The 288,358-nt window shown below is 39.6% G+C and overlaps 3 protein-coding genes and 1 non-coding gene across 8 annotated transcripts; 1 reads left to right on the top strand and 3 right to left on the bottom strand.

Annotated features, from left to right (window-relative positions):
* Positions 1-7,650: 7,650 nt before the first annotated feature.
* Positions 7,651-144,873, bottom strand: cep135 (centrosomal protein 135). Of its 4 annotated transcripts, XM_060830692.1 has the most exons (27): positions 144,791-144,848; positions 144,108-144,318; positions 135,508-135,657; positions 131,886-132,076; positions 127,041-127,208; positions 123,861-124,002; positions 111,491-111,575; positions 91,184-91,312; positions 87,095-87,310; positions 74,955-75,020; positions 66,410-66,560; positions 58,962-59,185; positions 57,066-57,221; positions 53,983-54,126; positions 51,989-52,066; positions 48,559-48,710; positions 35,374-35,489; positions 34,664-34,818; positions 33,952-34,007; positions 33,081-33,249; positions 31,059-31,169; positions 26,488-26,673; positions 19,667-19,876; positions 13,607-13,809; positions 12,628-12,732; positions 11,812-11,966; positions 9,202-9,284 (listed from the first exon to the last, which is right to left on the bottom strand). In XM_060830692.1, the coding sequence occupies exons 3-26, from the start codon at positions 135,618-135,620 to the stop codon at positions 11,819-11,821; spliced, it is 3,474 nt and encodes a 1,157-aa protein (XP_060686675.1). In that variant the 5' UTR covers positions 135,621-135,657; positions 144,108-144,318; positions 144,791-144,848; the 3' UTR covers positions 9,202-9,284; positions 11,812-11,818. The 4 variants fall into 4 exon arrangements, with proteins under 4 accessions (XP_060686688.1, XP_060686675.1, XP_060686681.1 ...); XM_060830705.1 differs by lacking the exon at positions 11,812-11,966 and having other exon boundaries at positions 7,651-9,284; positions 144,791-144,851; XM_060830698.1 differs by lacking the exon at positions 144,108-144,318 and having other exon boundaries at positions 144,791-144,873.
* A 6,650-nt stretch (positions 144,874-151,523) lies between these two features.
* exoc1 (exocyst complex component 1) lies at positions 151,524-215,007 on the bottom strand. 2 transcript variants are annotated; one of them, XM_060824108.1, is made up of 19 exons: positions 214,938-215,007; positions 206,542-206,666; positions 205,547-205,677; positions 203,013-203,172; positions 195,447-195,634; positions 193,607-193,834; positions 192,412-192,544; positions 190,681-190,790; positions 179,548-179,697; positions 177,007-177,112; positions 172,794-172,838; positions 167,130-167,293; positions 165,355-165,465; positions 163,327-163,406; positions 158,084-158,321; positions 156,607-156,790; positions 156,310-156,509; positions 155,040-155,234; positions 151,524-154,498 (listed from the first exon to the last, which is right to left on the bottom strand). In XM_060824108.1, the coding sequence occupies exons 2-19, from the start codon at positions 206,663-206,665 to the stop codon at positions 154,346-154,348; spliced, it is 2,700 nt and encodes an 899-aa protein (XP_060680091.1). In that variant the 5' UTR covers position 206,666; positions 214,938-215,007; the 3' UTR covers positions 151,524-154,345. The 2 variants fall into 2 exon arrangements, with proteins under 2 accessions (XP_060680091.1, XP_060680100.1); XM_060824117.1 differs by lacking the exon at positions 172,794-172,838.
* An 11,112-nt stretch (positions 215,008-226,119) lies between these two features.
* exoc1l (exocyst complex component 1 like) lies at positions 226,120-237,874 on the bottom strand. Its single transcript, XM_060824099.1, has 4 exons — positions 237,748-237,874; positions 228,361-228,491; positions 226,501-226,690; positions 226,120-226,199 (listed from the first exon to the last, which is right to left on the bottom strand). Exons 1-4 carry the CDS (start codon positions 237,872-237,874, stop codon positions 226,120-226,122), a joined length of 528 nt encoding a protein of 175 aa, XP_060680082.1.
* Positions 237,875-272,040: 34,166 nt separating this feature from the next.
* LOC132821054 (U6 spliceosomal RNA) lies at positions 272,041-272,143 on the top strand. The gene has a single exon (XR_009645285.1). It is a non-coding gene; the product is annotated as a U6 spliceosomal RNA (small nuclear RNA).
* The last annotated feature ends 16,215 nt before the right edge of the window (positions 272,144-288,358 follow it).

A 288,358-nucleotide genomic window follows, 5' to 3' on the forward strand; every position in this document is an offset into this window, starting at 1 on the left:
ATAGAACTGGTGTAAGCACAATGGGCCAAATGGCCTCTTTCTGCATCATAACATTTCTGTGATTCTGTGAACAAATAACAGAAATGTCAATAGTTCTGGATACATCCATAATGAGGATCTTGTTCAGTCAATGAGGAGACCAGTGTGGACCATATTCTAGGATAGAATGGGCCAAAATTTTTTTTAATCTTTCACGGGATGAGGGCACCACTGACTAGGTAGCTTTTATTGCCCATTGGGGGGTTGAGAGTCAACTACATTGCTGTGGGTCTGTGGCAGTGTCCTTCCCTAAAGGGCATTAGTGAACCAGATGGGTTTTTTTCCCAACAGTTAGCAATGGATTTGTGGTTATCGTTAGATTCTCAATTCCAGATATTTATTGAATGCAAATCCTACCATAATGGGATTTGAACCTGGGAACTAGAACATTATCTGGGTCTCTGAATTAACAGTCCAGTGATAATACCACTAGGCTGTTGCCTCCCTAAGTATTGCTATTCAATTTCTTATTGTCCATTTGCCTAAATCCTGATAATAAGTTGCCTTTTAAAAACTGAACAAAAAATTTAAAAAAGTGAGAATTCCACAAACCTTTGACTTTCTAATACCATTATACAGCAATTTTCATCCTTTAAACCATATGCTTACCATGTATTTCGACCTTTTCACTGCATTTTGTGATTTTAAGGTGCATATCTATATCTTGAATTTTTTCCTTCCTTGAAATCTGTGTGTTGAATATTATGTTCTCATATTGATGAAGGACCTATATAGAGTCATAGGGTCATACAGCATGGAAACAAACCCTTTGCGCCAACTCATTTGCACTGACCAGCAATCCCAATCTGACCGAGTCCCATTTGCCAACATTTGGTCCATATCCCTCTAAACCCTTCCTATTCATATATCCATCTACATGCCTTTTAAATGTTGTAGTTGTATCAGCCTCCACCACTTCCTCTGGCAGCTTGTTCCATAAATGCATCCCCCCCTCAGGTCCTTTTTAAAATCTTTTCCCTCTCACCTTAAACCTATGGCCTCTAGTTTTGGATTCCCCCACTCTAGGAAAAAGACCTTGGCTAATCATCTTATCCATGCCAATGATGACCTTTTAAACCTCTATAATGTCACACTCAGCCTCCAACGCTCTAGGAAAATAAGCCCCAACCTATCCAACCTTTCCCTATAACTCAAACTCTCCAGTCCCAGCAACAATCTTGAAAATCTTTTCTGCATCCTCTCAAGTTTAACAACATCCATACTATGGCAGGGCGATCAGAATTGTATATAATATTCTAAAATTGACCTAACTAGTGTCCTGTACAGCTTCAACATGATGCCCCAACTCCTATTCTCAATAAAAACTTTTTACCGCCTTGTCGATCTGCAACTCCACTTTCAAGCAATTATGCACCTGCACCCCTAGGTCTCTTTGTTTGGCAGCACACCCCAGGGGCCCTATCATTAATTGCATAAGTCCTGCTCTGGTTTGCCGTACCAAAATGCAACACCTCACATTTATCTAAATTAGACTCTATCTGTCTCTTCTTGGCTCACTGGCCCATCTGATCAAGGTCCTGTTATACTCTAAGATAATCTTCACTGTCCACTACAACACCTGTTTTAACGTCATCTGTAAACTTACTAACCATTCCTCATATATTCATATCCAAATCATTTATATAAATGATGAAAAGCAACAGACCTAACACTGACACTTGTGGTATACTGCTGGTCACAGGCCTCCTGTCTAAAAAAAGGAATGCTCTACCACAACTCTAGTGTTCTCCCTTCAAGCCAATTTTGTATCCAATTGGCTAATTTCCCCAGATCCAGTGTGATCTGACCTTACTAACAAGTCTACCTTGTGGGACCTTGTCGAATGCTTTGCTGAAGTCCATATAGACATATGAAGTCCATATAGAGTCTACTGCTCTACCTTCATCAATCCTCTTTGTCATGTCTTCAAAAAATTCAGTCAAGTTAGTGAGACATGATTTCCCACGCACAAAGCCGTGTTGACTATCCCGAATCAGTCCTTGCCTTTCCAAATCACATGTAAATCCTGTTCCTCAGAATCTCCTCCAACAACTCATCCACCACTATAGCCAGTCTATAGTTCCCTGGCTTTTCCTCACGGTCCTTCTTAAATAATGACACCAAAATTAATCAATTTCCTGTCCTCTAGCATCTCATCCATGGCTATCACCTGGAATAAAAATTACTGTCTCACGCTTCTACGAACTGATGTTCAATCATTTTTGAAAGCCTGAGGTTTGAATTTAGCAAAATAATAAGTAATCTTTAAAAATTCAAAAAATAAGGACAGAGTAGGTAATCTGGCCTCTCAAACCTGCTCCATTATTGAAAAGGAACTTAGAAATGGGAGTGGAATAAGACCAGATCAGCTCCACAACTCAGTTCTAACCAATCGTCTCTCAAACCTGAGATTTCTCCTTGTGTTAGATTTCTCAACCAGTGAAACAATGGATGGAGTTTTCCCAACCCCCGAGTGATAAGGGCCACGATGAGAAAGTTTGGGAAATCACAGGATAAGTCCAGAGTGGTGTTTCTCAACATTGAGACCAAAAGTCCCATTTTTCCAACCAGGTGCTGATTGGTGAGGTGAGTTTCTCACCAGAGCAGCAAGAGGCCTTTACCATACATTAGCATCATTAACATCTCAGTATTAGTTGCCTCATTAATATGTAGGTTCCCATGACGATATTCCCTGACATGAAAGTCAGACTGGCTACCTGGGACCAGCATCTTGAATAGCTGCATCATCATCTCAGAGCAGGCTTATGAGCACTAACTGGGCACTCTGTCCATCATGGATATTAACATAATACAGACCAGCCTCACCATATCATCACGACACCTCTCAAATCCACTTTCAATTCAAGTTGCACTTTGGAATGCACCAGCTCCTTTCATTGGAATGCCACTGCACAGGACACTACATGCAGAGATGGACACCGCCCATCTCAGAGTTTCAACCAGGAAGCAGCTTTAGCACTCACTGATTTTCTGCCTACTTCGATGCTCACAATGATGGTTTGCAATTTTGTGCATTTCCCCCCAAGCCAGAATTTAAAGGCTCACAGTACGCCTACATTAACATGTCCTTTAGTGCAGACACAAAACGATGCAGCTTGTTGTGGTTGTCAGCAGTGACCAGTGAAAGGGAGCAGACGTGTTACTGTGTGACACCAGTCCTACACCTGCACCACGTACCAGCTGAGTACATGGTAGACACACTGCATATACATCAACCAAGTGGCCACATCTCAAGGTCCAAGTGGATTTGTCCTCAGCTGAGTTCAGGGAAAGACCCTACCATCAGCAAGACCCATATCATAAACCTCCAATACCAGTTTAGGGGCTTTGGCATGGTCAATCAACTATACAGGGCCTGTACAGTCCAGGGAGTGAGTCCTGTGCATCCAGTCCCAGGGCGTCATAGGGCTGTACAGATATCAGTCAGTGTTTGATCATTCATTGTTCAGATCTGTCTGGCTAAGACACTTAAAGAAGTGGCCCACATATAGTTCTGGGGTTCCATCAACAAAATGTCAATAGGGATTGGGGGTTTTATTGGGGGCACCACTGTGGGAGTTATGCTGGAGAAATCTGTTGTGTGGATTGGAGATAGCATGTTGAGATGTGAGGGGGTGGGTGGGGATAGTAACTCCACATGTAAGGAAGGATGACTATAGATCATTAAAGAAAAAGAGGTAATGTACCATAGGAGGGGTAATTAATTGTCTGTCAGGAGTATTATCCTGGCTTCCAATGGTGGGGTGGGTGGGGATGGTGGAGGGGAGGGGAATACGCACTCCTATATCTGGCATATTGAATCCAGATACAAGGGACTGGAGCTGTAATGTAGGAAGATGAAGATTGGTTAGATAGTTTGGGTGTACAGACATGGAAGTCTCAGCATCATAACAATGCTTTTTATCTCTTGATAATTTTCAGAAAACAATCATGAATGGGATATATGCCAATTATATCTGCAATCATGGAAACTAGTCAACAATAAAGTCCTGTACATCAATCACATTTGATTTTGAATCACTTTAACAATTATTTTACTAAGATTCACTTGATGTGACTTTTTTGTCATGTCATATATTTCCTTCTAAATAAAATGAAATCAGAAAAAAGTCAACCTTTCTTACCTATTGGGCTTCTGTGATGTTCATAATGTGGAGGGCCAGCTCAAGCAATTCTTACAATTGTACTTATAAACTTTGGAAGAATCCCGAGTTCTAGCAAAAAATGTTACTGATTTCCTGCCTTCAATCCAGCAGAATCCCTTAGGAAACTATGAAAATATTGCAGGAGGATTTCAAGGCCAGTGTATTTTAAAGATTAGGATGTTTTGCTAAGGTTTGTAGTCATTGATGTAAACAACAGGTACTCTATAGAACAAAAATCTGCTATGTTTGGAATCTATTCATTATCAAACAACCCTTTGAATAGTCGACAATGTGGTGCTGGCAAGCATCCGAGGAACAGGAGAATCAACATTTTGGTAATTCCTGTTGAAGGGCTTATGCCCGAAATGTCAATTCGCCTGCTCCTCTGATGCTGCCTGACATGTGCTTTTCCAGCACCACACTCTCAACTCTGATCTCCAGCGTCTGAAGTCCTCACTTTCTCCTAGTTGATTTCAACCCTTTGAATAGGTAAAGTACAACCAAATGGAAGGTTTTCAGGGCTCTTCTCAATTTCAGTTTATTGTTCACTTGCTTTTTTTCCCATTTCATTTGATTGTGATATTTGAAATTGTCAATTTTTAAAAAAGTCATTATTTTTTGAACTGTTTCCCCCCAATCCATGAGGAGGTGGACTTGAGTGAGCCATTGGGCCTTAAAGGGATTTACCAGGATAAGTTTGACACATGGATAAAAATGATGTCTGATGAACAGAGACACCACCATATTTTAAGATTCACTTTTGAAAGTAATGCCATGGTCCCAGTATAACGTAGGTGTGCAGGAAAGAAAAAGGTGTCGAAAATTGCTGTCCTTGTTTTCATGTTTTGTGGCTATTCAGCTTCTATGAACAAAATATGAATGACCTGCATTTTAGATTGAATTTCAACCATAATCCATTTTAATAAACATTTCACATTTGAGCATTAGAATAGATAAGGTTTTTAATGTTTTGCACCATGCTGCAGAAGGGATGTAACCTTTGTCTGTCTGCTCTTAAAAACAAATGCTGACTAGAGTGGGGATTCCCTTTGCTGGGAGCTCCCACTTTCCGAGTTCATTTGAGTGAATATGCTGAGACTAACATGATCAGTGAAATCAAGGATACCACAAACACATCACTGTCCTGTGTGTTCAGGCCACGTAATTGCCCAAACCATGGAAAATATTTTTTTTGATAATTCCTTTATAAGCCAGTTTTCACTGGAGGTAAAAGGGAAATGAATGGGGCGCCCTCAGCAATGTGCATTAACAAAGAGACTGAGGGAAGGATTGAGGAAAATAAAGCTATGAAGTTAGCAAGTAAAATGTATAACTACATTTTTTCCTGAAAGTGTTAACCAACTCAATATGACCAAAAAAAGATAAAATAAACTTTGAATGTAAGCTAGAAAGCAATAGCAAAACAGATATTAAGAGCTACTTTAACAATGTAAAATGAAAGGAATGCTGCAGTGAACGAAAATGAATCTGGATGACTAATACAGACATCCACGAAAAGATAGAAGAGTTGAATAAATACTTTTCATCAATTTTCACTGCAGGAGATACTAATAGTATTCCCAAATTAATAAATATATAAAAGTGGGGAGATGGTAAATATAATAACAATTGCTAGAGGAAAGATATTAGGGAAATTAATGGAGCTGAAGACCAAATAGTCCTCTGGACCTAATGGGATGCAATCTAGGACATTAAAGGAAGTAGTTACAGAAATAGAGGACGCACTGGTAGCAATTTTCCAAGATTCTGAAAAAGTCCCAGAGGAGTGGAAAAATGCCAATCTAACACCCTGATTCAAAAACCATATAGGATAGCTAGTTTAACATCTGTCAATGAAGAAATGGTATACTCTATTCTAAAGGATATAATAGAGCTTTTAGAAATACATAACATAATCAAGCAGTCAGCATGGCTTCATGTAAGGGAAATCACACCTGGCAAATTTATTAGAATCTTTGAGGACGTAATAAGCAGGATAGATCAAAGGGAACAAGCAGATGTTCATATTTCTAAAGAGATTTTGATGAGCTACTGTGTATAAGGCTTCTTCTTTAAGACCCCATTGTGTTGGAGGTATTTTATTAGCATGAATAGAATATTGACTAATAAATAGAATATAGAAAGTTGGAATAAGCAGGGCCATTTATAGGATGGCAACCTGTAACTAGTGGAGTTTCACAGGGATCAAAGTTGGGGACACAATTATTTAAAATATGCATCAATGACTACGATGATGGAAATGAATGTCTTATCACTAAGTTTCTTGATGAGATAGAAAATAGGTGGAAAGGCAAACTGTGAGGATGATACAATCAATCAATCAGTCTGTAGAGGTATATAAACAAGCTAAGATAGGAGGCAAAAACTTAGCAGATGGACTTTATTTAGGATTTTGAGGAGTTTGCACTTTGGCAGAAAGAATACAGGAGTTGAATCATAGGATCCCTACAGTGTGGTAACAGGCCATTTATCCCAACATGTCCACACCAATCGTCTGAAGAGTAACCCACCCAGACCTATTCCCTTACCCTATTACTCTGCATGTCCCTGACTAATGCAACTAACCTACACATCCCTGTATACTACAGACAATTCAGCATGGCCAATTCATCCAACCTGCACATCTTTGGATGTTACTATTTAAATGGAGAAAAATTGCAGAAAGCTGCAACACAGAAGGATATGGGGGTTGTCATGCATGAATCACAAAAGCTAGCATAAACATTCAGCAGATATAAGGGAAGACAAATGGAATGTTTACCTTTATTTCAAAGGGAATGGAAGAGAAATTCTTGCTAAAATTTACAAGGCAATAGTCAGACCTCAATAGAATACAGTGAAAGGTTTTGGCTTCCTTACCTGAGGCATTGGAGGGGGTCTACAGAAGGTTCACCAGGTTTATCCCAAGCATGCAGAGATTTTATGAGGAGAGGTTGAGTAGGTTGGGCCTGTACTGAGTGGAGGTTAGAAGTGTAAGAGGCAACCTTATTGAAACATACAAGACTCTTAGGCAGTTTGACAGGATGGATTCTCAGAGGTTGCTTCCCCTTATGGGAGAGTCGAGGACCAGAGGGCATAATTTCTTTTCTAAAGGGTAGTGAATTTTGTGGAATTCTTTACAGCAGAGGATTGTAGAGGATGTGTCAGTAAGTATGTTCAATGCTGAGATCAACAGATTTTTAATTAAGGATTATGGAGAAAAAGCAGTAGAGTTAAGGATCATCTAATAAGACATAATCTCATTGAATGTTGGAGGAGACTCAATGGGTTAATGGCTTACATGTGTTCCTGCGTCTTATACTCTAAATCAGAAACAAAGACTGACTCACTCAAACAGTATAATAATCGCCATTTTTATTAAAGTTTATTAAAGATTTTATAAATACATGCTGAATTAAATACATTTGGCAAAAAAAACTCCAAAAGTTGGCATCTATTCAGTATTAAAACAAAAATATAACCAAACCTAAAATCATTTAAATAATAAAGATAAATTGAAGATAATTTAATGCAGTTCAAAATTTGGAATACTAAGTCAGTCTTACAGGTATGCATCATAAAAACAAATGTCCACCTAAAGGTGAACCTTCACTTTGCAATGACATCAACAGCTGTAAACATTTGAGGCAGCTATGTTATATGACATTAGAACTACAGAACTGGAATATCTAATTGGATAATAATGTGAATATAAGATTTGATTTTAATGGGGAAACCATTACATTTTAAATCAGTAACTTATTTCACTTATTTTATCCCAGTGGAATTTCGATGGCATAAAGAAATCTAAGCAAAATATACTTGATCAAAATGTAAAGTTGCTATTTAATAATTATTGCATATATTTATGAACTACACTCAAGAAATCAATACTGATTTCTTAGTAGTTATGTTAAAACATTGCTAATTCCAGCCTAAGACGCTCATTTGCATTTATTAACCATGTTGTTAGCCTATTTTACTATAGGTATGTCTCAAGAGAATAAAGATGAAGATGGTAAAATCTTGGTTTACGCTGTATGGTCAAGGATGAGATGGCACATCAGTGACAGTTATTAATAATGAGACAATTTTGGGAATGGTAGCAAAAATACTAGTCACAGTTAATGAGAACAAACATTAATAAATATCTTGCATATAAAATTGAAAACCTAATTCAATACAAAAATATCTTTGCAGAATAAAAAGTATCTTCATAATGATTGACAGTATTGTACAGATATATACAGCACAAGATGGGCATTGCATTAGATTGTGTAAATCTCAGTGCCACATTATCTTGGGGTCTGTTTAAGAAAGTATATGGGAAAATATATAATTAATAACACCATATTCAAATACTATAATTCAGTAAACTTTAATTCACATAGTTTATAAACCAGCACTTATTTTTTCCTATTTGGTTTTTTTAATATATCTTCTTGCAGCTTTACCACAGCAGAAAAAAAATTGTTTTATGGTTCACTTCTCATTACATCAATATGGTAGATTTAATCCTGTGAAATAAAGGTATGCTCATGTAAGTAAATATATGTTCGATAAAGGCATTAAGAAAAACTAACTGAAAATTAATCAATTGTAATTTCCAACTCTAATGCTGTGCAGTCATTTGAAAATGAGAAAGGGCCTAAATGTTGCTGCTGTTCTGTCACATATCACAGAACAAAAATATGGTTGGGCAAGCTTTTTTGTTTTAATAAGTAATGTAATGCAGAAGTTCAAACCTACTTTAAGCACAGGTAGATGTTATCTGAACAATTGGAAAAAATGCTGTTCTTTTAATAACACTAAAATGTTAAACAAGCTGACAAATGTGCATAGAACATTGATCTATCTTGGAGTTATCACAATTCACTCCAATGACGAGAAATGTAGTTAAAAAATTTGCCTTGAACTTAGAATACTTCATTTCAAAATTTTGCAAAAACTGATGAAATCAATACTGCAAAAGATTCAGCTTGCAACTTTGCAAACGCTGTTTTGGTGAGAACTATGGATCCATTTGTGAAACGTTCAACTGGCTTTAGTGATGGATACTCCTTAAAGAAACTTGTAAAACTGGGAAAAGAAAAATAGAAGTCTTAATTACAACATAAATTAAACAATTATACATTATATAAAGCTTTGTATGAACCTGTGTTCGAAAAGGCAGACTATTGAACTTTGTATATATATGAACAAATGGCTTCCATTTGACCTTCAATATACATGCACCATCCCAGCTCCATAAATGTATCTCTTCCCCACTTCGTTTCTTCTCCCATCTCATAAAAAAAATTCATTCACATGATATGGGATTTGCTGGAAAGGGTGGCAAATATTGCCCATCCCTAATTGCTCGAGAAAGTCGTGTCAAATTGCGTTCTTGAGCCATTGTAGCTCATGTGGTGCAATACATCCACAGTGGTGTTGGGGAGTTCAAAATATTGACTTAATGTAGCTCCAAATCAGGATTATGTTTGATTTGGACGAGAACATGAAGGTGCTGGTGTTCCCATGTATCTGCTGCCTTCAAGGAGTGGAGATTAAAACCCTTCATACATATGTTTAACTGAGCCAGAGGCAAATATCACATTTCTGGGGTTTGTTTCTTCATCCTACCTTTCTAGTTATCCTTGTTGTGTAGATCAATAATGGTCAGCCAGGAGGCAGCCACCATGACACTGTTGAACTATAAGTCATTCTGTTATAATCTGTGTTTTGTCTCTGTGAATTTGCTGTATTGCGATTGACAAATTGGGGACGCTGTTTCTATAGCACAAAACTTTTAATACTTTAAATGCTATTTCTAAAGTACCATTTCTCTATAACACAGGGTTGCAGAAGAACTGACTATACTAAGACTTAAAATGTCCTGAGAATTACTTTGAATGTTTCCTGAAAAATGCATCCTGTTAGACCCATTGAATGCTGGGAAAGAAAAGGGTTAATTAAGTGAGAAGCCTAATAAAAATGAATTGCATACCAGGTGGAGAAAATATACCTGCATGGCTACAGCTCTCAAGATAGTTTCTTGAGGTATGTTAGAACATTTACAACTTTTTTTAAATATCATTTTTGAAACTGTGAGATGAGAGTTGAAGGTGACCTTTGGACAGTGAGCAGCAATTTGTTTTAAAAAAAAGCAAGAACAAACAAACTGGTATTTGTTTATAAGACATGGCCTGGAAGTTAACTGCACATCGATTCTTGTGTAAATAATATTATAGACATTTAGGATCTAAAGGTACATTGTGCTCAAGCGTTGGCAGATGTTCGGACATTAACAGGGGCCATCACAGGTCAGTGCTAATTCTCTAACAAAATGAATGTTGAAAAAAACACAAAGAGAAATCAAAGTTTGAACTGCATATTTTTGATAGAAGGATTACAGTTGTGAAATCTACAGGATGGAGGTTTAATTACACCATGGTTATCCTCCTTTATCAACTTATTGCAAGTTCACAGAATAGAAACTCAATTATAAGAATTGAATGAATATTCCTCAGAGCCAATGAAAACTATTTACATTGAAATGTGCCTTTAGAAATCAAGCAAGATATAATCCCACATGCATTCGATACTATGCATCGTGGAAACTGTTCAAGTGATCTGGCCAGTTACGGCTCTTTTTTCTCTTTCGTTTTATCCCTTAGCTGTGTCTGGCTATGTGCGAGTGTGGGCTATAATCAAAAAAGATTGTGAATAAGTCACAAATACTAATTAGATTACTTCGTTATATAACTTTGCTCAGCTAAAGCTACTGTACTAATAATTAATTAATTATTTTGTTTCAGCTATAAAAACTCGGTGCCTTGTATCAGTTAATCAAAACATCGGGTTTGGAACCATTGGGGCAATTTTGATGGTTATTGAATGCTTTAATTTTGCTGTGTTGCAAAGACAAGGATGGGGATCATTTAATTTGGCTGTCAGTTTCTGTGTCATGACAGGGGACATAAAGGTATCCGGTCTTATCTGCACCACAGCTTTGTTATCAAAACCAAAAACCCTGACTGGAAATGAGTAACCCATGTTTCATTGAGTAGAGGTCATTAGGAAGAGCAATACAGGTCTTCTATGACTGTGATTTCAAATAAGAATTCTTTGTCTTGTCAACACTGAAGGATTCCTCTGTAAAACTGGAAGACATATCGCTGACAGATGATAAGATTTAGAAGATTATATTCTAATGCTATAATAGAATATAGCTGGATAGAAATGAGGCACTTAAGTCCCGGAAATGAAGGCAGACAAGATTTCAGTTAGCTGGTTTAGACAGTGCTATCAGCACGAGAAGTAAATTTGCTAAGATATGAAGATTCTAGGAGGAATGGATAGCATCTCAACAGGGTATAGACCCCAGTGTTCTCACAAACGTTAATGAGTAGTGTCTGGCGATGACTCTTTGCCCTGTTGTGAGGAATATCTGCTTTCTGACCCAAATGTGTGCAAACCTTCCACACTTAATACTTTACTATAAATGTGCAAAAACATAAAGAGAGTATATATAACACTAAATTGCAATGGCATAGTTCGATTAACTAGTATGTCTCATATACCACTAGACTGTTAGATTTTTTTTAGGGGCTTATAAACTACTTACTTGTCATTTAATAGTCAGTGCAACATTCTAATCCTTTTTTAGGCGAGCCCATATCCTGAGAATGTGAAACAGGGCTCATTGAGGTTCTCATTGGAGACAAGGAGCTGATGGTAGTAGAAAGACCATGCCGATGCATTTCTTGAATTGCCCGCTCTCTGTGCAATGAACAGTTTTTCAGACAAAAAGATCCTTTATTTCTGAGCATGTACTCTGGAAACTAGTGACTTCAGTAACTTCATTTTGTGAAACCAACAGTACATGTTAAGCAAATGATTACTATAATACAACGTAACATTCTGTAAAAATGGTAACGTATAGCTAGAACTAATAGAATACCCAGTGTGGAAGCAGGCCATTCAGCTCATTAAGTCCACAGTGACCCTCTGAAAAGCATCTCACCCAGACCTACTCCCTCTACCCTATCCCTGTAACCCTGCATTCATCCAGCCTGCACATCCCTGGACACTGTGGACAACTTAGCATTGCCAATCCACCTAACCTGCACATAACTGGACTGTGGGAGGAAACCAGAGCACCCGGAGGAAAACCACACAGATACGGGGTGAATGTGCAAGTTATACATTGGTCCAATTCCAATCTCGGGTGACAGTGTCCCAGATGCTGTGAGGCAGCAGTGCTAACCACTGAGCCACTGTGATTGTTTTCAGTAATATTTTCCAGTGACACAAACCAATAATGAATCATCAAAGGTCGATATAACAGCCAAAACACAAGAATCTGTTCTTTACAAGTTAATGCATTTTAAGATCTTCAAGTAGTTTAATTGTTAAATATATTTTGTATTTTAAACATTACCTTTCAAAACGCTCTGTCGTTAACTGACGTTTGATAAGGTCAAGCTCTGTTTGAAGTTGTGAAGACTTAGCACGAAGCTGAATTATTTCTTTATTCTGGCTTGATCTGTGAGTAATTATTAGTTACATTAGATATAAGTTATGCATCAACAATTTCAGATTCAGTTGTCTAGATTTTTCACAAGCTATGTCTGTTCCCAGGCATATTGAAAGTGGATTGTATAACTGCATTAGAAGCAATTCATCAGACTTTCTTCATACAGTCACTTTCAGGATTTACTAGTGAAAGCCCGATACAAAATTATGCAGAAAGTACAACACAGCAACAAGCTCTTCCCTCCAGCGCAGAAAGAGAACATTCAGCCTATTGAGTCTGCACTGACACTTCGAACAGTATGCCACCCAGACCTACCCCTAGCATGCGCATTTTTACCACACCTAATCCGCCAAGTCTGCACATCCCTGGGGCAGTGGTATTATCGCTGGACTGTTAATCTAGAGTCCCAGGTTTTGTTCTGGGGACGCAGGTTCAAATTCTGCCACAGTAGATGATGGAATTTGAATTGAATAAACATCTGGAATTAAGAGTCCAATAATGAGCATGAATCGATTCTTAGAAAAACCCATCTGGTCTGGCCCACATGTGACTCTAGACCCACAATGTGGTTGACGCTTAACTGCCCTCTGGGCAATTAGCAATGGGTAATAAATACTGACCTAGCCAATGACGCCCTCGCCCTGTAAATGAATAACTAAAAAAAAACCTATGGGTAAGTTTGCATGGCCAGACTACCTAACCTGTACATCTTTGGAGCAGGTTTGAAGGGCTGAGTATCCTAATTTTGCCAGTTGCTCACAAGTTTGTAACCACAACAGGCTTAATTCTGAGGAATACTCAGGATTCTTTTGCGATAGTTTCTATATTTAGAAAGGAACACTGAAAAAGCAAATGCTAAAATTAATAAATAATTGCCACTCACACTTTGCTCTCTGCTAGAGTCAGCTTGTCCCCAAGAAGTTGTATTTCGGATTCTTTTTCATTCTTTGACAGGTGACACTGAAATTCCTTTTCTCGAGATGATGTCAACAATGTCTCAAGGTTCTTTACTGTCACCCGTTCAGTACACATCTGTTTCTTTAAAAGTTCAATTTCAGACTTCGAATCTTCCAGTTCACTTAAGGTCTAGATAGATACAAGGAACAGTTTTTAAGCAGATTCAAAACATGTGCCAGTTATCAAATTTTGACTTATAAAGGGAAGGTTAAATAAACAAATCAATTTTTACTGTTCCAATTAAGTTCATTCTAAGTTCAAGAGCAGGTTTTGATTGAGAGATTTACAATCTTTCACAACACTTTACTTAAAAAACTTGCAAGTCATAACTGGTCCCAACATTTTTCAGTGGCAGTGGTTGGTGATGACTTGGCTATTTCTATTATTATGGGGCCAAATACCCTTAAAATATAAACAGAAGATAGCCTAGACCCTAACTTTCCTATTTTAAAGGCAAATGCCACGTGTTGCATTCCGGATGTAATTTGATTGGTCAAGCAACCAGTCTTGAAGCAAAACACACTTTAGATTAGATTACTTACAGTGTGGAGACAGGCCCTTCGGCCCAACAAGTTCACACCGACCCGCCGAAGTGCAACCCACCCATACCCCTACATTTACCCCTTACCTAACACTACAGGCAATTTAGCATGGCCAATTCACCTGACCCGCACATCTTTGGACTGTGGGAGGAAACCGGAGCACCCGGAGGAAACCCACGCAGACATGGGGAGAACGTGCAAACTCCACACAGTCAGTCGCCTGAGTCGGGAATTGAACCCGGGTCTCAGGCGCTGTGAGACAGCAGTGCTAACCACTGTGCCACCGTGCCGCCCACAGTGAAAATATAACAAAAGTCAGAAGCAACCGGAATAACTTAACTCTATTGGAAACTTGGTAGAGTAACAGATTATTAACCTACAAAAAAGTAACTTTTCCAATATTAACATCCTATAAACACACACTTGACAAAAGCAAATTCAGTTAAATAGATGGTCTCATATGCAATTCTTCAGTCCAGGAAGAAAAAACAGAAAGAGAGTAGCATGGAGAAATGTACTGCAGCTTCCAAACCCAGCTTCAAGACCCCAGCAACTACTACTGAGGAACTAAAAATTCTGGCTCTGTGGGAACTTGACCCCACCCATTCAGGCTGCTTCTAATGTTCCAACTTTAATAAAAATCCAACGCCTCACAAGCTGTTTACTTTGTGGGCTTTGGAGTTGACTGCTAGCCACCTCTGTCACAACCTCTCTTCTGAAAAAAAAACTAGGACAAAATATGCCTCTTAAAGTCATAGTATCGTTGCACTATTTACAAGCCCCATGTTACATCTTTTGTGTCATCTCCTTATACCACTATCCCTTTTGTCAGTTTATTGTCTTCCTTTTCACCCTTGCATAGCATTTCTATTTTTTTTTCTTTCAAACAGTCTCGTTGCTTTTGGATTTTGCTGCTTTTTAATTTCAGTTTTTTATTTCAATGTCATTGATTTGAAATGTTTACAGGGTTTCATTCTCTACATATTCTGCCTAACGTACTAAGAGTTTCCATCACTTTCTGTTTTTATTTGAGATTTCTTGCATTCTATATTTTGCCAAAGCAGATATAAGTTATGCCAACAAGGTATGAGGTACTACACATTAGTAGGAAAAATTGGTGCCACATGTACTCCATGAATATTGCTAAAGTAATTCAAGAACAAAGCAGAATGAGATCCTAAATAAACAGAAAGTTTACTTCTGGAGAAACTCAGCAGGTCCAGCAATGTCTGTGCAGAAAGCAACAGAGCAAATGTTTTGAGTCCCATGACATTTCTTCAGCATTCATTCAGCAATATGGAAAATTGCCCAATTATAAGTTGTACCCAAAATGCAAGACAAATCAGATCTGGTCAATTAAAGTCCTATTTGTTTACCTTAAAACATCAGCAGAGTGATGACAGGTATAACTGACAGTGCTATCATGCAGAATTGATCAATCACTGATACCCAATTTGGTCTTTCAGTTCCTGACCTCATTATGCTCTAAGTATGAAAATGGACAAAAGAGCTGAACTCTCGAGGTGAGGCAAAAATGAATGACCTTCACAACAAGGCTGCAGTTGATTAAGTGGGGTATCAAGGAGCCCTAATAAAATTAAAATCAACGTGAATCAAAGAAAACTCTCACCCCAGGACATCACTGCTGGACATCCTCAAGGGTCTGGTTCCAGAAGTCACTGTTGTGCATGGACCTTGGAGTTCCATGCAGAAGACAAAAAATTAGCGGTAACTCTACTTAGGTCATTAATATATCATAAAAGAATAGTGGTGCCATTACTGACATTGGAGGAATATGGCTGGAGAGCAAATTCTATTCTGAGAATCAACTGTTCACTACTACTCTCTAATTATAGCCCCACTTCTTGTAATCCCATTGATTTTACTTTTGTTAACAAAGTTGTACTTCATTAACTGCCTTTTGAAAGTCTATATGGGCAGTTTGAGGGAGGCAGTAGTGTAGTGGTTATATCACTGGACAAGTAAAAGAGATTTTGGGGACATGGATTCAAACTCCATCATAGTGGATAGTGAAATTTAAATTCAATAAAACAAAACTGGAATTTAAAAAGGTGGTCTAATGGGGACCGTGTCAGCACTGTAGATTGTCATTAAAACCCATCTGGATGACTAATGTCTTTTAGGGAAGAAAATCTGCTGTCCTTACCTGGTCTGAATTATATGTCACTCCAGTCGCACAGCAATGTAGTTGACTCTCAACTGCCCTCTGGGCATTTAGGGATGGATAATAAATTCTGACCTTGACATTCATGCCCATATCCCAGGAACAAATTAAAATTAAACTTCAACTAAATTACCCTCATCTGGGGGAGTATAAGATCACCCACATGCTGACAATGTCCTTTTGTTCTTGGTCAATCTGGAGAAGTCTGTTCCTCGATTGACTCAAACAATTAATTTATTTGGCAATTTCTCGGGCTACAGGATTAATTTTACAAAATCGGAAGCCATGCCGGTGGGGGGATTAGTGGAGGTGCCTGATCTGAAGGATGGAATGCAATTCTCATTTAGATGGTTGTCAAAAGGTTTTTTGTAGTTGGGAATTTTTATTACCCCTGCATTCCACCAGCTGTATAAAGCTAAATATGTACAACTACTGGAAGGATAAAACAGGATTTGCAGTGGTGGAAGGGGTTACAGATATCATGGTTGGGCCAAATAGCCCTGATTAAAATGCACGTTCTTCCTTGCCTGTTGTACCCCAATATCTTATAGATAAGATGAAACCTGTGACTGAGCAGTGTAAGAATCCAATTACTTTATACATGGTGAAAACCTGGAGGATAATGAGGCAAGATGAGGGCATTTGGTCTAAGACCTCGCTGTTTACCCCGTTGGTGGGAGCCCAAGGATTTAAACCTGGGGCAATGGACCCTGGCTTTAAGTTACGGGAGAATAAGGGAATCTCATGCCTGGGAGATTTGTTCGAGGGGGAGGTCTTGATGTCATTTAGCCAGTTAAGTCAGAAATATGGATCGTCTAATAGGGACCTTTTCTAGTACTTTCAGATAAGGGAGAAAAGAGTACTCCAGGTACGGGTGCTCCTTCAGTCAGTACTTTGTATCATTTACAGAAAGGTTGCGCCTTGGGGAATGTGGAATCGAGAGCTAGGAGTGGATATTTTATCGGAGGTATGGGAAGATATATGGGGAATTGTAAGGAAAAATTTCATTATGTAACAATGCACAGGAATCAGTGGAAATCAGGTGCAAATTTGCTACTGGCTGGAGTCATAACTGGCACATAGCAAGATGTTAGTAACTGCTGGAGGCCAGTCATCTCAGCTTCTGGACATTCTTTGCCTAAGTTCTTTAAGATAGTGCCCTAAGTCCAACGACCTTCAGCTGCTTCATCCATGACTTTCTCTCCATCATGATATCAGAAGTGGGGATGTTTGCAGATGATTGCACAACATTCAGCACTATTTGCAACTCCTCAGATATTGAAGCAGTCCACATTGGCTTGGGCTGACAAATAGCAAATAATATTTGTGCCACATAAATACTCGACATTGGCCATCTCCAATAAAAGCCAAACTACTACTACCTCTTGACATTCAGTGGTGACATTCAACCTTCACTGAATCCCTCATCATCAAATTTCTGGGAGTTATCATTGACCAGAGACTCAAACTCAATGTACCATATAAATATAGTGGCTACAAAAGTAGGGGTCAGAGGCTAGGAATACTGTGGCAAGTAACTCACTTCCTGACTAGCCAAAGTCTGTCCATCATTTGCAAGGCTGGATGACTGCAACCCCCAATAACACTCAAACCATCCAGGCCAAAACAGCCCGCTTGATTGGCACCACATCCACAAGCATCCACTCCCTCCACAACCGACGCTCAATAGCTGCAATATGCACTTTAAGATGCACAGCAGAAATTCACCAAAGATCCTTAGACAGCAATTTCCAAATCCATGGCCTTTTCTATCTGGAAAGACCCAGACAGCAGGTACATGGTAACACCACCACAACAAATTCCCGTCCAAGCCACTTATCATCCTGACATGAAAATATATCGCTGTTCCTTCACTGTCACTGGGTCAGAATTTTGGAATTGCCTCCCAAGGGACATTTAAGCCCTACCTACCTTGAACTGCAGTTCAAGAAGACAGCTCACCACCAACCTTCTCAAAGGGCGACCAGAGATGGACAATAAATGCTGGTCAGTCAGTGACACCCGTGTCACATGAATGAATTTTTAAAAAAGCCTGGGTTTTGAACAAAAATTTAAATTTGTATAGTGCCCTACCCTGCTAAATCACTTCAAAGGAAACAGTATTTTTTGTAGCATTGTTACTGTTATAAAATGGGAAACATCAGTCCATTTGCACAATCAAACTCCCACAACCAGAAAGAACATAACAACTGGATAATCTATTTTGTGATGTTAATTGAAAGAATTTTTAAAAATGGTTAGGACACAAAGAGTAACTCCCTTGTTCCTTTCCAGAAACTATCAGGGGAGCTTTTACATTCATTTGAAAGCAGCTATCTAGATGTTGAAAGACAGATCCTCTAATAGTTCAAAATTGTTCAATACTACATTGGAACATCACCTTCGAGTATACACTTAAGTCTTTGAAATGAATGTATCTGAATCTAATGTTAACACACCAGCTAACTGTGGAAATATTTATTCTGTTCAGGATCAGGTAAATCAAGTGTGAAGAATGTTATACCCTATAAGGAATAATAGTCACTTACAGCTCCATGATAGCTATCATTTACAGGATGATCTGTGAAAGTCTCACAATTCAATCCTATCTTACTATAAAGGATAAAGTCAGAAGTCACAGAACACCAGGATATAGACTAATAGGTTTATTTTAAATCACAAGTTTCCGAAGCAGAACCACGTTGTCAGGTGAAGATCCCCTGACCAAGGAACTACGTTCGGAAAGCTTGTGATTTCAAACAAACCTGTTGAGCAATAACCTGCTGGTTATGCGATTTCTGACTTTGTCCATCCCAGACCAACTCCAGCACCGCCACATTACTGTAAAGGATAACATGGCGTAAAATTACTATAAAATCTTCACAATTCATCCTGTTAAACGTTCTCTAGGAATACCACACATAAATAACAGCAAACATCCAATATATGAAGGCGGCTCTGGTAATGATATTAAATCTGTCGAGCGAATGTATAATTTAAAAAGATAATTGTGAAGCTGACTTGTTTTGTAATGTGCTCTTGATCGACTGTTCCAAAATCAAAGAAATAAAATGTCGTCATCTACATTTGCATTCTTGCAATCAAAATTAAAGTCAATATTTAGGAAGTGGTCTACAAAAGTGGAAACACAAACTTACAATTTCTAATGATTATGTAGATAGTTCTTTCTTCATATTAATCAAACATTGCAAAAATGTTGTTTTAAATCAAGCATAGACAATATTTCATCTAACCATACCCTTTCATGTTCCATATTCTTAGAAGTAAGTTGCCGTGATAACAATTCCTTATTCGAATCCAGTTGGGCACACAGTTCTCGGAGTGAAGTCAGGTCCCCTAAAACATGACATTTCTCAGCCTGCGTCTGCCGCAACTCTTCCTCCAGTTTGCTCATGCTTTTAGATATACAGGAAATCTCTTTCTCATATGCTTGCTGGGCAGCTAGGTGCTAAATTAAAGAAGAATTCACACAAAAATATGACATTATATTGAAACAAAAGTTTAGTGATAGATAAGTTAATTGATGGTGCAATTCAGAAGTAAATATGAAATAAACAATATTTGATGTATTTCTTTATTTTTTAATCAAAGTTTGACTTCTGCACACGACAGTACGTTTTCAAGGCATCACAAGGTGTAATCACCTGGGGCATTGCTTTTAAGGAAATTCCAGCTGCAGCGTTCAGTGATCATCCTACATCACACAGTATAATGTTCCAGGCTGTACTTACGAGACTCCTGTCCAGAAAATATGGGGCAATCATTTCCCCACAAAAGATGGGGATTGACCTTTCACTCTCTTACTGGCTGTGAATCATCACTGGTAGAAGTAAAGTAGAAAGCAAAAATAAAAGACAGTCAAAGCAAAGGGAAGCATCAAATAGGATAAGAATAAAGTGGGCGGCACGGTGGCACAGTGGTTAGCACTGCTGCCTCACAGCGCCTGAGACCCGGGTTCAATTCCTGACTCAGGCGACTGGCTGTGTGGAGTTTGCACGTTCTCCCCGTGTCAGCGTGGGTTTTCTCCGGGTGCTCCGGTTTCCTCCCACACTCCAAAGATGTGCGGGTCAGGTGAATTGGCCATGCTAAATTGCCCATAGTGTTAGGTAAGGGGTAAATGTAGGGGTACGGGTGGGTTTCGCTTCGGCGGGTCGGTGTGGACTTGTTGGGCCGAAGGGCCTGTTTCCACACTGTAAATCTAATCTAATCTTAAAAAGGCAAAAGTAAAGCCACTGTTTCTGAATGCGTGTGCTTTCATAAAATGATTGACAACTTGAATGGACAAATTGAGATAAATGAATATAATTTAACTGCCATCATGGAGACATGGATGCAAACTGACCATGACTGGGCACTCATCATCTAAGGATATTTGGCATTTATAGGTCACTAAACTGTGGAGGCAATTGTAAGCATGGTATAAATCAGGAAGTCAGAGATGCATGTAATGTTGGTAATACAGTAGTTAATGGGCAACTTCAATTTAAATACATGTCGACTGGGTTAACCAATCAGTGCCAACACAGTGGAGGATGAATTCATGGAGTGTATAGGGGATGGGTAACAGTATATGTTGAGGAGCCCAAAAGGGATCAGGGTATTCTGGATTTGTGTTGTGTAACTTGAAAGGGCTAATTAAGAACTTTTCTGTAAAGGAGCCTCTGGAAAACAGTGACCATAATATTATAGAATTTCATAATAAGTTTGAATACAATATTGTTCATTCTGAACTAGGGTCTTTTATCTGATGAAAGAAATGAAGGAAGTATAAGAGGCGAGTTGGTTATGGTAGATTGGAAAAATACATCAAAAGATTAGGCAGTAATGGTTAATGTTTAAGAATTACTAGGAGAAAGTGAGGACTGCAGATACTGGAGATCAGAGCTGAAAAATGTGTTGCTGGAAAAGCGCAACAGGTCAGGCAGCATCCAAGGAGCAGGAGAATCGACGTTTTGAGCATAAGCCCTTCTTCAGGAATGAGGAGGGTGTGCCAAGCAGACTAAGATAAAAGGTAGGGAGGAGGGACTTAGGGGAGGGGCATTGCGAATGCGATAGGTGAGGGTATTAGGCTGGAGAGGGGTAGTGGGGGAGGGAAAAAGGGGTCAGGAAGAAGATTGCAGGTCAAGAAAGCGGTGCTGAGTCCTGGGTTGGGACTGAGATAAGGTGGGGGAGAGGGGAAATGAGGAAACTGGAGAAATCTGCATTCATCCCTTGTGGTTAGAGGTTCCTATGCGGAAGATGAGGTGCTCTTCTGGCGATGGAGGAGGCCAAGGACCTGCATGTCCTTGGCGGAGTGGAAGGGGGAGTTAAAGTGTTCAGCCACAGGGCGGTTGGGTTGGTTGGTCCGGGTGTCCCAGAGTTGTTCTCTGAAATGTTCTGCAAGTAGGTGGCCTGTCTCCCCAATGTAGAGGAGGCCACATCGGGTGCAGCAGATGCAGTAAATGATGTGTGTGGAGGTGCAGGTGAATTTGTGACGGATATGGAAGGATCCCTTGGGGCTATGGAGGGAAGTGAGGGGGGAGGTGTGGGCGCAAGTTTGGCATTTCTTGTGGTTGCATAGGAAGGTACCGGGAGTGGAGGTTCGGTTGGTGGGGGGTGTAGACCTGACGAGGGAGTCGCGGAGGGAGTGGTCTTTCCAGAACGCTGATAGGGGAGGGGAGGGAAATATATCCCTGGTGGTGGAGTCTGTTTGGAGGTGGCAGAAATGACGAAGGATGATACGATGTATCTGGAGGTTGGTGGGGTGGTAGGTGAGGACCAGTGGGGTTCTGTCCTGGTGGCGATTGGAGGGGTGGGGTTCAAGGGCGGAGGAGCAGTAAGTGGAGGAGACGCCATAGAGAGCATCGTCAACCACGTCTAAGGGGAAATTGTGGTCTTTGAAGGAGGAGACCATCTGGCTTGTGCGGTATTGGAATTGGTCAGGACTGTGTCGGGGTCCCCTTAGTCCAAGAATTCCTCACCTACATTTGGGACACCACCCACGCCCTCCACCTCCTCCATGATTTTCGCTTCCCCGGCCACCAAAGCCTTATCTTCACCATAGACATCCAGTCCCTATACACCTCCATCCCCCATCATGAAGGCCTCAAAGCCTTACGCTTCTTCCTTCCCCACCGTACCAACCAGTACCCTTCCACTGACACCCTCCTTCGACTGACTGAACTGGTCCTCACTCTGAACTACTTCTCTTTCTAATCCTCCCACTTCCTCCAAACCAAAGGAGTAGCCATGGGCACCCGCATGGGCCCCAGCTATGCCTGCCTCTTCGTCGGATATGTGGAACAGTCCATTTTCCGCAGCTATACTGGCACCACCCCCACCTTTTCCTCCATTACATCGATGACTGTATCAGCGCTACCTTGTGCTCCCATGAGGAAGTTGAACAGTTCATCCACTTTACTAACACCTTCCACCCCGACCTCAAATTTACCTGGATCATCTCAACTCCCCCCCCCCAGACCTCTCCATTTCTATCTCGGGCGACCGACTCAACACGGACATTCACTATAAACCGATCGTCTCCCACAGCTACCTAGATTACACCTCCTCCCACCCTGTCCCCTGTAAAAACGCCATCCCATATTCCCAAATCCTTCGCCTCTGCTCCCAGGAAGACCAATTCCAATACCGAACAACCCAGATGGCCTCCTTCTTCAAAGACCGCAATTTCCCCTCAGACGTGGTCAACGACACTCTCCACCACATTTTCTCCACTTCCCGCTCCTTTGCCCTTGAACCCCACCCCTCCAATCGCCACCAGGACAGAACCCCACTGGTCCTCACTTTCCACCCCACCAACCTCCAGATACATCATATCATCCTTCGTCATTTCCCCCACCCTCCAAACAGACCCCACCACCGTGGATATATTTCCCTCCCCTCCCCTATCAGCGTTCCGGAAAGACCACTCCCCACTCCCTCATCAGGTCCACACCCCCCACCAACCCAACCTCCAATCCCGGCACCTTCCCCTGCAACCGCAAGAAATGCCAAACTTGCGCCCACACCTCCCCCACCTCACTTCCCTCCATGGCCCCAAGGGATCCTTCCATATCCGTCACAAATTCACCTGCACCTCCACACACATCATTTACTGCATCCGCTGCACCCGATGTGGCCTCTTCTACATTGGGGAGACAGGCCGCCTACTTGCGGAACGTTTCAGAGAACAACTCTGGGACACCCGGACCAACCAACCTAACCACCCCGTGGCTGAACACTTTAACTCCCCCTCCCACTCCGCCAAGGACATGCAGGCCCTTGGCCTCCTCCATCGCCAGACTGTGGCAACACGACTGCTGGGGGAAGAGCGCCTCATCTTCTGCCTAGGAACCCTCCAACCATAAGGGATGAATGCAGATTTCTCCAGCTTCCTCATTTCCCCTCGCCCTACCTTATCTCAGTCCTAACCCTCGGACTCAGCATCGCCTTCTTGATCTGCAATCTTCTTCCTGACCTCTCCGTCCTCACCCCCTCTCCGGCCTATCACCCTCACCTTGACCTCTTTCCACCTATTGCATTCGCAATGCCCCTCCCCCAAGTCTGTCCTCCCTACCTTTTGTCTTAGCCTGCTTGGCACACCCTCCTCATTCCTGAAGAAGGGCTTATGCCCAAAACGTTGATTCTCCTGCTCCTTGGATGCTGCTTGACCTGCTGCGCTTTTCCAGCAACATATTTTTCAGTTTAAGAATTACTACCCAGTCTACAAACAGATATTGATTATTTTAAGACATAAAAGAACAGGCAATTCAACCATGGAGAACAAAATAAGTTAAAGATTGTATTGCATCAAAGGATGTGCCTTATAAGGATGCCAGAAAAACTAGTAAGTCAGATGATTGGGTGCAATTGAGAACCCAACAAATCAGGTCCGAGAAACTGATTAAGAAAGGGAAAAGAGGATACAAATACAAACCAGTGAGCACCATAAGGTTGGATAATGAAAGCTTTGTTAGGCATGTGAGAAGGAAAAGCTGGGCCAACTGTGGCCTTATTACAAGCGAGGACAGGAAAATGGCAGAGAAACTAAACAGCAGTTTTTAAAATCTCTTTTTAAGAAGATATGGAATATCTTCCAGAAATACTATGCAACCAAGAGGAAACCAAGAAACTGAGGAACTAAAAGAAGTAGCACATGAAATGTTAACTGGATTGCAGATTCATAAATCCCACAGACCGGATGATATTCATCACATTGTGCTGAAGTAGTAGGTCACATAGATAGTGAAAAGGGTCCCATGGATTCAAAGCTAGCAAATGTAACTCCACTGCATATGAAGAGAGTAAGAGGAAGAATCGAGAACTACAGGCCTATTAGCTTGAAATCAGTAGTGCAGAAAATGTTAAAACCTATCAATACAGGCTGTGAGAACTGAACATTTAAAAAGGAATGGTAAAATTGGGCAGTCACAAAATTGATTTATGAAAGAGAAATCATGTTAGACATAGTTTTTGAGAGACTTTTGAGAACAACACACTGTAGCATTGATAAAATGGAACAGCGTACATGACCATAAGATATAGGAGCAGAAGTAGGCCATTCTGCCCACTGAATCTGTTCCATCTTTCAATTATATTGCGGCTGATCAGAATTTTCAACTCACCTTTTCTGCTTGTTCCCCATATGCTTGATTCCTTTGTTGATTAAGACCCTGTCTGTTTTCAACCTTGAATACACCTAACAACCCAACCTTTACAGCCTGCTGTGGCAGAGAATTCCATCGGCTCACTACTCTCAGAAAAAACTGCACATCTTTTTCCTAACTTGATGATCCCTTACCTTGAGATTTTGCCCTTGGGTCCTAGATTTTCCCACAAGGGAACAACATGTATTCTATCAAGCCCTCTAAGAATGCGAAATAATATCTGAGATAATAACCTTTAATAAGGTTGTCTCAAATTTTTCAAAGGTGCCAATGAATACAGGGCCAACCTATTCATGCTCAAAACCTTGCGTGCCCAGATAAACCGAGTGAATCTTGTCTGGACTGCTCTCAAAGACCAAATCTCTTGCCTGAGAACTAGGGGCCACTGTTTAAAAGTAAAGGTTACCCATTTAAAACACAGATGAGTTTTTTTTCTCTGAGGGTCATGAGTCTTTCATACTTAATTCCTGAAAAAGTTTTGGAAACAGATTCTTGATTATTATTCATGTGAAGGTGAATAGATTGCTATTATCAAGGTGGTGAAAGGATATCAGGAGTAGATGGGAATGTGGATTTGAGGTTACAATCAGATCAGCCACAACATTATTGAATGGTGGAACAAGCTGTAGAGGCTGAATGGCCTACTCCTGCTTATTATTCAAATGGTTAATAAATAGACTTTTAGCAAAGGTGAGGTCATCATTTGGATCTGAGAAGGATAGAACACCAGCCTTTCCTAATAGTAATTCCTGAGGATCCAGGTACATGGATCATTCAGTACCATGAAAACACTCAAAAATCTTGATCCATTTGTATCTGGGAAAGGAAGTCATGCTTCAGCTGTGCATGACCATTGTTAAACCTCACTCTGGTCACCATACCTTATGAAGATATAATAGACTTGGAGCTAGCGCAAAATAATTTATTTGAATGATACCTGGACACAAATTAAGGATGACATTATAAGGAGGGATTACAGGAGCTAGTCTAGTATCACCTGGAATTTTCAATCTTAAGGTGTGATTTGCTGAATGTTTTCAAAATACTGATGATCCTGCTAGTTTGACTCTAAGATATAGAAATCAAAGTCAGAGCTCTGAAGAATACTATTAGAAAACATATCTAGACACAAAAATCAGTAGAGTTCTCTTCCTCAAACAGCACTTGATGATAGAACATTGGTAAATTTTAAACCAAAGATTGACAAATGTTTATTTTTCAAAGGATTATGGAATGTGGAGTGAAGGTTGGAACATAGAGCTTGTTTGCAGATCAGCCATGATTTCACTGAATTTCTAAATAAGCTCAAGATACTAAATTGGCCTACACCTATTTCTATATTACTTAAAATGACCAAATAGATACTAGACTTTATGTATATTATAGTTTTACAGATTTTGTTGAGAAATAATACCTCATCTCTTTCCTTTTCAAGCTTGCCCACTCTTTCCTCAAGATGTCGTCTCTCTGTGTCCACAGACAGCAGCTCCAAACGAACTGAGCTGCTTTCGCCCTCTGCCTGATGAGCCTTATGCTCCCAGTTCTCAGCCTGATTAGTTGCCATTCGGAATTGTTCCAGCATATGATGAAGTTCTTGTTCCTATTGTTAGCAAAAAAAATGTATAAATCTTAAAAGACTGAAAAGTACTTGCACCACATAGACAATCATCGTGATTTTCTTTTCATCTTCACCTTTAGGGTGGTGATCCATTAGGGAATGAATCAATGAGGTGATTTTGAGTAGAATAGGTCTACATTCCCCAGAAATTAGAGACAAAAAGTGACCTCATTTCAGCATAGAACCTTACAGGATTTACATATGGTAGATGTTGAAAGGATATTTCTACTAAACATACAGTCTCAAACTGGAGGTCACGGTCTCAGAAAAACATCAGGACTGATAGGAGGATAAATTCCTTCGTGCAAAAGGATGTTGGATCATTGGAATTGTCGGTCACAGACAGTTGTGGATGCTCAGACATTAAGAGTATCCCAGAGGCATTGACCACGGGTTAATAGTTTTCTTCATTTCTTAAAAAAAGAAAGATATATTGAGATAGAAGATCAGTTAATGTCAAAAACCATCGAATGGCCAACTTCTACTCTTGTTTGTTACATTCCACTTGAACACATATGTAACAATTCCCACTGACAGCCAACGAGCAAGGTAGTCTGAGTTTTGTACATGCATTTTACAAATACAGAAGTATTGCTATACGACCTCCAGTTACATTTCAGAAAGCAGAATTATCTTTAACAGAACTAGTCAATTTGCATAAATCCAGCAGAAGCATCCTTCTTCTGCCAATTAATAGGAAAAAGTGCATGAAAAGTACATCCCATGGAACTCAGAATCTGGATTTCCAAAATTCTTTTGGAATGTCAACTCGATATTGTCGATGCATCTGTACTCAGTAATGCCTACTGCCACATAGAAGGGAAGAGCTCTGGATGCATTTTAAACTTTTAATTGGTATTTCACTTTAAAGTCCACAAACAATGGAAACCTCAGAAGAGAGAAAATGTTTCAAGAGGAAGATATATTAGACTTGGAGCGAGCACAAAACTATTCAAATGATAACTGAATTTAAATTAAGGAAAGATTACAGGAGTGAGCATAGTATCACCTAGAATTTTCAATCTTAAGGTGTGACTTGCTCTGTGTTTTCAAGATATTGAGGTTCCTGCTAGTTTGAGAGTCCAAGGTATAGAAATTAAAATCAGAGCTCTGAAGAATATTAGTAGAAAACATATCTTGACACAAGTGTCAGTAGAGCTCTCTTCCTTTCAAGATCTACTGGTGATTTTAACAACAATTACCTAACATTGCAACTGGAGATTATTATTGATCAGTTTTTAAAGTAGGTTACATACATCAAATGTTCTCTTCTTTCATTCCAAAGCCGCCTTCTTTAATAAAATGCTGTGACTTGTTTGAATATTTTGGACTATAATTGGGCTGGGACAACACATCGGCTGTTGGTCCAGTTGCTATTCAAGACTGCTCAGAGAAAATGGTATGAGACCAGCATCATTGCTTTGATACAAGTTAGTTCTGTTAATTCCTCATATCATCCTTGTAATTTTGCAAGGAATTATGAAACCCCAATGCTGTTTGCTGACAAAATTTTCTTCCTTATCTGCTCTTGCTTAGATTTGACTCCAGATCATGAGCAATGCGATTGACTCTTAACTGCTGAGTTGAATCAAAGTGCCACAGAAAATTTGATTAAGAATGAAACCAGATAGACAATACAAAATTGACCTAGGTGTCTGAAAGAATGAAAGCACACACTCCCCAGTGAATGCAAAGATATTCTCCTCACTTGTACACAAAGTGAGAAGAACTATCCTAATGGCTAGTTAACAGCCTGAAATATCCATGCTCACCAAATTATACATTACAGCCAATGTTTCATCTTCTACCATCACCAATCTTAGATATGTCCTCTACTTTAAGGCAGGACGGATTCACCAGAGGTGGCTGTCTAAGGCCATGAGAAGATGGGCTTTAGGGTCCACAATATTGACTCTGTACCCCATGAACGCTCACCCAGGTCAAACATGGATAAGGAAACCACCTGCTGATGATCGCCTCCTGACCAGTGATAGTCAATGGATCAGTAATCTTCCGTGTTGAACAAGTTTGAAAGAAGTAGCAACGTTGGGGGAACTTCAATATTCACTGGCCTGTGGCGCATAATTGGACAACCAACAAGAAGGCAAATCCTACTTGTTTTTATCCTCATGAACTTACTTTTCATTAATGCAGCAGACCATGACAACAGTAGCAGGATTGATCTCTGCACAATCCTTGTGAATTGTGGTGTAATGGAATTTGTAAATAACTGTTATATAATTGATAATAATCTGACATCAGCAAATTGATCAAAAGAGATTAGACTGGAAGAAGCATGTAAAGAGAGAGGTTTTAGACACTACACTAAACAGCTGTATTTAGTAACCTGTAAAGTTCAAATGTAAATAAAGAATGTTAAAGTACTCAAGAAAGTGAGTGTGCCTTATTCTAGGATAAGGATCTGTCACCATTTAAGAGTGTATGTGTGAGCATCCACAGCTCAGGGATACTAATCAGACATATCCAACTATGCTAATAGCAGGGTAAGCTATCAGTAAAGACCAAGTGCTGTCTTCTCACAGTATAACAACTGTGGTAAATGGAACAGACTAAGAACTGATCTAGCAGGCTTAGAACTCAACATCCATAAAGCACATGACTCTCAACATCAGCAAAATTGTATTCATCCATAAACTCAAGATTCAGCAAACTCACAAACAACAATTACCATCAAGTCAAGGAAACCAACTCTGGTTCAATGAAGAATGCAGGAAATCATCCCAGAAGCAGCACCAAACTAACTAAAAGTAAAGCGTCAACCTGGTGAAGTGTCAATGCAGAACTACTTGCATTCCAAGCAGTGAAAACAGCATAATAGGGAGGGCTAAGCGATATCATACTGAAGATCAGATCAAAGCTTTGTAGATCTGCCACATCCAATAGTGAAGGGTTGTGTACAATTAAACAACTAACAACAGGTAGAAGCATTAGGAATTACCATCTTCAATTATAAGTACTGAGTGAATGGTCTGATGGCATCTTCTGCTGTGGAGCTGCCGTTATAGATGCCAGCTTTCAGACAATTCAATTCACCTCTTGTGATATCAAGATAGGACTGAAGGCATTGGATACTGCACAAGGGCTAAGCCCCTGACAACATCATAGCAATTGTACTGAAGAACAGATCTCTTCCCGAACTAGCCATATCAACCTGTGCAAGTTCAGCTACAACAACAGAACCGACCCAACAATGTGGAAAGTTACTTGAGTATGTCCTGTCCAACAAAAGGAGAATAAATTCAATCCTGCCAAATACAACTCTAGACATCAATACCACCTTCATTCAAACATGGACAAAAAAGATTCATACCAGAGGTGAGATGAGAGTGACATCCTTGATATCAAGGCATCAATTGATCAGGTGTTGCATCAAAGACTCTAAGAAAATTGAAATTATGTTTTTGAAGGCATGCAACGGTTAGAAGGTGCACACAGGAAAGGACAGCTATGTTGTCTTTAAATGGTAGAGCAAGATCGAAAGGCAAATGTCCGAATCTTGTTTCTAAGCCTACATTCCAATGAAATCTAAAGGGATCAGGCAGCAAACTGCCCACCAATTGGAGTCACATCAACATATCAGATTGTTGGAAATGAATCATCTCTGCTTCAGAACACTACTGCAGGAACTGTCCTAGGTCCAAACATCTTCAGCTGCTTCAACAATCAGCTTCTCCCCAACAGAAGGTCAAATCAGGATTGTTTGCTAATGACTTTAACTCAAGGACTAAAGTATTCCATGCTATATGCAGCTATAACTAGACAACATTTAGCCTTCAGCTGATAAGTCACGTGGGTCACATGTTGGACCATGCTGCCAATTTTGAAACAGAATCTAGCCATATGCCCTTGCCAGTTAATAGCATCAACATCAGAGAGAATCAATAAGCCTAAAAATGTCTATTTTAGAAAAACAGGACTGAGCTATGAAATAATCTCTTATCAACTAAAATTTGCTCTCAAATGGTTCAAGCTGCAAAATTCTAATAAGGATTTTCCCACAATGTTTTAAATGTTAAAAAACATTTTAATTGATCAACATTAAATATAGAAAAGACATTTTATTAAACTAAAGGACAGGTTAACGTTTCACCATGAATTATCATTATAGAATGTCGCAATTCTTCTGTTGGTAAGATTTGTACAAAGAACTTAACGTGTACCTAGTTCTAAATTACATTCAAAACAAAGAACAAGCAAATGGATAACAAATAATTTGGTGGAGAATAATCAGAACAATAATGGGTTAAAGCTTATATTCAGAAACCAACTGTAAGAAATAACAAACAGTTTTATGGATAACAATATGAAAATGTATTTAATTTCTGATTATCTTTTATCACTGTTACCTTGGCAACCATTAAGCTCTCTATTCTTGCCACTTCGTTGATGTAGTTATGCACTCTTGATTTTAACTCATCCTTTTCATGCAAAGCTTGTTCCAATTCATTTGTGATTGTCTAATAGGAAAATTAGCGAAGGTTATCATCAAGTTTTTTTATTAATTAGTATAATAATTATACAATCATCAAACTGCCTAGCATAAAGGCAACAAGGACCAAATTATCACAATTAATACAGGCACAACATTCTAACCACTGTATTCATCATTTCTACAGCAAATAAAAAATTTAAAGTTTTTGGATGGTATAGGTTAAAGATTGATCTCAAGTGAAACTAAAGTAACTCATACATAAAGGTGTGCTAAGTATCAATCATTTTTCTTCTTAGCCATAACATGGTTGATATACATTATACTCTCACATTATCTCAATAACATTTCTAGTATAACTTTGACAAGGAATTGGTTGGCCAGAAAAATCATTGCCAAGGAGAATTCACCAACTACTTGATGACTGACAATTAACTGCCAAACTTTGAACTAATTTTAAATGAGGTAGGTTGACTCTGATTGGTCAAATCACAGTTCTGAGAAATGAAAAAGAGAATGAATATCACTTTGAATTGTTGAGGTGAAGCAGGTTCAATGTGTATACGAGTGCGTCAATCCTAAATTGGTTGTCTATGCAATTCTTACCACACCAGGGATTAATTAGCAAATGTTAGAATCACATCTAATATGGATACTGTATTTTGATTTTTACAGGTCTGGGCAAGTTGAATCAGTACTGTTCCTGAACTGTTTCATTCAATCCTTTACTGGTATGGAAATAAAGCCACATACCCAGCATCAGTGGGCACTGAAATTCATAAACTGCATTACTCAGTTGTGTGCTAGGTAGAATCTTCATTTGGCTTGGAGGCAGCATCTTTGTAGTGGTGAACACCAGGGCCCAGGACAAGGGGTTAAGTCAGGGTCCAGGGGCCCATTGGGTTCATGTTGAGGCTATGACTGGGGTCTTTGATTTCTCTCCTATTCCACACAATATATCAGTCATGTTGCTATTACTTACCAACCTCACCTGTTGCCTCAAACCGTTGAGCCTTTTGACAGGATACTTTTCAGGACCAATGTTAGGCTCATTCATTATTTTGTATGATGTACAGCAAAAATGACCTGATTAGGATAGTTATTATCCCACACATACAAATTTAAACAAAGTTTGGCAGTCAATTGTTGGTCATCATCTAATTGGTACATCCATCATGATAATTCATCTACCAATCAATTGCTAACAAATCAGTATTCTCTTGTCATAAAGTATAAATATCATCTTCCCTATATATTGGTGTTTCTCATTAATTATTCTGATGTGTGCAAGATGAAAATTTGGAAGAAATATGTCCCCTTTCATTCAAGTTCTATATTATTATATGACTAAATTAACAGATATGAAAGGAGGAGGATAAACAACTTACATAAGTGCTGAAAGGGGAACTGGTAAAGAATGTTACTGGTATGAGGAGCCATATAGGGAAATATATGAAAAAGTCAGAATATATTTTAAAAGTCAGAAAGGCAAAAAGGAGTTTCGGAGGTTGAGGAAGGCTTAAAAACAACACAAATGCTAAAAGAAAAGTGTAATCAGAGAAGCAACTTAATGCAACTAGTCAAATTTACAAATGACAAAATCAGGGTATTGGTATTGACATGTTACTTCAGATTTTACAGCATTAATTAAGGTGGAAGGAATGATGGAAGATGGAATCTGATGGCAACTAGTATGAAATACTAAACACGAAAGAAAAGGAAATAATATCGATGATGCATGAATTGCAAATTAAAACTGGAGACCACTATTAAGAGTTTGAAAAACATTCTGAATTTAGAAATGTTCTAAGAGTTCAAATTTAAAATCAAAATTGAAATATAGCCTTTTATGCTGAAAAGAATATTTCTATCTAACAAGTGTGGACAGGGAAGGGACAATTTGCACTTAATTAAATGTCAAATAAGTAATTCACATTACCTGATTTTCCCTTGTCATTTGAGTCAAGTCATCTCTCAAACAACGATTTTCTTTAAATGCAGCATCTCGATACTGTTCTAATTCCTCTGACTCCTTATGAATAGAATCTAATTGCCGACGTAAGGAATTTATTTCCCGGTCTCGATTACTTAGAGTGTCATTCAAAAGGCTGAGCGAAAATAAAGTTTAAAAAACAAGTCAAATTTTCAGAAGATTTTCAGTGTGACTATATTATGGCTTTAAGAGGTGCATTTTGTCTTTTTTTCTGAAGAGAAGTTTTAAGAGAAGCTACTGGGCTATCTATTCGAATCTAATAAAGTAAACAACCTGTGATGCCTTGTTTTTTTTTAAAATGTTGGAACAACAGAAGCAGCCTGAATGGGTGGGGTCCAGCTCTCACAGAAGCAGGATTTATAGTTTTAGTTTATCAGCTGCTGGGGTTACAAAGCTGAAAGCGGAAGCCGTTTTGTGTCTCTCTGTTACAGCTAAAAGCTGGGGGTTCTCTGCTGCTAGAATTGCATGCAAGACATCGGTTTTACTGAATTTGTCTTTTTGCTATGGGTATACTTATAGGATATTACTACATTGGAACAGTTACTGCTTAGTAGTTAAATAATCCATCATTTTGTTAAGTTTTCCAGTAGAGTTATTTCAATTTCTCTTTTCTTTTGTTGTATTTTAACTACAGTGTATGAATAGAATATTTTACTTCAAATCTGGTAGTTTGGCCAATTGAACTGTATCCGGAACACAATGCCAAGTAGTTGCCTTTAAAAGTCTGGACTATCTTCTTAATATATTTTGTGGGGGTTTGGTCTGGTCCATAACTAAAAGTTATCTATGAGTTCTGTTATGTTACCACTATACTTACTCCAGTGCAGATTCTAATTCAGTCACAGTAATTTTCATATTGGTTATCGCCTTTTCCTAGGATTGGAGAAAATATGAACTGTATCAATCAATTACAAGAGCCATGAATACAAAAAAAATTATTACTGGCCCATTAGTATTCAAGAATGGGTACACATGTGTAGCTCCAGCCTCCTGAAATCCCATGGGAAGCCAACCACTTTTCCCTTACATATCCTATTAGGATAATTGTTTACACTTCATCTGTAGCACCAATTGCTTGATCAGAATTTTAAGCTGATGCAACAACACGAATTTGATAATACTTTAGGGACCATAGAGTATGAAAATGTCTTTAATGGTGGACACACACACACACACTTTTTTTAATGCTAAGATTAAATTCTTTCTCTCCTCACATTAGGATATCAGGCAGGTTTGAACTACTGTTGCTAAAAATCTGCAGATTTCTCAAACCAAAAATTATAACATTGTTCACAAGACAATTCAAATCCAATATAATAAAAACAGGAAGTACTGAAAATACTCTGCAACACAAGCAGCATTTGCAGAGAGACAAAGATTTTCAAGTGCCGAGTCCCACATCAAATTTCCTAGTATTCTCCAACAGGAATAAATATCAAACTGCCAGATATTATAATCTACTTAGTGTTTGCTGAACACACAACAGAGAGGTTAACTTAATTTTGGAATAGTCATATTAGTGTATTCACCCGATTGGCAAGGTTCTCTTCTAAGGTAGCAATTTTTTCAGTTTTTTCATCCACAGCATCCTGCAAGCAATCCTTCTCCTGGTCTAGAGCAGATACCGTAGTTTTCAATAAATTGATTTCTTCTCGTAGACTAGAATTCTGTCGATTGAACTCACCTAAGCAACAAAATATAATATACTTTAAATTTGTTTGACCACTTGTAATGCACCTTCACAGTCTACATAATAACTTTACACTTGTATTTGCCTGCTTTTATACCAATGAAGTCATATACAACACTGTCAATCACAATGTTCAATACGATAGGTTCTCAGTGCTTTCCAATTTACGGCTCCATCAGCCTCACATGAAGGTTGCTGTTTCCAATCCCATGCCCCAGAGTGCTCTACCACTCTGCCTCTCTTTAGCTACTCATTTAGGACTCTGTAACTTGGCTACTGGTTTAATATCTCCACGACTTAAAAATTCCAATTCTGCTTTGGGAGGGGGGGTGGAGGTGTGTAATTTGCACATTATTTTACGTTGGATGTGCCAAATAAATAGCAAAATAACAAAATAGTACAAAGAATAAAGAGGTTGCATGTTTTTACAACATTTTAAAACAACAATACTAATGTCTAAAGTCCAGATTTAACCTGCATGGTTTGGACATAACAGTTTTTGAACCTGAAGAATTTAGCTTCGTAGATGCAATGTTATATTGGTATTACCGAGTCTCTCCTCTTGTCTGTCAATTCTGTCTTGAGCTGTCTGAAGTTCCTTGCTTTTCACACTCAACCGATGCTGTATGTCTACAAGGGACTTCTCCAGGTGTTCATTCAGCAACCTGAAGCATTAGTACAAAGCAGTCATTTCTTGGTAAGGATAATTATTGTTTAACATTTGAAAATGAGAAGTACAGGTAGTTCTTCTATAATGCGATGGTTGTGTTCCTGTGCAACCCCGCATTATAGAAAAATTGTGCTTTAGCAATTATATTATAGCCAACACGTATTAAAAGTGTGCATTTTATCAATAAGTGTGCTCAATTTGGCAAGTGAATTCGTATTAATGAAATGCATGTTATAGCAGAACAACCTGTATCCAAAAACATGATTTATCTTTGAATTTATCCCTCCCCAGTGCCTCGGGCCACCATCCCCTGATCCTGGGCACTCCTCTCCGGCCGGTGTGGGTAAATCTGATTCATGGAATCATCTTTAAGTGACTAACTTGACTCAGGTGTCCTTTGTTTCAGTATGTTTTCCTGAATGTGTTCGTGGAGTGTCTGGAACTTGTTATGGGCCAGACTAAACCCCCTCAAAATATATCAAGAAGACAGCCTTGAACGTAACTTTTATCTTATTTAAAGGCAAGTGCAAGATTCCGTGTTCCACTTTAGGATGGAAGGATCTTCTGCACAGGCGGCCAAACTGTATGCCCTGTATACTTGCTGACAAAATGTCTGTTAACATTTACACTGACTCAAGATGTGTTTTTGGAGTGGCACAGGATTTGAAACCCTGTGAAGACATAGAGGATTTATTACCGCTTCTGCAAGGCCCTGCCTCACAGCACCAGGGACCAGGCTTCGATTCCCATTTTGGGCGACAGTCTTTATGGAGTTCGCACATTCTCCCCGTGTCTGCGTGGGTTTCTTCCGGGTGCACTAGTTTCCTCCCACAATCCAAAGATGTGCAAGTCAGGTGATTTGGCCATGCTAAATTGCCCATAGTGATAGATGCATTAGTCAGGGATATATATAGGGTAGGGGAATGCGTGTCATTGGGTTACTCTTCGGATTGTCGGTGTGGACTCTAATCTAATCTAATCCAATCCAATATGCCCTTGCAGCATTCCCTGATCATCAACAATCTTTTACAGACTATTGTGCTCTTGTCTGTCATAGCTGTGATAAAGTACGCCACCCATACCACCGCTGATGACACAATCACCCGAGGAAATGCTTGCACTGACCAAACTGCTAGACGAGCAGCATTAGCTGCCACTGTATGGGTTCTACAAGTTCCAAAGACATGGGAAGGTTTTAGATCGAGTAGAGGGAATATGACCACACAGCCACGCATTCCGCAAGCCGAGAAAGACAGCTGGACGCACATAGGAGCTAAGGAATCCTCTTTAGGGCTGATGATGCACCCTGACAGAAGGTTCATTTGCCCGAAAGCCTACTTGCATGTTCTTGCACTGGCCGCCCATGGGGTCAGCCATGCAGGAAAAGGATGATACATATAGTACGACAAACTTGGTACGCACCAGGCTGTGCAGCAGCGGCAGCAGCACAAGCACTAATATCAAAATGTTTAATATTTCTACAAAATAATAATGCTAAACCTTTAGCCAAGTATGATCATCTGTCAGTCCCAGTTGGACCCTTTAATCATTTACAGATTGATTTTGTCCACGTGCCAGCTAAACAGGGTTTTAAGTACAGGTTGGGAGTTGTCGGCATGCTGTCGAAATGGGTAGAGGCCTTCCCCTCAAGGAAAGACCATGCTAGAAAGTGGTCAAATGCCTCATGAAGGATGTGATCCCAAGGTTTGGAATTCCAAAGAGCATTGACAGTGACAGAGACACTCCCTTTACTGCCAACAGTCACAGAAAATGTTGATAAAGCACTAGGCATCACATGGAAATATCATATTCCCTGTCAGCCCCAGTCCTCAACCATGGTGGAATGGTGGAATGGATGAATGGTACCCTTAAAACCACCCTGACAAAGATCACACAGGACATGGACCTGCCTTGACCAGAAGCCCTACCCTTAGCCCTGTATACCATAAGAAACCAGGCCAACAGAACCACAGGGCTTACCCATTTGAGATCCTGATGGGAAGATCAATGCCCACGGGAGAAATACCACCTAAATTTCCTGTGGATATGCCATATGTCTTGACACAGGAAGCTCTTCTGGATTATGTCAAAGCACTCTGTAAGATGATTGCCCGTAACCATTATCGGGTAAAGGAAGCCATTCCCTCATCTAATGATGACCCAATGTATCCCTTCCAACCTGGGGACTATCTCATGATAAAATCATTGGATATCTCCTAGGTGGAAAAGCCTGTACCATGTCCTCCTGGTAACCCAGAGGCTGTCAAGGTTCAGGAAAGACCCGAGTGGACACGCAGAACCCGCTGCCTTCCCCTGAGAGAGAGAGGAGCAGAAACCACCAGAGGCATCAGCTCGCCTGCCAGGTGTAATATGTGGAGACTGATTGCCACTTCAGTCTCTGTACTCCTCATTGCCTTGTTCATACTGACTAGGCATGATGGGAACAGGGAAAATGGATGATGAACTCTGTCACAAGGGAGTTGCATGTCCACACTTTTCTTTCCATGACTTACATTTACGCTCAGAAGGTTCACCACTCTAGCTGCTGGGTGTGCGCCCATATCCCCATACACTCTAAGGGAAGAATCCTCCTGAGACCCATTCCATTTAATGAATCCAAAACAGCTGTATGGTGGTTGAAACAAAGCAGGTCCTCCATTATGTTCATTGGGGGAGGGGGAGGAGGTAGGTTTGACTGAGAGTCTCACGACTTTTATGGAGGCTCTGATAGGACCAATTATTCTGCTAATGATAAGTTCATTTGGGAGTCTGCATGTTATAATATGGAAAAATATAAGGGTTGGTTCCAACCTCAGTACAGCCTCTCGCAAACACCCCCGGCTCTGTTCCTCACTAATACCACGGGAAAGGGTACACCCATGGGAACCATCTGCTTTAAAAGCAACCACACGTCATGGTGAAATGCTGGAACCAGTAAATATGTCCATTCCCTGCTCCTTATCCAGTCCATGTGCCGATCCACTTCCACGGGGAGTATCCTGAACCTTGAAGTTCCCTGCAAGACTACTACAACTGCCACATTCGCAACTCTTTAAACTGGAACTCAGACCAATTACTTGAGAACTTATAATGGCACCTATTTCATTTGCTGCCACAAAGCCTACCCCTGGCTGCCATTCTCCTGGACTGATAGTTGCTCTCCAGTGTATGTGGTCCCCTTTATATACCACTCACATTCCTCCTCGTTCTAACAGACTTGGCCTCGCACAAGGGAGCTATAACTAGGCAGCTCTTTGCCATTCTCCTCCGCTCTTATGGGACCACTCTACTGGCAACAGAGGTCAGAAAATTGTCCTCAGTTCTTGCGGAAATAGCGAATGACACAGCGACAACCCTTAACCAACTTAGTGCGGAGGTGGTTGCCATTCATACAGTCGCCCTCCAAAACAGATTCGCCTTAGATTATCTACTAGCCGAGAATAGGAACACTTGTGCCCTCATTGACTCTCACTGTTGCACCTATATTCCCAACTCCAGTGAGAACATTACCAACCTTGACGATCACATTCGAAAGTCTGCCTCCAAGCTCTGTGACACCAGCTCTCCTTGGGATCTGCAGAGCTGGATGGGTGGATGGTTTGGTCCCTTGGAAAGGCCCTCTTGCAGGACCTTGTCATTTTCATTATTGTTTCAGTTCTTATCATCTGTCATATACAGTGTTGAGCACGCTTTGCCTTGCTATTACTAGCTCAGTCCCATTAACTTCCCAGTTGGTCAAGATCCCCCTCACTGAAATCCCTCACCCTGATAAAGCTGAATACCTCAATGAATCTGAGCCTTCACCACTGGATAAACCCCTAGGCTCCGGTTACATTCTCCCTTTTGCAGGAAATTCTGACCTGCTGCTTTGATCTTATGATCACAAAAGGGGGGATGTGGAAGCTGGATTGCTCATTTGCAGAGATTTTGGTCTGTCATGGTGTTGCACTTGCCTGGCTTATCTCTTGCCCTGGGTGGTTGTAGCCTGCTAGAACATTCTGTAACAACCACATAATGTATGCTTTCCCCACATACCACATGAACGGTTTCTCTGTAGAAAGTACAACTCAGCCAAACATTATCAATAGGCGAATATAGTAAATGGAGTGTGCATTGAGTTGAGGTCTCAGAATAATAGCTCATTATGTACAGTCCTGAGAAACTGTCAGTTCATCATCTTTTGTGCTATATAAAATTGCAGTGATCAGGAAGCGCTTTGGAGATGCACCTGAGTATACTAAGGAACGGTGTGCTCCCTATGACAGCATGCAATAAAGTTTGTCAATGCTGAAGGCCAGAGTCTGGGGAATTTCATCAACATATACATAGATCAGCTTCTGTTAAACCTTTTTGTGGAGAAGGATGATTTCAAGAGGAAACTATTCAGCTTCTGAGAGTTTTCCCTGAACTCCACCATCAGTAATACTGACATAAAGAATGGTCTCCCATGTCTTGAGAGAATTTTTCCCTTTGCCAAAATTCTTCGAGCAGATTTCATCGAGTAAGATCAGCTCATCAAATATTTTAATAAAAGCAAAATTCTAGAGACGCTGTAAATCTGAAACAAAACAAGAACGTGTGGGAGAAATTCAGCATTATCTGTGGAGACAGAAACAGAGACAGCTTTTCAAATTCGATGTGACTCTTCTTGATTGAAGAAGTTATATTGGACTTGAAACATTAACTCTATTTTTCTCTGCACAGATGCTGTTAGACATCTCTAGTATGTTCTGTTTTTATTTCATCAAATATCCTTCCCAGCTAGGTTAAAAAATACCTGTACCTTTAAATAATCTGTTTTCTGAAGACAGTCTGCAAGGCTTCAACTATACTTCTGAACGAATTTCATGCAGAAATTACTTCTAGATAACCTCTCTCTTTGGTCATGACACTTCAATGGCACCAGCAGCTTAAAATCAGGCAGACATCATGGAGGCTACCACTATTTCTTATAATACTTCAATTTCAAAGAAGATATACAATATTCAGGGTTAGTTTTAAAAATAAGAATAAGAATTGAATAAGACTGAAGATTAGAAGAGCTTATGAACACATGGAATAATCTTTCATCAATAACAATTAATTATTTTTGTTGCTTCTGTATGTCAGACTTTGGAATTGCAACTATAGTGATAATTTTTAAATTTTGCATCGGTCTCTCTTTAGTCCTCTTTCCTCAATGAAAACAATTTGAAATCTCTGAACCTTTTACTTAATATATTTAACCTGTAATTCTTAAAATCTTTTATGCTAACAGATAGTTCTAAGACTACTCAAAGGTTTCCTCTTGGCATTTAACTAGAAGTGGGTAGCGAGAGATGGGGTAGATTCTACTAGAAAAGAAAGGCATGCCTAAGGAGGACGGGGTTATTGTCTGTAAAGGTAATGGAATGAAAATGATTTCAAAAATATCCTTAGACATGAGAGTCAAAGTAGACCATTTAGACATGTTGCCTCATTCAGTTTCGACGTTACCCTCTCCCTGTTTATTGTATTTATTTTAAGTTCCTACCTCAATTTCCCCATCTGGAATGTTATTTGTGAACTGGAAAGTGAAGAAACTTCTTCATCCAGAGAGTGGTAGCTGTGTGGAATGCTCTGCCCCAGACGGCAGTGGAGGCCCAGTCTCTGGATTCGTTTAAGAAAGAGTTGGATAGTCCTCTCAAAGATAGTGGAATCAAGGGTTATGGAGATAAGGCAGGAACAGGATACTGATTAAGGATGATCAGCCATGATCATATTGAATGGTGGTGCAGGCTTGAAGGACAGAATGGCCTACTCCTGCACCTATTGTCTATTATCAAATCTCTGCTCAACACGTCTACCAACACATATTTTGTTTTCTTTTCTTTGTATTTCTAAAGAGCAAATGTTAAGTTTTTATTATCTCTAATTAGCTTCCTCCCTGGCCCTCCTGACCTCGTTTCTTTAGTCATTCTTTGTTTGTTTTTAAATTCTGTCCAGTGTCACGATCTACCACTTATAAAACCATAAGACATAGGAGCAGAAATTAGGCCATTCAGCTAATCGAGACAGCTCCACCATTCAATTGTGGCTGATAAGTTTCTCAACTGCATTCTCCCGTTTTCTCCCCATAACCTTTGATCCTCTTGATAATCAAGAACTTACCTATCTCAATCTTAAATATGCTCAATGGCCTGGCCTCCACAATCTTCTGTGACAATGAATTCCACAGACTCACCACTCTCTCTGGCTAATGATTTTTCTCTTTATCTCTGTTATAAAGGTTTTTTCCTTTACTCTAAGGCTGTGCCTTCGGGTCCTAATATCTCTTACCAATTTCAACATCTTCCTAATGTCCACTCTATCCAAGCCATTCAGTATTCCATCAGCTTAATCAGGTTCCCCCCCTCATCCTTCTAATTTCCATCGAGTTTGACCCAGATCCTCAAACGTTCCTCATCTGTAAGCCTTTCATTCTTGGGATCATTTTTGTGAACCTCTTCTGGACCTGCTCCAGGGCCAGTACATCGTTCCTGAGGTATCTGGCCCAAAATTGCGCACAGTACTCTAAATGTAGTCTGACCAGAGCTTTATAAAGCCCCAGAAGTACATCCCTGCTTTTGTATTCTAGACCTCTCGAAATAAATGCCAATGTTGTGTTTGCCTTCTTAATTACCAACTCAACTTGCAAGTTTAACTTAAGAGAATCCTGGACTAGGACTCCCAAATCCCTTTGCACTTCAGATTTTTGAATTTTCTAAATTTTAGAAAATAGTCCATGCCTCTGTCATTCCTACCAAATCTCACACCTTCCTATTTTGCCACTTCTTTGTTCACTCTCGTAACCTGTCTAAATCTTTCTGCAATCTCCCCACCTCCTCAATGCTACCTGTCCTTCTACCAATCTTTGTATCATCTGCAAACTTAGCCAGAATGTCCTCAGTTCCTTCATCTAGATTGTAAATGTAAAAAGCAGAAAGCTGTGATCCCAACACTGACCCTTGTGGAACACCACTAATCACTGGTTTCCATCCTGAGAAGGACCCTTTTATCCCACTCTCTGCTTTCTGCCAGATAGCCAGTAGTCTATCCATGCTAGTACCTTTCACCTAGATTAGAGAGGCAACATGACTCAATAGGTTGAACAGCCTCCTTCTATGCCACAAAAACTCAAGTAAAATTGGACAAAATACTGGCAGAGGTAATGAATGGAGTGAAAATTGAAGACAGAATTATGCTAGAATGGCTAGCTATATACTTATAATAAGTCACCTGGTCCAGATGATTCTTTCACTAATAGTTGTAAATCTGTGTTCTCTGGATACTCACAGTAGCATCACTTTAAATAATTTCTCTCACTTTTATACCTTAACAAATCTGTTACTGATTTTGAACTAAATCTCTCATCTTTCTCTGTCCCATGAAGAAGTGTCCCTGCTGGTACTGAAAGGCTTTTGTCCTTGGGGCAATTCTGGTAAATCTCTTCTTTACTCTATAAACAGCCATTCTTCCTCAAGTGCTGTTATCCAAACAGACCATAATAATCTAACAGAAGCAGGGCCCACTACATTATTTAACAAAATTCCTTACTTTTCTTTTTTATATTGCTGCTAAGAAAGGCAAGGAGTTCATTGGCCTTTTTAATAGTCTCAACTTGTCAAAGAATAGTACAGCAGAAAGAGGCCATTCAGCCTGTCATGCCCATGCCTGTAGTTTGAAAGAAATATTTAGTATCACACTCCAGTGTTTTTCTCTATAATTCCCAAGTTAGCCCTCTTTAAAAGCAAGTCCAATTGCTGTCAGAATTTGCTTTCACAATTCTTTCACGTAGTATATTCCTCATCTTTAACAATCCTCTTTATAAAAAAAATTTCCATTTTCTGTTTCAGTAAATTATTTTAAATCTACGACCTTGCTAATGACACACTTATCAGAGGTAAGTGTCCACCTGTGCACACACATATCCAGATCTCAGTTTCTACAGCAACTTTAAAACTGCACTGTTTAGTTTACAGAACAAAAGAAAATACTAGGAATACTCAACACAACACAACAGCAATATAGCAACACTGATGCCTCACAGCACTAGGGACCTGGGTCAATTCCAGCCTCGAGTGAATGTCTTTGTGGGGGTTTGCACATTCTCCCTGTGTCTGCATGGGTTTCCTCCGAGTGCTCCAGTTTCCTTCAACAGTCCAAAGATGTGCAGGTTAGGGGGACTGGCCATGCTAAATTGATCATTGTGTCTGGCGATGTGCAGGCTAGATGGATTAGCCATGGGAAATGCAGGGTTATAGAGATGGGATTGGGTCTGGGTAGGATGCTGTTCGGTGGGGTGGGGTGGACTCAATGGGCCAAATGGCCTGTCCCACACTGTCGAGATTCTATGATTATCAGGAGTGGGAAACAGAATTAATGGGTGGAATTTAGTGTACGTGATGTGGGTTCAATGAGAAACCACCCTCACCATCAATTCTCCAATGGACATGCAACAAGAAATTCAATTGCAATGACAATTAGAAGATGGTCATTTAAAACGTGGGCAATGAACAGTATGGTGGTAGATAAAGAAGAGGGGCTGGCAAGACTGGTAACACACCAGGTAGAGAAGTTGTCATGCCTAGATGGGATACATTCCAGATTGCTGACAGGTAAGAGAGAAAATCACGGGGGAGTGGAGCATTGTAAATCTGATGCTGTTGTTTCATAAAAGGGCAAAGGATAACTCAGGAAAATATAGACCTGCCAGCTTGACACCAATAGTGAGAAAGGATGGAAGCCATAAGATAGGATAAAATAAATACATTGAAAGAAAATAAGTTATTACTAAACAGTCAACACAGCTTTGTCAACAGCAGGTCATGTGTGACAAGTTTAATTGAGTTCTTTGATGAGATGATAGGCAGTGGATGAGGATAATGCTGTGGATATTGGCCTTTCAGAAAGTAATTGATATTTTGCCATATGGCAGGTTGGTTCGCAAATTAGAAATGTTTGGAACCGACGGGTCCTTGGCAGCATGGATTAGAAGTTGGTTACAAGGTAGGAAAGTGAGGGTAAGTATAGATGGCCATTTCTCAGACTGGAGATGAGTTGAAAGTGGTGTTCCCCAGAGATCAGTGTTAGGACCCTTGCCTTTTCTGATTAATACAACAATTTGAGTGTTGAGGACAAAATCTTTAAATATGCAAAAGATACTAAACTAGGGAGAATAGTAAATTGTTAGGATGATGCTGAGTGACTTCAGAGGGACATTGACAACCTGACCAATATGCAGACACCTAGCAAATGAAGTTCAATGTAGAGAAATGTGAGGTACTGCAAACAGGCTAAATGGTACAATTTTGAGAGGAGCATAGGAGCAGAGGGACTTCGGGGTTCAAGTACATAATTCTCTGAAGTTGAAAGAGTTATTGAGAAGGCTTGTAGGATCATTTTGTTTATATTAGAGGCACAGAGGATCAAAGCAAAGAAGTGATGCTACATCTCTACTAGTCATTGAACAGAACACCAGTATTGTGTTCAATTCTAGGCACCATATTGAAGGAAAGATATTAAAGCTCTAACGCCGAGTGTAAAGGAAATTTACGAGAATGATACCAGGAATAAGGAATTTTAGATCCAAGGAAAGATTTGAGAAATTAGGCTTATTCTCCTCGGACAACACAAAATTAAGAGATGACATTATTGAGGTGTTCAAAATTATGAACAATTTTGACAGTGGAAATGATGGAAGCGTAGTCCACCATTAAATGAGAACTGGATATGTAGTTGAAAGTGATTAATTTAAAGGACTACAGAGATAGGGCTGGAGAATGGGACTGGCTGGGTAGCTCTTTTGGGATGCCCGAACAGACACGATGGGCTGATGGCCTCTTTCAGTACTATAAAATTCTATGATTCTATGAAACATTTATATATGGTTTGCATCAAGCCTCCAACAGAATCAAGGCATCTTTAGGTCAGAAATCCTATCCTGAAAACTGTTGGTTATCACGTGTTGAATATTTTCAAGACAGAGTTAGACATAGTTCTTAGGGTTAAAGGGATCAAAGAATATAGGGACAAAGCGGGAACAGATCATATTGAACTGCACATCAGGCTTGAAGAGCTGAATGTCCGACTTCTGCCCCTATTTTCTACGTTTATATCCATGGGTGCATAATTATTTTCAGCATTCTTCAACCATCCACGTCAGTATGAAAGTTCAAACAGCACTGTGACAGAGTTCTATCCTGTTGCATATTAGGAGATCTTATATTTTAAATTTTCCTTATGCTTGCCAGAATTGTGGTCATCTTAAATTGGTTACAGGACGGTTGCAAACAGCCAGTCTCAACGGAGCATACAAATCTGAAACCATACTCTTGCCATCTGTGCCTCTCATATTTACAGAGATTGTTTGACATGGTTTTTCCTTTCTTAACATCTTTAATGATATCTGAAAGCACAGGCACATAACCATTTTTCATTGCAAACAATGAAATTTTCCTCAAATCAAAAGTAGCTTGATTAGGGGATACAAACCACAATATTTCATGTGAATTACAAGAGGCCCTTGAAGTCCATCAAGTGATTATATTCAGCTCAACATGTCCAGTTAAAAAGTTATTCTGGAGGAAAAGAACAGGTAGCTTTGAACTCTGCTTTGACTGATGATATTGTAGTCACATGAAACCAGTAATAGACATGGCTTGTGTTGGTGCCCCTATCTGCCTCCACCTCTGACTGGAGGTGAATGGAGTGCTCCATTCAGACTGATCTAAAAGATCTTGCCACAGACATGGTCAAATTAGGAGTTTATTCCTTGGATCTTTGGCAGTTGGTTACGAAACAAGAGTTTATCTTGGTATAACTTGCTATGTGAGTGGCAGTCCTACATACATTTTAACATTTTAACCAACTTGTAAAGACATTCCAGCATTTTTCAGTCATTTTTCTTGGCTTGAAGATCTAGTCAAAGCTTACATGATTTTCAGGAGCTACACTAACTTTCCATCAGATTTCCACAGAGGTCTCTGGATCGAATTCAGGAATACGATAGTAAACACCTTCTTTGGCACATTGAAAATTGCATTCTTACATTCCTTTCTGGTTCTGCTTGCATAGGGGAATTATTGTTAGTTTCCCAACTAAGTCCTTTTTTCTTTGTCCGGAATGGTTGGATAACACAATGAAGTTCTTTCACCAACTTTTCTCCATCCCGCCTTCATTGTTGATTTTTCAGGAACAATTAGCATAAACCTGAGGCCTTCCTTTTCTTATCTGCCATACCATCCATTTAACCTCATTCCAGAGAATGAATGAATACCATTCTGGAGAACAGAAATATATTATGATATGTGAAAAGGGTAGCTTACGAAGCTACAGTCTAGTTCACATTTTTGTAGTGCTATGAGCTGGTTACAGCCAAGGATATGGAAAACACATCAGGTGCTTTTGCAAAGTGCTGTGAATGAAGAATGCAGGGCATCAGTGTTGAAAAACGTTGCAGAAATTATGTGGAGTAATAAAGCATTTTTCAACAATGGGCTGAATTCATATTATAGCTGAAAAGTTCCACTTCATGCAGGTGAAATACTGGATTTCAGCCGCAAAAATAGCACATGCAAACCCAAAGCTGCCAAGGTGGAATCATGATATGATTTCAAGAATAGCAATTGGAATGGCTTCTTAGTATACCCCACCCCAGGTCATTTAAATTAGGCTAGAGGGCAAACTCAGCATACAACTGATTGTAGTAACCAAAGTGTTTGTGAATTGTAAGGAATATTTAATGAGCCAGATGGTTGTGGTTCGTGAAGGCCGATCATCTTAGTTCCAGTGGCGTTGCTGCAGGAATGCTTCAGGACAATGAGTTAGGCCTGACTGTTTCCAGCTGTTTCAAGTAGTGACCTTCCCAACATGATAATGCCCAGAGGCATATTTGATGATGACTGCACAATGCTTGGTATCAATTGTACTGCTCAAATAATGAACACACTGTGCATGCATACAGAAGGTCTAATAACATTTGGGCTTAAACTGGCATATGAAATCACATTCATGCTGCACAAGTATCAGGCAACAAAATTCCAATAGGAGAAAAATTAAGCATCTTTTCGTGACAGTCAATAGTAACATTGTTAATATCTTGAACATCACCACAGACTAGAAATTAAATTGAACCATCTGTATGTATATCCTGTAAAAATAGGTCAGAAGTTGGTAATTCTGTAGTCAGTTACTCAGCTCTTGATTCCTGTAAGCCTTTCAACCATCTATAAGGCATGAGGAATGTGATGGATATTCTACATTTGCCTGAGTGAATGCTATTTAAAAAGCAGTCAAGAAAGCTGAAATGAAGTAATTATTTTGTCTGGACTGCCTTAAGGAAAAAAGTGCAGTGTATACCTTTTACACCGTAATAACCAACCAAAGGAGCTTTGTCAGCTCTTCCCAAACTTGCGATGTCTATAGCCTAGAACATCAAGCCATTTCAGAAAAACATTACCTCCAAGTTCTGAAAACTATATCGCTCATCCTTCATTATCACTAGATCAACAGCCTTGTATTATTTATTTGCCATTATCACTGTGGGTGTAACTTTGTCACATGGACTGCAGATGTTCAAGGCAGTGGCTCATCATCACCTTCTCAAAGAAAACTGGGAAAGTGTAATAAACGCTGGCAGTGTTACCCATAACCCATGAACAAATTTCAAAATAAATTCTACTGATCAGTAGTATCACGAGCAGTACCACTGACATCCGTATGTTTCACGTAAGGTTGAAGGATTATTAGACAAACTCCCCAGATTAATATTTATTTTCCATAAGCAATGGAATGGCTTAACTAGCAAGCTGAAACTCCAATTGTTCATAACATCTGCATGAACATAATGCAGCTCCTTTGATCATTGTGACAAATACAAGAACTCAAGTCTAACACAAGGGTTGACCACACTAAGCAGGAGCCACTATATTACTATACTGAACTAACAATACTAAACTGTCGAGCTTTGTCACAATACCATTCCACATCTGTACAATTTTAAATTTTATGCACAAACATCAGTTTTTCAAACCAACATATGAAGATAAGAACAAAAAAAAACCAACCTAATTGAACTCAGCTCGCCCTTGTGCTGTTCAGCATCATCTATGGCCTGTGAGAGTTTCTGTGATTGACACTTGTTTTTTTCTTCAATTGCTGTTATTTCTTCCTTTTGTTTTGCTACTTTCTTCTTGAGGTTGAAGCATTCATCATCAAGCTGTACAAAAACAAAAATAAAAAGTACAGTATACAGTAACAATCTGCAATTATATTAAACTTACAATTAAAAAAAATCCACAAGACAGCACAGGTTGGTAAGAGGCCAGAGAAATAACTTTAGGAATCAGGGAGCTGTAGCACAGAGGAGAAAGTGAGGACTGCAGATGCTGGAGACCAGAGTTGAAAAGTGTGGTGCTGGAAAAGCGCAGCAGGCCAGGCAGTATCCGAGGAGCAGGAGAATTGATGTTTCGGGCATAAGCCCTTCTTCAGGAATGAGGCTGGTGTGCCAAGCGGGCTGAGCTAAAAGGTGGGGGGGGGGGGGGGGGGGAGGGGGAGGGCGCTGGGAATACGATCGATAGAAGGAGGTGAGGGTGAGGGTGATAGGCCGGAGAGGTCGGGAAGAAGATTACAGGTCAAGAGGGCTGTGCTGAATCCGGGGTTTGGGACTGAGATAAGATGGGGGGTGGGGGGAGAAATGAGGAAGCTGGTTGAATCATCCACACGGGATGAATGTAGATTTCTCCAGCTTCCTCATTTCCCCTCCCCCCACCTTATCTCAGTCCCAACCCCCAGATTCAGCACCGCCCTCTTGACCTGTAATCTTCTTCCCGACCTCTCTGCCCCCACCCCCTCTCTGGTCTTTCACCCATACCCTCACCTCCTTCCATCTTTTGTATTCCCAGCGCCCCTCCCCCAAACTGCTGGAGTCTTAAATTTTGATCTCAAGGATCGATTGTACGTCATTAACAAAAGTGAATGAAGAATGGCATATGTGTGGGATAGGATACAGGCAGCAATGTTTCCGATGAGTAGAGGTTTATGTGGAGTGGAGGATTGGTGCCATCAATGATCCATCTAAGCTGTGTGGCTGTACACGCAGATGGTCACTCCAAGGTTTGTAACACTGACGTCTGGTTCTGGAGGTCTCTGCCACACACAGCCCTTGGATGCCCACACAACAGGAAATATAATTAGAGGGAATTGTTATTTTGATTAGGGCAGGATCAAATTCTTTGAACAGATTCAAATGAAGGGATATGAACTGAAAGCAGAAATAAAACTGTTGGCCCCTTGAGGCTGTTCTGTACTTCTATAAGGCCATGACAGATCAGTTTGTTTTGAATTCTATCCTCAAAACCCTTTGATTCTCTTGCCTAATAAGAATCTATCCACCTTTGCCATTAAAAAAAATTCAATGACCCCACCTGTTGCACAAACCTAGTTTAAAAAAAAATCATTTCCATTCTGACCCCTCATTTTAAAACAGTGCCTGCTAGCTCCAGATTGAATCCACATCTTTTCTAAATCCACCTTGTCAAGACCCACTGAAGCTCTTAGACACATAGACCACGTCACCTCTGATTCTGAACTCCAATGGAAACAAGCTCAGTCTGTTCAACCTTTCCTTACAATATAAACTGCTCATTCTAGATATCAATCTAGTAAACCTCCTGTAACTACTTCCAACACATTTACAGCTTTCCTTAAAAAACTGCACATTGTATGAAAGACACTGTCTCACCAATGCCCAATATAACGGAAGCATAATATCCTCACTTTTTTTGCTTAATTGTGACTCAAAATAATCAAAAGCTTTTCATTTGCATTTTAAATACTTTCTGTACCTGCATATTAACTTTGTGACTCATGCATTAGAACACTTAGATCCTCTGTGTTTGAGAAAGGTATTTGAAGAGGAAAGACCCTGGAGATAGGACCACATTTTGCAAGTGAGAGGGGTCAAGTTTTCCTCAAAGAGGAAAATGACAATAGTTTTGAAAAGGAGAGAGATAGTTCACAAGGAGAAGAAACCGTTTACAACATGAGCTGGTATGGGGTTAGAAAATGAGGGTGGGTTGTAATCAGAAGAAATGAGGTAACGAACAGGAGTCAGGCCTCACAGGCAAGGTGACTTGCAGAGGGCATAAGCAGAGACTGACTTCAGGTTTAGAACAGAAAATAAATGTTACCATTTTGTATCTGTTGTTTTCAATGCTTAAACCTCACTATTAATTTAAATAAATCACCACTTGGTGACTAGGACCAATATTACCTGTAAGATGCAAGTTCACAAGCAAAGGTCTAATGCAGGCCACATACATGAAATTTGTGCACAGAGCCATACAACAAAAAAGATTCAAAAGTGTTACACACTAGAAAAAAATCATCAACAACTCTAAATCAAAATTAAATGGCTGTTGAAGAAGAATTTTAAAAATCTGCATCTGCTGCCAATAGCTTGGCTTCCTGGAGTTCAGCTGTTCTCGACAAATTCCTTCATTCTGTTAAAGTTTCATCATGTGCTTGCAAAAGAGCTGCACTGCTGGAATTAACCCCAAGCAGATGAATAGCAAAGGTAGAACTAATCTCATTTTTTTTTACACATCAACAACAACATTTAATAATTCAATAAAATTTAAAACAAAATGGTACAGGATATATCACTTATCTATCATATCCAAATAGGAAACAAAGTTCAAACAGAAAATAATAATGTCTACTTACTGATATTGAAATTGAGTTCCTCCAATTTAGGCACTTCTGTACTATCCTAATCCCTTTTCATGTCTTTGAAACTTAAGAGTTATGGTCACTATCCACAAAATGCTCACCCACTGAAACTTCAACCACTCAACCAGCTTCATTCCCTAGGATTAGGTCTAACACTATCCCACCTCTAGTTGGATTACAGGCACAAAAAACTCTCCTGGATGCAGTTTAAAATTCCATCCACCTAATCCTTTCACACTAAAATGATCCCAGTTAATCTTAGCAAAATTAAAGTCCCCTAATATTATAATCCTGTTTCTCTCACACCTTTGTGATTTGTTGACATAGCTGCTCCTATATCTCTCTCTGACTGTTGGGATGCCTGTAGCATAATCCCGGTAAGGTAATCGCTTTTTTTTATTGCTGAGCTCTACTCAGATAGCCTCATTTGAAGACCTTTCTAGGACGTCCTCCAAATTGAGATCATTTTGCACTCAACTAATGCAAATCATCAAAAGGTTTTTGCATTTTAAAGGTTACACTCTAAAAAGCAATGAATAAAATGTTGCAATTCAATCTCAAGACTTTCAAAGAATATTTAACAGTTATGCTATTATAGTTCATAGCATATTTGAAATCAGCTTTAGTAATTCTCAACCAGCCCACAACTCTACATTCAACAGATGTATTACTAAGTACCCCTACAGAGTAGATGTATTCAGACACAAAACGTATGAAGGCAATCCATTAAACTATTATTAACACTGTTTGCCTCGAGATACTTACTTCGTACGTTTTAGTTTCTAACTGTGATATAGTCTGTTCCATTCGTTTTGTGTTGAGATCAGCTGTTTCAAGGATGCTCTAGTAAGGAAATTGCATTTTAAATACTTATAATTTGGCACAATTTCAGGAAATCATTATTTAATTATTCAATTTCAGCACTGGTTAATCATTGGAATCTCAATCATCAACAGATACAGGCACTTCAAATCATTTCTATTTTCAATAACTTGTTGGTACCACATTCTGTGCACATCAGGGAATGTACAATTGATAAGGCATGTGACGCTCTCTTTATTTTGTCAGACATATGTCTCACTCTTAAAAGTGCATTGATATAAATCACAAATAGTTAGGTTGCAGGAACAGCACAAGCTTAAAAGAGAACGCTGAGATTTATTATAGACAGAATGGAGCTTAAAAGAGAAATGTTTCCCATAATTGCCTATGCCATTGGTGAGACCATCTGCAGTGCAGGCTTTGGTCTCCTTACTTGAAAGAAAAATTGTAATGCATTAAAAGCAGTCCAGAGCAAGTTCCTTCAAGTGATTCCTGGAAGAAGTGATTGTCTTATGATGAAAGATCAAACATCCGGCTTCTTTGGAATTCAGAAGAATATAAATATTCGTGAAACATGCAAGAGTCTGAGGAGAACTGACAGGGTGGGTGCTTAGTGAATATCTCACCTTCTGAGAGTCACAAGAACAAAGCAGCACAGTTTAAAATCGAAGGGCCTCCGATTTAAGACAAAAATAAGGAAAAGTGTATTCACTCAGAGGGCTATTGGGCTGTGGAATTCCCTTTCCCAGAGGAGTGGAGACAGGGTCACTGAATGTTTTTAAGGCTGAGTTAAACAGCTCCTTGACTGACAAGGGAGTCCAAAGGTACAGGGGTACAGGGGAAGACTGGAACTGGGGCCACAATCATATCAATCAAAGCTTATCAAATGGCATAGCAGGTTCAATGGGTTGAATGGCTTACTGCAATTCATATGTCTGTACGACACTCCCTATTCTTTAAATGTCTGTTACACTCTGAGGAGGAAGAACGTTATTCAGTACAAAATTAGGAGAAAAGTTTTAAAGCACCCACAACCACTAGGAGCTGCTACATCCTTAAAACTCAAGAGACTTTAATTCCATGACTCTAATTTGAATTTTAATGCTGTTTGCTTTATTGCAAGTCCAGAATACCAGTTGGGAATTCTAATTCCTAATGTGCAACAGAATTTGAGCTCCCAAAACAACAATAGTGGCCAATTCACTACTGGCTTGATAAGTTTAAAATCAGAAAATAGAGTGGAGGAGTGTAACACAACAAAAAAAAAGAAATTTGAGAAAATATATCAAAGATAACTTGAAAATAAAATTAAAACTGTTAGAGATACATTCATTAAAACAGACAACTCAACTATCAATAAGTGAAATCAAACGTTGGTATTTAAAAAATTGTTATATGCTATGTGAGGATAGGTCCCTCTAGTGGCAGTAAACATTTATCATTAAACAGCTTTTTAAAAGTGCAATGATCATGCAGTTTCATAATTCAAGTAATTAAAATGTTAGATCTTAAATAAGAAAGGGAGACAATGGCATAGTAGCACTGTTACCGAATTAGTAATCCACAAGCACAGGGTAATGCTGATGATGTATTTCAACCCCATTGTGGAAGCTGATGGAATTTCAGTTCAAATAAATCTGGAATTAAAAGCTAATCCAAGTAATAGTGACCGGGAAGCTATTGTTGTCATTAAAAGTCATCGGATTCATTGCACGTCCTTTAGGGAATGAAATTTGCCATCCTTACCTGGTCTGATCTACATGAGGCTCCAGATCCATAGCAATGTGGTTGACTCTTAAATGCCTGATGAAGCAACTCAATTCAGGGCAATTAAGGATGGGCATAAAAATGCTGCTTGTCAGTGATGCCTACATCCCACAAAGAAATAAAAAAAATGTTTGTATGACACACATAATGTTTTAATAATTATAAAATACCTTTACTCTCTCTCTCAAACTTTCTTTCTCAGCTGCCATTCTTTTCAGATCTGCTTTAGCTTCATCTCTTTCTTCCTCCACACGCATTTGGCAGATCGGTGATATTAGTACTTCCTTTTTTAATTTGTTCAACTCATCTTGATTCTGTAAGAAAAGGTCCATTTAAGAGGAGCAGGAAAATTAATTTCAAATTATTTAAATTATGCTTAAACACAGGACAGCATCATAATTGCTAAGCTTGATGACATCCAAAACTGTTGTCTTTGTCCTAATTTGCACCAAGTCCAGTTCCCCTGTCATAGAGATGTACAGCACGGAAACAGACCCTTCGGTCCAACCGGTCCTCACCGACCAGATATCCCAACCCAATCTAGTCCCACCTGCCAGCATCCGGCCCATATCCCCAAAAACCTTTCCTATTCATATACCTATGTTGCAATTGTACCAGCCTCCACCACATCCTCTGGCAGCTTATTCCATACATGTACCACCCTCTGTGTGAAAAAGTTGCCCCTTAGGTCTCTTTTATATCTTTCCCTTCTCACCCTAAACCTATGCCCTTTAGTTCTGTCCTGTACAGCCACACCATGACCTCCCAACTGCTGTACTCAATACTCTGACCAATAAAGGAAAGCATACCAAATGCCTTCTTCACTATCCTATCTAACTGCAACTCCACTTTCAAGGAGCTATGAACCTGCACTCCAAGGTCTCTTCAGCAACACTCCCAAGGACCTTACCATTAACTGTATACGTGCTGCTAAGATTTGCTTTCCCAAAATGCAGCACCTCGCATTTATCAGAATTAAATTCCATCTGCCACATCTCAGTCCATTGGCCCATCTGGTCCAGATCCTGTTGTAATCTGAGGTAACCCTCTTTGCTGTCCACTACACCTCCAATTTTGGTGTCATCCGAAACTTACTAACTGTATCATCTATGTGATCGCTGATCTAATCAGCTCTGAGTTAAACATCTTAACTATAAAATTCCCAGCTGAAAATGTGTTGCTGGAAAAGTGCAGCAGGTCAGGCAGCATCCAAAGAGCAGGAGAATCGACGTTTCGGGCGTGAGCCCTTCTTCAAGAATCATTCCTGAAGAAGGGCTCATGCCCGAAACGTCGTTCTCCTGCTCTTTGGATGCTGCCTGACCTGCTGCGCTTTTCCAGCAACACATTTTTAGGTCTGATCTCCAGCATCTGCAGTCCTCACTTTCTCCTATAAAATTCCTATCCTCGTTTTAAAATTCCTCTGTAGCTTTGCTATCTATACAATCTTCTCTCAAGCACTCTAGCACAGCATGAATCACATAAAACTAGCATCCAGGTTCAGCAGGTAAAAGGAAAGGCAGACGGTCTCAAGCCAAAATACAGCTATAAATCTGAAATAAGAAACAAAACTAAAACCTTATTCCAGGACATTCCGTTTTTATTTAATGACAATGGACCTTTGGCCTTTATTTCAATGAGAACGGAATATAAAAATAGTGTTGCTAAAACTATAAATGGCACTACTCAGATTACACCTGGAACACTGTGATTCATTTTGAATGGCTTCTCAGCAGGTAAGTGCTCTTCCAGCATCACTAATCCAGAATCTGGTTTCCAGCATCTGCAGTCATTGTTTTTACCGACCTTCTCAGCAGCCAACTCTGAGAAACCTGTGCACTCTCTTCACAGTGTGATTCATATTTGTTGTGAACTGCTTTTAATTAGGGACAAGGTATTCAGATTGCCATGGTTGGACTAGAGAGAAGCATGGTAAAGCATGGAAAGCTTGTGCAATTCAAAAGTGCAGAATAGTTACCAGATTGTTGGCTATTCCCTCACTTTAAGCTTTATTAAGCTGATGGCGAAAAGCTCTGAAATGCATTGTAATCACCATCACTGCATAATTTGGCAACATATGACTTTCGGAAGGCAAACAATTTTTCTTTACACACCAGAAATGCTCTATGCTACCTCATACTTGATCTTGTCTGCAGAATGGGTCCAAAAAAGTCAATTTTTTTTGCTTCCTTAAGAATTGAAGCTGTCTTAACTTGTGCCTTTGTTGGCCATTTGGCATTTCTGCACAGAGTAGCTTTAAAATAATCATAAAAAATCTGTTGTTAAGTTGATTTTGGACAACGTACTCTGACTTGTGTACGTTTCCAACATGTGCACAATTCACTGGAACATCACAGAATTACATTAATGGACATGCCTAGAACAGCAAGGTGTGTAGTGTCCAAAGGACGCTGCTGTGGCTGATCCTGTACTAGTGGACAATGAGTCAACTCACAGCTAGGCACATCAATTATTTGAGCGTGGGACTTGGTGCAAATTAAGGTATGTTTTCTAGAGATTTGACTGCTAAAATTCTGACTGCAATATTCTTGTATTCCCAAAAAGGGCAAATCAAATGCATTCCACATTATATTTACAATTCACTTTGGAGATATTCATATTGTTATTTTTAACAGATCTAAATACTATATAATTAAATACATTTAATAAAGACAGCAGAAATGTTTCTTGCTATTTAACATTTACTTATGTTCTGTACACACCTTCTGCAATCTATATTACTTTGCATTTATATGCATATTAATTTTAATTCCATATAGCCTTAAACCTGTCTGTTGATGTGCTTTAGATTATTTTGTTGAGAATCTCCCTTTTGTGCAGCCCAGAGAAAAGTACGCAATATGAAAGAAAAATTCACCAAGGCAAAAATGCACATTTAAGATGGGTAACATGATTTGCCTTAAAAACTGGATAGTTTATTCAATGTCTTTTACAAGGATAGGCCTGCTGTCACAAAGGTGTTTGTTCAGTAACAGTGATATCTCTCAAAAATAGGGTAGCAAATAGTAATAAAACCCAATTAACCAACAAACCATTTTAATTTAAATTTCTATCAGGTCAGAGCAATAAAGTGGGAAACAAAGTAGAACTACAAGTGATACTTGCTTGATGTTTTTCAAAACTACTTGAAAATGGTCTTATGCCAAATCCTCTTAGGAATACGGGCACTGAACAGACACCTTTCTATATAATGAACCAAATGGCGAATTCACAATTTATTCTTACGCCATCATACCTGTTCATAAACCATAAGTAACCTGTCTCGTTCTGCAGTCACCATCTTGACATTGGATTGGATTTCTGCCATGTGTTGCTCAAAGTTATCCAACACTGCTTGTAACTCATCTCGCTCTCTGATAGCCTGTAGCAGCTCAGAGCTGAGGGTACTAGTCTGTGTGAAGTAACACCATAAATCTTTAATGAATTAAGCCTAATATTCCATAAGCAGGGTTTGTAAAAGAGGCTTTTATATAAAGCAGATGGACAGTGAACATACAGCATTGTAATTACCACCTCATGAAGTTATATAAACAAATGTGTTTCTTTCCTAAAACCATTGTGAGTGTACCTACACCACACGGACTGCTCTGACAAAGAAGCAGGCTCACCTCCTTCTTGAGGGCAATTAGCGATGAAAAGTGTCTAACCAACACCACCCATATCCTATTAAAAAAAAATATTTTTTAAGAAAGAGACATCTAGGTTCTCAACTTTGTTTCTGAGGCCAGAGCTTCTGTAGCATACAACAAGGGTTCCTTTTTTCTTTCAGTATTTGTGATACAATAAAACAAAGAGCCAGAAAATCACAATCTGCTGATTGACTTCCTTCTGTTTCTATAACTCTATAACAGGTGATTCAGTCCCTTTGGGTGGATGGCTGGTTTGTGATGCACAGCGAAGTCAGCAGCATGGATTCAATTCCTGTACCTATTGAGATTAACGTAAAGGTCCCACATTCTCCAGCTGATCTCTTGCCTGATATGGGGTGACCCTCAAGTTAAATTCACAAGCCACTGCTCTCTAATGAAAAAGAAGCCTTATGTTCTTCTGACACGATGGCAACGTTTCCTTTATAATAAGTATCAGTGGCATCAACCTTTAAACTGTCTGTCTGAAAGAAAAGTCATATTAATTAAATTAATAAATATGCTTAGTTAAGACTTAATTGGACTGGTGGTGTGTCATGACTACAGTATGTGGGAATCCATCCCCATAATTTCAGCTAGGGTCAGAGTTGGCAGACTCATTGTCTTCATTGTCCTTCTACAGCAGGGGAAATTATCTCTTATAAAATTTTGCAACCAATTGCATCCTCTAAATAAGATTGAGTTCATAGGAAATTCTGTGGTAATACATGGTCTTGTGCATAGCAACTCCATCTGTAGTTATGCAGCACTTGTTTCCACAATTTTCTTGCATTTTGTTCTATTACATTTTTTGTAAAGGCTTCTGAAATACATACATAGTTCTATTTTAACTGTATTTCAAATGCTCCTCTTTGGTTATTCTTCCCACTCAATCCACTTCTAGTGCTCTTGGATAATCATTTATATCTTCAAGCTATAGTTGGAACACTTCTCAATAACTTCTAACTGCTCCCTAACATTTCTAGACTCTATTCACTTACCCCATGCCTATCACACCTAAACCAGTATTTTCAGAAACAGGATTATACTCTTACCATTAATTACTTTCATTTCACCCCTCAGATTCTACATACCTCCTTGCCTAAATGTAACCTCAAACACCTTCTCGACCATTCCTGTGTATATGGATTTAAAAACATTGATGGCATATAATTAATTATTACAAGGCATTTTCATTATGCAATTCAAATCTGACAATGCTAACACTGTCAGAATACTATGGAACAAAAATATGATTTGACTTCCTTATTCACAGATCAGCAGCCTTGATAATCTATAGCAGGTTACATCAGATAGTCGTTAAATCCTGTGAGAAGTTATTTTACAAAAATCAAAAGTTTCAAACCTTTACTAGTTTAAAAGAAGTATATCAAGATTGGAAAGTGAGGAAGAGTAAACATAAATGTGCAAGTTACATGAGTAAATTTAGTTAGTGAAAACTAAAACCACTTCCTTTTGAAAATATTCATCAATGCTCTCAGTACCTTCACAGGTGAAACTCGCATTGGACTTCGTCCACGTCTTGGAGAACAGACTGGGCTGCCTTTTGCAGATATCATATCCTGCAGGTATTCTACTTCACCTTTGTAATAATCCCTTTCTTCTTCTAATGTCTTCACAAATTTATCTAGGCGAGACGGTGAGGTGTCCCCTTTCAGAACACCATGCTTTGTTCGCATTCTTTCCAATTCCAATACTATTTCTCGTTCTGAAGATTATTGAAAACATAAAAAGCCAAATTAACCAAAGCAAGAAATTAGAAAGCAACAAGAAGACTGCAGACACCATCAGATCTGATTAATTCTTTGGTATTTTAATATGCATGAATTACTTCAAAACTAAAACAAACTACTTCAAATATACAAATGCAATTTTTTTTGTTCACATTCAGAACTGATATAACAGTTGTTGATGGCCAGGATAACATACATTAAAACTGAATACATTTCAAATATTCCAATAACACACCATATTTTCTTCTCGTTTCCCCCAAATTACCATAGGAATAAATGTAGAACAAAGATTGGATGTGAAGTGGAGGGGGTGTGCTATGCCCCAACCTAGCTACTGGCCATGAGTAAATATCATCTGTTGGAGATAATCCTACATATCATAGCCTCATTTTATCATTCTAACTCATGATTGTTGACAGACTTCAAGATAGAATGCCTGTCACTTAAAATTGATGCTTGTGAAGACTATTCCCCCATTGGGGTCTTTGAGGATGTTGCACAAGGACAACATGCTCTTTTTTTCTCATGATATTTGTTGATTAATATCTCTTGCTTTTGTACAAAGCTGTAGCCAAAGAAGAAATTATTGAGAGTATATTTTTTGTCATGTAAAGGACTTATTAAGAGAGAGTTCATTATATTAGAGATTTCCATTTGTTCAATACCAACTACTCGCAGCATCCTCTTTCACAAAGCAATAACTCTAAATTAAATATCATGCATCATGAGGAATATCGGGCAATAATCCTCGGTTGTAGGATAATATAATCTCGTCCTATCATCTGTTTCCACCTCCCCATTCCACAAACTCTTTTTCAAGAATGATTTAAATCTTGATCTGCACAAGGTTAAACCACCACCTACAATTAACAGAACATGACAAAACCAGAAGACTGCCCATACAAAAGAATCTGACCACCTAATATATAATGTCTGTCATCTGGGATCTTTCACTGGGAACCGAATATATTTATGCTAAAAATATTTTCTTACAAATTTTTTGACAATTTGTCTTACCCATGAACCCTTAAGGTTAAATTCTTTCTTTTTCAATATACCTTCAGCAAAAAGGATTTGTTTAAATGCTTCATAATTTTTGACTGAATTATAGATCATCTTCATCGCCAAAGCACTACTGGATCTCTGTTTTTCATCCTCTTAGTTACATTTCTCCCCAGACTTACAAACTTGCATCTCCTCCTGAATACAACACTGACATCCACGACAAAGATTAAAATCATTTGCAGTAATGAGTAGACTCAGATCTGTTATCCTCATCAATTCATATTCTCTCTCCCTGCAAAGTTACTGTTGAGAGCAATTAAAATCTAGCTTCCCTGTGAGCCTCTGTATAAAAACTAGGTTACCATAGTGAGTTAACTGGTCTTAGCTGCCATGCAGCTGCACTTCATTTTTAATGCTCTTTGTGTGTTTCATTCAAAGCAAAGTTACTTTCGGATTAGTCACTTGCTCATGGATTTTGAAGATCAATACTTTTTAAGAACAAGAGATATGTCTCCAGTGAGCCACTGATGTCAGCAAGTAATGCGGCCATACTGGTTTCAGGTCTGGCCTTTTGTCTATACGCTACGTCTTTACTTTGCTTGAAATACAGAAGCTATGGGTTTTGATAAGTTTGGAAGGGAACTATCATCACTGCAAGGTCTCTTCAAAAGAAATGTTGTTATATTTTTACAAGAGGCCAAAGAGAGACATATCAAAGAACAAAGAAAATTACAGCACAGGAACACACCCCTTCAGCCCTCCAAGCCTGTGCTGATCTAGATCCTCTCTCTAAACCTGTCACCTATTTTCTGAGGATTTGTTCGCCTCTGCTTCCTGCCCATTCATGTATTTGTCTAGATACATCTTGAATGATGCTGTCATGCCCACCTCTATTACCTCCACTGGCAACACATTTCAGACAGACACCAGCCTCTGCGTAATTAACTTTCCACGCATATCTCCCTGAAACTTTTCCCCTCTCACGTTGAACTCATCACCTCTAGCAACTGAGTCCCCCACTCAAGGAAAAAGCTTCTTGCTATCCATCCTGTCTATATCCCTCCTGATTTTGTAGAACTTAATCATGACCCCCCCTCAACCACTGTCTTTCTAATGAAAATAATCCTAATCTACTCAATCTCCCTTTATAGCTAGCACCCTCCATACCAGGTCACATCCTGGTGAATCTCCTCTGTACCCTCTCCAAAGCATCCACATCTTTTTGGTAATGAGGCAATCAGAACTGTATGCAGTATTTCAAATGTGGCCAAACCAAAGTCTTATCAATCGTAACATGACCTGCCAAACTCATATACACAATACCCCGTCCAATGAAGGAAAGCATGCCTTATGCCTTCTTGACCATTCTATTGATCTGTGTTGTCCTCTTCAGGGTACAATGGACCTGAACACCCAGATCTCTCTGTATGTTAATTTTATCCAGGATGTTTCCATTTCCAGTTTGCTCTTGAACTGGATCTTCCAAAATGCATCACTTCTCATTTACCAGGATTGAACTCCATCTGCCATTTCTCAGTCCAACTCTCCAATCTATCTATATTCTGCTGCATTCTCTAACAGTCCCCTTCACAATTTGCTACTCCACCAATCTTAGTGTCGTCTGAAAACTTGCTAATAAGACCACCTGTACCTTCCTCCAGATCATTTACGTATAACACAAACAACAGTGGTCCCAACATGGATCCCTCTGGAACACCACTGGTCACAATACTCTATTTTGAGAAACTCTTTTCCACTACTACTCTGTCTCCTGTTGCCCAGCCAGTTCTTTATCAATCCAGCTATGCGACTTCACTTTCTCCATCAGCCTACCATGGGGAACCTTATCAAATGCTTTACTGGAAGTCCATGTATATGACATCTACAACCCTTCTCTCATCAATCAACTTTGTCATTTCCTCAAACAATTCTATTAAATTGGTAAGACATGACCTTCCCACACAAAACCATGTTGCCTATCACTGACCAGCCTATTTTCTTCCAAATGGGAATAGATCCTATCCATCAGTAGCTTTTCCAGCAGCTTCCCTACCGCTGACGTCAGGCTCACCGGTCTATAATTACCTGGATCATCCCTGCTACCCTTCTTAAACAAGGGGACAACATTAGCAATCCTCCAGTCCTCAGGGACCTCACCCGTGTTCAAGGACGCTGCAAATATACGTTAAGGCCCTAGCTATTTCCTCTCTCGCTTCCCTCAGTAATCTGAGGTGGATCCCATCCGGACCTGGCGACTTGTCCACCTTAAGGACTTTTAGAATATCCAACACTTCCTCCCTCCTTATGCAGACTTGACCGAGAGTTATCAAACATCTATCCCAAATCTCAATAACTGCCAAGTCTCTCTCCTCGGTGAATACTGATGCAAAGTACTCGTTAAGAATCTCACCCATTTTCTCTGATTCCACGCATAACTTTCGTCCTTTGTCTTTGAGTGGGCCAACCCTTTCTCTCGTTACCCTCTTGCTCCTTATACAGAGAAACCTTGACTATCCGAATATCTGATGACCCGAAGATTATCTCAAGGTACCGACAGAAACATTACGTCAAAGAGTTGTTTCAACCCTAATTGCGTCTTTTGTTTACAAGTACAATGATTAAAAGTGAACTCGGCTCACTGAAATGCTGCCGAGAACAGTCTTAGACAGTCCAGGAACAGTCTCTAAATGATTGATCTCCCGCCTTCTCTCTCTCTCTCTCCCCACACCATCCTTAGAGTTCTACACATGGGTGAACCCTAAATACCCCCCCTTCCCCAGATAATCTCTCCAACATTGTCCTGTACAGGGCAAAGTAGGAACTCGTCAAAACAATGCGTGTGTGTCTATGTATGTATGTCTGTGCATGCGCGTTCTCTCTCTCTCTATCTGGAGACTTATCCCACAAATGCAGCAGCAGTCTTACAGTTGGTGTACTGTCCGATTTCCCCGGAGATGGGAGTGGACGGAGGGGTGGGTCTGCTGGGGGTGGGGGTCAGACAGTGGGTTGGAAGAGCAAGGTTGTGGGCGGATGGGGAGGCAGTGTTGGATGGGCATACGGGGTTGGAGGCAGGAGGGTGCGCAGGATGGGAGTAGACGGGGTTGGGGTGGATGGGGTTGGGGGTGGGCAGCGGAGTGACATGGGAGCGGGCGGGGGCAAGGAGGGAGTGGATGGAGTTGGGGTGGGTGGAGGTCGGAGTGGGAGCAGACAGGGTTGGGGGTGGGCGGGGCGAGGAGTGGGAGCTGACGGGGTTGGGGGTGAGAACAGACGGGGTTGGTGGCGGGCAGGGGCGTGGTGTCTCACACACATTGTGCTTTTTCCTTGTCTCCTAAATGGGGAGCAGACTTCACAGAAAACTCCGACCCCCAGAGGAAATCAATTAACCAAATAATCAATTATCTGAATGAAATAGCGCCCGCCCATCTCGTTTGGGTAATCGAGGTTCCTCTGTATATGAAAAAACGTCTTTGGGATTTTCCTTAACTGTGCTTACTGAAGATATTTCATGACCCCTTTTAGCCCTCTTAATTCCTCATTTCAGATTGTTCCTACTTTCCTGATATTTTTCCAAAGCTTCATCTATTCTTCAATCGCTTAGACCTTATGTATACTTTCTTTTTCCTCTTAGCTGGTCTTACAATTTCACCTGTGATCCACGGTTCCCTAATCTTGCCGTATCTATCCTTCATTTTCACAGGGACATGGCTGTCCTGCACTTTAATCAACACCTTTTTAAAAGCCTCCCACATACCAAATGCAGATTTACCTTCAAACAACTGCTCCCAATCCATATTCCCCAGCTCCTGCCGAATGTTGGTATAGTTGGCATTCCCCCAACTTAGCACTCTTCCTTTAGAACCACTCTCATCTTTGTCCATGTGTATTCTAAAACTTACAGAATTGTAATCACTATTCCTAGAGTAATCCCCAATGTGCTATTGCTCCAGCACTTCATCCATAATTTTTAAAAAGTTCTAGAAAATATATATTTCTTGCTGCTTTTGTACTTCTGTCTTTGCTACTTTTTAAAATTTCCCGAAACAGTTTTCTCCTCTCATCACCTATCCCTTTTCATTTACTTTTATCCTCTTTAATTCAATGTCATGTGGGCAGAACTTGATTTTGCTTTGAAATGAAAACAAAAAAAATCTGCCACGTCTCAGTTGTTCAGAAGGAAGTCACAATGTGATTAGGGACGCCTTGAAGTGCATTAGACATCAGGTGTGGTCTGATAAATGCTGGTATGGGAGCTCGGGCAAGTAGACGAGCCAATTGGAGTCAAGTTCTATAGTTGTACATGATAACACAGGTGACACTTCGCTGATAAATGTAACTGATATTCGCAGCCAAGATTTTCTTCCCTATTTGTCTGATTTGTCACACACAGATTCAAGAGTTAGAACCGGACAAATAAAATTATTTCTAATTAAATACTGGGAAGTTCAAAAGTATTGAATTTTCATGCTTACCGAAAACCTTGCTTCCTGACCACCATTTCCAATCCTCGCCTGGTCAATCGAAGCTGAATGTTACCATTTTCAACTGTAAGGCATTGTGTTTTTGACCACAAATCAACTCCATTACGAAGACTGCCCAATTCCAACATTGTAATATTGCCAACTGCTATCCTGTCTTAGCAAATTTGCTGTGTTACATCATGTTACATCAAGGCATGACTGTTTCAGTGCTTTCTGGGCTGGCCTCTCATTTTGCACGCCAAATAGACCTGTGCTCATCCAAATCTTTACTGCCCTACGCCAATTCTCAAAAAAGTACCATTCACCCATCACCACAGTCCTCATCAGCCTAAATTAGCTCCCGAATAAACAAAAGATTAATTTAAAGATTCTCAACCTTGTTTTCAAGTTCAGGGTCTTCTCATTCCCATTCCCTGCAACCTACTCCAGCTCAACCATCCATTGAGATCCCTGAATTCTTCAGTTCTGGCACCTTGCGCATGGCAAATTTTAGTTGTTTCAGCATTGGTGGCCAAACATTCAACTGCCAAATCTCTAATATTTCAACCCTAAATTCTGGATTATTTAATAAATCATATCTATTTCTGGACACTATGTTCAGCCCAGCTGTTATGCACAGTCAGAAGGACATGTTGTTCGATGCAATCTATTAGTTGTTGAGACATACAGCTTGTGGACCTGGATTCTCGTTGGCACTGAAAGTTATATGCCACGTTAACTCATTGTGTGATGGCAGAATGTCTTTTTGGTTTATGGCAGCATCTCGTTAGCAAAGAATATGAATGGTGTGTTCACTACAAAATAACAGCATGAAATGGCTAGATTTACCTTACTTAAATTGTTGAGACACTCCCCTTCCAGGGTTATCCAAAGAAAAACATACTGGACATTAATTCAGGATCATCAAGCAGGCTTTCAGTACTAGGTAGTACTGCATGTATTCACATACAGTTCCCTGTTCGGCATAGGCGAAAGAGATTTGTGCATAACTGCACCTTTTCCACTGAGAAAGGGTTACAATAACTGCCAACTCTTGTTGCATCCCTCCCAGCAATGCTTGGACGATCAAAGTCTACTTACCTGTTTGGAGGTAGGTCAGTTAGCAAATATTGACAGTTAACAAATACAATTGTATCTGCAAGTCAACAAGAGTCCAACCAATGAGCACCCTCTTATTATGCTATATATACTGGTGTTCCCTATCCAAGTCTGGTTTCTTACATTCCAGTTTTGATGAGTGCAAGATGAAAAGATTGATTTTGTGTCCATTTTTCATAATGTAATTGAAGTACAGAGATTAAACAAGTACAGATTATTGCTATATTACACCAGAATTTGTAAGGTATTTAATACTATAAAAGAGTGAAAATGTTAATTTCAGAGTAGTACCAAAAGATAGCTTTCATATTAGCTATAGCTTCATGAGATGAGTACAATACTAAATTCAAGTTACGATGTAAATGTTTTTTAAGGTCATAAACAACAAATTTCATGCTATTACAGGGACAACTCAGTTAATTTTCAGTCAACACTATGCCTATATACATTCAATACAGCAAAGCAATTTCTATGAAAATGAACTAGATTAAAATCAACTACTACATCTAACTGAAAAAAACTAGTATTTCGTGATTGCAGAAATTCAGGAAAGAATGCATATTTCCAAATCAGATGTACAGAAATATTACATTTGTTTCATGGCAGATCATCGATTACCTGTTGCTACTTGTTTATCAACTCTTTCAATCAGCCTTTGTTTATCCTGTTTTACTTGATTTAACAAATCGCTGAGAGTTTCACTTTCTTCCACTTTACATTGTAAATCTTCTTGAAGCTTGTTGTTGTCAGCATGTGTTGCAGTAAGTTCCTAGAAACAGTATTGTAATTATATGTTTGGGAAATAATTTAAAATGTAGTAATTAGTAAGAAATATCAAATATTTCATGAGAGCATTCATTAGACTGTTATAATTATAATGCTGTGAAAATACCCTCCGCAAATTAATGTTAACATATTCACACTTAGCTTTATTGTAGTAATTCTCCCAAGATATAGACTTTAGCTGAAGAAAGTCCCAGCCGCAATTGGTCATTACATACTTGCTACAGGATTACTTCACAGAGAGGAAATTTTGAATACTTGTTTGACTCGAGATGGGTAATGCTTCAATGAGACCCCATACCTTCCATTATAAGTTAGCAAGGTTAGATCTCATGGAATACAGGGAGAACTAGCCATTTGGATACAGAACTGGCTTGAAGATACGAGTCAGAGGGTGGTGGTTAAGGGTTGCTTTTTAGACTGGAGGCCTGTGACCAGTGATGTGCAAAAAGGATCGATGCTGGGTCCACTGCTTTTCATCATTTATATAAATGATTTGGATGTGAACTTAAGAGGTATGGTTAGTAAGTTTGCAGATAATGCCAAAATTATAGGTGTTGTGGACAGCAAAGAAGGTTATCTCAGAGTGCAACAGGATCTTGATCAGATGGGCTAATGAGCCAAGGAGTGGCAAATGGAGTTTAATTTAGGAAAATGTGAGGAACTGCATTTTGAAAAGGCAAATCAGGGCAGGACTTATACCATTATTGGCAAGGTCCTGGGGAGTATTGCTGAACAAAGAGACCTTGGAATGCAGGTTCATAGTTTTTTGAAAGTGGAGTTGAAGGTAGATAGGACAGTGAAAAAAGCATATGGTATGCTTTCCTTTATTGGTCAGACCAGTGAGTATAGGAGTTGGGAGGTCATACTGCAGTTGTACAGGACATTGGTTAGGCCACTTTTGGAACAGTGCGTGTAATTCTGATCTCCCTCCTATAGGAAGGATGTTGGTTCAGAAAAGATTTACAAGGATGTTGTCAGAATTCGAGGTTGAATAGACTTGGGATATTTTCCCTGGAGCGTCAAGAGGCTGAGGGATGACCTTATAGAAGTTTATCAAATCATGAGGGGCATGGATAGGGTAAATAGACGAGGTCTTTTCCCTGGGGTGGGGGGAGTGCAGAAATACTGGGCATAGGTTTATGAAGAGAGGCGAAAGATTTAAAAGGCACCTAAGTGGCAACTCTTTCACGCAAAGGGTGATGCATGTATGGAATGAACTGCCAGAGAAGGTGGTGGAGGCTGGTAAATTTACAACATTTAAAAGGCATCTGTTTGGATATATGAATAGGAAGGGTTGAGAGGAATATGGGCCAAGTGCTGGCAAATGCAAATAGATTAATTTAGGATATCTGGTCAGCGCAGATGAGTTGGACTGAAGGGTCTTTTTCTGCACTGTACATCTCTATGACTCTAAGTGCCTCTTTCAGCTTTTAGAATCCATAAGATTTGGGCCTTACTCACCAAAAGAGGTAATATTTGCCCCATTTCCCTTATAATCTGTTACTGGCATCAATAAAACCCTATATTCATCATTAACAAGATATTATCAATGTGCTTGGTGACTCGGGCCTGTGCTACTTCCTAAAATGGTGAATAATTGTGGTAATAGCAGCAAACATACACCAAGTTCTTTCTTTCAGTGAAGAAAACATCAATGAACTATACTGCCATGCAGTGAAATGATTCAGAGACCCTTGTAATAAATATAGTTTTGGAGTTGGCTGACAGCAAGTTACAAGGTACCAATTAATTCAAGAAGCTGAATACCTTGTAAATTGCCAGAGCAAACCTGGAATAGTTCAGTAGAACCAGAGAATGAAAGATTATCAAAATGGTGTTTTAGTATCAACTCATATTAAAAGATCAATTAAACATAAAAATTATGACTAACATTTTTTCATACCCACTAATATTACACATTTTGTTCCTTAGATGATTAGTGTGACACAATGAAGGCATTGAATTATGATGACAAGGAATTGGTTAAGATGCTTCAGGGAAAAAAAACCTGACAGCAACATGAGGTCAACTGTACTACTAGTATAAAAATAAGCAAGATTGTGGTGTGTGTTGCAAAGGATCTTTGAGAAATTAGGTGTGACTAAAAATAGGACAGTAAACTCAGGATTATTACGCTAGTTCAGTGGAGTGAAAACAGATTAGTCAAATCACAGCAGGTGGTCGAAGTGATAGAAGAAGAGACTTTTTCAGATTCAGGATATTGACAAGATGCCTGGAAGTAAGGAGACAGCCAAGCTGGGTTGGTTTCAGTAAAACCAATTTCTTCATAAGGACCTGAACAGAGCAATTAAGGATTTAAACTAGTAAACGAGGGGAGAGAAAATCTTGAGTGTAGAGAGAGGGACAACAGATAATTACGTTTAGGGAGCCAAATAATGTAAACTAGAAAGGTTAAAAGAACAGGTAGGGTTTTGAAAGCAACATATAATCTAGGGCAGATAGAAAAGGTTAAGAAAGACAATGAGAATGAGAGTGAGAGTGAAGAAAAGTATAAGATAATTATAGAGAGGTATCACAGCTGTTTGTTAATCACTTCTGAATTCTAAACTCTTTGAATCCAGAACTGTACAATATAGACTGGTATGTCCATGCAAAGCTAGTTAAGTTGACTATTGAACAAAGGTGGTAATGGATACCCTTGTCACAGAACTCCCTAGTGAAATCAAGCATCCAGAAAAAAAGACAGATCTACCCAAAGTTACAACAGCTACCTTACAGAAGGGAAGAGGCTAACTTGCACCTCACCTAACGCATAGTGACCTTCAGTTTAAACTCAGTTGTATCTCTCTCAGGAGAGAGCAGCCTTTGGTCGTCTGACACTATGGCAATTTTCACTTTCATTTAACATTACAAACTACTCTGAACAAAACCCAGCCCAGCCAGTGATAATGTCACTGAGCAACTAAAAGACCTAGGCTAGTGCTCTGGGGACACAGTGGAATTGAAGTGAAACTAATCGGTTAAAATGAAGAATCAAAATTGTGATATGAAAGACTTCAGATTTTTAATAACTGTTCATGGACTAAATGAATTGACAAATGATAAACTTTTACACATAGCAATGACTCTGTCTGGAAAAAACTGTTCAGAAACAAAGATAGGCTGTTACGCAGAGACTCAAGCAATTAGCCAGGTCTTGCCGAGATTGCATAAACAAAACTGCTTTGACACCTCCTTGATAAACTGGATGCTTTATTGCCACATGGACAAGTGATTAGCCTGCAGAAGAATTTAAGGAGTTAATCACAGGGAAGCTGTGTCTTCGAATGACATTTCAGGTCAAAAGTAACTAGAAACAAAGAAATTTCTTTTGAGAAGGAAGCCAGCTTCAGACTTACAGTAACTGGAATGAAAGCACTCTAAAGAAATCATCAATATATCACCTGAAAAATGAAAGTCTGTCTAAGATTCGAACATCAGAAGAACTCAACGATAGAACTTCGAAGAACAACACTGCAAAAGGACCAAACCCTGGAAATTCCTCCCAGAGACAGATCATTGTTGATCATGGACAGATTTCACCATTAATCAGGTAGTATCTAAGTTGGGTTTCAGGGTTATACCTGCTTACTTGAGGGCTCTAATATTTGGTTGCTACATTACTTGATTGTCTGTGCAATTTCTAAATAAGAAGCCAAATTAAAGGTAACTTGTGGTCATTCACCCACAACAAAATAGTATCATGATGCCATAAAACAGACTACTGCCAGTTGTCATAAAACCCCCATGATTTATTAATGTACTTCAGGGAAGAAATCTAACTTATCTAGTTTGGGCTAGATGTTACTCTAGATCCACAGCAAGGATGGACTTTTAACTACCTTCTAAAATAGCCTAACAAGCCATTCAGCTCAAGGGCAACAAATGCTGAGATTGCCAGTGTCACCCAAACCAATGAAACCTTTCTAAATAAGTTCCACTTTTCTTCATACTACCTCATCAGCATATTTTTCTAATCTTTTCTTCATTTGTTAGATCGAGTGAATCCTTAGAAGAGTATAAAGGAAGTAGGAGTATACTTAAGAGGGAAATCAGAAGAGCAAAAAGGGGACATGAGATAACCTTGACAAATAGAATTAAGGAGAATCCAAAGAGTTTTTACAAACACATTAAGGACAAAAGGGTAATTAGGGAGAGAATAGAGCCCCTCAAAGATCAGCAAGGCAGCCTTTGTGTAGAGCCACAGAAAGTGGGGAAAATACTAAATGAGTATTTTGCATCAGTATTTACTGTGAAAAAGGATATGGAAGATATAGACTAGGGAAATAGATGGTGACATCCTGCAAAATATCCAGATTACAGAGGAGGAAGTACTGGATGTCTTGAAACAAGTTAAGGTGGATAAATCCCCAGGACCTGATTAGGTGTACCCGAGAACTCTGTGGGAAGCTAGGGAAGTCAATGCTGTTTCCATTGCTGAGATATTTGTATTATCAAGAGTCACAGGTGAGGTGCCGGAAGACTGGAGGTTGGCTAACGTGGTGCCACTGTTTAAGAAGGGTGGTAATGACAAGCCAGGGAACTATAGACCAGTGAGCCTGATGTCAGTGGTGGGCAAGTTGTTGGAGGGAATCCTGAGAGACAGGATGTACATGCATTTGGAAAGGCAAGGACTGATTAGGGATAGTCAACATGGCTTTGTGCATGGGAAATCATGTCTCACAAACTTGATTGAGTTTTTTGTGGAAGTAACAGAAGATTGATGAGGGCAGAGCAGTAGATGTGATCTACTTGGACTTCAGTAAGGCATTCGACAAGGTTCCCCATGGGAGACTGATTAGCAAGGTTAGATCTCATGGAATACAGAGAGAACTAGCCATTTGGATACAGACTGGCTCAAAGGTAGAAGACAGAGGGTGGTGGTGGTGGAGGGTTGTTTTTCAGACAGGAGGCTTGTGACTAGTGAGTGCCAAAAGGATCGGTGCTGGGTCCTCTACTTTTTGTCATTTACATAAATGATTTGGATGCGAGCATAAGAGGTACAGTTAGTAAGCTTGCAGATGACACCAAAATTGGAGGTGTAGTGGACAGCAAAGAGGGTTACCTCAGATTACAACAGGATCTGGACCAGATGGGTCAATGGGCTGAGAAGTGGCAGATAGAGTTTAATTCAGATAAATACGAGGTGCTGCATTTTGGGAAAGCAAATCTTAGCAGCACGTATACACTTAATGGTAAGGTCCTTGGGAGTGTTGCTGAACATAAAGACCTTGGAGTGCAGGTTCATAGCTCCTTGAAAGTGGAGTCGTAGATAGATAGGATAGTGAAGGTGGTGTTTGGCATGTTTTCCTTTATTGGTCACAGTATTGAGTACAGGAGTTGGGAGGTCATATTGCAGCTATACAGGACATTGGTTAGGCCACTGTTGGAATACTGCATGCAATTCTGGTCTCCTTCCTATTTGAAAGATGTTGTAAAACTTGAAAGGGTTCAGAAAAGATTTACAAGGATGTTGCTATAGGGAGAGGCTGAACACAGGCTGTTTCCCTTGGAGCGTCAGAGGCTGAGGGGTGACCTTGTAGAGGTTTACAAAATTATGAGGGGCATGGATAGGGTAAATAGACAAAGCCTTTTCCCTAGGGTCGGGGAGTCCAGAACTGGAGGGCATAGGTTTAGGGCGAGAGGGGAAAGATATAAAAGAGACCTACAGGGCAACTTTTCATGCAGAGGGTGGTAAGTGTATGGAATGAGCCATCCTCCACCAGAGGATGTGGTGGAGGCTGGTACAATTGCAGCATTTAAGAGGCATTTGGATGGATATATGAATAGGAAGGATTTGGAGGGATATGGGCCGGGTGCTGGAAGGTGGGACTAGATTGGGTTGGGATATCTGGTCGGCATGGACAGGTTGGACCGAAGGGTGTGTTTCCATGCTGTACATCTCCATGACTCTACTACTTTTCCCTTAAATGGATTTACACTGTTCACCACGATTATTCCTTGTGATAACAAGCTTCTCATTTTAACCACACTCCTCCAAATCTGATCTCCTGCACATTTTCAATTTTAATTGTCTTACTATTGGAGGCCATGGTGCCAAACTGCCAAGGGCCTGAATTCTAGAATTTTATCTTTCAGCTTCTCTTTTCTCTTTGAAAATGCACCTTAAAAGCTACCCCCTTTTTCCAAGCCTCCGGTCATCTGCTGTAACATTACTTTTATTAGTATAAGTGTCACACTTGTTTGGTAACATTCCTGTAAAGTGCCATGGAATGTTTTGCAGTGTTCAAGTCTTCAAATAAATGCAAGTTATTGAAAATAAAGACTCTGTAATATATTTATGTTAAAGTTGTCACTATTGTTAGATTTTTATGAACTAATGCTAATATTTGACCAAGTACATCTTGAAATGTATCATTATAGCAGCTTAGTTACCATAGATGTAGTAAATAAAGTAGTATTAGCCAGTACATTTGCTATGTAACTATAAATGATGACTTTGCCCACTCCAAGTTAATTACACTTTACTCTATATGCTCAGCATGTTGGTGCAACTGCTTTCTCCAATGATTGGTGTCAACAGACTGCTTAGTTCATATCAGCAAAATCATGTTACAAATATGAATATAGAAATTTATGATCCATTACATGTAACAAAAATGCAATGTTTACAGTCACAAAAGCAAGATTTTTTTCGATATACTGTAGATTTTTGCAGAGAGCAAGTTTTTAAAAAGTTAACAGGAATAGTCCATCTTGCCCTCTGAGCTTCCTCCGTCATTCAGTAAGATCATGGCTGATTTAATTGCGTCCTTAGTTCCACTTTCCTGCATTCCCCACATGCCCCCTCTGAGCTATTACCCTCAACTCCCTTATAGATCAAAACTCAACCCTTGAATATATTTACAGGACCCACTCCATTGTTCTCGAGGTGGAAAACTCCAGGTGCTAATGATCTGCTGAGAAAACATCTTTAAAGCCAATAAAATAACAAGTGGTCAAAGAATAACAAATCTTTGGATTACTGAAAACACAATATCTGTACAAATTTTCCATCTTTGGCAGCTGATCCATTTTAATTTCCTGTGTCCACATTACAACAGATATGTTTTGTAACATCTAGAGCTGTAATCATAGCTTCCATTGAACATTTCCAGTCAAGATAGTCATGATAGGTTGAGGAAGTTAATACGAAGGCAGGCTCAAAATCTGAACAGAGTGCATGCAACAGAGCCTAAGGGAGTCGGTGAATTAATGTCTTTACAACCATTGTGGAGAGTTAGTATAAACAGAAATAGTGTTATGACACAGAAAGCAGCAACATAACATGTCCTGAAAATAGATGAAGGATGTTCAGAGGTACCACAAGCCAATTATAAGTAAATAATATTCAATTTTCATCACTTACTGCTAACTGTTAGCACGTCCTAAGTTCCAGAACCTTCAACGATTCCTTCCTGAGTATATAACAGTGCCAGATTGTTTTACTGCACAGAAGGAGGTCATTGAGCCTGTTGTGTCTGCCTTGACTTTGAAAGAGCAATTCACCTACTATCTTTCCTCTGATATCGCCCAATAACCAGGCAAATCATCTTGGGTGGCATAGTGATTAGTGGTTAGCTAGTGCCTCACAATGCCGGAGACCTGGGTTCAATTTCATCCTCCTGCAACTGTCTGAATGGAGTGTGCACATTCTCCCCCTGTCTGCGTGAGTTTCTTCCAGCTGCTTTCCAAAGATGTACAGGTTAAGTGTATTGGCCATGCTAAATCGCCCTTACTGTCTGGGGATGTGCAGGCTAGGTGGATTAGCCATGGGACTTTTAGGGTTACAGGGATAGAGTGGAGGGGGTGGGTCTGAGTGAGGTACTTTTTGGAGGACCGATTTGGACTTGACGGGCCGAAAGGCGTGCTTCCACAGTGTAAGGTTTCTAATGACTTTCAGATAATTGTCTAACTCTCTTCTGAAAGCTTTAATTAAACTTACTTCCATTAAATCCTCTGGCAGTGTACATTCGAGAACTTAAACACAAGTTACATGAGAAAGATTTTCCTCATGTCATTTCTGCTTCTTTCACAAAATACTTCAAAGCTGTGCCCTCTTATTCTTGATCCTTTCATGAGTGGAAGCTTCTCTCTATCCACCTTTATTGAAACACATCGTGAATTTGAATGCCTTTATCAAATCTCCCCTAAGTCTTCTTTTCTCTCAGAAAAATGTCTTAATTTCTCCAATCTATTTTCACAACGAAGTTAGTCAGTCCTAGAACTATTCAATCTTTTCTGCATCCTCCCAAATATTTTCAAGTACAATATTCAGCCAATTAAAATTATATATTCAGAACAGATATCAAATTCAGAATTTAAGATTCTCCCAATCCTAAAATAACATGCGTTACAAATGAAAAAAGGGACTTACTTTGGTCAGTCTGGCAATTGTTTCTTCAAATCCTTCCAGTTCTTTGTGCTGCTTCTTAATTTCATCCTGCAAGGATGGAGGTAGATTACTTAATTTTTAGTAATGCCATTCTTCGTGTTCCTTGACAAATTGGGCAATTACATCCTTTTTGTCAACCATTGGCGAAAGATCCATAATCAAGTCAACAAACTGAACTAATGAGTTTGAGAACATGATGAGAATGTGAGGTTTCTGCCACCTAAGGTTAAATAAAGGGAGGGGAGATCAAAATCTTGAGATGGCTGTGAAAGTTAGTGTGGGGGGCATTCGGAGTTAATTTGTGATTGAAGTGATGCGAGGACTTGCAAATTATGATTCTGGATTTGATACATTAGATGGCAATGGCTTAGTAGTTGGAGTCGAGGATGGTGGTAGAAGGCTATTTGTGCGGCCAGTAGCGTACCATGGGGATTCGTGCTGAGTTGTTATTGTTCATGACAAACTTATGAAAATGTGGGTGAATGACAAGTAATTTTATAGATGACACAACTTTTGGGTGAGTTATAGTGAGGAAGGAGGTCTTGGGTTACAGGAGAATAAAGACAGATTGGTCAGATCAGTGGCAGATGGAATTTAACTCTGAAAAAGGTGAGGTGATGCACTTTAGAAGAAGTAATAAGACAAGAGAGTACTTAATGAATGGCAGGATACTAGGAAGCTTAGAGGAACAGAGGGATTTTGGAGTGTCCACAGTTTCCAGAAGGCATGGGGAATTAAGGAGGCGTATAAGATGTGGCATCAGTCATGGCATAGATTATAAAGAGAATGGAAGTTACATTGGAGCTGTATCAAACTCTGGTTGAGCCAAAGCTGGAGAACTGTGTGCAATTATGGTCACTACACAACAGGAAGGAAGTGAATGCACTGGAATAGTGTAGAGGATATTCATCAAGACTTTGCTTATGTTGGAGCATTTTAGCTATGAAGAGAGGTTGGATAGCCTCAGATTGTTTTCTTTGGAGCAGAGAAGGCAAATAGGGGACTTGTTGAGATGTACAAGATCAGAGAGCATAGAGATGGCGGATAAAAAGAAGCTGTGCCCTTTAGTTGAAAGATCAATACAAGGAGGCATACTTTTAAGATGAAGTGCAAGACACTTGTAAGGGATTTCAGGAAAATTGTTTTCACTCATACTTGCTGGGAATCTTGAATGCACTGGGGAGGTTGTTGAGGCAGCAAACATTGCAACTTTTAATAAGTACAATGGATGAACACTTGAAATGTTATATCATTCAGGTTTAGATTAGATTAGACTTACAGTGTGGAAACAGGCCCTTCGGCCCAACAAGTCCACACCGACCCGCCGAAGCGCAACCCACCCATACCCCTACATTTACCCCTTACCTAACACTACGGGCAATTTAGCTTGGCCAATTCACCTGACCCGCACATCTTTGGACTGTGGGAGGAAACCGGAGCACCCGGAGGAAACCCACGCAGACACGGGGAGAACGTGCAAACTCCACACAGTCAGTCACCTGAGTCGGGAATTGAACCCGGGTCGACAGGCGCTGTGAGGCAGCAGTGCTAACCACTGTGCCACCGTGCCGCCCAGGTCTGTGGGCCAAGTGTTGGACAGTTAGACCAGTATAGATAGGTTAGCGCAGTCTACATGGGCCAAAAGCCTCTTCTGTGCTGTATGACTGTGTGGTAAAAATAGAAGTAAACTAGACAAGAGGCTGAGTTTTGAGAGGTTTCGTAAAGGGTGATTTGGCCTTTGTGAAGTCAAATTTTACAGCAGAGAAAGTTTTTGAATAAGTGGAAATGAAAGGCTGGAGATTGCAAATGTCATGGTGGTCAAAACAACCTTGATTATCGAAAAGAGACGGGTGGGGAGTATTTTGTTTGGATAACTGATTGTTCAGATAACAGATGATGCTTTTATGGGACCTTCAGATCTTGTTCGGATAACCGAGGTTGTTCTGTAATTGCGGTGATAACACAAGATATAGAGCTTGGATTTAGTTGTACATTGAGTACATCATTTAGAGTCATAGAGACGTACAGCATGGAAAGACCCTTTGGTCCAACCCGTCCATGCCGACCAGATATCCCAACCCAATCCAATCCCACCTGCCAGCACCCAGCCCATATCCCTCGAAACCCTTCCTATTCATAAACCCATCCAAATGCCTCTTAAATGTTGCAATTGTACCAGCCTCCACCACATCCTCTGGCAGCTCATTCCATACACGTACCATCCTCTGCGTGAAAAAGTTGCCCCTTAGGTCTCTTTTATATCTTTCCCCTCTCACCCAAAACCTATGCCCTCTAGTTCTGGACTCCCCAACCCTAGGGATATGACTTTAACTATTTACCCTATCCATGCCCCTCATAATTTTGTAAACCTCTGTAAGGTCACCCCTCAGCCTCTGACGCTCCAGGGAAAACAGCCCCAGCCTGTTCAGCCTCTCCCTACAGCACAAATCCTCCAACCCTGGCAACATCCTTGTAAATCTTTTCTGGACCCTTTCAAGTCTCACAACATGTGGGCGGCACGGTGGCACAGTGGTTAGCACTGCTGCCTCACAGCGCCTGAGACCCGGGTTCAATTCCCGACTCAGGCGACTGACTGTGTGGAGTTTGCATGTTCTCCTCGTGTCTGCGTGGGTTTCCTCCGGGTGCTCCGGTTTCCTCCCACAGTCCAAAGATGTGCGGGTCAGGTGAATTGGCCATGCTAAATTGCCCGTAGTGTTGGGTAAGGGGTAATGTAGGGGTATGGGTGGGTTGCGCTTTGGCGGGTCGGTGTGGACTTGTTGGCCCGAAGGGCCTGTTTCCACACTGTAAGTAATCTAATCTAACATCTTCCTGATAGGAAGGAGACCAGAACTGCACACAATATTCCAACAGTGGCCTAATCAATGTCCTGTACAGCCACAACATGACCTCCCAACTCCTGTACTCAATACTCTGACCAATAAAGGAAAGCATACCAAACGCCTTCTTCACTATCCTATCTACCTGCGACTCCACTTTGAAGGAGCTATGAATCTGCACTCCAAGGTCTCTTTGCTCAGCAACACTCCCTAGGACCTTAACATTAAGTGAATAAGTCCTGCTAAGATTTGCTCTCCCAAAATGCATTTATCTGAATTAAACTCCATCTGCCACTTCTCAGCCCATTGGCCCATCTGGTCCAGATCCTGTTGTAATCTGAGGTAACCCTCTTCGCTGTTCACTACACCTCCAATTTTGGTGTCATCTGCAAACTTACTAACTGTAACTCTTATGCTTGCATCCAAATCATTTATGTAAATGACAAAAAGTAGAGGACCCAGCACCGATCCTTGTGGCACTCCACTGGTCACAGGCCTTCAGTCTGAAAAACAACCCTCCACCTCCACCCTCTGTCTTCCACCTTTGAGCCAGTTCTGTATCCAAATGGCTATTTCTCCCTTTATTCCATGAGACCTAACCTTGCTAATCAGTTTCCCATGGGGAACCTTGTCAAACACCTCACTGAAGTCCATATACATCACATCTACTGCTCTGCCCTCATCAATCTTCCTCGTTACATCTTCAAAAACCTCAATCAAATTTGTGAGACATGATTTCCCACGCACAAAGCCATGTTGACTATCCCTAATCAGTCCTTGCTTTTCCAAATACATGTACATCCTGTCCCTCAGGATTCCCTCCAACAACTTGCCCACCACTGAGGTCAGGCTCACTGGTCTATAGTTCCCTGGCTTGTCTTTACCACTCTTCTTTAACAATGGCACGTTTGCCAACCTCCAGTCTTCTGGCACCCCACATGTGACAATCGATGATACAAATATTAGATTAGATTAGATTACTTACAGTGTGGAAACAGGCCCTTCGGCCCAACAAGTCCACACTGACCCGCTGAAGTGCAACCCACCCATTCCCCTACATTTACCCCTTTTACCTAAGACTACGGGCAATTTAGCATGGCCAATTCACCTGAACTGCACATCTTTGGACTGTGGGAGGAAACCGGAGCACCCGGAGGAAACCCACGCAGACACGGGGAGAATGTGCAAATTCCACACAGCCAGTCGCCTGAGTCGGGAATTGAACCCGGGTCTCTGGCGCTGTGAGGCAGCAGTGCTAACCACTGTGCCGCCATGCTAAATATCTTAGCAAGAGGCCCAGCAATCACTTCTCTCGCTTCCCACAGAGTTTTCGGGTACACCTGATCAGGCCCTGGGGATTGATCCACCTTTAACCATTTCAAGACATTCAGCACTTCCTCCTCTGTAACCTGGAAATTTTCCCTACAGTCTATATCTTCCATATCCTTTGCCACAGTAAATACTGATGCAAAATATTCATTTAGTATCTCCCCCATTTTCTGTGGCTCCACACAAAGGCCACCTTGCTGATCTTTGAGTGGCCCTATTCTCTCCCTAGTTACCCTTTTGTCCTTATTATATTTGTAAAAACCCTTTGGATTCTCCTTAATTCTATTTGCCAACTCTATCTCATGTCCCCTTTACTTAAACAGTACAGAGTCTATTTGCAGCCTCAGAGAATGTCATCAGTTTAAAGAGTACTGTATTTGAGGTGAAAGCAGAATGCAGTGGCTTTGGGCCTCCCAATGTTCAAATGGGGGAAGTTTTTACCTGTAACTTGCTATTAAACAGATAGTTAAATTGTGGAGAGAAAGACGAGAGTGTGTTCGTGCAGAGACTACCAGGTGTTTTAATAGGCAATGCGCAAATCAGGAAAGTGAGACTAAGGATGAACCTTTGCAGCACTCTGAAGCTAACTGTGACTTAATGGAAAAAGCCGCCATTGCCAGAGATCCACTAGCTGTGCTGGGTAAAGTAGGAGTGGGACCATAGGACAGTCTTGGTGAGATAGCTTGTTGAGGAGACGTGGTGAAATATTAAGCTGATTGAGTTTCATGATGTTGTACGTAAAGGAGAGATTGGGTTAAGGGATTGGAATTGGGAATCATGGCAGAGTTAAGCACAATAAGATAAATATAGAAGGAATAGTGATTAGGGCATTTACATTCAAGGATGAGCTTCTTCAGCAAAGCAGTCAGTGGTGCTTGAGCAAAAAGAAACAAAATCACATCTAAGTACTGGGATAAAAAATGGATGGGTGATAAGAATTGGTTCTGGAGGGGATTGTGTGAAAACGTATACCTAATAAAATGTGGGTGCTCAATCAGAGCCCATGAGAAGCTGTGAAAAATATAAAAAGGATTGACTAATAGAGCAGAATCGAAGAGTGATGCGCTGGAACAGCACAGCTGATCAGGCAGTATCTGAGGAGCAGGAGAATCGACATTTCAGTCATAGTAGACCAATCAAAATTTGAGTTGAGACAAGTGGTGACGAAGATGTCCTCTTTAATTAAAGAAGAATGTTCAGTAAATGAGTCAAAACCTCAAGTACCTCAATGCTGTGTCGTCTTTTGGTGAAATGTGGAGAGACAAAGAGAGAATCAAACCAGTCTAGGCAAGGCAGTGGTGACAGTTATGTGGACACTACACAGAGGGAGACCTAGGTGCGGAGAGGATGATGGTGGAGGGACAGGGCATAGCATGTAAACTTTGCATTTGTAAGATTTATACTTTTGTACAGTTCATAAAGCAGCAGCTAGCAATACAATGAATACAGCCATTGCATTACAACTGAAAAATGGGACAAGTGCTTATATGCCTTTGCAGTCAATGTCCCTAAGTACTGAGTGGCAAACAGATATGTGTTACGATTTTGGAATTTGAGAGTAGGGAAGTTGTACCTGAGTCACTGTTTATTGCACTAATGGAAATTAGAGTTGAGTCCACATGATTCCATTCTTATCTGATCATATACAGAATAACCAGAAACAGCTGCTTATATTCCTGCTTTGCACATTACCGTATGTTTTCCAACAATCTATTCTTAGTCCCTTCCTATTTCTCATCTTGACGACATCATCCAGAAAGCTGGCAACAATTTCCATAGATACTCTGAAAGTAGCTAGTTCTACCTCACCACCAGATTGCTTGACACCTCCCCCCCCATTGCCCCACCTCGTCAATTTTGTTACAGCAGTACCAGATGAACACAAAATTCCTTAACTTAAACATTGGCAAGAGTGATGCTATTGTCTTCAGTCCCAGAAGCAAAATCCCTTCCCTAGCTCTGACTCTAGTCTTCCACCTGGGAACTAAACAACAAAGAACAGCACAGGAACAGGCTCTTCTGCCCACAAAGACTGCGGCAGCACATGATGTCTTTCAAAACGAAAAACCTTTTGTCTCTGATCAGTTTTGTAATTGAAGTTCATTACAGCTGTAACATGACTTGCCAGTTTTTATACGTATGCCCCAACCGATGAAGGCAAGCATGCCACATGCTCCTTGACGTTATCCATTTCAGTGAACTGTGGACCTGTATGCCTAGATCACTTGTATATTGATGCTACTAAAGATTCTGTCATTCACTGTATACGTTCCTCTTGCATTAAGTTTTCCACTATGCACCACCTGGCGCTTGTCCAGGTTACATTTTGTCTGCTGTTTCGCAGGCCAAGTCTGCAGGCTATGGAACAGGAGACAGTTCTACCATTTGGGAACCCCGCACCGCCTGAGTCTACATTTTAGGAACCCTTCACCACCCAATGCACCTTCTACCCAAGGTTTGGGTACCCTGCACCACCCGATTCTACCTCCCACCCAAAATTCATTTGCCTGAATATCCCAGCCGACCCATCATCTCAGCCTGCTCCTGTCCTAGCCCCACTAAGTTGATACTGTCCTATCCACCTCCCCCCCCCCCCCCCCCGCGCCCCCCCCCCCACCCGGTGTAGGAACTCCCCACATACATGGGTGGGACACCACCCATGCCCTCCACTTCCTTCAAGACTTCCACTCCCCTGGCCCCCAACGCCTCATCTTCACTATAGACATGCAGTCCCCTCTACACTTCCATCCGCCATGACCAGGGCCTCCAAGCCCTCAGTTTCTTCCTCTCCCGACATCCCCACCAGTACCCTTCCGCTGACACTCTTAATCGTTTGGCCAAACTGGTCCTCATCCTTCCAATCCTCCCATTTCCTCCAGATGAAAAGGGTAGCCATGGCTGCCTGCATGGGGCCCCAGCTACGCCTGTCTCATTGTCTGTTATGTGGAAAGGTTCATCTTCCAGAATTACACTGGCACCACTCCCCGCCTTTTCCTCCGCTCCACTGATGACTGCATCAGCGCCACCTCATGCTCTCACGAGGAGGTCGAATAGTTAATCAACTTCACCAACACATTCCACCCCAACCTCAAATTCACTTAGACTATCTCTGACACACCTCCCTCTCCTTCCTAGACCTCTCCCTCTCCATCCACGGTAACCGACTCAACACTGACATTTTTTACAAACCCACCAACTCCCACAGCTACCTGGATTACACCTCCTTCCATTCTACCTCATGCAAAAATGCTATCCCGTATTCCCAATTCCTCCGCCTCCATTGCATCTGCTCCCAGGAGGACCGGCTCCATTAAAGAACACACCAGATGGCCTCCTTCTTTAAAGATCGAAACTTTCCCTCCCAAGTGGCTGAAGATACCCTCCAATACATCACACCCACGTCCTGCACCTCCGTCCTCGAACCCCACCCCCCCAACCACGACAAGGACAGAACCCCCCCCACTTCCACCCCACCAACCTCTGCATAAATCGCTTCATCCGCCAACATTTCCGCCAACAGTGGACCCCACCACCAGGGACATATTTCTCTCCCACTCCTATCTGCTTTCCACAAACACCATTCCCTCCGCGACAACCTGGTCAGGTCCATGCCCCTTAACAAGCCACCCTCCCCTCCCGGCACCTTCCCATACCACCGCAGGAATTGCAAAGCCTGTACCCACACCTCCCCACTCACCTCCCTCCAAGGCCCCAAAGGAGCCTTCCACATCCATCAAAATTTCACCTGCACTTCCACATGTCACATTGTATCCGTTGCTCTCGATGCGATCTCCTCTACATTCGCAAGACCGACGCCTTCTCGTACACCACCTCAGAGAACATCTCCGGGATACCTGCAGCAATCAACCCCATCGCTCTGTGGCCAAATATTACAACTCCCCCGCCCACTTTGCCGAGGACATGCAAATCCTGGGCCTCCTCCTTCTTCAACACCCAATGCCTGGAGGAAGAACGCCTTATCTTTTGCCTTGGGACCCTTTAACCCCAAGACATCAATGTGGGTTTCACCAGTTTCCTCAAGTCCTCTCCCCCCAACCTTACCCCAGTTCCAACCTTCCAGCTCAGCACCACCCTCATGACTTGTCGCACCTGTCAATCTTCCTTCCCACCACTCCGCTCCGCCCTCCTTTCTGACCTATAATCTTTACTCCCACCTCCATCCCACCTCTCACTCTCAGCTACGTTCTCCCCAACCCCAACCCTACCCATGTATCTCTCCACCCCCGAGGCTCCCAGTCTCATTCCTGATGAAGGGCTATGGCCCAAAATGTTGATTTTCCTGTTTCTTGGATGCTGCCTGACCTGCTGTGCTTTTCCAGCAACACACTGTCAACTGCAGGCCATCTATATCCTATTATATCCTCTGGCAATCCTCCCCATTATCTGTAGCTCGCCCAACCTTTGTGTCATCCGTTAACTTACTAATCTGGCCACTATATTCTCTTCCAAATCATTACAAACAACAGGGTGCCAGCACTGAACCCTATGGAACATCTGTGGTCCAGTCAGTAAAACACTCATCCATTGCTACTCTCTGTTTTCTATGACTAAACCATGATTTGGAACAGACAATCAAGGTATTTTTCAATGTATAATTTCAGTTACATCACACTGTAAATATTTGCTATAAATTCTGTGTCTTACAATTGTGTCCTCCACAACCACCTGAAGAAGCGGCGCTCTGAAAGCTAGTGCTTCCAATTAAACCTGTTGGACTATAACCTGGTGTTGTGTGATTTATGACTAAACCAGCTCTGCATCCATTTTAACAGCTTACCGCAGATCATTTTGAACCAGCCTGCTGTGCAAAGGCCTTGCAAAAGTTCATATGGACTTACATCTTTGTCACTTTCTCAAAAATTTCAATCAAGTTTGTGAGACTCAACTTTCACTGCAAAAGCTATGTTGCCTAACACTAATAGGCCCATTTTTTCCAAATCTGGGTAACTTTTATCCCTAAGAATCTTCTCCAATAATTTCCCTACCACTGACATAAAGCTGACGGCCTTCAATTTCCAAGATTATTCTATTGCACTTCTCAAACAAAGAAACAACGTTGGTTACAATGTTTGGGACCCTGCCTGTGACTAAAGAGATATAAAGATTTCATATAAAGCCATAGCAATTTCCTCACCTACCTCCCTCAGCATCCTGGGATAGATCCCATCATGTCCTGCTTTTTAAAACACCCAACGCCTCCTCCTTTTTTATATTGGCAAGCCTCAGAATATCAACATTCCTCTCTCACCATCTATCAAAGCCATCTATTTCATGACTACTAATAAAATATTCGTACAGGATTTCCTTCACTTCCTCTGGTTCCACGCACAAACTCCCTCTTCTGTCTTTGAGTCGACCTACCCTTTAAAATGCCTTGGGATCTTCCTTAATCCTGTTTGCCAAAGATATTTTATGGCCCCTTTTAGCCCTTCTAATTCCTTGTTTACTTTCCTCTATCAGAGGCTGAACTAGGCTGTTTAGATCTTTGGTGCTAAACTTGGCCCTGAAATGAGCTTCCAATCACATGTCTGCACATCTCAAACTGCATCTCTGTAAAACCAACCAACTCTGACAATAGCTCAACTTACCTGCTGATGAAACCCTCATCAGTGTCTTCATTACCGCTAAATTTAAATACTCTCATGTATTCAGCACAGCCTTTCACATCCTACCCTCTGGAGACTTGGCTCATCCTAAACTCTGCTGCTACATTTTGACGTCCTATTCATTTATCAACTCCTTTGATCTCTGTCCTATGTTGGCTCCTGGTTAAAATTTATTTTAAAAATGTACACCCTTGTTTTTAAACTGCTCCATGGGCTCACCCTCCCACTGCTGTTAGCTCCTCCAGCTCCATAATACTCCGAGATATCTGAACTCTTTGAATTTTCACCTTTTCAGCATCCTTAAATTTAGCTGTCAATGATGACTGTGCCCTCAGCTTTGTTTGCAACTCTCACATTAAGCAGCCCTTCCTCTGCTCTTATTTGAGACACTATTAGAAACTGCGCCTTTGACTAAGCTTTTGGTTATCTGCTTTAATATCTCCTTGCAGGCTCAGTGATTGATGATTTGTTGATAACGCTTTTGTGAAAGCGTTTTTTTGTTTTCAGCCTTTTCATTGTTTAAAGATGCTATATAAATTCCAGTTAAGCAAAATTCAGTGCATGACATTAAAGTATGATCAGTTATAGGACAATTATAAAACAGTATGCAAGATTAAATATAAAATTTTCTCTTGCAATGTGCTGCCAGAGAACGTGGTGGAGGCTGGTAAATTGCAACATTTAAAAGGCATCTGGAGGGGTATATGAAATGGAAGGGTTTAGAGGAATATGGGCCAAGTGCTGGCTAATGGGACTAGATTAGGTTAGGATACCTGGTTGGTATGGATACGTTGGACAGAAAGGTCTGCTTCCATGCTGTACATCTCTATGACTCTATAACTTTAGATGTCTTAAACAAGACAATGTTACAACATTCTCACTAAACAACTTCAGATGATAATTTGACCTTTGTCTACTTAATACCAGAAGTAAGAATAATTAATTTGTGGGATTAGTCACAATTAAATTTTGTCTATACAGCCTTTTTGTATTTTCATCTTCTTATAATAGAGAAATCTGACTTACAACCCTGAACTTAGCTAACTGCTCACGGAGGTCTTCTATTTCTCTACACTGTTTCTTGGTTTCATTCTGGAAAATAAATAATAGACCCTTGTGAATCTCTGTAAAAGATGAGTATACCAATAGTTGTTGTTTTGAAAAATAGCTTCAAATTAGAGATCAATCACGTTAATAACAGTAAAATGCAATACATGGATCTAAACCAAAGAGTGATAAACAGCACGTTGCTTATTTAACTTTGATTCTCAAAAATGGTCAATCCTCTTAACTATGTATGTCTGCCTTGCCCCAAACATTTGTTTATAGCTTTGATCGCCGATCTCTTTACCCAAACTTATTCATTATATATAGATGCAATCTCTGAATGACTTCCTCCCTCTTCTCTTTCCTTTTGTGTGGCTATACTATCAATATACGTATTATAAGTCTACTAACTCCCATAGCTACATTGACTTCACCTTCCCCCTACCCTGTTTCCTGCAGGACTCTGTTCGACTCACAAGGTTTTGCCATCTCTGTCAAATCTGCTTTGACCTTGAAACCTTCCACATAAATGTTTCCAATATGTCTTCATTTTACTCCTACTGAGAATTCCTATTTGGTGTGTCTGACAAGGTTTTTGGCTATGCCAATCCATTTCCACCAATTCTACTCTCACCCTTCCGAACACCTTTTCAAATGCAAAATATTGCTTACAGCAGCTTCCAAGCTCAAAAGATCGCCTAGTATTTCTCCCATCTCCAGTCTGGCGCTCCCACTAGAAACAATAAGGGAGTTATCACCACTTTCTCAAGGGCAATTAGACTTGTTTAACAAACAATAGCCTCTTGCCAAAGACTCTCATATCCTATGATAAAAACAATAAGAGATAACTATGCCCAAAAAGAACCTAGAGTGCATCCACTGCAGCAACCTCTTTTTTTCTGAAAAGTTTCTTCATCAACTTCTCTGAAAGCCTGTTGATCACGGTTTGTCTGAAGAAATTGCTCAAATCTATCCTGAATTAGCGTTTTGCTGGACTTCATATAATACTTTCAGAAGTATTTTTTAATGCTTTTCCAAAGAATCCTTTTGCATTCTTTTTCCTAATACATACAACTCTAACTTTACCTCTCAGATACCTTTTCAGACTGAGAAACAGAATTTACTCTGGGTCATTCATCATTCATAATAAAACAACTCACCACCTTAGAACAAAATAAAATCCATCTGTAGGCTGAGCTATTGAAAAAAATACTCTCTGGTATATTAATTAATATAACTACGCAGTAAAAGCATGACTTTTGAGTTTCCAGATACAATGTACCTTTGCCTCTTGAATTTCTTTGTCAGCAATCTCGAGTGCAATTTCTTTGTCTCTCTCCAACTGCTGTGCCAAATGGTCAATCTCATTCAATTCATTGCACAAGTGCTCATTTTTTGTGCTCAGATTTACAACTTCATTTGCTGCATCACTTTTTTTCTCCAGAAGTTCCTTCAGCTGCTTCTCCAAATCACAGTTAGTTCGCTGAAGATATTCAACCTGCAATTATTTTTGAGAGGGAAAATCATCCTGATATCATCACGTACAGCATACCATTTTAAAACGTCAATGCAAGGTTAAATTAAGCAAAGATTAATAAATAAAAGCATTCTCCAACAAATTCTATTATTTCAAAAGCTGTGTAGCTATAATTACAATATTGATTGGGTTCTATAAGCTACTGCTTGCTATACATATTGTTGTCTTGGGACAAAGACATCAAAACATTTGGATATCAATTGATCCCTAAACTAATGACTTCAAACCTGCCTGGCAAATTTGGTCCTTAAATCAAAACAAATAATCTTCTCTTTATTCATATTCACAATGGTCTTTCATCTGTTTGGAGACGACAAACCTACACCTCAAGTCTTACATTCAATTGATCTTCTGTGTGAGACACACTGAATTTTCAATTAAGATTTCATGAACTGTTTTAAATTGTGTGCTTGCTAAAGTCACAATTGAAGACATTTCAGCTCAACAATATCTGATAAACATCTCTCACCTATCTCTGTTATTCTCAACAATTTCTCCTCTCCTCTACCACATTCTTAACCGTACAAATAGAAAGGCATACAACAGCTCCTGTCTTTCTCTGGTGGATGAACCAGGAATGAGTGGAACAATTGCCCTGGCTTTTGTATATTCCTAAACAAAGTCAGGACACAAACCTCCTCACCAGCTCCAGAAAGATTTCAGGGCCATTATGTAACAGGCATAGAGAATAGTGATGAAGATTTATTGGGTGAAGGGCTTTTGTTCATCTTATAAAAGCTGAAAGGCGAGTACAGCACTTCACCCTTCTCAACCAGATTCCTCTCAATAATTCTTCTCCACTATTGACCACTCTCCTTTCCTCTATCGCATCCTACCACGCAGTTACAATGACACACTGCAACTCCCATCTTTCTCCGTCTAAGCACGTTCACCTCCTTCTTTGTTCTCTTTATATCATTCAGAAATTGTTAGCCATCAACACTCCAAGGATTCCATATAAAAAGCAGAGGTCATCCAATTGACTTGCAGAAGTCCTGGTCATAATTTTCAACTCCCCCAGCTACTGGTGATGTGTCAAAGGACTGCAAATGTTGTCCTTTTATTTAAAAAGTGATGGAGAGATAAATCAGAAAATTACAGGCCAGTCAGTCTAACTTCAGTGATAGGTAAATTATTAGAAAGAATTCTGAGGGGCAGAATATACCTGTACTTGAGACAGGAATTAATGAAAGATAGTCAGCATGGATTTAATAAGGGAAAGCTGTGTTGACAATTTTGACAGAAAATTCTGAGGAGATAACCTGAGTTTGATGAGAGAAATACATTTGATGTGGTTTATATGGACATGAGAAAGACCTCTGATTAGGATCCTCATAACAGACTGAACAAGAAAGTAAGAGCCCATGGGATCCAAGGGAAAGTAGCACATTAGATTTAAAATGGCTGAGAGGCAGAGAACAGGGGGTGGTGATGGAAGAATGTTTCTGTGATTATAAGTGATTCCAGTGGGGCTCTGCAGCATTGGAACTGTATAAAATGCTGATTGGTCCAACATCGGAGTATCGCATGCTACTCTGGTCACTACATAACATGAATGATGTGATTGCAATAGAACAGGTATAGAGGAGATTTACAAAGAGGCTGCTTGGACAGAAGGGATTGAGATATGAAGACAGAATGTAGGGGCTGCTGTTGTTTTTCTTTTGAGTATCAAAAATTGAAAGGGGGCCTCATAGAGGTGTATCGGATTATAGGAAGACTCCTTTTTCCATTAACAGAGGGTCAATAAATAGGATACAGAACTAAGGGAGGTAAAAAGTTAAGAGGAGAGCTGAGGAGAACTCCTTCATGGAATGGGGTAGAACTCATTGCCTGAAAGGGTGATTGTTTCAGAAACTCTGGTGACGTTTAAGTCATGTTTATATATTCGTTCGTGCTGACATAGCCTTCAGGACTATGGTCCAAAAGCTGCAAAATGAAATTGGCGTAGTCAGATCTTTGTTGACCTGTATGAATACAAAGAAGCAGATGTCTGTATTCTATGCTGTAACTGAGTTTTCTATTAGGTGAGCATATGAAAAAAGTAGCTCACCTCTTTTAAGAAAAGAAGTAGATTTGATCACTTAGGTGAGAACTAAACAGAACACAATTACTTTTGCTATAAAATGTTGGAATACAGTGGCATAGAGGTAATGTCACTGGGCTGAGACCCATTCAACTGTTCTGGGACATGAGTTCACAGCTAGTAAATTTAAATACCTTGTTAAATCTGAGACTAAAAAGTTAATCTCAATAATACTGATCATGAAAATATAATTGATGGTCTCAGAAACCAATGTCATTTCTGAGAAGGAAATCTGCCATATTTACCTGGTCTGGCATACGTATGATCCAGGTCCACAGGAATGTGGTTAACCCTCGAGTAACTTCTGAAATAGTGTTATTAAAATATTCAGTTCAAGAACAAGTTGGGGTGATCTCGCATGATCTTGTAGTTATTGTTTTCTATTGACAAATGACATTTGCTGTTTTGCTGAATACTTGAAAGCAAAACAGGGGTAACGACTATTGATCTGGACAAGGAATCAGCCACTGCTTTAAATTTCCAAACTCTCCCATGTTGGCTTTTAGGTGAGCTGAGACATAATGCACTACTTAGCCCAGTGTACAGTGTCATCAACCTGTTCAGTGCAGTTGTGAACTGTAGACTGGGAGTTGTGGCTGAAAGAAGCAATTAGCGAAGGTTAGTTCTATCGCTATTTTCACGGCTACTGGCAAAATGTGGCTTCTTGGTCCTGAAGACACCAGGTCCTATTGCAGGACGTTCCAGAGATCTATGAAACACATCTTCCTGAGCTCCCCACTTGTGATTCATGCCCTGTATGTGCAGTATATTGTGTATTGCAATCAATTGAAGTACCGAAAACATACTGCAGCTGATGAAACAATAAAGTGGCAGCATTGCAAGTGCAAAATGCTGAGGAGAATCAAGTGATTTTAGACTTTTCATTCCCAAAGTTTTCTAATACTCAGATCTTCCTTATCCCAGTTTCTGGGGCTTTGCTAAGATTGATTGCTATGACCTGGTCAATAAATAATACAGGAGGGTAGCAGGCAAACAAAATGGAGTTTGGTTTTTCTTTTTACTATAACATGAGAAAGCTGAAGCTAAAAATTACAAGGTCTCCTAGAAACTCAAACATCACCATGATCCAAAAGTTCACTTACTTGAAATTTACTCTGCTCTGATAACTACATTAGTGGGTCTGAGACAGTAACTCCATCAGCACTACCACAATATTTTGGTTAAAATAGACTCCAGCTCACAATAGCACAATTTTAATACGTTAACAAACATACTAACTTCCTGTGGAGAATACCAGCTTCAAATCCATGGCTGCATGATTAAAACTAACTGTAGAAAGGAGGACAAAGGAAATAAAGTGGTAGCATCATTTTTGCCTCTTCCAGTGGGATTTTATAACATGTCTAAACAAGTTGATTAAAAAAATATTAACAACGGTTATTATAATTACATACCAACCCAATTTCATCCACCAGAATTAAAATCAGGCATTTAGTCTCTGTGGTTATCAAATACCCCTCATATTGTAATCTTGTAATGTCCAAGACCCACAAGAAAGAAACAGAACTTCCCTTTTTTTCCAATTATAAAGCATCAAAATCACTTTCCTTAGCAATGCTGCACACCCTTTATCACAAGTGGTTAATACATACACTAGCTATAATAAACAGATCACCTAATTATCTGGCACTTCAGAAATATTTGAGGAAATGTACCTCAAAAACGTTTTGTCATAGTAATGGCTTACCTCTGGATAAATAACACAAACAAATAATAGTAACTCGCACCTGAAGGTTTAAGTGTGCTATAAGTCGCTCATTACTTTTGTTTTTGGCTTCAAGAGAGATCACATCATGAGGACGACCACCTTCCAGTGTCCGGTTCAGGCGTTCTATTTCCTCATCTCGTACTTCAATCTGCAAAAGAATGGTCATTGAGAAGAGGAGGAAAGTGATTAGGCTGAAAATAAGTATTTTATGTATTAAAGTATCTGTATCAAAGCATAATGATGCAGAGTCAATATCGTATTCTCTGGAAATGCTTATATTACTGGCATATACAAATGATAAAAATTAACATGTGTTGAAGTTGACATGAACACACACACACACACACTGAATACAAATAATGTAAGTGAAAGACTCTGAAAAAGACACACGCCATGCTCATTTATAACTGCCCTTGGCAGCACACTACATTACACCAAGATAAACGAATAATGCTATGTAATGAAATAGAAAGCATGGAAAGTGTGTTGACCGCAAATTCCCACTAAGGTGAGTGCATGTCTGGCTGTGCATTTGATTCAAAGAGACCACGCACTACAAGGTGGCGTACAGAGAAATGAGAGGGAACACTGGAATTCTTGGAATTTTCAACACTGGTGACAATAGTTGATTGAAAAATATTTATTGCATGACAATAGGATGCATTTACAAAGCTTAAATCAAAATTCTATCCATTTTCATGACGTGATGTAAGTGTTACATAAATTAAAATGCATTCTGTTGAAAATCTGACCATAACCAATATTAAATTTCTGTCCTATGTTGGCTCCTGGTTAAAATTTATTTTCAACGAGAAGTCAAGTGAAGGCACATTTTCAGACATTCTGTCCAGCCTGAACTTCTTTCCCAAAATGAAAACAGAGTTAGGAAATAAGTTGCCAATGAATTTATGAAGCAGATAGTATAAACTGCTGAAAAGACAATTATGCATTGTTTTCTAATGGAATATGCAAGAATGGAAGTAGGCGGACTGAACTCAGAAAGAAAGGCTGCTTATTTCAACAAATAAACTTTATTAGTTTCTTTCGAGCAAGTGAATATTCAGTGCATCTTATGGGTATTTAAAAATAGCAACATATCCTCTATAAATTTAATACAATTAACACTGAAGATGAAACGAAAGGTAACAAGATTAAAAAGAAATTCATGTTTATATATATTGTATTATATTCCTCACATACTGAAACTTATACTGTAGCTAATCTATGAAATAGGAATTTTACTAGGAATCCAGGTCCACTCAGCAGAAACCCATCCTCAGTGTTGTTGCAATACCTGGAGTTAAAAAAGAATTGAATCCATGCCAAGTCCTTTTCTCCTTGCTTTCAATTTATTTTCATCCTGGCACCAACATATTGGAAGAACTAGCTTCGGAACTGTTCTTTGAGGAACCAAGGCAATGAGTTAAGTAACCAGCTGGTTCTTTAGATAGCTTTTTTATTATTGGAGAGCTAACAAATATGATTGGCCCATAGCTCTTAGGATTTGCCACCGTAGCACCCACAACATCAAGTGCTTATGTTATTATGAGTTCCTTCCAAACACAGACTCGACCATTTAGCAGGACAAAGGCAGGTGAGTGTAAATATGATCAGCTGCAAGTTCCGCTTCAAGCCACATATCATCCTAACTTGGAACTATATCATATTCCATCACTCTGCTGGATCAAAATCCTAGTATCTCCTTTTCTAAAAGCATCGTATGTGTGAGGATATGCCAAAGACTACATAGGTTGAAGAATGGAGCTGATTATCGTCCTCTCCAAGGGAATCAGAGTTGATTAACAAATCTGGCCAAACCAGCAAGCCTATCTTCCAAAAACAAACATGTGAAAACTCCATTAGCATCACCAAAGCCCCCACCACCAACATCCTGGGAAGGCACATTTAATTAGAATTTTAACTGGACCAGCCATTCTGTTAGTGTGGTTCCAAAAGCAAGGCAGAGGCTGGGAATTCTGCAGTTTGTTGAAAACTCAAAGTCTTCCAATCTAAACTGTTTTGTTATCATGTGGAGGTGCTGGTGTTGGATTGTGGTGGACAAAGATAAAAATCACACAACAGTAGATTATAGTCCAACGGGTTTATTTGGAAGCAATAGCTTTCGGAGCGCTGTTCCTTTATCAGATAGATTTGGAAGAGGATCATAAGACACAGAATTTATAACAAAAGATTACAGTGTCATGCAACTGAAATGATATATTGAGCAAACTTAAATTGCTGTTAAGCCTTTCATCGTTTAGAATGGTTTGCTGGTTTCAGTTCATTAATATATAAATCCCAGACTTCTTTTAAGTCACATTCTTGAGATAACGTGAGGTTTTATATAAAAAAAGTAATATCTCAGCTCAGACAATGCATTAAAGGTGTGAGGTTAGAGTCTGTCTTTATCCTAGTCTTGAGTCAGACTGGTTCTATGTCCAAAGTAGGAATTAATAAAATTATTACACGATTGACTGCCTGCAGATTATGCACTTTGAGTAAAATAGAATGTATCTGCAAATATAATTCTGCAAATGCAAATTCACCCCACAGACTTATGTCTGTGCGTATCTATGAGAGTGTTCACATATGTGCATGCGATGCGCACACACACTCACACTCTCTCTCATGGACGCACACATCTATGAGGGGGTCTCCACTTCCTCCCTAGCACTCTGCTCTTAAGATAAAAGCACACTGCAATTCCTTTGGCCTCTACCCCAGTATAAGCTGATTGCGTTAACTAAATTAATTCAGGATCTGCTTTTTATGTTGTAGTTAGGGATGTCATACCAAACACTCCACCAGGCATACTTTTTCATCATTCAGGAAAGTTTCAGCTATTTTTTCACTTGGTATGGTTTTACATCAACCCTTATTGATGAGTTTTGTTTAACCATTTGCCCTAGTTATCACACATGAAGGCAAGACACCAGTGACCTGTCTCTGCAATTTCTGTTTCTTGTACTTTATTTGGGCATTGATGAAGATGCTACCTGTAGTCCTGCCATATCAGTACCAAGAAGTAAATCTACTGCCTCAACAAGTAATGTTTTTCCTAATTCAACAACTTCCTCTCCTTATAAAGGAAAATCACATTCCAGTTGCACTTCATATAATGGAACCATCGAACTCTTTGGAGGGAAAATTAATTCTTTCTCCAGTAAAAGTGGTGTGTTGCTCCTGTGTCTCTTAGTATGGCTAAGTGTTTAGTTACCTCAACTGAAGAAAAAGGAATCATCCCCCCTTTTGGCAAAAATCCTGCATGCCTCTCATCTATATGACAATTTCCTTACTAGGAACCGAATTCAGCTCCAGCCTTTTTGTTATAGTTAGCGCTACAACCTAGTCCACGGTAGTACCTTTTTGTGATCTTTCTCCATTTTTACTAATGCTTATAAGCCCTATTGGTCTAGCTTGCAACTTTGAACATTCCAAATGCACATGACCTGACATTTAACCTCCATTCTCAGTGATTTTATTCTTAATCCAAGGAGCAGTTCGAGGTGTGTTCCACAGTGTCTATTCCCTACCCTGGTTTCCTGCCTTTCTTTCACTCTCCCACGTTTTTATTTTGCTCAAATCCCTGGGAGTGATACCCTGGCATCAATTCATAATCATGAGCCATTCCAGCTACTGTACCATTCTTTCGTGAGTTCTGATTATAGAAGGTAAGGAAGTTTTAAATTCTTCTAAAGATTAATTTCTCTGAGGGCATTATAAATATGATCAGTCTTTAATGTCCTTATCCACCTATCAAAATTATTCTGTTTAATGCTTTTAAACTCAGTATAAGTTTGTCCATCTGTTTCTATAAGGTTTCAGGACCATCTCAAATGCATTTAGAATATTACTTCTCGCCTCATCATAATCCCCAGATCATTCCTTTGTGCTTTACCAGTTAAATTACTTTGCATGGGCACATCCCACCTGCTTTTGGCCACCTCATTTGTGTTGCTATCTTCTCAAGTGATGGGAAAAAAAGCTTCCATATCCTTGTCTTCAAATTTTGGCAAAACTTGCTCAATCTTAAACATCTCCTGACTGAATATTATCTTGTAATTAGAAACATCCTCTTCTCTGTTTTTCCAAACCTTTGGATTAGATTGAAGATGCATCGTATTTAACTTAAATTCTTGTTCTCTCTCTCTCCTCCCTTTCTTTCTCGTTCTCTCTCTTTCCTCTCTTTGGAATTCCAGTTCCAATTATCTCATTTCTATCTGCCTGAACTGCAACTCAAGTTTCACTGATGCATGTGATATACTGTCTCCCCCACCTCTGTATTGCTGCTAAACCCAACCATTTCACTTATTAAGTCTAAATTCCCTGCCTTCTTAGCTTGCTGTGGTAACTTTATATCCAGTCTGCTGACTAACTCTGCTAGTTTAGTTTTAGTTGTACCCTGCAACCAGACCAGGGAAACTTGTGACAAATTCAGAACTATTTCCAGTGCCATTTGAAAAGCAATCACCCACTTTAAATACCAAAATGCAAAATTCCAGACCAACACTGTCTGCGTTTCAAAATCCAGGAATCCAGCCCACAGTCATGGTACAACACGGAGACAGTCTGTGGAACTAGATCAGCATTTCTGTATTCGCAACATAGTAAAATTAAACGACTGACTCCCAAATAGTCATTCCAATGGTGCCTACCCAAACTTTTAAATGATACTTTGTGAATAATTAATTTTCACACACCAACTTTCTATATTAAATAAATAATTTACCTATTTTAAGATTTACAATAATTTTAGCAAACTGATTAATGTCTGTGCTTTAAACCTAAAACATGTTTTCAGCTCCCCATTCACACAAGAGACAAATAATAAATAAAAGAAAATAACACAAATGGCTAGATGACTTAAGTGGCGTTCCTGATGCATTGTTTCACAGTTGTAAATGTGTGGACGTTTCGGAAACATTGACCAGGATCACCTTCTCAGTTCACCCAGGCAAAGGAGCAATATTTCTAACTCAGTTTTCTACTGTGTGGACTTTTGGAAGTTAATGTATCAGATTAGGCAGGGAGCTGTCAATTTTTGATAGTCTTAGCAGCAGGCCAGAATCATTTCTCAGAAACCATAGTTCCACCCTGATACACTCATCAACTCTTCCCAAGGCCTCAACTACCATTCAACACCGGCCATATGCTTGAACACAGGGTCTCTTCCAGATTTGCTGGAAGCTCACATACTGATCTCATTAATAGCCAACTTCTGCTATCTGTTTAAACACAATGCTCTTCCCAGCTTTGCTGTGATGGTTGGAAGCCTTTAAGAAAGGATCAGTCTACAATTAACCCTTAGGCTTAACTCACAAACATCAAAACTTACTTGATCTATTCCTGTCCTTTTACCTCAAGCTGTCATAAAACTCAACAATCTTTTTCAGTTTGTAAATTAAAAACTGATTATAGAATAAAATGAAAAATAATGTAAAATCAACAAGGGTTCTAACATGGTGTGCTCTGACTTGATCAACTTCTCATTTTCCTGTTAGTGTTTTGACCAATCATAATGTAGTAAAACTGTAAATGTTTTAATCTGTATTAATATTGCTATTGCCAGTTAAACTTACACGCCTTAGTTCACCATTTTTGCTTTTGCAACTGCACTGATGACTTACTCCTGATTATTCCCAATTTAATTCTGGAATTCTTTCATGGCTTAATGGTATTAGCGCTAGATTATTAATCCAGAAACTCAGCTAATGTTCTGGAGTATCGGGTTCAATCCGGCCATGACAAGATGGTGGAATTTGAACTCAATAAAAAAAACTGGAATTTATTGATGACGATGAAATTATTGCTGATTGTCAGAAGAAACGATCTGGTTCACTAATGGCCTTCAAAGAAGGAAATGTGCCAGCTCATGTGGTCTGGTCTATACACTACTTCGCACCCACAGCAATATGACTGACTCTCAATTGCCCTAGTAAGCCATTCAGTTGTATCAATCGCTATGAAGTCTCAAAGAAATGAAACCGGACGGATTACCTGTCATCAACCCAGGCACTGGAAAATACAACAGCAGCAGCAGCCTTATCGATCCTGCAAAGTCCTTCTCACTAATGTACGAGGGTTAATGCCAAAATTGGGAGAGCTGACTCACAGACAAGTCAAGCAACAGCCTGACATAGTCATACTCACAGAATCACACCTTACAGACATTGTCCCAAATACAACAACTACCATCCCTGGATATGTCTTGTCCCACCACCAGAACAGATCTGGCAGAGGTGGCGGCAAAGTGGTACACTGTTGGAAGCAAATTGCCCTGGAAGTCCTCAACATTGACTCCGCACCCCATGAGGTCTCCTGGCTTCAGGTTAAACATGGGCAAGAAAACCTCCTGTTGATTACCATGTACTGTCCTCCCTCCGCTGATGAATCAGTCTTCGTCCATGTTGAAGAACAATTGGAGGAAGCACCAAAGACGGCAAGGGCACAAAATGTATACTGTGTGGGGGATTTCAATGTCTATGGCTTGGCAGCAGCACTACTGATCAAGCTGGTCGATTCCTAAAGGACATTGCTGCTCGACTGGGTCTGCAGCAGGTGGTGAGGGAATCAACAAGAGGAAAAACATATTTGACGTCATCCTTACCCATCTATCAGCTGCAGATGAATCTGTCAATGACAGTATCGGTAAGAGCAACCACCTCACGATTCTTGTGGAGATGAAGTCCGCCTTCACAATGAGAAGAACCTCCATTGTGTTATGTAGCACTATCATCACGCTAAATGGGACAGACTTCGAACAGATCTAGCAACTCAAAACTGGGCATCCAAGACTGAGGTGCTGTGGGCCATCAGCAACAGCGGAATTGTATTCCAGCACAATCTGCAAAGTCTTGGCCCAGCATATACCCCACCCAACCATTACCACCCAACCATTACCATTAAGCGAGAGGATCAACTCTGGTTCAATGGAGAGTGCATGAGGGCATGCCAGGAGCAGCACCAAGCATACCTGAAGATGAGGTGTCAACCTAGTAAAGCCACCAAACAGGATTATTTGCATGCCAAGCAACATAAACAGCAAGTGATAGACAAAATTAAGCGATTCCACAACTAACAGATCAGATCAAAGCTCTGCAGTCCTGCCACATCCAGTCGTGACTGGTGGTGAATGATTAAATAATATACTGAAGGAGGATGTTCCACAAATATCCCCATCCACAATGATGGAAGAGCCCAGCCCATCAGTGCAAAAGATAAGGCTGAAGCTTTCTCAGCAATTTTCAATCAGAAGTGTCGAGTGGATGATCCAATTCGGCCTCCTTCAATGATCCCAACATTCCAGCTGATTCAATTTACTCCATGTGATATCAGGAAATGGTAGAGACACTGGATACTGCAAAGACCACAGCCCTGACAATGTTCCAGCAATAGTACTGAAGACTTGCCACTCCCCTAGCCAAGCTGATCCAGGACAGTTACAACACTGGTGTCTACTCCACAATGTGGAAAATTGCCCACGTATGGGTCTTGTACATTAAAAGCGAGACAAATTCAACCTGGCCAATTACCATTCCATCATTCTACTCTCGATCATCAGTAAAGTGATGAAAGGTATCATCAACAGAGCTATGAGTGATGTCCAGTTTGGGTTCCGTCAGGGTCACTCAGCTCCTGACCTCATTACAGCCTTGGTCTAAACATGGACGAAAGAGCTGAATTTCAGAGGTGAGGTGAGAATGACAGTCTTGACATCAGAGCTGCATTTGACTAAGTGTCGCATCAAGGAGCCCTAGCAAAACTGCAATCAATGGGTATCAAGGGCAAACTCTCCAGCAGTTGCAGTCATACTTGACACATAGGAAGTTAGTACTGTTTGTTGGAGTCATCTCAGCTCCAGGACACCTCTGCAGGAGTTCCTCAGGGTAGTGTCCTCGGCCCAACCACCTTCAGCTGCTTCATCAACGACCTTTCCTCCATCATAGGTGGGAATGTTTGCCGGTGACCGCACAACATTCAATACAATTCACGACTCCTCAGATACTGAAGCAGTTGATGTTCGAATGCAACAAGATCTAGACAACATCCAGGCTTGGGCTAACAACTAGCAAGTAACATTCACACCACACAAATGCCAGGCTGTGACTATCACCAATAAGAAACAATCTAATCGCGGGCCCATTGACATTCAGTAGTGTTCCATCTTGGAATCCCGCAATATCAGCATCGTTGAGGCTCCCATTTGACCAGAAACTCAATTGGGCTCACCACATAAACACAATGGCTACAAGAGCAGGTCAGAGGCTCGGCATACTGCAGCGAGTAACTCACCTCCTGACTCCCCAAAGCCTGTCAACCATCTACAAGGCACAAGTTAGAAGTTGTGATAGAATACTCCCATTTACTGGATGAGTGCAGTTCCAACAATGCTCAGGAAGCTTGACATCATCCAGGAGAAAGCAGCCCGATTGATTGGCACTACATACACAAGCATCCACTCCATCCACTTCAGACACTCGGTAGCAGCAGTGTGTACTACCTACAAGGTGCACTGCAAAAATTCACCAAAGATCCTCAGCACCTTCCAAACCCACGACCACTTCCATCTAGAAGCTCAAGGATAGCATATATATGGAAACACCACCACTTTCAGGTTCCCCTCCAAGTCAGTCGCCATTCTCACTTGGAAACATATTGCTTTTCTTTAACTGTCCTTGGGTCAAAATCCTGAATTCTCTCCCTGAGGAATTATGGGTCAACCCACAGCAGATGGACAGCAATGGTTCAAGAAAGCAGCTCACCACCACCTTCTCAAGGGCGAGTACGGATTGGCAATTTTACTCATCCCACAAATGAGTAAAGAATAATTTCAGCAAAGCTACATTTTATGCATCCCATGCACTTACAGATATTTGACATTAACCCCTACAGTATCAGAGGAAAGTTCCGTATTTAAGCGACTCTAAGGATTTGGTATTCCATTAGTGGCAGGGAAGGCATGGACAAAACACCTGGATGCCAACTTCCACACACCTGACATTTCCAGCACTGCCCTCTACATATCTTGCAGGTTACTCATTCTTCTCTATGCAGGGATCATCTCACATCATCATCTGAACATAGACTCACCCTCATCTTTTTGACATCTTGCACCCAACGTTGGCAGTCACCCTCCTGAAATTTTCTCAGCTTATCCTCTTCACACATTCTACTTCTCACACTTGTGGCTCCGGTTTCTCTCCTTGTAGGGGAAAAGAGTGCCAAATTCTGGGGAGCAGCAGAGAATCGACGATGGATTGCAGTCATATTAAAAAATTGACTAGTATGGAGGAATACGCACCACACATTAAGCAGGGTTGATCAGGTCACAGGTGTTGGAGGTGGAGAGAGGCCAGTCTCCTATATACCTGGTGACAGCATTAGGTATCACACTGCCACTTGGCACATAACAATTATTCAGGTTGAACTGATGTCACAACTAACTGAGATGACATGATGTACACAATGTAGAGTTTGAGTCCTTTCCCCATATCAATAATAATTCAGGTGTTTTATCTCCTGTAAGATGAAAGAGGAACTGGGATGGAAGGAGACCAAGAATTCCTCAAAAGAAGGAAAGCACTCTGCAGATATATTGTCAGATGAACCTTTTGCACCCATCACGAGCAGAGATACTCACTTCAATGGATACTTCTACAGAAATAGCTGGATTGTCACATGCTGAAACATACAAATAAGCAGGATCACAGCTGAAGACAGAATTCTCAGAGGATGCAGGTGACACCAAGCAATGGTCAGTTAGACCTTTATACCCAGACAAACAAGGACAATTGATCCACAGGAACACCACCACTTATAATTTGCCCTGCAAATCACACACCAAGGCACTTGAAATTATGTCACTGTTTCTTCAGCATCGCTGGGGTACCCTGGAATCCCTTCTTAACATTATTGTGGGTACACACAGGCTACATGGACTTCAACAGTTCAAGGAAGCGGCTCACCATTAATTTCTCAAGGACAATTAGGGATGGGTATTAAAGATTGATTTTTGGGGATCCAAGATGGTGGCAACCCAGCAAGACTGAGTCCACAGTGCTCTACCCAAAACTTGGGAAAAGTGGGCTATTCACCCCCACCACACTCACTAAACCATTTATAATAGTTGTTAACCTTAAATAGTTACCTATTAGTACATTTAAATAGTCTAATACTAGCTGGAAAATGAGTAAAGGGAAGGGAACAGGCAGCTCTAAGAAAGCAGGGACCCCTCCCCCACCCTCTCCCTCTTCAGCTGCAACAAAGGTGTCTTCAGCTACTTCCGGAGATTTACCAATGAAGATGAGCTTTGAGGAGATGTTTGCCAGGTGGGAGGCGAAGATTGATGCTTTTATCGATGAGTCTCGGCAGAGCAGAGAAGCACTATCAGCCGAGCTGCAGAAGCAGGGCAGAGACATTCAGGAATTGGAGTGCCGAGTCAGAGAGGTGGAGTCGAAGGCCGCAGCCTCAGAGACTGGGATAAAATCAACAGCCGACCACATCCGTTTTCTCGAGAATCGAGTCCAGAACCTAGAAAACCACATTGATGACCTCGAAAATCGATGTCGTAGAAAAAATATTCGGTTGTTGGGCCTGCCCGAGCAGGAAGAGGGAGGTCAGCTGACAGCATTCTTAGAGCATTGGCTGCCACAACTTTTAAATCTGCATAATGGATCAGGCCAGGTAAGGGTAGAATGGGCCTACCGGGTCGCAGTACGTGGGCCCGGCTCAACCCAGCGCCCACGCCCGGTCCTGTTCCAGCTGCAGAGCTATAGGGAGAGGCAGATGCTCCTGGAAGCCTCAAGAAATCTGGGAAAAGATCCCCAAGCTATGACCCACAAAGGATCCAGGATCATGCTGTTCCAGGACTTCTCCCCAGCTTTGGTCCGAAAGAGGAAGGCATTCGATGAGGCGAAGAAGCGTTTAAGGGACTTAAATATCCAGTACTCCTTACGATATCCAGCGACGCTACGCCTTAGCCACGAAGGATCCATATATAACTTCGGATCACCGGAGAAGGCTAAGGAATTCTTGGACTCTCTTAAATAAACTGTAAGAGATTGTGGACGCTGGTCTGCCTTTCCCATTATTTTGGTTTACATCCCTTCATCTTTTCTTATCTTTCCCCCTGTGTGTGTATGTATATATATATATATATATATATATGTTGGGGCGTTTGGTTAATGTTGATGGGGAGAGGTGGTTACCTTATTCTATTTTACTTCTGTTTTTAGGAGCGGGGTTGTTTTTCTTTCCCCTGTTATTTTGTGGTATTATATTTAAGTATTACATGTTGAGATTGTAATCTTATAGTTATATATGGTATTAATATTCCCAAATATATTTAGATGTGGGTGTGGGTGGGGGTGGGGTGTTCACTGTTAACTCTAGCTTTATATTATATTTGAATTCTCCTCATTTTATTGAGGAACACCTGGGTCAAGGGTGGGGCACTGGTTGGAAGAGGGTAAGATGGACTGTGGGAGAGGAAGTGACGCTCCCTGGGAACAAGGGAGAAAATCTCCAATTCGGAATGTTTTATATTTTTTATACTTAGAAAGAGTTTTTTGTTATATTGTTTTGAGTGTATCAGAGAGTCTTTACTTTTGTAAATCTTGTATGCTCCATGCTCGGGATGTTCTAGATAGGGTTTCCCCTCCCGAGGGGTCTCAGATCTGTCCAGATGATTATGGCTGAACAGTCGGTTAAGTGGTGCACCTGGAATGTCAGGGGGAGTAATTCGCCAGTTAAAAGGAAGAAAATATTATCAAATCTTAAGAAGGAGAGAGTTGATATAGCTCTCCTACAGGAGACACACCTGTCGGATAAAGAACACTTAAAATTACGACAGGGCGGATTTGATCAGGCCTTTTTTTCCTCTTTTAATTCAAAAAGCAGGGGAGTCGTTATCCTTGTCCGGAAGAACTTCCCTTTGAAAATTCTAAATCAGATAAAAGACGAATCTGGACGATATATTTTGATTAAAGCCCTCATAAATGGAGAGGAATATGGGATCTTAAATGTATACTGCCCCCCGGCACACCCCTTTAAATTCATAACGGAAGCTTTTTCAAAACTGATGGCCTTTGGTGCCCGTCATACAATTATAGGGGGAGACTTTAATTGTATTATGGATCCGGAAATAGACAGGATTCCCAAGAGTGCCGCTGGAGTATCTCCCAGATCTAGACAACTGGCGGACCTGAATAAAGAATTAGGATTGGTAGATGTATGGAGATGTCTCCATCCACAGGGTAGAGATTTTTCTTTCTACTCTAATCCACATAAATGTCACACAAGAATTGATATGTTTTTTGCCCCATCGATTTTTCTAAACTCTATAGCAACCTGTAAAATAGGTACTATAGCAATCTCTGACCATGCCGCTGTATACATGGAAACTAAGGTAAAGAACAATGGGACATCTGCTCGGCATTGGCGTATGGACCCCTTCCTGATAAAAGATAGCAAATTTTTAAAGTACTTCTCCCAAGAACTTAAAACGTTTTTAGAAATTAATACTGGTACGGCTAGCAATCCGTCAATGATGTGGGAGACCATCAAAGCTTATGCACGAGGTTTGATCATCTCCTATTCAGCGACCCAGAGGAAAATGAAGGGAGAGCAACAGCGTCTGCTCGAAGCTCGCCTAAAAGCAGCTGAAACAGCATACGCTGATAGACCTTCTATCACAAAATTGCAGAGGATTACAGCTCTTAGGACAGCTTTAAACACCGCGCTTACTCAAACGGCTAAAAGGGAAATATTATTTGCGAAACAAAGATTATATGAATATGGCGACAAACCGGGTAGATACTTAGCATTTCTTGCAAAGAAAAAGAAAGCCCCTCAAACTATTCCGACCATCAAGGAAAGTACAGGTACCCTGACTCATGATCATAAAAAGATCAATGCGACCTTTAAAGAATTTTATTCTGAACTATATAGATCGCAGGATTGTGAAGATAGGATTAGGAGGATGCAGTCATTTTTTAAAAATTTGACCTTCCCGGGCCTGACTCCGGAACAGGTGTCGGCCCTAAATACCCCTTTAACAGTCCAAGAAATACTTGAGGCAATTAGGCAACTTCAGAGCGGAAAAGCACTGGGCCCGGATGGTTTTCAAGCTGAATTCTATAAAGAATTTACAGGAATATTGGTTGACCCACTTATGGATATGTATAATTTTGCGCATAGTCAGGTCTGTCTCCCGCCCATGCTGAAAGAAGCAAATATTTCTCTTATCCTCAAAAAACGAAAAGACCCAGAAGATTGTGCATCTTACAGACCAATATCCTTACTAAATGTAGACTTTAAAATTCTCTCAAAAATGTTAGCACTAAGACTAGAAAGGGTACTGCCATATATTATAAAGGAGGACCAGACGGGATTTATTAAGGGCCGCAGATCATCCAATAATATCAGAAGGGTCTTGAATATGATCCAAGCCTGTCATCAGGGAAAGATACCAGGAGTAGTAATTTCATTGGATGCGGAAAAGGCATTTGATAGGGTTGAATGGTCATATTTATTTTACACATTGGAAAGGTTTGGCGTTGGACAGGTGTTTACCAAATGGGTTTCAACATTGTATAATGACCCCAAAGCAGCTGTTATTACTAATGGGTTAAGATCGGATGGCTTCAGTGTGGGTAGGGGCTGCCGTCAAGGATGTCCTCTCTCACCGTTGTTGTTTACACTGATAATCGAACCATTAGCAGAAGCCATCCGGACTGATCCTAATATAACGGCCCCGAGGATTGGTACAGGTAAACACAAAATTACCCTCTATGCAGATGACGTTCTCTTATTCCTCAGTAATCCTTTAATGTCAGTGCCTCGTCTAATTCAAGTTATTAATACATTTAGTGCATTCTCAGGCTATAAAATTAATTTTTCAAAATCGGAAGCCATGCCAATGGGTGGTCTGGCTATGATACCCCACTTAATGGACGGATCCCCTTTTCCCTTCCGTTGGTCCCTGGAGGGCTTCTTATATTTAGGTATTTTTATCACGCCAGTATTTGATCAGCTGTATAGGGCTAATTTTGTACAATTAATGGAAAGGATAAGGCAGGACCTCCAGCGATGGAGAGACCTTCCGATTTCCTGGCTAGGGAGAATAGCATTAATTAAAATGAATGTTCTGCCCCGTCTCTTATATCCTATGAGAATGCTCCCGCTGATGCTGCCAAGGCTAGCCCTACGTAAATTATATGGCTGGTTGGGCTCCTTTATTTGGAACCATAGACGGCCCCTTATTAAGCTGAAGAAGCTACAGCTTCCACAGGCAAGGGGAGGACTGGACTTCCCAGACTTTAGGAAATATCAGTTAAGCTCCCTACTAAGTTACATAGCTGATTGGGTTTCATCTGATCCACAATCAATTTGGCTGGATATCGAAGCCTCCCAAGTAAAATACCCACTTATTAACCTTTTATTTTCAGATAAGAGGAAAATCATTACAGACCACTGTAAAAATCCCATAATATTAAACACAATTAAGGCCTGGAATATAATGCGGCAAAATGAGGGTAACTCACATAAAACATCCCCCCATGCACCAATAGTAGGGGCATGGAGATTCCAACCGGGGATTACAGATGCCACCTTTAAACTCTGGAGATCCAGGGGCATCTCATGCTTAGGGGACCTATTTAAAGATGGGATCCTGATGTCCTTTGAGCAGCTGCGTCTGAAATTCGGAATACCTAATGGGGATCTCTTTCGATACTTCCAAGTTCGAGATTATATACAGAGGAAGACTACATTAATAGATAGTCTTTATAAATCAGACAGAGAACGTAATGTCTTACGACCAGCGGGGGCATCCTCCGTTAGTACTATATACCATTTGCTACATGATGGAGTCTCAGGAGACATGGATGACCTGCTTAAAACATGGGAGCAGGACTTGGGGCTAGAAATCTCTGAGGATATGTGGAATGACATTTGGGAAAATGCTAGAAGAATTGCTATCTGTAACAGAACTCAGGCTATCCAACTAAAGATACTTCATAGGGCCCATATAGCTCCGGCTCGACTGGCAAAATTTAAGGCAGGAGCATCTCAAATGTGTCCTAAATGCAAAATAGAGGTGGGTACTCTTGTACATTGTCTGTGGACTTGTCAGAAAATCCGCAGATACTGGACTAAAGTGGCAAATACCCTGACAGAAATTTTAGGAACGGAAATTAGGGTGGACCCTGTATCTCTCATTTTGGGCTTTTCGAACCTCTCATCTCTGGATATGCATGGGAAGAGACTATTTTCTATTCTCTCTTTCTGTGCAAGGAAAAATATTTTGGTGAACTGGGTGGCTGAGGGCCCCCCTGGACTTTCAAATTGGCACAGATTAATTAAGGAATACATCCCCCTTGACTTCCTCACAAATATGGTGCACCGAAAGACTGAATTATTTTATAAAATATGGCAGCCCTTTTTGAATTATATAAATGCAGATATTTCGGCTATCCTAACAAGGGCTTTTATTTAGTGAAGATTTCAGACCGGGCTGCTCCGGGGCCCCTTGGGAGAGGAATCCTGCGCGAATACGGGTTTTATTATATTTGATGTTTATACATTCCGAGCATGTAAGAGACTTAGGTATACACTCTGGTTAGTTATAGGTTAGATTAGTAGAAAGTTGAGGTTTTTTTTCTTTCTTTTTTCGTTTCTTTTTTTGTTTTCTTTCTTTCTCTTTTCTTTGTTAAATTATGACTATTGTATATATGATTTAATTGTACATCAATGTTTGTATTTGAGAGTTTTGTTTATTTTTGTAAATTTGCAAAAATGTTAAATTTCAATAAAAATATCTACAAAAAAAAGATTGATTTTTCCCATGTCCAGATCCCAGATGAATGTATTTTTAAAAAAAAGACACTAAGCTTTGAGAGTCATCCATAAAAGGGAAACTTGTGCGTCCTGCAGTAGTGCCAAGGCTTCTGCCTCAGTTCACCTCCATGTGAAGAGATGCCACCTGCATGTGGTATCAATAGTGACAGGCAGTATACCCAGATCAATGGCCTACTTCGTCTGTGTCCTAGCAGAGAAGTACAGGTGGGCAAAGACAAGAAAGATGGAGGAGGAGCATATCTCTTCATTTTCCTCTTCTCATCTCTTGTTTACCCACACACAACATAATTGTTCATGTCATTCATCCCAGACAAAACCCCAGGTGCTGCTTTCTGCCTAATGACCGAGTCTGAATGAAGGTAGATGTGGCAGAATTTGATGGAGCCCTCATACGTTCCAGAATTTAGATGGCAGTTGCTAGAGGTATGTCATCTGTCAGAGTAAGTAAACAAGCAACCTGTAACTAATACAGCTGAAGCTGTGGGGTTGCACCAAACAGGAGTACTAATAATGAATGAGAAAGTTATAATAGTTGTGTGTGGAAATCCACTTGGACAGGGAGCTGGGTGCAACAATGCTCATATTCATGCTTCTTTATTTGATTATAGGTTTTTCTTAATTTGAACTGCTCATTCTCTTGCCACTTACTATGTTCCATATATATCAAAATTCCACTTGGACAGTCACCTTCAGGTGATGGCAAGATCAGATTGGACAACAAGGGTATTGGATTTTTGACTTGGAAATGATAGGGAACTATTCCAAATAAGCTTAAGTATTCAAATAGCTGAACTATGTACTTATGAGGTTGTTCCAACCATCAGATTGCTGACGAAGGGCTTATGTCTGAAGCATCAATTTTCCTGCTCGGATGCTGGTTTACCTGCAGTGCTTTTCCAGCTACACACTCTTTACTTTGATCTCCAGCAGCTGCAATCCTCACTTTCTCCTGATCATCTCTGGTAGTCAGGTGAGTGGCTTGTAGGCTTGTAGCCTGCTTGGCTACATCAGGGTCCTCTTGCTCTTGTTGAGGATGCCAACTGGCCTCCACCATCCTCTTTCTGCAGCAGACCAAAACCTTCTGAAGATCCTTGTTGGGGATACCAAATGTACCCTAAATTTGTCCAGGCATATGAGTTACATTGTTAGCAATCTGAAGCTTTGCTCAATTATTGGTCATGTGACTCATTTTAGACCACTTTTCTTTATCAGCAGTAGAATTCCTTACAGGAATCATCAGCCATGTCAGCAGATGAACATCTGTCACTCTCATCTCCCCTCTGAAATTCAGCTCATTTATCTATGTTTGAGCCAAGGCTGTAGTGAGATCAGAAGCCCTGTAGAACCCAAACTGGACATCAATCAGCAGGTTATTGCTGAGCAAGTGCTGCTTGATAGGAGTATTGACCTTCTACCACTTCATTTTAGATAAAGTAGTCAGGCACGTGGTTGAATTATCAGTGGAGATTCATTTTGCAGACAGTATTTGTAACTCCATTAGATTCAAGATTGTTATGGGAAGGACAAGGATGGGCCTGAAATCAAAGGTCTAAGCTGGGGATTTTAATAAGATGAGATATGATTTGGCTAGAGTATGCTGGGAACATATACTTTTAGGTATATCTGTGTCAGAGTACTGGGACACAATCAAGGAGGAAATAGGGAGAGTACAGAGCCAACATGTTCCAATGAAGGTAAAGGATGGGATCAACAAATACAGTGAACCTTGCATATTGTGGGATATACAGGATTGGGTAAAGAGGAAAAGGAAGGTCTGTAACTGATATAGCGGGCTCAAAACAGAAGCCCTAGAGGAGTTTGGAATGTGCAAGGAGGAATTTAAAACTAAATTTGGAGAGGGAAAAGGGGGCACTAAATGATAATGGCAGGTAAAATAAAGGAAAATGGTAAATTATTTTACTTACACATTAAAGGATAAAACAAAAACTCAGGAAAGAGTAGAGCTCATTCAGGGCCACAGTAGTAATTTGTGTGTGGAGTCAGAGGATGTAGATAGGATTCTAAATAAATACTTTGTTTTGGCGAGAGAGACAATGTATAGGTAAAGAGGTCAGGCAAAAGGAGTGTGATATAATTTTTAAAATGAGCATAGGCAGAAAGTAGATTCTGAGTGTTTGCAGGCTTAAAAGTAGATAAATCTCCTGGGCTGAATGAAATGTATTTCAGGAAGTTGAGTGAAGCAGGAAATAGCAGGGTTGCAATTATTTTCAATTCCTCACTGGTCACAGGAAGGTACCAGAAGACTGGATGACAGCCAACATCATACTATTATTCAACAAAGGTGCAAGGAATAAACCAGGAAACTACAGGCCAGTCTGTCTAACTTCAGTGACGGGGAAACTATTGGAAGTAATTCTGAATTAATATGCACTTGGAGAGGCAGGGATTAATCAAGAAGAGTCAAAATGATTTTGCAAAGGGGAGGTCATGGCTGATGAACTTAACTAGTCTCTTCTTTGGAAAATTCAGTCATGCAGATAAGGGCAAAGCACTTGATATAGTCCACTTGGACAACAGCAAGGATTTTGATAAGGTCCCATTTGGGACATTGATAGTGGAAGTAGAGAGTGAAGCTGTGTTTTTGTGACTGGAAGGCTGTGACCAGTGGGATCCCACAGGGAGCCCCATTCTATTTGTGGTATAAGTTAATCATTTAGACGGAATGTGGGGGGTGGGGTTGATCAGTAATTTTGTACATGATACAAAAGGCGGTGAGTTGTTTTCCTTGGAGTAGAGAACACGTGATTGAGATGCATAAAACTGAGGGGTACAGGTAGGGCAGATGGGAAGAGACATTTACTCTTGTGAAGGAATTCATGATTAGCGAGTGTGGATTTAAGATAAGGCCAGGAGATATAAAGGGCAAGTGAGGAAAACATTTTTTACCCAGCAGGTCATAGGAATCTGGAACTCACTGCCTGAAAGGGTGGTAAAGGCAGAAGCCTTTATTTAAGAAGTAAATAGATTAGTAATTGCAATGCTATAGCTGTGTACAAGGCTGTGGGCCAAGGGCTGGAAAATGAGATCGGGGTAGTTAGAAGCTTATTTTTGACAGGTGCAGACTCAATGGGCCGAAGGGCTCTTTTCTGTGCTGTAGATCTCTAAAATTCTAACCATCAGTAATCAGTTACTTACTGAACAGTATAAGTTAACTACTATGTTGTTTGACAAGAAATTAAGTAAGTAATCCTTTGACTATAAAACATTTTATGTTATCCTGGAACATAGACACCATCATATGAGCGCAAGTTTTTTTCCTTATTTGACAATAAGTTCCATCTACATTATTTCGATGTGTAAAAAAAAATCCCTAACATTCTGTAGAAAAGTGAATCGGCTGGTGATTATGGTTCATGTTTCAGATTTCCAGCATTTGTAGCATTTTGCTCTTATCATAATTAAACATCATGTGCAACGCAGTCACTTTTGTTTTTCTAATAAAACATTTTTACATTTATTTGAGTGATTTACAAGTATTTAAATAAATACTACCCAATGTCAAAAGTACTGGTCACAATATATGACTACTACAGAATTCCATTTTTGAACAATGTTCATAAACAAAATCAAATCCCTACATAATAAAAAAAATTAAAAACCAGATAATCATCTATTCGATTATTCAAAATATTTTTGTGACACATTTGAAAACCCCATATATTTAAATCTAAATAATAAATATTTCAAAATCTCTTGGAGAAATTGCTTGCTACCAGATCTTGGCTTGCCTTCTTTACTAATTAGTTGGCTGTGTTTCTGAACTCAGTTATGATTTCTTTATTATTACCAACAATCCTAATGCTTAGCCTGACCTGCTCCAGCACTGCCTGGTCTGTGCTGGTAGCCATCCAGTGTCATAGACTCTTTTGAAGGGATAAGAATGCACTTTGAACCTGCCAAACCTGGATGGTTGGTAAAGGCTACTCTCTGATTGGTGGTAAAAGGTTTCTCCTCAAGTGAGGTCCACCTATGTTGGAGCAGTTATTTTTCCCCATTTTCAGACTGGGGTAGGTTAAAAAAACATGTATCTAATGTGCTCACTGTCTGTACAAGCAACATTACGGTTGGGCTTTGATTGCTGAAAAATGGGAGTGATGGCTCTAGAATGTAGAATAGTTTGGCCACTTCTAGTATATTTTGCCTTTTGACTTAGCTTCATGCTACGAGGACACTTCATATAAAATACAATAAACACACAAAATATCTGAAGTCGACTTGAGAAGAATGACTTTCCAGCAGTTCCTTGGATGCTGCCTGACCTGCTGCACTTTTCCAGCAACACATTTTCAGCTCTGATCTCCAGCATCTGCAGTCCTCACTTTTTCCCTTTGCAAATAATCAGTTTGACTTAAAAAAATCTAGATGCATATATGTGATTTTGAAAATGTTCCCATTAGCTTTAAATTTAAAAAAATGAAAAGTTTGTTTCCAGATATAACCATCTCACCTGCCTCTGGAATTTTCTCATCCCACGATCTGATTTTTCCAGTTCACACTTCAGCTCATCAACTGTAGCTTGCAGATCCAGTATTCTGGAAGAATGATCACAAAAAGTCATAAATAAAGTTACAATAAAAATTCCCAATCTCTCAGATGGACAGATTACAGATAGGAAGAATAAATTCATTTTTAAAAAATCAGTAATGCAAACAGGGCTTCTAGGACAAGGGAACATAATCTTACAATCGATTGCTGGTGAAACTTAGCACATCTGGTAGCAATTGTGGGAAGAAAGCAGAGTTAACATTTCAAGTCTAGTGACTCTTCATCAGAATGGTTAGCAGCTAGGAAACTGGTATTTATGCTGAAGATGAAGTTTGGGGGGGTGGGGGGGGAGGGTTTGGAGAGCTCAGTGGGTAGGTGCAGATGGAGAGAAGAGAGAGACAGAGACAGAGAGAGAAATGAATTCAGTTGGTGAACAAGGAGATTATGGATAGCAGGACAGGACAGAAGAACAGCTGAATAAGTAATAGTTAGAGCTACGAATAGGAGAAATTGGGTGACTGTGCTAAAAGCAACCCATGTCATAACTGGACCAGGTGTGGATAGATAAAAAAAAGGAAGGATAGTATTAGACCCTAAGTTATTGATTTGCTATTGAATCCGACAGGCTGCAGGATCCCCAAGTGTGAAATGATATGGCTGGAATACTGCAGCAGACCTGCCTTTGAAATGTTGGTGTGGATACACAGTGGTATGTTGGTATGGCAATTGAAAACTGGCGCACTCCTCCTCCATTCCCAATACCTCTTCACACCCCCATGGCATTTTCCCATGCAATCACATAGGTATAACACTTGTCCATTTACCTCCTCCCACCTCACCGTCCAAGGCCCAGACACACCTTCCAGGTGAAGCGGTGCTTTACCTGTACTTGTTTCAATTTGGTATACTGTATTCACTATTCACATTGTGGTCTCCTCGACACTGGGGCAATAAAATGCAGACTGGGTGATTTGCTTTGCACACCTTCATTCAGTCTGCAAAAATGACCCTAATCTTCCTGTTGCCTGCCACTTTAACACACTACCATGTTCCCACACCAACATCTCTATGGCAGGGCTGCTGCAATGTTCCAGCAAGCCTCAGTGAAAGTTCAAAGAATAATGTCTGATTTTCTGATTGGGAACCCACAGCCTCTAGGACTCAACATCAACTCTGCTTTCTTCTCACAGATTCTGGCAGGCCTGCTAAGATTCCCCAGCAATTTCTATTTTTGTTATAGATCTCCAGCATCTGCAGTTCTTTACTTCATCTTACAATTGATGCTGGGTCAGTTAGTAAAGTTTCCATTAAATAGGTAGCTGAAATGAGAAATTCTCCTTCAGTATTGAAATTGTTATTGAAACACCCTTTGTCAACAACACGAAAATAATAATTTTTCAGCCCTCCTCCATTCCGTAGAAAAGGCTGTGGGCTTGGAAATATTGACTGTTTACCTCTCTCCATAAACATTAGCATGCCTGCTATATTTCCCGAGCATTTTCCATTTTCACAGATGAAAATGGTATCAGGCAAGGGTACAGGCATAATGAATTAAAGGCATGCAGATTGATGTGAGGTATTCATCTAATTTGATCTCTTGAATGGAATAGGATGTGGGGTTGAATTGTCTTACCCCAATGTTAGAATTATTCGGAGGCCAATGTCTGAAACAATGAATTGTGGTACGACCATACCACAAATATTTGAAATCAAATCAAACTAAACCATTGAAATGTGAGCAAATGGGTATCTTGGCAGTTTTTAAATTAACTTTAAAATATATGCTTGCATATTTATACATTGAGATTTTAATGTCAAAAAAAATAGAAAAAGCATTATACATAACATTAAAAAAAAACATAGAGTCATAGAGCACAAAAAACAGACTCTTTGGGCCAACTCATCCATGCCAACCAGTTTTCTCAAACAAAACTAGTCCCATTTGACTTCTTTTGGCCCATATCCCTCTAAACATTTCCTATTCATATACACATCCAAGTGTCTTTTAAATGTTGAAACTGTACCTACATCTACTCCTTGACGCCAAATTTGGTAAGATATTACAGGTTGTCACTTTCACCTCACCTCTAGACTTCAGTTGTGTCTAAATTTGGAACAAGGTTACTATGTAGTCTGGAGCCATGCGTGGGTTACTGGGGAGCACCTGATGCTTAATCGTACTACTAATATTGCAAATACTGTGTATATGAGTGTGTATATATATGCATGCTCTGATGGACAATATTAATTGGGATATGAGGACCTCATGGTGTAATCGTAGTGTTCCTGCCACTGGATCAGAAGACCTGTTTTATGACCCATCTCACTCAAGATGTGCCAGAACACATCCAAATAATGGATTTTAAATAATTATAAGAACCAGTTTCCAAGGGCAGGAGGCCCATCTTTAGAAAGTAATGGTAGAAACAGGGCGATAGTTGAGGCTGTTCTTGTGACTGGAAGTCCGTGTCCAGTGGGATCCTACAGAGATTAGTTTTGGGGTCTTTGCTGCTTGTGGTGTATATAGATGATTTAGACTTGAATGTAGGAGGACTGATGTTAGATGATACAAAAATTGGTGGGGTGGTAAATTGTGAGAAGGATAGCCTTAGATTACAGAAGGATAGATTGCCTGATGATTGGCAAATAGAATTCAATATGGATAAGTACAAAGTGATGCATTTGGGCAAGACAAACAAGTCAAGGGAATACATGATCAACTCCCCCACCCCAGAGAAAAAAACTTTGTCTATTTATCCTATCCATGCCCTCATAATTTTGTAAATCTCTATAAGGTCACTCCTCAGCCTCCGACGCCCCAGGGAAAACAGCCCAGCCTGTTCAGACTCTCCCTATAGCTCAAATCCTCCAACCCTGGCAACTTCCTTGTAAATCTTTTCTGAACCCTTTCAAGTTTCACAACATCTTTCCGATAGGAAGGAGACCAGAATTGCATGCAATATTCCAACGGTGGCCTAACCAATGTCCCGTACAGCCACAACATGACCTCCCAACTCCTGTACTCAATACTCTGACCTATAAAAGAAAGCATATCAAACGCCTTCTTCACTATCCTATCTACTCCACTTTCAAGGAGCTATGAATCTGCACTCCAAGGACTTTGTTCAGCAACACTCTCTAGGACCTTACCATTGCTAGGATTTGCTTTCCCAAAAAGCAGCACCTCGCATTTATCTGAATTAAACTCCATCTGCCACTTCTCAGCCCATTGGCTCATCTGATCAAGATCCCGTTGTAATCTCAGGTAACCTTCTTTGCTATCCACTGCACACCAATCCTTGTGGCACTCCACTGGTCATAGGCCTCCAGTCTGAAAACCAACCCTCCACCACCACCCCTTGTCTTCTACCTTTGAGCTAGTTCTGTATCCAAATGGCTAGTTCTCCCTGTATTCTGTGAGACCTAACCTTGCTAACCAGTCTCCCATAGGGAACCTTGCAAACGCCTTACTGAAGTCCATACAGATCATATCTGCGGCTCTGCCCTCATCAATCCTCTTTGTCCAGAACTAGAGGGCATAAGTTTAGGGTGAGAGGGGAAAAATAAAGAAGAGACTTAAGGAGCAACTTTTTCAAGCAGAGGGTGGTACGTGTATGGAATGAGCTGCCAGAGGATGTGGTGGAGGCTGATACAATTGCAACAGTTAAGAGGTATTTGGATGGGTAAATGAATAGGGATGGTTTGGAGGGACATGGGGCGGGTGCTGGCAGGTGGGACTATATTGGGTTGGGACATCTGGTCAGCATGAACGGGTTGGACCAAAGGGTCTGTTTCCATGCTGTACATCTCTATGACTCTATCAGTTGCTACCTGAAGAAACACAGAAGATCAGAGGGACCTTTATATGCATGTCCACTAGCCCTTTAACATAACAATACAGGTAGATAAAATGGTTTAGAAGCCATATACGATATTTTCCTTTATTAGCTGAGGTATGAAGCTTAACAGCAGGGAGATTATGCTGAATCTGAACATAACGTCTAGGGTATTATCTTCGGTTCTACTTTCCACATTAAAGGAGGGATGTGATTGTAATGGAGACAGCATGGAGAAGATTTACCAGAACATTGCCCAGGCTAAAGTGTTTTAATCATGAAGAGAGATTGAACAGATTAGCAGTGTTTTCCTTGAAGCAGAGAAAACTGAGGGGTTACATAGTTGAAATATATATAAAATTCAGCAGAGGTATAGATGGGGTAGATAAGAATACATATTTCCCCATGGTGGAAGGATGAATAACCAAGGGACATTCATTCCAGGTAAGGGCCAGGAGATTTATACGGGATATGAGAAAAGATTTTTTTTTCACCTAGAAAATGTAGGCATCTGGAACTCACTGCTTCAAAAAGTGGTAGAGGCAGAAACCGTCATAACATTTAAGTATTTCAATGGGAACTGTGATGCTAAGACTGAAAATCAAGTGCTGGAAAATGGGATTGGAATAGGGAGATGCTTGTTTTTGAGTGGAACGGACTTGACAGCCTGAAAGGTCTTTTTCTATGCTGATGATCTCTATGAGTCTATCATTAATGAGTAGTCTGCGCTTATGCTATACTGAACATTGTGAATAAATCAGTGTGGAAGACAGGTTGGGACATCTGGTCGGCATGAACGGGTTGGACCAAAGGGTCTGTTTTCTTTCTTCACCAAACAGCTGTCTACTACACTACCACTAACTGTGTCCATTTTATTACTGATGAATTGAAGTTAGTTAGTCAGGTAGTAATTAATCAGATTCTATCTGCCCACTTTGCAGTCAGTGCCAGCCAATTTTGCAATTAGGCAAGTGCTGATAGGTATCTTCAAAACACCTCTTGACACTTATATGATTTATTCTGGAGTACAGTTACACAAAAGCATCAGTGTAATTGTGCAAACAGATGCCTACTAATGGGATGTGGGGTGAAATTTAAGGATTAAATTGAAGGGAAGTACAAAAATTCAGAAAATAAATGAGCGCGCAGAGGTGCAGGGTAGTGAAGGGACAAACAATAATCAAAGTGTGACAGACAGAGGTTGGAAATTAGAAACAGAGAAATTAATTATGATTAAAAAGTCAAAGCTTAAGGACCTTTATCTGAATTCATGCAGCATTTGCAACAAGATAGATGGGTTGATGGAACAAGTATAAATAAAATAATATGACTTGATGGCTACTATGGAGATGTGGTTATAGGGTGATCAAGACTGGAAAATCATTATTCAAGGATATTTGTGTTCCAGAAGTTAGGCAAGAGAGAAAGGAAAGTGGGGTAGCTTTGATCATCAAGAAAGTTATCAGTGTAACAGGTGTAGCAGGTCATGATGTGGAATCAGTTTGTGTAGAAATAAGGAATGGCAAGGGTTGGAAATCACTGGTGGGAATTGTCTATAGGCCCCTGAAACATTACTATACTGTAGGACAATATATAAATTGGGAAATAATGGGGCAGTGTAAGAAGGGCTCTACATTTGCCACAGATAATTTTAATCTGAACATTGTCTTGAAAAGTCAGATGGGTAGTGGTGACAGGGAAGACCAATTTCTAGAATGTATTGGGAACTGCATTTTAGAACAGTATGTAACAGAACTTACTCAGGCACAGGTTATTTTAGGTCTAGCAATGTGCAAAGTACGAGGATTGACAAGAGATTTCGTAATTAGGGATCGATTAGGCAGGTAGCAATCAAAACATACTAGAATTTCAATTTTAGTTTGAGGGAGATCAATTCAGGTCTCAATCCAATGTTCTCAACTTAAATAAGGGAAATTACAGAGCCATGAAGGAACAATTGGGAAAATAGTCAAAGGCGAAAAACATTGGGTGAGCAGTGGCAAACTTTTTAAACAGATTTCATAATGCTCAATGAAAAAATTACATTCAAAAAGAAGAACTTGACCTGTAATTAACAGCAATCAGAAACAGTATCCAATCAGAAACTAAGACTTACAAAGTGAAGTAAAATTATAAAGGTCATGCACTTCAGTAGGAAGAATCAAAGGCAGACTATTTTTTAAATTCACTCATGGGTCATAGGCATCACTGGTTGGACAGCATTTACTGCTCATCCCTAGATGCCCTTGAGAAGTTGCTGATGAGGTGCTTTCAAGAAACACTGCAGTCCACATGCAGTAGACTGACCTACAATGCCCTCAGGCATTGTGCTAGGTATGACTCCAACACTGGAGAGTCTTCCCCAACACCAGCTGATTCTAGTTTTGCTTGGGGTCCTTGATACTGCACTTGATCGAATGCATTTTTGATGTCAAAAAATATCACTCATCTCAACTCTGGAATTCAGCTTTTATTAATATTTGAAAACAGGCTATAATTAGGTCAGTAGCCAAATGGCCGTGGTGGATCCCAAACTGGGCATTACTGAGCAGGAGCATCTTGATAGCATCATTGATGACAATTTCAATCAGTTTACAGATGCTCGAGAGTAGATTGATGGGGTGGTAATTGGCTGGGTTGGATTTGTCCTGTCTTCTGTGTACAGGACATACCTCAGCAATTTTTCACATCGTCAAGTAGATGACAGTTTTGTAACTGTACTGAAACTGCTTGGTTGGGGGAATGGCAAGTTCTGGCGCACAAGTCTTCAGTATTAATGCCAAATGTTGTCAGGGCCCATAGCCTTTGCATTACCCAGTACCTCCGCCATTTGTTGACATCACATGAAGTGAATCCAATTCGCTGAAGACTGGTATCTGTGATGCTGGCAACCACTAGATGAGGCTGAGATGGATCATCCACGGCTGAACATTGCTGCGAATATTTCAGCATTATCTTTTGCACTAATGTCACTGAGGATGGGGCTACTCCAGTGAGTTGTTTAATTGTCCACCATCATATACAAATGGATGTGGCAGGATTGCAGAGCTTAGATCTGATCTGGTGGAATCACTGTTTATTACTTGCTGTTTGACACACAATTAGTCTTATTTGGTCACTTCACTAGATTAACATCTCATGTTTAGAGTTCTCTGGTGTTGTTCCTGTCATGCATCCAGCATTTTCCATTGAATCAGGTCAATTCCTGCTTGATGGCACTAGTAAAATGAGGATATGCCTTGCCATGAGGATGCAGATTGTGCGGGAGTAGAATACTGCTGCTACTGATAGCCCAGTGACTCACAGATGCCCAATCTTGAGTTGTGAGATCTGATCAAAGTCTGTCCCATTTAGCATGGTGACAGTGCCATGTAACAGAATGGAGATTATTCTCAATGTGAAGGCGGATTTGTCTCCACAAGGGCTATGTGGTGGTCACTCTTAATGATAGAATTGTAGACAGACACATTTTCAGGCAGCAGATTGGCAAGGAGAGGGTCAAGTATGTTTTTCCCTTTGTTGATTCCTCACTACCACTATAGACCCAGCCAAGCCATCTAAGATAGTGAACATTGAAATCCTCCATCCAAAATATATTTTACAGCCTTGCCACCCTCAGTGCATTCTCAAAGTGCTCAACATTGTCATACTTATAGAATTATACCTTGCAGATAATGTCAGGCTGTTGCTTGACTAGTCTATGAATCAGTTTTATCAATTTTGGCACGAGCCCCCAGATGTTAGTGCAGTGAACTATGCAGGGTTGACAGATGTCTTTTCTGTTGCCGAGGTCTGGTTTCGTTTCTTTGTCTTTGCAGTGTTTGATACAACTGAATGCTTGCTAGGTCATTTCAGAGTGTAATTGAGAATCAACTACATTGTTGTGGGTCTAGGAATCATATGTAAGCTAGACCTGGTGAGGATGGCAGATTTCCTTCCCTGAAGGATGTTAGTGAGCCAGATGGGTTTTTCCTGACAATTGACAACGGTTTCAAGGTCATCAGTAGATTCTTCATTGAATTCAAATTCCATCCACTGCTATGACAGGATTCAAACCTGGGTCCCCAGAAAATTAGATGAGTCTTTGGATTAATAGTCAAGTGATAATACCACTAGGTCATCATCTCCTATTGTTTAAATAGAAAGAGACTTAAAAAAAAGTGCAACACAAAGCAATCTATGTGTAACTGTACAGGAAACTCAAGGATCTAATATGCAGATATGGCAAGTAAGAAGGTAAATGGAATTTTGAACTTAATTGCTAGGGAGATGGGAATTTAAAAACAGGAAAGTATAAGGTGCAGGTTTGCTTGCTGAGCTGTAAGTTTGATATCCAGACGTTTCATTACCTGGCTAGGCAACATCATCAGTGGTGACCTCCAAGTGGAGCAAAGCAAAGCTGTTGTCTCCTGCTTTCTATTTATATGTTTGTCCTGGATGGGGTTCCTGGGGTTTGTGGTGATGTCATTTCCTGTTCATTTTCTGAGGGGTTGATAGATGGTATCCAGATCTATGTGTTTGTTTATGGCATTGTGGTTGGAGTGCCAGGCCTCTAGAAATTCTCTGGCATGTCTTTGCTTAGCCTGTCCCAGGATAGATGTGTTGTCCCAGTCGAAATGGTGGGTTTTTTTTCCTCCATGTGTAGGGCTACGAGGGAGAGAGGGTCGTGTCTTTTTGTGGCTAGCTGGTGTTCGTGTATCCTGGTGGCTAACTTTCTTCCTGCTTGTCCTATGTAGTGTTTATGGCAGTCCTTGCATGGAATTTTGTAGACGACATTGGTTTTGTTCATGGGCTGTACTGGGTCTTATAAATTTGTTAGTTTTTGTTTGAGAGTGTTGGTGGGTTTGTGGGCTACTAGAATTCTGAGGGGTCTTGGTAGTCTGGCTGTCATTTCTGAATCTTCTTTGATGTATGGCAAGGTGGTTAGGGTTTCTGGCGATGTCTGGTCTGCTTGTCGTGGTTTGTTCTTGAGGAATCTGTGGACTGTATTTTTTGAGTATCCGTTCTTCTTGAATACATTGCATAGGTGGTTCTCCTCTGTTTTCCGAATTTAGTCTGTGCTAAAGAGTGAGGTGGCTCATTGGAATAGTGTTCTGATAGCTTCGTTTGTGTGTGTTGGGATGGTTGCTGGTGTAGTTAAGTATTTGGTCAGTGTTTGGTCAGTATACACTGAGGAAAGAAACCACCATTTCAACTGGGACAACACATCTATCCTGGGACAGGCTAAACAAAGACATGCCAGAGAATTCCTGGAAGCCTGGCACTCCAACCACAACACCATAAACAAACACATAGATCTAGGTACCATCTATCAACCCCTCAGAAAGCGAACAGTAAATGACATCACCACAACCCCAGGAACCCCATCCAGGAGAAAGATATAAATAGAAAGCAGGAGATAACAGCTTCGCTTCACTTGGAGGTCGCCACTGATGACGTTACCTAGCCAGGTAATGAAACGTCTGGATATCAAACCTACAGCTCAGCGAGCAAACCTACACCCTAAACCTCAACCTGAGCTACAAACCTTCACAAACCCTGCACAGGAAAGCATTGTTATATCTGTACAAATGGTGATGAGGCTGCACCTGAACACTTTTGGTCTTGCACTTAAGAAAGTATTTATTGAAATTGAAGGATGCTCAAAAGAGATTCTCTAAGTTGATTTCTGGGTTGCAAGGACAGCTTTATCAAGAACAGCTAAACAGGTTAGGCCTTTACTCATTAGATGTTAGAAGGGGTGATCTTATTGAAACACACAGCATTATAACTGGTTTGACAGGGTAGAAATTGTGATGATAGTGGGGAAGCATGAAGTAGGGGAACACAGTTACAGAATAAGAGATCACTAATTTAAAACTGGAATTTCTTCACCCAGAAGGTAGTGAATATCTGAAATGTGCTACCCAAAAGAGCTATGGAGATTCTTTCACTGCAAGTCTTTAAAGAGAGGTAGGCAGATTTTTGAAATATCAGGGAGTCAATACCAGAGCTATGCTCAGCTGGTATAAGACAGGAGTTTAGGCCTAGGGTAAATCTTGTTGAATGATGGGGCAAGATTAATGGGCTGAATGCTGTACTCCTGTTCCTATTTCTTATGTTGCTCTTCTCTATTATTGATCTCAACCATATGAAACAATGATCAAACTTACTCAAAAATTACACCACAAACACTTAATTCTCTCGACTTAATCTAACAATACCTTTTTTCTATTGGACTGAGAACATGCACAAAGAGTTCAGAAATTCTTCCCACTTACCATTAAGATGATTTCAATCAACATAGCTAACTTAATTCCCCCAATGTCATCATTCTATAATTCTTGCACAACTCTGTTTGTTTTCTGCAGTATTACTGCTCATTACTTGTAGTCCTAAGGACTAAGATCAGAGAAAATCTACCGGCATAGAAATACCAAAAACATAACAATGTAATTTAGAAATTACTTATCTTCTTGAAAGCATCTATTAATTAATGTTGCTTTCAACAATTTGTAATTCTTTTTTCTCCATCTTGTAATGATACTGTGGTTTTAATTGTTGTGTTTTGTTCTAGTTTCTTGAAGACAGCGATTGTGGGACAGGTGCAGAGCAATCTGAGGATAAACAACTTGTGAAGCCTTGGATTTTTTTCCTAAAGTCAGAACAATAGAAGCAGCCTGAATGGGTGTGATCAAGCTCCCACCCACAGAAACAGGATTGTTAGTTTTAACATTCAACAGAATGTGCTGGGGTTATAAAAACCTATCACATCTCTCTGTGCTACAGCTGAAAACTGGAGTTCTTTTCCTGGATTGTCTGTTCTTTTCTCACTTTCTTCTGTTAGGGCTATTCTTTCCTTTCCTTTCTCTCTTTCAGAGCTAGTCTCTCTTTCTATTCTTCTTCTGCTTTCAATCGTAATTGAAACTGTTTCATTTCCTTTTCATGTTCAAGCTGCTTCATTTTCAATTGAATTTTAGCCATTTCCAAAGATTCCTGGCAATTGTAAAAGCTGCAGAATTGCCACAACCATTTTCCCTTTTCTCACAGACAGAGACAACTCCAACTCCAGCTTGTTTGCCAATTTGGAAAGCTGTGCCTTGCTCACTTTCTCTCAAACTCCAGAAGTGACTTCTTCTAACCCCAGGAAACTCTTAGTGACTAAGAGAGCCATTATTACATAAGGCACACTGTTTAAACCAACCGAGTTCAACACTCAAAATAAAAGACACTAAACACTTGCTGCCTTTGAGTCCAATAATCTGAAACCCAATTTGGAATTAGAGATTCTGATCCAGGCAACCCCAAATTTGTTATGGACCAGACCAAATCCCCTCAATATATTAAGAAGGAAGCCTAGACTTTAAATTTTTCTTTTTATAAGGTAAATATGAGATGCTGTGTTCCAGATGCAATTCGAATGGCCAAACTACTCAATGTTAAGCAAATCACAATTTGTTCAAACACTATAGATAAAATAGACCAAAATAAAGAGGAAATTGGAATAACTTAACTCTATTGGAAGATTCAACAGAATTAAGATGATTGAAACCAGGCCTAGGTAGATCCCATTGAGTATGAGATCCTTGATTGGGGCTGTTAACCTGGGCCAACCAGGGAGGCCTGGCTTACAAATGTAAACAGGAGATTAAGAAGGTCTCCTCTGTCTAGGAACTGGATTTGAACTGGGTGGTCAGAGCCCATGTATTGTACACATGTAAATAAAGGGTGACTTGACGAAGGGATACTGGCCATTGTGCAATTATTTCAAGAATAACAGATTATTTCACTAATAAACAGTAACTGGTATAATACAGTAATATCCCATAAACACACCCTTGTCAAAAGGCAAATTCAGAAAACAGAATTGCCTTGCATGCAGTTTTCTGATTCAGGAGGAAAGAACATCAAAAGACAATTGTGAAAGGCAGAGAGCTCCAGCTTTTAACTGTAGCAGAGAGAGAGATGTGCCAGTTTTTCACAATCCCAACAGCTCCTGCTAAACGCTAAAACTGAAATCCTGATTCAGTGGTGGGAGCTTGAATATACCCATTCAGGCTGCTTCTATTATTCCAACATTTTTTTAAAAATTCAAGATTTCACAAGTTGTTTATCTTCTCATAAACTGCTCAGTACCTGTCCCCCAATCTCTAAAAGAAACCAAGTCAAAATATACCTCTTAAACCACAGTATCATTAACAATTTATATTCACATTGTTCTGCCACTACCCTGTATAACTTTTACCAGAAAGTCATTTCTGAAGAATCCACTTTGCTGGGCTGCTCTTTTTGCACTGAGCCCATGTACGCTTAGAATCCTTAATTTTGCACTTGGAAATATGCTTATCCATTTTTGTCTAATACGTATTATTGAAGTTTTGATCCAAAAAAATTATCTTGGACAACCATAGGCTCCAGTTTAAACCTTTTTTCTAATTTCTTATTCTCCTCCTTAATAATAAACGTGAAATTTCTCTATAAATTCAGCTGATCTGTTCAGTTACGAATTATAAATACCTATTATCAGCCACACTCAAGAGGTCCATGAAATAAGGATCTTCCGTATGAATTTGTGGTGCTGATGCAATTTCAGATGGAGGAATTGGCTGATCGATTTGCATTCGTTGTCGACGGAATGGTATTGTGCGCTTTCTACCACCTGCATAAGGAAAATGGAGTTTTGATTTGCAATCAATCTGAATCTTTGAGATTTACTTTCAATATCCATTTCTTATCCTATTGTGCTATACATACGTTCCATGTTGATCACTGCACTATGATTTATTTGTCAAACCCTATTCCACTAATTTAAGGTGCAGCTTTGAAATAACCTTGTTTAAACAAAATAAACTACTCCAACACTGATTGCTCTTAACATCTCTACATTTTGACAACATTCTGCTTCCAGCATCAGTAATCTTCCTCCATGCAGGTGTATACAAAATTCTTGGTAACTGGTTGACACAGGTCTATTTGTTCTATGATGTCATTTTGTGACTTAACCTTCTGTGATGCAATATTATTTCCTGAGCATTAACATGACATTGATGTGATTGTGATGGTGTCACTGAAACCTCATATTTGTTTGTTTTCTGATTCATATACAGCGAAATCATGAGGAGTTAAATTTGGACACCTGAACCCCAGTTTTGATAAAGCCGTCAGCCATTGTCAGTAGAATAGAAATCGCATTTAAGGATGCTGATTGTAAGGTCAAGTTTTGGGTGGTAGTTCTGGCATAACCAAACTTGTACACGCTTACCTCTGACCCCACCAACTAACGTGATTAGACTTAGGACACTTTAGAGCATAGTCATCATTCAACACAATGCTCTCTGTGTGAAAGGGCATTCAAGCCTTGCAAGTACAGCTAAACTGTAAGCAAGTTAGAAGTGCAATTGACTGGAGGTAAAGCAAATTAAAACAGCAAATAAAAAAAACATGGCACAAAGCAAACAGCACACATCGCTAAAGAGTGCCAGATTTCACCATGCATTTGTTAACCATTCCTAACCACAAGGTGAAGAGCTTGGAACATGTTAACATTCCTTCCAGCAAAGATGCTGGTGAGAACAACTGGCTATCTCATCATCAAATCTGCCCTGCTAACATTCTTCAAGAACACTCTCAGCTCTGCTCCAATCTTGTAGGAAGGATGCTTTGTCTTGGCAGAGAGCCTGGGCCACATTGAGTTCACTTGCACCAATGGATAGCTGGACCAGTACAAGAATTTCCAGCATTTTTGAAGCATGAATCAGGAAAGCTGATAAAATGTATTAACTGAAGGAAATGAAAATTATCATCATTACAAGCAAGAGCCTACACACCCTGAAAACCCACTATCTACAGCAGCTAATCTCTCAGGTTTGAGGGCCAGCGAAAAGAAGCAGAAGTATAATTCAATTTTTGTTTCTCTTTATTTATTCCTGGGATGAGGGCATTGCTGGCCAGAAGGAACCATTTATTGCCCATCTCCAATTGGTCAGGGAGCAGTTGAGAGTCAACCACACGGCTACGGGTCTGGAATCACATGTAGGCCACACCAGATAGGGCTGAGAAACGGGAGGCTGGAAGAACACAGCAAGCCAGGTAGCAGAGGTAGAGAAGTCAACATTTCAGACACCTGAAACGCTGACTTCTCCACCTCCTGATGCTGCCTGGCTTGTTGTGTTCTTCCAGCCTCCTGTTTATCTACCTTGGATTCCAGCATCTGCAGTTTTTTTTGTCTCAGACCAGGTAAAGCTGGCAGTTTCCTTCCCTAAAGGACGTTAGTGAACCAGATGGATTTTTCTGACAAACAACAATGGATTCATGTCGTCATTAGATTGTTTGATTCCAGTTATTTATTGAAATAATAGTTTAGAGACTATATTTGTGATGAGGAACTTGTCAAAGTTGTGATGGAAAGCACAATTGCAACGACTTCCACCATGCAGGGTTCAAATGACTGTTCAAGATGGATAAAATGGGGAGGATCAGGGTCAGGCCAATCAATTTGATCACAAATCTCCTTTTAGTAGCCTGTGAAACTAGTATGAAAATCCCAACAAAGACAATTAATGAATCTGACATTGATGTGTACAACATCATAAACTGCACAATGGGAACTGACTGATAAGGCAATCATAGCTGCAATACATTCTTTAACCAAGGAGCCCAATGACTCTTTTGCTCACTGATCCACCTACTTTCCTAAATAAAGCTACATTGATGGCATGGCAGACCGCAACACAGCCATCTAAAGATGGTACATTAAGGTGAGAAGAACACAGATTTTCCAAATCAAATTCCCAACATTTTATAATGTCTTTTAATTTACAAGATCAGTCCATTGTAAGGTGTGCATAAATTGCACATAAAGACATTTTTCATGTATTTAATGTTTTAGCATGTTTTCATTTAATATGGTATTTTGACCTGGAACATGTTTGTAGACAAATTGGGTTACATTCAGGCCTCCTCAGCTACCTTGAAACCCCTTTAACACAATCTGCTGGGTTAAAATCCTGCCATTTGACTCATCATAATTTTACTTGGAAGTGAAACAAGAAAATTCTTCACAAATAAAATGCACTTTGAAAGGCCTAAATTAATTGCACAATGGAACTTAATTAAATTTCTGGAAATCTTTTTAAGTAGTAAATTACATTACTTTTTTTTGTACTTTCTCCATTTCAATATGCCAAAACTCTTTAAAATTTTAAATGGTATTTAACGCCTTAGTGATTTTCACTCTTAGAAATATCAAGCTGTTCACACACACCACCTCAACACAGCTGGATTTGAGTTGCTTCTTGTACAGTACCTAGATGCTGACTTCTGATAAAATGAATAAAACTAGTCATGGACTGAGAACAGACATCAAACAATGGAGGGCAGTGTAGATCCAAGATGTTAGCTCTACTCAATCTACACATTGATATTTAATCATCAATCCCATATATATATATATGAAAGAATATTTTCACTTACATTTCTCTATGGATAAGATTTTGCATTGTTACAATGAAAGACATATGACAGAGTTTACAATAGATTTCCCTATGTTTCTAGCCATAATTGTAATTCAGTATACTTTTGGTACATTCTACAATTGCCAAACAGCACAACTCTATTAAACAAATTACTTCAATACAATTATATTCATGTTTCCTTTGAAGAAAATAAACAAAACAATTCAAAGAGTAGTATTCTTACCTGGAGTTTGCACAACCGCTTGCAGGTTTTTCTCTTGTAATTGCTGGATCTTATCAGTCTTTGCTTTACTCTCCTTTTCCAGGCATCGCACTTTATGCACATACTGGTTATTTAAAAACTTCAAATCTGCAGTGTCATGTTCCAATTTTCTTATGGTGTGTTTTAAATCTTCAGGTTAAAGGAATAATAATTGTAATGAAACCACACTTTGTAGCACAATAGCCAGTCACGTTGGTCACAATACAAGAAATCCAGTGCAGAAATGGCCCAGTAATTTGTAACAATTAACCATTTATTCTGAAAACAGCACTTTGTTTTTAGTATGACAAACTATTAACCAAAATACTTCAAGAAGTGAGCGAGAAGAGCATGGGTACCAGAAGTTGCACACCAAGTCAAGGTAGCAAACCTTACTGTGGCCTCCGTCAAATAAACCAAGGTAGGTCAATGTCTTGTACTGCACCTGGACAGGAAGCAGCAAAGCATTTCACATGTAAATAGCTTCTCCAAAGGAAGGCAATGATCTGGAAGAGTTGGTAGTAATTTTTTGCCTACATGTACCTGAGGTTTTAAATTTGTATGGTTAGGTAACGAAGTGCACTAAACTGATAGAATGAGAGAAAATGTACTGCATAAAATTTCCTTGACCTTGATAACCTCATAGCATTTGCTCAATCCATTGCAATTGTACAGGAAAAGCAATAGACCATTTAATACTTCCAAACAACGGAGAGATCCCACTTCCCTCCGATGCCCCATCAGTCGACTCTCAATCATCAGCAAAAGAGATGAAAGAGATCATCAACAGCGCTACCAAATGGCACTTCCAAAACATCTCACTGACAGCTTGGTTTTTGCCAAGGCCAGATAGCTCCTGATCTTATTACAAAAACAGACAAAAGATATGACATCAAGAAGCCCTGAAAAAACTGGAGTCAATGGGAATCAGAGAGAGGTGGATTTCTCCATTGTTTGGAGTCACGCTGTCAGAAAGGAAGATGCTTGTGGTTGTTGCAGGTTAATTATCTCAGCTCAGCTCAGCACATCCCTGCATGAATTCCTCAGGGGTATATTCTAGGTACAATCATCTTCAGCTGCTTCACAATAACCTTCCCTCCATCATAATGTTGGAAGTGGGGACGTCACTAATGACTACACAATATTTCAAATCATTTGCAACACATCAGATACTGAAACAGTCCATATCCAAATGCAGCAAGACCTTGACTTGTATGATAAATAGCAAATAGCAGGCATGCATTCAAGTGGCTGGCAGTGATCATCTCCAACAAGAGGGAATTAAACTTTCGCTGCTTAATATTCAATGGCATTACCATTGCTGAATACGCACTACCAAAATCCTCGGAGTTATCATGAACCAATTAGAACAAGTACATAAACACTATGGCTACAAAAGCGATCAGAGCTCGGAATTCTGCATCTAATAGCTCATTTCATGTCTCTACAAGGCTTTTCCCCAATGCCACGATCTACAAGACACAAGCCAGGAATGTGATGGAATAATCCCCACGTGACTGGATGGGCACAGTTGCTACAGCCCGCAAGAAACTTGATACATCCAGGACAACACAGCCCACTAGATTTGCATCTCATCTAACACCATGCAGACTCATTTCCTTCACCAGCAAGGCACAGTGGCAGCAGCATGCTCCACCTCAATGTACAGTAGCAACTCCATGAACAACACCTATCAAATCCATAAACTCGACTACCTAGAAGGTCAAGGGCATCAGATGCATGGGAGCACAACCATCTGGAATTTCCTCTCCAAGATATACACCATCCTGACTTGGAACTATACACTATCCCTCACTGTCACTGGGTTGAGATTCTGGAACTCACTCCCTAACAGCATTATCAATGCCCTCATTCTCCAAGGGTAGCAGTGGTTCAATGTAGCTGACTACCAACCTCTCCATTAGGGATTAGGTAACAAATCCTGTTCGAGTCAGTGACATACACAATCCTTTGAATAAAAAAAAATGACTGTGTATATGCAATCATCTGTATTAATTTGTTAGGAATATTTTACAAGATTACATATTAAATAATATAAAGATTCGTATTTTAAACATTCAAAGGGTTACAACATCCTTTCATGTAGCATTTTTAGTATTAGAGAACATATGGAGGAAAGGGAGATGTTAAGTTTGTCTCTATGAATGAATAATAAATCATCGGAAAATCAAGGTCACAGATAAAGAATGATAAACCCCTAAGTCAAGAAAAGGATCATACTCTGGTCAGAGATTATTTGTCGCAATTCGAAGTACTAGGTAAAAGTTCAAAATTTAATAAATATACTTATGGTACTATAAGAAAGAATTTGAGTAAAAGGCCAAAACATAACAGACAAAACTTCAAATATATGCTGTCACGTATAGAAGAGTCCAAAGCTGTATTACAGTCTAAGAATTGAAAATTTTCCGACCTGTCCCTAGGTCAATGAATTCTCAACGTGGTAAGGACCTCACAGGCACCCAGGGTTGGATTTGCTTTGGATTGGGTCTCAAGAAAAGACATGTATTTGTCTCTTGGGTATTTGGAATATGTCCTCGAGATCTTTTGGAGTTGAGAACAGATTGCTTTATTTACATGACATTTTATAATTCAACATAATGTTAAGGAACTACTGTCACATTAGCAACTACTTGGTTGTGAATCACGAGCAGCGCTCTGTTCTGGACTGACATCCTTGTTACAGTGATAATCATGGGGAAACTCACACTTAATCTTAGAACAATACAAGCCTATTTTCCAGTTAAAATAGTACACTACTCCTATAGAAATTGGATCCATGACTCAAAATCCCTACATATTTCAATTCACTAATGCACAATGGCCATGTTTATATAATTTACACAATACAATTCAATACAGAACAGGAAAAGGCCCTCCTGCCCACCAAACCTGTACCGACTCATAATCCTTAGTTAGACCCGCTACTTATTGTCCATACCCGGTTTGTATCCCTCTGACCACCTCCCATTCATGTGTCTACCAAGACATGCCTTAAATATTACTAGCGTGCCTGCTTCCACCAACATTTTTTGGCAATGTATTCCAGGCACTCACCACCCTCTGTGTGAAAATCTTTCCCTGCACTTCTCTCCTAAACTTTCCCCCTCTTACCTTGAGCCTGTGGACTCTTGTACTTGACCTTTTCACCCTGGGAAAAAGCCTCTGACTATCCACCCTATTCATGCCTCTCATCATTTTGAAGACCTTTATCAAGTCGCCCTTCAGCCTCCAGCTTTGCAATGAAAACAATCCAAATTTATCACATATCTCCTCTTAACTAAAACTCTCCAAGAGGATGTGGGATTACTTGATCAGGTTCTGGAGATTTATCCATCTTTATGCTTTCTAAGACCTCCAGCACTTGTAATGTGAATTTTTTTTTAGAAACATCAATATTTATTTCCCGGAGTTCTCTGGTCTCCATTTCTTTCTCCACAATAAAAACTAATTTGAAATATTCATTTACTATCTCTCCTATCTCCTGAGAATCAACACAAAGATAGCGTTTTTGATCTTTGAGGGGACCTACTCGCTCCTTAGTTGCTCCTTTGCTCTTAATGTACTTGCAGAATCTCTTTGAAATTTTCTTAATCCTATCTGTCAACACTATCTCATGTTCCACCCTTTGTGTTCCTGATTTCCCTCTTAAGAATGCCCTTACACTCTTCATACTCTAAGAAATTCATATGATCCCATTGTCTACATCTAATAAATGATTATTTTTTATTCTTGACCATCTTTATTCATTCATTGTTCCCTCATCTTACCAGCCTTATCTTTCACTCAGACAGGAACATAATTCATTTGAACTCTCGTTATTCCACTTCTGAAAGCCTGCCACTTGTCAGTAGCCCCTTTATCTCTGAACAGTCTACTCCAGTCAACTTGATAGTTCCTCTAGAGTTAACTACTTCACAATACATTCCTGGCTGACTCCCACTTTTTCCGCTCTGCGCCTCATACCCTTATTTGTAGCAAATTTTGCTCACCCTAAATCAATGACCTCACGAATCTGGTTCAGCAACACTCCAGTTTCAAAATTCCCATCTTGTTTTCATAAACCTCCATAATTTCACCCATCTTCATTTCTGTAACTTCCTTTAGCACCACAAATCTCGGAAGTATCTGCACTCTTACAATTCTGACCATTTAATTGCCCCTCCATTGATAGCCAAGCTCTGGAATTCCCTCGCCACATTGCTCCACCTCTCTACCCACTTTTCCTCTGTTCAGACACTTCTTAAAAGCCTACCTCTTTGAGCAAGCTTCAACCATCTACGCTAATATTATGCAGCTTGATATCATATTTTGATTCATAATACTCCATGAGGCACCATGAGATACTTTATTATAATGAAAGTGCTTTAAAAATAGAGCATTGACATTGACAATTGACATTGAGAAGCGTGCCCTTAAAACCCACCTCACTGATCATACCTTGGTCACACTTCCCGAAAAAAATACTACTGCAGCTTTAGTTTGATATCTACCCTTATCTAATTAGCCTTTTCTTCATTATTCATAGTTTGTGGACATTGTTGGCTCAGGCCAGCATTTATTGTCCAACCCTTGTAGTCCTTGAGAAGGTGGCAGTGAACAGCCTTCTTGAAATGCTGCAATCCATTTATGGCACCTTCGACTTTTGCTTTGTTAAAGGTGTAATTTAATTGCAAATTGTGCAAGGTATATTTAAAAATACAAGAAGACAAAATTAACCTCATTTATTTACAAATTAAACATTAATATTATTTATATCACTGTTTCAAGAATTTGCGACAAGTTACACACATATCTCATGAATACCTTTGACATGTAGATCTGACTGTTCCTTTAACCTCAGTAATTCCTGATGGAGCTTGTTATTCTCTTGGACAAGACGTGCATTTTCAGTTCTGTATGGTTCAAGTACAGAGTCCAAGTTCTTGCTCTCTTTCTCCGTTTTTCCAGATGACAGCTTGGCATTGCGAAGGCTTTCTGTTGTGTGCACCAAATCACTGCAACACATTAATTTTTTTAGAACATGGCAAAAGTGATGGGGAAATGTGCTAAACTCAATTAGTGGTAACTTCTCAAAAATTTACAAAATGCAAGAGATTTATTTTTATGTTTAGTTATTTCACCAAAGGCACAAATATTAATTTGATTTCATTTTTAACTACAAGTGCCCAAAAATGCACTTGTGAGAACTAACCAATAGGTGGGAGTAGTCAACCTTTTGCAGGAGGGGACCACATCAACGTGTTAGAAAGAGTGATGCATGAAAACTATATATTGTGTTTAATTTCAGGTTCATTCTCAAGAATTTAAACAAAAGCAGAGTGTTACCAACGTTATGTTGGCCACCAGCATCTTTACATATGCACATAGTTCCAGTAATGTCAACAAAAATAATTCCCTCTGAAGTGCTTGCCACTTCTATGTGCAGCAATTCCATTTGCATTATCTTTAAAGCATTCATGAAATAGGAAAAAAATGGGGCCTGGCAGATTTGACCCATTTGAACCAATTTATTTCCCTGGATTATAGGTGCTGAGCGTTTGCATACACTTATCTGCTTCTTCATACATGTTACAGTTAGCAGAAGGGGCAGAAAACTGCACAGGCTGGATTTGAAATCAATGGTACAAGAGTGAATGATCATGTTATTCATTGAGTCCTTTAACAGATATCACAATCTGTTTGGGATGGACCGGAGTTTGCAACTTGCCCGGAATTTTGAAGCAAGTATTTCTCACTACTTATTCAGGGAATTTTATCTGGTCAGGATCCTTAAGAAAGACAGCAGAAACTTAACAGATAATTATAGAAAAAACAGTGACTGTTTGTCTCCACCAGATGGTGATTCCAATTGTCAGAATAAATGTTGCCTCAGGTGATAACTACCTACTGACATGTGACTTCTTTCATATATATAAAAAAGCAAAGATCAAAAACAGGCTTTATCATCCCAGGAATCTAACTCAGATCATAACATAAAATGTTTTACTTATATAAGAAATGGCTCTTTTCTGAGCTTTAAAGCTGAACACCACAAAATCATGGTAGTATCATCTTTGTTCTAGTTAGCTGTTGTGGCATGTCAAACCTTTGTTAATGCTCATTCAATGGTCACTGTGCCACTTAGCGATGGTATTGACAATAAATATAGCCTTACAAAAACTCAGGACTAGGGTGCTGGTGATTTCATCATCCGAAGACATTTCCGTCACCTCCAAACAGACCCCGCCTCAGCAATATATTTCCCTCCCCACCCATTTCCACTTTCCGCAAAGACCGTTCTCTCCGTGACTACCTGGTCAGGTCCACGCCCCCCAACAACCCACCCTCCCTTCCTGGCACCCTCCCCTGTCACCGCAGGAATTGCAAAACCTGCGCCCCCACCTCCTCCTTCACCACCATCCAAGGCGCCAAAGGAGCCTTCCGCATCCAAAGTTTTACCTGCACATCCACCAATATCATTTATTGTATCCATTGCTCCCGATGCGGTCTCCTCTACATTGAGGAGACAGGACGCCTCCTAGCAGAGCGTTTTAGGGAACATCTCCAGGACACCCGCAACAATCAACCACACCGCCCTGTGGCCCAACGTTTCAATTCCCCCTCCCACTCTGCCGAGGACATGGAGGTCCTGGGCCTCCTTCACCACCGCTCCCTCACCACCTGATGCCTGGAGGAAGAGCGCCTCATCTTCCGCCTTGGAACACTTCAACCCCATGGCATCAATGTGGATTTCACCAGTTTCATCATTCCCCCTTCCCCCACCTCACCCCAGCTCCAGCCTTCCAGCTCAGCACTGTCCCCATGACTTGTCCTACCTGCCTATCTTCCTTTCCACCTATCCACTCCACCCTCCTCTCTGACCTATCACCTCCATCCCCACCCCTACTCACTCATTGTACTCTTTGCTACTTTCTCCCTATCCCCACTCCCTTCTCATTTATCTCTCCACTCTGCAGGCACCCTGCCTCTATTCCTGATGAAGGGCTTTTGCCCGAAACGTCGATGCTGCCTGTGCTGTACTTTTCCAGCACCACTCTTATCTAGACTTTGTCCACAGTGATCCCACGAACACACATTTAAAAGAAAACCAAAAAAAATCAAACATTTGTCCATTGTTTTGGAAACTTTGCATGGTGGCAAAAGTATGCAGTTCTGATATAACATGATGGTTGTGTTCCCCTATAGAAAATCGCGCGATGGAAAGCTGTCATTGAAAATTGCTATACCTGTTTAGTATATTCACATTATCCAAACAGTGTACACAATTCATTAATCGCTTTATAGCCAATTCGCTTTGACAAAACATATTATACAAGAATGACCTGTAATACAGCTGTTCCCCTAATAGAAGCCTCAATCCAAATTGGGTTCGCAATTGGACTCATAGTCAAACCTCCTCAGCCTCTCAGGCTGCACCCGCATTGAAGCCAAGGTGACACCCAGCTTTGACTTTGGTCTGTTTGTCTCAGTCTTGGAACTTACATTTGTTCTTCTCAAGACAATTTACAAGCCTGCAATAGCTTGTTAATTGTTAGAGCTGGGCGTCCCCATTGTTCGCCATCAGCTGATATGTGTGTGTGTGTGTGTGTGTGTGTGTGGGGTGGGGGGTGGGGGGGGGGCGGGGGGTGGAAAATAGGCAATTACTGTACATAGGAGGAAGGGCCTGGCAAAGTTTATTAATTGCTTTGAAATCCAATTTTGCTAATCTTAAAATTATTCATCCTTATTGAGTTTTACAAATTTAAAGTTAAAGATCTGGGAGGACTTGCGAACTCCAAAAGTTTGGGCTTCTCAGCAAAGCACAACTTTCGAATAGAAACATGGTGAAAGGCATTTCAAAAAACACCAAATGCTGTGCAGATGCAAGCTTAATAATTTTTATTGTAAATTTTGTAGTTTATCTTATACACTTTATTGCTAAAATAAGTCCTTAACTTGGAGGAGAATCAAAAAACACTCCTAATCATTGTTTTACCTTTTCCCTTTGGGTTTTTAGCAGCTCTTACCGAATGTTCATTTCTGATCGGTTATTTTTAAATGCCCTTGGTAGTTTTCCAAAAGAGCCTTATCTCCTTGTTGCTATATTTGATTGGTACACTGCAAATTTCTTCAACCCATTCTATGAATTTGAAATTTTAGCCTATCAAGTATAAGCTTGGAACAAAATTTACAGATAGCAAAATGTGACATTCAAGTGCACTAGGGAATGGGATTATATTTAGACTGGTCATAAAATTACAAACTTATTCATAATTTCCTGCCAATAATACCTATTAAATCAACGAAGCAAATTACAGTACAATGCTTTGAAATGCAACAAATATAGAGTTTTCTACCACAAAAGAAAATGCTCAGCTTGTCTAAAAAATTATGATAGAGCAACACAGAAATAAAAAAAACTTATTCATTTCTTTCCTTTAAATACCTGAAAAGCTTTTCCACCAATGGGAGAGTCTCGATCCCAAGGGGTTGCCTGTAGCCAAGTTGATCTAAACGTTTCCGCAGGTTTATAAACTTTCTCTCCGAGGTGGTGGTCATATTTAAGAAATGGTTTGCTATAAATTTATGTACGGTCCTAGATATTAAAACAAATAGGAAGTAGAATACAAAATGATAAAAATAGAAATAGGCATATCTTTAAGGAATATGAATCTCAAGGAGGCATTCCAGACCCTTGCCCAATTTCCCATAATCCAACCATTGGCCACAGAGAACTAAGAATCTGCAGCAAGGACATGACAACAAAGACCTTAGAACAAACAGAAATGTTCATACCACAATGGAAGATAATCACTGTGGAACTTTGGCACCTATAACCAATGAATATAAAATTCTGCAGGAAAGTCCAATTATTTGATCAACTCCTAAATTTGTATCAGGTTGGGTTGACCAGCACACTGTAAAGAGAGATTTGAGATTTTATGTTAAAATGAACTATCAAAAATAGGATTACATTGGCTGTTATGTAGATTACTGATATTATGAAGTAATGGGATTGAGAGATTTCAGTTATATGGGGCTGGAAGATCAAGCTTTTTTCACTACAGCAAAGAAAATTCAATGATGATGTGGTAATATAGGTCTTCAAGAATGGGAGAATTATAGTCAGGTCATAAGTGACCAAATATTTCCATTTATCAGCAAAGTAGTAAGAAGTATCAACGACCAACGATCATAACTCCAGATTACCCAAGCACAATAGTGCAATATCTAATATTTTAAAAGAGGCGATCCTGCCAAGAGAAACAAATTTAGAGACTATCTAGGGAGGAACCCTAAAAATGACATCTGAAGTGACCTAGGAAGCTTGAAGGGGAAACACTGCAATTTCCTTGGTGTATCATGGATTTTGAATGTAATAGGAGAAAAGACAGTATTCTGGGTGAGAGACAGATTTGCATTTTCCACTTTCAAGAATATTGAGGGATAGGGATAAACATCAAGTTTCAACACTGGTCTGATTGCGCTAATTGGCTGAGGTGTTCAAGTCTGCTAGCCTGGGGTCAGGATCAAATGCCACTGCGTTCTGAAGGTTCCAGCTGAAGAACCATCGACTAATCACCCTTGAGTTGGCTGTGAATTAATCTATTGCTTCACTGCTGGGTGTCAGGCAATAGGAAATGGAACTGAAAAGGTCTCGAGTGCTGGATCCCAGACAGCAACGCAGTTGACATGGGGAGAGAGAGAGAGAGAGAGAGAGAAAGAGAGAGAGAGAGAGAACGAGAGAGAGAACATAGCTTTACAAAGACCACTGGGGAAATCCTGCAGACAACCGATATCTGCTGCTTGGAATTCTGCAGCAATGCAGGAGGATCCTCCATCCTCTAAAAGTGTATCATGTATTCCAGCAGGTATTAATCAAGGCAGACCTGCACCTTTGTTTTGGCTGCCAGTACAGTTCCTGCATTGGCAGGAAATTGAGACGCTGACTACAAGTACGTGCTTTAAGCATTTGCACAGGCTCCCTCAGATATCGAGCTTACAAATCAGCTGTCAAGCCCTGCTTCTGTTGTTTATCAAGAATTAGCATAGGGAACAATCAGGAAATGTGCTGACAGTCTTGACATTGTCTAATTTTCCATGCTCTCTAAACTGCTGTGATGATCCAGCTGTGCACCGATTCTAAATCAGGCGTCTGGAAATGCCTCATTTGTCCCCAAATCAGAATTTGGTGAAAGGTGTTATGGACCATGCCAGACCCCCTCAAAACATTTCAAGAAAGTAGCCAGCTATAATAATTTATTAATTGCCCAAGATTCAATAGACTTTGATTAGCAAACACATGAATTCTATTTAAACCTGTATATGAATCACACTATATGGGAACAGAGCAAGTATCATTGTGGTCATAATATGGAGCTTTGTCACTAACTTATTTTTCTTCAAGTGCATTTATGATATTGTTATGCATTATATCAGGTTTTGGGGATTTGTGATCACAGTTAACTAACATAGGTATAAAACCATTTTAAAGAAATTTTCAGGTGTTAATTGTTTAAAAACCCATTTAGATATGATCAATTAATACTGCAGAAAGTTTATAGCCCATAACAGATTGAAATGGTGGAGGCAACCCTCTCGTTTTCAGCTGAAGGAGTCCTTGGGTCTACTTCCTCTTCTCCTGGCCCACCTTACGTCTGAAGGAGACACTTGTTTGACAAGGACTACTCTATTACAAGGCACCCACTCTAACTTGGAATATTTGTTGATTATACCCTATTTTTGTGGCTAGCAATCTACGTTGTATTCATCACGTCTGAATCCTTTAAGCCAATGAGCAAAATAACATTTGCCCACTTGACCTTACAATGGAAGTGGACAACATAAAATTTCCTAAAAACAAAAATCTTCCATTTTCCCTAAACAACGTGAGCACCAGGTAGTGGCCTGGTGGCCTTCATAACAGTTTTCTTGAACTTTCTTTTTATCCTTGTTTCAGAAATTGTTTGTGCCTGGGGAAGAGAAGTAGCTGATGTAGCAGCCATTACGTGAAGTCTCATGTTACACCAGAAATACCGGAAGAGTTCAATTTTGAAAATACCCCAATTTCCAACAGTTAACACCAGTAGAATTCTTCCCAAAGATGATAAACATAGTAGTGACAGAACATTGTGTGTGTCAGTGTTTAGATTTTGTAATGGTGTGGCTTTATGAGTATGACAACCAAATTTTGTTGAGCCGTTTGCATCATTTGAGATGTACTATTTAATCTAAGTTTCATAGAGCTGTAAACCTTTGAAATTCCTAACAAAACTCTGCAATTCTGTGGACAACAATATCAGGCTGATTAAAAATAAATGAGAACATTAAAATTCAATCGCAAATTTTAAATGTGTTTTTCCTGTCTCTGCATTGCCTTCATTGAATTCAAGAGATTCGCATGATTCCCAGAAAAGAAGCTAAATTATCACGTCAAGATTCCAACTACTGTATTGAAATATGATATTGTATGGATGCAAATAATAAACTTGTTTATTCTATGTTGTTTTCTTTCATTTATCTAAACATTTTTTAAACAGCTTTGTACTATTCTTCCCTTAAGGATTTGGGAAGAGGAGGAATCAGACTTTTTTTTATTTTTAAAATTAGCCTGTGTTGCTACTGTTATGAACTTGGGATATTTCTAAAGGTGCTGGAGTGCCTTATGCACATTGCCTTCCATTAGGTTTTAATGTTTTGTGCTGGTTGAACAGAGGGGGCATGGCATCTTCTTCTATTGCAGACAATGACTATCGAGAGAGTTCAATTTGAATCACCCACTTTTAAACTGGCATTTAACCATTACAAACTGTTGTAGGAGTGTTTTACTGATCTGGTTAAGTAGAAGGAACGTAGTAGTTGTGGATGACTTTGTGTTGGATGTGAAATGTAAAGAAATGAAGCAAAACAAACATTGGTGGTTTGTTCTACCTACATATTTCACATCAGCTTGAAATTGGGCAACATCACTCAATCTTCATTTTAAAACATACAAAGTGCCCCGTATTGAGTGAGACACTGCACATTATAGAAAGTGGCTAATGTGCTATCACACTGGCAATCAATTGAAGTGAGTCTTTGGACACATTTACAGTGTTAGTGAAAGAATAACTTTTGTACAATCACTTATGTAACACCGTGCCCATTACTCCCCCAGTAGAAAGTGCTCTTCACCTGATATGTACTAATATTATTTTCCTTGCAACTTGCATTCAGTGTGCTGCCTTCACTCGTTCAAAATAATACTGCTATATCTCTACTTCATTTTGCATCTGAGTGTTTCACACCCATGTCCTATTCTTCATTAAAGTTAACACACACTTTATCCACACTCCAATACAGGGTGAATGCTACTTACAGTTTCTCTTCCTCCTAGACTGTTCACGGTTTTCGGCTTTCCACCTTGGCCCCTCATAGTATCCACCCTTAAAGTGCAGCTGCTATCTTCATCTTTGACTCTGCCTCTCACTTCAACAATCCATTTCCAATATGATAACCCTGGGTGCTGCAGTATGATGGTGGTACAATACTGCCACTTACATGTAACATCTACAGTCACGTTAAGTAGTAGTGGGGTTCTGGCATGTGTCATGAGAAAATGGGTTTCACTTTGCACTGATTTTCATCTGATGTGGACTGTGAGATGGAGAGGCAATGGCCTCATGGTAATGTCACTAGACTAGTAATCCAGAGACACATGTAGTGTTCTGGGAACCCGGGTTTGAATCCCAACATGACAGATGGTGGAATTTGAAATAAGATTTTTTCTAAATAGCTCTTTACGATGAATCCATAGTCAATTATTGTAAAAACGGTCTGGTTCATTAATGTCCTTTAGGGAAGGAAAGCTGTTGTCCTTGTTCTGACCTACACATAACTCCAGACTCTTTAACAACGATGTGCTTGACTCTCAAGAGACCTCTGAAATGTCTTAGCAAGCCAATCAGTTGTATCAATCTAGAAAGCCTCAACAAAGGAAGGAAACTAGACAGGCCACTTGGGATCAGCTAAGGCACCGAAAGTAACAACAGCTAATGTAGCACTGTCTGAAGAGTTCTCCTAACACCTGGGACAAGTGCTAAAACTGAAAGAGCTATCTCAGTTCAGTCACACAGCACCTATTACGTCAATATAGTCACAGTCACAGAATCATATCTTAGACACACTGCCCCAGATAACAGCATCCCCATTTCTGATTATTTCCTGTCCCATTGGTCGGAGGCTAAGGGGTGATCTTATAGAGACTTATAAAATTATGAGGGGCATATATAGGATAAATAGACAAAGTCTGTCCCCTGGGGTCGGGGAGTCCAGAACTAGAGGAAATAGGTTTAGAGTGAGAGGGGAAAGATATAAAAGAGATCTAAGGGGCAGCTTTTTCATGCAGAGGGTGGTACGTGTATGGAATGAGCTGCCAGAGGAAGTGGTGGAGGCTGGTACAATTGCAACATTTAAGAGGCATGTGGATGGGTATATGAATAGGAAGGGTTTGGAGGGATATAGGCCAGGTGCTGGCAGGTGGGATTAGATTGGGTTGGGATATCTGGTTGGCATGGACAGGTTGGTTCGAAGGGACTGTTTTCGTGTTGTACATAACTATGACTCTATGACTCAATGGTTGTGGTAATTTACATTTGGGAGGGAACTGCCTAACATTGATTCTACTCCCCATGAAATCTCATGGCTTCAGGTCAAACATAGGCAAAGAAATCTGCTGATTATGACACCCTGCCCTTCCTTGGCTAATGAATCAGTACTCCACGTCAACCATCACTTGGAGACAGAGGTTGGCAAGTATGTAGGACGTAATTTGTGTGGAGGACTTCAGTGAACACCATCAAAAGTGGCTTGTCAAGACCACTACTGCCCACGTGGGTAGAGTCCCTATGACATAGTTGCTGGATCAGGGTCATGGCAGGTGCTGAAGGAACTAACATGGTGGGAATAACTTACTTGACCTCATCATGACCAACGCGCATGTTGCAGATGCATCTATCAATGGCAGTATGGTAGGACTGACATGATCCTTGTGAAGAAAAGTTCTATTTTCATATTGAAAATACCCTCCCTCATATTTTGTAGCACTACCACCATGCAAAATCGGTACACTTCATACAGATCAGGCAACTCGATTGGATATCCTTGAGGTGCTTTGGACCATAAGCAGCATTGTACTCCAGCACAAACTGCAACCTCATGGCTTGGCATATTCTCCACTTCATCTTTGCTATTAATCTATGATCACTAGGAGGCACGTACTGAGGTGTCAACCTGAAGTTACAAAACAACTATTTGTACAACAATAGCATAAGTAACATATGATAGACAGAGCGAAGCAATTCGCAACAGTGGATCAGATCGGTAGTTCTGCCACATTCAGTCTTGGACAATTAAACAACTCACTGGAGAAGGAGTTTCCATAAACATCTCCATCCTCAAGATCCGTTGGGATCCCAGCGCATTGAGCACAAACAATAAGGTCGAAGCATTCATGACAATCTTCAGCCAGAAGTGTCAAACGGATGATCCATCTCCTTTGTCTCTAGAGGTCCCCAGCATTATAGATGCCAGTTTTCAGCCAATTCAATTCAATCCACGTAATATCAAGAAAGGTGTAAAGGTACTGGATACTGCAGAGGCTGTGACCTCTGACAACACTATGGCAATAGCACTGAAGACTTGTGCTCCAAAACTTGCCAGGATTCTTGTCAAGTTATTTCAGTATAGCTGAAACACTGTGATCCAACCAACAATGTGGGCAATTGCCCAGATATGTTTTGTATACAAAAAGCAGGACAAATCCAATCTGATCCCACTCATGTACTCCAATTATCAGTAAAGTGATGGTAAGGCAGTCCTCTCAAGTAATAACCTGCTCACTGAAACTTAGTTTAGATTCCACTAGGACCACTTGGCTCCTGACCTCATTATAGTTGGTTCGAGTCATCCTGTCATGAATGAAGATGGTTGTGGTTGTTGGAGGTCAGTCCTCTCAGCTCCAGGACATTTTTGGTAGTGTCCTACACCCAACTATGTTCAGCTGCTTCTTCAAAGACCTTCCTTCCATCACAAGATCAGAAGTTGGGATGTTCACTGCACAATGTTCAGTAAAATTCATGACTCCTCATACTGAAGCAGTCCATGTCCATGTGTAATAAGACACAGAAAATATCCAGGTTTGGGCTGATAAATGGCAAATAACATTCATGCCACACAAGTGCTAAAAAATGAACATCTCCAAGATTGAATGTAATCATCATCCCATGACATATTCAATGGCATTAAATCCCCTGCTATCAGCATGCTTGCAAGTTACCACTGACTAGAAACCAAACTGAACAAAATTAGTCGTATGAATATTAAGACAAAAACAGCAGGCCAGAGACTAGGAATTCTGCAGCCAGTAAGTCACCTCCTTACTCCCCAAAGTTCAAGTTAAGAGTGTGATGAAATAATTCCCACATGCTGGAATGAGTGCAGCTTCGACAACACTCTAGAAGTTTGACACCGTAAGGACAAAGCACCCCACTTAACTGGCACCACATCGACAAACATTCCATCTACCACCAACACTGAAGTAGCAGCAGTGTGTACCATCTATCATATGCACTTCAGAAATTCACCAAAATTCTTAACTGAGTACCTGCCAATGGTACTGCCTGAAGGTTTCCCTCCGAACCATTCACCGGTTTGAGTTGGAACTATGTCACTGTTCCTTCAGTGTCAATAGGTCAAAATCTTAGAACTTTCAAATCACTTAGAATACAATAGGAGCATTATAGTGTGGAAACAGGCCATTTGGCCCAACAAGAAACTCGTTTGAGTTTTTTAAAAGAAATAATGAAGGGGATTGATGAGGGAAGAGTGGTGGGTGTGGTCTACATGAACTTTAGTAAGACATTTGACATGGTTTCTCATGGTAGATTGCTTAGCAAGATTAGATAATGTGGAATAGAAGGACCGGGATAACGAGCCATTTGGATACATAACTGACGTGAAGGTAAAAGACAGAAGGTGGTAGTGGAGGGCTGCTTTTCAGACTGGATGCCGGTGACTAATGCTTTTCATCTTTATATAAATTAATTGGATGTGAACATTGGAGGTAAAGTTAGTAAGTTTGCCAATAACACCAGAATTGGAGGTGTAGTGGACAGCAAAAAAGGTTACCTCCAGGTGCAATAGGATCTTAATCAGATGGGCCAATGGACTGAGTGGCAGATGGAGTTTAATTTAGAGAAATGTGAGGTGCTGCATTTTGGAAAGGCAAATCAGGACAGGACTTATACACTTAATGGGCAGGTCCTGAGGGATTGTTGCTGAACAAAGAGATCATGGAGTGCAGGTTCATGGTTCCTTGAAAATGGAGTCATAAGTAGATAGGGTAGTGAATAAAGTGTTTGGTATACTTGACTTTATTGGACTGAGCATAGAGTACAGGAGTTGGGAAGTCGTGTAGTGACTGTACAGGATATTAGTTAGGCCACTTTTGGAATACTCCTACAATTCTCCCTTCTATAAGAAGGATGTTGTGAAACAGGGTTCAGAAAGGATTTACAAGGATGTTGCCAGGGTTGGAGGATTTGAGCTTTAGGGAGAAGTTGAATAGGCTGGGGCTGTTTTCCCTGGAGCGTTGGAGGCTAATGGTTGGCCTTATTGATGTTTATAAAATCATGAAGGGCATGGATAGGGTAAATCGACAAGATCTTCTGGGGGTGGCCAGACCATAGGGCGTGGCTTTAGGGAGAGAGGGGAAATATTTATAAGGGACCTAAGGGCAACTTTTTCATGCAGAGGGTGGTGCATGTATGGAATGAGCTGCCAGAGAAAGTGTACAATAACATTTAAAAGGCAGGTGGATGGGTATATGAATAGGAAAGGCTTAGAGGAATATAAGCCACATGCTGCCAAATGGCACCAGATCTGGTTGCATGGATGAGTTGGACTGAAGGGTCTGTAATTTCAAAATGTTAACATGGAAGTGTAGCACATGATTAAGTTGGTAAATAGAATGTTCACCTGTTATTGCAAAGGAAATGAAGAACATACCTGGGGCACTGCAGATAGTCTTGCAGTGCAAGCCACAGTCAAATCAGCAATGATCTTCCTGAATAGCAGAGTGGGCTCTGTATGAATGAAAAGGCCTGCTGCTCCTTATATTGCTTATATCACCAGAGCTCACGGCAGCCTCAGTTTGCCTTGAACATTTTGTTCAAGCTCTGGAATAGGGCTCAGGATAAACCGGTGGTGGAGCAAACAACTGGGAGAGGGAGGAAAAGCTGGGTTCAGGGTTTGTTTACTTTGCTGCAGCAATGAACAGTGTATTAGTTTCAGCAAGACACTAAACAGAGAATAAAAGAAAAGACAACGGGAAGGTTATTGATATTGTTGCCAATTGCCAACAATGTAAATATTCCTGCTGCATGTTAACAATTAAACAATATTGCTGCTGTCACTCAATGATGGTGCCTAAGAGCCAGTCATACGCATGCGCAAACAGCGCTGAGTGCCGGTTTTCGACCTTTCAATTTCTACCGGCCAAAAGCTCTGCCCTTTAATTAAAGGCCTGCCCTGGCCTGAGCCCGGAAGGCCAAGCGACGTCTTCCCCATCCCCAGCCCGGACCGGACCACACCGACCGCGGAGCCTCCGCCGCTCCTGGCCTTTCCGAATCGGCCCTGACTATTTCCAGCACCTCCCGCTTCGCCAATCCACACCGTTCCCGTCTCCTTACCGTCAGCTCGCCGGCCCCACCGCTCGTCTCCAAGCAGCTCCGCCGGAACCCGAACCTCTCGCGGCAAGACGTTTGAAAATGGCGCGCACCCCTTCTACAATGACCGAGCCTCCCCACACCGCCACTCAACGGAGTCCAGGGGAACAGCACCCAGACACTGCCCCCAGCGGGGCCAAGTGAAACAACACCCAGACACTGACCACAGCGGGGCCAAGGGAAACAGCACCCAGACACTGCCCCCAGCGGGGCCAAGTGAAACAACTCCCAGACACTGCCCCGAGCGGGGCCAAGGGAAACAGCACCCAGACACTGCCCCCAGCGGGGCCAAGGGAAACAGCACCCAGACACTGCCCCCAGCGGGGCCAAGTGAAACAACTCCCAGACACTGCCCCGAGCGGGGCCAAGGGAAACAGCACCCAGACACTGCCCCCAGCGGGGCCAAGGGGGAACAGCACCCAGACACTGCCCCCAGCGGGACCAAGGGGAACAGCACCCAGACACTGCCCCCAGCGGGACCAAGTGAAACAACTCCCAGACACTGCCCCCAGCGGGGCCAAGGGAAACAGCACCCAGACACTGCCCCCAGCGGGACCAAGGGGAACAGCACCCAGACACTGCCCCCAGCGGGGCCAAGGGGGAACAGCACCCAGACACTGCCCCCAGCGGGGCCAAGGGGGAACAGCACCCAGACACTGCCCCCAGCAGGGCCAAGGGGAATGGCACCCAGACACTGCCCCCAGCGGGGCCAAGGGGAATGGCACCCAGACACTGCCCCCAGTGGGGCCAAGTGAAACGACACCCAGACACTGCCCCCAGCGGGGCCAAGGGGAACGACACCCAGACACTGCCCCCAGTGGGGCCGGGGGAGTAATACCCAGACACTGCTCCTGGTGGGGCTAAGGGGAATGGCATCCAGACACTTACCCAGCAGGGCCAAGGGGAGTGACACCCCCTCTTCCAAAACACACTGAGCAGGGCCAGGGAATTACAGTGCCACCCAGTGGGTGTGGCACGCAGTTGCTGGAGTGGTTGGTTATTGTCTTTGAGGCCCCATTCCTGAAGAAGGGCTCATGCCCGAAATGTCGATTCTCCTGCTCCTTGGATGCTGCCTGACCTGCTGCGCTTTTCCAGCAACACATTTTCACCTCTTTGAGGCACTACCATTCAGCATAGTCATGGAGAATAATACCTAGTGGTAGTGCTAGGCCGATTCGCCTAACATCTACTTTTGAAATTAGTTATTAAAGGCGTAATGACATGTTTGGAAAATCAGTAATCAAGCAGAGTCAGCTTGGTTTCATGAAAGGGAAATTGTGTCTGACGAATTTATTAGACTTTTTCAACAATGTCTCAGTGAGGATAAGGGGAACCTGTAGCTGTGTTTTATTTGAGCTCTCAGAGGACATTCAACCGGATACTTTAACAAAAGGTCAAGTCATAAGAGCCCATGGTGGTATATAGAGGTTGTATATTGGCATGGATAGAGAATTGGCTAATGGGCAGGAAACAGTGAGTGGGCATAAGGAGTTCTTTTTCAGATTCAGTCAGGTTCCACAGTGATTAGTGCTGGGACTGCAACTGCTTACCATACATATTAATGGAGCAAGGAAGTACTGTTGTCAAAGATGACACAAAAAGGCGGCAGGTCAAATTGCAAGAGATATAAACAGTTCACATGATATTGATAAGTAATGCAAATGTGCAAACAATTGGAAATGAAATAGAATATGGGAAAATGTGAAATTATTCATTTTGGAAGGGAGAATTACAAAACATTAAATATTTTGAGTTAAGAAAAACTAGGGGTCACAAGTGTTCAGGGAGAGGTGGGCGCCGCAGGGAGTGGAGTGCATCATTTCCCCCTCCAACTCTATTTTGATTTAGTCCCTGCCCTCCCCTTCACTGTTTGATCACACAGCATTGCTCTCTTTGATGTGAAGGGCACTGCTTGTCACTGGCCACTCGGGTGTTTTCCTATTTTTCCTGGTGGTGGAAATTAAATAAAGATTTGTGCACTTTGTGTCTCTCACTGTGTCTCACACCTGCACACACACACCATGGGTGCTGGGGAAAATAAGCACTACCGCAGTTAGGCAGTAGTGTGGGGGAAAAAAAGAAAAAAGAAATAAAGAGAAAAAAATAAACAGAAGTGTCGCAGTGACATGGTGGCTCAGTGGTTAGCACTGCTGTCTTACAGTAAAAAAAAGCAGTCTTGCCCTTTGATATATAAAAATATAAAAAGGCATATATTTTGAAAATCAGATAGAGCAACTGCCATTGAGAGAGATCCAAGAGATTAGGAAACACTCTCTATCATAGATACCTTTTCATATGTAACATATTTGCTGTAAAAAGAAAGAAGATGACCCAGGGAGATCCTCAGCCAGAAGAAGAAAGCCACCGTAGACAACAACCGCTGTATGGTTTTGAAATTAAGTTGATGTAATTTTTAATAAGTGTTTTATTGAAGCAGTATATTGTTATAGAATTCATTGAGTCATAGAGATGTACAGCATGGAAACAGACCCTTTGGTCCAACCTGTCCACGCCGACCAGATATCCCAACCCATTCTAGTCCCACCTGCCAGCACCCTGCCCATATCCCTCCAAACCCTTCCTATTCATATACCCATCCAAATGCCTCTTAAATGTTGCAATTTTACCAGCCTCCACCTCATCATCTGGCAGCTCATTCCACACACGTACCACCCTCTGTGTGAAAAGTTGAAGGCAGGTAATAAGCAGTTAAGAGAAAGGGGAGCGGAGAGCTGTGAATAGTTGTTTAATGTTCACCTTTAGAGTTAACAAATAAATTGATATTATTTTCTTTAAATAGTGGAACTTGGGAGTTCTCTGTCACTCATATTTTAACAGATTACGAGGCGAGGTGAGCTTTTTGGGTGTTTGGTTTAATTAATGGAAGGGTTCACTACCATGTCATATCAACTCGGATGATCCCTGGTGTGGAGGCATTGTCTTAAGGGCAAAGGCTAAACAGGTTGGGACCCTATTCATTGGAATTTAGAAGAATGAGAGGTGATCTCATTGAAACATATAGGATTTTTAAGGGGCTTGACAGAGTAAATGCTGAGAAATATTTCCCCCGTGGCACTGTCTCAGACCAGAGGGCGTAATTCCAGAATAAGGGACTGCCAATTTAAGAATGAGACAAGGAAGACATCTCTCAGAGGGTTGAGTGTCTTTGGAGCTCCTTGCCCCAGAGAGCTGTTGAGCAGAGTCCTGGTGTATATTTATGGCTGAAATAGATTCTTGATCAATTGGGAAATCAAGACTTACAGGGAAAAGGCAGGAAAGTGGACACAAGGAATGTCAGATCAGCCATGATCCTATTGAATTGGTAGGCACAAGATGATCTACTCCCGTTCATATTTCTTATGGTTTTGTGGTAACGAGTGGTTACTTGACCAGGTTACTAATTTGAGGCATGGATATACTGGATAATTGTCTTTTTTTCCCAGGGTGGAAACATCTAGGGGGCACGGGTTTAAGCTGTGAGGGGGAAAGTTTAATGGAGCTGTGTAAGGAAAGTATTCTTTCACAAAGAGGATGGCAGGTGCCTAGAATGTGCTGCCAGGGAAGGCAGGAATACTTAAGAAAGCCAAGTTTAAGAGATATTTAGACAAACATATTAACAGGCAGAGTACAGAGGGCATACAGATTTGATTTTATTGTCACATGTACCTAAGTATAGTGAAATGCTTTGCTTATGAGCAGTACAGGCAGATCATAGTAAGCAAGGACACACAGATCATAGAGTGGAAAAAATACTTAGAGGCATTCAGGTTACATTACGCAGGGTGTGCACTAGGCGAGATCAACATTAACTTCAAATAATGCTGATCTTGCTAAAGAGTCCATTCATCAGTCTAGTAACAGCCAGAAAGAAGCTGTTCTTGAACTTGCTGGTGCATGTTCAAGCTTCTGTATCTTTTGCCTGATGGAAGAGGTTGTAGGAGAGTATTACTGGGGTAAAATGGATCTTTGATGTTGGCAGCTTTACCGCAACAATGAGCCATGTAAATGGAGACCATGGATAGAAGGTTGGCTTCTGTGACGGTCTGGGCTGTGCACACAACTTTCTGTAGTTTTTTTATGGTCCTGGACAGAGCAGTTGCCAGAAAGGATGTTATGCACCTGGACAGTATACTTTCAATGGTGTATCTGTAGAAGTTGGTGAGGGTCCTTATGGACATGCCAAATTTCCTGAGCTGCCTGAAGAAGAGGCGTTGTGCTTCCCTGACCATTGTATCTATGTGGAAAGTCCAGGACAGGTTGTTGGTTATTGTCACTCCTAGGAACTTGGACACTCTCTGCTCTCTCAAACTCAGCTCCATTGATGTAGATGGGTGTGTATTCTCCTCCCTTCTTTCTGAAGTCAATGATCAGTTCTTTAGTTTTGCTCACATTGAGAGAGAAGCTATAACCTTGAGGTGGTATGGCCAGTAAAAACGTTGGCTGATGCAGGCTTGGGATTTTGCATATACTGGCTTGACAGCCATCAGAAGTTAGTGAGTGAGTTCCAACATCTGTCCACGGTACCTCGGTGTCATCACCTCCTGGTAGATCACTGTCCACTTGTTTGCAGGTCTGTGATGAGATCATTATTTTTAATACAGTAACATTGAGACTGCTTCTGCCTCAGCTTCAATGTGAGTTGTGTTTCCTCAGTCAGATTGTTGGGCTGCTATCAATGAAGCTGTATTCATTGCCTCCTTGGGATCTTCACAGATACCCCAAAAAAAGTTTCAAATAATCACCTGAGGGTCTTCTATTTGTGCTGCCACCTGAGCCACCGCTGCTTGAGTTTATCTGGCCATGAACCTTGTGACCATGGTCAGATAATGCCAGGTAGTTTCTCCTATAGCTGTTTGGTCTGCTTGACCTCAATAGGCTTCTCGGAGTCTGGGGATGCTATTACCTTTGCTCCATTTCCAAGAACAGATCAATCACATCCGCATGAAAATGGGAGATGATACCCACAGTCACTTGTACTTAGGCAAGTTTGCACTCCAGCTACACCCAGTAAAGAGAAATTTTTAATTCATTCATGGAATGTGGTAATGTGTGGTTGATCCAGCTACATACTGAGGGACATGCTGAAGCTTTGGGCAGCTGCTGCCAAGGCGCAGTAGGGAAAGACCACTGTGTAAGGTCCTTGTGCCAAAGAATAGCAGGGGCCCATTTAGTAATTGTGCTCAGCTGACACCTCATCTAAATGCCTAGAGGCTAGATGGTTAACATACAGAATTGTAAATATCAATGACTCAATCTGCTCTCTGAATGTAAAGACAGTATATATCTGAATGGTACCTGTACAGTTGATAATGCCAAAGGTTTCTATGGGTAAAGTATATTTTTGAAATCAACAAATGTCAGTCCCTAGTTGTCCTTGAGATGGTGTTGGTGAGTTGTCTTCTTGAATTACTGCAGTCCATATGCTGCAGGGTGATCCACGATGCCCTTAAGAAAGGAATTCCAGGATTTTGACCCAGCGACGGTTAACAGTGATAATTCTAAATAAGAGTAGCGAGTGGCTTCAAAGGAAACTTGCAGGGTAATGGTGTTCCTATGTATCTGCTGTCCATGTCCTTCTCAAAGGAAGTGGTTGTGGGTTTGAATGTGCTGTCAAACAGCCTTGGTGAAATTCTGTAGTGCATCTTGTAGATGGTGTACACACTGATGGTAGACCCATCTGCAAAGGTAGTGGAGTGAGTGGATGTTTGTGGATATAGTGCCAAAGTGGGCTGCTTTGTTTTGGATGGTGTCAAACTTCTTAAATGTTGTTGGAGCTGCACTCATCCAGGCAGATGGGGAGTATTCCATCACACTCCTGACTTGTGCTTTGTAGATTGTGGACAGGCTTTAGAGAGAGAGTCAGGAAGCAAGTTACTTACTGCTGTCTTCCAAGCTTCTGACCTGCTCTTGGAGGTCTTCTGCTCTTGTGGTCACTGTATGACTGAGGTGAGGGTTCTCAATTTGTTACCATTCTGGATGGTATAACCACAAATAGTTATGACCTTGGAATGAGGGCAGATGAACTGACTTCCTTCTTTTTTAAATTCAACCTCTCCCTCAGCTGTTTAAAACTTCTCCTTGTTCATAATGCAGGCAAGTTCTCTGGCAGTGAAGCAACTTGACCAAAATAAACTGCACATGCACAAAGCATGGCACACTAAAACACAAGTGATCTTTCTGATTTCATCAGAAGTGGAGCCAAAAATAATTTCCAGTGAGCATCACTTTATTTATATAGTTGGTTTGCTGCCAAATTTTAACCATCTTAACAATATAAAAATGTAACAGAACTCAAGACCAGATCCTCTATTGCACAGGTCACTGAAAAGTATCCAGGGTCAATATAGGATTTGATGTGCTTCAATGCTATTAATTATCCACAATTGTCCAATACTGTTAGCACAACAAACCTCAAAACACTAGCATGCATTTGTAAATAAAGAAACATGTCCAAACAAAAATCAATAAGCTACAAATCAAACAAGCAGCAAATTATGAAAAAATTCATGATCAGTTAATATGTATATTATTAAGACAGATAATTGGATATTTCAGCACCAACAAGAAGCTGTTTCTGAAAACTTAATGTTTGCTCTTTCCATAGTTGCTCCACTGAATATTTCCAAATTTTCTATTTCTTGTGCATTGGTATTGTATTGGGAACTATGGAATAAAGCATAGGGTAGAAAATAAAACACAAGTATGTAATTTACTTTATTGGTAGTGTTTTAAATGCAACAATACAATGAGACCATCAGAATGTTATTGTTTACAAAATAAATAATAGATCGTATTTATTGGCATTGAAACAGGATCCAAGTGGGTTGGTCATGTAGGTTATTATATTGATCCCTAGCTCAAACAAGGATTTTGATTGACAGTAATTTTCCAAAATTAATAGTAATACAAAATTTAAAAGGTGTTTAATACCTTTAGAATTATCAGCTTTATCAGTAGGTACTTGCAGTGACAGCACTGTAGACATCTTAGGTGAATATAAATAGCCTGACACATCTTTTATTGACAGAATGCAAATGACATGGAAATTTTGAGAAGTATATGGTGCTATTACATTAGTATATAGGTTGGAATCCCATTAAATATATGAACCTTTTTACTAACAGTTAATAACCATGAAATATCATTCAAATGCCTGTAAAACAAAAGATGTTACCTGCATACAAAATGCATATCAAGTTATTTAAGTTAATGCATCAGTAATAATTATAGATCATCAGGATTCATTCACATCCTGTACTGAAATATCTTCCTTTCATGTGTTAGCACCCCCTCCCCCCAGCAAAGAATATGATATTTAAAGAAAATTCAACAAGTTTGTCATAATTTCTGCACTAAGAAGGGAGCTCCGCATTTTATTATAAAGACTGAAAACCTGATTCATTTCTGATGCAAGAATTATCACTTATTTGTTATGACCAAAGAACTCCATTTTCAGTGCAGTTTTAACAGTTATATATTACTGTAGTTTGCTTGTACGCGTTTCAAAACCTAATTCACTCTTTCACAATAATGCATCAGAACTTTTTTGAACAGTCATGATTAGTGTTTCTAAATAATTAATGCATATGTTACATCATAATGAAATAGCCCAAACACGAGATAAATACCAGCCAAGATGAGTTTTCGTTATTTTTCTATTTTGGGAATATCAAAACTCAAGTTCGGCAACTTGTACATTTATGTGCAAGAACATCCATGCTGTGTTGCTAGTGTTAAATAATTGATTTTCTAGAGAAGTTTGCATTGAATTGGAAACTAAATATCACAGTCAACTTAAATTGCTGGGAGCCAGATAAACAAAATTAAAAGTTTTCTGAAGAGCCTTAATTCTCTGCCATTCTATTTTCATTCTGTATCCTAAATTTACTAGTTGAATTATATTTACTGAAGGTTCAATAAGTAGTTAAAAATATGTTTATGTATTTCTAATTAAACAATTCACTAATGACATCTCTCTCACTCTCGAGTACTTCATTAAAGTTTGCTTCTGTTTGCCGTTATGTTCTAAATGCTCAATTTACACTGAACTGGTGTACATTAATTCTGTTTTTGTTTCCTCAGGCACTAGAATAGAGAGTAAATTGGCATGTTAACACTTGTTTTACAATATATGCTGGATATTAGGTTGAATTATTTTGTGTAATTTGGGTTGATTTTTCAGTGACTTAAAAAAAAGTGAAAAAACCAAAGAGAAGCACTTTAAAGTTCTGGTTCAGTTTGGTTCACAAAATGGCCATTTTATGGAAATGCCTGATCAGTGCTCCTCATGGCATTATTATAGTCATTACTGGGTTCACAGAAATATCAAAAAGAACAGAATGAATTGGTCCATCAGGTTTGTATTTTTTTAAAAATCCCTTATAACCTTCTGAATCAGGTCAATGGATACTAAAGTACTGCCTGATATTAAAGTTGATTCAGGAATGGAAGTAATGCAGTTTGTATAATTTCAATGGAAGATATTAAAAATCTAATTGCCTCAAATAATTAATGAAGAGACTGTGACTGAATGAGAGGAAAGGTCACAATCTCCCAACTAAAATTGTTATTGAAGCCCATTAGTCTGAATGATTGCAACCAATGAAATTATTATTTATAAAGTATTTTTTTAAAAATCAGTGAAAGTTGTGGGTGTTGCAGTTCTTGACTGATTCAATGACCAAGATGTATGAAAAATAACTTTAACAATCTTGGTTATGATCCAAAGTATTGATATTTCAAAGTGGTTTTACCATAATAAAAACACAAATGATCCAATAATTGTAATTATTCCATGGCACTTGCACAAGTGTAATCCAGTGTAAATAACACAAGTGCAATTGTGATAGGCTGAATTAAGCAATTTTCAGCATATTAGCATATATTCTGAATTTTAACTAGATCAGCAGAGATTTTTGTATTATTCTGGAATATAGTAACCATTTTCCTGAAAGAAATTGTTATGAGATGCATTGATAGAAGAACCAGCTTTCTTAAAATACAACTTCATTTGGCAATACTTCAAGTAAGGCTTAGTAATTTTTCAAAATTTGTGAAGCTTTTCACAAAGCTCTACTAGAAAACAATTAACAGTCTCAAATCTCCCATTACTCAGAAATTGTGATTTCTAACACAAGATGCTCATTTTAAGATAGAGTCAAGGGTGGTATTTTTAAAATAAATTATCAATCCATATAGCTAGAAATACAAAATTCCAGGTGTTACACATTAAAACTTTCCAAAACTGAAACTTTTCATCACATGAAGTAATATATCATGGAATTGTGTATTTGCAACCCTAATTGAACATATTGTTAGATGTGCATGTAAATTAGTTAACAGACAGTGTCAGAAAAAAGAGCTTTTCAGCTTTGGCCTAAGTATCTATTTTTTAAATATACAAATAATATTATGCCAGCATTAGATGTCAATTATTTCCATGAAGAGCTATTACAGGCTTCAGCAAAGAATGTGAAAATGGTGCTTGACACCTCGTTACTTTTCAGACAATATTAGTTATTAATGCGACTGTGCAATACTTGAGAAATACTCTAGAATGTCCTGGATGGTGAATTCCATAGTAATTCCAGAGCCAGGATAACAACGAGCTATCAGACCCTCAAAGTGCTTGTACTGACGAATGAACTCATCCTGCATGGAATGCCACATAACCTTCAAAGAAAAATAAATATCATTAACAAAAATGTTTATCCATTTCCAAATTCTTTGGCTTGGATAGTAAATCAGACATTATATTTGAGAATCTTATTAATTTGAACCCTCAATGTTTAAACTCAATCAGAGGGAACTCTTTTCTCATTCTCCTTATGCCATTGGTTCCAATATGGACCACAAACAGATCAGCCCATTCTTCTTCAGTAGGCAACAGAACCTTTAAAACTTCTGAAACAAAAACAGAAGTTGCTGGAAAGGCTCAGCAGGGCTGGCAGCTTTGGTGCAGAGAAATCAAAGTTAAAGTTTCAGGTCCAATGACCCTTCCTCAGAACATCTCACTTGAAAACATATTGCTACTTGCCACCAGATCAAAGTCTTCAGATTCCTATCTAAAAATATTATACAAGTACCTTCATTGTATGGATGAGAAAGAGATTCAGGAAAGTAGCTCAGCAAAGCCCACTTCCAGGGAATACATTTTTTTTTAAAAAGCACAAGTTGAAGCAGAATTAACTTTACATATTCAATGGATACTCACCTGCAGCAAGTTTTCTTCCTCACAGAGATGCTTGTCCACTTTTTTGTACAGGTTGTCCAGTCCTTTTTTCACTTCCTTTCCAGGATATTCTTTAATGACTTTTCGTAGCTCTTGCTTGTTGAATGCTAGCTGATAGCTCACTTCCTCTTCCCTGATGCCCTGTGCCACACGAGCTTCAATTCCCTCAAAGAAATGCTGTATTCACAAGAAAATAGTTAATGGCGACATCAAAGCAACGTCTTAGTTCACTTAATGATCCATGAAAATTTGCCATGACAAACTTAACTTACAGCAAATACAATTTCGGGAAATACACTACAACAAACTGTAGCACTATCATTAGGCTGGTAACCAATTTGTGTTTTCTGGGCTCGTATTTTAGTTGTGATTTGCTCACCTAGAATTTGCTTATAAAAATAAAATTGATTTTCAATAATTTATTTTGATCCCAGCAAGATTTCAAACACTTCTACATAAAAACTGTTTTTGTATTTTAGACTGTTTTCCAGCGATTGTAAATTTAATAAATATTCCAATATTATGAAAACTGCACAAATACAAAATTAAAAAATCAAACTTCAGTTTCTTACATCATTTTGAGCAACAGAATTTTGTAAAATTACTTCAAAAAAATGTTTTGTGTTGTTATTTACGTCCTTACCTGATTTGAATAGCTGTGCCATTGCAACAATGTTAGAAATTGAAACTGCTTTGTGTAATGAACACACGGATTTTCTTTAAAAATCAATTGTACATTATTTCAAATATTGCTCTCCAAATAAAAACAATGTAATGGTTTATAGTAATTTTGTCATTACATTTTTAAAAAAAGTATAGGATTTGATTTCGACCAACACATACCACTTAATATAGTTATTGTAACTTTGTGAACATATTTTTGTTAACATAAGTTAATACTGTTATTTCCACATTTGGAGTTAGCAATAGTTTGCTAATGCTCCTGAATTAATGATTAATTTTCCACTATATAGCAAACTTTTTCATAACCCAAGAGATAGTGCACATTCCTCAAGACTGAAAATCCCATACAATTGACATTTTCAGTATTCCTTTTAAAATGTGCCACACAGAATAGAAAAAAAATTCAATGTAGGTTATTAAATAGGATTGGATCAGTCCAAGATTAATGTTCGAACAACATTCCTTCTTTTGTTCTCCAATAATCTCATGATCTCAAGAAGAATTCTTAGCAACTTGAGAGTAAGGGCAAACATGAAGCTTTGTATGAGAGTGGAATAAAACAACTCACATTAAGTTTCTCAAGAGGTTGTCCCAGGGAGTATATCACATAAAATTGCAAATGCTCTGTATATTTCTGTTTGGCTTCTCTCCTTTCCATTTCAAGGCATGCAATTTTCAGACGAGAGAGCGTTGAAAAAATGTGGTGAAAGTTTTCCATCATCACAACATCTCTTGGTGTCTTCTGACTTTCATTAGCAACTTTTTCCACTGAGAATGGAATATATCATAAATTATGTAAAAAAAAGCTATCACAAATACAGATACCAAATCATTGCATTCAGTTCACTTTTTAACAGCCTCTCACCATTGTTGTAAACAGCCCGAATTAGTTTGGTGTAAGCCTTGTCGAGGTCCCCCCTACGTTCAGCATTTTTGAAGATGGACTCTGCTAGTTCTGCAAATTCTTCAAACCCACTAACAAATGGTAGGATTCCAACTTTACTCTTCTTTGATATCTTAACTTCTTCCATCTGTTTAATTTGATTCAACTAAAAGAACATACAAATGACAAATTATTCAAAATTATCTATTTACAAACCTGAAATCTGGGCATTAACCTAAAGACAAAACCTTCAACCATTTCAAATAATTTATAACATTCATCAACAAAAGTCCTCTTATACACTTAAATGGCCAGATCAGAACATTCATTTTAGGGGAGAGACACTTACAGAGAAAAGAAGCTCTTTAATTGTTTCTGATTCATTTGCCACAAAACCAAAATTGTTAGCACAAGTAAAGAACTCTCTGGCTGCTATTGTAGATTGACCGAAGTTTACTCATTCCAGCCAATTTCAGTGCAAACTATTACTAGGTGCTAATTTAGCCAATGCTGAACTTTGCTGTATTATAATTACTTGGAAAAAAACGAAGAACAGTTAAAATCTTACATCATACTTCCAGCCAAAAGACTATCACATTTCCTTTCTTTTGCACCATGGACTACATTATTCAATGTGCGGGATATCATTCTTGTAGGAGCTATCTTTGCTACGCATTAGACACAATAGATTACATGCCTTATTTAAAGTGGAACAGTTGCTTTCCTTCACCAAAATGCCATGGAAATTTGATTTAAAGAAAATATTTTCAAACAGCCATGTGACCAAAAAGCAATGAGAAAGTGAGAGCCTTTTGAAAAGGCTTGAGGTTCCCAAATTGCACAGCTGATTAACGCAATGAATAGCTGAGTCCTACAGACACAAGGTCCTGATTCATTTTCTGTTTATACTAAGTGAACTAAGCTTAGTTTATGTGGGCAGGGGGTGCCACTGCATTCCTGGGTAAAGGATAGAAAATTGTCCAGAATTCCTAATCTTGATCATTATCCTGTAACTCTTGGTGGAGGTGAAGATTTGGTGAGGGCAGGACCAGCTTGGCTGTGATGCACATTACATTGAAATAGTCTCCTAAAGTTTTCACATGAAGGTTAGTTCCACAGATGAGATGCTGAAGGATGCCTTCAACTCAGGAAATAAATCAAAATCTTCAGTAGAAAAAAAATGGCAGGAAATGATTAATAAAAAGACAAAATGACGAAGAGAATATCTAATTTATTTTCATTACTTTGAGAAGACTCTGCCTAATATATAGTTTGCTTCATATTATTCATTTCAAGGCTATTAAGGTTTGTTCCTGTTCTCCAAAGATTTCCAAACTAGAAAATTATTTTGATGCACATCTATAATTATGATAAAACCTGCTGGATACAATTTGAGTAAATACAGCAAACACCATGAGACACAACTTGTGCCAATGAATGCTTTGTTTTAGATACTTACAATGCATTTGTCAAAATTTCTCTTGACTGTTACAAGTACATTTCCTAATGTGGTACTGAGAAAGGAGGCAGGATCCACATTCTCTGCTGTCCAAACGTGATGACTCATCTTCACCAACATATACAATGAGTTGAAGCTGTCAATCTTGTCCCCAAGTGAAATGAGGTTGTTTAGCTCTGGTTCAATACAGCGGAAAACCTTTATCATCATTGATCGAATGATACCTGCCTCCTCTTTTCTGCAATTATAAACATGGCTTTTAGTCAAACAATTAAACATTGAAAAATTCTTACACACAGAATTTTTTCTATGCTTTTTGACATAGAAAATCATTAATATTAGTGTAGTGGCCAAAGGCACACAAATAAAATGGATAGTACTGCTATTATGCAATTCATTGATCTTTTGAAAACGCATCTGAATGAGTGTACTTGGAACACAAATTCTAAAAAAACACTGAATAACTTTCTTCAACATAGTGCAAACCAAATCCAGGATATGTCATTTACCAGAATAAAGCTGAATTACCTTTCTAAGTTACACACATTATACCTTTTCATGACACAATGTTTAATGACAAACAGGAAGTTTCAGTTTCAATTCTAACATTTGAATATGTATAACATACAATCATTTTCCATTTTGTAGATTGACAGTCAAGGCTCAATTTGGTGTAAAATCACTTGCAGTGATTTTTCTGAGAATTTTGTATTCAATTATATAATACAGGACATAGATTGAGTGACGTGGTACGATCAATCCCTCCATCAATGTTAGCAAAACTAACGGGCTGGTCATTGACTTCGGGCACACCTCGGTTTGTATCAACATGCAGAGGTGGAGATGGTCGACAGCATCGAGTTCCTGGAAGTGATGTTCACCGATAATCTGTCCTGATCCATCCACATTGCACAACAGTCAAGAAAGCACAATAACATCTCTACTTCCTTAGTAGGCTAAGGAAATTTGGCATGTCCACAAAGACTCCTACCAATTTTTAATAGATAAAACCAGCCTTCCATCCTTTGACTCCATCTATACTTCCTGCTGCATTGGGAAAGCAACCAACATAATCAAAGACCCCTCCCACCCTGGTTATACACTTTTCCACCCTCCTCTGTCGGACAGAAGACAGAAAAGTTTGAATATACAGATGAACAGATTCAAGAACAGCTTATTCACTTTTAAGCAGACCCCTCAAATGTTAATTCTGATCCTGGTCTTTGCATCTTCTCTGTGGCTCTAATACCATATCTCACACTCTGTTCTGCTGATGCACTTTGTATGGTATAAACTACTTATCTCGCACACAAAACAACTTTTTGTACTGTAACTCAATAAAGGGGACAACAAAAAAAATCAAACAATTAAATAGACCTTAGCTGTAAAGCATGTTAAGACTAGAGTTGTTCAGTTGAGGGGATTTTGGTATGCTGAGTTGCTATATTCAGCAAGTGATCGACTAATTCAAGACAGAACTTTAGAATCAAGTGGCAAATGAATTTGTATCATTTGCCTATTAGATGGATTCAGGGAATAGAACATGGAACTACTGTCTAATTCTTTGTTTGCTTGAAAGCTTTACTTAAGCTTAGGAGAAATCTGACTTCTTTTGGTACCAGACAAACTTCAAAAGGATATCAAGGTATAAGTCAAGGACCAAATCACCAATACAGGCTGGATATTGCTTGGGTCCAGTAAAACCCTACGCATACAAGTTACAGTAAGCAAGATACTGACATCCAATACTAAATATGGGTGTGTAAAGTGTGACCTTTTGTCATTTTCTATTCAAGTATAACAAACATGTTTTTTTTTGTTGTTTTACGTATCTGTTATACTTCATAAATTAAAGCACAAGTCATGATTTAACAATGACTATTTTACCACTGACTATGACATCGCAAGAAAGTGTTTGGTGTAACCATTAACATAGATACAGTGACAAGGGTTTCTATTACTCCTGGACTCAAAATATTATCAGACTTTGAAACTCTGCCTCAGAGTGACAGAGGTGGAGTCATTGACTATTTTGAGAAGGCCAATTAATTCCATTGCCTAATCAGAATTAAAGGTTATTCAGATAGATGAGAATGTGGAACTTGAAACATTAACAGATCAGCCATGATCATATTAATTGGTTGAGCAGGTTTGAGGGGCCACATGGCCTACTTCAGCTCCTAATGAATATGTATTATGTATATGAGGATTTTACTTATGAGAAAAAATATTTGGAGCTGGGAATGGGAAACTGCTTTATATGAAAAAGACAAAAACACTTTAAATCCACATACTTAGATGGAATCAATTGGAGATTAAGTTGAAACTGGTGTTCCTCAGGGATTGGTGTTGGGACCCTTGGCTTTTCTGATTTATATAAACAATTTGGACACTTGCGTTGACAGCAAAATCTCTAAATTTGCAGATATGCTCAGCTACGAAAAATAGTGAATTGTGAGGATGATGCTGAGAGACATCTACAGAGAGACATTGACAAGTTGGTCAAATAGGTGGACATCTGGCTTGGGATTTAAAGAGCGGCATAGGATATATAAGCAAAAAGGTGATGCTACATATCTACAAATCATTGTTTAGACCACATTTGGAGTAGTGTTCAGTTCTAAACATCTTATTTAAGGAAAGATATTAAAGCCCTGGAGATTTATTAAAATGATAAGGATTAAGGATTAAAGGATTTTAGATAAGGAAAGATTAGAGAAATTGGGTTTATTCTCCTTATCACAGAGAAGATTAAGAGGTGACCTTACTGAGGTGTCCAAAATCATTAACGTTTTTGACAGGGTAAAGGAAGATACTCGGTTTCCATTCGTCAGTATATCAGTAACTGAAGGTCACAACTTTAAGTTGCTCCACAAGAAAGCTTGGACTGAGATGAAGAGAAACTTCTTTCCTCAGTTATTAGAATTTGGAATGTGCTGCTTGGGATAGTGATGTAGGTGGGTTTAAGAAAAGGCTTCAAGAGAGACCTGGTTATATATTTGAATTATAGTGATGAATTTTTACGAAGATAGGGCTGAAGAGTGAGACTAACTGGGTAGTACAGACACAGTGGGTCAAATGACCTCCTTCTATACTGTAAAATTCTATGATTCAATGATTTTATGATTTAAGATAGCTGCTGGAGAGATTTTGTTAAGCTTTGTTAAGATGTTACGATTCCCTGAAAAGACAAAGTTTGCAATGCTAAAATAAAATTGTAGCTTATATAGATTTTTAAATCTTGATTTGTCATTGTTCCATTACATTTTAATAATTATTTGCATTGTGATGGCACAAATTTGAAATACAAATTTTCTTTTGATCCCAATTGCATCAAGGAATGCTATACTGGATTTTTAATAATTGTGGTCAAGACTTAAAACTGTACACACAAAACCTCAATGTGTCAATTTATGTACCATTTGGAAAAAAGTGCTACATCACAGAGTTAGTTACTCTACCATACAAGTGCATCAATGGCGACTGAGCCTTCATTTAAGGTTCCCGTCAGAAATGACAGATATGGATGATGTAAATATCTATATGACAGCGACACAATGTGTTGCACAACGAAGTGATTGATAACACGTAGAAACTATTCCATTACATGGATGATTCACAAATTTAAAATCAAATCATTAACACCCTCACTTACTTCATTTACAAAGCTATGGGAGATCATTTAAACTGTAAACATAAGAAAACAGAAATGGGTGAAAAAAAGCATCATATGGTCAATTTATGATGAAATCAATAACGCTTGTTACATCTCCCTTTGTTTTGTGGGAAGTGTGCAGCATGCTCATTTCTCATGGCCATTTAGTAAGTTTAATACTGATAATGTGAAAACATATCTTAATTTTGTGGGCTCTGATCACACTTAAATCATAGAGTCATAAAGCTGTACAGCATGGAAACAGACACTTCGGTCCAACCCATCCATGTCAACCAGATATCCCAACCCAATCTAGTCCCACCTGCCAGCACCTGGTCCATATCCCTCCTATTCATATACCTATCCAAATGCCTTTTAAGTGTTGCAATTGTACTAGCCTCCACCACTTCCTCTGGCAGCTCATTCCATACACGTACCACCCTCTGTGTGAAAAAGTTGCCCCTTAGGTCTCTTTTATATCATTCCCCCCTCACCCTAAACCTATGCCCTCTAGTTCTGGACTCTGTGATGCCAGGGAAAAGACATTGTCTATTTGTACTATCCTATCCTAAAATCCATAATTTTATAAACTTCTATAAGGTCACCCCTCAGCCTCCAATGCTCCAGGGAAAACAGCCCCAGCCTGTTCAGCCTCGCCCTATAGCTCAAATCCTCCAACCCTGGCAACATCCTTGTAAATCTTTTCTGAACCCTTTCAAGTTTCACAATATTTTTCCGATAGGAAGGAGACCAGAATTGCACGCAATATTCCAACAGTGGGCTAACCAATGTCCTGTACAGCTGCAACATGACCTCCCAACTCCTGTACTCAATACTCTGACCAACAATAGAAAGCATACCAAACGCCTTCTTCACTATCCTATCAACCTGTGACTCCACTTTCAAGGAGCTATGAACCTGCACTCCAACGTCTCTTTGTTCAGCAACACTCCCTAGGATTTAACCGTTAAAGGTGTATAAATCCTGCTAAGATTTGCTTTCCCAAAAAGCAGCACCTGGCCCAGCTGGTCAAGATCCTGTTGTAATCTGAGGTAACCTTCTTCGCTGTCCACTACACCTCCAATTTTGGTGTCATCTGCAAACTTACTAACTGTACTTCTTATGGCCATTTAGTAATCCAAATCATTCATGTAAATGACAAAAAGTAGAGGACCCAGACCGATCCTTGTGGCACTCCACTGGTCACAGGCCTCCAGTCTGAAAAACAACCCACCACCACCACCCTCTCTGTTTTCTACCTTTGAGCCTAGTTCTCCCTTTATTCCGTGAGATCTAACCTTGCTAACCAGTCTCCCATGGGGAACGTTGTCGACGTCTTACTGAAGTACATATACATCACATCTACCGCTCTACCTTCATAAATCCTCTTTGTTACTTCTTCAAAAAACTCAATCAAGTTTGTGAGACATGATTTCCCATGCACAAAGTCATGTTAACTATCCCTAATCAGTCCTTGCTTTTCCAAATACATGTACATCCTGTCCTAGAGACTGGCTGAAAGTCTCCCTCAATTTATTAGTCACAGAAAGTTTTCAGTAATGTTGATGCTAAGCATCTTGACACTTACTCAGATGGTAATGAATGTCTGTCTCCCAAAAGAGTATGTTGTCGAGAGAGAAGTAGCCCATCCACATCAGTGGAGTCTGCCTAAATGGTTAAAAAAAATTAAATGTACCACAGGTCACTTTATTTAAGGTAACTTTAAAATATGACTTTCTTTTCATTTTAATAAACAATTAGAACAAAAGAATACAACACAAATTTTAGAGATCCATTTATGTTTGAAGTTTCTGGATTTAATTAAATATTTAGCCCACTGTAACTAAACTTAGTTTACATTGCTGCATGGTCAGTTTCAATTTTACAAGCAAATGAAGTTCAAAAAGGATGTTGGCCATTGCATTACTGAAATAAGGAAAAGTTGCAGTGATTCAGTGAACCAAATGCCTTAGAACATGAGATGCATAGTCTTATTTTGTCTGCAGGCCTCTATACCCTGCCTTCATTCAGAAATATGAACAAGGTGGGAATCATTCATTGTGATTTTCCAATAAATGGCAGAGAACAGGCTTGTTATCCTTAACAGACTTTTTTTTTAAACTGAACCAGACGGGCCAGATAGGCCTCTAGGCCTTTCTAGAGTGCTGCACTCCAGACCAGTGGATTTCTCCTTACCACCCCAAATTTTCTTCACAATGTTGTTGCTACCTGCCAAATGGAGAGATAGCGACTCATTTTGCTCACATACCTCCAGCAAGATTGGTTGGAAGCAGGATCAAATCAGGCCCCCAGCAGTGATCTCTCCTATTTCTTTCTTGGTCCTACCTCTAAGCCCTGACAACCCAGGTCTAAAAGGTGCATTTTATCAAATTTTGGCACATTCTGAATGAAGAAGTGCTGCATGCTCCATCTTGTTCCACTCTTTAATGAACTAGATTTCCACTGATTTGGTTTACAGAGAAAGACATTCAGGAAAACAAAAACTGCAGGTGCTGATTTTAAAACCTAGATTGTTAATAGAGTAAAGGAACATGTGATCGTCTTTTCCATCCAGGAGAGTCCACTTTGGCAGAGCTTCATATATTCGAGCAAGGCCCTACAATAGATGGGTGAGTCAGTTGTGTGCCTCATAAATTCAAGTTCTTCTGCTTGGATCTGATAAATGAAGGGGTGTAAGGGAAAATATTCAAGATTTGTTGAAAAATGTTACTGTCAAGGGCCTTAATCGTGAATGACACTAGTGGAGCCAGTGAGGATGAAAAGCATGCTGCAAACATTGTTTGTAGAGCTCATACTGAGGAGAAAAGGGGAGCTGATATTAAGACTGAAATGACCACATGGGAGCAATGATTACATGCAGTGCTAAGTATTTTATTTCTATTATCCTAATAAGATTGAGCTGCAGTCACAAATAATTTGACTATTTGCGTGAATTGATCCGCTAGTTAGTTAATCTAAACATAGAAGAAATTTGTATTTAATCATATGGTTTAAGTGGTTTGGGCACAAATGTTGAGACACTACATTCTGAAACTGATTTGAGTATAAGGTTGCTAATACTTTTTATTCCTCTTTTTCCAACTTTTTTTATAACTGGTAGCATAAAATCAATTTTCATGTCTTTGCTAAACTTTCATTAAAGTTCCACTATTCACAAGAATACATGGCACTATTTTTATTGATGAGCAATGCATCTTAATGGTTTCAGATAATTTGCTAATGCAAAGGAAATGCAACAAATTCATAAATGGCTAAATCACCAAATTCTCTTTTAAACTTAAATGAAACATATCAAGATCTTCATAAATTAATGATTTTTGATGTCCCTTCTAGAAATTTTAGATGTAAGGAAAAAGAAAACTGTTTCCAGTATACTTATCTATCATAATCATAATAAGGGTTGCATATTTCAAAACAGCTAGTCTTGAAACAGATTAAACAATATCAATTTTTCAAAATACGATCAACAGTTTAAATTATTGTCTCCCATAGCATGATTTTTTAAAAAATGACTATTTTTCTCCTTTGTAAATAAAGATAGTATATTTTTCCATTCTTTTCATAATTATACTTGTAAAATATTAAAAGGTCATACCACGACAGATCCTGGTAATGCTGGGCTCTGTTGTAACTTGAAGAATTTGCTAATGAAGTCTTGTTCAGCCAAACACAGGGGCTCTAGCTCACTTAGGACCTGCTCAAAAATCTGCATAAATAGAACAATGTTTCATACAGGTAATCAGATTATCAAGTTTTATTTATGTACATACAGCATATGAAAAGGAGGCGGTCATTTGGCCCTTTGACCCATTTACTACAATCATGGCTGATCTGCTGGCATCCTCAAATCCATACACCTGCCAATCCTTAATAACCTTTCATCCTATTACTCAAAAAGAACCTATCCTTCTCTGCATTATAAATATTCAAAAACTTTGTTTCTATTGCCTTTTCAAGAAAGATCTGAAAACTCAAGTGAGAAAAAAATTAACTACATCTCTGTTTTACTTTAGTGATTCACTATCAAGTCACCTCTTCTAAACTTTAGTAGAATTAAGCCTAATCTATCCCATCTTTCCCCAAAAGACAACACACCCATTCCAAGTATTAGTCTGGTAAGCCTGTTCTAAACTGCTTTCATTGAATTGATATACGTTCTTAAATAACCAGACCAATGCTGTGCCCAATAGTAGAGATGTAGTCTCACCAATGTCCTGTATAACTGAAGCATAACCTCTCTATTTTTGTTTTCAAATATCCCAACAATGAGGATAACATTCTACAAGCTTTCCTATCGTATGTACTATGGAACTCTATTGTAGACACAAAGACACGTTCATTGAGGGTGCTCATGACTTGTGTTTACTAATCGATATGTATTAAGTCAAGTCAGAACCTTCAGGAAATTTATCACTCCTGCTTTCCAATACCCAAGAAGAAAACTGTTTCATATGTCTCACAAAATGATTAAAAATGCTGGCTTTGCAAATTACACAGAGAGTTCAGGAATGATAACTGATAAGACCAGCATATGTTTTCAAACCTAAATCTCAAGAAATTCTTGAACTCGCAGACCTTTAGGTTCAGTTACACCACAGTCTTATTTGTGACTTCCAGATTTTTGATCCAGCTCTGCTGAAAGAACGATGATATAGTTTCAAGTCAAGATGGTTTACGGCCTGGAGGGAAAGTTGCATATTGTGGCGTTCCCATGCATCTGTTGCCCTTATCCTTCTAGGTGGCAGAGGTCACAGGTTGAAAGAGGCTTGGTTAGTTGCCACAGATCTTTGAGGTTGTACGCAACACAGTCATTATGCAGCAGTGGTCAAGGGAGTAGATTTTTAATGGAATAGATTTCTAAATTGTTAACTTTGCAATATGTTAACTGTGTTTCTCTCATCACAGATATTGCCTGTCCTGATGAGACACCACTTTGTCTAATTTCAGACTTCCACTAGAGCACTATGAATATGTGAACTAAAGAAAAGAAATCTGTATTTGAAAAAAAAAATTAGGCACAATAGATTCTGTTTTTCAAAAACCATTTTGTTCGTTTAGTTCCCAAATTCATAGAAATATTTATGTTCAACTTTTAAATTATACAGCATATATACTGAAAATCATAGTATGATCCTTATTAACATAGGAAAAGACAATAAAACAGAAAGTAAATCTGAAACAAGGACCATGTTAGAAGGCTTAAAAAAAAGGGAAAGCTTCAACGTAACAGCCCCAACACAAACTAAATAAATCTCAACTACATTTTTGTAATAGAGCTATTTTCATCTTCCAATAATTAAAACATATGAATGGTTCCTTTGGTGCAAGTATTTCACAAGTAAAAGAAGTTACACAAAAGAAGGGATTTACCTTATCAAACTTTGTTCGATCAGCCACATCAAGGTCTGATGCAGACATATTCCCCATGTCGAGCAGTGAAGATGACTGAGAGCGACGATTCCCTGATCCTTGAACAGACAGTTTGTTTAGGCTGGAGGTGGATCCAGTGAGTTTCCCAGAACTTCCGTGGAGACCTGCAGTGCCATTTATTTCAAATTATTGAAATCAATTTCCAAATAGATAACTGGGATTCAAATATCCTAAATATCACAGGTATGGTTAGGAATAAGATCTTTAATAAAAATCAAAATATTTTAATGAGTCTTCAAGAATTATTTTATTTCATAGCTGGTGGTGTAATACTGTTCAACTTTTAAAAACTCTCCCTTGCAGTTAATCCTTTGCTTACACAATAATTGTAGAATTCAATTTTTTGGGCAAAGCATACTTTGAACTATGAGTAAACCGGACATGTTTATCAAGGATGATTTCCAGGAACCCTTAGGCTTCCACCATTTTAGTCTCAGTGTCCAGCATCCCTTCATCAAGATAAGGAGAACTTAGTTCCTTGAAATTGTCCTTGTCAGCTTGTTTGAATAAAATGAAGTAATTGAGAGACATCACTTTGAAAAATATTACATGGAAACAATTTGACAAGTATCTGCTATGAATTCAAAGTTTTGCAGCCTCACTTCATCAACCCAAAAAGTCAGTTTGAACTACGTGAACTGGATTTCTATTGCACACAATAAAGGAAAATCCATTTTAATGTTGCTAAGTTGGTATAAGCAAAGAAAGAAAACAAATAAATGGCATAATTGTTCTAGACGGGGTTCCAGATGATGCAAATAACATGAGCACAATTTCTCTGTCATAAATCTGTATAAAGTTCTGTTCAATAGAGTAGCAGAACAAACAAAGATATCCAGGAAGTTTAGACTACAACTAAAGAAGATTTTGAAACACCCATAGATTTACATGTATTACTCTTTGTTAAATAAGTGATTTTCTTAGGTATTAGATCAATTTTTATATTATCTACTTTGCTTCTAATAAAATTCAAAGTTGACCTTCAAATAAGACAAACAAACATCACCAGCATGACATTCTTTCTCATGTTTAACACCACAGTTTGAAGACATATATATGTGTATCTTATCTGAGCTACTGCCCTAATCCAGGAAATCCCCTCAATATTTTTTGAAAAGAACAGGAATAAAGGCAAAACTATGTATATAAAAATATGAACCACAAAATGAAAAAAAAAGCTTGGTAGGAAGCAGCTTTGCATTTGGAAGCTGAGTCATAATCAAGAAAAGGACATGTTACCAAAGACAAAGGGGCTAGCATAATTTGACAACAGAACCAACACGAATGGGGTAGCTATCTCTTTCCACTGACAGTAATGATTCTGTATGCTTGGATATTCTCAATGGAAGTGAATGTTCTTTAGCCAGGTTTGTGATTGACACAAAAATGGGTGGAAAAGTAAGTAACATTGCTGGCACAAGGAATCTACTGAGAGATACAAACACATTATGCGAGGAGGCAAAAATGTGGCAGATGAAACATAATGTGGGAAAATTTGAAGTTATGCACTTTGGCAGAAAGAATAGAGGATAATGAGTATTATTCAAGTGGGGAGAGACTGCAGAAAATTGCAGCCAAGAAGGATTAAAGCATTCTTGAAACATAAGATTTTTAGGGTGCTTGACAGGGGAATATTCTGAAAAATTACTTCCCCTGGTAGGAGAGTTGAAGATCAAAGGGTATAACTTCAAAGTAAGTGGTCACCAATTTAAGGGAGAGAGGAAGATGAGTTTTCTTCTTGGGGGTAGTGAATCTGTGGAATTCCTTACTACAGAGGGCTGTCGAGGCTAGGTTGGCAAACATATTAAAAGCTGAAATAGACAGAATTTTAAATCATTAAGGGAATCAAGGGCTATGGGGATATGAAGAAAAGTGGACTCAAGGATTATAGATCAGCCCTGGGTGGCACGGTGGCTCAGTAGTTAGCACTGCTACCTCACAGCACCAAGGTCCCAGGTTCAATTCCAGCCTCCATACTGTCTGTATGGATTTTGCACATTCTCCCTGTGTCTGCATGGGTTTCCTCCGGGTGCTCCAGTTTCCTCCCACAGTCCAAAGATGTGCAGGTCAGGTGAATTGGCCACGCTAAATTGCCTATAGTGTTATGCGCATTAGTCAGCAGGAAATGGGTCTGGGTGGGTTACTCTTCAGAGGGTCGGTGTGGACTTGTTGGGCCGAAGGGTCTGTTTCCACACTATAGGGATTCTAATCTAATTTAAATAATTGAATGGTGAAGCAGTCTTGATGAGCCGAAGAACTATTACTGTTTTTACATCTGATGGTCTTAACCCAATTCTTTATGAGTAATTTTGGCAAAACATCATAAGATTCCCAGGAATCCAAGTCATTTCTATTGAGTTTAAAAGTTGTCTGCAGCAATTTTTAGAAATAGTTATTTGAGTGGCATAAAGCATCTTTTACAGAATTGTGGTTTAGCATCAAAAATGCAAACAACTTGTAAATTGATTAGTTGCTAATCTCTGCAGGGTTGAAACACATTAAATATATTGAGCTGAGTTTCATTTTTTATTCATTCATAGGATGTGAGCAACACTAGCTAGGCCTGTACTTTTTGGCCACTCGTGTTGTCCACAGGACTAAGAGCCAGCCATATTGCTAGGAGTCTGGAGGCCAGACAAGGTATAAGAAAAGCACATCTCCTTTCCTAAAGGACACAGGTGAAGCAGACAGGCTTTTGCAACAGTTTCAAAGTTAAAGCATGGCTTAAAGAGTTTTGGATGAATTTCGTGGCACACAATTATGTGCTTTTCAGCCCATTATCAATGCAAGTGCACAAATTCCTCAGCAAATCACATGGTGAGTGAGTCTTAAGTTCTCACCACGTGGGATCTTCCAGAGTTGAAAGTGCCGGGGTCATATTCAAAAGGTCAGTTGGACACAACTTCAGACACGGAAAGCTTGGAATTTCACTATAGCCTGTAAAGCCCAGAAATGTCTGCCAAGGCTGCAGTGGCTTCCTGGTTTACTGATGCTGTCCTGTAAATGCAGCTAATCGGGTCATTGACAAGATCAGATTAGATTTAGACAAAACAGACATCATATTTTTGGGTGACCATATAAGGAGGTCATCTCATCAGACCTTCCAGTCTGGGCAGAAATCACAGTAAGAGTCAAAACTTAAATGATCTCCTGCACCCCACAACCATTACTGGCACCATTTACTCTCTATCTCACACGAGGAAACCTTCACCAAGTCTAACTCAGACAATGCACGTGTATTGCAGAGTTATAGCCTGCAAGCCTCAGCATCACGAAAGCATTAGAAAGCACATTTGCAAGAAGGTCTTGGAAAGTACAATTCTTAGCTACTTGAATATCATTGCTAATTTGCTAAACTAATATAGAGAATAAGCAAATAAAAAGCATCCTTGCCTCTGCAAAGTGCCTAACATTAAGAGGGATAATAAACAGTCGTGGGACAGGGACTGCAACAATTGCACTCCCTTCCAGAAAGTCCTCTTGTGTACAGACCTAGGGGTCTGGCTCAAACTTTTGGGTTGGCATTAGGTGTGATGTGCACATCCAGTGAATGTGGATGGTCCTCCGTATTAAATGGATTTTGCAAGCCCACAAAAATCCTACTGCCTGTAGGGCTATTGGCTAGCACAAAGATGGTTATGGTCTGTTAAGTGTGTTAGTGAAGATTAAAAGTACTTTCACGACAAGACACAAGTCTACGGGAAGTGTATGAATATACATAAATAAATAACAACCCACTGCTTCAAGTGGTGTAGCTAGGACTGAACAATTGCTCGCTATTCAATTAGCCAGCAGCACTAGCAGGTTGGACCTTGTCCCTGAAAGTAACTAGCAACTAATTGTCTGAAAAACTTTGGTCAATGACCGTCCAAGAGTGTGTTGTCTCAACTTATCCACTGGTGTTAGTGCTACTATCATTCCATAATGATCCAGCCATTATTTTTAAACAAAGCACTTGAATACATTTTACTGTCAGCAAGTAAACTCCTAATTGAGCATATTTTATTTTCTCAATTCGAGAAAACTAATATTTCGAAGAAATATGTTAACTTATGTTCAGTACAACATAGCAGTTGTCCAATGGAGTCTCTCTCTCTCTCACACACACACATACACACACACTTCAGTGTTCATCAGGGACTGTTCCCTTTGGGACACACTGGTCCATTTCTCCTCCATTTCCAACACTTCCTCACGGCATCTTCCTATGCAATCACAAGAAAATGTAACACCTAGCTTTTATTTCCTCACCATCTAAGGCCCCAGACAGACCTTCCCAGGTGAAAAAGCGATTTACCTATACTTCACCCAACCTAGTCAACTGTATCCGCTGCTCAGTGTGGCTTCCTCTACACTGGCGAGACAACTTACAAACTGGCTGATTGCTTTGCAGAACACTTGCATTCTGCCTGTAAAAGTGACTCCAAGCTTTAGAGTTCACACCATCAAGTTCCCACGCCAACATTTCTGTCACAGGCCTGATACAGGTGTTCGGGCAAGCTTCAGCATAAATGCAAAGAACAGCATCTCATTTACCTCTCGGACTTCAACTTCAGTATCTTTAGAGACTGAATCCATCCTTTTTTATTTAACCCCACTCTCACACCCAGTCCTGTTATGACATGGTTGTTTTTAGCACAGCCAACTTAATTTCACCCCCTGTCAGGTCTGTTATCATACTTTTTCTTTCAGCATAAACTATCCACACTCTGCTACACTCAGCTGTCAGAATCACTTCACCTGATGAAGGAGCAGCACTCAGAAAACTTATGATTTCAAATAAACCTTTTCAACTGTAACTTCGTGCCTTGTGACTTCTGACCTTGATCACTTCTTCAGCTTCTCCCTTGTATAGCTACCCCTTTCAATTCTCTCTCTCTGTGGACTCTATCCACTCAACTCTGCCTTTCTATATCCTCCCTCAATCTTGTCTTCAGCAAAACTACCAGCTTTTCCTCACTGCTGTCAGTTCTGATAGTTACACCAGACTCTAAACATTAACTCTGCTTTCTTCCCACAGATACTGCTAGGCCTGCTGAGTTTTGCTAGCAATTTCAGGTTTTTGTGACATTAACAATACTGGCCATTCTAAAATGCTGAATAAAAACAGTATCTAGATGATACCATTGTAAGTGAATGAGTAGTTACACCTTTGGGCAAAATCAAAATATGGAGTATATTGGAGTACAGTATATAATACACGCAACATATTAGTACAAAGATATTCAAAGTACTGTCAATGCTGGATAGATACTGTACAAATTCCCTGTTCACTTCATGACAGATAAATCTCAAGAGCTACGAACAATCAAATCAATTTCAGAAGGAAGAGGTGAGGCTGAATTTACCACTTACAGTTAAATGCTCATGTTTTCATCAATGCAAATAAAGGAAGTTGCAGCATTAAATGGATATTTTTAAAAATAGGGAACTTTTGCAGTTGAAAGAACCATCAATTTCCCTATGGTGTTTGAAATTATACAATTAAACATTCAGCAGAGCAAGCAATTATCCAACATGCTAATAGATAACTGAAAATACAACGTTGTTGTTAAAGACTTTATCAAAGGGTATTAGCAGTTTGACAAAGGAGACAATACTTACTCTCTAGGTCTTGTTTGACAGCACTCTCTTTTCGAGGAAGTGTGGCTGTGAGAGATTAGGTTGCAGGCATTGAAACACAAATAAATGTTAGATTTTAGGCCTGTAGCATAAACCATGTCGATGAACGATATTTGTTAGATACTATGCAGACAGGTTAGGACATGCAAGCAAGACACTACAATATTGATGTTATGTTAATTAGCTCGAAATGTTACTATACAACTATGTTTCTTTCGTGGTTTACTTTAGCAGACATTATCCCGACAAGCTCAGGAATGACATACATATTATTTATGCTACAATTAAAGCTATCAGAATTTATCTGAAATTCAAAGCAGAAAGGCAAAGAAAGAGATTTAATTTGAAGCTTTTTGAAATGATGTGTTTTAGTGGAATATAATCAAGTTTGGAAAAATAGTCTCAAGGGCTTTCCATGGCCAAAATAATATTCCAAAAATAATATTCTGTATCCTCTGTTTGAACAGAATTTTAAAAAGTGAATAAATTCCTCTCTTGGCTTTCCATTTCATCATCCCTACTATAGTTTGTATTCCATTTCATATTTCTAGCATGCATTAGCTAAACAAAAAGTTTTCCTTTTTGAAAGTCTCAACTCCTGCACAATCTGTCAAATTCTCTGAAAGAACATTTTCTTTCTCCAATCCTGAAAATCCTCAATATCCTCAAGCGAATCCCTCTATTTCCATTCAAAGTTCCAAGAGATAGCTCCTAATTCAACCCACATTGCTTGATTACTCTCCCTAGGAATTCCTCCAATAATTCTACTTCATTCCTGCAGTGCATATGAAAATAACATGGTAATCCAGACGCAGCCTCAGACAAAATCAGGTAGAATATTGACAGAGTCACAGATGTACAACATGGAAACAGACCCTTCGGTCCAACATGTCCGTGTCGACCAAATATCCTAAATAAATCTTGTCCCATTTGCCAGCATTTGGCCGATACCTTTTTAAACCCTTCCTATTTATATACCCATTCAGATGCCTTTTAAAATGTTTTAATTGTAATTGATGTTAAATAAAAGCAAAATACTGTGGATGCTGGAAATTGGAAAAAAAACCCAGAAAATGCTGGAGCAACTCAACAGTTTGGCAGCATCTGTGTCATATCAGACAATATTACTCTGGTGCACAATATGACTTTTCTTTGGAAAAAAGTCACATCGCACTCAAAAACGTAATTCCATTTCTCTTTCCACTGATGTGCCTAACCCTAACCTAAGGACCTGGACAGCAGGTTTAATTTCAGATTGATTAGTTTAGACAGAATGGAAAAACTAGTCTCTTTCAAATGCTGTAAAAATCTATGCATAGTTCAAGATTTTTCTTTCCATTCAATAAACCTCTTTCCATTTACCTAATCTATCCATATTGCTTTGAATTTTACATACTGGTTAGAATATACATAACTGCACTTAACTTAAGATCAGTTTGCTTTCCACATCACTCAAAATTATAATGCAGTAGTGCCCCATATCCACAAGGGATACATTCCTGGACCTATTGCAGAAGCCTGAAACCGCGGATAGGAGCGAACCCATTCAATTAAATGGGAAACATACCTTCCCGGCAGCCTCCTCATCCCTGGTTCTGGAATGTTCCCTATAATATGTTCCGGCCACGGTAAACCGCATGTAACTGAAACCGCAGAAAATGATTCCATGGATACGGGGGTATCTCTCTAAAAGTCACTCCAATCCTGATCCATGTAGGACTTCACAACCATCAGCTTTATCTGTGATGTCTTCTCATTGATAACCTGTTCCGTTTTGATGCCTATCCATGCATAAATAGTCCTTGTTGGCTTTCCAGCTACCAATTCCCAATTTCTCTTTTACAGCAAGATATAAACCTTCAGAGAAACAGTGTTACTCCACCTCTCTTTACTGAAACACGCAGTACTCCTCACTCAGCTTTCTTTAGCCAAGTTTTGATAAATCCTAACATTTATTATTTTCTTTATTTATACCCAGTTTTTATTCACATCTCATATTTCTTGCATCCATGGGTGTACATCATGGATCATTTTCATCTTCCCTTCTAAAATTATGTGAATCCTTCCTTCTTGAGAGTTCAAACATCTAGGATAGTTCACATCTTGCAAATTACATAACCATCTTATTTTAGCATTCCCAACTGCCATCTCAATTCAAGTGCGTGTTGGGATTTAAATTTTTACAATAAGGTTTTAAGGACCAATATCTCCAAAGCCAAATATACTCCCCCGACTTTCACATTCCTTGAAAATGTTTTGTTCGGCCAAATATCACTGCACTCAACTGCATTTTTAGAGTCATAGGTCTGTATAGCATAGAAACCAACCCTTTAGTCCAACTCATCCAGGCTGACCAAATATATTAAATATATCTAGTCCCATTTGCCAGCATTTGGCCCATATCCCTGTAAACCCTTCCTTTTCATAAACTCATCTAGGTAGCTTTTAAATATTGTAATTGTACCAGCCTGCAACACTTTCTCTGGCAGCTCATTCCATACAGGCACTTCCCTCTGCATGAAAAAGTTGCCCCTTAGGTCCTTTTTAAATCTTTCCCCTCTCACTTTTGGACTATGCCCTCCTGTTTTGGACTTCTACACCCTGAGGAAAAGACCTTGCTTATTTATCCTATCCATGATCATGATTTTATAAATCTCTATATGATTACTCCTCAGCCTCTGACGCTCCAGGGAAAATAGCCCTAGTCTATTCAGCCTCTCTCTATAGCTCAAACGCTTTAACCCTGGCAATATCCTTGTAAATATTTTCTGAACGCCATTTTTAAAAAAACATTTTCCCGAATGGATTTGAAACATACAAATTATTACGTCTAATTGACAGCCAATGAACTTGGAGTCCTTCCACTGAAACCCCAAATAACCTAAATAACCTTGAACCTCAATTATAAATACATTTGAATCAATTTCACTCAAATAGAACTAGAAAACCAGTCAGTTTCAAACTACTCAAATTAGTGCAATATGTCTTGTTCTGCCAAAAACCTGTTCTATTGTTCAGAAAAATCTAAGTAGCATTTAATTATATATCATGTGAAAAGTTGCCATCAAACTTAATATAGCCAAATTAGAGATTACTGATTTCAGCTAAATGAAGCAGAAATTTGAAAAAATTGATGCAGAAGTTGACACAAAATTATTTAAATCATGATCAAGGATAGTGCTCATGCCATTGAATTCAGTTAAAGAATAAAAATATAATTCTGATAATGAAACAACAGTAATCATTTAGCAGTGGCAAAGTTATAATATAATTACATGTAGATTAATTGTGTAATTGCTCCAAACTGAATTAAGTTATTTCCTAAACAGAGTTTCCAAAACTGGAAATGATTAAAAAGAAAATTCAAATTCAAAGTTGTATTAACTCAAACGTCATGAAATTCTTATACATCACATTTTCAAGTTGCACATTTATTCAATTGATGTTGCATAGAAAATATGCCAACACAGCAATTAAATAATATTACAAAATAAGCAAATTATGACTTGCATGTAACATCAAGTTATACAAAGTTAAAAATCACAACACCAGGTTATAGCCCAACAGGTTTAATTGGAAGCACGAGCTTTCGGAGCACCGCTCCTTCATCAGGTGGTTGTGATGAAAGTTCCGAAAGCTACTGAGACAACCACCTGATGAAGGAGCAGCGCTCCGAAAGCTTGTACTTTCAAATAAACCTGGTGTTGTGTGATTTTTAACTTTGTCCATCCAAGTCCAACACTGGCTCCTCCACATCAAGTTAGAGAAAACCCTTCAAATTTCAGTCTGATAATACATTTTATCATGATAATTCTATTGAATGCAAATCATCTTCTAAAAAGTCAAAAATTAAGATTAGGATCACACTCCATTTGACAAATTTAAAATCAAAACTCATTACTTGACGGTACAGTTGAATTTGAAAAATTATTACTGCTATATTCATGTTGGATCAACATGTCATCTTTCAGCTAATCCAACATGAGTCTGAAATGCTAACCAAAAACAGAAGCAAGTTACCACTAACGAGGAAGTAATGAAATCACACCATGTAACTTGTAGAGGAAAATGCCAATTTTACCAGGATACCAGTGTCTGCAAATATCTTTGCGTTAATAATGATCAGAAGTGAGGTAAGGCTTAGAAAGGATCTAAATATGTAGGATGGACCCAGCTAATGTAAGTTTAGACTTACCAAACTTTTTTCCTTCCTTTGATGTGCCAGTCATCTTGATCTTTGCAACCTCAAAGAATTCCTTGATTTCTCTTTCATATAACCTGGATATATAATCGACATAGTTCTGCACATAAAAAAGGCAAGATATTCATATTTTTTAATATAATCAGTTATACTGCGCATTGTGTATTATACACATATATACATAGTTGTTTCAATCCATTCAAGATCATGTGACTAGTGAGTTCATAATGGTAAACAGTTGCGAGACTTTAAGAGTCAAAAATCAATCTGTAAAATCCAGTTTCAGCTTGGTTGTTCAAAAGTATATGCTATCTTTCTGCACAAATAAACTCCGCTATGTCAAGAGAAATAAAGAGAAAGTCAGAGTAATGGAATTAATTGACTGAGGACATGCAGGTCTGCAATAATGAACATTGCCCATCACACCAGTTCCAAAAACAGGAGTCACACTGGACTGGAAACATGAACTCTGTTTGTCTCTTCAGAGATGCTTCCAAACCTACTGAGTTTCTCCAGCACTTTCCATTCATATTGCTATTCACTGCTGCTAACTTGTTAGGGTACAAAATTGTGGATTACCTGAAGCTGATGTGGGAATAATTCCACTTGCCAATCTCAATCAAGGTTAATCACAAATGTTCATCAAGCTCGTAAGCTAGTCAATCATCAATCAGTGCCCTGGAGATTTGCAGACCTATCTCGTTCAATAAGTAGATTTTGAGAACTAACACAGATGGTTGGTCCATCATAAATTACATTGAATATATTACCTTACAGATATTGCAACCCCAAAAAGACTGCACTTACCTCCCTTACTGCCCCTTCCTCCCCCACCACTGCTCCTGCTTGAAGAATAGTCAAGGTGTTCCATATATATGTATGACAACCACCTGGCATGTTACATCAATAAGATTGACTGGATCACAAAGTAGTTGAAAACAAACTAAAACTCTGTGCCATCATCCCCGTGCTTACTGACCTACACTGGTTCCTGGTTTCCTAACCACAACTTCAAAATGTTTATTTTTGTTTTCAAATTTGTCCATGGCCTCACCTCTTCCTTTCTGTAATCTCCTCCTGCCCTATTACCTATTCCCACATAGAACCTTACAGCGCAGTACAAGCCCATCACAGCCCTCGATGTTGTGCTGACCTGTGAAACTAATCTGAAGCCCATCTAATCTACACTATTCTTTTGTTATTTAAATCAACATGTTCATAGACTGCCATCTCTGGGGTTCTTGTGGCCCAGCAATAATGCTCCACCTCTGAATCAGGAGGCTGGTTCAAGTCCCACCTCCTCCGAAATTGTGAAATAACATCTCTCAACACGTTCAATAGAAATATCTTCAAAGACTGCACCCCCCACCCCCCGTCCGTCCGTCCGTCCTCTAAATTAAATGTACAATGTAAACACAATCATATAATTCTCAGTTAATTACAGCCCAATTATTCACTACCACCCAATAATATAAATTCCAATCAAAGTTGTTACCAGCTTTAGGACAAAAGACGTAATAGAATTGGGATCTGCACCAGGCTGTATCTTCTACTAATTGCCCGATCAAGACTGCTGCTGCAGTACAATGGCATTAATTACCAAGATCACACTCAGCCATCACCCCTCTACTCTTTGGTACATTTCTCGGAGTAGCTCTCCTTGCTCAGCCCTTCTCAATTTTCATTCAAAAATAATAATCACTCTCTACCACTCTCAACCACATCTGGGAAGACTGTGGTGTAATGGTAATGCCAGAACTCCAGGTGTTACAGACATGGGTTCAAACAGTGGATGAAACTAGAATTCAATAAAAGAATCTGGAATAGAAATGTAATATATTGGCAGCCATGTAAACATAGTCAATTGTTATTTTTTTAAAAATCTAGTTCACCAACATCTTTTAGGCAAGGAAATTTGACATCCTAATCTGGTTTTGCCTATATACAGATCTGCAGCAATGTGGCTGACTCTTCTTTGCCCTCCGGGTAATAAGGAGCAGATAATAATCAACACTCACACCTCATTAATGAAATGATTATTTGATGATTTCAACCTCCATCTCAACGTTAGTTTTCTCTCTCCTCAGTTCACTTCCCACTCAGTCTCTAAAATCTCTCTCCGTGCAAACTGTTTAACCCATGCCATCTCAGTTCTCTTGCTAGTTCATCTCTAATCACTTCCTCGTCATACCTACCACCCACATCCTCCTCCTTTTCCCAACCTCCTTTGGGATCTGCATCTGAACAAGACTATCCCTTAATGCACTTACACCTGCACTTCAAAATTGCAATCATTAGCCTTTGCTTGCTGACAAAAACAATGAAGCATTAAAGTGTGATCAACTGGCACACATTTTGCACTCCACTGATAAGTTTGTCATCCAAAAATGACTGAAACAAAAATTATATTATTTTGACATTTACTCATATAGCCAAGATATGAGACCACTAAATGAATATATTTTTCCCCCAAAGTTAAAATACAATTAAAATAGATGGTAAAGATCTATGATTCAGTGCAAGCCATTTATTTACCTTATTCAATCCTTCATATTTCTCATGATCAGTATTCTTTAACCATTCCATGAGCTTTGCATATCTAAGTAGATCTCGATGAAAAGGAAGATGTTTAGGGAGAAACAGCTCAACTGAGTGCTGAGCCAATGTGGAGCTTTGATCGTGGCCCTAAAAATATAAACAACAAAAATAATCCACTGTTACCTTAAAGACTAGTAAGAACCTAATCAATTTATAATTTTTGCATTGATCAGATATGAACTCGGTACCTTTCTATCGCATTACATGTCAATCTTCTGAACTATTGGGAAAGCTATGAATAAATTAAACAAAAATAACAAAAACAAACAAACCAGTATACTGATACCATTATCATTCTGAAAGTTGCACCTGGCTAGTCACGTTTTAAAAGTCATACTGTTTGTTTTCAAGTTAATCCTCACCATAACAGTAACAGAGGGAAGTAATCTTCTCCCTACTCAGAATACTGAACTACCTGCTCCCTACAACTGGATTCCAGACCCCCTTGCTGATTGTAAAAACTTTGATTTATATTGATATTCATGTCTACAATCAGTACAATACTTGATAGTTTGAAAAACTTTATTTTGAATGCAATTCAAGTTCAATTATGTATAAAAATTAAGAATGAATGATTAATTCTGTAACCATCATAATGACAATTCTATGTTTTTACTCTTGATATTGGATTTTGATTGATGGAGACAAAGAAGCCAACCCGAGTAAATTAAAAAAAGATTTATACTGACGTACAATCTGAAATATACAAGTTACAATAACCATTAGTTACAGTGTGTTCTGAATAAACTAAAATCAAAAACAAATTATTTACTACTGAAAATGTTAATATACTATTGTTGTAGGGGAAAAAACATGTTTTTCCTCTAACATTTATTTGATGATAAATGCATCATTAAGTAAATAATATCTCTTTTGCTAGTTGCAGTTTATAGTATTAAAATATTTTTAATCGCTTTATCATTATTGGCAATTCACATCACGTCTACTTGGTTTTGTGATAATATTATTCTCTCCTGGAAACACAATTCTAGAGATTTTGAATAAATAATTTCAAGCTGACATTGTCATATTCCTTCATTCCTGCACTGTAAACTTGCGGGTTTTGTTATTTACTTGAAACATTCAAATCACTGCCATCTGCTTATCCAGGTACACATAAGAAATCCTTCCACATGAATCCAAAATGGAATAGAGTGTTTTCAGGATTTCTTCCTCAAATCAACACCAAAAATAATCAATGATTTAATTCCTGACTGTAGATCTTGTAGTTTCCTACACAATAGCAGCAACTATAATTCAAAATAATTCATTTGTTGTGAAGTATTTTGGGACATGACAAACAAATAAAAAAGGCACAACATAAATGCAAGTATACCGCAAAAACTACGGCCACTGAAAACCTTAAATAAAAACAGAAAATGAAGTAAAGTTAACAGATTTGGCAGCATCGTGGAAGAAGATTCTAATACCTAGGCCACAAGTGGTGATGGGGACTCAGGGTGGACTAGTAGCAGGAATGCCAGCGATAACACTGTGACCTTTTCTACAGGTTCACCAGCCTGATTTCTACCTGCGGATAGCACATCAAATTCAGTACACTAACTGTGACCTTGGCTCTCCAGAGCTGCTGCCAAACTTGAATATTTCCAGTATTTTCAGTTTTGATTGAGTGTCAGTTCATACTTCCCTTGATTTAATAGTCTCAATTACCACAAACAGATAGAAAATTACAATGTTTGTGTCCTGCTAGCAATTTTCAGGTTGTTAAAACAGTGCGTGTGGCAGAAGTATTCTTTACTTTGTTTTGCATCTTGCATTCTATCACATTTCACATTTTGAAATTCATGCAGTTACTTAAGAAAATAATTTTCTCCCCAATTTAAAATGTCAAAAATTTTTAAACTGTATCCTGAAGTTGCTGTCTATTTTCTTGAACACAACTCTGATTTCAACTAATACTAATTTCTATGACCTTGCATAAAGTAGCAAAGGCGCTCTCTCTTTTTGAAAAAAAACTCATGTTTCCATGGTCAATACCTGAAAACTGTTTCTCGTGTTACAGATAAATTCACGTGCAAAAACATCCTGTTTGGGAATCCTTGTTTCAGGTTATCTAACCAAAATCAACATTGGAGCAACTGATTTACTAGTTACATACTAGTTTCTGTTAGGTCTGTTTTAGAAAACAGCTGTAAAGTATAAGGTAAACTGCTGTATTCAGTAACTTGTGCAAGCCAGCCAAAGCAACAGCCACCTATATGCAATGTTGGAATTTATTAAAGATAAAATACTTCTTTTCCCCCCGCAAAAAAGAAAAGCAATTTAGCAGGCAGGACAATGCAAATAAGACACTAGTCATCAGAGTACATTCCATGCATTTTTTTTGTAGTACAAATTTGAATTGCTAATGAAAATTTAATAGTTGTTAGTTGTTTCTTACTGTTTCACTGAATAAATTGAACAGAAAATTCCAGATAAATTCCAGTCAAGTTGTTAACCAGCCTTATTGGACAGTAACAATAATAAATTACAATTAAAGGAGATCTGTACACCATTTTGTTGAAACTGTTAGATTGAGGCAAACCAGAAGAAACCATTTTGTTTACATCTCCTTTGATCAGTAAGACACAGGTGAGTGATGATTACAAAAAGAGCAATGGGTTTTTCACAGCAATTTTATTAATGATATGCAAGTGGAACTCTGCACAAATATCTGGCTGTTTGGGAGAGAAATACCAATAAATAAGACAATAGTGCTGAGAGAATGAGGGAAATAATGTTAAATTATTTTAATATACAATATCTAAACCAAGATATTGATCGCTATTTCTGTTTGATAGAGGGACTTAGGTAGAGCAAAGCAGAAGAATTGTTGAAATAGTCTTTTTGCCAAAATTGTGCACCCTGCACTCATCAGGGTTTCTGCAAGAAAACGAATACAAAGGGGAAAAATTTGTTTTTAGTAAATCAACTTGTTAAGAGATGTAATGACACACTCTGGAGCAGGTGCATTATGAAACCAGGCCTCCTGGCTCAGAGGTAGGAACACTACCACTACACCACCATACTTGCATGGAAAGAAAGCACTGATCTGTTGGCAAGTAGACTTTGGTAGAGGTGTTGCCATTACACCTGCTTCAACATAATGAAAAAGGCATCAGCCATTTGCTGGTTGATTCCTCAGGGCAATAAAATGGCAGTTATCTATCCAACAATTGAAATCCCTTGCCTGAATAGGTCGTTGATTACTACAGCATGAAGTTAAAATGTGACTCAAAGCTCTCTGTAAGAAAGAGATTTTTTTAAAGCTGCAGGTTAAGGAGCATGGTCAGTATGACGGAGAATTCATCTTAAGAAAATTTGGGAATCTGATTTAACACCAATGCAAGACAGAGTGTATTTTCTGGGAATTTAGTTCAACTTTGGTACAGAAGGAAAAAAATAGAGATGATTTAAGTAAGGTTTGCTGCAAAAAAAAAAACTTGGTTAGAATGTCAAGGGAAGCTACCCATACTTGATCTGGCCAACATGTGACTCCAGATCCATAACAATGTGGTTGTCTCTTAACTTCCCTCTGGGCAATTAGGGATGAGCAGTAAATGCTGGCCTAACCAGTGACAACCACTTCCAGTGAATTAATAAAAAAAAAATCAAGCGTCAACAATGGGTGGAAATAAATACAATAGCAAGTAGAGACACACCTAGGGAACTTAGTAAGGCCAATACATTCTCTGGACCTGAAAAGTTGCATCCTGGAATACTAGAGGAAGTAGCTACAGAGATAATAGATGCATTGGTAATAATTTTCCAAAAATCCTTAGATTCTGGAGAAGTCACAAATGATTGGAAAACTACTAATACAATATCTTAATCAGAAAGGGTGACTACAAGCAGATAATTATAGGCCAGTTAGGTTAACATCAATCACGAGAAAAATATTTGTGTTTACTATAAAGGATGTAACAGCAGAGCATTTAGATATACTTATAATCAAGCAGCCAGCATGGCTTCATAAAAGGGACATCATGCTTTACAAGTATATTAGAATTATTGAGGTATCAAACAGATAAAGGAATGTAAAATATTTGGATGGAGAATAGTGATATATTTGGATTTCCAGAAGGTTTTCAGTAGGGTACTGTACATAAAGATACTTAATAAAAGTCATAAAAACAAGAGCAAACTTCCCTCTAATTTCTTTTCCTTCTGCATGTCCCTTCTCCATAGTACTGGTTTCAGGGAGTCATGCAGTAGCATGGCAGTGTGTGCAGAGCTACCCATTGGTTACGTGGCCATGCAGTTTAAAGGACATCTTTGTCGGGGTACTATTAGCACGCAGAACTGGTTAACTAATACAAGGCAAAGACAGGATGGAAGAGGTGCATTTTCAGGATGATAAATTATAGCTAAAAGGAGTGTCACAGGATCAGTGCTGGGCCATAGCAATTTACTACATTAATTAATGAACTGGACGTTGGAAGCAAATATACCATCCACAAGTTTGCAGATAACCTAAAAATAGGTGAAAAAGCAAGTGGTAAAGATGGTACAAATAGTCTGCAGAGGCAAATGGACATATTATACAAGTAAGCAAAAAACTTATCAGATGGAATACAGCATGGAGAATTCTGAGAAATGGCAGGAAGCACTGGCAGGAAATGGCAGGAAGAGCTGAACATTAGAATACTGCAGCACAGAGGGCCATGGTATCGTGCATACAAATTCAGCACGTAATAGGGAAGACAATTGGAAGGTTGGCCTTTATTGCGAAAGGAATGGAATATCAAAGTATGGAAAAGTCTTGCTAAACTATACAATGCACTGGTCAGCTTACACCTAGAATATGGTGAATGGTTTTAGTCCTCTTATCTAAGGAAAGAAACAGGCATTGTAAGCAGTCCAGAGAAGGTTCACTAGATTAGTCCCAGGCATGGAGGGAATATTTTATGAGGAGAGGCTTAGTAGGTTGGATCTGTATGCATTGGAATTTGGAAGAATGAAACACCGTATTGAAACATATGAGGTTCTTAGACAATTTAACAGGGTACACGCTAAGGAGTTATTTCTCTTCATTGTAGTGTCCAGGACGAGAGAGCTTAACCTCAGAGGAAGGGGTCACCCATTTAAGATAGAGGGGAACAGAAAGTTATTCTGCAACTAACGTATTCACAAGCTGTATACTGTCAAAGAACTGTTTGTAAAGATAGAAGTGTTTGCATTGGCATGGGAGGTCAGTGAACAGAGGATACAGAAATAATATAATTGGCCAAAGATCTAATGGTGATTTGAGGAGAAATGTATTTACTCAGTGAGTTATTACAATCAACAGTGTGAAAAAGAAACTACTCAAAGAAGACTACATTGCAATTTTCAACTGAGAATGTTATGTACATTTTTAAAAGAAAATGTTGCAATGCTATGGCTAAGAGCAGTCTTATTTTCGAATTTTATCACTGCCTCCATTATAGTAAGAAGTTGTTCAACTGACCATTATAAAGGAGCTAAGATTTTACAGTGAAACTTCATCAGGGTGTTTAAAAACATTTGAACCAGTCAAAAACAATATTAACATGTTTCCACTATGGTTTAATTTAATTTAGGAAAAATTAAAACAAACAAAAGAACAATATACCAGAATACAAACCTTACAAAGGAAAGGGGAAGTGAAACATGGATCCATGGTGACTTAGGAATATTACCTCTAGTTGGTAGGCAGGCATCAGCCATTGTGAAAGTTGAAAAATGTGGTGCTGGAAAAACACAGCAGGCCAGGCAGCATCCGAAGAGCAGGAGAATCGATGTTTCGGGCATAAGCCCTTCTTCAGGAATGAGGCTGGTGTACCAAACGGGCTGAGATAAAAGGTAGGGGGGAGGGAATACGATAAGTGGAAGGACGTGAGGATGAGGGTGATAGGCCGGAGAGGGGGTGGGGATGGAGAGGTCGGGAAGAAGATTGCAGGTCAAGAGGGTGGTGCTGAATCCGAGGGTTGGGACTGAGATAAGTTTGGGGGGGGGGGGGGGGGGGGAAGTAAGGAAGCTGGAGAAATCTACATTCATCCCATGTAGTTGGAGGGTTCCTAGGCGCAAGATGAGGCGCTCTTCCTCCAGGCGTCGTGTGCCAGGGTCTGGCGATGGAGGAGGCCAAGGACGTGCATGTCATTGGCGGAGTGGGAGGAGGAGCTAAAGTGTTCAGCCACGGGGCGGTTGGGTTGGTCGGTGCGGGTGTCCCAGAGGTGTTCCCTGAAACGTTCCGCAAGTAGGTGGCCTGTCTCCCCAATGTAGAGGAGACCACATCGGGTGCAGCGGATACAGTAAATGATGTGTGTGGAGGTGCAGGTGAATTTGTGAAAGTGGGGTTCTGTCCTGGTGGCGATTGGAGGGGCGGGGTTCAAGGGCGGAGGTTCAAGACCACTCCCTCCGCGACTCCCTCGTCAGGTCCACACACCCCACCAACCCAACCTCCACTCCCGGCACCTTCCTCTGCAACCACAGGAAGTGCAAAACTTGCGCCCACACCTTCCCCCCCACCTCCCTCCAAGTCCCAAATGGATCCTTCTACATCCATTGAAAATTCACCTGCACCACCACACACATCATTTACTGTATCCGCTGCACCCGATGTGGTCTCCTCTACACTGGGGAGACAGGCCGCCTACTTGTGGAACATTTCAGGGAACACCTCTGGGACACCCGGACCAACCAACCCAATCGCCCCGTGGCTGAACACTTTAACTCCACCAAGGACATGCAGGTCCTTGGCTTCCTCCATCGCTAGACCCTGGCCACATGACGCCTGGAGGAAGAGGCCAATCTTCCGCCTAGGAACCCTCCAACCACACGGGATGAATGTAGATTTGTCCAGCTTCATTTCCCCTCCCCCCACCTTAACTCAGTCCCAACCCTCGGATTCAGCACTGCCCTCTTGACCTGCAATCTTCTTCCCGACCTCTCCGCCCCCACCCCCTCTCCGGCCTATCACCCTCACCTCCTTCCACCTATCGTATTCCAGCGCCCCTCCCCGCTACCTTTTATCTCAGCCCGCTTGGCACACCAGCCTCATTCCTGAAGAAGGGCTTATGCCTGAAACGTCGATTCTCCTGCTCCTCGGATGCTGCCTGGCCTGTTGTGTTTTTCCAGCGCCACATTTTTCAACTCTAGGAGAAAGTGAGGACTGCAGGTGCTGGAGTACTAATCAGCCATTATGAAGCCTTATAAATAATAAACATTTAGTTTTGGGAAATGCAGTGATGTAACAAGTTTTACTTTGTTTAGTGAGAGGTTTATGGTCTGCATTTCTAAACTGCAAATATTTACATTTTTGTTGAAGTGAAAACTAGTGAAAGCGAAAGTTAAAAACACTGCATTTAGTACTCAAAAGAAAGATTTAAAAGCTTGACAAGCAGCAACAGCTGAAATCGTTCACCATGCTCAGTGTACTCACAGAAACTGAGTGGTAGGAAGCTCTGCGATAGTGCAAGGTGAGAGTCTGAGTAAACTGATTAAAAACAAAAAACATGAAATGAAAGTGTGATGGAGAAAATGAGAATCAATATAAAAATTTACCACCACAAACATACTGACAATGGTAATTTATGGGAGCTGATTGGAAAACAGATCTGTCTTCCAACAATTATCAAGTTACAACAAAAGCAAGGTTAGGTGTTCTTCGAATTTCTGAATTTCAGACAGCAACTTGCTAAAGACAGCCCTGTACAATTGATAAATTACCATAAACCAAGTGACTATTTATAATGCAATTCAAACTCGTTGAATATATGCATATGTTATATACGCATACTGAATTATGTGTAACACTTCATTTTCTTAAAGCTCCTTTTCATGTTTAGTTTCATATTGTCCATTGCTATCCACATACCTGCGGTTTACCAGTAGGCAGCATCGCATGAGAGAAAAGCGACGCTGAAACACTGACATGTCGGGAGTAAACGCAGGAAACAGGCTTATTCTTTTGTAGTCTTTTACTGCAATTTTCACTCCTCTTATATTCCAATATTATATTATCTGACCTAACAGTTAATTGGGATGAACCAGATATAATTCTGCATTCACAGTTTGGGCAAAGTATATTTAAAAAGATAACATTGGCATATAAAATTGCTTAGTTGTAATCTACACTGTGCCTTTGAGGAACAGATACTAAATCACTTATTATTAAGTGACTGATTTTTCCCAGACGTCCTTACAATAAATCTTATACTGATAAAATAGGACTTCTATCCAAACAAAATAGGATAGATAGGTTATGCTAGAAGAGGGATGATGAACCTTTTTACACTGGAAGGCCACATTGTATTTAACCAAGAACCAAGATCTTCTGAGGCTGCATGCTGAAAATTTTACATATACAACAAAATGTCATATTTTTGTCAAAATATTTACCAATTTTAATTAAATGCGATCATGAGAACTTTAAATAAAATAAAATTTCAGCAGACACATTGATTTGCTTGGCAAAATTGACAACAGAACTAATACTTAGTGAAAAACATAAACTCATTACATGGTTTGTTGTCTATGATTGCAAGATAGAAATCAGATATTTGGTTCCAACATAGTTGACCGTAGCTTTAATTGGTCATCCAGGTGGATATCCGTCATCCGACATCTCAAGCACATTGTAATTTGTGCCACATATGAACATGCTGATTCACAACAACAGGTTGTGCAAAAACAAGACAGCATTCGACGAGCATGTTGACATAGACATGGGCATTCAACTGCATTTTTCCATATTTTAATGTGATCCTTCTTAGCTTCAAATAGAGATTTCAGAATATTATCTTCTGAGAGCTCAATCAATTCTATCCACAAGTCATAAGATGCTTTGCAGGCTTCAACCAGGTGTTAAAAAGCTAGAGTCGAATAGTGTGGTGCTGGAAAAGCACAGCTAGTCAGACAGCATCTCAGAAGCAGGAGAATCGATGTTTCGAGCATAAAGCCTTCATCGGGAATCTTTCCCTTGGTTGGAAAGCTAGTTTCAGTGTGAAATTATATTTCTCAAAATCTGCAAATCTTTCATTGTATTCTTCAGTCAGGGAGTCTGGAACAGCTGTGTATTCTTTGACGCTGCACTTCCTTAATGATTTGCCTGTATCCTGTTCATTAATTACCTTTGACAGTTCAGGAAAGTGTTCAGCAGAAAGTTCTGGTTGGGTAAGGAGAGTTTTGAAAAAGATCAGATTTTTCTGAAATGACTGGACTTTTAGCCACATATCATAAATAGATTTAGTGTTACATTGCAATAAATATTCAGATCAGTTTGCTTTGACACTATACCACACAAAAATGTAACATTTCTGCAGAAATCCTCTTTTGGCAACTCACATGGTTCATTCACTTCCTCAAAGTCTTATGATTTGTTTTTGTAAAGATAAATATTTTACAAGTATCTGTCCTTGTGACAACCAGCTCACTTTAGAATGATATGGCAGATCCACACTGAAGCATGCTGCAAAACTGACAATGCCATGATGCATTTGCTCGAATGTAGTTTACAACATCTATAACTTTATTAATGTGTCACTTCAAACAGTAGATTTGGCATAGAGATTCTGTTGATGCAAAAGACAATGAAAGGAAATCAAAGTATCTAGAATTGACGATTCTTCCTGTAGTAACACAACAATTCTTCACATTTTCCTGTCATAGAAGGTGCAGTGTCTGTGCATACACTGGTTAAATTACATAAATTCAGTTTCGCTTCACAGCATTTTTCTATGAAGATAGCAAAGATGTCAATTCCACGTAGTAAGAGTATCCAAAGCTAAAAACTCCTCGTGGCAATGAAACTCCACAGTTATAACACAAGTAAAGAATAACACTTACGCTGAGTTAGTAATGTCAGTGGATTCAAGGCAATCGAACAATAAATGTCTTCACTTTGGCATATTGTATGACGTTGTTCTGTTACAATGAGGCTATCTCGTGTTGCCGATCAGTTATGGCCCTTCTTGAAAAAGGTAGTAGTTTGTACTTGTTAACGTTATCTGAATCTAAGTATCTTATAACTTCAATAATACATTCTTCTATGATTCCCACATCACTAAATGGCTTACTTCTTCTTCCATGTATGCTACCTTATAAGTTGTTTCAGTAATATTAGTCCCTTGTCCTGATCTCGTTTTAAATATTGTTGCTGCTGTTGCTTTCGATCTTTCACTTTCTTGAGTGCAGACTTTCAGGGACCTCCTTCCAGTTTGTGGTCCTTATGAACTGCACAATGCTAATATGCCCTTGTATTTCTTCACTGTTGCAATTGTGGCATCACAGAGCAAACACATCATTTTATCTTTCACAGCAACTACGTAATACTGCAATTCCCATTCTTCATTGAATACTCTGTTCGCTTCCTTTAATGTTCTTGGTTTTTGACATGACTGGGTTACCAGTAGAAGTTTAAAAAATGGTACACAGATTTAAAAAGGTGTATCTAGTATTTGCAGATAAAAAGGCAGAAGGCCACAACTAGTACCCCAAAAGGCCACATGCGGTCTTAAGGCTGCAGGTTCCCCACCCCTATGTTAGAATATTGATGCTTATGACATGAATGAAAAACCATCCAGCTATTGATAACATCATCCTTGAAGAGAAGCCTGGAATTTGTCCATTTGTACAATTATCCAGAACAGATCACATAAGAAAACTAAAGGAGAAATTCAACGAAAATCTGGGAGATGTAAAAATTTTAAATAAAGGATCATCTTTGCTAAGCATCGGTTGTTCCAAATAAGCAAAGATCAGATTTTTTTTATGACTTGGAGATGCCGGTGTTGGATTGGGGTGGACAAAGTTAAAAATCACACAACACCAGGTTATAATCCAACAGGTTTATTGGAAGCACTAGCTTTCAGAGAGACGCTCCTTCATCAGGTGGTTGTGGAAGTTAAGATCATGCTCACAGAATTTATAGCCAAAGGAGTCCTGTGTCATGGAGATGTGATGGAGATACAATAAACAATCAGATTAAAACTTACATGGCAACAAATTCAGGTTGGAAATATCTTTCCCCAAAAAACACATTAAAGGATATATAATCAAAATTAGAGTCAGAAAATGAAACATGCTTCAATAGAAAAGTATTTGACTTACCTGCTGGACAAAAACATTATTAAGATGGTTGGCAAGTCTCCTGGCAAATTGTTCCCGAAGATTTTTGAACTGCTGCTGCTGCTGCTTCACTGCTTGAAGTTCATCATGTCCTGGTATAGATAAACATTAAATTAAGATAAATATTTGAAGAAAAACTGTACTATGATCCACATTTATAAATGGGTTTTTGCCTAAATACAGTTTTGTGGAAACACAAAATTGGTAACACTGAAAATTTGCCACTCTTTTTAAGGTACTCCTTCCCAAAACCACAAGATTTGCCTTTTAAAGGTGCATATATTAAGTCTATTATTTTTTGTTTTGGCTTTCACCCTTTATTCACAGATTAAAACAAGCTGTATTCAGAATCACAACTTCACCTTAGATCAATACAAACGTTGCATGACTTGTACTTAATTGTTAATTCTCCAATGACAAGTCACATACTCAAAACAAAAGACAAGCATTAACACTAACTGAAGTACTTCACAGAACAGGTCGATTGTTGAATTTCTGAAATGATGTAAAAGCTATTTGCTTAAAACAACTTGTTTGGTTAAAAAAAATTTATGAACTCCCCAGTAAATCTTGATAAGAACAGGACAACTTATCATCGTTGAATGGCATTACCATCACTGAATCCGCAAATATCAACATCCTAGGAGTTACCATGGACCAGAAATCCACCATAAAAATACTCAAGAGCTGGTCAGAGCTATGAATACAGCTGCAACTAATTCACCTTCTGATTGCCCTAAGCCTATTCACCATTTACAAGGTACAACTCTGGAGAATGATAGAATACAGAAGGCGGCAACGGCCCAGTGGTATTGTCACAAGACAATTAATCCAGAGACCCATGCAACATCTGGGGATCTGGGTTCAAATCCTTTTACGGCAAATGGTGGAATTTGATGCAACGAAAATCTGGCATTACAAGTCCAATGATGATTATGAAACAGTTGTCGATTGTTGGAAAAGCACATCTGGTTCACTAATGTCTTTTAAAGAAGTATATTTACGTCCTTACCTGGTCTGGCCTATATATGATTCCAAGCCCATAGCAATGTGCCCTCTGGGCAATGGGATGGACAATAAATGCTGGTCTAGCCAGTGATGCCCTTATTCTGCAAACAAGTTTAAAAACTCCCTACTTAACTTGATGAATGCAACTCGGCACTATCAAGGATGATAGTGCCTGACTTGCACAACATTCACTTCCTCCACCACCAATGCCCAGTAGCAGCTGTGTGAACAACTACAAAATGCACTGCAGAAAACCACTTCAGATCTTAGACAGCACCTTGAAACTCATGGCCACTTCTATCTAGAAGAAAGGGAAGAAGACACATGGGAATACCACCATCTGCAAGTTTCTCTCCAAGCCACTTACCGTCCTAACTTGGAAATATTTTGCCATTCCTTCACTGTTGCTGGGTCAAAATTCTGGATGCCCTTCTTAACAGCACTGTGGATCTACCTAGATTTAAGGTGGCAGCTCACCACCACCTTCTCAAGTGCAACTGTGGAAGGACAATAAATGCTAGCCAGCCAGCAACACCCAGATCCCAGAAGTGGGTTAAAGAAAAAAACTGATGCTGTGGAAATAATGCAACGCATATGCCTCATAGGAAAATACAGAACATAAAGATCTTCACAAAATAACAAAACATAGAAACTATTGTTTGATGTATTATATATCAAAAATTTAGAAAATATGAATTATAATACCTGGTCGAAGGGCTACATTCATACATTGCAAAAGGGCCTCTGCGGCATTGGTGCATGCTTCAATTCCTTTAGAAGAAGAAAGATCCCCATCTGTAAGGGCTTTAATATGGCCTTTGGATAGATCTAAATAGTTCTGCAAAATAAGCACACATACAGTGCAGATTACAGAACACATTGAATCTGACAAAGGAATACAATGCATTTACAAGATATAAGTGGAATCAAGCATTCAGAGTTTTGGTTTATATGACCTGCTTAACCTCAGGGACCTGATTAATTTCAAGTTATAATCAGAGTAATGTCACAATTTATATTTAAGTATAACTTCCAGTTGCTTACCGTAGCAACACAGGAATTTATTTGATTAACTCATTACTCAATGCTATTAAATTCAGGCAAGAAATGTGACGAGTGCACCAATGTAGAAAATTATTACCTTGTTTAAGAAACTCCAAATAAATCTGCATGCAAGGTTAGAGTTTCTATTTAGCTAATGTGTAGCGTATGTTGGAGCATATCGTTGGCACAGCTACAATTCAAGAATCATAGAATCCCTTCTTTGTGGAAGCAGTCCGTTCAGGCCATCGAGTCCACACTGCCCCTCCGAACAGCATCCCAGACAGATCTATCCGATCCGATCCCCATTTTTCTACATTTTTGACTACTTGATGTTGACAAATTTACTGTTTCCTTCACTTCTGATGGTTACTTTTGTATTTCCCTAGATTTTCTCATCAATAAATTCCCTCTCAGATTTATAAACTATTGACAAGCTGGTTTAAACCCTCCCCAATAGCGCCAGTAAATCTTCCTTTGGAGAATAATAATCCTGCCTTGCTAAGATAGAATCCGTCTTCCTTGTACACATCCTACAGACATGTCCCAATGCCAGAGAAACCTAAATCCTCCCCTGCTACACCATTTCTCCAGCCATTAGAATTCAACAATAATAAGGAAAATGTGAAAAATTTTGGACTTTACAAACACATGTAAATACCACCTGACTTCCAATCTTCTAACCACTTTCTTAGAATAAATGCAAGCGGTGGCAGATTAGCATATCCATTTTTTAAGTACGTTGTTTGAAATTCTATAGTATAACTGAAGAGGTAGAAACATTCAGATTTAATTCAGCAATCAATATTAATTCACTATTAGATTGGAAGGGAGTGGGGAGAAAGAATATCTCACATACCACCAGAAATTCTATTTCTTCCAGAAGCTTCATATTGTTAGTGTTACTGAGCTGAATGAGGTCATTGCTTTGAGAGATGTGATCCATCTGCTCCTTTACACTCTGCAGCATTTCTTCATAACTGCTCAGCTTATGCTCAATTTCATCTACTTCATTAAGTGCTTCATCCAGCAGCTGCATCAGAATGTTCACCTGCTTTTCTGAAGCCATTATCGATTGGATATTGGCCTGAAAGTAAGACAATTTATATGTCAGCTTATGTTAGTGTTACATTTTTTGTTAACTCTACTTTTTAGCTCTGATTTCAGACCATCCCAGCTATCCAAAATGTTGATCTATATTTATTAAAATCTAGTTAAGCTTTCAATAAACAGGAAAATAGAAGGCAATCACTGCTCAGTGAAATTTAAAGGTACAGTGCATTGCACTATTTTATTGCTCCAATGTCTTAATTTTGAAAATGACAGAATTGCACTGAATTTAATCTAATCTTTAAAACAGGAAGCAAATACACAAACTAAGTTCATACATTCAAACTAAGTTCACATATTCAGCTCTTTGATCAGATCATGGTGATCCAACTGTAAGCTCTACTTTCAAGTCTACTCCCTACATCCTTTGACCCCCTTATCAGTCAAGAATCTGTTCAGTTCAGTCTTGAGAAAATTCAAAGACTCCACTTCTACTGGTCATAAAATAACAGCAAAATTTCAGTTATGTCTACAACTACGTTTTGTCTCTCTGAGACAATTTGGAGATAGTGAGACTTTTTCCAGCTCCACAATATCAACTTTTAGAAAAAAAAAACCCAAAAACAAAAACTGACACTGGAAATCGGAAACAAAAGGAGAAATTGCTGGTAAAATGTCAGCACGTCTGGCAGCATCAATGGAGTTAACGTTTCGGGTCGAGTGACCCTTCTTCGAGTAGTTTAATCATAAATTGATTGTGAAGGCAGAAATCCACGTTATCTTTCATAAAAGAATCTAAGACACAAAATTGAAAATTCCTGAAAGGACAAACTAACAGAATTTTCTTCTAATTGTCAAAGATTGTTTTGCTCAAGTTTCAAGTACAGTCTTTTTCATTACAGTACTTTTTAATTGCCTTGATTCAAACAACGTAGTTCAAATACATTCCTGAACAGTTACTGAGTTACCCTGGATTTTATATAGCTGCTAAAGGAGGAAAATTCAAAAAATGCCAAAAAAGAATAAAAACATGCTAGAAAGATGGCTTCATTGAGAATCAAATTTATGACCTTTTCAGCATGAACCAACATATTTAAACAGCAGCAGATGGGAAGGGTTTGCTTTTGGGATCCATCTACATCATGGACCACCTTAACCGACAACAGTAGGAAAGGAAACATTTTAGCTCGAAAACTTAGACATTTAATATCTGGACATTAAGGTCTCTGTACAATATCTGAACTTTAAAGGGGGCAACCAAACCAACTACTATTACAATCTATAATCAACATTGTCCTTTAGCCACTCAAAATGATTAAAGTGATCAACAGAAAAGGAAATACATTCAGTTCTGCCACAACGCAACCCAGTTTTATTTTTTTTAAAAATCACGTAATAGCAGCACCATTTAAAATAATGGGCCAGAATCACGCTATAACCAATACACGTTATAGAAAAGTGTCCCCAATTTGTCAATAGGGTTATAGTGAATTCACATTAATGCGCGTTATAGCAGAACAACCTGTACATCTTACAAGATATCAGACGTCATATATCCAGGCATAGCTTGACATTGAACATGCTGTCATCACATGATTCCCTCTTTCCCATAGAGCAAACTACTAATATTTTTATATTCTAATACTCACCCCATCCAGCACCTGCAATTCTCTAGATAGTTTTTCTGCAAATGCTTCAGCATTCGAGATGGCATATTCACAACCATCCATCATTATCTCAATATCCTGTTCTTCTCTTGTATTCAGCTCCTGGTAATCATCCAAAGATTCCTCATCTCCACCAGCCACACTCTGATTTTCACCGCTTGGAACAGACTCTTTAGAGAAATTGATAAGATGTTGTTTGATTTAATGTCATAATGTTAGATTACTATTAAAAAGTATGTAATTTGGTAACAAGGTATAAATCATTTAACTGGTCAACACATTTTGGTACCTTCAAAATCATATTTAGAAAGATATTTCAGAATCAGTAATAACTAAGTGAGGGGGAAAAAAAAAATCAATGGATTGACTGCACTAAAAGAAACACCCCATTTTACAGAACCTCTTAGTTCCAGGCTGCACAGAAAACGTAAAGCACTGTCTGACAGCTCACCTTGTGTGGTTATGAAGAAACCTGACAATGTTACATAAAATACTAAATAAAAACTAAAAAATTATAGATGCTGAAAATCAAAAATTGCTAGAAAAGCTCAGAAGATATGGCAGCATCTGTGAAGAGAAACCAGAGTTTGACGTTTTGGGTCCAGTAACCCTTCCTCAGAACAGGTTTGTGCTTAATGTACATATAACAACAGATTATAATTAAGTTCACAAACATCCATGATGATTGATGATTTATATGAAGATTGTATATCTTATTAATGGACTTAAAAATGTTCAAAGCTATGATGTAGGTCCTTGGACTGCCTACACATTTCATGATTTAACGTATGGGTGAGTTTATTTAATGTTGTTGTTGAGTCATACAGGTCAGTAAAGTTCCTCATTTCACCCTGGTCAGTATGGGGTTAGCCAATTTGAGCTGTTGCAGCGGTGGGGGTCAGAGGTTCTTTAGTTGGCTTCAGTGTTTCTAGGTTAGTTAACAGGAATGTCAAGTGTTCTCATACTGTATTACTACATCTCCTTTACAAGGTATGTGGGTTCAGGCTCAGCTGCAATATTTCCTATGATGGAAACCCTTTGCTGACAATCACGGTCAAGCTCACGGATGCAGAATGGTGACTTGAGCAAAGCATGTGGTTAAGAGAATTTAGCAGAACAAGATTTCAGTGGTAAGTATTAATTAAAACCAGGATCAAAAAATGACTCCTGAAACAATGCAATACACTGCAGCAACTACTATTAACACCGTAAACGCAAAGTGGTAAACACAAATTTTCTAACAAGTCCATTCAGTGGAGAAAATCCTACTTCAGTTATTCCATGTCTATCTATAACCGCTCATTGTAATTCAAGTTATACAGTTCACACCTATCTAATCCAGCACCCTTAGAACCAGGTCTTTGCTGCACCAGAGAATGTGTCGGACCTGGGGAGGTCAAGTATTTTCAATGCACAAAATAAAAGAATTCACCTTGACTTTAATTAATCATATGGCTAATGGATGAATAAATTTCCAATTGGCATCAAAAACTGTATTTAGGGCATCCAAAGTGGACAAAGTGCAACAAAATTAATTTATGAATAAAGATCAATGCAGAGCCACTAGATACCATTACAGGAGAACTGGAAGAACAGCAAGTACCAGAGATGCTGGATTAAGGTCATACAGCCTTTACTAAGCCATAATACAAACAACTGAAGGCAACGCCACACAATAACTATTTAACATTGGTAATGCAATAATTTTCATTTTCTCTGAACAAATGTGGATCCAAACTTTGACTGTAAACATCAAATTAGTTGATCAATCCAACTCACAACCTTCATAATTTACTCAATGAACAATGTTACCAGTTCAGATGTTGAGAAAAATTAGAAAGTCAATGTGGTTGCAAATTATAACATTTTCTGAAGATCTCTCGCATGAAATATCTTTAAACATATTTACTTCAGCAAATATTTTCAAGTTATATAAACTGCTAATGGTAAGTTTTATTGGTCATCCTTCAGTCGTACACATTCGTATAGTCAGCAGATTTCTAAATATGAATGATATACAAGAATATTGCATATTCCTGGAATTATGTTAATTGCCAAGCGTTCTAGGTTACATTTGTTTCAATATAATGATATTTAATCACATATTATATGAAAAATGATGTAGTTTAAAGAATGTTAGGTTAAATAGTTCGGTTTTCATTAGTATCTTATTTTGCGCACTTCATTAAGCCCTATTGAAAGGGAATTAAAAAGTAGCTCACAATTTATGATCATTTTACACTCAGGGTTTAAATAAGTGCTAAAGTTCTAATAAAAGCTACAAAATAGTAAATAAAAACTATTTCAGAGTATAATGGTTAAGAACAATTTCTCATGTATATTTAAATGCTTCAAAACAGAAATATTAATCCATAATTCATGAAACTATTTTTTAAACTAGTTAATGAAAAAGGCCAGAGTGAGTGAATTATATCCTTTGCATGCTACAAAAATAAAGTATTCAGTTAGCATGTTTAAACTCATCTCAATTTTTAAATCATAGGATCAACGATCTTTGAAGATTGATTTTTGGTGTGTACAATTAGCAATAACAATTCTGCTTAAACTTTCAGACATCATAAAATTATAACTTCCATACAGTGGGAAAAGATAAGTGATACCAGTAGAAACTGCATAACTAACATTTTCTAGGCCAAAACCTTAACATGAAATGTATGTTTTGTGTCAACTTGCTTTTATTTCATTTTTACAAGACAAAATGAAAGAGTATGCTTTTTAAGCATAAGTTCTGATATTAAAATATCAATTTTACTAAATTTCATTGTTTGCTGGAGGCATCATGTTTTAAACATTGAGCTAGATCTTCCAATATTGGGAGCAATAATGCATGAACTTAAAATGATTATGTGCATTGGAACCCTGAGGAAGTCTAAACATAATCTAAATGTTTGAAGGGCTCCCTATATGGATACTTATTCCAGGGAAAGATACCTGCCATATCATCCTGATCTAGTCTACCTCAGATCTACCTCAGAACCTCAAATGTGGTTAATTCTAAACTGCTCTCTGAAATGGCTTTGCAAGCCACTACCTCTGGGATAATTAGAGTGGGCTAAGAATGTTCGCCCAAATAGCCCCAACCCAGGAAAATAAAGAAAAATCAGTTGCTCGACTCAGAATTAAATGTGGCATCAAGGTTATAAACTGATTGGTATCCCTCGGAGATAAAACCAATGGAAATCAGGAATCAGCATCGATGGATCAGAATTTGAAGCATGGATTGAAGATTCAGTCTTCCAAATGTTACAATCCTTCACTGACATTCAACTTGAAGAAAATTGACTCTCCTTTCTCATTCTATCAACAGCCTTCTAGATTTTAAAAAAGTGTCCATTAATATCTCATCAGAATTAACTTTGTCCTCTGAGCTTATACTTGATTAATCTGTTATACGTTGTCTGTGGCTTTGATGATTTTTCCAACAAAGGGATGCCCAAATTATGCACGATTTGGAGATGCTGGTTTTGGACTGGGGTTTGCAAAGTTAAAAGTCAAACAACACCAGGTTATAGTCCAACAGATTTATTTGGAAGCACTAGCTTTCAGAACACTGCTCCTTCATCAGATGGTTGTGGCATATAAGATTGTAAGACACAAAATTTATAGCAAAAGTTTACAGTATGATGTAACTGAAATTATATATTGACAAGGGCCTGGATTGTTTGTTAAGTTTCTCATCTTTTAGAATGACCATGTTGGTTTCAGTTCTTTCATAAGTAAATCGCAAAACATTTTTAAAAGTTACATTCTCAAGTGAACTTTAACAACTGGTCTGGATTAGTGGTGCTGGAAGAGCACAGCAGTTCAGGCAGCATCCAAAGTACAGCAAAATCGATGTTTCAGGCAAACGTTTATTCCTGATAAAGGCCTTTTGCCCAAAACGTCGATTTTGCTGCACTTTGGATGCTGCCTGAACTGCTGTGCTCTTTCAGCACCACTAATCCAGAAACTGGTTTCCTGTATCTGCAGTCATTGTTTTTACCTCGTTGATTTTAACAACTGGTGTCATGTTGGCCTAGGTAATGAATTGAAGGTGTGAGCTGCCTTGTGAGAGACTCTGTCTGTGTCATAATGGTTATTGCACCACACACACACACACACACACACACACACGCCGACCCTCTCTCATACGCTCACACATACACTCCCATACTCACCCTCTCTCAGACTTCTACCCCTTTACACTCTCGCACACCCACATTCACTCATAACCCCGGCCCCACCCTACATGCACGGGCACATGCACACACACACACACACAAATTTGTGGGAGGAATTTGTACATGCAGAATTACATTTTATTTTGCTCAAAAACTGCATTAATCCATGTAAGATTCTGAAAATCCATTTTTTAGATTTGAATCAGTCTGACCACACTGGCACAGAGTCTCACAAAGAGCAGCTCACACTTTCAATGCATTATCTGGGCCAACATGACACCAATTGTTTAAGTTCATTTCAGAATGTAACTTTTATAAAATGTTCTGCAATTTACATTTGAAAGAACTGAAACCAACATGCTCATTCTAAAAGATGAGAGACTTAAACAATCCAGGTCTTTTTCAATATATAACTTCAGTTACATCACATTGTAAACTTTTGCTATAAATTCTGTGTCTTACGATCTTATACTCAACAACCACCTGATGAAGGAGCAGCACTCTGAAAGCTAGTGTTTCCAAATAAACCTACTGGACTAAAATCTGGGGTTGCGATTTTCAAATTATGCACAGTAGCATTAACAGTGGCCTTAAATTAATTGTTGCCTCAAATTAATTGTTGCATCCATCACTATCCCTCAACTGAATTCCAGCATCTCCAGAAATTCCAAATCAATTCTCTTGTTAATCCTTTGAGGCAAATACTACTACATTCATGACCTGGGATATTCAGAAGGTACGTAGATGGCTGCTGAGTCTGATCTGTGATCAGAAGGTTCCACTGGTAATAAAACAGGATAGCACAGACAACTGTATTTTGAATGAATTGCTAGTTCAGGATTTCCTTTCTGAGTTTTCTGTCTTCCCTAATCTGTACTGGCTCTTGAAGGAGGCCTCACCACATCATATTTCATGATGCCAAGAGCAGCAATCCAGGGGAGTTTCTTACAGAACTCAAAGTTAATATCAAAACTCAAAGTAAAACATTCAGAGTGTCTTTGGATCAATTCCTTTGACAATCCAAGAGCACAGCCAAGAGTCAAGCTCTTGAAAGAAGAGTTCTGTTGAGGATGCTGCCAGACCTGTTGAGTTTCACCAGCAATTTGTTTTTGTTGCCAATCTCCAGCATCCACAGTTCTTTGCTTCATCTCAAAAGAAGATAGGCATAGCCAAGGTTTAGCTACTTGATTAACCGAATTCAGCTGTGACTGTCTTAATATGGTGTTGATGTTTGGTATGCCAGCTCAGAAGAGTATTTCAGCATTTGGCATTTTGTCCTGCCATACTGAAGGCAGCTAAAGTGAAAATGGTTGATTCTTGGCATAACACTGGTACACAGTCCAAATCTCACATTGGCACAGCGAAGCAGACACGGCTCCTGTTTTGTTCCAGTGTGGCAGGTAAATGTATACCTCTTCACTTCAGTCTGATTCATGAAGCTTGCTGAAGACTACAACTGCCTTGTAGTTCTTCTATTGTTGTTCTTTGTTCATCTCTGGCTTACCTTTGCCTATCGTATCAAATACTTTCCATCTTCAGTCGCTCAGCTTGCAGCTGGCATAGTTCTACTACCCGTAACTTGCTCTCCAAAGTTCATTGCTTCCTGTTTCAAAATGCATCTCTTCAATTTCAATCACCTCCCACACACTTCAAAATACTCCAAAATAAATACTTTTCCATATTAACACAGACCGTTGTCCTAACAAAACCATGAAAATTATCATGTCAACAACGTCAGCACAAATACTTGGCCTGTCATCCACTGGATGAACATGGGGCAGTCTAGGAAAAACTAGACTTGCAATCAATCAAAAACTGAAAATTTAACTTATCAAACTGAAAACTCTCACAAGATAAGATAGTAGTAATTGATCACCATCTTAAAACAGAGCAAATGCATTCTCATGATGCCATCCACTGGAACATGCAACTTGCATCCATCGCTTGTTTACACTGCTATAATCAATCAGTTTTCAGAATCAGAACAAAAAAAAGACTTAGGAAGCAAGCAAATACGTAGAAATTAAAAGAGGAAATGTTGGAGATACATGTTAAACATCTGAAAAGATAGTTTAACAATTCAGATGGAGACAACACATCTTATGAAAAGAAGGGATTCAAGAGAGAACAAAAACATGGGAAGAAAGAAAAAAACAGATCAACGATTCTTTTTGAGAGATTTAATTTCTATAATGCTTTCCAATAAAGTCAGATTTTCGATTCTAAGGATTAATTTACAAAAATCAAGTAGTCTGGTTTTAAAAACTTTGATAGAGGAAGAAGAAGGCAGCTAGCACCTTTGGAAAAACAGTAATATGGGTATTTTAAACTTATTTTTCAAAGAAAAAAGTGAACCATATTATCCAACAATGAAGAGGTCATTAACATATTCCAATACTTGCTATTGACAATCATGCATGCAATATCAGAAAGTCTCTTCATTCCAAAAGCAAAGGCTTGGCTAATCAGGCCTTCATATGCAAATTGCTCCAAGATGCTTTCGTGCTGTGAACCGTATTATACAAAAGGTGCTTTTTCTCCCTTCTCTTTATTTGAACCCCTGTACTGCATTAGATAAGGGAGCACATGAATTACAGAATCACACCAGAAAGAAAGAAAGGAAGGAAGAAAAATGTTACCAACCTTCTGTAACTTTAGGAAGTTCTTTGCAGAGAAAGAATAGAGAAAGAGGATTAAAGGAAGGTAAGCAAAGAAATATTACAGCAACAGATTACAATACAGATTATAAAAGTTACTATATTACTTTGAGTTCTTTAACACACCAAGGCTTGTCTACATTCAGTGTCGCAACAGGTTTTCAAGTCATGACATCACAGCTGAAGTCATTGATTCCACTCAGTTTTGACATCTAAATTTTAAGTATTTACAGATATGAAAGAACTAATAACTAGTCATTAAAACATCCATTTATAAAGCACTATACCAATTCAAATTTTGTGTATAGCAATGTATCCTACACTCACTGGCCATACTGAGCAATTTATAAAGGACAAGAGGTAAAACATATAGTGAAATCGCTCGATTTCAATATTGTAATGTACCTATTATTGAAATGTTGAAAAAGCCTCATTACCTACCTACCAAACAAGTAGTAACTTTTCAGAGCTGCCAATTATATTGTGTTTAATTCTGTGAGCTAAAAAGATTATAGGTGCTAGAAAGAACTGCGAGGAACAAATTCCATTTTGTTACAGAACCTGTAAGGAGACCTACAGTGTCCATACTGACGAGCAAATTATCACAACAATTCAACATAAGTAGAAAGTTTACTTTCAAACTTACTTTGCACTAAGTGAGACCAGCAATTTCCTTAAAAAAAACTGATCATCATCACATCAGGTCTTACCTTCCAATAATTGAGAGCTAACATTGACAAACTCAAGTTTCTTTCTCAGGTATCGCTGATTAAGCTTCCAAATACAGGAAATAAAAGCATTTTTCTCTGCTGTGCTGCTGGCAACCCACTTGTAAATTTTTTCGAAGTGCAAATCAAACTCTGGATTCTCCTGCAAACATGAATTATAGAAATCCATTTAGAGCACTGAAATTTTGTAAAGCAACAATTGTGATAAAGTAGCTGATAATGGTAAAATAGATGATAGTGATATGGCTGAGGTTGAGGTTATATTTCAAACTGCTCCATACAGTTTATCTTTATAATCAAATGAATAATTTTTGTATATAAAGCAGCATTTGAATTCCGGTACCTTGTTGACAGGTTCCTTTCTGTCAATGCTGTAAACAGACTCGGCATCCCATCAAAGCCCAAGTTCAAGCTTCCAACTCATACTCCTTTCATCACTGAAACAAACCAATTCTCCTGCCATAACTTTTTTTGTTTACTAAATTAGGCTAGAACTCTGTCCTTTCCAGACTTTAATACTTACGCTCTCCTCTCCATCCTTCGCCCTCTAAACTTCAACTCATCCAACTTTGATACATATGTTCTATACCAGATCAAATCCTGCTCTAATTTTCACTGGCCTCTGCTGAGGTGTTGGAGAGCCTGTCATCAAATTTAAAATTCTAATTCACATGTTTAAATTCATTGCTGGACTTTCCCAATTTCCACCTCTTACTCTGCTGCAAGCCTTTTCCTCAACTCCAGCCCTAATGCATTATTCCCGAGTCCCAGGTTCTCATTTATATTCATCCCACCAATGGGAGTTGTTCTTTCATCTGCCTTTGTCCCCAAGTGCTTGATCTGTGATCTTCCACCTATATTTTCTCTATCAAGACCATATCAAAATGCCTGCCTTTTGAGGAAAGTTTTGGTCACCCTTTCTCATATCTTTCTTGGTGTAATTTGTTATTTTGATTACATACGTGAAATACAATGGGATATGTTCCTATATTAAAGTTACTGTGTAAATGTATGTTGTTTATTGATAGCTATAAAGCTATCAATATCTATGAAATGTTAGAAGTGATAATCTTCATTGCCAAGTGCATCCCATGACATGGCTTGTTTAAAGCGTATTTAATTATTTAAAAGGAAGAAGTTCACCAGCTATATTTTTGGTCAAAATGAGGGATTCTCAGTGGCAATGAGAAGACATGGCATCCACAAGATCTAAATGCACAAACTTCTGTCCAGTTACCTTTGTGAGCTGAGGCACCAGTTGCACTGCAGGAAGGACAAAGTCAGTCCAATGGAAGTCATAATTGTGTTAAAGGAATTACATTATTTAGTTCAATTAACCGATATCAACACAAATTCTGGAGGGGAAATAAAAGGACAGAAGCAGTTCTGGACTCTCCTTCTTTGCAGCTGCTCACCTAACATCAGCTCCAAACTGTCAGCAAAACATTCCACAGGAAATCCAGCAGATTTCTGGTCCTGGATACGAGTTGTGAGGTTTGAGATGGGAAATTTCAGTATCAGTTGAATGTGGCTGTATTTTGTTAAATATAAAGATTTTCCCAGCAAGTGTGTATTTCCCAACTAGCATCCAGAATTAAGAAGTTTTGAAGATTTCCTGTGGAGCTGTTTAGCTTACTCACCCTCCCATTTTTGGGTACTGGTGCATCTTGCTGTGTGTGTAGATTGGTAGAGCTCTGTGGAACAGAGTGGTCAAAGATTAATATCTCCGACAAAGGTTGTTTTTCCATTTTAAATGAACTTACCATTTTGTTGAGAGGAGGAGAGGAGTTGAATAGGGGTAAGGAAATACATCTTGTTGAAAATGTGGTCACACATCTTTTCCTGCTTCAAATCATTTTTTCTCCATTAGAGTCTTATTTTGTATTTTCCTGGTCACTGCTAGTATAGGTAGAGTGGGGTGTTGGGCTATCAGCTTCCGTCTTAACAAAGCCAAGTTTTACAATTAATTAACAGGATATGTACTTATAGGATGCAATTTGGATTTTTGCCAATTTCTCTCCCCCCACTAGAAAGCCATATTCTATCAGATGCAACTGCAGACACTAAAGTTAGAGCAAATTGATATCAATGTGCTAACTTATTTGATCTGAGAGTGCTCAATTGACTTTCTAATTCAAACTTCAAATGAAAGAAGTGATATTATGAAACCTAAAATGATTTCTCAACGTTAGTGAAATATAAAAGAGTTGGGCAGGGGAGAGGGAATAAAAAGCTCAGAAGTTATCTTTTAGAAGTTATCCTTTCTAGTTTCTCGATAAAAAGCTGTAAAGCAAGAAATTAACCTTGAACATCAAGAATGGAAACAACAATGGGCCCAAAGGTTTCTCCAGCATAAAGATGCTGCAACATTTTAAAGTTGTTAGCATGACTGAACCACTAAACAAAATAGAGAACAAGAAAAAGATCATGGTTATTACCAATGTACGTTCTAACACTTGTACTAAAATGCTGAATAATTCTTAGTGTCCTCAGGCCTTTAACTACTTTACTCATACCTTGTTAGCATCTTTGGCATCAACGACAGCCAAATCTCGCAATGCCCATTCAGTTTGCCGTTTGTAGAAATCCCCCTTATCAGATTTCTTCACCTTTACAACATTTACCTGGACTGGTCGCTCGGTTGTTACTATAAATATCAAACATTAAGAAATCGACAAATCAGACATAGACAAAAACATAATTAAAGAGGGTGCAGTAGCAATCTAGAATACTAATACAGAACTAGTATTTAATAATTTATGAAGGTTGCACGCCGGGTATGAACTCCACCCTGCTGAGCTTTAAGCCACTCGAGTTTCTTTATCCTTAGTACCATCCATTTTTTGATGACAGCTGTGGAAAGCTTTGATTCACTCTTCTACACAAAAGGTATAATACACTTGCAAGATCTATTGTGCACAAAACAAAACACTTTCCATCTCAATCTTCTAATCAGGCTCATACTGCACACTCTATATGCTCAAGAGCATTCTAATTTTTGCTACCTGTACCCCATACACTGCACCCTATTCCCACTGATTGATCACATCTGAATTATACACAAAGCTACAACCGTCTTTTAGTTAAGTGGTGCATCAATTGCTCTCTTTGTTCTCCCCACTACCCTCCTCCCTTTGAGACTGCATTTCATTGGGAATAATCATTATCGAGTTTAAAACTACACATTTTAATGTTTGCTGAGAATAACTGGCTTTAATTGATCAATGTGGATGAATGCAGTTAGCTAAATACAAAGTAGCTCTAAAAGGTGGTAGAGTCAAGTTAGCATTCAAAGTCAGTTTCAACTGACTTCTCCGTGTGTGAATAACTGTGGAAATCTGTTTACTATATTCTGTCAATTTGAAGTCAAAATTAAAGGTGTATAGATTAACTGTAATAAAAGCAATCGCTCAGATTGCTTGAGAAAATTAAAGTGTTGCGCATCCCGAGACACACATGCCAACAAAACATCAATTAAAATTGTCCGATCGTATACAGTATCAAACTATACCTGTAGCACACAAAAAGCAGTTTTTCTTCTTTTTGCCTGCCTTGCAGACATTGACTATGCTGAGCAATCGTTCATCATGTGGAGTGAAAATATCTCTCTGTAAAGCATGCTTGATTGCTGTCATTCTGAACACCAAGATTAAAAAAAAGTTCCACTTAGTTTACTTATTAGTATAAGGTTAACAGAAACAAAAAATCCGTAGTCTTAAAAATTGCAGGGCACAAACAAATGGACTAGGCAAAAGGTGAGGACTGCAGATGCTGGAAACCAGAGTTTAGATTAGAGTGGTGCTGGAAAAGCACAGCAGGTCAGAAGCATCCGAGGAGCAGGAAAATCGACGTTTCGGGCAAAAGCCCTTCGTCAGCCGTTCTTGACGAAGGGCTTTTGCCCAAAATGTTGATTTTCCTGCTCCTCGGATGCTGCCTGACCTGCTGTGCTTTTCCAGCATCACTCTGACCTAAACACACACAAATGATTACTACTGCAGATTTGAATAATGAACATTCTTATCTTTGAAGCTTGGCTTCAGAAATTGGTTGGGCTGATTTGATTGCAAATCAATGGGATTAATTCTATAGTTCCAGACTCAGGATAAAGTTGGATGGTTAGACATAGGAAATATTAATCCAAGTTCATACTTTTGGAGTACAAAACTGATTTGTTTGAGGCAATGACAGATTGCTGAGGTGGAAAAGAAGAAACTTCAAACATATATGGTAATACATATATTCCCTAGAGTAAAAGGATACTAATTTTAATTGTAAAAATGAAGTATTTCCATTTCCAAAAACACAGTACACTTCATGACAAATGTAAAACTTCCACAGGACATGTTAAGGGAGGTCTACAAAAGAATAAAAACACCAGAGTGTTTCAGAATCTTGCCACAGAACAGATTCTTCACAATGATGAGTTGCCAATTTCAGTAGTGAGGCACTAATGAGAGACATTTTTTTCTGATTTGTTCACGGGATACAACTGTTATCGGTTAGGCCAGCATTTATCACCAATCCTTAATTGCTCAGTGGGCAGTTAGGAGTTAGACACATTGCTGTGGGTCTGGACTCACATGTAAGCCAACCTAGGTAAAGAGCCACGTGGGGTTCTCATCAGGACAGCACACAAATAATTACATGGATCGCCATCAGAATGGCATTTCACTGAATTCAAATGTTTCCCCAAAGTGGGATTTGAACCCATGTCCTCAGAACATTAGACTGGGGTTCTGGATTACTAATGTCGTGACAACAGCTACTAATGCAATGACAATACCACTATACCACCTCTAAATGAAGCAAAGTACTTATCGCTCAAAGGAGAGTTAATCTATAAGTATCAAGAGACAGTAACACCAGTTAAAACCAGACAGCTCAAAACAGATACTAAGAAACAAATCTCTGAGGAATAATGCATGAAGATCAAAATGGGTAAAACATAGTAAACAAAGACTTCAGCAAGTTATATTCCCACATTAATGACAGTTCCTAACTTGTTCTGCCTGCATTCATGAATAAGTAGATTTAGTGAAGAACAACAACAAAAAAGGAATTTTTCTACAGTCAGCAAAGTTACATTTTATGCACTCTGGATGTATAAACATGAGAAATCTTTGTAGGAACACTGAACAGGAGTAGGCTACTCAGCCCTTAACACTTTAATTACATCATGTTTGATCTGCATTTTAATTCCGTAAGGTGCTCCATATTCTTCAACTTTCCTCTCAAAAAAATCCACTTAATCCAACATTGAGTTTTTCATTTGACCTAGCTTCAATTTCTTGAAAGAGTTCCATGCTTCCACTACCCTTTCTTTGAAGATGTGATATCATCCCTGGACAGTTTAGCTCTAACTTTTATTGCTGCACCTCAATCTTGGCAAGAAACACAGCACTGAAAACAATTAAGTGTTTAAACATGATAAAGGACTTGTTCATTTTAAATGACTTTTTAAAGTAACTTAATCATGGTCCAGAAACCTTTCGCACACTCAGAATTTACTTTTACAACATGGAATATTCTTCCTACAGATTTTAACTATTTGACTTTTTTTATAAAACGTTTTGTCGCTTTTCTATCAATTCCACCTTCCTTTCCTTTTTTATTTTGCTTTTTGGATGATTTTAAATTGAAAAATGGTGAAAAAACATTTTGTCAAAGCTTCTGCATTCCACTCATCAGGACAATACATAAGAACACCAATAAACTGGAAACCAAAATTTATATTACATAAGTGGAGTGTGCTAACTATTTGACAAGAGGACTTTGGTAGAGTGCTGCCATGGAATGTGCAGCAATAAATGATTGTCTGCTACTACCAAGCATTGTTTGGATTTCAAGTAAGGCAGTTGACTCTGAATGGTCACAGTATTGCTCTGAGAAATGCACTGGACAATGGCCTTCTCCTGTTTTACTGAGTTAAAACAGGCACAACGTGCGTTTTATCTGCAAAGAAAAGGACCTTATGCGTTGACATGTAAGTTCCAGTACACAAGTGCACCATACTGTGAGCCCAACTCATAATCCTAAATTGTAGGACAGTTTCTCCAACTAGGAGAATTAAGTCAGTTCAGGGGAAGCAATCAACTTAAGTGTTTTCTAGTGCATGGAGCTCCCACTCCAGAAAAGTACGGATAGAAATTTTAAGGTTGATAGACCTGAAAAGGTTTAGAATTGAGAGAAATTCTGACAAAAGGAAACCATATTTCTGGATTACACAGGCACAGAATTATCAATCATAAAAACGGGCCACACATCCTAACCTATTCATGTCAGTCTTTCTTGGAGATGTATACCTGCACATTTATGGTGATACTGATGTCAACTATCTTTGCAGCTTCTCCAGTGTCTCTACAGGCTTTTTACAAAAATGGTAACAGAACTGCATCAGTGCCCCAACCATCGTCTAACCAAGATTTGATGCTTTAGCATAACTTCCCTGTTTTTCAACTCTATTCATCTGGAAATCAAACTTAGCGCTTGGACTACATTTTTCTATTATGACCATATGAACCTGTGGGGAAACTTTTAGTGCATTTGTACTCTTTGTTCCACCCTCCATTCCATTTAGAATTGCATTTCCCTGAAAATAATAGTTGAATTAACAATTCTCCCTATCAAAACATACTACCTCATATTTGTGTGTGTTGAACTTCACTTGCTAATTATTTGGTCATTCTGCAAGTTCCATGGCCTCGGACAATTTGTTCAAGTTTTCTCAGGATTAACTCCACCTCCTCCCAATTTAGTGTCTTACACGAACTCAAATTCCATTCTCGATTCCAAAGTCAAAATTGTTAATGTAAATTGAAGAGCAATAGCTCAGTACAGTTTCACATGGAATACCATTTTCTACCTGGTCATTCTGAATAACCCTCTATTCTCACACTCTGCCTTCTGTCCTGAAACCAGCCAACGATTCTTTCTGCCACTTGGTCCTGACTGCATATTGACTCAACTTACTCATTAGTCTATTCCAGCGTATTTTTGAAAATCCAGATAAAGTACATCTACTGCATTATCATTAGCTGACCTCTTCATTCTCTTTCTCACAAAGTGAAATAATTCAAGCAAGATTATTCATTTTTAAATTCACATTAACCAATTTATGAATCAAGTCTGAATCTAGATTGGTAGGTGAATGTAGGAAAGCAATTTTACATCAAGTTCATATTTTGTATCAAAAAACAGTTTACAAAACTATAAGGAACTTGCTGCCAACTATAATAGTTTATGCAACTTACATCAACTAATTTTATTCTCACAAACTCCTTTATTAGGAGATACAATCACATTATCTTTTGTATTTATAGTAACAAACTACGTACATGTGAGCAGAAGTTAAGCTTGAGACCAAGTTATTAGCCAAAAGAAGGGGATCAACTTATACACAAATAAAATTTGAGGAGTTAAAATCCACCATCTCCATCTTCTTACCACCTGTTGCAATGTTACATCAGATCACAGAATTGCCAGTCAGGGACTGTTCCTGTCAGCCACTCTCCCTAAAATTAGTGCAAAGGGAGCCAAAATGTACTTATTTTTATTATTCTACACAGACACAAGCAGCCTGAAGAGCCATTTTCATATCAGTTGGCTTACACTTAGGGCAAGTTTAACTTTAGCAGTAAGCAAGTAGGAAGAATTCAGTTTTTTAAAGGGTCGGGTGTCAACTTGCAAATAACATGGCCAAAAGTCAGGTTCAAACTTTACACAAAATTGATTGTTACTCAAATATATACAATGAGGTATTTGGATGCTCACAGAAACAGAATTGGAGATTAATAATCATCAACCCTCCAATAGCCACAACACAAAAAGGAAAACAAAGTTTCTGGAAGTCATGGTGTTTAACTTGGCCCAAGACCAGCATCAGTAAGCAAAAGTTTTCTTCCAATGTAACTGACACACACTTCTACATCTAAAAAGCCATCACCTGGACTGATGAGATTTGCAGCTAACCTGTTTCCATTGTTTATACACAAAACAGGAAGATTTTAAATAGGTAGTTACTATGCTTTTTATTACAATTTACATCACTATCTCAAATTTAAATTTAATAATTAATAAAGTAGCGATCTGATCTAGCATCAACAGAGTTTGTTGAAGAGCATTCATTCCAAACTTTGCTCACTCTGTAGAATGTGTTTCCTAATTTCACTCCAGAAATACCTGGATCTATTTTTCAAGTTGTGCTCCCTAGTCCTAGCCTTACCTAAATTAATTTCTCTCATTACAATACTATAAATATTTCTTTCATTAAGTGACTATATGTCCAAAGTATTCAACTGGCTGTGTGTACTTTGGAATAGCTGAAAATCACGATAGACACAATAAAAATTTTAGTCATTTTTTACTATTTAGAATTGTACTATGTGCAAAATTATGTATTTTTGTCTATCACAATCTCTGCACCTCTTATTTCTTAAAATGTGCAACACAGATGTGATAACACATAAATGCTAATCTTTCTTATGAAGAATTCAGTTCAGTATTAAATTACCCCATTAGAACAGTGCTCATTACAACAGTATTCACTATATTTTCCTTCCAAAAGTAGGTCCTGAACTTAGCTAGAGACTCCACACACAGTCTTTTGCAAGGAATACTTTTAAACTTTCCAGGCTCCGAGTTTGAACATTTCTTTCTTGGTAAGTTTAAAATGTCTCCCTCTCCCTTGCAGCCTCACTCTCACTGCTGCTCAGTGTTAATACAATGCTGGACACTCCTCCAATCATTCGCTGTTTCATGCATTTGCTGCAGATAGCCTCAACTACATCTACTTCGCGAGCATATCAGCAACATTAGAGAGAAACAGCTTACGAATGGAGGGTGTCATCAGACTCTGTCACTTCCACATTTAGGTTGAGGAGGCAAGTGGTTTCTCACTGGTTAATCCTGCGATTGAATTTTCACAGGCTTGTTAAAAACTTCACATTAAACTAATGACTCAGCTTCCTTTATTCTGTGCAAGCTTTTATTTAAAGCATTCAATTTAAACCTATAACAGTGTATTTCAGAATACGATTCAAACATTCTGCGTGTCAAACTTTTCCCAAAACTGGCCAAAAGAAAATCTATAGCTACAACTGGAACTCTGTTCCTCTACAACTGCGGTCTGGCCAATTGAGATTCCAGTATGTCCTTTCATTCAGATTTTTGACACCTGCATAACTTTATACTTTAAATCCTAGGTTGCTGTTGGAAGAGTTGCTGCAGTGCCACTTGTTGATAACACTGAGCATTGGTGGTGGAGGGGGTGAATGTTTAAAATGATGGGATTAAAGTGGAGAATAAAGTTAAAAACTCTGAACTAAAAGGCCCTCTTTAAATGTGCAAATTTCGAAGTAAGCAATCTTTGAGGAATACTTTGTAGTTTTTATAAATGACTTGGATGAGGAAGTTGAGGGGTGGGTTAGTAAATTTGCGAATGACACAAAGGTTAGAGGTGTCGTCGATAATATAGAGGGCTACTGCAGGCTGCAGCGTGACAGACAGGATGCAGAGCAAGGTTGAGAAATGGCAAATGGAGTTCAACCTGGATAAATGCGAAGTGATGCATTTTGTAAGGTCAAACTTGAATGCTGAACATAGCATTAAAGACAGGATTCTTGGCAGTGTGGAGGAACAAAGGGATCTGGTGTGCAAGTACATAGATCCCTCAAAGTTGCCACCCAAGTGGATAGGGCTGTTAAGAAAGCATATGGTGCTTTGGCTTTCATTAACAGGGGAATCGAGTTTAAGAGCTGCAAGGTTTTGCTACAGCTCTACACGTCCCTGGTGAGACCACACTTGGAATATTATGTCCAGTTCTGGCCGCCCTACTATAGGAAAGATAGAGGTTTTGGAAAGGGTGCAAAGTATGTTTACCAGGATGCTGCCTGGACTGGAGGGCTTGCCTTATGAAGAAAGGTTGAATAAGTTCAGACTTTTCTTTCTGGAGAGAAGGAGGAAGAGAGGAAGCCTGATCGAGGTGTACAAGATAATGAGTGGAATAGATAGTCAATAGCCAGAGACTTCCCCCCCAGGGCAGGATTGACTGGTACAAGGAGAGATAGTTTGAAGATACTAGGATGAATGTATAAAGGAGACGTCAGAGGTAGGTTCTTTACGCAGAGATGTGAATGCATGGATTGCGTTGCCAGCTGTGGTGGTGGAAACAGAGTTATTGGGGACGTTTAAGCGACTCCTGGGCATGCACATGGGTAGCAGTAAGTTGAGGGGTGCGGAGGTTAAGTTATTATATTTTACATTAGGATTAAACTTCAGCAGAACATCGTGGGCCAAAGGGCCTGTTTTGTGCTGTATATTTCTATGTTCTGAAGTGACTAAAAACTAGAATGTGACAGACGTTTCTAAGGTGCTTTAAAATGGTAAAATTAGATGTTGAACGGTGAAAATATAGGAGAGATTACCAAAAACATGACCACAGAAGTAGGTTTTAAGCAGCATGGGAAGAGATGGCCAGCCAGACAAACGTCAGATACTGAGCAGCAAGGGACTAGCGTTAAGAGGCAGAGTAAAGATAGGATGGAATGAGGCTGTGGAGGGATTTGAACTTAAGCTTTAGGAGACTAGAGGCTAATGGAGAACAGTAGGAAGTGGTATTATAGACAAAATACCACCCAATATCTGCAGAAGACCATTGGAACTTACTTGAAGAGCAGTTCGGGACATGAACTAAGGCAAAGTGAGCAGCAGGGAAAGTGAAGTCAGAACAGTGAGGTGCTTTGCTCTGGAGAAGGAAATAAGCCATCTGAATGATTGATTCTACATGGATTTTGACTAAGATCACACAGAGGCAAAAGATACAGAATTACTGTACTGGAGAAAAGTAAGTGGTTTTAACAGTATGAAGGCTATCCAATATACATGACCAGCAACAAATAGGTCAAACAACCCAAGAAGAAAGCAAAAGGAGGGTAACTATAATGTATATACATATATTTATATGAACCATGGAAATTCATGTAGATAGGAAAGAGGAAGGAATCAGGAATGGAGAAAATTTGAAGGAAACCATGTAGTAATGAGTTTGCAGAGTGCTTTGGAAAGGTTGCAGTGAAATCATACCATCACAGATATTAAAGGAAAGAACTGACAGTAGAGGAATTTGAAATCATCAACAGAATTAATTGCCATGGACAGGATGATAAGGGCAAGAATGGTGCACTGCAGCTATAATCACAAAAGCTGGTGTCGGTAACTTTGACAAGATAGACTGGGAATGAAGGAATTTGACCACAGCGATTGAAGCAGTAAATTACAATTTTGAAAAACACATGTTATCAATACAGTTATTACTTATTAAATACTGTATATAACAAGTTCAATTATATACCAAAAAAGATTTGGGATTTGGCCTTACTCATTGATATTGCCACATTAGAGAACCAGGATGAGTCTGGTTGTCTTCCTACACAGAAACTGCAATGAACTGAGATCTGTCAAACCAGTGAGTTCTGGAGAGATCCTTGTGCACTGATAATGATATTAGGTATTAGTCGGACAGGCCCCCCTCACAGTTTTTGTGGATTAAAAAAAAATTATGCTGATCCTCCTTTAGTTTAATTGGAAAACTGTTGATGTTTGTTCAGCGACACTGGGCGATTTACAAACGACTTCAATGGTTCATCAGGATAGATCCAATCAGTGAGTGCTACAGGAACTGGAAGTGGTCTCACTGTCACTTCTGCATTGACCAGATAGGAAGATACTAACAGATGGTTCCTACTTTATAATGCACCACATTTTTATCACAGTAAAACAATGACGCCCAAGTTTAAAGAGACACCTTTCAGTTAATATAACCCCCGATTACCGGACACTTTGAAACAGCTCTGGCTCGAACCTGATCATGCCCCCCTCCCCCCGCTCACTGCACCCACCCCCGGCCTTTACCTTAAAGCAGAAAGCAACGCCCCTCCAGCATCAACAGATCCTCAACAACAAACCTCCCAGAGCCGGAGCCGGAGCCGGAAGTGAGCCACCCTTACAGTCACATCCGGATATACCCTACCCTCCCTATGTGACAATTTGAAAGGCGCCCATCATTGAGACTGGCAAAGTGTTGCCTCTCCGCTCGATGTTGGCGTGATGTGTCGGCTCTAAATTCGCATTTCCAGCTGTTTTCCTCGGGCCGTCAGAGATTTTAACCCACTGTTATATGCAATCATTTAATGGATTTCATTTTGTTTTATTGAATTGTGCAAATTGATTTTGTTATTTGAAAATGCAATCAACTTTTCTTCCAGATTTCCACTTTCTCTTGTCTTCGTATGATCCATACCTGGCTCTTCCATCCTCTCAACTTAGAACCATAGAATCATACAGTACAGAAGAGGCCTTTTGGCTGCCAAAAAATAAACTACCTACACTCGTCTTACTTTCCCACACTACACTCACAGCCTTGAATGTTATCCACCTCAACTATCCTCCCAGGCAGTGCATTCCAGATCCCATCCCCTTCTGAATGTAAGTTTTTATCTTCAAACCCCCTCTAGAACTGCAGCCTTTCACTTTAAATGTGATTCCCTTATTCTTCACCCTTCAACCTTTGACCTTCAAACTTAATTTCTGGCAATAGTTATCAAGTGATATCCACCCTGAGTAACTTGCAGCAATCTTGACTATCCTTTCTCATATTCCATTCTCTGTAAGAACTTTGCTTCTTTCTCGCAAATTCTACATTTCTATTGCATCTACTCTGAAAATGCAACAACACTTTCTAATACGTCTACATTTCTCCTAAACAAAAGGACCTTTAACAAGGTTCATGTGTATTCACTGCATTTCCAGCCCTAATTTTCTGAGCCCTTCCTCTTAATGTCTGAGGAAAATGGAGGAATGAAACAAAAGTGTAGTTGGAGGGAGCATGTGAAAAATTAAATGAATATAATGAAGGCCATAAGACATAGGATCAGAAATCAGGACATTCAGCCCATCAACACTACTCCATTATTCAATCAAGGCTGATAAATTTCACAATCCCATTCTCCTGCTTTCTCCCTGTAATCCTTGATCCCTTTTACAATCAAGAATTTATCCATTTCAGTCTTAAATATACTCAACAACCTGGACTCCACAATCTTCCGCGGCAGTCAATTCCATAGATTCATCACTCTCTGGTTGAAGAAGTTTCTCCTTATTTCAGTTCTAAAAAATCTTTACTCTAAGGCTGTGCCCTTGAGTCCTAGTTTCTCCTACCAGTGGAAACATCTTCCCAACAGCCACTTTGTCCAGGCCATCCAGTATTCTGTAAGTTTCAATTAGATTGCTCCTCATCCTTCTAAACTCTATCGAGTGTTGACCTAGAGTCTTCAAATATTCCCCATATGTTAAGCTTTTCATTGCTGCAACCATTCTCATCAACCTCCTCTGAACCCGCTCTCAGTCCACTAAACCCTTCCAGAGATATGGGGCCCAAAATTGTGCATAATATTCCAAATATGTTCTGACCAGAACCTTATAGAGCCCAGAGTTACATCCCTGCTTTTATATTCAAGTCACCTCAAAATGAATGCCAACATTGCATTTGCCTTCTGAAATAGTAACTCTGATAAAGTATGAAAGAAGTAATAGCTAAAAAGATCCTCTGTTTTTAAAGAATTAAATAATAAAAATTACTTTTATAAAAGGCTAAGATAGGTGACCATGAGAATGAATGTATCCTGGCAAAGATTCAGTTATTCTGAGGAGCACAAACTATGCTCTCAAACAGGGTGCTCCCTCAATACTCAAAACAAGCTGTGGGTGACCCCTGCGGGACAACTTTATGTTCCGTCTTTGCTCCTATTTATCTTAATTGATTATGTGCATAATTGCACACACTTTTGCAAGGAGGGAATGGTTAATACTTTACTACAAACTTGGTGGCACCCAGATTTTGAGAAAGCAGCTGAGAAATGAGCTGAAGCATGCCTAATTTTTGAATGCTGGAAAAGGGATTCCCTGCAGTTCTGGAACTACCCCATTGCCTGGTGGGCCTTTTACTTGTCTAAAACTTGATTTTATAGAATTACTTAGAGTACATTGTTATAGATATTGTCTAGTAATAATAGATGTATTTAGTAGATGGATCAAATCCATCCCAATTACTGATAATCTTGCTACAATAGTGGTGAAAAAGTGGGAAAATATCTGCAAGAGTTAATAAAAATTTACTCTTCAAAATTTACATTCACAGGTACACTGAACCTACCATTTTAGGGAGACTACCCTACTGTAGAACCTGGAAACTTTGTCCTGATTTTGTCCTGTGACCAGGGCAAATCGATGCCAAAGCAGAAAGGACAGTTTCAGGTGTTGCTGACTACTCCCACAGCTGTGAAAGTGCAAGGACAACTCTGTTGGATTCATAGAAAGGACAGTAAATGAGTCAGTGAAGAAACAGATAAGGACTAAGAAAAAATGCATTGGATACTGGTGACTTTGATGACTTTGTGGGATTTACTTTGGGGGGCAGAAGACTTTCATGCTGACACTGCTTTGTTCCTGGGAGGTGACCAAGACGATCTATACATCATAATGGCTTTTTGTATTTGGCTTATCAAAGTGTCCAAATGATGGGAAAAGTAACTGATTGTTGGGTATGTGCTCATGCACTGTCCTTTTCACAGCGGGGATATCCCTCTGTGGCTAGTCTCCTTTAGATGACCTGAAGTAGCTGAATAGCTAATTCTCTGGTCGTCTGATGATTCAGACAGACTTAATGAAGTACAGGAATTGAACCTAACTGAAATTTGACTAAATTTGTTTATTTTCTTTACGATTGGTCCTCTGCCCTTAACAGAACACAGGGCATGGAAAGATGGATATTTTAGCTTAACCGCTTATAGTGGCAGCTATTTTATTTGTGGACTCAAGGCTTATCCATGGCTCCCCTCAGACTGGTGGGGATAATGTTACATTGAGTTTGTGGTTCTTCACCCCTGAGGACTAAAAGGTACCACCCTGCTCTTTTCACATTTCTTGGTATGACTTCCCCCACTATTGGCTTTCATTTACAGGGCACTCAATTAAGTAGATTAAAGAACATCCTGGAAATTGGTGGTAGTGACACTGCAAATGTCCTGACTAATATTAATGCTGAAATGGTCGCTATCAGGACAGTAGCCCTTCAGAACTGCTTGGATTTGGACTTTCTACTTGCTAAGGAGGGTGGGACCTTTGCCATTGTAGGAAAGGAATGTTGGACTTTTATTCCTGACCGTTTCTCAAATATCACCGATCCCACAAGGCACATTACCCATAAAATTCAGCAGCTACACAACATGGACTATGGTGAGATGGGTAGTACCATGGAATGGTGGCCATTTAAGGGTATCTTTGGGAGCATTGGGAATGTCATTTTTCATCTTTCTCAGCCTTAGTGTCCTTACGGTGTTTCTCCTGTTCCTCTTTATTTTCCTCCCATCGAGCCTCTCACACTCAGCTTTCAACATCTTTCAGCTTTTGGGAGTTCTATCAGTTATACATACCTCTATCCATCTATCGCATGCATTAGACATCTTGTTGTCCTTGGACATATTGAGCAAATAGGCTAGTGAGAGAACTGAACTAGAACATCCAAGTCTCTGCACTTCAGACTTCTGAAGTTTCTCCCCATTTAGAAAACAGTCCATGCTTCTATTCTTCTTACCAAAGTGCATGACCTCACACTTTCCACGTTGTACTCTGTCTGCCAATTCTTTGTCCATTCTCCTAACTTGTCCAAATCCTTCTACACTCTCCCTGCCTCCTCAATACTACCTGACCCTCTAGCTATCTTTGTATTATCTGCAAACTTAGCCAGAATGCCCTCAGTACTTTCATCATGATCGCTAATGTATAAAGTGAAAAATTGTGGTCCCAACACTGACCCTTGCAGAACACCATTTGTCACTGGCTTAAATCCTGATAAGGACCCTTTTATCCCCACTCTCTGCTTTCTGCCAGACAGCAAAACTTCTATCCATGCTAATACCTTCCTTCTAACACCGTGGGCCCTTATCTTACCCAGCAGCCTCCTGTGCGGTATCTTGTCAAAAGCCTTCTTGAAGTCCAGATAGATAACATCCATAGGTTCTCCTTGGCCTAACCTGCTTGCTACTTCCTCAAAAAATTCTAGCAGATTTGTCAGGCATGACCTTCCCTTGATGAAACCATGCTGACTTTGCCCTATTTTACCGTACACTTCCAAGTATTCTGAAATCTCATCCTTCACAATGAACTCCAAAATCTTATCCATGACTGAGGTTAGGTTAACTGGTCTGTAATTTTCCATCATTTGCCTTACTCCCTTTTTAAACAGGGTTGTCACGTTAGTGATTTTCCAGTCCTCTGGGACCCTTCCTGCCTCTAGTGATTCCTGAAAGATTACTACTAAAGCCTCCACCATATCTTCAGCTATCTCATTTAGAACTCTTGGAGGTAGTCCATCTGGTCCAATGATTTACCCACCTTCAGACCATTTAGCTTTTCTAGCACCTTCTTGCTGATGGCCACCATACTCAGCTCTGCCCCCTGACTCTCTTGAATTTTTGGCATATTACTCGCGTTTTCCATCATGAAGACTGATGCAAAGTAATTATTCAGGTCCTTCGCCATTTCTTTGTTCCCATTACTATCCAGCATCATTTTCCAGTGGTGCAATATTAACTTTTGCCTCTCTTTTGCCCTTTATATGTCTAAAAAAACTCTTACAGTCTTCCTTTATATTACTGGCTAACTTACCCTCATATTTAATCTCCTTCCTTCTTACTTCGTTACCTTCTTTAGTCTTTGTAAGCTTCCTCTGACTGCCCTTCACCACATTATATGCTTTCTCTTTTCCTTTTATGCTATCCCTGATATTCCTAGTCAGCCATGGTTGCTTCATCCTCCCTATACCATGCTTCTTTTCCCTTGGGATGAATTTTTGCTGTGTCTCCTGAATTACTCCCAGAAACTCCTGCCATTGCTGTTTCACTATCTTCCCTGTTAAACTCTCCCAGTCAATTCTGCCCAGCTCCTCCCTCATGCCTTTGTAGTTGCTCTTATTCAGCTGTAATACCATTACCTCCAATTCTATCTTCGCCCTCTCAAATTGCACAGTAAATTTTATCATAATTTGATCACTGCCTCCTAAGGGTTCCTTCACTGTAAGCTCCCTTATCAAGTCTGCCTCATTGCACAACACTAAATCCAGTATTGCCTGTTACCTTGTGGGCTCCCCCACAAGCTGCTCCTAAAGGCCATCTTGTAGACATTCCACAAATTCCTTTTCTTGCAATCCACTGCTAACCTGATTTTCCCAATCCATCTGCATATTAAAAACCCCCTTGGTCACTGTAACTTTGCCTTTCAACACACCATTTCTACCTCCTGGTGTATCTTGCGCCCCAGCTCCTGACTACTGTTTGGAAGCTTCTACATAACTCCAACTGTGTTTTTTTTATTTTTGTGGTTCCTCAATTCGACACCATCTGACCCTACTTTGTTTCTTACTATTGATTTAATTTCATAACAGAGTGAGGGAAGATTTTTTTAAGGGATTTAATATCTCTGAAAGTGAATTAAACTTCAGCCAAGGACAAAATGTTGCCTAGATTAAGAGAAGCAAGAGAAAGAATAATGGAAACTCTGACCATTATTTTCCAGTCATATCTGGCCTAGTTGCAAAGCCAAAGGATTGACAGATAGCTAATGCCTTACCATTGTGTTAAATAAAAGGGAGAAAGGAAGATCTAGACTGAGTAGTTACAAGCCAGTTATTCTCACTTTGGAGGTGAAACAACTATTGGATAATGTTATGAACAAAATAACAGTTTTTTTTTGGAAAGGCATACATTAATCAGACACAGATTAGTACAGACTTGTAAAGGGAATGTTATGTTTGATTAACATGGTTGAATTTTTTGAGGAGTTCACAAGAAGAGCTGATAAGAGTAGTGCATTTAATGTAGTCTACTTGGATTTTAGCCAATCATTTGATAAAGTCCCACACAACAACTTGGCAAATTAATGTTTGATTGGTGTAGACGTGTATGCCTGAGTGTGTGTGTGTATGTGTCTGCGCGTGTGTGTGGTTCCATTGACCAGAGAGGTTGCTCGTCTTTTCACCCTGCTGCATTGTAAATGTTCAGCAACCCTCAAATAATTGGGGTAATGTGTGTCTTTGTGACCAGCAAGCTATTTTTAGTGGGGCTGTGTAGCGTTCAGTATTATGACCTTCGCCAATTATGAAATGTATCAGTTGGTAGAATTTCATGAAATTCAGCTAAATGTAAATTTTGAAGAGTTTCATGGATGGCTTGTCTTCATTACCTTCAACAAACTATCTCACACAGTTCTCTCTGCTCATCCTATACTTTTTTTATTTTTATTTGAAAAATATACTTTACTCGTAAAATATTCATAAAATAATTTGATGGACTGTACATTAGGAAACGCCATGCATATTTCCACATTTACATACACAGCTCAGAATTATCATTATTACACACAGGTCTGTGCATTTCTCGCTCATACGCCCATATATTGAGCTGAGGCATCAGCAGAGCCCAAATGACTGCATGGGCCCCCTGTTCCATCTCCATGGCACTCTACTTACGCTATCTTGTACTCACCTGCAGCAAGATGTTTGTCAGTGTCATGACCTTCTGCTTTTGTGTTAAGGTGTCATAGGTGCCATAGTTAAAACCTAGATGTACATGCTGTTAAAGGCTGCTCTAAATTACCCAATCACTTTAATGCTGTGTCTATGATCTGGAGGAATGCTGAGCAATCCAGCAAGGTGGTTAATAACCTTCTGAACGCTACAAGGGTAAAAGTGTGGCACTATTTTCTCTCTACTCCAAGATACTCACTTTAGTTCTCCCAATGCACCAACTTACTGTCAAAGTTTATGGACTACCATTCATAACCTTGCCCTAACGGGTCTTACCCACCCTAACCACTTCTCCCCACCCAAGTTATTAACCTTCTCTACCTGATGCACTTTCTACTTAATCCTACTTGTGACACCTCACCACATCTGCTAACAATAGCTGCCAACTGTCACAGTTGCCTGGATATCTGTCTGTCCTAAAAGGCATGGAAGACAAGCATGCCAAGAGAATCCAAGTAGGCAGAAAATGAGGTACCACTAAGAAAAGAATCTAAGAGCCCTGAGATGCCTGTTCCAATGCATGAGATGGGTGCCTGTGCATAAAGTAGCCTATCAGCAGCATTACAAAACAAAGTATTGGTGAGGTGCCAAGTGCATCTCACTGTTAAAGCCTTGTGTGGAAAAATTGAAAATATTTTTCTTTACATTGAGAATTCATTTTTCAGTTCTTGCCATATTTTTCCAACTGCATCACCCTTGCCCATATGGTTTGGGGCTGGGAAGATACTTCACACTGAATTGACTTTACTGTTGAGGCTTTACTTTTTAAAATATTTTTACATGGGGTGAGCATTGCTGGACAGGTCAGCTTATCCCAAACTTCCCTTGAAAAGATGATAGTAATCTACCAATTTGACCAGCTGCAGTCCATTTTCAGGAGAAGAGCTTCAGAGGCAAGGACAGGGTGAGACTTTCTGCAACATCTGCTATCTTAACACCAGATCTGTCAATCAGGCAATGAGTGTCATTAAATGATTGACCGCCATGCTTAGGGAGAGGTCAAGGGTTTGCTTTACAGGCTTCCTGCTTGGCAATGTCTCAATTATCTGCCAAGTAAGTATAGGCTATGGCAGGACAAGGCATTAAATTGGCATTAATCTTTCTGGTCCAGAAATAATCAGGAAGGTGGTTGATCCCCACCAGGTAAATGCCCTTGTGTCTAAACTTGCCTCTGAGGGTATTAAATGTCTCACATTGTTCCTCATTGAGGTGTATATAGGAGAATTGCTCCTGAACACCCGAGGTAGCTCCCTGAACACCTTATCAGCCTCCTGCTAGATGCCCCTTTCTTTTTCCTCAATGCCCTATTTCCAACAGTCCATTTTACTCTGAATGATCTCTTCTTATTCTCCTTGTTATGATGTACAGCCAGCAGAGTTGTTAATAGTACACCCAAATCGGGAAGCAACTGGGTTTTGCACTTGGAAGTCACCAAGAAGTCTTTAATCATCAGGCACACTATTTTCTCCAGATCTTTGTGACTTGAATAATCATTGAAAGCATCAAAGACATGGAGAATCATTTTAACAACCAGAATAAATCAAACAAAGAATTAACCTGTATGTAGTTGAGCCTTTTAAATAATGCCAGTAAGTGGCCCTTTATGATGTTGAACAACCGTTATATGATATAAAGAGAGGACTTTGCTGGAATGATGAGCTCAAAGCTATTATGGTTGGTGTCAAATCAACCTTGCATGTTACAAATTCTGAATTCTTCCAGCTGACATTCACTATATATGCACTAACACTCTCACATTTATGGCACCAATATGATTCAGTGCGAATGTACATGCGTGTACCTCAACCATCCTTTTATAGTTCACAATTTCCAAGGGTATTTGTGCCCACAAAGATATTAATGTTGTCAATTTTTCACCTTAGCATTGCAATCTATCTGGCCTGTGTAAATGTTTGATGATTAATTCAATTCTATTTCTGTTGAAAACTTTATTGTAGCAAACAGTTAAATACAACCGAGTACAATTCTGTTAGTCAGTTTCTGAGAGAAACAAATTGTTATTAAGTACTGTTTTTATCTTGCAGTAAAATATCTGATAACTAACTTCCAAAGGAATTAGAAGTTAGTTAGGAACTGAAATCTAAGCATGATATATCTCTGCAATCATTGCACATCAGCCGGGTATTTCCCATTGTAAATTTAATTATTAGCAGATAGTGTGTTAATTAGCAAAGAGGCAAACTTAGTTTGTAAAACAGACATTAACTGAAATAAATACACTATTAAGTGATACTTATGTAATGCTTTTAATGTACAAAATGTCCCAATGCATTGTACAGAGTAAAAGTACTTTTTAATAATTTCAAAATGGCACAAAAAACTACAGCAGGTACAAAATAATTAGCAGTATTAAGAAAGTCGCCACGAACATTCATTTTCAGGAATAGAACCACAAAACAAGAACCTAGGCGACGTTTCATGCAAACATTATCCATATTATCTGTTAAATCTGAAACGATTTCTTCAAAGGCAGCTCCTTAAGAGTGAATAGGATAGAGTGAGGTTGGAATGATGTAATGGAAAAGTCAGATCGGAGAAGTTGTTTAAAATGATAGATTAAACTGACCATCAGAAAATCAGTGTCTGAAGAACTATGAAACACAATTTATCAGGAAGCAGAATTGGAAAAGATCCAAATAGGTGAAAAAGAAATAGCAATTTGGCAGCTTGCTTGAACAATTTTTAAATGAACTTTTAGCCCTCTCTCATAGAAAATATATCTGCAAGATATAGAGATGAAGCATGATTGTACTGTGTCAAACCAGGTTTTTTTCAACCACACCTTATAGCTAACACCCTTCAAACCAGGCAAATCATATCCTGGTAAACATTTCTATACCCTCTCCAAAGCCTCCACAACCTTCTTGCAGTGTGGTGACAAGAACAGTATGCAATATTCCAAACGTGGCCTGACTAAAGGCTAAGATACACAGATATTTGAACTCTAGAGGAACAAAGAAATGGAAATCGTCTATGAAAGTGATATTGAGGCTCAGACAGCTATCACTATTTTCCTGTTCCTACTTCTAGTCATTTTGTTCTTATATTCTTATCCTTGATGGTGTCCTGCATTATGGGAATTGTCCCTTAAAACAAAGTGAAGCGAAAATTCAGAGGTGGAATGGTCAGAAAGGTACCCAGTTTACTGATGGATGTGGATCAGGGTAAATTGTCCATATGAAATTCGAGTCATGCGACTCAAAATGGTTTAAGCTATCATTGATGAGATTTAATATTTTGAATATTTTTATTGATCAGGCCAGATTAATATTACTTAGGGCAACATGGTAGCTCAGTGGTTAGCACTGCTGCTTCACAGTGCCAACGACCTGGGTTCGATTCCCATCTCGAGCAACTGTCTGTGTGGAGTTTGCACATTCTCCCCATTTCTGTGTGGGTTTCCTTCAGGTGCTCCAGTTTTCTCCCATAATCCAAAAATGTACAAGTTAGGTGAATTGGCGGTTCTAAACTGTCCATAGTGTTCAGGGATGTATAGGTTAGGTGCATTAGTTAGGGGTAAATATAGAGGAATGGGTCTGGGTGGGTTACTCTTTGGAGAATCAGTGTGGACTTGTTGTGCTGAAGGGCCTGTTTCCACACTGTAGGGATTCTATTCTATTCTAAATATTAGGATTGCAGTTTCATTTATTTATTTATGGGAACTTTTATTTGACAATAATGATAATGTTAGCCTGTCTCTGTGGAAATAAATCATTATACCCTGAGATTTGATCACTGACCCAAAGTTTTAATTATTACATATGAAAACACATTTATTGGAGGTGAAATTGGTCTTGAGCCTTTGCTCAAAGGAGGGATGATCAATTTTCTATTGAAAAGCATTAAGGATGTTGTAAAGCAAGTGACTGTGTAACAGCTCCAACCTAGTTTCATCTCCATGGACACAGTTATCAATTGTTTGATCTGTTTTTGTGGTGGCTTAACAGCAACAGGAGAAAAGAAATGCACTTATATATGCCATAATGTTAGGATGTCTGAAAATGCTGTCAATCTAATGGAATGTAGTCACTGTTGTAATTCAGAAATATTGCAGACAATTTAGGCACATCGAGCTCCCACAAACAGCAATGTGATAATGACTGGAAATATCTATTTTAATGATATTGATTGAGAGAACTAGATATTGGTTTGGACAGTAGAGTTAACGGCTTGCTGTTGTACAAAATAGTGCCATGGGATTTTTTATGTTGACCTCAGAAGATTGACAATCTTTGGTTTAAGATCTGAAAGATGGCATCTCTGCCAGGACAGCACTTCTTCAGGAGTGGAATGTTGATTTTTTTTTGTGCTCAGGTCCTGTAGAAGGACATGAAACCATAACTTACTAACTTGGAAAGTCTGAGTGTTTCCAATGAGTGTTTCCGAGCTATGGCTGATGTGTATTCAACAGCATGATTGATCTTTAGTTTCATATTACTCATTGGTTTCTTGTTTAGGAAGGAGGCTTCTTTTATCATCCATATTCAAGTGTAGTTTTAATCTGGATTCAGTAGCTGAGAAAGAACATTTAATTTGAAATAACTGAATCTGAAAACTAGTATTCAATAGTGCATGTTTGTAATAATCTGTCATACATAGCATGTCTTTAAAGTCACAATGGAAATATAGTTTGATTCTCAGAAGCAAAATATGTGTATATCCTTAAAGGATTAATGATTGTTATCTATTTTTCTGCCAATGGACAGCTACTGACATGAGCTGCACACTTGAAACGTTGTTGTATTTCTTATCTACACAAAGACAAGCATACACAGTTGCAAATATACAACACACACATATTTAATGCAAGCATACAATCCCCTCTGTTCAAATTTGAACTGGCGCCAATTAAATAATCAATGTCAAAATTAACAAATAAGATCTTCTTTCCCAGGTAGTGGTGATTCAGCTCCTGCAAACATCGGACAAAGGTATATTTGGAGGCTGTGCTGGAAGTTTCCCAGCCGTAAACTTTATCAAAATGCATATCAAAGTGTGGATTATCCTAAAAGTTGAATTCGAAAGACAAATTAGCTATTTTATCATTTATTATTTAGCTTTACTATTTAAGGAAACCAGCAAAAGACATTGTTATCTAAAATAAACTAAATAAAACATTTTAAGAAAATTTCCTCCATTTAACTGCATAATTTCCCTACTTGTTCCTTCCACCATATTCACCATAAAGAATGAAACATTTAAGAAGGTTTTATGGTGCAGTACTATCTCACCTGCCCCAGAGGTGTTCCTGAACAGGATTGATTAGAAGTATTTAGCTTTAAGAAATGCTAACAGCAAAATCATATCCTAATATCAATATTCTTTGTTCAGTCTATTAATATTGTTGGAGTGAAATTTCTCAGAATTCTAGTGTCCTGCCACTGTTACAATGATTGTCAACAGAAAAAAACACAAAGAATGGTGGAGATCAAACATTCTCTGCCATTTCTGGGAAGAAATTTCTGGTCCTTTATGATCATTTACGCAGCAAAAGACAAGAAGAGGCAAACCTGAGGCTGAGGTCATTGTATCAGATCCCACTCCTTAGGATGATATGGATTTGAGGTATGAGTGAATTTTGGAACATAGGGTGAAAACAAAAAGATCAGTCTTTACATGAGTTAAAGTGGATATCATTGGTGAGGTTCAGGCTAGACAGATGTTTTTTAAAACAAAGTACTTTTGCACATGTGCTCCTTCTGCAGGAAGTCCAATGGAAGAAAGACTGGAACTGGGAAATGGCAGAAAGTGAAAGCTTGGGAAACGTTATTGCAAGTTATGTGCAGACATTAATGTGTCCAGCTTTGTTAGTGCCGTAGATATACCTGTTGCAGTGTTTGTACTGCTTGTCCAATGGTGATGAGATGCCCTCCCACTGGTCTTGCAAACTCTGGCAGAACAGTACCGGAGGGTAGTGGCAGTTACAATCCAGTCACTAAAGCTAAGGTTGCAATCCATGGACAAACAAACATTAAAATACATTCAAAACATATATCAATGATTATTTGGTATTACAGAATTTAAACTTTGCTAAAAGGGGACAAAAATTTATGTTTCATGTCTTGCAAGCATCAGAACTGGTATACAAGAAACTGATTTAACAAATGGGACACAAATTTCTACAGCACAAGGGTGGTGATTGGTTGAGTCATCATTGGCATGGCTATGCAATAGCAAAGTTAACTGTCGATATTAATTCAGCATAGCGTTATTGTCATAGCACCTACCTTCATGCCCCCAAGCTGCCACAATGTCCTTGGGGTGCTGTAAAATTTCAGCCCTGGCATCAAGCCATGCTTAATGGAAGCATGGATTGGAGAATCATTGCAAAACTACGACTGCCATAGATTGATTCTGGCAACTTGCAAAATTTACCCTTAACCATTTGTCAATATGGAGGGAAGTGGATGATTGGAGGAAGAGTTACATTAGGTCTAATGCATACACGTTATACAGCAGTATTGGCAAAATATGAAAGTAGAACTGTTGGAGAAGATAATTCTCAATGATCGTAATTATTTTCTAATTTAGGAATGAGTTTTCATTTTTGTACATATTTTAAAGATACGAATTATAAAGATGTAAAGATCAGAAGTGCAAAAAACACATGTGACATTGTTGGAAAGAGGAATAAGTAATACAATATAGATCAAGCTCATTTGGTTAGCTACTTACTTGGTCTGCTTCTTTTCCATCCACAAGTTTAAGATCTTCAAGAAACCATGTATTGATTTTCTCAAATTGTTCATCTTGACTTGAAGCTATGTTTTTCACAAAAGTGATTTGCACCTCTTTACAATTTGTTACTGAAGTAAAAAGATGTGTACAGTGATGTAGATATACTCAAAATAAATGTCACCATATTAAACTGACTTCACAAAACATCAAAACATGAAATTAAAATATAAAATCAAAACTTGATTTTTCTTGCAATATTTTGTCCTCGGTTTACTATAAGAAAGAATGGTTTCCATTCAATGTAAATTCTGTTTTTAATTGATGGTGGGCAAGAGAAAAGGATAATGTTATTTTGTGTGAATATTTTCCATAAAATGATGAAAACATCAAATTAAAGAGTTGGCAGAAGGAATAAATTGTGTTGCAAATTGGAAAATACAGATTAGCAATTTCGATATTATTCTGTCTATATATCAAAATGTGACTGAACAGAAAGTTCTGTGCATATTAATTATGCAATCACAACAAAGAAAACCTTCCAAAAAATTAGAAAAATAACAACTCAATATTTCAGTGAGACATTTCTTTTTATTAAGGGTAATCAGAAGAGTGATTTTGGAATCTAAAAGTGTGTCACTAGCTAATGACCCTTGATCAAAAGGTGAACATGTATCAACTTTGAAATGAGCTTGGCTTTGCTGTCTATTTTAAAGCAAGATTTGGTCATTATTTCAAACACGAAGAAGGCAATTGTGCAAGAAAATGGACATTTTGAAACTATTGTGCAGCTTGTAAATTAATATCTAAATCATAAAATCATTGGTGTAATTGTATCATACACTGTCCAATGTTAGTTACATCATATTTAGATGATAAGGCTGGATTATATCTGACAGCAGATTCCCTACACCCAGTATAAATATTAGGTCCAGCCCACCTTAAGCTACCTGGTGCACTTTGTGTTAAATTTATAGGTATACCTTTAATTGTTAACTTAAATAATTTAATGAAGTGAGACTTCTGCCACTGGGAGGAAATCTTGCCTCATTGAGGTGCTGATTAATTTCAGTACTGCTGGGCACAGTCAGTTAGCCATTCAGGGCAGTCAGAACCAGGATGGTTTCCACATAAAGGATGAGGAGCCACATGTCGGGGAACCCATTGCCCATCTTGACCTTTTCTGTACCATTTTTAGCTGTTTTCCTCATGGAAAGGGAGAAAGGCAGGTATTGCAGGAGAGGAAAGTGGGTTGCACAGCTGTTACATTTGATGCAGGTAGAAAGGGTTTGCCAAGGGAGTGAATAGGCAATGCAGAGGGCATACAGGATTGGTGGTTACATGAATTTGGGGTTGTGAGTGAGCAAGCAGAGATGTTACAGGCAATAGAGAGTGGTAGAGCACAAACTTTGTTGAACATGGGTATAGTGGCAGAGATAGAGTGAGTGTAAGGTACTGGAGAGAGGATGGTGGCATTAACTTGGTTGAGTGGTGAACCTAATTGACCTTCTTACAGGCTGACATTGCTATTCATTCCTATACTTGCCCAGTTGGCAAACTTGGATCAAGCTGACCTGGACTGGTGTCATGGCCTCCTCTTGGAATCCTGGAGGAAAAGGATGTCTTGCGCCTGCACTATCTGAACCAGCAGGACCCTGAGGTCCCTGTCCATAAATCAAGGTGAAAACTTCCTCCTGTCTAACACATTTGGGGGAAAATGTTAGGAGCTGTACAGAACAGCTTGTGACTCACATCATTTATCCAGGTGCACAATAATAGCCAGCCCCTCATTTTTAAACCTTGCCTGCACTTGATCTAGATTCCCCAAAGAAAATGCATCCTCTCAGCATCTACTTGTCAACCATCTCAGTCTCCTAAACAGTAAAAGAAGATCCCCTCTCATTCTTCTAAACTACAATGAATATAGACCCAATCAACTCAAATTTCCTCATAAGTCAAATGTAGTTTGGGAATTAGCATAGTAAAGTGTTTCTGTACTGCTTCCAACATATGTTTATGCCTCCTGCACGGACGTGGGCATTGCTGGCTGGACCAGAACTTATTGTCCATCCCTCGTTGCCCTCGAGAAGATGGTGGTGAGTTATCTTTTTAAACCACTGCAGTCTACCTGCCGTTGGTCAACCCACAATGCCATTAGGGAGGGAATTCCAGGATATTGGCACAATGACAGTAAAGGGACAGTGAAATATTTTCAAGTCAGGGTGGTGAGTGGCTTGGAGGGCAACGTGCAGGTGGTGGTGTTCCCGTGTATCTGCTGCCCTTGTCCTTCCAGATTTAAGCACCGATGGTTTTGGAAGGTCTAAGGATCTTTGGGAAATTTCTGCAAATTGTGGATAGTACATACTACTGCTACTAACTGTTAGTGGTAAAGGAAGTTGATGTTTGAGGATGAGGTGTCAATCAAGTGGGCTGCTTTGTCCTGGATGGTGTCAAGCTTTGCATGTTATTGCAACTGCACTCATCCAGACAAGTGGGGGGTATTCCATAACACTCTTGACTTGTGCCTTATGGATGGTGGAGAGGCTTTGAGGAGTTAGGTAAGTTACTCACTGCAGTATTCCTAGCCTTTGACCTGCTCTTGTAGTCACTGTGTTTATTGGCAAGTTCATTTGGGTTTCTAATCATTGGTAACACCCATGGTGTTGAAAGTGATGGTAACATTATGAATGTCAAGATGTATTAGTGATCGTCGCTTTTTGGAGATGGTCATTACCTGGCATTTACACAGAGTGAATGCTATTTTCCAATCTAAGTCTGGATATTGTCAAGACCGTTCTGCTTCTTGTATCTGGGGAGTCATGAATGATACAGAATATTGTGCAAACATCAGCAAATATTCCCACTTCTAACAGTATGATGAAGGGAAGGTCATTAACGAAGCAGCTGCAGATGGTTAGGCCTAGGACACTACCCCGAGAAACTCCTCCTGGAATGGAAATGATGATTGCCAACAAGAACAATCATCTTCCTGTGTGCTACATATGATTCCAACCACCAACAAGTTTTCACTTGGTTCCCATTGATTCCAGTTTTCCTAGGGCCCCTAGCAAAGATGCCACACTGTGTCATATGCAGCCTTGATGTCAAGGGCTGTCACTCTCACCTCACCAGTGCTTCAGGTGCACTTTTCTCAATGACCTGTATAGCAAGAATTTCCTATAAATCTATCCTCCTTCTAATAAAAGCAAAAATACTACAGTTGCCTTCCTAATCACTTGTTGTACCTTCATGTTAACTGTTTGTGAAACCAGGTATTGTGAGCAGGTGAAGAGATGGCATTTTCATAAAAATGTCACTGGACCAGTAATCTTTATGATCATGCTAATGCTCTGGGAATGTGGGTTCAAGTCTCACTATGAGACTATGATGGAATAAATAAAGGGAATAATATCTAGTATTGAAAGTGCATTTGAGTAATGATGATCATCATTGATTGTCATAAAAACAAATTCAATTCATCATTTAGGGAAGGAAATCTGCTGTCCTTAGTAGGCCTGGCCTTACATGTAACTCCAAATCCACAGTAACGTATTTGACTCCTAACTACCCTCTAAGTTGGTCAGGTCATGAGCAATTTGAGGATTTGGTAACAAAATAAGTTTTAAAAAGGAAGATTGAGCGAACTCCCCTCTTTTTAATCCCCTTGTTTGGCCAAAACAAAGACTTCTAATTCTTTTTTTACAAAAATAGCTATATCATAACCAATTAAAATGAAGTACATGACAACGTTAATGAGGCAATTTTAAGATTTTCTTACTTACTACTTTTGAGAAAATTGATAAAACACTCCATCCAACACACAAAAATACCGATATAAAATTTAAGAAGGGGATGATGTGTACTACAATAGAATGGTCAAACATATGTAGATTAAAAACTCTCTGTCTACCACTCTGCCAAATAGCTACTGAAATATGATTCATTAATGTATTTCTGAGTCTGACTTCATTTTGTTTCTAATCTGGATGCTTGCAATCAATCATTCATGTTTAATGTGTACAATTTATCAGATTTGCTGAAACATCTAAGTTGAAACAAAAAAGTGTAAATTTTTTGATGCTTGACTCAATTGACTGTGTTCAATATATTTTGATTAGCTGATGATTTCAGTTCAGATGATTTTATTTTTAATGCACTGATTTCTCAAACTTGTTGCAGTCTGTGGTAAGTTTATCAATGCCACCATTTCAGGTCCATGTTCCTTCCTTTTTAAAAATAATTTGAAATGGTTTTAAATTATCTGGACACATTTCCAGTCACAGCTAACAATATCATACTTTGGATGCATAAAGATCTAGCCCTGGCAATACTGAAACAGTTTGTGGTGATGGGAGAATCACAACCAGAATTGAAACTATTTTGGATTCAGAAGAATCAGATCATAGTAGAGGACATTATTTTATTAGGTGGAATAAAAATGATTATCCTGAGCAAGGATCACCATCAGATGTTGACTGAGCTCCACCAGGGTCATCCAGAGGTTTCCAAAGTGAAGATGCTAGCAAGAGATTATGTCTGATGGTCAGGACTAGATGCAAACATATTGTGTTGGTGGGACAGTGCTCAGAATGCCAACAAGGTCAAAATTACTAGTAGCAGCTCCCCCACGTTTGTGGGAATTGTTGGGTAAACCCTGGACTGCTTACATGTCAAATATTCAGGTCCTTTCATAGGCTCAGTGTCCTTAGTCTTTGTGGATGCACATTCAAAGTGCCTGAATACGCATAGAGTTAATTTGTCAAACATGGGGACAAAGATTTAAAAAAAATTCACCAATCTTTTGCAATACATGGACTCCATGAAGTGTTGGTCACTGTAAAAGGACTGTCACTTGAGTATTTCCTAAAAGTAAATGATATTTGATATATAACGACAGCTCCACACAATCCGTCATTCAATGTCTGGCAGAAAGAGCAGACCAAATTTTGAATGCAGGCTTAAAGAAACAGCAACAAAAAACAGAAGTTGTTGGAAAAGTTCAGCAGGTCTGACAGTATCTTTGAAGAGAAATCAGAGTCAACATTTCGGGTGTTGTGATCCTTTGATTTTTCTTCATAGATGCTGCCAAACCTGCTGAGCTTTTCCAGCAAATTCTGTTGTTGTTTCTAATTTACAGTTCTTTTAGTTTTTATTATAGAAGCAGCCTACAATTTCACTAGATACCAAAGTATCCCAGGTTCCTGTTTGGTTATTGCAACACACCTCAGGGATAGCTCCAGCAGAGTTGTTAATGGGGACAAGACTCCGCACTAGATTAAGTCAGATCTTCCAGGTGCTGGGGTGGGGGGAGTGGGTGGGTGATGTGGGTGGGATATGCATTGGCATCAGAGATGCCAATTCTGCATACAAGACTCTGTTTAGCGAGAGAGACAGTTTACTTCAGGGGATGATGTTTAATATAGGTACAACAAGAATGGTCTTGTAAAGGTAAGAGGCAAGGTCAGGTCCAGGGGTAGGTGTGATGGTCCTGGATAGCACATGGACCATATAAACCAGCAAATGCTGCGGAATCAAAACATGCTCAGCTTCTCAACTGCCTTTCTGAAAGTTCTGGAACCCATGGGTTCTCCCTCTCTGTCAAGCCTTGAAAGTAACTCGGAATTTGATATGAACACAGCAAATATCATTATCTCAATGCCTTTGCTACCTGAAGAAGAGAGTGAATTTCTTCTGAGTCACCCCAGTAACAAGAGTTGAGCTACTGTGTATTACAAGCTGCCCATATCAGAAGCAGAGTTTGGAGGAATTTGACCCAGTGGTAAAATGCCCCAAGAGCAATGACAAAAAACGAACTGGCCTATGTCCTTATACTCAGAGGGGGATAAATGTAGAGACTATGATGAGGTCAGCCAGTTGGACTTCAGAATGTTCACGACTGGGACTGTTAACCTGGTCCATTCAGGGAACCCTGGCTGATAGATATAAACAAGAGTATCAGCTGTTCTGTTCACACTAAGAGCTGGCTCTGACAGTATTGGATCAATGTCAATGACTCTCTACATGTAAATGAAGGAAGACTTGGTAATGGGACACTGGCCTCAGGCATTATTTTAGAGGAGCAGCTGGACAACTGGAAGCAGAGACTATCTTGTCAAATGTGCAGTATTTTGGATTTTCCAGTATTTGATTTTGATGAGGCAGGCACGCTAACCTGAACATATGAATGCCTGATCTACCTTCTCCTGAAGCTGGCTTCCACACCAGGGGAACTGTTTTGTAAAGATTATTATATTTAGATTAGTCTTTTTCTCTTTTGTTCCAGAAAACTTTTACATTATTGTTTAGATGAGACATTAATGCCAGGCCCCAAATCTGCTTGGATTGATGCCAAAGTGCCCATGGCAGTATTCAAAGAACAACAGAGTTGCCGCTGCTGGTGTTGCGGCTAATACTTATGCCTCATTCAATATCATCGAGGAATAGCTTATCTGTATATTATCATGAGTTGATTGTTGAGTTTGAAACATATAAGAGCAATATTGAATAATTTATATGCTTTTCTGAAAATTAGTAGAACTGCTACAACTAATTAGAGGCATATTACTGTCAAACAGGGGTGAGGGCTTGAGCTGATTTTCTACATTTGTGTAGCCAGTAAAGTGGACCCAGTGGTAATGGTTTGTTGAAATTTTTGAGTTTCTCTCCGTTATTCCCTTATATGCTTCAGTGCTGGTTACTTCCATGAACTATATATGCACATGCGGTAATATTCATTTTACAAAAACGTAACTCAAGGGTGTAACTAAAGCTCCACTGAGAACTGAGTTGGATGTGGAATGTTTTGTCCTTTCAAATGTTGTTATTCATTTGAGGAACTGATAGACATTTTTATGAGATGTGATCTAATGTGAATCGTTAATCGGCTTTATGTTACAGACAGCAAACGAACATACAGATAATAACAGTTAAAGCAAATCCCACTTCTTTGTTCTATCCCATGTCTATCCTCAAAAAAAGGGAGAACTATTAGGTTGGATTTTGCAGTATCAGTATGGTGACATTATCACCATGGAATTTTGGAGAAGCCCTGTACCATTCAGAGTGCAATGTGAACTATCAGTGTGCTAGTCCCAAGTTGTAGTGTTTCAATTAAATCTACGTCTGACAGTTTGCTTCTTCAATAGACAAATATGGAATCAACATAAATTAGAGCTATTGCCAAATTAATGACACTTTCAGCACAAGGAATCTCCTCTCAATTCACAAACTCTTAATTATGAAGCTGGTACCATTTTAAAAGTGAAAATTGATTCACTTTTTAAACATTACTTAACATTAAACTTGTAAAAAGTATGACTGATTTTGTTACAAAGTAAATTACTTTGTAGCATGCATTATCAGACTGTGGCCCAATTGTTTTAATACATGTTTTTTTTTAAAAGAGTCAAAAATGCATCATTGCACAGAATGAAGCAATACAGCTTTCTATAACAATCTTTTCAGTCCCACCCCTTTCTAGATCCATATGGTTCTGTGCATTTCTTTCCTTCACACAAAATCGTTTCTAATCCATGATCATCTCTGCTTCCACCACCTTCATATTTTCAATCCATCACTCTTTAAAAAGTTCTTCCTCAAATCCCACCCTGCATCTCTGACACAAAATCCTAAATCTGTGTCCTTCAGTCCTTGTACAATCAGCTGAGAGGAATACTTTTTCCTTGTCTGCCTTATCAATATAATTGCTCAAAATTATTTCACTTTTCAAGTTTCTTTTATGCTTTTACTTTTGTAAAATGATTTCTATTGAAGGTGTAATATTTCAATGTATTTTTACAATAGCAGCTTTCTCTTTAGGTTTTGAGGTGCAGAGTGTAAGTATTGCACACAACTTCCACCCTAATTTAGCCTGAGCTGCAGGGTGCCATTGTAATCCATGACAGGACCTGAGAAGTGCACCTCCACTGCACACCTCCATTCTCCATCTGCACACCTCCATCCTCGCGCCCCCCCCCCCCAAAAAAAACTCCCACCTCCAAGGCAGCCAGAATTCTCCCTATTAGAATCGCAACATGTTTGTGGGAAGTTTATTTGAAGTCACTAATGAGTGCTGTCACCTCAATGCTCATCACAAAATCTGGGCCATTAATAAATGAAATGTTCTGTTCCTTAAAAGAACTGTCTGACTTGGTTTGGGTATCACTTATAACTGCAGGTCTTCGGCCTAGGCTTTGTAAATAGCATGTTTCAACTTTTAGGGCTGGTCTTTCTTTTTACCATATCTAATGCATAAGAAGAAAAGTCTTAATGCTACATATCTCTCACGAGATTTGAATCACCCAAAGCTAGTTCAATATTTTTTGAAGTCTTGTCACCGTGGCAATGTTGGAGACATAGATGCCAACTGATACACACTAAAATCCCACAAACTGCAATAAACTAATGTCGAGATGATCTTCTTTTACTAATGTTGATTAAAGTAAAGACTTGTATTTTTTCTTCAGAACAGTTTCATGGGATCTTTTATATCCACTTCAGAGGCAAACTTGATCTCAGTTTAATGTCTCATCCAAAGGATTGCACTTCAAGCCATGCTGCCTTCCTCAGTGCTGTACTAAAAGTATGTCAAGTCTCGAGGGTGGGTTTCGTACCAAAAACCTAGTGATTCAGAGGTTGGCTATGATCTGTGATAGCCACAGCAAATAGAAGAAAATAAAACGATGCATTTAAGTTTACAATTGCACTTCTTAAGTTACATTGAACTCCTTCTGTGGCGATATAACTGTAATGGCAAAATGTGATCTGCTTCTACCTCCATCATTACTGCAATTAGTTAACTGAACACTTGAACATGTTTAAGCACTTTTAATCATGAACGGCATTTCTTGCATTTTTGTATCTATCATACAATAAATGTAGTTTTTTAAAAAATTAAAATTATGCCAGATGTCATCGAGAGTAATGGTGGCTCGGAGGTATTTTTCCAGGGCTACTAACAGTTCCTAAGCAATAATGAAATGCTGCAACTGCAGGCTATAGAAAAGTGACTGAACTAATACAAAAGATAAACCCAGTGAATTTATAAAATAAACCCATCAATTTAAGAAACTTAAAATAAAGGAAACAGACCCCAATCATGATCAAACCTAAAAACTCAGATCCAAATACTTTATGTGCAGCTGCAACCAAGATAATTATACAGCAGATGACCTATAAAAGATTTTTAATTTAAATCTCAATCAAACATTTAATTGTTGTCTTCTATTTTTATGTATTATTAAGTCTCCAATGGTTTACTTCTTAAGATAAATAATTTTGTGATTGAATTAAATTAGCATTTATTCCCTTGTACTTTGCTTAGAAGATACTTACAATTTACAGAGTTAATGAGGACAGTTTGGTACTGTATATAAGTACAGAAGTTACCTGAACTGCAAAGGTAATACCTTTCATCTTCCTGTGTAGTTGTCATTACTTCAATCACAGCAAATAAACGATCTCCATTTGGATGAAACATTTTCTTCTTTAGTGCTTTTCTGAGTAAGGCTGCCATTTTCAGACTTTCAGATGTGCAATATTTGGCAAACTTACTTCACTCACTGTACCTGAACACAAATCAGAAGCTATCATGTATACAATCTGCATTATGGGAACTAAGTGATGTTTCTATGGATTTGAACACTATGATACACAAAACATGATTGGATTGCAGTTTCAATCAATATTCCAGCAGGATTGGTCCCTAGAGAAATGTCTAGTAAGTCATTTGCAATCCATATAGATTCCATTATAGTCATTAGTTGAGATATTGATTTAATAGTATTTTCCATTAGGAAATTTACTGTACAAGATGGAAATAAAATATATTTTGAAGTTAAAATAGTGTCACACTTCATAAAAATTGTCTTTGTCAGTAGATTTGCTGTGACTATCATCTAAAATATTAAATTTTCTTGCCTGATAGTTTCCCTCAAAAAAACGTAGTTTCAATGCTGAGTGGCAAGTTTATCTTCTTTGTACTAGCCATGTGGAATGTTGCTTTCAATATTAGCTTCTTACTGCCATTTTAGAAAATTTATGTTTTTATTTTTGTATCTAAGTACTAATCAACCTGTGTGTGTGGCCAAATGCTATTTATTCTGTCACTAACTTTTGAAGATGCTGTTTTTTTTATTACACGTTACTGGTTTACATTATGTGCAACTAATGTTCAAATCTGGGAGTTTGATGATGAATAGTTTGAGTAGTTTGTAGATGTACAAGAGAACTGTTCTTTTCCAGAATTCTCCTTTTGGATATTAAATTACTGCCATGCAGGGGATACAATTCTACACCAGATGGGGATGATAAAATAGCTTGTCCATTACCTTAACAATAAATGTGAGTAGGCTAGTTAATTGTGCGGTTAGGTGGAAGTATCTTAGTGATGTTTATCTTATCTTCACCTATTATAATCAGTTTATACATGCACAACAACAAACAGATATACTAGAATTAGAATTAGAATCCCTACAGTGTAGAAACAGGCCCTTCCACCCAACAAGTCCATACCAACTCTCCAACGAGTAACCCACCCAGACCCATTTCCTTACCTTATATTTAAACCTGATTAATAACCTACATTATGGGCAATTTAGCATGACCAATTCACCTGACTTGCACATCTTTGGATTGTGGGAGGAAACCGGAGCACTCAGAGGAAACTCAGGGAGAATGTGTAAACTCCACACAGATAATTGCCTGAGGCTGGAATTGAACCAGGGTCCCTGGTGCTGTGAGGCAGTAGTGCTAACCTCTGCCATGTTTCCATCAAAAGTGGTAAGAATGCAGATGAATGGGACTGTATAAAATCAATTCCCCAAAGTAGCATTCAATTTTAGTGCAGGTAAAATGATATAGATCTAATTTTTGAGCTATGCTCAAAATTTATTCTTACATTTATTTCAGTTTGCCAGATTAAAGTCTAACATTATTATTAGTAGGTATTCAAACCAAAGTTATCTCAATCATCTCAGTTAGTGTAACTCACTGATGTGTGGCATCACAAGACCATCTGCAGTCTACTCTGGATCTTTTGAGAAATATGGAAGCTTTCCAATGTTTGCTACATATTAAAAAGGTAAAGATTCTTCATGCAAATATTACATATTGATTTGCAAAATTCTTTGTGTTATATCTGAAATTTAACATGCCAGTCAAATCTACGCTTGTAATATTCATAAATACACCTAATTTACCTTCCCATTGCCAGGTTAGCATCAGTGAACTATCTCTATGTGCCTATGTGATGATGCCATTGACCAGTTGATGTTTGCTTTCAATCCATGAGATGTAGGTGCATAATGCACTTTTGTGGCCTAGAAAAGATTGCAGCTAAACAGGGTGCAACCTTTTGGGCAGCAGGAATGATAAGTGAAATAATATGCAGCTGCCCTAGGGATGAGGAAGGATACTGCTATTGTAAATGACAGTGGTGTTCACCTGAGCTACCATGCTGTAAATTTGCATCCCAGCACTGCCATTTTATTATAAATCTTGTTTTCTTGGGACAGACCATCAGTCTTTTATACCCTGATGGAGGAAGCTTATCTTATGATGTCAATTAATCCTTTCAGCTCCTCAATTTAACTCACACAACATTTGGGAAACCAAGAAACAATACCAGACTAGAGTCCCAGACTAACCACACGAGGACATACTGACCGTGACAAGGCTTACACGATATAATTGGCTGCAAAATGAAGTTGAGTAGAATCTGACAACAATACAACCGTCCCTGATGAGCTCAATGCATTCTATGCTCATTTTGAACAGAAGGTCAGTGAAATGACGTCACCTGCCCCAACAGCCTCAGATGCGCCTGTACCCACGATCATCATGCAGACCTCAGATTGGCCTTCAAGAGTGAACCCACGGAAAACGACTGGCCCAGATGGAGACCAGCTGCACACTCAGACCCTGTGTGGAACAGCTGGCAGGAGTCTTTGCAGACATCTTTAACCTTTTCTTACTCCGATGTGAGATCCCCACCTACTTCACAAAGACCACTATCATTCCAGTGCCAATAAAAAATCAGGCAGCTTGCCTTAATGACTACTGCCTGGTGGCTCTGACATCCATCATTATGGAGTGCTTTGAGAGGTTAATAATGGCACACATCAAGTTCAACCTCCCAGACTGCCTTGATCTGCTACAATTTGCCTACCATCTTAGGTCCACTGCAGACATCATCTTCCTGGCCCTACACTCATCTCTGGATCATCTGGAAAACAAGGATCCATACATCAGGCCCCTATTTATTGACTTTAGCTCCACCTTCAACACCACAATTCCAACCAAACTCATCCCCAATCTCCAAGACCTAGGACTCTGCTCCCCATTCTGCAATTGGATCCTTATCTTCCTGACCCCAGACCACATTCAATAAGGACAAGTGACAATACCTTGTCCACAATAATCCTCAACACCGGTGCCCTGCAGGACTGTGTACTCAGCCGTTTACTATTCTCCTTATACACTCATGATTGTGTGGCCAAATTCAGATCTAACTCCATTTACAAGTTTACTGAATACACCACCGTAGTGGATCAGATTTCAAACAATGATGAGACAGATTACAGGAAGGAGATAGACAGTTTAGTGGCATGGTGTAAACTCACCAATCTCTCCCTCAAAATCACCAAAATGAAGGAGCTGGCCATGAACTTCAGGAAGTGGAATGAAGAACACTTCTGAGAGGTGTAAATGTGAAGATGGTTTAGAACTTCAAGTTCTTAGGAGGAAGTATCACTAACAATCTGTTCTGATCCATTTATGTTGTCAAGAAAGCACACCAATACCTCCATTTCCTCAGAAGGCTAAGGAAATTCAGCATATCCACAATGATTCTTATCAATTTTTATAAATGTATCGTAAAAAACATCCTATCCAGATATCTCACAGCTTGGTATGGCAACTGCTCTGCCCAAGACCACTAGAAATTATAGAGAGTTGTGAATGCAGCCCACTCCATCACAAAAACAGCCTTCCTTCCATAGACTCCATCTATACTTCCCATTGCCTCAGGAAAGCAGCCAATATAATCTAAGATCCCTCTCAACCCAGGTAAACTCTCATCCACCCTCTTCCATCAGGTAGAAGATACAAAAGTTTGAAAACACATACCAATAGTTTCAAAAACAACATTTTCCCTGCTGTTATCAAACATATGTATAGACCTCTTACGTATTAGAGATTCTGCACTTTCTCTGTAGCTGTAACACTATATTATGCATTCTGTTCTATGATCCTGATATAATTGTATATGGTATAATTTGTCTGGGTACATGCAGAACAATACTTTTCACTATATCTCGGTGCATGGAACAATAATAAACCAAACCAAAGCAGCAGAAATGACTTCCAGAATAACTGGATGTAATGTGGAGGTTTTATTGATAGAATTGAAGACTGAAGACAAAAACTCCTGAATTGATGTGAGGAATCCTTTGAAGATGATGTTTCAGATTGAGGAAAAGGAGGTTACAATGATAGTCATGCAACCTCTACCATTCAAACTACTGTCACACAAACAGAAACTCTCAAAAGGTGACTAAAGTATGGAACCATGCTCAATGCAGATTATGTACCAATGGAGACATTGACCAGAACTGTACTTTAAGAATGATCAATTCAAAATAAAATAAATACAACAATTTTAGATGGGTTTGAGGAACTGAACGACCTGGGAATTCACATTTCTTTAATACTGCAAATGTGGCAGAACAAGTTCATAGGGCTATTATAACAGGATAGAAGATGCTTCTGGAACCAAATACAGTAGCACAAAAGTAAATAAGTTACGGTAAACCTTTATATATAATTAGCTAGAGTATTGTGTCCAATTCTGGGAATAGCATATTAAGAAGAGCTTAGAATGTTAGAAGGTTTAGAAAAAATTTACCAGATTGGCTTGAGGGATGAGAAGAATTATTTATGTGGATATATCAGAGACACCAGGAAATCTTTCTTTAGAGCTGAGAAATTCAGTGCAAATTTAATAGAAGTTTGCAAAAGTATGAGGGATTTGAATAGAGTGAATCGGGAGAAAATGTTCCCAATAGCACAAAACTTTCGTAACTGGAGCAGACACATATAAGATAGTTGATAAAACTACAAATCATTAGAGAAAGGAAGTTCTTTTTAATACAGCAACTTGTTACAATGTGTAATGCACAAAAGTAGATAGTTTCATATTGAAAGGTCCATACCCTTATTGAAAACTACTTTACTTAATATTAAATAAAAATGGCAGTGAAAATGATGACAGAATTTTCCAGGGAACAAGTATTTAGTGATTTGTGTGGTTAAGTTTTAGGATGAAAACTATAGCCAAAGGCATAGAACAATGGCATATAATATTTAAACTAGAGATCAATAAAATTCAGAATAAATATAACTCAATAAATAATAAGAACATATTAACTAAAAGTGAAATAACATGAATAAGTAAAGAGGAAAGGATAAAACTGAACTTAAAAAAAGCAAAGTACAAAAACACTAAAATCAAAGATGACAAAAGGGCATAGGATGAACTTAGAAAAAGAATTACAAATCAAATTGGAAGGCAAAAAGAAGACATGAAGAGAAATTATTGAAGAACACAAAGCAAAGAAGTAACGTATTCTGTAGGCACATAAGTAATAAAAGAAAAATTATCATAAGGTTAATCTCATTAAAGGATGAGCAAGCTAATCTCAGGAGTCAGTACTCAAATTGCAAAGGTATTGAATAGCTATAAAAAATGGAAAATGTTAGAAATACTGAGCTGGTCTGGCAGCATCTGCGAAGGTGACTATGACACTCTTTTGAGCTGAATATGACTCTCTTTCTGCACTGCCAGTAACTGAATATATCCAACACTTTCAACTTTTATATCAGATTTTCAGCATCAACAGTGTGTTAATTTAAATTTATGGAACCAATGTTTTGCCTCAGTTTTGACTGAAGAGTCTAATAAAAAGTAAACGCGAATAATAGAAAGAAAGTAAAACATTTGGCAAGCTAGGGAAGCTTCCAGAAAGACAAAATACTGCAGTTACATTCAATAATGGATGCAAAGCAAATCTAAGGAGGAAATCAATGAGGCACTCTATTTATATTCTACTACTACCAGGGAAATAAAAGGGCCAGAGGAGTTCACATTTCCATTTCTCAAAAAAGGAAGTCAGGAAATCTAGGAATGGTAAACCAGTTTGCATAACATCAATTGGAGGCATTATACAATGATACTTGCTTAAAATATCAAATGACAATGATTTTGAGAGTCTAACAGTATGGATTTCTCCAAAGGTCATGTTTTACTCACCATATACAAATATTTGAAAAAGTAAAAGGTAAATTTGCCGTAGTCCTATGACTCCATATCAACTCTCCACCCCATTCAGCTGGATTGTGTGTTTTCTTACCTGTGGCCTTTCTTTGTCTAGGTCTCAGGCTGGCTTGACATTGGCCTTCAACACATGGAAGGACACTGTTCATTGTGCACTCACAGAGACAACTGGTGGTGGTTTAACCTGAGAGGCACCACAATTCAGGCAAGGGGAGAGCTTGAGAAGGAGAGCCCTTCATGTTTACCTCAGCCAGTGTAGGAATTAAATCTATGCTGTTGGCATGACTTTGCTTTGCAAACCAACTAACTGAGCTAATTGACCACCTTGAAGCAGTATGCTATTATCATGGTAAAATATGGACTATCAATTTTCAACTTCCACCATGTGATTTTTAGTACCTGGGAATTTCATGCACTAAAATGGCTTCAAGCAAGGAAAATCACTGACTTATTAAAAGCAAATTACCGCGGATGCTGGAATCTGAAACCAAAAAAGAAAATGCTGGAAAATCTCAGTAGGTCTGGCAGCATCTGGCACCAATTACTTGGTTCAGGGATTTGAATTATAGTGTCAAATATCGTGGATGATGCTTCTCTGAAAAGATTGACTGGGATCCAAACTCCATAATCAAAGCTGTCACCTTGGATCCACAATAGCACCAAAGTGTTGTTAATTATTTCCTCACGAGAAAGACAGTCATTAGTAACTGAGTGAACTGACACATGGGTGTTTGAGACTGTGGCATTTGGCTACACTCGGGTGCAAGATGGACTCATGTCATGAGCCATGGTATCAGAAATACCTTTCCTGAAAAAGCAGCCGAGTTGAGAATTAATTCTCTCGGAGTCAAACAGAAAATGTTGGAACGGCAGGTTAGCTAGTGTTCGAGGTAAAATAAAAAAGGATAAAGATTGGGGATACACATACATTCCTTACAAGAACTAACAGCTTCATTTAACCTTTAAATACCATGGACTGTTTTCTTTCTGTCAGATATTGGATGTGCAGAACCAGTGTGCGTGCGGTTAAGGGGTTGGTTTGAATTTAGCGAGATGGGAATGTTGAAGTCCTTCTCAACCATGTCAGGTTATAAATCGCCTGGTCAGGTTGACATTGTTTTAACGTGGGAGCTCTTTGAGAAATTCGATTCGTTAGATTGAATTACCCCTGAGCAGGTTTAAACAGTTGGCTATGCCAAAGATCCATTGTATTTCCACTTGCGTGAAAAATGCGGAAGAGACGGACAGCCATATATTTATTCTACACCTTAGTGATTGAGAGTTGAGGCAGGCTGTTCTCACGGATTTCTGAGTGATGTCCCTGGACATGAGCAAGGTTAGAGCTGATTATTGATAGAGCTTCGGTTTGTTCACACACTTAAATCTGTAAAGGTCACACGCCTTATGATTTATTCCGTGCTGTTTTGTTACTCATAGCGAGGAGACCAAAAGTTTCAGAGAATTGCCAAGACTGTGAAAACTATCTGCGGGATCAACCTGGTTTTGAAAGGGTGAGTGCGACACCTTACTGATATATCCAACACCGAATAACACAAACTGCATCTCCTGTTGGCCTGGCCCCAGAACTGCATACCTGCCGAAAAGTACTTCTCAGTGTTAGAAATCCTGATTGCACTGCTCATGAGTGAAAACTAGCCTTTTGCGATCCTCCCAGTGATGTATCCCTGACAGTGTAGACGGCTTGGGAAGAAGCAGGAGATGGAATACACATGAACAGTGTGACAGACTGTGTGGCGTTTGGCAAGTTGCTTGACCAACGATTACCGGGGGCAAACGAAAAATGATATTTCGGAGCAAGGAAAATGGTACTATCCCTCAGTTAGGCTTTGTGTTGAGCCTGTGTTGGTAAATGTGAAATGTGTGTTGGAATGTGTCTCTGAACTCCAATGTATGAGCCCTTGTGAATAGGAACACTGGATCAGGTTCAACTCAAGTCATTTAACTCGTCCAGCCTGCTTAACCATTATTACTGGATGGGGATATGAATAGGAAGGGTTTGGAGGGATATGGGCCGGGTGTTGGCAGGTGGGACTAGATTGGGTTGGGATATCTGGTCGGCATGGACAGGTTGGACCAAAGGGTCTGTTTCTGTGCTGTACATCTCTATGCCAATCTTGGATCTTTGTACCCTTCAATCACTTTTGCCCACAATATCCCTGTAAGTCTTTACTCCATTGATAATCAACAATATATCTCTACTTTAGATCCAATCCAAGACTGAGTTTCTACAGTTCTGTGGAATAAACAATTCCAAAGAATCAGTCTCTGAGTAAAAAAACTTCTCATCTTTTGCTTCTAAATGGCACTCTTATTTTTAAATTGTGTTCCCTGGTTGGAGACTCCCCAAGCAAGGGAAGTATCTTACCCACATCCACCCTGTCCATCCCTTTAAGTATTTTACACGTTTCAAATACATCACCTCATTATTGGAAACTCCAGGGAATAAAATTGAAAAACAAATTTGTAAGGAGGTCTCAGCAATCTGAGAATAATAGGGCAGTTATTGATACGGGATTTTAACTTTTCAAACATAGATTGGGGCTTCCATTGTGTTAAGGACTTGGATGGAGAGGAATTTGTTAAGTGTGTACAAGATAATTTTCTGATTCAGTATGTAGATGTACCTACTAGAAAAGATGCAAAACTTAATCTACTCTTGAGAAATAAAGCAGCGCAGATAACAGAGGTATCAGTGGGGGAGCACTTTGAGGCCAGCAACTATGATTCTATTAGTTTTAAAATAGTTATGGAAGAGGATAGACCAGATCTAAAAGTTAAAGTTCTAAATTGGAGAAAGGCCTTTCAAAAGTTGATTGGGGGTGGATGTCACAGGTAAAGGGATGGCTGGAAAATGGGAAGCTTTCAAAAAGGAGGTAATGAGAGTCAGAAGACAATGTGTTCCTGTTAGGGTGAAAGGCAAGGCTGGTAGGTGTAGGGAATGCTGGAAGACAAGAGAAATTGAGGATTTGGTCAGGAATAAGAAGGAAGCATATGTTAGGTACAGACAGCAGAGATCGATTGAATCCCTAGAAGAGTATAAAGGCAGTAGGAGTATACTTAGGAGGGAAATCAGTAGGGCAAAAAGGGGACTTTGGAAATTAGTGCTAAGAAATATCTAGAAGTATTCTACAAATACATAAGGGGAAAAGGGTAACTAGAGACAGAATAAGGCCCTTCAAAGATCAGCAAGGCCAACTATGTGTGGAACCACAGAAGATGGGGAGATACTGATCAAGTATCTTGCATCAGTGTTTACTGTGGAGAAGGACATGGAAGATATAGAACATTGGGAATGAAATAGTGACATCTTGATAAAAATCTATATTACAGGGAGGAAGTGCTCTCATAAAAAGGAGGTTCTCATAAAAAGCAGAAAGCTGGATACATCCCCAGGACCTAATCAGGTGTACTCTGGAATTCTGTGAGATGAAAGGGCAGTAATTGCTGGGCCCCTTGCTTAGATATTTGTATAATCGATCATCACAGGTAAATTGACAAAAGATTAGAGGTTGGCTAATGTGGTGCCACTGTTTAAGAAGGGCTATAAGGAAAAGCCAGTGAACTAAGGACTGATGAGCCTAACATTAAGACCATAAGACCATAAGAAACAGGAGTGGAAGTAAGGCCATTCAGCCCATCGAGCCCACTCTACCATTCAATTGTGGCTGATGGGCATTTCAACGCCACTTACCAGCGTTCTCCGCGTAGCCCTTGATTCCTTGAGACAACAAGAATCTATCAATCTCTGCCTTGAAGACATTTAACATCCTGGCTTCCACTGCGCCCCATGGCAATGAATTTCACAGGCCTACCATCTTCTGGCTGAAGAAATGTCTCCTCATTTCTGTTCTAAACTGACCCCCTCTAAGGCTTTGCCCATGGGTCGTAATATCCCCACCTGATGGAAACAGTTTACCAGCATCCACCCTTTCTAAGTCAAGCATTATCCTGTAAATTTCTATTAGATCTCCCCTCAACCTTCTAAACTCTAGTGAATACAATCCCAGGATCCTCAGCCGTTCATCATATGTTAGGCCTACGATCCCAGGGATCATCTATGTGAATCTCTGCTGGACACGCTCCAGTGCTAGTATGTCCTTCCTGAGGTGTGGAGCCCAAAACTGGACACAGTACTCCAAATGGGGCCTAACCAGAATTTTATAAAGTGTCAGAAGCACATCACTGCTTTTACATTCCATCCCTTTTGTGATAAATGACAACATTACATTTGCTTTCTTAACCATGGACTCAATCTGCAAGTCAACCTTTAGAGAATCCTGGACTGGCACTCCCAGATCCCTTTGTACTTTGGCTTTATGAATTTTCTCACCATTTAGAAAATAGTTCATGCCTGTATTCTTTTTTCCAAAGTGCAAGACCTCACATTTGCTCACATTGAATTTCATCAGCCATTTCTTGGACCACTCTCCTAAATTGTCTAAATCTTTCTGCAGCCTCCCCACCCCCTCAGAACTATCTGTCTGTCAGCCTAACTTCGTATCATCGGTGAACTTTGCCAGAATGCCCCCAGTCCCTTCATCCAGATCATTAATATATAAAGTGAACAGCTGCAGTTCCAACACTGAACCCTGTGGGACACCACTTGCCACTAGCTGCCATTCCGAAAACGAACCTTTTATCTCAACTCTCTGCCTTCTGTCAGACAGCCAATCCTCAGTCCATGCCAGTAACTCACATCAAACACTGTGGGCCCTCACTTTACTCAGCAGCCTCCCATGAGGCACCTTATCAAAGACCTTTGGAAGTCAAGGTAGATAACATCCACTGGATTTCCCTGGTCTAACCTACTTGTTACCTCTTCAAAGTATTCTAACAGGTTTGTCAGGCACAATCTCCTCTTACTAAATCCATGCTGACTTGTTCTAATCCACCACTGCACTTCCAAGAATTTAGAAATCTCATCCTTTATGATGGATTCTAGAATTCTACTAACAACCAAGGTTAGGTTAACCGGCCTATAATTTTCCATCTTTTGACTTGATCCTTTCTTGAACAAGGGGATTACAGCAGTGATTATCCAATCATCTGATACTTTCCCTGACTCCAGTCATTTTTGAAAGATTACAATCGACACCTCCATTATTGCTTCAGCCACCTCCCTCAGAACTCTAGGATGTAGCCCATCCAGGCCAGGAGATTTATCAATTTTTAGACTTTTTAGCTTTTCTAGTATTTTCTCTTTTGTAATGGCTACCATACTCAATTCTGTCCCTTGACTGTCCTTAATTGTTGAGATAGTACTCATGTCTTCCACTGTGAAGACTGATGCAAAGTACTTATTAAGTTTTTCAGCTATTTCCTTATCTCCCAGCACTAGCCTTCCTGCATCAATTTGGAGCGGCCCAATTTCTACTTTTGCCTCTTGTTTGTTTCTTATATATTGAAAGAAAGCTTTACTATCATTTCTAATATTACTGGCTTGTTTACCTTCCGATTTGATTCTCTCCTTCCTTATTTCTGTCTTTGTTGTCCTCTGTTTGTTTTTGTAGTCTTCCCAATTTTCTGATTTCTGAGTGCTCATGGCCACTTTATTGGCTCTCTCTTTTTCTATGGTACATTTCCTGACTTCCTTTGTCAGCCACGGCTGTCTAATCTCTCCGAATAATCTTTCTTTTCGTAGGGATGAACCTCTGTACTGTGTCCTCAATTATACCCAGAAACCCCTGCCATTGTTGTTCTACTGTCTTCCCCACTACATTCTGCTTCCAGTCGATTTTCGTCAGTTCCTCTCTCATGCCCTCATAATTACCTTTGTTTAACTGTAACAGCATTACATCCAATTTTGCCTTCTCTCTTTCAAACTGCAGACTGAACTCTACCATATTATGATCGCTGCTTCCTAAGTGTTCTCTTACTTTAAGATCTTGTATTAAGTCTTGCTCATTACATAGCATTACGTCCAGAATAGCCTGCTCCCTTGTGGGCTCCATCACAAGCTGTTCCAAAAAGCCATCCTATAAGCATTCCGTGAATTCCCTTTCTTTGGATCCATCGGCAACATTATTCACCCGGTCCATTTGCATATTGAAGTCCCCCATGATCAATGTGACCATGCTTTTCTGACATGCCTTATCTATTTCCTGGTACATTTTGTGTCCCTAGTCCTGACCACTGCTGGGAGGTCTGTACATAACTCCCATTATGGTTTTTGTGCCTTTGCAGTTCCTCAACTCCACCCACACGGACTCCACAGCATCTGACCCTATGTCATTCAGTGCCATAGATTTAATTTCAATTTTAACTAACAAGGCAACTCCATCCCCTCTGCCCACCTCCCTACTTTTTGATAAGTTGTAAACCATTGGGTGCTTAACTGTTAGTGCTGAACCCCCGCAACCACGTCTCTGTGGTGCCTACCATATCATAATCATTCACAATGATTTGTGCTGTTAATTCATCTACTTTATTATGAATACAACAAGCATTCAGGTAAATGCTAATTTTCTTATCCTCATGATTTCCATCACCTCAAGTAATATGTCCCTAAGTTATCCTTCCTTTTTGCTTCATTTCTGGTCTGCCTCAAACTTAAACCATGCATATGCTAACCTCCTGGCATCGACCTCTGGGTTATAGGCCCAATATACTCCCACTGTGCCACTCTGCTGGTGGCGGGCAAGTTGGAGGGAATCCTGAAGGACAGGATTGCAAGATGTATATGTATTTGGAAAGGCAACCTGGCTTTATGTGTGGGAAATCACATCTCACTAACTTGATTGAGTTTTTTGAAGAAGTAACAAAGAGGATTGATGAGGGCAGAGCAGTAAATGTGATCCAAATGGACATCATTAAGGCATTTGACAAGGTTTCTTGTGGTAGACTGGTTAGCAAGGTTAGATCACATCAAATACAGGAAGAACTAGTCATTTGGATACAGAACTAGCTCAAAGGTAAAAGACAGAAGGTGATGGTGAAGGGTTGCTTTTCAGACTGAAGGAGATGCTCTGGACGGCATTGTCGATCATGTGGGAGGGGATATTTGAGGAAAGAAGCCTTCTGAGATTTTCTACGGTGGAATTGGTCATCTTGGTAACAGATGCGATGGAGATGGAGGAATTGGGAATAAGGGATGGAGTTTTAAAAGATGCAGGGAGGGAGAAAGTGTGGTCCAGATAGCTGTGTGAGTCCATGGGTTTGTAGTAGAGAGTAGGTTTGCAGTGGTGTTTCTGCTCCAAGCCCATGGATTCCTGCAGCTACCTGGACTACACCTCCTTCCACACTGCCTCCTGTAAAAACGCCATCTCTTGTTCCCAATTCATCTGCCTCCGCTGCATCTGTTCTCAAGATGACCAATTCCACAATAGAAAACCCCAGATGGCCCCCTTCTTCAAAGATTGGAATTTCCCCTCCCACGTGGTTGACGATGCCCTCCAATGCACTCCTCCACTTCCCGCACTTCCACAATTGAATCCCACTCCTCGCAATGCAACAAGGACAGAACCCCTCTGGCCCTCACCTTTCACCCCACCAACTTCTGTATTCGTCGCATCATCCCCCATCACTTTCGCCACCTACAAACAGGCTTCACCACTCGGGATATATTTCCCTCCCCAACCCTATCAGTCTTTCAGAGAGATCATTCCCTCTACAACTGTCTCTTCAGATCCACAACCCCCACCAGCCCACACCCCACTCCCGGCACCAACCCCCCTGCCACTGGAAGTGGAAAGTCTGTGCCCACAACTCCCACCCCCACCTCCGTCCAAGGCCCCAAAGGATCCTTCCACATCCAACAGAAATTTCCCTGTACCTCCACTGATGTCATCTACTGTATCAGTTGCATCCAATGTGGTCTCCTCTACATCAGGGAGACAGGACACCAATGTATGAATCATTTCAGAGAACATCTTTAGGAACCTGCTCCAATCAAACCCACCTACCATGGCTGAACACTTTAAATTTCCCTCCCACCACCACCAAGGACATGCTGGTCCTGGGCCTCCTCAATCGCCAAATCCTAACCACCCGACGGCTGGAGGAAGAACGTCTCATCTTCCACCTTGGGACCTTGCAACCATACAGGATCAATGTGAACTTCACCAGTTTCCTCCCCCCACCTTATCCCAGTCCCAAGCCTCCAACTCGGCACCGCCCTCTTGATTTGTACATAATCTTTCCCATCTATCCGCTCCACCATCCTCTCCAACCTATCACCTTCCCACCCACATTTATCTACCAATTGTATTCTCAGCTACCTTCCTCCCCCCAGCCCCAACCCTTCCCATTTATCTCTCAGACCCCCGGCCCACAAGCCTCATTCCTGATGAAGGACTTATGCCTGAAACATCGAATCTCCTGCTCCTCAGATGCTGTGTGACCTGATGTGCTTTTCCAGCACCACACTCTCGACTCTGATCTTCAGCACCTGCAGTTCTCACTTTCTCCTACATTTGAATCTGTATGGGTAGATGAGAGCTTGTATGTGGGTCTTGGGTAATGAATGTGTCAGAACTTGTGGCTGGATTTGAGCCTCTGACTATATGAGTTTGGGTATGTTTTGAGAGCTTGTGTGTTTGCACAAGATTATCAGTATCAACACACCTTGTTCTGATCTCAGCTGGGCAAGTAAGATCCCAGAACTAAATCCATTTTTATAGACCATTATTAAAAAGATTTACCATGTCGGTCTTTAATTGAAACATCAATGCACCAGACAGTAAAACTGACTTTAACATAAAGTGCACGTCACACAAGAGAAATGTCAATAAAACAAAAATGATGCCATCTAATTTCACCACAGTTTGAAAAGACTTCAAAATACATGACATAATAAAATCTCATCTACACCCCGACACCATCACTACAGTTAATAAAAATCTAGTGATATATCCATGGATGACTGTATGATTCTATAAATCAAGAATGTTGAGATCATGGAAAGATGTGAGACTACAGTTGAGAATTTTAGTCATCAAGGTGTTGCTTGACTGGGAGCCAATGTTGTCTTCAAACATATTGATGGTATATAAATGAGACTTAGAGTAAAGCCATAGGTAGCATGAATTTTCATGACCTCCAATTGAGAGAGCATATAATGTAGGATATCAATCAGGGGTGCATTGAAGTAGTTAATTTTAGAGGTAATGAAGAGATAGATTAGAGTTTCAACAGCAGATAAGCTGAGTATAACGAGCTGGGTCAAAGTCAGGCAATGTTACTGAGGCAGAATTAGGTGGTCTTACTAATGGTGAGGCTGGGGGTCAAATATGACACCGGGGTTGCAAAGGTTTCAGTTTTATGTTTAACCTCCAACACTTGCCAGAGAAAGGGACAGAGTCAGAGTTTGGAAACAATGTTTTAAATATGGGCTGGGAACAATGACTTCAGTTTTCCCAACATTTAATTGGAGGATCATGCTGCCTATTGGATGTTGAAAAAGCAATCTGTTAATTTAACAACTGTGGATAACTGGAGAGTGGTGATGGTGAGATAAAATTGCGTGCCTCACCGTACATATTTAACATGACATTTTTGGATTGTGTAATCAAGGGGCAACAGGTAGCTATGAAATAGAAAGGTGCAAAAGATAGATGAAAACAACAAGAATCACCAACAATTCAATGACAATCAGCTCTTTAAAAACTCAACTGCTTTCCTTTGAGAAGGAAATGTACCACTTTACTTAGTTCTTATATACGATTCTGTTCTGCCATTAAAGTTATTGGCTCCTAACTGGTCTAAAGTGTTATTCAGTTTCTTCAAGACTTAAATGTTAATAAATACCATAGTTGACAGTGATGCTTACATCTTGGAAATGAATTTTGAAAGACAAATAATAGTGTTGAATAATAATAATTTTACCATTTTCAGAATAATCAAAGCACAATTTTACCTTGTAACATTAAAATACAGCAATAAAATATCTGCAACATCCATGTTGGAGCTGAACTTTAAGTTTATGCATTGTAGGAAATTTGCACAAACTCCACAAATAGAATGAAGGCCTTTTAGATTAGATTCCCTACAGTGAGGAAACAGGCCCTTCGGCCCAACAAGTCCACACCGACCCACCAAAGAGCAACCCCACCCAGACACATTCCCCTACCCCTAACATTACGGGCAATTTATCATGGCCAATTCACCTGACCTGCGCAACTTTGGATTGTGAAAGGAAACCAGAGCACCCGGAGGAAACCCACGCAGACACAGGGAGAATGTGCAAACTCCACATGGACAGTTGCCCAAGGTGGGAATTGAACCCGGGTCCCGTGAGGCAGCAGTGCTAACCACTGAGCCACCATGCCACCCATGTATACAGATATTTGAAACTGTGATCATTTTGGACTTTGAGTGTCGCAGAGGTTACATCAATCCCTGGCAGCTGATCAAATTGGACAGCTCTTGTTCTTTTTGTTTACCTGCTTCCCTTGGGAGGGATTAATACAGCTTTCCAGAACATCCAATATGCAAAGATCACCTGCTGCTGCTTGGAAGAACTTAGACATAAATGATTTGGAGGGACTGGTGATCTGGGCTGGTACTGACATTGCTGCTTTTGTGGTGGAATTGAGCTGCAGCTCTCCAACGTACAGCAGACATCTGCAGCCAATCTCCAGCCTTCTTAGCATTTACAGCTGAAAACAGCAAAGTGTGATTGTTCTGGTCTGTGGACTGGATGATTGGAAATGAACAAATAGAGAAAAGATGTGTTTGTAATGCCTGGCTCAAAAGTCCCTTACTAACCTTTAACATGTTCTCATCTGCCTGTACGAATTCCCATTAAGAAATGCTTTGTTCCCCAACAGTGGTAATGCAAATATGACTGTATTACTTGGGAGTGAGGTCAGCAATCTGACTCCTGAGTTCTTCTTTTATTTGTTCATGGGACTTAATAAATACTGGCCTCGCCAGCAATGCCTAACATTCCCTAATTGTTAACAGTCAACCACATTGCTTTGAAACTGGAGTTACATGTAGGCCAGATCATGTAAGGATGGATGTTTCATTTTCTAAAGGATATGGAGGATGAGATTGGCTTTTCTTTACAACATTCGACAGTGCTTGCATGGTCACCATTAGACTAGCTATTTACTGAATTCAGATTTCATCATCTTCCACGGTGGGATTCAAACCCTGTCCTACTGGGTACTGGTCCTGTGATATTCCCATCTGTGCCACTGCCTCCCCCCACACATTTAAATGAAACGAATGAAACCCTTCACAGCATTGAAAGTTTACATGAGGTATAGAACAAAGCTCACCAGTGCACAGCAGAAGTTCACATATTGCTATTGACACATATCGGGCTGGAGGAATACACTTGAAATCATGACTTTAAATTTTTAATAGAAATTTTAAAAAACTTTAAGAGGAATCACTTTTTACTGCTCTTCCATCTGACATTCAGTTTTGAAGTATGTTTATTTTCTCATTCAACTCATGAGCCTGACATTCCTTGCTTATTAGACCAAAATGATGCCTATGATTTTCCGGCAGAGAACACAACATACTGTAATCAATGTTGAGAATAAACCTGACAAATCATAATTTTCCTAACTCATTGAATAAAGGTACTTTTATAATCATGTGTGCCAAGTAAGGTCAGTGCATCACATTCCAATAGAGTCATACAGCATGGAGACACACCCTTTTGTCCAACTTGTCCACTTCGACCAAGTTTTTTAAACTAGTCTAGTCCCATTTGCTAGCATTTGGCCCATATCCCCCTAAACCTTTCCTATTTGTGAACCCATTCAGGTCCTTTTGAAATGTTGCAATTGTATTTGCCTCCACCACCCATCTTTGGCAGCTCATTCCATACTTGCATGACTCTTTGCATGAAAAGGTTGCTCCTTGGATCCTGTTTAAATATTTCCACTCACACCTTAACCCTATGTCCTATAGTTTAGGATATCCCCATCCTTGGAAAAAGACATTGGCGATTCATCCTATCAATGACCTTCATGTTTTGTAAACCTCTTAGCCTCGGACGCGCCAAGAGAAAAGTCTCTTCATAACTCAGACTCTCCAGTCCCATCAATATCCTTGTGAATCATAGTTTCAATCTTTTATTCAGCGTTCCACTTTCTTCTGCACAATCTTTTTGTTTTGACCATAATCACAACACAAAATCTTTATAATCCTTTGGTGGTCTCATTTTCTGCTATGGTCTGCTTATTTGGAGCTTTGGTCATCCTGTCAGGATTAGAAAATCTCACCATCTCTTAGACTCATAACCATTTATGGCACAGAAGGAAGCTATTCCATCGACTGTGTCATCACTGGTCAACATAGGTCTGAATGCACTAATTTCATTTTCCAGCACTTGGCCCAAGTCTTGGAAACTATTCTAGAGCAGATGAATTTTCCTCCTATTAGGAAGCTGTCTGCCTGCCATTAGCATCGCTAATTTGTACTTTTTGATCACTCGATGTCAGCTTTATCTCAGCTCTTGCAGCTCATTCATCTGTTGTGTTGTATCTTTGTCATCATGATACAATTTGACACAAAGAATTTCTGTCATTCAGTACTCTTTCAGGTGACTACACAGTATTTCATATGATAATAATGAACTTACTGGAGTAAAATAGTGTGTCTATCTTACTCAGCTTTTAGTGTCCCAACATTACTTCATTATGTGGCCTCACATCAGACTGTCTAGCTCCATTCAGTAGTCTGTATAAAATTTTGGACAAGATTTTTTTCAGCATTATGATCTCAAACCTTCTGTTGAACATTGTCACTAAGTTGAAATTTTGGAGCTTGTTTTGTGTCCAATGAACAACTCAGCAGGGTTCTTTCCTGTCATAATGTGTGGAGTTGCTCTATATATGGTCAACAACACTTCCTTTCAGTCCATGCCCTCTGTCTGAGCAATTCTCATCTGTTTCTCTAATGTTGGTTTTGCTGTTCCTCTTCCCATACAGCGCAGGCAGGTTGGACTAGTTTAGTTTGGAAACATGGTCAGTGTGGACTGGTTGGCCTGAAGGTCTGTTTCCAGGCTGTTTGACTCAATGACTCAACATTATATCCTCCAATGGTCCAGCTGATGATAATATGTTACATATTGGTTCTGGTGGACTGGGTCTGCTGACAATAGATCAAGTTTTGTGAATAGTTCAGACAATGCAAACACTGCTTTCTCTGCCATTGTAGATGTCATTGCTACATATTCATAATAGTGGCTAAAATAGTTCACACCTGTCCATTACCACTGTTAGAGATGAACCTAAGATGAAAAAGATTATCAAAGATGACAAAGAGGTCTTGATCAATTGAGTCAATGGGCTGAGGTGTGGCCAATGGAGTTTAATTTGAATAAATGAGGTATTGCATTTTTGTGACAAGGTCAGGAATTATACAAATAATCTTAGTGTCTTGGGTAGTGTTGTAGAACAGAAACCTAGGAGATCAGGAACATAATTCTTTGAAATTTATGTCATAAGTAGACAGGGTTGTTAAGCAGATGTTTCGCATGTTTGCTTTCATTGCTGAGACCTTTTGAGTGTAAGAGTTGGGATATCATGTTGAGGCTGCACAAGACATTAGTAAGGCCTCTTGCGGAGTACTGTGGGCAGTTCTGGTCGCCTTGTTATTATCAAACTGAAGAGGGCTCAGAAAAAGTTCACTTGGATGTTGCTGGGAATGGAGGGTCTGAGACATAAAAAATAGACTGGAAGATTGAATTGTTTTTTTCACTGGAGCATAAGAAGCTGAATGGTGACCTTCATTGAGGTTTTAAATCAAGAGAGGTATAGATTAAGGTGAATGACTGAAATCCCCCACCTTTTCCCTGGGGTGGGGGATTTCAAAACTATGGGGCAGATTTTTAAAGTGGGAGGAGAAAGATTTAAAAAGAACATGAGGGGCAAGTTTTTTTACATGGCGTGGTTCTTACGTGGAATGAACTGCCAGAGAAAATAATGGATGCAGCTACAGTTATAATGTTTAAAAGACATTTGGATAAGTATTGAATAGGAAAGGTTTGGAGGGGTATGGGCCAAGCCCAGGCAGGTGGGACTAGTTTAGTTTGGGAACATGGTCGGTGTGGATTGGTTGGACTGAAGGTCTGTTTCCATGCTGTATGACTCTATGACTCAATGCTATATCCTCCTATGATCCAGCCGATGATGATATGCTGCATATTGGTTCTGGTGGACTGGGTCTGCTGACAAGTTGAGATCCATGACATGTTTTGACAAACCATTGTATATCTTTCTTCATTTCTATCATATTTTGGTTCCAGGATGGCAGGACTGACACGTGATGAAAGGCTGGGTAATCTGGGCTTGAACATACTAGAAGAATGGGGATATCTCATAGAAACATATAAAATCCTTATGGGTGTGGACAGGCCAGACACAGGAAGAATGTCCCCAATGTTAGGAATTAGGAACTACCGTCTAAAAATAATGGCTAAGCCATTCAGGACTGAGATGAGGAAGAATCTCTTCACTCAGAGTTGTGAACCTCTGGAATTGTCTCCCACAGGAAGTTGTTGCGACCAGTTCATTAGATAAATTCAAGAGGGAGCTGAACTTGGTCCTTGCAGCTGAAGGGATCAAGGTGTATAGGGAGAAAGCATGAACAAGATATTGCGATCGCATGATCAGTCATGATTATATTAAATATGTAAGCTTTGCTCCTTGCAAACCACTCCCATGTGACTCTTATGAACTAGCACCAACAGTCTAGATCTGAGATTCTGTGACACCATAAGTCTGTTGCCTCTGAAAACACACCACCTAAATGTGTATGATTCACCTCAGACAGTGATGCACATCTTTCACCAATTTCCAACATGGATTCTGTGTTATTTCAAATTCTGGATTTTGACAGACCTTCAGTCTGTCTAGTCATTGCTCTGGGCAGAGCATCAACTGCCACAAAACTGCATAAATGATTTTGCTTTTTTATAGAGTGATGATCTGTATATTTGATCATTCTTCAGTTTAATGGTCAAGAAGTCCTATTCAATACAAATTCAGTTAAGTAAAAATTAAGGAGTTTAGAGAGAATTTCTGAGATCGAGTACCTGAAAATGACATTGCTGGGAAGTACATTGAAATTCTATTTTGCTGTTTATGTTAAGACTTTTTCTGAACTGTTGTTTCATATCTATTTGCTTTTTTGTGTGGAACACATTTTTTTGTGTTTTAGAACATTGACAGCCTCATGTAAATATGTTTAGTGACTAACCACCATGGTAATCAACTGCAAAAATTAAATGAGATTAAATAAGTCAAGCTTCATATCAGCTGGGATCCTAACATGATAATAATGTTCACTTCGACATCACTAATGACTACCGGCATCTTTCCATTAATGGTGACAACCATGAAAAACAAGATTGCTATTTGTGTCTTCACTCCCTGTATCTACTTCAACTCATCCCATGGTTTAATTTCTGACCTGTTACCATCACCCCCCACCTTTAACTACTATCACATACCTACTTCCCCCAGCCCCGCCTCCCTCCCATTTAGTAAAAGGTCACTAATTTAATCTCACTTTCCTTTATCTGACTTACTAGGCCTCCCTCTCTGTTCAGCTTTGTTTCTGCGCACCTTGGGGAAATGGTCTTTGTTCTCAAAACTTGTGCATAACTCTTCCATGGCAGGGAACTTTTTCATAGTGTCTACTGTTGCCACACTTGAAGCAATCTCTCTGTCTCTGACCTCTGCTGTTTTAAATTTACACAAATCTGGGTTCCATTATGCCTCTTGGTTAAACCTCAGCTTTGTTGTGCCGATGGCAGGGATAAGACCAATCTCCACGCTATGAAATTGCCCAGGAGAAAGTGAGGATGGCAGATGCTGGAGATCATAGTCAAAAAGTGTCTGGCTGGAAAAGCACAGCCAGTCAGGCAGCAGACAAGGAACAGGAGATCAACATTTCGAGCATAATCTCTTCATCATGAACAGTGCAGAGGCCCAAGGGGGCTGAGAGATAAATGGGAAGGGGTGGGGCTGGGGTAGATATGTGATAGTAGTTGAAGGTGGGGGGTTGATGGTAACAGGTCAGAGCAGAGGTTGGAGTGGATAGGTGGGAAAGAAGATGGACAAATAGGACAGTTCAAGAGAGCAGTGCCGAGATAGAGGGCTGGACTTGGGATAAGATGGGAACAGTAGAGAAGAGTAAAATGATGAAATCAACGTTGATCCCATGTGATTGAAGTGTCCCAAGGCGGAAGATGAAGCGTTCTTCCTCTGGGTGTGGGATGCTAGAATCTGGCGTTGGAGGAGGTCCAGGACTTGCATGTCCTTGGCAGAGTGGGAGGAGGATTTGAAGTGTTTGGCCACAGGTCGGTGGGGTTGTTTAGTGCATGTGTCCCAGTGATGTTCTCTGAAATATTCCGCAAGTTGGCATTGTGACTCGCCAATGTAGAGGAGACCACATCGGGAGCAACGGACACAACAGATGATGTGTGTGGAACTGCAGGTAAATCTCTGCCAGATGTGGAAGAATCCTTGGGGGCCTTGGATGGAGGTGAAGGGGGAGGTATGGGCACAGGTTTTAACCTCTTGCTGTGGCAAGGGTGGGTTGGTGGGCATGGACCTAACAAGGGAGTCACAGAGGGAATGGCCTCTGTGGAATGCAGATAGGGTTGGGGTGGGAAATATATCCCTGGTGGTGGGGTCTGTTTGCAGGTAGTGGAAATGGCAGAGATGATGTGTCGTATCCGGAGGTTGGTGGGGTGCAAGGTGAGAACTGGGGAAGTTTCTGTCCTTATTGCAATTGTAGGGGTGGAGTTCAAGGGTGGAGATGCGGGAAGTACAGGAGATGTGCTGGAGGGCATCCCAGATGGTCTCCTTCTTCAAGGACTGCAATTTCCCCTCCCATGTGGTCACTGATGCCCTCCAGTGCATCTCCTCCACTTCCCACACTTCCGCCCTTGAACACCAACCCTACAATTGCAACAAGGACAGAAACCTCTGGGCCTCACCTTTCATTCCACTGACTTTCAAATACAACGCTTTATCCTCCGTCATTTCGGCCACCTATAAACAGACCCCGCCAGCAAAGACCATTTCCTCCAGGACTCCCTTGTTAGGTCCATGCTCCCCAACAACCCACCCTCCAATTTTGGCACCTTCTCTTGCCACCACAAGAGGTGTAAAACCTGTGCCAACACCTCCTCCCTCACCTCCATTAAGGCCCCAAAGGATCCTTCCACATCCAGCAGAGATCTTCCTACACCTCCACACACATTATCTACTGTGTCTATTGCTCTCGATGTGGTCTCCTCTACAATGGGGAGACAGGATGCTAGCTTGCAGGATGTTTCAGAGAACATGTGTGGGACACACACATTAAACAACCCCATCGCTCTGTGGCTGAACACTTCAACTCCCCCTCCCACTTTGCCAAGGACATGCAAGCCCTGGACCTCCTCTGTTGTCAGGCTCTGACCACCTGATGCCTGGAGGAAGAACGTCTAATCTTCCACCTTGGGACCCTCCAACCACAGGGGATCAATGTTGATTTCATCAGTTTCCTTATCTCCCCTCCCCCCACCTTATCCTAGATCCAACCTTCCAACTCGGCAATGCCTCCTGAACTGTCCTACCTGTTTATCTTCCTTCCCACCTATTCGCTCCACCCTCCGCTCTGACCTATCAGCATCACCCCCCACCTTCATCTACCTATCATGTTCCCAGCTACCTTCCCCCTGGGTGCCCCCATTTATTTCTCAGCCCCCTTTGGGCCTCCCCCACATTCCTGATGAAGAGTTTATGCTCCTAGGATGCTGTCTGACCGGTTGTACTTTTTCCAGCACCACACGTTTTGACTGTAAAATTGTCCATCTACTGCTTTCAATGCTGTTGCTACATTCAGAGTATCATATAACATTAGTTTGCCTTTTCCTTCCAGCAACTTATGACTCCATGTATCTGACCAGCAATGCTGAATCACCTGATCCATTATTTGACTATTCAGATCAATCACAATATAATTGTATCCATCCAATGCCTGGCTCAAGCAAGTCACAAACTGAGTCATTGTTTCTTCTCTTTCTGTCTCATCTGAAGTAAAGCAATAATTTGGAATGTGGAATTTGGCATTACCACATAAAGGTCCTTCAAATTTTCCACCACATGTTCATAATTTCCTTTTTCCACCATGTCCTAAAAGTTTTTCTCATTAAAACATCCACAATGAACAGCAACAAGGGCTGAGACTTTGCTTTCTGTGCCACGATGACCCTGTCCAAAAAACCCTGCAACTATCAGTGTGTTCTTCAAAATCCTCCAGACCTGTTTCTGTTTCATGCTGATGGTACTGGCATCACCCATCAGATTAGACAGCTTCATTCTCTCAAGTGCAGATGTATTGACTTTAGAAAGTCGTAACGCAATCTGAAATTATTTTGTATTTACCCTTGTATTTTTTGTTTGCCCATTGCCAGGATCCTATCTCAGATATAAATAACACACTTGTAATCACAGATTTAGGATTTCAGACAAAGATAAACAAAGCTTTAATGAAGACTGCTTCTTATTGCAGTTACATGTACTGTTCAACTTTGTGTGTAGCATTCAGCATACTTTCAGATCCTTATTTCAATAACTGCGCATAGTTTTTAATTGTCAAGCCATCTCCATGACAACAATTTACTCTACGTCCTTGGCATTTCTTAAATTTGACACTTTCTAATGCTATGCCAAATGTATTGTTTCTGCATGCGCACTTTTAAAATTAAAAACAAACTATAAAAGGGGCGGAACACTGCACAAATGCCCAAGCATGCCTTTACATGCCCTATTGTTGCTGATCTCAATGTAATCTGGAGCAAGTGCAGTCAGTAGTATCACTGAGGTGTGCCAGCTGTATTGCTTTCAGTTCCTTATATAAGAACCAACATTTTTAACACAGCCACAGCCTATATAACAGGTTTAGTAGGATTGTGATCTAACTGAAATTTAGATGATACAAAGTACTGGGTCATTTGAAAAGACATATGAAACCCATGATTCTATAAATGGAAGCATAAAATACAAAAGGAAGGCTTTTGCATGCTAAAATATGAGAATGCACTGACTGGAGCCAAATTAGTGTATTGTGACTAATTCTGAATACCATACATTAAGGAAGATGTCAGGGCTTTTGAGACCATGCAGAGGAAACTTACGAAAATGCTAATGGGGTTGTGGGGTTTTATTCCCACCTTTCCTGGACAATCAGGTTTATTCGGGTTATCAATAACCCAAGGCAGTTCTACTAACAGGATACACCCAATATTCTTTATCAAATCAAAGTACACTACAAAAGGTACTGCAAAAATATTACCCATGCAATGCTTACAATCATAAGTAAACCCTCTTTTGCAGTCCTATGAAAGATCAGACCTACTTTGATCTGCCTACATGGTCTCAGCTTCTAGTTGTTGATCAATTAGCCTCCCCAAGCTAGTTAAGGTTTTGTTGTGAGGTGAACTTTTTATGCGCTTTCCAAGTAAAAAAACTTTACATATGAAGTTTTGACACTATCCCATTTCCAGTAAATGATCAGTTTGACCACTGGCAAACAAGATAATTGAGTCATGTTTTCCATGTTTCTTCAATTAACTCATTAAGACCTGCTTGCCTGCTTGGCAAGACACTTGTCTCTTGCCCTTAATGAACTTTGACATAACACTTTAGTTTGCCCTTGCTGTTCACCACCCTTATGTCATCCAATCAACTGCATTATACTTACACAGCACAAATTTACAAAAACCACAAATTCAGAATCATCACAGCTGATTCAGGGTGTAGGTTTGCTCGCTGAGCTGTAGGTTTGATATCCAGACGTTTCATTACCTGGCTAGGTAACATCATCAGTGGTGACCTCCAAGTGAAGCGAAGCTGTTGTCTCCTGCTTTCTATTGATATCTTTCTCCTGGATGGGGTTCCTGGGGTTTGTGGTGATGTCACTTCCTGTTCATTTTCTGAGAGGTTAATAGATGGCATCTAGGTCTATGTGTTTGTTTATGGCGTTGTGGTTGGAGTGCCAGGCCTCTAGGAATTCTCTGGCACGCCTTTGCTTAGCCTATCCCAGGATAGATGTGTTGTCCCAGTCGAAATGGTGGCTTTTTTCATCAGTGTGTAGGGATATGAGGGAGAAAGTATACTTCTTTGATGTATGGTAAGGTGGTTAGGGTTTCTGGCTGTGTTTGGTCTGCTTGTCATGGTTTGTTCTTGAGGAATCTGTGCACTGTATTTTACCATACATCAAAGAAGTTTCAGAAATAACAGCCAGACTACTAAGACCCCTCGGAATCCTAGTAGCACACAAACCCACCAACACTCTCAAACAAAATCTAACAAACTTAAAAGACCCAGTACAACCCATGGACAAAATCAACGTCATCTACAAAATTCCTTGCAAGGACTGCCACAAACACTACGAAGGACAAACAGGAAGAAAGTTAGCCATCATGATACACGAACACCAGCTACCCACAAAAAGACACAACCCTCTCTCCCTTGTAGCCCTACACATGGATGAAAAAAGCCACCATTTTGACTGGGACAACACATCTATCCTGGAACAGGCTAAGCAAAGGCATGCCAGGAATTCCTAGAACTCTTTGAGGAAATGACAAAGTTGTTTGAAGGGCTGTGAATGCCATATTCATAGACTTCACTAAGGTATTTGATAAGGTTCCTCATCGCAGGCTGATGGAGGAAGTAAAGTCGCATGGGGTCCAGGGTGTACCAGCTAGATGGATAGAGCACTGGCTGATCAACAGGGGACAGGGAGCAGTAGTGGAAGGGAATTTCTCAAAATGGAGAACTGTGACCAGTGGTGTTCTGCAGGGGTCTGTGCTGGGATCACTAGTGTTTGTGATATACATAAATATATCTGGAAGAAGATATAGGTGGTCTGATTAACAAGTTTGCAGATGACACTAAGATTGGTGAAGGACCAGGTAGTGTAGGGGACTGTCAGAAAATGCAGCAGAACATAGATAGATTGGAAAGTTGGGAGAAGAAATGGCAGGTGGAGTTCAATCTTGGCAAATGCGAGATGATACATTTTGGAAGATCCAATTCTAGAGTGAACAATACAGTAAATGGAAAAGCCCTGGAAAAAATTGATGAATGAGAGATTTGAGTGTTCATGTCCATTGTATTCTGAACGTTGCAACATAGGTCGATAGAGTGGTCATGAAGGCATACTGCTTACTTTCTTTCATTGGACGGAATATTGAGTACACAAGTTGGCAGGTCATGTTACCGTTGCATAGGGCTTTGGTTCGGCCACATTTGGAATACTGCATCTCGTTCTGATCGTCGCATTATTGAAAGGATGTGGATGCTTTGGAGAGGGTGCAGGGGAGGTTCACCAGGAATTTGCCTGGTATGGAGGGTACTAGCTATGAAGAGAGGTTGAGTAGATTAGGATCATTTTCATTAGAAGGAGAGAAGTTGTTTGAGGTCTACAAAATAATGAGAGGTATAGACATGGAGGATAGCAAGAAGTTTTTCCCTGAGTGGGGGATTCAGTTACTAGGGGTCATGAGTTCAAGGTCAGAGGGGAAAAGTATAAGGGAGATATGCATGAAAAGTTCCTTATGCAGAGGATGGTGCATGTCTGGAATGCATTGACAGTGGACGTGGGAGAAACAGGCACGATAGCATCATTTAAGATGTATCTACACAGATACATGAATGGGCAGGGAGCAGAGGGATACAGATCTTGGAAAATAGGTGACAGGTTTAAATAGAGGATCTGGATCGGCGCAGGCTTGGAGGGCCAAAGGCCTATTCCTGCGCTGTAATGTTCTTTGTTCTTTATTCTTTGTTCTAAGATTATTACATACGCATCCACTTTCCATTGGGGCAGGTGAATGGGTACCCAAGCCCTGTAGAAATGTTAAGTAAGTAATTGTGATGTGCAGCTGGGTCATTGATTGCTGCTTTAATGAACCATTCTGGCTTCAACATCCAGCAAAACTATTCCTGAGCTATCCACAACTCACCAGGATCAACAAGTAAATTTTGAGATGAGCTTCTTGTGAATCTTGAAGGCTGGAAAGCTTTTAATCAGTAAAAGTGAAGAGCTCCTGTCATGTTGAAGGGAGTGACTGTTGTTCACAACCCTTCTGCGAGCAGGCTTCACTGCTTAACACAGGGGTTTCGAAATAGTTGAGAGTCAGTTCATTGGTCTTGTACGTTATTCATCTTCATCTCGTACCTGCCTTGATTGCAGCATGGAGCAGTTTATAGAGCTCTGTTCTGTACTTTTGTTACGAACAAGAGGGACAGTAACATCAGGGGTACAAAGAGAAGCAGAAACACCAGCTGCTTTCCCTCAGTCACGCACTATCCAAGAGTTCAGAGAAGATGGATACTGATATTCAGTTCCAAGGAGGTGTTATACAGGGCCAACAGGCAGAAGATCAGCCTTTCTGACCTGTATCAGCACAAGTGCCTCACAAGGTTCAGACTCTGTCAGCAATTTGCTGACTCTGTCAGCAATATCTGGAACCTCCTAGAACTAGACCCTCTTCCCCGTAGAAGGTGAGCGTACATCTACAATAGTTGTCATGTGTTTGTCACTCGAGCCACCCCTGCCACTACCACCCCTCAAATGTTTATATAGCATACCTGTGAGACATATGTTTGAGAGAATGACACAATGAGGGTAAGTTTTGACTGTCCAGAGTTTTGACTGTGGGTTAGAAGAATGAGACTTGAGCAGAGCCGTACAGGAAAATGCAGGGAAGTCAGAGTATGGGACTTGGTACTTGAAAGTGTAATACCACTCACCTTTCCCAACCTTCTGTGCTCCTGCATCCTATTGATGTACAACTCAGACGTTGGAATGTTTAGGAATCCTTCTTTGACAGATTTAATCTGTCGTCCTGCCCATCCTCTCTGATAGGACGGAAAACCCAGAAACAGGATGCCATCAAATGTGTTAGAGCTATAATAAAACTTACTGTGGATTCCAAGGGTTCTCAAATCACTAAAAGCCCCATAATTTCAGCTTTAGTTTCAAAATGCTCCCCAAGAGGTCAACATATTAAAGTCGTAGGTTTTTGTACCTCCCAACCACTAAAGGGTTAAAATAATATTTAAAGTATATATAGTATAAATCAATTTTGTCTTGTTCAGCACATTGGGCATTTAGGAGTTATCTGATCAGCAGTACATTTGGAGTTTTTAGCAGTCTAGCCAAGATTAATCTGTGAGGCTTGTAATATTAATGGTGCCACTATAAGGTAGTACTTCAAAGAAATTAATGGCTACAACATAACTGGTTATTGATCACACCAAAAAAGTAGCATTCGATAAAAATAAAAATTAATTGAATCAGATATAATCATCACTACAATCATGTCAAATTGTTTATATTAAAACATGGTATTCAGTTTCATAAACAAAAAAAATCAGAATTTAGTGAATTATTTTATAAATATGACTAAAATTTCAACAGATTTTCTCATGTTATCTGACTAACATCAATGGAAGATAATTGCACAGAAACTATTACATTGGCTCCAAAAGAGAAAATGCTGGAAAATCTCAGCAGGTCTGGCAGCATCTATAAGGACCCTTTGACAAAGGGTCAGTTAGACTCGAAACGTCAGCTCTTTTCTCTCCTTACAGATGCTGCCAGACTTGCTGAGATTTTCCAGCATTTTCTCTTTTGGTTTCAGATTCCAGCATCTGCAGTAATTTGCTTTTATCTATTACATTGGCTGTTTAACAAGAACAGAAATTGCTGGAGAAATTCAGCAGGTCTGGCAGCATCTGTGGATAGAGGAACAGTTTGGTATGACTCTTCTTCCTACAATATCTGAGCAAGCTCTTTAAGAGAGCCCTGCAGTTATCTCCAGTCCACAACTAAATTGGACAAATCTTTCAAAGGGCTGGCATAGGCATGGAACAAATTAATTTCTTCTGCATTGTTAGAATATATTTTGACGACAACATCCTTGTTAGTGCAGCAGCTTCCTGAGTACTGAACCCCAATTTCAATCTGATTAATGTGCTCTAGTATCTGGAAAGGGACTACAACTCATGACGTTCTGAAACAAGATTACTACCTACTGAGCCATAGCTGACCCCAATGCAAACAGCTATTTCAATTACCATTTCTATGGTTGATAATCCATTCTTTTAGAATGTTTTTACAATATAGAAATGTATAAAAGCAATTGCACAGCTTGAAGGTACACAATGTATAATGGCTTTAGTTGAAATAGTAAAGAAATGTCAAATTTAACGTTGATCTATGCATCTTGTTTTGTTTATGTCACATCTGTTTTGGACCAGGCCAGATCCCCTCAAAACATTTTAAGAAGGTAGCCCAGACCCTAACTTATTTAGTTGTTTTAGTCAGACGTAAGGTGGATATTTCAGGAGTGATGTAGCCGGTCAAACCACTCAGTTTTAAACAAAACAGAATTTATTTACAGATACTAAATGAAACATAATAAAAGAGAACAGAATATAGAAAAACTTAACCTATCTAAAAGCCCAACTGAATATCGCAACTCAATGTTGCTGCTCCAATTTTCGGCAATATCCCCATAAACACATCCCTTGGCAAAAAAAGATAAATTGAAACACAGGTTCTTACAGGAGAGGTGTCAGCGAGAGAGAAAGGATCCGCCAGGGATCATTGCCTGAAGCATGCAACCTCTTTCCACTGCAGTTATATCTCTAGGTAAAAACAATGATTGCAGATGCTGGAAACCAGATTCTGGATTAGTGGTGCTAGAAGAGCATAGCAGTTCAGGCAGCATCCGAGGAGCAGTAAAATCAACGTTTCGGGCAAAAGCCCTTCATCAGGAATAAAGGCAGAGAGCCTGAAGGGTGGAGAGATAAGCGAAAGGAGGGTGGGGGTGGGGAGAAAGTAGCACAGAGTACAATAGGTGAGTGGGGGAGGGGATGAAGGTGATAGGTCAGAGAGGAGGGTGGAGTGGATAGGTGGAAAAGAAGATAGGCAGGTAGGACAAGTCATGGGGATAGTGCTGAGCTGGAAGTTTGGAACTAGAGTGAGGTGGGGGAAGGGGAAATGAGGAAACTGTTGAAGTCCACATTGATGCCCTGGGGTTGAAGTGATCTGAGGCGGAAGATGAGGCGTTCTTCCTCCAGGTGTCTGATAGTGAGGGAACAGTGGTGAAGGAGGCCCAGGACCTCCATGTCCTCAGCAGAGTGGGAGGGGGAGTTGAAGTGTTGGGCCACAGGGCAGCATGGTTGATTGGTACGGGTGTCTCGGAGATGTTCCCTAAAGCACTCTGCTAGGTTGCGTCCAATCTCCCCAATGTAGAGGAGACCGCATCGGTAGCAGCGGATACAATAAATGATATTAGTGGATGTGCAGATGTGCAGGTCTCCAGGTGCCTAGCTAAAACTAAACCAAACCAGAAAAATCCCTGAACTGGGAGAACTGGCTACTCACCTTTCACTGTACACTGCCATCAGCAAAGGTACCAGCACTAAACCCTGTACAACTCCATCAGAAACAGACTCCAGTCACAGAAACATCTCTCAACCATCACCTTCTGCTTCCTTCCTAATTAATCTTGGAACCAATATGCCACTTTGCCTTGGATCCTATTGAATACTTCCTTGACCAGTCTGTCATAAGGGACCTTGTCAAAAGTCTTGTTAAAGTTCATATAGCCCACATTATCCTCATCAATAAGCCTCAAAACATTTGACCAAATTTGCTAAATGCAACCTTCCCTTAACAAATCCATGCTGACTATCCCTGATTAATCTGTGTCTGTCCTAGTGCAGAAATATTTTGCCCCTCAGAATTATTCCTAATAACTTTTCCAACACTGAATGGCCTGTGATTTCCAAATCTAACTCTTCTTGTCTTTTTTAATAATGCGACAATTTTAGGAGGTCTCTAGTCATAGAGTCATAGAGATGTACAACATGGAAACAGACCCTTCAGTCCAACCCATCCATGCTGACCAGATATCCCAACTCAATCTAGTCCCACCTGCCAGCACCTGGCCCATATCCCTCCAAACACTTCCTATTCATATACCCATCCAAATGCCTCTTAAATGTTGCAATTGTACCAGCCTCCATCACTTCCTCTGGCACTTCATTCCATACACGTACCACCCTCTATGTGAAAATGTTGTCCCTTAGGTCCTTTTATATCTTTTGCCTCTCACCTAAACCTATGCCCTCTAGTTCTGGACTCCCGAAACCCAGGGAAAAGACTTTGCCTATTTACCCTATCCATGCCCCTCAAAATTTTGTAAACCTCTATAAGGTCACCCCTCAATCTCCGATGCTCCAGGGAAAACAGCCCCAGCCTGTTCAGTCTCTCCCTATAGCTCAAATCCTCCAACCCTGGCAATATCCTTGTAAATAAAGAGTTCTATTAATATGGTAAGACATGACCTTCCCTGTACAAAACCATGCTTTTTCCCAATATTCTTCCAAAGCTTCATCTGTTTTCAGTTGCCTAGATTTTATGTGTACTTCCTTTTCCCTCTTAGCAAATCTTACAATCCTTGGTTCCCTAATCTTGCCATTTCTATTCCTCATTTTCACAGGGGCATGCCTGTCCTGCACTCTAATCAACCACTCTTTAAAAACATATCAAATATAGATTCACCCTCAAACAGCTGCTCCCAATCCATATTCCCTAGCTCATGCCCAATTTTGCGATTGCTGGCCTTCACCCAATTTAGCACTCTTCCTTTAGGATCACTCTTGTCTTTTTCCATTAGTATTTGAACATTTTTGGAATTGTGATCACTATTCCCGAAGTAACTCCTGACAGAAACTTCAGCAACCTGGCCAGGCTCATTCCCCAACACCAGGTGCAGTATGGCCCCTTCCCAAGATGGACTGTTTACACATTGCTCTATAAAACACTTCTGGATACTCCTTATAAATTCTGCTCCATCTAAACCTTGAACACCAGGTGAATCCCGGTCAATGTAGGGAAAATTAAAATCTCCCACATTACTACCATTCTGTTGTTACTCCATCTTTACATAATCTGTCTACATATTTGTACCTCTCACGCTCGCTGTTGAGAGGCCTGTAGTGCACCCTTTCTATTTCTGAGCTCAGCCCATATTGCCTCATTGCTCGAGTCCTCCATTGTGCCCTTCTGAGCACTGCTATGATATTGTCTCTGGCCAGTAATGCAGCTCCTCCACCCCTTTTACCTCCCTCTCTATCCCACCTAAAGCATCCATATCCTGGGATATTTAGTTGCCAATCTTGCCCTTTCCTCAACTAAGTCTCAGTAATAGCAATAACATCTTACTCCCAGGTACTAATCCAAGCTGTAAGTTTACCTGTCTTACCTACTGCACTTTTTGCATTAAAACAAATGCACCACAGACCAACGTTGCTGCAAATCTTGATCCCATGTCACTTTTAAGGGTTTGAACTCCCTGCCTAGATCCAAACCCATCTTACCTTGATGGTTAAGGTTCTCATAAAATCCACAATGTGGAAACAGGCCCTTCAGCCCAACAAGTCTACACCAACCCTTCAAAACGTTACCCACCCATATACCATTTCCAATATTTATTTACACTATAAGAATCCCTGACTAATGCCCCAAACCTGCACACTATGGGCAATTTAGCACAGTCAATTCACCTAACCTGCACATCATTGGACTGTGGGAGGATACAAGAGCACCCGGAGGAAACCCACAGAGACACAGGGAGAATGTGCAAACTCCACATAGACAATCGCCCCAGGCTGGAGTCAAACCTGGGTCCCTAGCTCTGTGAGGCAGCAGTGCTAACCACTGAACCACTGTGCTGCCCCCAGCTGACCATTCTGTCCATTATGTTCAGTTTGAGTTCAGCTACAGTTGACTTATAAAAACCTCACTATAATAGCAGCATTATGACAGCTAAGAAGACTGAGATAAATTCAGAATCCCGCAAAGGAGGACCAAAAAAAATTAAAAAGAAAGAAAATAAACTGCAAGGGCAAACTGACAAGGAATATCAAAACTGGCAATAAGAATCTCTTTAAATATATAAAAATGTAAAGGAAGGTCAAAGTGAACACAGACCCTTTACAAAATGAATCTGGAGAGACAGTTATGGGAACAAGAAAATAACAGAAGAGTTAACTTATATTATACATCAGTTTTAAGGTAGAAGGTATTTTGAACACTCCACTAATAGTAAAGAACAAAGGGAGAGATTGAGTACCACCACTAGAGAAGCTGGATTAGACAAAGTAATGGTGGGTAAAGGCAGTTAAGTCCCTTGGCCCTGAAGGCTTGCGTTCTAGGATTGTGAAAAAGGTAGATATGAAGACAGTGAGTGTATTGATTGTAATTTTCCAAAAAAATCTTGGATTCTGGAGAAGTACCAGAGTATTGAAAAACTGCTAATGTGACGCTGCTGCTCAAAAGGACAGGAACTGCAGCAGCACATTTGCTAAAACTGGAAAGATACAGAAAGGATTCACATGGCCCCTCCGCTAGGATGATACACAAATTTGTGAAGCATTCAAAAAGTGGGTAATTATAGGCCGATAAGCCTAAAAAGTTAGCAAATGGAATATAATATGGGAAGTTGTACATTTTAGAAGGGAGAACAGAAGAACAGAGTAATATTTAAATGGAAAACAAACTGCTAAAAGCTGCAATGCAAAGGGACTTGGGGGTACTTGTGCATGGAACACAGAAAGCTAGCACCCGAGTGTAGCAGGAAATCAGGAAGGCAAATGGAATATTGGCCCTTATTTCTAGGGGATTGGGAGTGTCAGGTAAGAAAGTTACACTACAATTGTACAAGGTGCTGTGGAGCACAGTTAGCTCTGCTATAATGTGTTGGTTCTGTTCTCATGCAATCCCATGTTATAAGAAAATTGCATAATAGCAGCACCATTTAAACTAATGTTATAAAAAATTCACAGTTTAAATGTTCATGTTTTAGAAACAGTGTCCGCAATTCGTCAATAGCGTTATACAAATTCGCATTGACAAAATGTGCATTATAGCAGAACTACCCGTACTGTGAGCAGTTGTGGTAGCCTTATTCAAGAAAAGATAAAATTTTATTGGAAATGGTTCAGCGAAGGTTCACTAGGAAGGCCCTTGATGTGGACGGATTGTCTTATGCGCAAAGATTAAAGAGGTTAGGTCTTTATGATTGGAGTTTAGAAGAATGAGAGGTGACCTCACAGAAACATACAGGATTCATAAAGGGCTTGACAGGGTAAATGTTGAAAAGATGCTCCCCTTCATAGGAAAGCCCAGGACCAGAGAGCATAGTTTCAGAATTATGGATGCCAATTTAAGACTGAGATGAGGAGGAATTTATTTTCTCAGAGAGCTGTGAGTCTTTGGAACTCCTTGCCAAAGAGAGCTATGGAGGTAGACTCCTCGTGTATATGTTGTGATAGATTCTTGATTAGTTGGGGAATCAAAGGTTTTTGGAAAAAGGCAGGTAAGTCGAAGTGAGGAATGTCAGATCAGCCATGATCCTATTGAATGGCAGAGCTAAATTGACAGGCCGAATGACCTACTCCTGTTACTATTTCTTATGGTCTTATGGTCTGATATATAAAGATATTATCGTAATAAAGTTATCCAAATATCAGCAATACCTGTAACTTGGTGAATTTTTTTTGTTTTCCAGGTACATTCAAAAGGCCAAGGTAACAAGATGGGTGACGTATCACCTGACAAGACAGTCGAATCTTGACAAGGAACTGCTCTTCAACATTCACAATTTCACAAAGAACAAAACTGTTAGTGGTATCATTTATGTAACTTTCTGCTCAATATTTTGTTTAAGTTTAGATTATGTACAGTATAGATTGAAACGTGCTTGAATTTCAACTCTCTTTGTAGAGTGTGAAACAGACGTAACAAGTGTTAAAATTCAAGTAAGATTTTTCACTACTTTGACTGCTATATGGCAATTTTAAGATTACTCTTTCTCAGAAGCTTGACTCATTTCATTGCCCTATATTATCATTATGATGTCAATATAATTTTAAATGCAACCTTACTGAACCACATGTTACAGTAAAACCTGTTAGATACCAAGGTGATGCTCCCTAAATTGAAAGCTAAATTGTATGGGGTCCTTCAAGTCCCTCAACAGTATTTGGGCCACTGTTATCCTGGGCTCTCTCCTCAGCCTGAACAGACTGAAATCTGCAATATTGGGAACCTCCACAGGAGGCTGAGATGGACCATCCAGTTAGCATTTCTGACTGAAGACGGATGTCAATGCTTTAGCCATATCTTTTTGCACTAAGGCGCTTGGGTCTCCAATCATTAAGGATTGAGGCATTGTGGAGCTCCTCCTCCAGTTGATTGAGTTTGATTTTTCATCCCCATTGATGGCTGAATGTGACAGGACTGCAGAGTTTAGACTGAATATCACTCTATGTCCACCTCTGATAGTAAAAACGAGGACTGCAGAAGCTGGAAACCAGAGTCTAGATTAGAGTAGTGCTGGAAAAGCACAGCAGGTCAGGCAGCATCTGAGGAGTCCACCTCTGTTGATCTGGTGTTAAATGAAATAGCCAGGAAGAGTACTGGCAGGGCCTGAAGCATTATCTGTATGATTATGTGAGTATGACTGTCTCAGGCTTCTACTTGACTAGTCTGAGAGACAGCTCTTCCAATTTTAGCATAAGCTCCCAAACTTTAGTAAGAGGTGTTTGTAGGGTCAATAGTGTTGAGTTAGCCATTGCTGTTTGCAATACCTGGGTCAATGCTCGGTGCTCCATCTGGTTTCATTCCTTTCTCAGATAGCACAGTGGTTTAATGCAACTGTCAGCTTGTTCGACTATTTTAGAGAGCATTGAAGAGTCAATCATGTTGCTGTGGATCTGGAGTCACATGTAGGTCAAACCAGGTAAGGACACAGATTTCCTTCCCTCAAGAATATTTGTAAACAGGTAGGTTTTTACAACAATGGACAATGGTTCATAGTCCCCATTTGACGAAATTTTAATTCTAGATTTATTAATTGGATTCAAATTTCATCATCAGCTGTGTGGGACTTGAACTCAATTGTCCAGCCCATTAGCCTGGGCCTCTGGAGCACTAATCCAATACTAGTAACATCACCACTCGATGCTAAAATAAACCAAAGTTAAAATTCACACAACACCAAGTTATAGTCCAATAGGTTTAATTGGAAGCACACTAGCTTGCGGAGCAACGCTCCTTCATCAGGTGGTTGTGGAGGACACAATTGTAAGGCACTGAATTTATAGCAAAAATTTACAGTGTGATGTAACTGAAATTATACATTGAAAAATACCTTGATTGTCTGTTGAGTCTTTCGTCTGTTCAAATACTATAATAGTTTCACTTCTTTCATGTGTAAATCACGAAATCTTTTTTTAAAAGTTGCATTCTCAGGTTAACTGTAACAATTTGTGTTAGCTAGACAATGTGTCGAAGGTGTTAGCCCCGAGTTCTCTGTCTATGCCATGATGTTTAGACTGATTCTAATCTAAAAAGTGAGATAACAGAGTTTTACATAAATTCATGCAGTTTTTGAACAAAGCACAATGTAACCCTGCAAGTACAAATTCACCCCAAAAATATATGTGTGCATGTGGGTCTTTGTGTCTGTCTGTGTGTGCGTCCGTCTGATTGGGGGTTGTGTATGTGTGAGAGAGTGTATATGTGAGTGTGTAGTGAATGTCTTAAGTCTCTGAGAGGATGCCTGTGTGAGTGTGGGAGTGTGTGTGTCTGTAAAGGTGTGTGTGTGTGTCTGTGTGCGTGTCTGTGTGTATGTGTGTGTATAGGAGTGTGTGTGTGTGTGAGTCTGTGTGTGTGTGTGTCTGTGTGTGTCTGTGTGTGTGTATTGTGCAATGGTGGTCATCTGTAATGTGACATGAACCCTAGGTCCCGGTTCAGGCCCTCCTTATGGGTATGGAGCCTCTGCTAGGCCACTGCTGCCTGTCCCAAAGTCTGCCTTGGAGGATGGTCACCCGAAGGTCTGAGGTTGAAAGTCCTGTACCGCTGAAGTGTTCCCCAACTGGGAGTCATGATTTGGAGATGCCGGTGTTGGACTGGGGTGTACACAGTTAAAAATCTCACAACACCAGGTTATAGCCCAACAGGTTTAATTGGAAGCACACTAGCTTTCGGAATCACCTGATGAAGGAGTGTCGCTCCGAAAGCTAGAGTGTTTTCAATTAAACTTGTTGGACTATAACCTGGTGTTGAGTGATTTTTAACCAACTGGGAGGGAACATTCCTGTCTGTTGATTGTTGTGCGGTGCTCATTATCTATTGCCATAGCCTTTGCTCGGTTTCCCCAATGTACCATGCCTCAGGGCATCCTTGCCTGCAACGTATAAGATAGACAATATTGGCTGAGTCACCACGTACATGGTAGGAGGTGTCCCCACGTGTAATGGTGGTGTCCATGTCCACACTCTGACCTGTCTTGAAGCGCCTACTGTGACAGGGTTGTATGGAGTTGTCCTGAAAGCCGGGCAGCTTGCCGGATGTTGTGTGATTTTTAACTTTGTACACTCCAGTCCAACACCGGCATCTCCAAATCAAAATAAACCAATGCATCATAAAATCTGCAGTTGTTAGTTCATCCTGAGTAAGTGTTTTGAGATACAGCAACTTGATGGAGACAACAAACTGTGAATCTAGCAATCCTGTGTCCTCAGTGCAGCTCTCTTCTGTGGTGAAAACTGGACAACATAGGCTAGTGAGATCATTATGTCGAACAACTTTCTCCTTTGCTGTCTCAGACATATACTCAAAATCTCATGGGACTGAAATTCCAGACAGCATGAACTTAAATCATATTATAGCTTTCTGAGGGTTTAAATTCAGTTTACTTTTATTCACCCATGAGTTGTGGACAACGCTGACCAGGCGAGTTGTAAAAGATATGAAAAGCTGTTTGCTTTTTAAAGATTCATTTGTGGGATATTGGCGTCACTGGCTGACCAGCATCTATCACCTTTCCCCTTCGAGAAGGTGGTAGTGAGCTGCCTTCTTGAACTGCTGCAGTCCATGTGCTGTAGGCTGACTCACAATGCTGTTAGGGAGGCAATTCCAGGATTTTGATGGAGGTACAGGAAAGGAACAATGATATATTTCTAAATCAGGATGATGAATGTCTTGGAGGGTGCTCCCATGTATCTGCTGCCCTTGTCCTTCTAGATGGAAATGATCTTGGTTTGGAAGGTGCTGTCTAAGAATCTTTGGGGAATTTCTGCAATGCATCTTGTTGATATTACGCACTGCTGTTACTAAATGTCAGTGGTGGAGGGAGTAGATGTTTGTGGGTGTGGTGTCAATCAAGCAATTTGCTTTGTCTTGGATGGTATCAAGCTTCTTGAATGTTATTAGCGATGCATCTATCCAGGCAAGTTATCATAAAATCCGATCCTGTTCACTACTAAGCTTAGGGAAAAGCTGCATTCTTACTCAGTTTGAACAATGTATGACTCCAATCTCACACCAATATGATTGACTTTTCCTTAACCTAGAAAGTCATTCAGTTGCATTAAAACTGCTGCACCGGTACTAGCAAAGGAAGGGAATTGTTATCCTTGCCAGCAAGATCCTCCACCAGGGAAAAAAAGAACAAAAATGAAGACTGGCAAATTAAAATTGTTTGTATATTATTAGTGGCAAGTGGACTGTGTATTTTCTACACAGCTTGAAACGTTGTCTCTCATGTATCAAATCTAATGACAGGGAGACAAAATGACAAAATCAGGTTGTGTCATTACTTGAAGATGAAGGGAGCAATTTCAGGGGGAATAATCAGAGGGAGCTGGCCTCAGTGAGACTCTCAACCCCTTCTTACCACATCATTGATTAAATTCTGGGCACTCATCTCGATCTGCCACCAACTAAGGTCCTTAAGTGGTTAATTACCAGCCATTAGAGGCGTCAACTTATCACCTCTCTAATTACCTGTCTCTCTGATGAGCAGGAAAGGTTGCTACCTGGCAACTATGAAACTAGAGCAACCTGTTTGCTGAACTGAGAGGAAGTGGTGGAACAGTTGGGGTCGGGGGATAATCTCTAAAAGCCAACTGCTGCTCTTGCCTCTAAAACATCTCCCTGAAACACCCAGCTGTTGGCAGGAGTTTGAAACTTCTAGCTGTTGGACCCCTTGAGGAGTAGACTTTGGCAGGCATTTTCTTAGGACCCAGAAGTTGCTGTCTTCATGCCTTAATTGGCGAGCAGCTTCTGGTGACCTTGGATGCCAGTCTCAAGGTTTGACATCGGTTGAGAATATTGATACTTTAAATCAATCTGTTCAAACAGATACATATCTGGGGCATGTGGGACTTGAACCTGAACCTCTGGCCCAGAAGTATGGACACTATCACTGTGACACAAGAACCTTATAGGTTGAGAGACTTACTTATAGTTTATTTTCCCTTCCCACGTGATCAACAGTGCCCTCCAGTGCATTTCTTCCATTTCCTGCACCTCTGCCCTTGAAACTCACCCAACAAGGATAGAACACCCACACACCCCCAAACCACCTCCCCCACCCCCACCCCCTGTCCTCACCTTCTACCCTACTAATCTCCAGACACAGCACATTATTGTCTGCCATTTCTGCCACCTACAATCAGACCCCATTGCCAGATATATTTCCTTCCCCACTTCTATTGGAATTCTGCAGAAACCATTCCCTCGTTAGGTCCACGCCATCCACCAACCCACCCTCCACTCTTTCTAAAGCACCTTCTCTTGCTACCGTGAGAGGTGTAAAACCTGCACCCACACCTCCCTCCTCACCTCCATCCAAGGCCCCAATGGCCTACTTGCAGAATGTTTCAAGGAACACCTCTGGAGTAATCACACCAAACAGCCCCACTGCCCTTTGGCTGAACATTTTAACTCCCCTTCCCACTCTGCCAAGGGCATGCGAGTCCTAGGCTTCCTCCTCCACCAAATCCAAGCCACATGAAGCCTGGAGGAAGAATGCCTCATCTTCAGCGTTGTGACCCTCCAACCACAGGGCATCAACATTGATTTTACCAGTTTCCTCATCTTCCCTCACCCCACCTTAATCCAGATCCAACCCTCCAACTCGGCACCACTATCCTGAGCTGTCCCACCTGCTCATCTTTCTCTCCACCTATCCGCTCCACCCTCCCTTCCGACCTGCATCTACCTATTACCTTTGCAGTTACCTTACCCCCAGCTCAACGCCTATCCTCCTATTTATCTCTCTGCCCCATTTAACCCCCACCCCTCAACATTCCTGATAAAGGGCGTATACTTGAAATGTTGATTCTCCTGCTGCTTAGATGCTGCCTGTTCCGATATGCTTTTCCAACAGCTCACTTTTTATCTCTTAATTAACTGATTGGTGTGGGCAATGGGGATGATATGTTAGTCTCACCTAACATGTGTGCTCCCATATTTTAAGCAAAAAGGGAAAATTATGACCTATAAATCTTAACCAGGTCCCATTTATTCCATGAAGGTATTGCTTTAATATGCTAACACCACTGCTCACATGCATTTAGATGAATTGTATTTTCTGGATGCTTTAAGAACACACTGGGTCATCTTTTCTCTAAATAGACATTGGTGTTTACACATGCACTCTACTGAGGCTGCTTTCCTTGACCTAGAATGCCACTTTTCTGACTCTCCAGCATTCTGAGTTCATCCTTATCCTCGAATTAGGCATTCTCACTGTCTTCAGAACTGCATTGGTAAAATGACATCTGCAGTACTGCATTCAGTTTTGCATTCCTAACCTGAGGAAAGATATAATTGCATTGGAGATGGTTCAGGGAAGGTTCATTAGACTAACTCTAGAGATGAAAGGCTTGTTTTAATGAGGAGAGATCGAACAGTTCAGGCCTATACTCTTTCATGTTCAGAAGGGTGAGAAGAGATCTAATTGAGGTATATAAGGGATTGGCAAAGTAGATGTTAAGCAGATATTTCCCTTGGTAGTTTTAGGCTGAGCATGGCAGATTTAAGACAGAGGTGAGCAGGAATTACTTCTCTCAAAGGATCAAGTATTTGTGGAATTCACCACCCTAGAGTGCAGCAGATGCTGGGACCCTGAATAGATTTAATGCCTATTCATTTTCCTTCTACATCTCTTCAAGTTTCTCTCTTATCTGTTTACATAATTCCAGTAAATTGTTTTTAATTATTTACATTATCATTATTAACATCATCTCACCCCTTCACTCCTCAAAAGTCACAGGTCGAGATAATTTCAAACACTGACTATTCATCCAGATTTGGTTTAATTGATTTTCACATGAGGACAATAATTTTCTATTATTCTTGGAATTGCTGTAGCCCTCTCAATGGTATCTGATAATACAAGTATGTTTCCTTTATCCCTCATCGTCCTGAGATTTTATATTCAGCTTGAGATTGCTATTTCTGTTTTTATCTTCCCTTGGATAATTTTGCCAGTAAATATCGATTGATTAATTGTGTTGGACTGCAGCATAGTAATATAAATTCCCAGTTGGCACTCGTGGACATTAGCAACTTTACAGTTTTGACAGCCCTCTCTGCTTTTCCATTTGACTGAGAGTGATGGTGTCATTTTCAGTTATTTTGGCATTTTACTTAGTTTGGGGAAGAGTGATGATACCATCTCAGGGCCTACTGTTTTGTTCAAGAATGGACCAATTCTTGGGCCTGAGTCACATTTGAAATACTTGCCCCAATGTTAGGTCCCTTTTTGACTGAAGAAGATTGGATGGTTTTTCTCCCCAGTGCCTACTGTAATAACTGTAAGAAGATCAGCCACGTGGACCTCATATAATATGAGTTCCCTGATCGGAGCTATTAACTTCTTCCAACCAAGGAGATCTGGCTGACAGATAAGAACAGGAATGTCAGACATCTTGTTCACTCTGAGAGCTGACTCTGAGGGAGCTGGATCAGTGCCAAGGACTCTCCATGTGTAAATAAAGAATGACTTGATGACAGGATACCAGCGTCTGTGGAGTTATTTCACCTACAGTGGTGCAATCCCTAAATAAGTATTCTTTTAATCATCTATATTTGCAGCACCTATTAATCTGTAGAAATCTGTTAAAAGCACTACAATTGATACTTATAGACAATGGGACCATTAATTAAACATCACTAACACTAGCTTTTCCTTTGTACTAAAGCATGAATCACAAAATTAAAGCTTCAAAGTCAATAGTATTCCTACACTCTGCCTCTTGAGGACATTATTGACAATAGGCTCAACTGTGAACAGAAATACACTGGTATGATTTTGTTCCTTTGTTTCTTAGCATGCATCAATCATGCAGTCCAATTGAAACTGTTTGTTCTTCAGAGTTTTCTGCTGGGTTACTTTGTTGTTCAAGTCTTCTGAAGCTTTGTTCTGAGTTTTGGAGTCTTCCCTCTTGTGCCTCATGGACTATAACCTGACTTCAGATCAAGGATTTGAAGTCTCCCTTATTGCCACCATGCTTTACTATTTTAACGCTGCTGCTGGCGTGTTTTTAGATTTTTATTTTGTGTTTCCTTTAAAAAGAACTGGTTCATCTCCTGTTTCTTTGCGCTGAACTCCTGTCTTTTTACCAGTTATCACATTTCTTGGACTCCAGCATTGGAGTTTGTGCTTATCCAAATGTAAAGCTCCCTTACTGTCTTCAGTACTGTAATGGCTTGGAGAAATTCATTTTAATTAATATGCTAATGTGTTAAGGCTGGAACTGAACCCGGGTTCCTGGCATTGAGAGGCGACAATGTTAACTACTGTGCCAGCCAGTTCCATGTAATGCATGCTGTTTCTCCTGCTTGGCATTCACATATTGCTCTGTTATGACTTCACCAAACTGGGACCTCATTTTTGGACATGGTTGGTCGTGCTTCTGGTGTGCCTCCTGTACTTTTCATTGGAACTAGATTTGATTGCCTGGCCTGTTAGTAATTTCAGAGTAATATGTCAGATTATGTTACTAATTGTTGTCAAATACAATTCTGCTGCTGATGCTTCACAGTGCCTCATGGATGTCTAGTTTTGTGTTGCTACATCTGTTTGAGATCTGTTTCCTTTAGGATGGAGATTGTGCCACACAACATCTTTGTTTCCATAAGAGCTGTGCAGTGTTCACTGCTCCTGATATTGTCATAATGCAATGCACCATTAGTCAATGCACTCCAACCACTGCCCATATGAAAAAAAAATGTATTCTTCACATTGCCATTGAATCTTTGGGCAATTAGCTTAAATTGCTGTCCTCTAGCTTGTCACCATTCTTCCGATATAAGTAGTTTTTATCTACCCATTCTGTCTAGCCTCTTCATGCTCTTGAATACTTCTGTCAACCACGAGGGAATCCATTGTATACCATTCACCAGTTTGAAAAACAACCATTATCAAGTACATTCTATTTCCTGTCTTTCATTCAACAATCCACTAATTTACAAGTGACTGAATTTTCTCTTGTGCTACCATTTCTAAAATCATTCCCATTATTGAAGTTAAACTGACTGACTTGTAGCTATGTAGTTTATTTTTGCATTGTTTTTAATCAACATGTCATTTATAATTCTCCTCTCTGGCAACCATAGAGGATTGGAACATTATGGGCAGTGCCTTCTCAATTTTCACCTTACTTTCCTCATACTGTTACATGCATTCCATCTGAACCAGAAGACTTATAATTTTTAAGAACAGCAACTCTTTCTAATGCTTCCTCTTTATCAATTGTTAACCCAGCCAGAATCTTGATTAATTCCTCTTTGCACTCACTTTGACAGTAGTCTTTTCCTTGGCAAAACCTGATGTAAAGTACACATTTAATACTTAAGCTTCCTTGTGTTTATCCTATTTTCATCCCTAGTTCATGTTAACTGCTGCCTCTTCTCAGAAACTCTCTTTGCCTGTTTCATTTTCCTTTTCACTTTTATTCTGAACTTTCTGTATTCACTTTAGTTCTCTGGTATTACCAATCTAACACCCATCAAAGTTCCTGGCTTTACCCTCCAAGTGTGAGGCCCAATTTCACCAATTTGTAGCCTTGTACACAAAACCGTCCTAGAAATAAAGTAATTTGATCCCCTTCCCACAACTGAAAGCTCAGAGATTCAGACATTTGCAATGTTGCCAGTCCATGGTCCTGGACAAAGATGGGCTGAAGTAGACTTTCTTCCAGTGACAAATGTTTAAAAAAAAAACAAAGTAATTGTTAATAGGAAGAAAATCAAGTTAGACGGATAGTTTCCAAAATGTGTTCATTTGCAGAGGAGTTTGCATGTGTACAGGAACAAAAACAAGGATTTGTCTCAACAATTCATGTAGGCTCTGTTAGTTAGAAGCATAGATTTTGATCCATTTCTAATGCTGATTCCAGGGAAATTATTTATTGTAAGTGTCCTTGTTTGATGTAGCTTTGTTTTCTGTTTCAATGTTACAAATGTGCCTTTTCAAGCCTTTAACCTGAGCTGATGGACATGATCACCTTTCACTTTATTGCAGGAACGAGATTCAGCAAAGTTAAAATGCCTGTTTTCTGTTCTTCCTCATCAACGAAGTACAGAGGATACTGCAATGGTAACGTTATGACATAACATTAACAGAGTTCTTACTAAAACTGTGAATACTAATGCTATGAACTTATTGGAAGGCCTAATTCAAAGTTGAAATTGAGATGAGTGTGAATGATTTGTAATACTTAGCAAATTATAGAGACATAGTCATATTGCATGGAAACTGACCCTTCAGTCCAACTCATCCAAGCTGACCAAGTTTCCCAAGCGAAACTAGTCCCAATCACCTGCTTTTGGCTCATATCCTTCGAAACCTTTCCAATTGATATACCTGTCTAAATATCTTGAAATATTGGAACTGCACCTAAAGCTACCACTTCCTCTGGCAGATCATTCCATATTTGGACTGCCCCGTGTGTGAAAAAACACACCCTTAAGTCCCTTTTAAATCTTTCTCCTCTCACCTTAGAAAAAAAGCACACTGATTTTGAACTCCCCTACTCTAGCTAATAAACCTTTGCTCTTCAACCTTATTTATGCCCCTCATGATTTTATAAACCTCAATAAGGTAAACCACTCAACCTCCCACACTCCAGTGAAAAACTCCCAATATTCAACCTCTCCCTATAGCTCAAACCTTCCAGTCCCGGAGTCTTTTCTGAACCCTCTCCAATTTAATATCCTTCCTATTGCAGGGTGATCAGAAGTGTACACAGTAAATTTCTGTGCAAACTGTAGTGATTGTAAAGAGGTTAGCTAGGTCCATAGAATATGAGCTTCCTGATTGGGGTGGTTAACCTAGTCTAATCAGGGAGCCCTGACTGACAGATATAAGCAGGAATGTCAGAGGTTCTGTTAACTCTGAGTGCTGGCTCTGAGGGAGTTGGATCAGTCTCATGGACTTTTCATGTGTAAATAAAGGTGATTTGGTGACAGGATATTGGCCTCTGTAGAGTTATTTCACATCCATAAATTTCAGAGGTGCAAAAGTTAATTGAGACAGGAATGTTAGGATCTAGTCATGAGGACTGTGGGCTGCTGGAGTGAAACGAGGTGTCAGGTCAAGGTCTTGGGGTGTAAGGGATCAGGGGAAGGGTTTTTTGTTTTGAATGAGGTAGATTGTCGGGTCTGTTGAATAATTAACTGGGAGTTAGACTGGGAATTTATCCATCTATGTTAATATTGATCTTTCTCTGCAACTTCTTAGCAGCTGTAACACTATATCCTGCACTCTGTTCCGTCACTCTAATGCACTTGCATAGCACGATCTGCCTGTAAAGCACATAAGACAACACATTTCACAGTACCTTGGTACACATGACCATAATAGATCAAGTCAAGGAATAATTATTCACTTCAGTGAAACCCTCTGAATTCTCTGATTTTAATGGAAATTTTGGATGAACCCAAACATTGGGGAAATTATCCAGTGGAAGCTTCAACTTCCTAGGAAATTCCTTTGGAGTCTATTATTGTGCAGATTTCACAGGCCCCTACGTGCAATTCCCACCTATGCTAGAGTAACAGCTATCTGATCAGTGGACATTGATTATGTAAAGGTTCTTCAATTGCATTTAAAAAGGTACATTGCAAAAAATGAAAATTTGCTAAATTCATCTGGCCCCTTGTCACTTCAAACTGCTGCTGATATTTTAGTGATAGATGGTTCAAATCACAACTGCTCTCGAGGAGATGAGAGTTTCCATGGAGTTGTAGCAGACATAAATCAGTGCTCTAGTACTGGTGACCAGTAATATTCAGGTCTAGTGTAAACAGGGGAAAATGAAGCTTAAATCAAAACTTGCAATTGCTGATGACAGTAACCAGATTTGGAAAGGGGATGCAGAAGTAAGTTTCAAGCTGTGGGAAATAAGTACAATTTGAAGTGAAGTACACGAAGCATGGAGAAAATGAATTCCACCTGTTTCCTAATTTCTTAGTTAATTATTCTTAAATACAGGAAATGGAAAACCTCTGTGGCTAAAGCACACTGCACCTGTCCATAACTCTAGGACATGTCTGGTAAATTGAGGTCATTTTTAGTCACATCTTTTAGTCACAATTTATATTCTTTTCTGTGTTTTTCAAACTAAGTTGATGGTGCTAGATTAGCATTTTGGATGCTTGTTTAAAGTTAATGTTCGTCATTACAGTATTCTGTAGGCCATGTTTGTAAGTAGTAACCTTCCACCCCACCAACCTCCGTATACATCACATCATCTGCCGTTTCTGCCACATACAAACAGAACGCACCACCATAGATATATTTCCCTCCCCACCTCAATCTGTGTTCCATAGACACCATTCCCTCAGTGACTCCCTTGCTACGTCTGTGCCCCCACAACCCACCCTTCACTCCTGGCACCTTCCCTTGCCACTGCAAGAAATACAAAACCTGCACGCACATCTCCCCCCTCAGTTCCGTCCAAGGCCCCAGAGGATCCTTCCACATCTGACAGAGATTTACCTGTACTTCCATACATGTCATCTACTTTGTACGTTGCTCTCAATGTGGTCTCCGGGTAAAAAATAAGGTCTGCAGATGCTGGAGATCACAGTTGAAAATGCGTTGCTGGTTAAAGCAAAGCAGGTCAGGCAGCATCCAAGGAATAGGAAATTCGACGTTTCGGGCATAGGCCCTTCATCAGGAATGATTCCTGATGAAGGGCTTATGCCCGAAACGTCGAATTTCCTATTCCTTGGATGCTGCCTGACCTGCTGTGCTTTAACCAGCAACGCATTTTCAACTCAATGTGGTCTCCTCTACATTGGGGAGACAGGATGCCAGCTTGCGGAAAATTTCAGAGAACATCTCTCGGACAAACACTAAACAATCCTGTGGCCAAATATGTTAACTTCCCCTCTCGCTCCATCAAGGCCATGCAAGTCCTGGGCCTCCTCCACTGCCAAAATCTAGCTACCTGAAGCCTGGAGAAGAACACCTCACTTTCCACATTGGGTCCCTCCAACCACACAGGACCAATGTGGATTTCACCAGTTTCTTCACTTCCCCTCTCCCCACCTTATCCCAGATCCAATCTTCCAGCTTAGCACCTTCCTCTTGAACTGTCCTACCTATCCATCTTCCTTCCCACCTATCTGCACCACTCACCTCTCTGACTTATCACAATCATCCCCATCTTCATCTACCCATCACATTCTCAGCTACCTTCTACCCAGCCTCACCCCTCTCCCATTTATCTCTCAATCCCCTTGGGCCTCCCTCTCATTCCTGTTGAAGAGCTTATGCTTGAAACGTTGACTCTCCTGCTCATCGAATGCTGCCTGTCCAGCCAAACACTTTTGGACTCTGAGTTCCAGCATCTGCTGTCCTCACTTTTTCCAAGATGGACTATGCCCCAGAGTTCTGAATGAGATAACTGAGGAGATTGTGGAAGAATTAGTGGTGATCTCTCAAGAAGCACTGGAGTCAGGGAAGGTCCAAGAAGAGAGGAAAGCAGAAGACAGGAAACTACACATCAGTTAGCCTGACGTCAGGAGTAATTGGAAGTGGACTGAATGGCCTAATTCTGCTCCTATTTCTTATGGTCTTATTGTCTTACTTAACGTCATCCCCATCAAACTGTCTGCTGGAGATGCATCTGTCGGTGACCATATCATTATGAGTGACACTGCATTGTCCTCATGGGCTCAGAAGTCTATTGCATATTGATGATACCTTCATCAGGTTGTGTGGCATCATCACTATGCTACATAGGATAGAATTTACAGAGATCTACCAACTCAAGAATGATAGTCCAATGTAATCTATTAACTCATGGCCTGATTATATCCTCCACATGGGCAAGGAGACCTTCTGCAGATGTTCAAGTATTGTACATCTAGTCATGAATGGTCATAGACAATGAAACAATTCACTGGAGGAGACCATACAAATATCCCCAGCTTATCAGTGTGAAATATAAAGTTAAAGGATTCCCAGCAATCTTTAGCCAGAAAGACTGAATTGATGATCCAACTTGGCCTCCTCCAGTAGTCCCAAGCATCAGAGATACCAGCCTTCAGCCAATTCAATCAGCACCATATGACAAAATGTTTACTCCAGAATATGCCACACCCCCAGCCAAACTATACTCCAGAACACTTGCAACACTGGATTCAAGCTGACAATATGGAAAACTGCCTGGGTGTGTCCTGTGCACCAAAACCAGGACAAGTCTAACTGGCCAATTACTGCTCCAATAGTCTACCTTTGTCGATCATTTAAAAAATGATGGAAGGGACCTTCATGCAACATTTGTTTGACAATGACCTGCTCATTGGTGCTCAGTTTGGGTTCCGCCATAGCCACTCATCTCCTGACTCTGTTACAGCCTTTGATCAAATATGAACAAAAGAGCTGAATTCCAGAGGAGAAGTGAGACCAACTGCCTTTGACACCAAAGCTATATTTGACCAAACATGGCATCAACGAGCCCTAGCAATGGAATTGGGCAAAAGCTGCTGGTTTCTGTTGGCAGGTGTCATACAAAGGAAGATGGTTGTAGTAGCTGGAGGTCAGTCACCTTAGCTTATCTCTGCAGGAATTCATCAGGCTAGTGTCCTTGGCCTAACCATCTTTATTATTGACCTTCCATTCATCATACGTTCAGAAGTGGGAATGTCTCTGCAGCTTTGAAAGATAGGTATGATGATTGCAAAATGTTCAGTGCTATTGTGGTTCTGTTCGCCGAGCTGGAAGTTTTTGTTGCAAACTTTTCGTCCCCTGGCTAGGCGACATCATCAGTGCTCTGGAGCCTCCTGCAAAGCGCTTCTTTGATGTTTCTTCCGGTATTTATAGTGGTCTGTCCTTGCCGCTTCCGGGTGTCAGTTTCAGCTGTCCGCTGTAGTGGTTGGTATATTGGGTCCAGGTCGATGTGTTTGTTGATGGAGTTTGTGGATGAATGCTATGCCTCTAGGAATTCCCTGGCTGTTCTCTGTCTGGCTTGCCCTATGATAGTAATGTTTTCCCAGTCGAATTCATGTTGCTTGTTGTCTGTGTGTGTGGCTACTAGGGATAGCTGGTCGTGTCGTTTCGTGGCTAGTTGATGTTCATGTATGCGGATTGTTAGCTGTCTTCCTGTTTGTCCTATATAGTGTTTTGTGCAGTCCTTGCATGGTATTTTGTAAACTACGTTAGTTTTGCTCATGTTGGGTATCGGCTCCTTTGTTCTAGTGAGTTGTTGTCTGAGCGTGGCTGTTGGTTTGTGTGCCGTTATGAGTCCTAAGGGTCGCAGTAGTCTGGCTGTCAGTTCTGAAACACTCCTG

The sequence above is a fragment of the Hemiscyllium ocellatum genome, chromosome 1 (genome assembly GCF_020745735.1).
Source record: "Hemiscyllium ocellatum isolate sHemOce1 chromosome 1, sHemOce1.pat.X.cur, whole genome shotgun sequence".
Taxonomy (NCBI): Eukaryota; Metazoa; Chordata; class Chondrichthyes; order Orectolobiformes; family Hemiscylliidae; genus Hemiscyllium; species Hemiscyllium ocellatum.

Coding starts and splice junctions, on each gene's coding strand:
- exoc1 (XM_060824108.1), bottom strand. CDS start 206,665: ATGACAGCAATCAAGCATGCTTTACAGAGAGATATTTTCACTCCACAT. Junction 172,839..177,006: donor AAAGGAAGGAAAAAAGTTTG/GTAAGTCTAAAC, acceptor AATCTCTCACAG/CCACACTTCCTCGAAAAGAG. Junction 154,499..155,039: donor AGGAAGAAAACTTGCTGCAG/GTGAGTATCCAT, acceptor TTTTCTTTGAAG/GTTATGTGGCATTCCATGCA.
- exoc1l (XM_060824099.1), bottom strand. CDS start 237,874: ATGGCAGCCTTACTCAGAAAAGCACTAAAGAAGAAAATGTTTCATCCA. Junction 228,492..237,747: donor GTATTACCTTTGCAGTTCAG/GTAACTTCTGTA, acceptor TTTTTACTTCAG/TAACAAATTGTAAAGAGGTG. Junction 226,691..228,360: donor ATGGAAAAGAAGCAGACCAA/GTAAGTAGCTAA, acceptor TTCAACTTTTAG/GATAATCCACACTTTGATAT.
- cep135 (XM_060830705.1), bottom strand. CDS start 135,620: ATGACCACCACCTCGGAGAGAAAGTTTATAAACCTGCGGAAACGTTTA. Junction 127,209..131,885: donor GTCAGATCTACATGTCAAAG/GTATTCATGAGA, acceptor TTTAACCTGAAG/ATTTAAAACACACCATAAGA. Junction 19,877..26,487: donor TTGAAAAGGAAAGAGATGAG/GTATTATTTCTC, acceptor TCTTTAATTTAG/CACCTAGCTGCCCAGCAAGC.